Genomic DNA, 288,358 nt, shown 5'->3' with positions numbered 1-288,358 from the left:
TCATGAAGTCGGCTGGTGCGGGTCCTGATGCTGCTATACCGCCTGCCTTATGGTAGCAGTGAGAGCAGCCCATGGCTCAGATGACATATATGTCCTGGAGGGAGGGAAGCTCACCTCCGATGATGTGTCTGGCAGTTCGCACCACCCTTCACAGGGCTTTGCGGTAGAGGGTAGTGCTGTTGCCATACCAGGCAGTGATGCAGTCAGTCAGGATGCTCTCTACAGTGCTGGTGTAGAACCATGTGAGGATGCGATGATTCATTCCAAACTTCCTCAACCGTCTCAGGAAGAAGAGGTGCTGATGAGCCTTCTTCACAACGGCCTCAGTGTGGACGGACCATGTGAGTTCCTCAGTGGTGTGGACACCGAGGAACTTGAAGCTGCGGACTCTCTCCATCAGTGCTCCATTGATGGTGACAACATTCTGCTGTCATTAATTCTTGTATATTGACCTCTAAACTGTATAATTGAAAACCAGTCATACTGGAACACAAATTATGACATTTGTTTTTACTGTCACAGACATACACATAAAATGACCACCCCATGTTGTAATCACCCCATGCTGTTTTACTAAAAAAGATTATATCTGATAATCAACTTAAATTAAGTAGTTTAACATAGAAGTATTCCTTGATCCATTGTAATTGCTTGTCTATAAGACATGGAAATAAATTTGCTTGTTGTAGTGATTTAATTCCAATAAACAGAAAATCAAAGAAAGGGATTCATTAAAACTGTGTGTAATGTGGAACGTTGTGGAGTTGCTTTGAAGACCGACAGAGCTATCGGTCAATACATTATCTTAAAACACAGCGTTCATGAATGTGCCTGTCTTCGTATAAAAACAAACTAAATTTAAAATCTGGAAAAAGCAAAAAAGAAACACTACTTATAGTATTCGAAGCTGACCAAACACACCAGAAGTGAGTTGCAATGCCATTCGATCAAGTCAAATATATAAAGGAAAGATAACGTCATGGTTACTGGTGTAACCTCCGTTCCCTGATGGAGGGAACGAGACGTTGGTGTCGATGTAGTGACACTAGGGGTCACTCTTGGGAGCCCGAGACACCTCTGGTCTTTGATAAAAGGCCAATGAAAATTGGCGAGTGGTATTTGCATGCCACTCCCCCGAACATACGGGTATAAAAGGAGCTGGTATGCAACGACTCATTCAGGTTTTACGCTGAGGAGCCGATATAAGGTCCGGCCATTTCAGCGGGTAGTTCAGCGTTGTGGCAGGAGGGACCAATGTCTCGTTCCCTCCATCAGGGAACGGAGGTTACACCAGTAACCATGACGTTCCCTATCTGTCACTCACTCGACGTTGGTGTCAATGTAGTGACACTAGGGGTCCCTATACAAAATGCCACAAGGCTGAACTGTGTTACGTGAACTGGCGGTGTGTGGTGGGCAGACTTGCTGTGTGCCTCATAGCCAGCACACCAGGTCGACACGTAACCTCCCCTAACACAGTTATGAGTGTCGAACGGCCCTTTTTGGGGACAAGTCGACTACCCAAAGATAGAGACGGGCTTAACCCAGTCGTGGCCTCTTTTCCCCTTCTCTTTTTCCACTCCCTAAAAAAAGAAGGGGGATTATCCGACTGGGCCGCCAGGTCTAGTCGGGGGGTGTCCCTCCCAAGGGGAGGACACCGCGGAGACCACACCTCACCCCAGAGAGGGGGGGATATTTAAGTGGAAAAATACGTCACATGGTCTTTCCAACCATGTGGAGAGCCTTCAAGGTAGATCCTGCCCAATGGGGGAGGAGGTACTACAACATGGAGACTGGGGCAGAGGGGCTCTGCCCAAGGAAGACGCAGTTTGCCAGCAGGGAAACGAATTAGTGGAAGATATAGATTGCATGGGGTTAGCCTTACAGGGAACCGCCACATGCGGAGCACCTACCCAAGAACCGGGCTCTTAGTTAGCGCGTGTACTGGGCCGGCAGTGAGTCTCTCCGAAAACGGAGGAAGTCAACCAGGGAACAACTTTTGTGAACACTACTGGGAATTAACAGCGCACGTCTTCAGCTCAAAAGGAGGTGGAAGGCGCTATGTGCAAGTGATACACCCGGCCGGCTATCCCGGGCTTATCCGCTTAGGTTGCGTGCCACTACCTGGGATGAAACCGGTTCCACCCGGAGGTTGTAGAACCTTGCAAATGTGTTGGGTGTTGCCCAGCCCGCTGCTCTACAAATATCTGTTAGAGAGGCACCTCTGGCCAGGGCCCAAGAAGCCGCTACACCCTGGGTAGAATGGGCTCATAGCCCTATCAGGGGCAGCATGTCTTGGGCGAGATATGCCATAGATATGGCATCAACAAGCCAGTGGGCGATCCTCTGCTTGGAGACAGCGCTTCCTTTCCGCTGTGCACCAAAGCAGACAAAGAGCTGCTCAGAGAGTCTAAAACTCTGCGTGCGATCCAAATAGATGCGCAAAGCGCGCACTGGACACATCAACGCCAGGGCTGGGTCTGCCTCCTCCTGGGGCAGCGCTTGCAGGTTCACCACCTGGTCCCTAAAAGGAGTGGTGGGAACCTTGGGCACATAGCCCGGTCGGGGTCTCAGGATCACGTGAAAATAGCCCGGACCGAACTCCAGGCACATTTCGCTGACAGAGAACGCTTGCAGGTCACCTACCCTCTTGATAGAAGTGAGCGCAGTCAGGAGGGCAGTCTTCAGGAAGAGTGCCTTAAGCTCGACTGACTGCAAAGGCTCAAAGGGGGCTCTCTGTAGGCCCTGAAGAACTACAGAGAGATCCCATGAGGGAACAAGGGGCGGTCTGGAGGGATTCAGCCTCCTGGCACCTCTTAGGAACCTAATGATCAGGTCGTGCTTCCCTAAGGACTTACCGTCAACTGCGTCGTGGTGTGCTGCTATGGCAGCAACGTACACCTTCAAGGTGGAAGGGGACAGCCTCCCTTCCAACCTCTCCTGCAGGAAGGAAAGCACTGATCTGACTGCGCATCTCTGGGGGTCTTCGTGTCGAGAAGAACACCACTTAGTGAACAGACGCCACTTCAAGGCATACAGGCGCCTCGTAGAGGGGGCCCTAGCCTGAGTGATCGTGTCTACCACCACGGGTGGTAGGCCACCTAGGTCTTCCGCGTCCTGTCCAGGGACCAGACATGGAGATTCCAGAGGTCTGGGCACGGGTGCCAGAGGGTGCCCCGTCTCTGAGAAAGAAGGTCCTTCCTCAGGAGAATTTGCCAGGGGGGAGCTGTTGCGAGGAGCGTGAGGTCCGAGAACCATGTCTGGGTGGGCCAGTAGGGTGCTACCAGGACGACCTGCTCCTCGTTCTCCCTGACCTTGCACAGAGTCTGTGCAAGTAGGCTCACTGGGGGGAATGCGTATTTGCGAATGCCAAGGGGCCAGCTGTGTGCCAGCGCGTCTATGCCGAGGGGAGCCTCGGTGAGGGCGTACCAGAGCGGGCAGTGGGAGGATTCTTGGGAGGCGAACAGGTCCACCTGTGCCTGACTGAATCGACTCCAAATCAGCTGGACCACCTGGGGGTGGAGTCTCCACTCTCCCCTGCGGGAAACCTGCCGTGACAGCGCATCCGCTGTAGCGTTGAGGTTGCCCGGGATATGAGTGGCTCGCAGCGACTTGAGGTGCTGCTGACTCCGGAGGAGGAGACGGCGGGCGAGTTGTGACATACAGCAGAAGCGCAGACCGCCTTGGCGGTTGACATATGCTACCGCTGCCATGCTGTCTGTCCGTACTAGCACGTGCTTGCCCTGGATCAACGGCCGGAACCTCCGCAGGGCGAGCAGAATTGCCAACAACTCGAGGCAGTTGATGTGCCAACGCAGCCGCGGACCTGTCCAGAGGCCGGTGGCTGCGTGCCCGTTGCAAACAGCGCCCCAGCCCGTTTTGGAGGCGTCTGTCGTGACCACGACGCGTCTGGAGACCAGTTCTAGGGGAACACCTGCTCGTAGAAACGAGAGGTCGGTCCAAGGGCTGAAAAGACGGTGACAGACCGACGTAATGGCCACGCGGTGTATCCCGTGATGCCATGCCCATCTCGGGACTCAAGTCTGGAGCCAGTGCTGAAGCGGCCTCATATGCATCAACCCGAGCGGGGTGGCCATCGCTGAGGATGCCATATGCCCTAGGAGCCTCTGAAAAAGTTTCAGTGGAACCGCTGTTTTCTGTTTGAATGCCTTCAAACAGGTCAGCACCGACTGGGCGTGCTCGTTCGTAAGGCACGCCAGCAGGGAGACTGAGTCCAATTCCAAACCGAGAAAAGAGATGCTCTGAACCGGGAGGAGCTTCCTCTTTTCCCAGTTGACCCGAAGCCCTAGTCGGCTGAGGTGCGAGAGCACCAGGTCCCTGTGTGCGCATAACATGTCTCGAGAGTGAGCTAAGATTAGCCAGTCGTCGAGATAGTTGAGAATGCGAATGCCCACCTCCCTTAACGGGGCAAGGGCAGCCTCTGCGATCTTCGTAAAGATGCGAGGAGACAGGGACAGGCCGAAAGGGAGGACTTTGTACTGATACGCCTGACACTCGAACAGGAACCGCAGGAAGGATCTGTGTCGAGGAAGGATCGAGACGTGAAAGTACGCGTCCTTCAGGTCTACCGCCGCGAACCAATCTTGATGCCGGATGCTCGCTAAAATGCGTCTTTGCGTCAGCATTTTGAACGGGAGTCTGTGTAAAGCCCGGTTCAGGTCCAAGATTGGCCGCAACCCAAGAAGCCAGACTCGCCGTGCGACGAGCCGGCGAACTCATCCAGAAGCCCGTTTGGGGCAGATGAGCGTGCTGGGGAATGGGAGGTCCGCGGGGGGATACCTGGCGGAGGCGATCCCATTAAGGTCCCCAAATCGCCCCGAGCGCCAGCCGCGCTGACCTCCAACCCGTAGGTAGGAGGACCAAGGCGGGGAGCCGCTGGGGTGGCTTGCTTCCTTATGAAAGCAAGCCGTGACCGCAACGTTGCCATGGTCATGTTCTCGCAGTGAGAACATGAACCATTCATAAACGCTGCCTCCGTGTGGGTCGCGCCCAGTCACGAAAGACAGCGATCATGACCATCCGAAGTTGAGAGAAAACGACCGCAACCAGGAATAAAACACGAACGGAAAGGCATCTTTAGAAAGACGCGTCTTTAAAAAGACGTTCCGTGTGTGTGCTCTTTTAGAGAAATATACTCTTTTAGAGGGGAAAAACGCTCTTTTAGAAAATATACTCTCTAGTTTTTCTGCCGAAGCGCCCAGGGGCGTTCTCTGCAGTGCACCAGTGCAGAGGAGGGAGAAGCCGCTGAAATGCGCCGTCAGATCCAGCAGAGGTGAATGAACAGTGCTATTCAGCTCAATGAGCATGACCGTTCAGCTCCGAAGAGAAAATCTGAATGAGTGGTTGCATACCAGCTCCTTTTATATCCGTATGTTCGGGGGAGTGGCATGCAAATACCACTCGCCAATTTTCACTGGCCTTTTATCAAAGACCAGAGGTGTCTCGGGCTCCCAAGAGTGACCCCTAGTGTCACTACATCGACACCAACGTCGAGTGAGTGACAGATAGGGAACACATACTAACTATTAAAAACCGGGTCAACATCATCTTCCTGTTAACGGAGGAAACAATGTTGGTCCGTGCAGATTCAAATAAAAAAGGCATGAGGTATTTAACCCTTAAATGTATGGGTGTTTTTCCAAATATTATTACATACCTTGGGTCTCTTTATTGACCCGGCACATTTATCTATCACAAATGGATCTATAAAATGCCCAGATAGTGTCAAATTTTCAAAACATTTAAAAAAAAATTACGGAAAAATAGAATAGAATATGTTGTTATATTTTGATGTATTATTTATTTTAATATTTCAAATAGATGATGCAACCAATAAAGCACAGGACACATTACTTCCACGCTTAAATTTTATGAGACGCAACTGACTGTCAAACACATATTTCTTAAGAACTTATTGAGTCTAAATAGACGTAGAACTTACAGAATTTCAGTGCACCCACATGTCAGTAGCCATATCACACTGTTCACATATTGCACTTGCTATACTTTAATTCTGTGTTGCTTCTTAATCAAATAAAAATGTAAATCAAGCCAATCATTCAAACAACAACACTGAAACATTTCTCGGGTAACTAATGACTCTGTACACATTGGGTTATTAAACAATACTTTTATTTTTCTTATTTATTTATTTTGCAATTTTTGCATTTTTTCACTAGTCACAATAGAAAGGTTGAGAAATATTAAAAAGGTGGGGGCATAACTCCAAAAAACAGATGAGGTAAAGGGGTTAGAATGAGGTTCCGGGTCAAACAAGTCAATTGTTTCCTCTTTTGTGCATGACTTATTTGTCAATATATTACTACTAAATAAAAACTTCATAAAAATATGCATAATTCTTAAATACTATTTTCTCACTTTATCTACTGCATAATGACCCTGTCGAGCTCAACAATATAATGTGACAGGAATGTGACTGGCAAGTTTTCGAGCTCAAGATTTATGTTTAGGCTTTGTTTTTTGTCCCCCCCCCCCCCCACCCCAAAACAATATGTCCTCAGATAACTTGGAAGATAGTGCACAAGATGTATGGATATTTAATGTTTTTTTGGAGCTTGACAGCCATGGTTTTTGCATGGAAAAGAGCAGCATGTACATTCTTCAAAATATTCTATTGTATTACATGGAAACAGTTACAGCATATAGGTTTGAGGCTGAGTAAAAACAGAATTTTAATTTTTGGGTGAAAAATCCCTTTAAAGTTTGTGCCCTCTCTAGACTTTAAGGACATCTTGTGCGTACATACACATGAGAGAAACTACACACTGATGAGAGGTGGAGTGCTGCCTTTAAGGAAATGATGAAAAGCTACTATCTAGCACACAATGCCACCAGCACTGAGTACCCATGTCCTTCCTTTTGCCAACCTCTGGCTCCAGGGTGATTAAAGGAGGGCTTGGGAATGATTAATCCAGATGAGCTGAATTCTTTGTCACAAACACATTGCACCTTCAAGCATACAGTATTTGAATGGCATTTTAGAGCTACACACAAGCTTTGTTCGGAAATAGTATATTGCCATATAATGCTGAACATTTCTTAGGTATGGATATTGTGCATAGTATTCACATTTTTGGTACGCATAATACCCAGATGTTCAACTGTATTGGACAATACAATGAATACAACAGAGCACAATGTGTTTAATACCTTATCCCATGTGGCAGTAAGGCTACCATTTGACAAGAAAATAATAGTTCACCCAAATAAATAAATAAATATATATATATATATATATATATATATATATATATATATATATATATATATATATATAGTATAAAGTATATACTGTACATCATTAAATTGTCATTATTTACTCACTTTTCATCAGTGAATAACATATGAAACATTATTTCATTCATTATGTTGTATGGACTACAGAAATGGCGCATCAAAGCCAAATGCTATTGGCTCTAGCGTATCTCCTGACCCAACATTATAGACGTTACAACTGGCTCCAACAGCAAAACTCAGCTTTTACGTTTCCACGTATATATAATACTAAAATAGAGACAGATGGATTACAACAGTCAGAAGAGAGAAATAGGCCAAATTTACTGTCACACTTGTATTAGAAACCTCATCGCAGCTGTGTTAAAACATTTTTTATAAAACTAACTCCAGGATGATATAATACAAAGCATTATGTTAAGTTACACTAAATAATTTTTAATTGCAAATATAAAAAGTTTGCTAGATTTACGCTGCTAAATAAGACGGAAGCGTGTCATCACAGTGTGTGAAAAGGGTCCATTGACGTCCATTGTGCCGCACTTGATTTGAGAACTACAGCGGAGTGGAAGATTTTGTATTTATAATGATTTATTACCACACACAACTGCTATTTTATGGCTTCAGATGACATTTTGAATTTAAATATAGTTTTCATAAAAGAATATACATTTATGATATTTTGTTGTAATTTTGGAGCTTGGGAACACCACTATCCTTTCATTTCATTACATAGAAAAGATAGACCAGGGTATTCTTCAGTAAAACCAACTGTATGAGGGTGAGTAATGATGCTATTTTCATTTTTGGGTGAACACTTTCTTTAAACTACAAAAATCGTTGTCCTTTTTTTGTGGAAACGTTTATAAAATAATTAGCTGCAAGCAGCAGTTAAGAGGGTTCAAGCGCTTTAGGAATTAATTGCATGTGTTTAAAGATAAATAGTATTCATAAGGCAGACTGTTAGCACCTAAAAGTTAATGAGATAAAGTGCCATAATTTTCAGAACCATCAGGTTGACTTTGGAGATATGGCCTTTTTAATTATCCTGACTCATGTAGTGCAATCTATTGTCCGATCTCCACCAGATTTTGCACACTTCTTCAGAATCGTATGCACATACGTGTACTAAAAAAATGGTCATTTAGGAGTTACAAGCTTTTGGGTAAACTAGGCCACGCCCATATTTTTAATAGCCATGTTATAGCCATGACAAATAAAAAGGTAATTTATATATATATATATAAATTACCTTTTTATCTTTATCTTTATATATATATATATATATATATATATATATATATGCAGTTATTGATCAACAAAAGATCAATAACTGTATATATATATATATATATATATATATATATATATATATATATATATATATATATATATATATATATATACAGGTGCATCTCAATAAATTAGAATGTCGTGGAAAAGTTCATTTATTTCAGTAATTCAACTCAAATTGTGAAACTCGTGTATTAAATAAATTCAGTGCACACAGACTGAAGTAGTTTAAGTCTTTGGTTCTTTTAATTGTGATGATTTTGGCTCACATTTAACAAAAACCCACCAATTCACTATCTCAAAAAATTAGAATATGGTGACATGCCAATCAGCTAATCAACTCAAAACACCTGCAAAGGTTTCCTGAGCCTTCAAAATGGTCTCTCAGTTTGGTTCACTAGGCTACACAATCATGGGGAAGACTGCTGATCTGACAGTTGTCCAGAAGACAATCATTGACACCCTTCACAAGGAGGGTAAGCCACAAACATTCATTGCCAAAGAAGCTGGCTGTTCACAGAGTGCTGTATCCAAGCATGTTAACAAAAAGTTGAGTGGAAGGAAAAAGTGTGGAAGAAAAAGATGCACAACCAACTGAGAGAACCGCAGCCTTATGAGGATTGTCAAGTAAAATCGATTCAAGAATTTGGGTGAACTTCACAAGGAATGGACTGAGGCTGGGGTCAAGGCATCAAGAGCCACCACACACAGACGTGTCAAGGAATTTGGCTACAGTTGTCGTATTCCTCTTGTTAAGCCACTCCAGAACCACAGACAACGTCAGAGGCATCTTACCTGGGCTAAGGAGAAGAAGAACTGGACTGTTGCCCAGTGGTCCAAAGTCCTCTTTTCAGATGAGAGCAAGTTTTGTATTTCATTTGGAAACCAAGGTCCTAGAGTCTGGAGGAAGGGTGGAGAAGCTCATAGCCCAAGTTGCTTGAAGTCCAGTGTTAAGTTTCCACAGTCTGTGATGATTTGGGGTGCAATGTCATCTGCTGGGGTTGGTCCATTGTGTTTTTTGAAAACCAAAGTCACTGCACCCGTTTACCAAGAAATTTTGGAGCACTTCATGCTTCCTTCTGCTGACCAGCTTTTTAAAGATGCTGATTTCATTTTCCAGCAGGATTTGGCACCTGCCCACACTGCCAAAAGCACCAAAAGTTGGTTAAATGACCATGGTGTTGGTGTGCTTGACTGGCCAGCAAACTCACCAGACCTGAACCCCATAGAGAATCTATGGGGTATTGTCAAGAGGAAAATGAGAAACAAGAGACCAAAAAATGCAGATGAGCTGAAGGCCACTGTCAAAGAAACCTGGGCTTCCATCCCACCTCAGCAGTGCCACAAACTGATCACCCCCATGCCACGCCGAATTGAGGCAGTAATTAAAGTAAAAGGAGCCCCTACCAAGTATTGAGTACATATACAGTAAATGAACATATTTTCCAGAAGGCCAACAATTCACTAAAAATGTTTTTTTATTGGTCTTATGATGTATTCTAATTTTTTGAGATAGTGAATTGGCGGGTTTTTGTTAAAAGTGAGCCAAAATCATCACAATTAAAAGAACCAAAGACTTAAACTACTTCAGTCTGTGCATTGAATTTATTTAATACACGAGTTTCACAATTTGAGCTGAATTACTGAAATAAATGAACTTTTCCACGACATTCTAATTTATTGAGATGCACCTGTATATATATATATATAGAGAGAGAGAGAGAGAGAGAGAGAGAGAGAGAGAGAGAGAGAGACAATAGGGCACAACAGGGCTAAAGTCTCCTGCTGTCTTAAAAGTATTTGCTTAATTTAACAAGTTGTGCCCTAAACTACTGCCCCAGTATCTACACTATATCAATATAACCCCCAGTGGGCCTTTTACCTCAGTTTTACCCCAGGTACAGGTTGTTGATGTCAAGTGAAAAACCTATAATCTAGTTCACAAAAGTAGGTTTTTTTAAACAATCTCAAATATTTCAAAAGATTTGAATGACAGCAATGGTTCTTGAGGCAAAGTCGTTCAAAAAGAGGAGATCTGTCATATGTTTGAAGTGAAACACAGCTGAATATGTATCTATACATAAACATAAAACATGATAGCGCCTCCCGGAGGCTATTTATTTGCTTAATTTTACACAGACTTCTGGGGCTAAGAGTCAAATAGGCCTACAGTGTTCCATTCTTTTTGGTCTGCTGAGCTCGTCTTATATCTGCTGAAAGTTGATTGGATGATGACGGCCATGTTTTTAGACCTTGATGGCACCTTAGATAAAGACACTGCATGCAAAATCGATTGGACCAACGGTCCTATGGTTAGAGCTACTTTTAAGTTTGTCACTGGTATAGCGCCACCAAGGGGCCTAGGCAAGCATTTTTTATGTGTCCTTTGAACCCGTACATAAGTGTCCCAAATTTGATGAAGTAATCTCCTTCCGTTCAAGAGTTATAGCAATTTAAGTAAAAGTGGCCACACCCACTTCTTACGTTTTGCCGTGCCATCAGGACATTGAATCAAAAGTTCAATTTCTTTCTTTCTTTTTTTTAATTAGTGATATTTTTTTTATTTATATATATATATATATATATATATATATATATATATATATAAAATTAGTGATATTGAGACTCCAAAAAATCTTTATGCACTGATTTGGTTCTAACCAGGTAAATGGCCTAGGACTTGTCTGTAAAAGTTGGTTTAATAAAAACTCCAATATAGCAGAAATATTTTCATGATGTTTCATTTTCAAGAAATTGGACATAGTTTTGTTTGTCTTGAGGATTTAAATTATATAAGGCTCTTGAGTCTGTGACATACGGTTCAGGAGTTTTGGCCCAAAATGCATTTGCCTTTGTTATGGCGCCCCTCATTGGTTGATCGGGACGAGTCCGTGCACCTGAGTAGTGAGCAATAGGACTGCCATCCAACCAAGTTTCATGTCTCTAGGCCTTACAGTTTGGTCTGCAGATAGTTGTATGATAAGAAAATTCAAACCCTACAATAACAATTGGGTTTTAGCATTTTGTGCTTGAAACTCTAAAGACTAGCATACAGTACTTTGTTATTCATACTCATACACTTACACTTACAAGTTTGGTCTGAGCAATCGCTGGTTCATTGGATAAATCCTCCACTGTATTTGTAGAGCTGGAATGGGCACAAGCACACCGTGTAATGAATTGCTTGGAGAACTTGTGCACCTTTATATTCTTTCTGTCTTTTATCATGCAGCTGCTGAAGTCCTGATAAGATGTGGCTGTCCTCTGTCATTCATTGCCAGCTGCACTGTGCTTCATTTATTTGCCTTGGTCATTTGTTCATGTTTCGATTTTGTAGCTGCTGTCCATGGTGCTGAATGACCTGTTTTGCTGGAGAGATAAATAGCAGTGGACAGATATTAACACTATGTAGCTCGCAGTGAATCTGAAATCTGTCATAATATACAATAATATACGTACATATATTATACTTAATATACTTCATTATCCAATTGTCAAATATGGCTTACCAAAATACATAAGTGTGCATTCAATCATATGTGTAACCTGAATAATCAAAGTACTACCAAGAGGCACCAAAAAGGAAAAAGGATAGCCATGTGATGCGATGTGATCAAACACCATGAATAAACTGCAGAACTTCCCTTCAGGGCAATTTTACCCTCCACAAAACTCACCCTGTGCTTTCAAAGAGGCAGTGTACTGCTCCATTTCTTTTTCAAACTTAGGCCATAAAGAAATGGAGTAAGTGAATGGATGAGTAACGTTTGGCACTGGGTTAAGACAAGAAAGGTGAAAAACAGTGAAAGAGGAAGACTTTCCTGTGTCAGCAGGGGTCAGTACTGCTCTTTCTCATAGTCCTGACTCATGAAAACTACTGTAAAATCAATAAGGCTTCACATTTAAGGATTTAAGGCTTCACAGGGGCAGTGGTGGCTCAGCGGTTAAGGCTCTGGGTTACTGATCAGAAGGTCGGGGGTTCAAGCCCCAGCACCGCCAAGATGCCACTGTTGGGCCCTTGAGCAAGGCCCTTGAACCTATCTGCTCCAGGGGCGCCGTATCATGGCTGACCCTGCACTCTGACCCCAGCATAGCTGGGATATGTGAAAAAAGAAGAATTTCACTGTATATGTGCAAATGTATAATGTGATAAATAAAGAAAATTATAATTATTATTAATTATGCTTCTACATTATACAACGAAATCATGTCATATCTGTCAAAATATGCAAAACCATACTAATGCTATAGGCAGCTATATTCAGATAGCCTCTGCTGTATTAACATTTATTACCGTACAAAGATGCAGATGTATCTGTCTAATAAAGTTGGAAAATGCCAAAAAATATAACTTGCATGCAGGTTACTAAGGTGTTCTTAGTGGTTGCTAGGGGGCTGCCCAGACAGACAGACAGACAGACAGACAGACACACACACACACACACAGACAGACAGACAGACAGACAGATGATAGATAGATAGATAGATAGATAACAATAATAATAATAATAATAATAATAATAATAACAACAACAATAATAATAAATACTACTACTACTACTGCTACTGCTACTACTTCTACTACTACTGATAATAATAATCATAATAATAATAATAAATATTATTATTTTATTTATGTATTTATTGTACTGCTAAGAAGAATATTTCATAGTGACCATAGGCTACAGAAAGGAGTTGCATGTGATGTCTTGTTTTGTTGAAAGCCAAATGACTAACAGTGAGCCAGTAACGCTAACATGCAGATTCAAGTCTTTCGTGACAGCAAGATTTCATACTGATATTATCAACAAAGCTGCTTGATGATGTCAGGAAAATATTTTATTTTCAGTGTTTTGGATGAAAAGCCAGTCATGTCTTTGGAACAAGTCTGTGATCATATCCGCTGTCTATAACTTGATATCTAACAAGAAGATCCAAAACAGCTCAGAGTCAGAAAAGTATTTTGGCACGACATTCAGTGTGACAGATGTAGTTATGAAGTTGGGAAGCAATGAATTGTTCGTCTTTATTCAAGAAAGTCTAAGTACATTAAAAGCCCGAAGCCTCCATTCTGACTCTATTTAAAACAGTTGGGTGAAACTATTTATTAGACTTTTAAACTATTGCCTTTGACACATCCCTGTATTATTATTATCATTATTATTATTATTATTATTATTAATTTTTTTGGTGTCAAGCCCCATAATGTTGTTTTTACATTATACAATCATGTTTCTTATAAAGCAGTGCAATGAACAGATAGTCTGACTAATAAACAAGGAGTCAGTGTAGCAAAACAACTGCAAAAACAAACACTCGAAAACAAACAGATGGCCATTGTGTTTAATGGATGAGACAGTGTGCATAATAAACAGAGAGATTCCAGAGTTTATGAGTGAACTTTGAATTATTGCAGAATTTACATTTTTTTTTTTGAAAATTTTTAAAGGCATTACTTTGTTCCAGTAGAAGAACATTTATGAAGTGTGTGTTCAGGTATATATGGTTTATGAGAACTATTCGCTAGCACTATTCTAGATTATACACATGTAATTATGCAATAAATGTGGTTTATGAGGACACCTCAAGTGTCCTCATAAACCAAAATGCTTAAAAACATACATGTTTTTTTTGTATATATGTTTTTTTGAAAATGTAAAATTGCAGAAAGTTTTCTGTGAGGGTTAGGTATAGGGGTAGGGTTAGGGGATTGAATATATAGTTTGTACAGTATAAAATACATTATGGCTATGGAGAGTCCTCGTAAACCACAAATACCAACATGTGTGTGTGTGTGTGTGTGTGTGATGGTTTGTTGACGGTCAGAGAGACAACCAGACTGAAATGACTGAACTGCGTCAAGCTTCACTAACTGTCTGCCTGCAACTTTTCTGATATTCTGATGAAGGATTATGATAAAACATGTTGATTTTAAATATACAGCAACTAACTTCCCATTTCTCACTACACAACCATAACCATCAAAACACTGACATGAAACTGTGAACATAATGTAGTTTTAAAAATGCTAATTACCTGTTCTGTGTAAGAATTGTGTAGTGATGAGAATTATGAAGCAGCCACTGAAAACATGCTAGCAATTACTGTATACTCTAATTTGCTTTAGACTAAGATAGCTGTGAAATGACCCATTTTTCCAGTTGATACACTGTATGATTTGATGAGATTCTGATTCTGATTCAAACTGCTAACCTCCAAACTGCTAAGTTTCATGAATCTTGTCGACAGATTCATTAAGAAGACCTGGTTCAGAAAAGTTATTTGTTCGAGAATGCGACAACATGGCTCACTCAATGCTTGTTGTTGCATGCAGTGAGCTCATCTTAACAGAAAAGTGGGAAAAATGGCAGAAAACACAGTGGCGTCGCTCTAAAAATTTAATTAAACAACTCACAAGATGATTTCTGACAAAACCGCATATGAAGGCACAGAAAATGTTCCCCACTGTTGCTAATGGTGACTTGATTTTAAATATTGTTGCAATTATGCATTTTTTGTCTCATTTGCGACCATTGTATTCACAATCTGGAGCCCTGCTAATGAACGTTCTTTAAAAGTAACAGGTCACTAATTACCACATATGCCATTTTCATAACAGTAACCAACCAATTAACTTAAAAACAACAACAGCCTCTCCAGTCCTTCAAAGGGTAATTAAACATTGCTGGTGCTTCTCTGAAGATGGTAAAGCAAAAACGATATTAATAAGTTGGAGGAGGGTTGTTGATACATGTGTCCATTTGTGGTCAGTGAACATAATGGTGTAATAATGACGACTGAACAGATCTGGAAGAGAAGAGGTGAGATTCTCACTGACTACTGCTGTTGTTCTGTGCTGGACATATTATTAGTGTAAATGGAGGAAAGATGGCGTCGGTCTTACATTGATAATGCTGGCACGACTAACAGTCCCTGAAGTCTCATTTACATTTACATTTATTAATTTGGTAGACACTTAATCCAAAGCGATTGAAGACCAGGCATGCTACTGCATTCTGGATCATTTGCAGAGGCGTGATCACGCATGCAGGAAGGCCGGCAATGAGAGCGTTACAGTAATCCAGTCTAGATATGACAACCGACTGAACAAGGAGTTGTGTGGGATGTTAATAGAGGAAGGGTCTTATTTTCCTGATGTTGTCGAGTAAATCTACATGATCATTCTGTCTTTGATATATGGTCAGTGAAATGGAGTTGGTTGTGGATTGTTACCCCTAGATTTCTGACCGTTTTGGAAGGCGTTATTGTGGATGAACCCAGCTGAATGGTAATGTTGTGCTCAACAGCAGAGTTGGCTGGAACAATGAGGACCTCAGTTTTCACTTGGTTGAGTTGCAGTTGGTGATCCTTCATCCAGGCCGAGATGTCAGCCAAAATGGCAGAGATTCGAGCCGATACTTTCGGGAAAGACAAGTAGAGCTGTGCGTCATCGGCATATCAATGGTAAGAGAACCCATGTGCTTGAATTATGGGTCCCAGTGATGTTGTGTATATAGAGAAGAGAAGTGGGCCAAGCACTGAGCCCTGAAGTACCCCAGTAAGTAGCTAATGTGACTTGAACACCTCACATCTCCAGTCTACCTTGAAAGATACACCTGAGAGATAGGACTTGACAGTCAAGCACAGTTCCTGTGATGCTCAGATTAGAGAGGATGAACAGAAGGATCTGACGGTTGACTGTGCCAAAGGCTGCAGAAAGGTCCAGTAGAATAAAGATGGATGATTTGGATCCTGCTCTCGTCTGTCTCAGCAACTCAGTGACAGATAGCAGGGCAGTTTCTGTGGAATTTCCACTTCAGTAGCATGATAGATTGTCATCTAGCAGCTTGTTCTGTGAGAGAAAGGCAAAGATCTGATTGAAAGCTACCCTTTTGAGTGTTTTCGCCATGAATGGGAGAGAGACTAATCTGTAATTTTGTACTTGTGTGGGGAGAAGCATGGGTTTTTTAAGCAGTGGAGTTACTTGAGCCTGATTAAATGTGGTGGGAAAGGTGCCTGTAAGTATAGAGGTGTTAATTATGTGTGTGAGTGCAGGTAGGATGGACGGAGAAATGGTTTGTAGAAGGTGGGAAGAAATAGGGTCAAGGCGGCAGGTGATGGGTTGGTTGGAGAGGAGGAGTTTAGAGACCTAAGTGTCGGTCAGATGAGAGAACATAGAGATAGAAGAGTTGCATACAGGAGATGGGTGTTTGAGAGGGTGTGGTGCTGAGAAAGTAGTGCTGATGGCTGCAACCTTATCAGTAAAATAAGTGGCGAAGACATCAACTGTCAGTGAGGTGTCAGGTGGTGGAGGGGGAGGACAGAGAAGTGTGTTAAATGTCCTAAATAGGTTGCAAGAGTCCGTGGTGTTGTTGATCTTGTCTCATCACAATTGTGACAAATCAGACATCTGGCCGATAAAATTAGGGGTGGAGAAGAATACAAATTTGCTTTATGATGAGCATGATGGCAATAAGCAAATGCATTCATTACTGTGTTTGTCCTGTTTGTGATTAACTAAGACAAACAAGAAGACAAATGACTTTTTGGTGACTGTGCACAGAGTGCTGTACTGAGAGAAGACTTTACTTGCTATCTTGAAAAGGAGATATTGTTCTGTTTGCCAGTCCAAGGTCAAAGACTGCCATAAACTCTAAACTAGGTTCACTGGCCAGATATTTGTTTATCAGCTTTTGGAAATATTCCCTTAATCTTTGCACACAAACGCTTCCTTCCCAGACTGTCAACTTTCTGAATTAGATGTTAGAGCACTATAAAAATAGTTAGTAATACTCTCAAATATGTGTTACCTAAATTTTCGTTCGTGCATTTTCAAATCTGATGTTAATAGTCGATGTGTTGCAGTCAGGAACAAGATACAAGAGGATCGATGATGTTTGCCGTCACTGACATTGTGTCTTGACATGCCAAATTTAAATATTTGCAAGTGAGAATGAGTAAATAACTTTCAGAATGTTCCTTGCACAAAGCTATCATTTGGCCTCAAATGACTTCTAGAATATAGCATGAGTCATATGGACTGCTTTTATGGCTCCTTTTTTGTGTCCTTTCTTGAGTTTGACAGCCTGTGGTCACTGTATGATTTTGTTGTATAGATCTTTTGTGTTCCTCGGAACAATGTCATGCAGGTTTTTTAGAGCATGAGCAGAGTAAATATTGACATAATTTTCATTTTCCTTTAAAGAAAATACTATTCCTTCAAAGAAAATAATATTTCATTTGTAAAACAGAATAATATTAGTTGTTGGTAACTTATTGATCACAAAATAGCTGTAGCATCAGATTTTCTGTCAGTTTGAAGTGAAAATTGTCATGCTAGTTTTGCAGCAATACTGGCCCCTCTCTGTTTTTATCCCTCTCAAATTGCAGCGAATCATCCGCCTCCTGGTGGAGGTGCTCATTATCTTGTTCCACCCACTCACTATTTGAATTATTTTCCCTGCTCGGTCTGGCAGCATCAGCCGACTTCATCATACAGTATGCCACTGGATGTGCAGCTACACACACAGAGCTCAAAATAATGCGGACATGTCGTCACAGTCAATTAAACAGGAATCATGTTAAAGCCAACTGCAAATGTCTGAAGCACAGAATCAATCATTAACATTTTGTACTTTATATTTTATTATTTTCAGATATAAAGCTAATTATTTTATATGTAGTATCTGAAGGATTTGACAAAACAAAAATCTGTTTAATCTGTGAAACTCTTGTCAGTTCAAATGGAAATATAAAGAATCTTGCAATGTGGTGATCTAGATTAGCATGAACATTTAGACTTCATGAACATTTGAAGAGAAAAGTCTTCTGATGTGGACAGCACACTGTCAGCAGTTTCACTAAAACTGACTTTGTATGCTGTTAGTCTAGACTGAGGACACTTGACCATCTGCTTGTAAGGAATTTAGCTCAAGAAGGGAATTATAATTAATTCTATGAATATTAAAAGAATTACCATTTACATCTGATCAACCTATTCGACAAGCGATGAGTTGATGTGAAGGTGTCACCAATTCTTGAGTGAATGAGGAATATGACTCATTGGCCAAACGACAATAATATCTCAAATATAGTAAAAACACTGTTTATGAGCAACATAGCTTAGATCAGCAGATTTTAAGTGACTAGTAGTTACAATCGAACACACCACTGTCAACTTCTTTTTGAATACAAATAAGACTTTATTATACTAATCTGCAACTACAACATAAAACTAAATTAACATACATAAACACACATAAACACAGGTTAGTAAATGTGCTTCAATGGAAAATGAATGAGAATGATCTCATGGCAACATGTACAAACTATAGCAGAGAAAAATGAACTTACATGAATCTTATCTGGAGTCTGTAAACCATGCCTTGAACGAACCATCAAAACCTAATATAATACACCTTGATTTGAGATCAGGTTACCAAAATTATATAATAAATTACCATATTTAGCAAAATCTGGAGGTTTTTACTTGTGTGTCGCTTTGAAGTCTTTGTGTGTTTGTGCTGGATCGTTGGTCTGGAGTTACGATGGATATAGAGTCGATTTTTGTCAGAAATCAATTGTGGACACCGAATGGGGTGATGGAATGGCTGGGCGGAGCCTCGGATACAGCTGCAGAAGAAAGCTCAGAACTTCAACATTTTTGGAAACTTCGAGGACTTGGAAGAACTTGAGAACTCAACTAGTTCATTCAGGGCATGGAGCTTTCCTCTGTTTGACCTCACCTCAAATACGTTTTTAGCCAATCAGAAGTTTATTTTCTGTAAATATCTTTCCTTCTTTCAACACTTTAAACCACGTTTGCATGCATTTAAGAAAACTGCTTAATCCATGGTTTTCAAGAAAGCTGCGGTCTGAAACATCATGCAAATGTGAATGTAGACATTTCAGGGATTAAAAACTGTTAAGAGAAAGCGCTTTATCACACAGTTTCTGTCAGAGTACACAGCTTTCATGCGTTTATGTTGACGCATAAGTGCCATTTGTATGTTTTTAAAGAGTGCACATGTGCATATGTGCTCAAGTGTGTCAGGGGTACACCGTAGTCTGATGTAGAGGGAAACACCACTATTGCAGTACAATGCATCTGTCACATTACACAGTGCACCCCGCTTTCCTGACTTCAGCAGCTTTCTTGCATGAAATGGCTTTCCGGTGTAAATTAGCTTTTATAATTTAATATATGCGAAAGTTATCACTCCACCTCCCTGCGTTACATCATACGACCCACGTTTTTTGGCTTAAGGGAATACCAGTATGTGTGGATTCAACAAGCTGTTCTGCGTAGACTTATTCAAACTATCTGCCTGTAATCTCCTAGAGCTGGTTAATGTCTCAAATAGACTTTTGTTGCCTCTGTTCCATGTGACATCATCTAATCCATGTCACTTTCCACAGCAGCATCTGAAATCATCACTTTTGTCTGAATGGACTGAAACTTCTATACTTTTCTGTCATCTGATTTAAGAGCTTAACTGCAAAGCATTGTCGTGTAATGTATGTGCGTGTTAAATGGTAAAGTTTAATTTATGGAAAAAAAACAAATATTACAAAGATGTCAGAATTCCTAAAAGAATGCCATTGGAATTTCTCATTTGGAACCAATTAAAATATAATCAAGAATCCTCCTAGGGGGGCCTGGGTAGCTCATCAAGTAAAGACGCTGACTACCACACCTGGAGTTGCAAGTTCAAATCCAGGGTGTGCTGAGTGATTCCAGTCAGACTTACTAAGCAACCAATTGGCCCGGTTGCTAGGGTGGGTAGAGTCATGTTGGGTTAACCTCCTCGTGGTCGCTATAATGTGGTTCTCGGTGGGGCACATGGTGAGTTGTGCGTGGATGCCACTGAGAAATTAACATACATAAACACACATAAACACAGAGAATAGCGTGAGCCTCCACACATGCTAGGTCTCCGCAGTAATGCGCTTAACAAGCCACGTGATAAGATGTGCGGACTGACGGTCTCAGACATGGAGGCAACTAAGATTCGTCCTCCACCACCCGGATTGAGGCGAGTCACTACACCACCACGAGGACTTAGAGCACATTGGGAATTGGGGAGAAAAGGGGAGAAAAATCCAAAAAAATAAAATAAAAAGAATCCTCCTAGAATCAATTAAGATCCCACTGGATGAACTAAAATGTCCTATTTTCAGTATTGTTTTTTATTTATTTATTTTTTTTTTTAGAATTTCAGTTCAAGGTTTATCATCACATTAGGATTGGATTCAAATTATGATAGAAATTCCATTAGCATTCATTTCACATTTTATGGCAATAGCTAAATGAAAATACCAGAAATCCTACTGAAAATTTTTGGGGAACCAGAGTTAGACACATGAAAGCAACTTGAAAGCAGTTTTTTGAGTCAGACTTTGGCTGGGAGACTGAATTACATGAAACACTTTACATGATATTAGCTCTTTGTTATAAAAGACTTCTGCAACACTTTGTTTTTTAGCTGTTGGCTATATATAATCTGAAGAATGAAACACTAATTAGGATTAATTAACTGACTCATCCACACACCTCTGACAATGTGCCCATTGTGTTTTTAATTAAATACATTGTTTTGGCCTGAATACTTCCATTATCTCATGCTAACAGATTCATATGACCATTGTGGACTTACTGCAATGCTTGCTCAGTATGCTGCAATGTTAGGAGAGAAACAACATAAAAACAAGGATTACCAGATATGTTCAAGGGATTTTTCACATATATCTCTGCTGGTGTAACAGATGTGACAGTATTTCACTCATGAACACAGTGTTTTGAACTGATTGGTGAAATTATTCAGTGAATATGTGCTCATCGTATCACCCCCACAATAACCATTTGTTTTAAATGCTAAAGGTCACTTATTAACATGTAACTGACTCTCTTTTGTAGAGGAGTCAAATCAAAAATCAGTTCTGCAGGTGTAATTCAGTCTGTGGTAGTTAAACCTGCAGTATACAGTAAGAAATAAAAATGTAGGAACCACTTAAAAAAACAAAACAACAACAACATTGTTTTCCTTTCCTTTGTAAAATACTTAATTACTAAAGCAGTCAGCTGAAATATGTACATAGTTAGTTATACAGAAATATAAATTTAAAGGAATAGCTGAAAATGAAAATTCTGTTATCATACACTCACCCTCGTTCCAAACCTATGTTATTTTTTCCCCTCTGGAACACAAAAGGAGATATTTAACAGAATGTTAGAGCTGCTCTTTTCCATATCATGAAAGTGGATGGGGACTGAGTCTGTCAAGCTCCAAATAGGACAAAAAGTACCATAAAAGTATCATAAAAGTGATCCATCTAACTCATGATGCAACAGGTATTTCAAGTCTTCTAAAGTTGTACTGTATGATAGCTTTGTGTGATGAAGTTTTGACTTTAATTTTTAGTTATTTAAAAAAGTCTCATAAAAATGTGTTGTAAAATTTTAAGATGTGAAGGGAAATTTCAGGCATCTGTGAGCAGCTAAATCTTGTAACTAGTGACTGGCCCTGGTGCTGTGTAAAAGCAGATATAATTTCTGTACTTTTAGTGCACTTGAACTCCCTGTGTGAGTGTGCTATTTCATATTTGACATCTTAGGTAAGGAAAGTGGCTCACTTATGATTAATGCATGTCATAAATAGAAGATTGGAAGTGGAAAATTGAAAATGTATCAAAGCCGAACATTTGCTGCTTGATTTAGCAAAAATAAAAGTGCTGTTTGCATGAGTGAGTGCTGTGTGATTGCGATTAAAGGCCTTTGTGTCCAGTACAGTGTGGCCTGCCTCTGCGTACAGGAGAAGAAATGTTCATCAATATCAGTTTAACGTGTTTAAATCTAAAGCAAGTTCTTGATACGCACAGTCACGTTCACTCTATTCAACAACCGATCGGTACATGTGCTTTGATGAAACATTTCTTATAAGCCATTAACTTCAGATAACTCATGTCAGAAGTGTTTACACCGGCCCTTTGTTTATCCAACATGCTACAGCTGATTTACATATGTTTGTCACAGATCTTATTCAGGTGGAATGACTGTCACTCGTAACTTTCACCTGATAATGACCAACTGTGTTGAGTAAATTATTATAAGATTTCTTACACCTAAAGATCTTCACAACCCACAGTTTTCACATTCACCTAATGAGTGCCAGCACAGGTGTGTTTTCACAGTCTTGTAGACAACTGTCTGCTGAAGTGTTGGCCAGATCTTTAGAGCACACTTTTTCCATAATACATGAGTCCTAAAGAGTGTCAAGCAATGAAAGGGCCTTTAGTCACAGATCACAGTTACATCAATGTGTCCAGATGCTGTAGACATCAGGCCTGTGGGGATTCCAGATAAAAGTGTCATCCATTAATGGATCTCAGTTCTCTGTGAGGATGAATGTCAGGTTACACTCTCAAAACAAGGCCTGAAGCTTCTGATATGTTTCCTCTGATGCTGGTACATGACCTGGGTCAACAGAGCCCATTAAATGAGTTCTAAACCTTTTAACTTGAAGAATTTTCTTACATAAAAGAAAATCTGCTCTCTCATACAAGATTATGAGAGAAACACATCTTTTAAATGTGAAAACAATGCAACAGTTAATGGGTCCATATATATATATATATATATATATATATATAAATTTAATTTAAAAAAATAAAACACAAATGGAAATTAAATACAAAAATGAAATATGGTTCAAGGAAATACAACAAAATGAAATACAGAAATGAATTACGGTAGAGGCTAATGTCAAAAGAAAATACAAACAAGGCATTAGCCCACCCATATGCTTCAGCATACATCACCTTAATAATGTACATGCTTATATCATCTACAACATTTTATACATTCAGGTAATTGCTTAAATCACTCAAAGCACTCTATGCATTTAACACATGCTTAAACACTCACACTATTTTATGCATTTAACACATGCTTAAATCAGTGCATTCTATGCATTTCCAACCAGGCTTTAAGGACATGTACAACAGTTTAAAACAAAAAAATTCCCATTACACATGCTCACTTAATTGGAAAATACTCACTGGCTATAAAACATTAAATAAGATATGATCAATACTAAATGTACATACCCAGTTCCTGCATGTATGCCAAACGTGGTCCACACATGAAATCCATATGCATCCTTCAAAAATAACCCATAACAAACACTCAATTTTAACATATGACTCTTGTGAACACATATTTAAGGTAATTTAACAACACCTTGTGTAAAATTTGATATTTACCCAAGTAATTGCTCTCTAGCACAATGTTTGTTCTCAGGCTTCTAACAGGAGAGAGTGTTGGAAAGCAGGTGTTGCAAAACTCCAGTCTTAAAGGGGCCATATCCAATTTATGACTAGAGTTAAATTACATGAAATTTCTCCACTTGGCTACAAATATACAGATTTTTTTTTATAGAGCAGCCTCTGATTGGAACATGCATCTCCTACTATGCAGGGGCATTTTGCATAACCACGATATAAACAATAATAAAAAATAAATAAATAAAATAAAATAAAAAAACCACAAATAAATAAATAAATACAGTAAATAATACAAAAATGTGCAGTTTTAAGTTTTTTTTTTCTTCAGTAGTTAGGTAGTTGTAGTTATGATCAGAGACTAAAAATGGTTCAAGGAACGAAAACCGAAAACAAACAAATTTTTTTGCAGAACGTAACCGAAAACGGGAACAAAGTGATTTTCAATTGTTCCAGAGTGAAAACTTAATTTTTAAATGCTGGCAACCAGTATAACTGGTTAATATAGTTTCGATGATTTTGTTCATGAAACCAAAGACCAAAGGGTTTATCACAATACATTTTGGAACTACACCACTTCAAACAAAACAAAATTTGATTTTATCCTGAAGGAAACCGTTCCACCACATATCTTTGCCTAATTGCCTGAATGTTACATTCTGTGAATGAAGACCTTTTTTAACAACTATGTGTAATTACTACATATACTGTACATGCACAGCTAATCCAGATACAAGGAAAATATTTTTTAGGTAAAAAGTATATTTCTCAGTTGTTTCCAAGTCTTCACTGAATTATTGTTAGATATGATGCATTAATACAGATTTGCTGCTGCTGGGTTTTGACTGAGAAGCAGATCTGTAACTAAAATTATACTTCTCTGTTAATTAACTGTTTGCTTGTTATGACTTCTGTGCTGATTAATTCACCACACAAGAAAACAAAAATGTAATTGCTTTTTTCCCCTGCTTATTTAAGGGAGGCAAGTGACTTATTTTGGGCTTGTTGTTCCAGACCAGGTTGCTGCTTGTTTCTGGAAACACTACAGTTGGTATTTCACCCACCCCTTAGCGCAGAATACTGTCATTTTAAAAAGAACTTTATTAACAGTTCTTTTTTTTTTTTTTTTTTTTTAACCGGTTACCATTTGGAAAGAGGCTGCGGAACTTTTGAACCAAAATAAAAATACAGTTTTTGATCAGAACAAACCGAAATGAAAAACATGTTTTTAGTTCCTGGTTATGACGCTGCAGAAATTCCGCACAAGCACTTGGCCAAGGGACAATCAACGCATATCCTCAGCAGTTGTGCAAAGATAGTCTGGTTGGCAGAACGACATTTAACCTTCTGAGACCATTGTCACATGTCTGTAAGCCATGTTATGTGATCCTAACATAATCTGCAGCCTGAAACTGAACTTTTGGAAGTTTGGAGTGAATGCACATGGCTTCATAGGAATGCTCTCTTGCTGCCTTTTTAATGAACGACTTAACCTCCAGCATGCTGTCAGTCTGCACTGGTCTCAGAGCAGTTTGAAATGCACCTTATTTTCATCCTAACACCATATAAAGCATCTGAAAGTAACATTTTCCAGCTTTTGGATGCCCCCACTGATTTTCATTGTGATAATACACAGAGAATATAGGATTTCTAAGTCCACGTCCATGGTTATTGTTTTAACATTGTGCCGTTTCACGATAAATCTTTGTAATTTTCAAAATTACATATCGTATGAAAATAAAGACTCTAATCTTTTGACTGAAACAGGTTTCAATGTAAAAACTTAATGAGGTTTCCTACTAGATGTAGTGTTGCTGGCATTTCTCCTAAAGACAAACTCCTCTGAGATTGGCGCCAGGTTGTTTTGTCACATAACCCAGTGTGTCAAAACTTTAACCCTTTAATGATAGCCCATAGTTTCCTGAACTGAGATCTATCGGTTTAAATGAAAGTATATAATGCACACCGTATAAAGAAGACAAAACATACAGTCCATGCTAGAGGATGCGGGTCGCACCAGGTTAATGAATTTTACAGTTTGTTCTAAAGTTGCCTTAATGTCGCTAAGGTCTTTGGTCAATAAAAAAGAAAAAAAAATTGTGTCGAAATTTTGTCCATATCATGCAGATGTGCTGTGAGATCTTAGCATTAAAAGCATGTGATAGTAATGTCATGTACATTTTAAAATGTACTTCTTTTTCTTCTCTATATGTGGCCTTCACTGTACCCCGTTCTATAAGTTTCACTTTTGTCCTTTCATGGGTCAGTTTAGGCAAGCTCATTAATTTGTTCATGCTCCTAGTCACACATATAATCAGGCTTCTCTGTCCTTGATTGAGTGTGTGCTGCTGATTATTCCTACTGTACATGATGCAGCACACCTGAGGTTCCCTCATTGAGGCAACATGATCACAAGGGAAGTCGGCATGCTGTTTCCGAAATTCCGTTACCCTAAGATCGGCAACAGTATGCCGACACACTGACATGCTCTATTTCGCATCGGACACATTTGGAATGGCTCAACAACAATTACTTTCCCTCGTGGCTCGACTGGTAGTGAGTTGTGTCAGTTGCATGGGAAACTACAGATCAATCCCCATTCAAGTGAGGAAGTAATCACGTTTGTATAAACAATGACGAACGTGAAAAGGAGGTTGAATTTTTACCTAACATTGCATTTTGTCTTTACTAAAGGTTATAGGGTTAGATTTGGGTTTTGGTTGGGGGGCAGATTAAATAAAATAAGCATTTCTCTTCACTGTTTTACACCATTGTGGCAGCGGGGGCGTGGTCAAGCATCTCTCCGGAGAGAGAAAGCGGTAAGGGCGCTTACACCTGAGCTAAATTATGTCTAACACCTGTCTCTAATTTCAGTGAGCACGGGGAGAGCGGCATAAATAGAGCGACACAACACTCAGTCGAGAGGGAGGCTGGATATGACAGAGCCGAGCCAGAGCAAGGATTTGCTAATAGTGAGAGTGTATTTGTGGAAACAGTGTGTGTTAGTATTTAGACAGTGTATAAAGGTAAACTGTAAAGTGGTGTCGAGGAAGAGGGGAAATAAAGCCTCACCTGAAGAAGGAAAACTGCTTCTCGCGTCATCTTTTACAACCATGTTCAGCTGAAAACAATTCTTTTTACACCTGGATTCTGGTGAACTCTCCTGGATATAAATGGATGTCACACTTGTTTATATGCTCTGAAACACTTACCGCTTTAGCCTCTGGAGGCAGTGTTTTCAAATTCAGTCAACGTATACCGATTTCGGCCGAATTAAAATCGGCACACACTGATTGAGGACATTCATTGTCTGAATGGAGCTCTCCATGGTCCTGACCACCAGTGGGTCATATCTACCTTCCAGCACCATCTCCAATGGACTACCCTGGAAGTGTGGGTTCTCTCTTTTGTTCTGAAGATGCCTCTGCTGCTCTGTTGGGGACCGATCTTGGGTCAAGACACCACAACATGTACATCGTGTGCACCTGTGTCACTTCAACAATTCATACCCATCCAGACATAAACAGTGCTTAAAAGATGCATGGAGCCACAGATTAGATTAATTCCAATCATGGTTTGTGCTGCTGGATCTGTGTGTACATGCTAGTGTTTATCACACCTGTTTAAACACACTGAAGCTCACAGGAAGTGTTTATGGATAAGATAAAACCTTCTGTTAGTGGAGATCATGGTGTTTGATATCACTATATGACCATAATGGTAGGTAATATTAAGGAAAATATACTGTTGAAAGACACGCTTCACCTGACAATTCACTAAAGCAACACTGAAGGACTGTGTAAATATTATGTGGTTGTGATTAGTGATGGAAACACTGCTTGACAACCTAATGACATAATGTCACACAGTACAACATGTTCCTTAGTGCAATCGCTTAAAACAATCGCTTAAACTAAGGGCAGAATATCCAGTCTTAGTCAATGGGAGCCGATCCTTTTTACCAGTAATATTTACACTTTAAATATTATTATTATTATTTTAGATATAACAGATGGGAATATTGTATGAGAATTCATAGAAATTATTTGCATAGTTTCCTTAAAAAGCCTGAGCTTGTAATAATTATTACAAAGTGGATAACTGACTCTGAAATCTGATTGAATGAGTCACAGTCAAAGCTGTTGTAAAATAGCTGATGTAAGTCTTTGTGTGTAAAATATCACCTACACTTAAATACATCTACATGCTAATGAACTGCATTACTTAGTGGAATTTCTTATTGTGATTATCACTGTTAATAAATGCAATATTTGTTTGACCTTTGTGTATTTGTTGTGTTGTTGTTGCAGCTGTTTAATAAAAGCCACTTGACGTTGTATGTCATATTGATTTTGCCACAGTTAGGGGATTTTACATGATAAAATCACTCTAACACTCATTCTATCGTGGCTTGTTGCTTTATTTTATGTAGGTTTACACATAATACATGACAAATACTTGCATAGCTCAACTGAGATCAATGCACAACATGAAACATGAATGCACACTGTGCTGACAGATTATTTAAGCTTTTGTTTCACCACACCTCAGTTCCTCATATGATCAGCTGATCATATTTAACTGCTTTACATCTGTGTGTTTCATCAAACAGCCATTGACTGACAATGAGAGCTTTGTACTTTCTCTGTGGCCCGTCTGTGAGCAGATCAGAGTCAAGGACACAAAGACGTCCTCACTGGAGTGTGACTAGTAATGCAAACTTCATTGTTAATGTACTCTATCATAGGATTAGAAATATGTCAGAAAAGCTCATGAGAAGGTGAAGAGGTGCTGATATACTCAGCTGAGCCCACAAACACTGAGATTTAGTCCTACAAGTAGCTCTGTGACATTTCATCTATTGGCTCCAGGCAGGAGAGAGGAGAGATTGAGAGAGTTTCATCTGAATATGTCAACACTGGAGAGGATGGTGAAAGACACATCTAAAATCTCACTTCTGAAACTTACTGCCTTTACTCATGAAATATTAATTACCTAAATATTAGGAACCAATAAACACTCTGTGTTTTGCATTAGTTTTGTTTTTGAACCAATAATGTTACATGCACTGAGTATATATACAGTTAAAGCTAAATTCTGTTAATCATGGCCAGTACTTTAATAATCACATTCACACAATAAGAACGCAAGTCGAAATAATGGCATTCTGAGTTGTAATAACAAGATACTTTACCGAAATAATGACTTACTATGTCAAATTAACGTGACGCGGGGTCACGTGATGCCATGCACGGAGCAGACGTGTAAACAGCGAGCTCTGTGCACTTTGATAGTTTTTAAATTACTTTCATGTTATAATCTGGTGAGATTCGATACACCCAGCTACATATTTGTTCTTTGAGGTAAACATGGCAAAGAAGTCAAAATCCTCAGGCTCTGGAGACATTAAAAGACACTTACGTGCTCAAACTGAAACCTCTGACAGGCCTGCGGACCAGGGACTCGATTTGAACGGTGCAGCGGGAGAAATCCAATGTCAACTGTCCAACATGTCTGTGATGCTGACGAAGGTTGTTGCTGACTTGGAAGATCTTGCTGTAATATGTTGATCGATTATGGCGATGGAAACAAAATTCTCTGAGTCGGTTACAAGAGCGGCAGATGTTGAGAAATGGATAGATTATCTGGAGTCATTGGAAAGGGAATTATCTGCTAATCTGCTCGCGACCAAAATAGATGTGGAAAACATTTTGGAAAAACTGGAAGATTTGGAAAATGGGAGCCGACGAAATAACATACGGATTGTTGGAATTCCTGAGCATGAAGAAGGCAGAGATATGGTGAAATTCCTAGACGAGCTTTTCCAGAGTCTGCTCGACATAACAGGCCATAAGCTGGAAATCGAGTGAGCTCACAGAGTCCCGGCTTGCAGATCTGCTGAGGGGGACAGACCCTGATCAATTCTGGCCAAATTTCTGAGATCATCCGATAAAGATCTTGTGTTGCATGAGGCGAGGAGCAAAGGAAAGCTTTCTTGGAAGAATCACAATATTTTCTTGTTCCCGGACTTTGTGAATTCGACTAGAGAGAAATGCGATCGATTCAAGGAATGTAAGAAACTCTTACATCAGCGGAAGATCGCTTTTGCACTGATGTTTCCAGCCAAACTGAGAATAGATACTACAGATGGCCACAAAGTATTTACGTGTTCCTAGCAAGCACTGCCCTTCATAGAAACAATGGGGGAGTAAGCCATTTGGTGTTTCTCATGTAGCTCCAGAGTGGATTAACTCACAGTACTTACTCTGGCTGTCTGAGGAAGCTGGGCGCCATTTTTGTTTCTGTTTGTGTTGGTTCCGCCTAGTGGCTGGAGTTTATTTTTGTGGAATGACACTCCTTCAAGAAACTTTTGCATGGAGGGAAGATCGCTTTTACACTGAAGTTCCCGGCCAGATTGAGAATGGATACTAAGGATGGCCGCAAAATATCTACATGACTACACAAAGGATGTATTTTATAAAATTGACTGACTGAGTAAGTCACGGTGTATTTTTTTATGTGGCCTCTGAGTGATTTTGACTCACTCTGGACCATCCGAGGAACCGGGATGCCTGTTTTGTTTCTTTTTGTGCTGGTTCCGCCTAGCAGCTGGAGTTTGCTTTGTGGGGTAACTCTGCTTCGGGACAGTTGTGGATGAATCCATTCGTTCTTTGTGCTTATGCCTCCTGTTGGCTGGAGTTTGTTTTGTGGAGTATTTTTGCAGGACATTGGAATGATTACGTCATCTGCTGCACTCATAAACAGCCGGCTCACTGAACACTTGTTTGTCTGTCCGAGGAAACTGAATGGCTTTATATTGGCTGGAATTTGTTTTGTGGAGGAACACACCTTCGAGACAGTTCTGTGAATTAATCTACACGTTCTTTGTGTTTATTCTGCCTATTGGCTGGGGTTTGTTTTACAAAGTATTTTCTGTTATGTCATTTTGCCTCAAAAAATTTGTGCAGAAGCACCGGACTTGAGCAATCCGAATTGCAGAGTTGTCGCAGGGGCTCTCGTAGGCATACATGGACCTTTTGAGTTTAGAGGGATTGATGCCGGTTGGCGCTGTCGTGCACGGGGTTAATGCGCATGTTTTTCTTTTTTCTGTTTGTTTGGTTCAGGGGGGAGTTTGGGGTTTGATTGTTGCATTAATGTTGGAATGTGGTCTGTATAATCTTGTTTTTGACACAATTTATTTTTTCTATTATATCAAAATGTAAAATGTTAATATGAGTGGATTGTCTCTCTCTACATGGAATGTGAATGGGTTGGGGCACCCCATAAAAAGAAGGAAGGTTATTTATTTTCTTAAACGTATGAACATCTTTCTTCATAAGAATCTGAAAAATTTGGGAAGATATGGGGTGGGCATTTTTTCTTTAGTGCTGGCTCAAGTAAGAGCAGGGGAGTCATTACATTGATAAGTAAACATCTACAATTGAAATCTCTCAAACAGATTAGGGTGAATCATTATTGTTTTAGCAGAAATTCAGGGGCAAAGGTTGGTTTTGGCTAATATTTACGTGCTTAACGTTGATGATCAGGGCTTTTTTATTGATCTTGAAGGGATGTTGCAAGCCGCTGGCACCACTCATGATATAATATTGGGAGGAGATTTTAATCTTTTGATGGATTCAGTCCTTGATCTTAGTGAAGCAAAAGTGTGTAAGCCCCCTAGAGCAACACTGACGCTTCACAGGATGTGTAAAAATCTTGGTCTTGCAGATATTTGGCAACTTTTGAACCCATCTGGTAGGGACTATACATTTTTTTCATCAGTCCATAAGATTAACTCTAGAATTGATTTTTTTTCAACTGTTGTGGATTGCTCAATTAGAAACATCTTAGTCTCAGATCACACCTTGGTGAGTTTAGAGGTGTTGCCACATACGGAGAAAAAGAAATCATATAGTTGGTGCTTTAATGTATCCCTTTTGCAAAATCCTGATTTCCAACAAATGTTAAAGACTGAAATCAGTGTTTATATGGAGACCAACTGGTCCTAAGTATCTTCTATGGGCATGGCTTGGGAAGCACTTAAGGTGGTTCTTAGGGGTCAGACCATACAGTATGCCTCATTTATCAAAAAATCCAAAGCACAAGAACTCGTGGAGTTGGAAGGGAATATTAAAAGTGCAGAGGCAGAGCTGAAGCACCGAATGTCGTCTGATGGCCTTGATTGAAATACAGATATAATACTATTTTGTCACGGAAAGTGGAGTTTTGGTTATTCAGGGCAAGTCGGGGGGGGGGGGGCAAAGCAGGGAAGCTTTTGGCTAGATATATAAAGCAGAGAGAGTCTTTTTCTACCATTCCCTCAGTGAAATCTGCTGGTGGTGACATTTTTACCTCAGCCATTGATATTAATAATGCCTTTAAAGAGTTCTATCTTGATCTTTATAGTTCCACGTCTTCATCTACTGATGAGGATATTAAAACATTGGTGGAACCATTAGAACTCCCTAAATTGACGACCGAGCAAAAAAATTCTCTTGATTCTGAGATAAACTTGGAGGAGCTTGACGAGGTAATTAAGGCCTTACCTACAGGCAAGGCTCCGGGCCCAGATGGTTTTGCCACTGAATTTTTTAGATCTTATGGTACAGAATTGGCTCCACTTTTGTTAGAAGTTTATACAGAACCATTAAAGAATGGAAAGCTTCCCCCAACCATGACACAAGCTCAGATCAGTCTGATTCTTAAAAAGGACAAAGATCCAAGCGAGTGTAAAAGTTACCGTCCAATTTCCCTGATCCAACTAGATCAAAACTAGGCAAAAATTTTGGTTAACCGATAAAGTAAAGTTATGACATCTCATATACATATAGATCAGGTGGTGTTTATTCAGGGCCGTATCTCTTCTGATAACATTAGGCATTTCATCAATATCATGTGGTCACTAGCGAATGATCAGTCTCCGTTTGCTGCCATCTCACTTGATGCCGAAAAGGCGTTTGGTATAGTAGAATGGGATTACATTTTTAAGATTTTGGAAATGTATGGGTTCGGGAGTACATTTATTGGTTGGATTAAGTTACTTTATAGACACCCTGTAGCAGCGGTACAAACAAATGGATTAATTTTAGATTATTTTACTCTGAATAGGGGCACTCGGCAGGGTTTCCCTCTTTCCCCATTATTGTTCTGTCTTGCCCTGGAACCATTAGCAGCCACGATAAGAAAGGAGGAAGATTTTCCAGGGGTGATGGCAGGAAGTTTCTGCTTTACGCAGATTATAATTTATTATTTGTCTCTGACCCTTATAGATCTATGCCTTGCCTCCACAGAATTATTAATTCCTTTTCCAAGATCTCAGGATACAAAGTCAATTGGTCTAAATCCGAAGCTTTGGCTCTGACAGCATACTGTCCAGTAATGGCCTTCCAGCCAGGAGCCTTCCAGTGGCCCAAACAGGGCATTAAGTATGAAGCATTTTATTCCCAGCAAATTTGTCTGATTTAGTTAGAGTTAATTTTGATCCCATAATAAAAAGGTTTTCGAGCAATGTGGGCAGGTGAGCTTCATTACATTTATCGATGATTGGTAAGGTTAATGTAATTAAAATGAATTGTATTCCAAAATTCAACTACCTGTTACAATCTCTCCCTGTAGATGTCCCCCTCTCTTATTTCAAGCAATTTGATAGCATAGCGAAGTACTTCATTTGGAATGGTAAGCATCCCAGGTTACATTTCAATAAGTTACATAGGCCAATTGACAAAGGTGGGTTAGGCCTACCCAAGATTTTGTTTTATTATTATGCATTTGGGCTCAGACATTTGGCTCATTGGTTGCTTCCACCTGAGAGAGCCCCTTCCTGGTTTTGTATTGAAAAGGAAGTTCTTGCCCCTATCTCGCCACTGCAAAGCCCTTCTATCAAACTAACTGGAGAAGTCACACCCTGTTATCTCGCATTTGCCCTCGATATGGACAAAAGTGTCCAGAGTGTTTAACTCTGATATTTCTGTAAACGTAGCCTCGAGCATATGGCTGAACCCTAAAGTATGTATTAATAAGTCTCCTTTCTGTTGGTCAGATTGGATTGTGAGGGGCTTAATACACTCGGTGACTTATATGAGAGTAGAGTATTGAGATCGTTTGAAAATTTAATTCAACACTTTGGGATTCCCAGATCTAAATTATATAAGTATTTACAGCTGCGCCACCTGCTCTGCACTGTTTTTGGGAGTAGCACCCCCTGGGCGGCAGATGCTCTGGGAGTGGTGATTGCTGCTTTTGGGAAGGGTCATGAGGCATCAGTGTATTACTCCCTGCTAATTCAGAGTCTGGGGGACGGAGCTTTAAATTCTCTCAAAAGATTATGGGAGGAAGATTTAAACTTGTTATTGGAGGAGGGAGTGTGGGCTAGGATTCTAAAAAACATCAAGTCTGCATCTAGAGACGCATGGGTGCACCTTATGCAATTTAAGATTTTACATAGATTTTATTGGACCCCTTCTAAATTGTATGGGCTTGGTCTTAAGGACACACCCACCTGCTGGCAATGCCATTCAGAAGATGGAGACACAACCCATATTTTTGGGGGTGTCATAAGATCCAAGAATTTTGGTTGAAGGTGCAAAGTTTTGAATGTGATGTGTTGAGCACTCCAATCTCGTTCTGCCCCGGACTCTGTATTTTGAGATAAATTTGGAGGATAAGTGTACTACCGGTCAAAAGTTTTGAAACACTTGATTGAAATGTTTCCCATGATCTTAAAAATATTTTAATCTGAAGTTGTATGCTTAATTTAAATTAGTTTTGTAGACAAAAATATAATTGTGCCACCATATTATTTTATTTAATTAAAAAACTAAAATTTAATTAAAAAAAAAAGTTTTTGAAATTGATGACTTGGACCGAATAATAAAGAAAAGCTGCCAATAAGTGCCCAACATAGATGGGAACCAACATAGAAGCATCCCAGGGTGATAACTCAAGAAGCTGGTTGAGAAAATGTCAAGAGTACATTTCTGCAAATTCTAGGCAAAGGGTGACTACTTTGAAGATGCTAAAATATAACACAGTTTTGATTTACTTTGGATTTTGTTTAGTCACAACATAATTCCCATAGTTCCATTTATGTTATTCCATAGTTTTGATGACTTTACTATTATTCTAAAATGTGAATATATATTTATATATATATATATATATATATATATATATATATATATATATAATAACGAATGAGTAAGTGTTTCAAAACTTTTGACCGGTAGTGTACATAAAAAATTGGGTATTGACCAGTGTGATGATTGGTAGGCAGGTTATTTTAAGGGGATGGAAGTCAGATGGAGCAGAGTGGTGTGCGGCGATGGGGAGGGTGGCTGCTTTCGAGGAGGGGTCGCGCAGAAGGATGGGAGTTAGGAATATTTTCAATAAGAAATGGGGCAATTATTTAGTGTTTTTGGGGGACTCTTGAGGAGGAGCGGTGGAGAGCGCAATTTAGAGTTTAGTTTTTAATTATACTTGATTATTGTATTTTCTTTTTTTGTTGTTATAGTTTTGTGGTTTTTTTATTTTTTATGTGTGTATATTCTATTGACCACAGGGGTGTTCGTGGGGGGTCAGGGTGAGGTGTGCGATTTGTAGGGGGAGGGGTTATAGTGGGCGTTTAATGTTAAAAGTGATTGATTCATTATATATATATGTTGTGTTTTTTTCTGTGTTAACTTATGAATCAATAAAAATGTTAATTACAAATTAACATGATGCTATATCAAAATATCTTAAGTTAAAAGAACAAGATACTAAGCTAAAATAACAGTTGCATAACAAGATATTAAGTCAAAATATCAACTTGCTAGGTTGAAATAACGACTTGTTAATGATTTGTAATGACTTGTTATATAATATGACTTAAGTCGAAATAATGAGATACTATGTTTTAATCACAAGATACTAATTTGTTACCACTTTATAATTTTAATTTAGTTTCTTTTTTTTTTGTTTTTTTGTATAGTTGAAATAACAATTTGCTAAATCAAAATAAAAAAGAGGCTAACTCAAAAGAATAACTTAGCATCTTGTTATTTTGATGTAGTAAGTCATTGTTATGACTTAATATCTTGTTATAATCACTTTGTCAAAACAACGAGATACTAAGTTAAAATAACAACATAAGTTGAAATAACAAGATACAAAACAAAGCTGATTTACCATTTCAAAAAGAAAAAAAAATTCACCTTGCGCTTCAGGGCTTCCATAGTGCGCAAAAATGAATAGAAGAAAATTGCACTGCTAGATGTTTGTAAAATGCTGCTGCATAGAACATGAAGTCATGTTGAGAACTCTTGTACAATTAAACATGACGTCAAGAGGAGCCTGGGGTGCCAGTTCAGACATTTTATAAATGAAGGTAAAAAGCCTCCAGAAATGATTGCCATTCAGGAGTTTGAACTTAGAGTTGACTTCAAACATTTAAAGGCAGGATCAAAAATCAGAGTTTTTTTTTTTTTATCCTGCCTTTACAACAAGCAGAGTTGTCCTCGGGGCCATTGTTGGATGACAGAATTTTCAATTCTGAGAAAGGCAGTGCTGTTCCATTGTTATATGCCTGTAAAAACATGCCATATTAGATTTATTTTTTATTTTTTATTTATTTTTTTGTAGATGTGAATAAATTCACTTTGGCCTTCTCTTTGAGCTTATTGACCAATCACAGTTTGTTGTGTCAAAGTTATTTATTTTGTATTGTGGCTGATCGTTTTTATGCTTTATTTGTGCTTAAAGTCATTAAGGATGTGATGGCTAAATCTTCTCATTAGTTTTGCCTGTCAGTTTAGCTGAAGATCTTCAACAGTACAACCAGCTGAAGACATTCAGTGATTCAATGAATGTCTATAATTTAATTTCAAACACTTTGTAGGACTGCAAAATACATTTTGCTATGCATATTGGTGTGTCAGTGGATGAATTAAAATGATGAAGTCTTAGTGTAAGTGTAAGTAAAGGAGAGAGGAGAAAGAGAAATACAAAAAGATTTAGACTTATAAAACTTCAGCAATACAAAAAAGTACACATGTATATGATGGACAAAAGTGCTATAAAGGTAGACCGCTGAGACCAAAGTGGCAAAGTGGGTGTAAGTGGCAAAAATAGGTCTTTGTCAACTGTTGCTACATGATGGGTTTTTTTTCCCCTTCAATAGTTTGTAAAAACCTGTTGTTGTCAGAACAAACCAAGACAATGACACCCATGACTTTCCTTAAGATATGAATCGCTCCTCTTGGGTTTGTAATCCCAGACATTGTTTTCACACATGGAGAGAGACTGATCTCCCTTATCATGACATAACTAAATGCTGTGTCAATTGCCCCTGTAAATCTGCCCATTTGCTCAAAGGTGAGAGACTCTAAGACACTCCAGATCTTCATTCTCAAAGGAGTTGCAGTGAGATGGAGAAGAGCAGAAACAAACAAATGCAAAGATTAGCAGCTGTCTTCACTGAGAGCTTTAGGGATCATCTACTATCTGTTTTCTCTTGCACCTCTAAGCTTTAGTGCTCTTTGCTTCAAATCCAAAGCGACTGAAATGCACATGGAGAAAAGCTCCTGGTTCTTAGTGTTAAAGATCAGCATGAATATTTCTGCAGGTTTGTGGGGGGTGGGGGGTCTCTGAATCATGTACTGGGAAAAGTAAATGAACTGATAGTGTGACGTCAATGGATAGATTTGACTATAAAATGATAATGTGTCTGGGTAATCCTCCTGTGGGACGCCGGGGAAATGTCTAAAGAGCAAATGCAGAAGTTTATGTGAGTCCCACACATCGCCTCCAGATATGCAGATTCAGTTTGAAAACACATATATAAAAATGTGTTCAAGTGATTTAATGAGGTACAAATATGAAGGCAAGAGAATGGATGGAGGCCACAGGCATTTGAAAAAGTTTTGGGAAGTGAAGGCACTCTTGTCTATAGTTGCAAGAGTCAAAGGTGCAAGTAGCCCATTTTCTCTTAGATGAATTGCATTGGCTTCTGTGGTTTGGTGCTTGAGTTCAAAGTGGACAAATAATGTATCAAAAATATGTGTCATATTTGTGTCACAGCTGATAATAGGTTTGCTTCAGTCATTGCCAACACATTGTTTTGCTCCCTCCATTTGATTGCTGCCCTTCAACTCCAAAGAGAGAAAAAGAGGCATGGACAGGTTTAAGTTCAGATGTTTAACTACATGTTGACTGAGGACAAACACAGACATTAAAGGCCCCAGTATACTCATGACAATTTCTTCTTCATTCTTCGCTCAGAGCCAAAAAGAAGTTCAAAAGAGCTGAGCAATGGTATACTGTTTGCAAATATTCAGACAACTGGCTGCCACACTGCCAGGGGAGATATTTAGAGGAGCATTTAAATACGAGGATGCACAAGACTAAATGTAACTAAAATGACATTAAAATGTGTTATCAATGACTTCATGCTGCATTCTACTGTATGAGTAGAATTCATATGAGATCAGTAAAAGAAGCTGTATTAACTACACAATTATGATTTAAAGTAAAATATCTGCAGTAGATAATGTGAAATTTGTCAGGTTTACATTCTGCATTCATGACACTAATTCGCTAACATGTGGCCATAATAGGAACAGGTTACGCACTGTTATTGTAATTTATGATGACGCTGATACTACTGCAAATATGGGTGTATCCACAGTTTTCCTGACCATCCACTGGGTGGCGCCATGATGATTCTAATTGCCTGATTTCTATTTCTGGTCTCGAGATGGCCAGTAAAAACTGGCAAATCGAGCGATCCAGAGGAGAACAACAACCATTTAATTATTAATTGGTGTAAAAATTAATTTCAGGCTCAATTTGTGCAGTTGTTGTCATAACAACTCAGATTAATTAATGATATCAACATATCTAAACTCGGACCATCTCTTCATGCCATCTACACACTCAGGTTCAGGCACTGTCTATAAATTAAAAAAAGAAAAACGGTAATCTCGACTCTGTTAAGTATTGGCATGTTTTTTTGGCAAGTTTTACAAATGTAATACTTTAAACATCACATTAACAGCTAAGAATATACGATGATGCGAGTGAAAACACTGGAGACCGGAAATTGAAAAGAGTTGAATCGTGAAACACTTCTCCGTTTAGGAAAAGGGTGGATAAAAGAGTGTTAATGGGTAGAATACAAACAAAAGAATGATGATAAGAGAGGCATATCTTACTGATAAACACACATACACACACACACACACACACACACACACACACACACACAGACACACGACATGTTCTTGAAAAATGTGTCTACGTGAACAATCGTACAAATGTAGATACGTCTGAACCAGCTTGCTAATAGCTGAACATCAGTATGTTGACTGGTCTTAACTGACTGAACGGGAATTAGCTATTGGCCTTAAAGTAGGCTGAGTTCCACGTGACGTGGACCAATGGCAGTAAGATGGTTTTATGCAGCCAGTACAAAGTTTCACACAAGTTCCACACCCGTTCATTTTTCGATTTTGTATGAAGGGGCCTTAAATGACTGATGTGCTTTCTTCAAAGTGTTGGTCACAAATTTAAGTTCTGTCCTTATATGTTGGGCTTTATTGTCTGTATTTTGGTGAACTGGAATTATTTGATGCACTGAGTAACTTTTTCAGTGTTGAAACAACCTGGCATCTTGTCAAACACAGAAAGCAAATTGAAGGTGTCTTGTGGAGTTGGGATGTGGGTGCTGTAGGGTTAGTAAGTATTAGATCCCTCCCATTTTTATTTGTACCAGTGTGTCTGATCTCAAATCTCCTCCCCAAACTCAAAAACTCATCTCAGTCCTGCAGCTGATCGAAGCCTGAGGCACTTCAGTATCCCATTATTCAGCTGTCACAATGTTTCTGGACTCGTCTCTTCCTCACCAGACAGACGGAATTGAAACAACTCAGCACATTTTTTCTGGGAATCCAAAAATAGCCTCTTATTGCAAATAACTTCTAGATTCTGTTGTGGTACATGCCATGTAGAACAAAAAGAGAACACTTTATTTTTTTAAATTCATCACTTGTACTATGACATCTAACATTTAATTGGTTCATTCATTATTGTATACAATTATTAATAGAGCAATACATCAGCCATATCTGGCTATTTTGAGATTAACCAACCAATATCTGAGCTTGATTGGCCGATTATCAGAAATGGTCATTCTGCCAAGTGTCAAATCCAAAATCTACCAACAGCCTTGACAAGTATAGTGCCCTGTTTTCATAGATAATAATTTATTTTTTTATTTTTTTAGATAAAGAAGGGTAAACTAAGTGTTAATTTAAATTAAATTGTGTACATCTTATTTGCTATTATTAAACTGTATAAATTATAACAGCATTATGATGGCCATCAGCAACCCTGTAAGATATCAGCATTGGCCATTTAAAAAGCTGTCGACTACTATATGAGAATATGAATCCGTGCAGTTGTTGCCTGCTTCTTTTAAAAGATATAAACCTCACGTTTCAGTGTATTGTAGTATATTAGGTGCAGAAGAACAAACAATTGCTATGCAAAATGACTTGAATCCAGGAAAACCCAACCTTTTAACAATGAAATTCCTCAAAGCCATAAAACTAAGAGACTGCCAAAGATGGTGCCTTTAAGTGCACCAGGCAGCAAACATTCCAATGGACACACAAAGCAATAAGCGGAACTTTCTGGAGGAATAACCTTAAGGGTTTTCTAGGCCATAAAACTATGAATCTATACATTTGGTGCCGAAAGTCTCCCAGCTGCATCCTGTGGCCCCGTTCACCAAACAAAGGAAGATCACACTCCCCTCGGGGAGTCCCCTCTTGGGAGACTGAAGCTCCTTTTAGGTTGTTGATTTGAGATAATTAATGAGTGCCAAATGGCTGGTCAAGGAGACTAACCATTCTACTAAAACAGCAAAACAGCATGATTTAAAACAAAAGGGCCATTGGTCAGAGAGTCCCCTGCAACCCATGGGAGAGTGACATGGAGCTGACTCAGCATGACCTTCTGAACTTTTCCACACAGGCACCAAACTTTTGAGTCTATGCATGTTGGACAAAGCATACAAGATAATTGTATATCCCAGGCTTAGCCTGACTATATCATCTACAATAACAGATAATCAAGCATCACCATGCTCTAAGTTAATGGAGTAACCATTATAACTTTTAATCTGGTATCCTATTAGGAAGTTCTCAGTCTAAGAACCTCCTTCTTGAAGTTACACTCAAGAGAGAGAGATCTGAAGCCATAAACATTTCACACAAGTTGCAGTACTTGTTGTTTAACCCTATAATATTGAGTAATATTATTCTCATGGCTTATTGAAAATAATATCACACATATTTTAGGTTTAGCTTGAGAGCAAGATCTTTGAAAAAAATCAAGTGACAAAATGATTTATTAAAGTATACCACAGTCAAATTATCTTTGAAATCAAACAAGACTTCATTGCTAATCTAAACATAAAACTAATCTAACACATACAAACATGAAACAGGTTGGTGAGTAAAGTGAACAGAGTGACTTGGATTGAAATTATCTATACAGAGAAAAGGAACATTATGGAGTCTGTAGACAATACCTAAAGAACACTTGATCCTTCTTTGAGTCTAAATCGATTTGCAATCGGATTACCCAAAGTATTTAAATAATACACCAGCATTTTCAGCAAAAGTCTGGAGATGTACTTGCGTGTCATTGCATTTCCTTGTGTTGCTTGGTTCTTTGGCTCTTGTAGAAAGTTTGGGTGGTTCTATCGATGTTTTGGACCTCTTGTTAAGATCGTGGATAGTTTGTTGTCTGTTGCATCACTGGATGATGAGGGCTTTGAAGCAAGGCCTTCCGCATGGAGGACCATCACATGTGTGTCGTAGCACAGAGGAGAGAAGGGCTTCCTTGGAGCTTGACTCCGAGCCTTCCTGGAGTTCTACATTGCACGGAACTTGAGGGACAAGAAGCTACAAGCCATGAGGCCAGAGAACTGAGCTGAAGAGGAAGTGGAGCACGGAGAAGCCGAAGAAGAGAACTCGAACTCAGAACTCGAGGGGGTTGCTACAGGATTGCCTTTTAAACCATTCGATTTGTTCACACCCCAAAGAGGCTCTAAGCCCATCAGAGGTGGCTTTTCAGATTCACATGGTCAACTTGTCTGTCCTTTTCAAAGTTGATTTATAATGCTTTGTGTAAGGGATTCTTGAAAATTCCTGCTCGTAATAGTACATGTTTTCACTACATATTTTATATCTTGGATACAACTGAATATATCAAAAGCTTGGCATCTTATCAGATCTGACTGTAATAAATTCTGCTCCCTTTAAATAAATTTCAAGACTTCAGAAACACTTAACCTACACAAACTGATGAGCAGAGCAGGTTCTATGTCAGAGTTAGAGTGTCTTCTCCAGCAGCCTGTTAAACCACAGGGAACAAGCAGACTTATAATTACAGTGGACCCTCCAGTCTAATAGCAACTGCTTATATTAAATTAAAGGCTTTCATCATCCCAAACAGCACTGCAAACATGGAACACTGTTGTTGCCTTGACAACCAGTGGAGAAAATTATAGTAATTAATCGGAGACGAGAATGACAGGAAAATACTTTGCCCAAACAATTTATAGATCATCGCTTTGTGCAAAGTCTCTGGTCTGGTTAAACAAAACCTTTAAATTTCATACAGAGACTTGTATAGAAATGGAAAGAAATAGTGACATTTTTGGATTATCAAGAAAGTCATGTGATATATTTGTGGTTCAGATTACCAGTTTGCTCGTTAACTGTTACATTTAAATTCTATTACTTATTTAATGAGCTGAAATGAATTGTGGAAACAGTAATATTATGCAAAACACAGCAAAGCTGCTGGACCAGTCCAGCCCTCAATACACCAGAGACAAATGTGCTCTTTCCAGAGTTTCCAGCAAAGTTCCTCTATTAACAGTGCTGTGTGTGTGAACAGTGTAAATGATTGACTCTTTCCTTCAATGAAATCCAGTGTTGGGGAAGCTACTTTGAAACTGCAGTTTGACAAACTACAAGCTACTCATAATTTAAAGTAATTAAGCTACATTCAAGCTACCCTTTTGAAAAAAGTAGTTAGCTACACTACAAGTTACTATCAAAAAGTACCTAGCTACATTGCAGCTCTTTATGAGGCATTCTTTTTTTTTCTTTTTTTTTTTACAATGTAACTATTAAACCAATAATATTAATAACAAAATTTACACTAATAACATTTATTAATTAATAAATGTATTAATTAAATACATTTAATTAATGTATGTAATACATTTAATGAATAGTAACATTAATACAGTTAATAATGGCTATAAAATAAAATACAACAACATAAAATAAAGAAAAGATCAGATGCCATTAAAAAATAATTTTTACACTATGCTTTACACTTTTCAGTCCTCTGGCTGTGCCCAGGTGCAGCCTACTTCCCTAAAGATCACATTTATATGACAAACTCTCCTTGGACTGACATTTTGTGCTTGTCACATAATATTGTGTATGTATAATATGTGAATAGAGACTCAGGGCTTGTTTCTGCCCTCACCTGCGTTCATGTTCATAGTATTTTCTGCTATAGACATGCAAGTTTCAGCTTTACAGGTCACATATAGAGGATGCTCTACAGAAATCTCCTGGACATTTAGAGGCAATTTTGAAATCCCGGCTGAACGATTTGTTCAGGTTCAAAAAAGAGGACATGTCCGGGAAAACGAGGACGTTTGGTCACCCTATAATAGATTGTCACATAATAATACATGCCATAATAAATTATTTATTTTACCAATAATTTTATTTATTTTAAATGAAAATAAATAGTTAAATGCTAAGAAATTCAGAAATCAAATAGTTATGCATGATAGGAATGATTTCTCTCGCTGCTCCCAAAAATGCTCAGATAATGAGAAACTAAATAAACATATTCAGAACAGAAAAAAAATCCCTCAAGGCAATACAATTTTTTAATTATTTTATTTAAAAAAGTATAGGTAAATATGCTGTTATGTTGTCTATTAACATCAGAGTGTCTGAAGCATTCTCTGTTTCATAGAATAGAATGGTGTTCTTTTATCAATTTGTACGTTTGTAAACAAACTCTGGTTGGTCGCTTTATATCACCATCAGACAGTCTCTTCTTATCGTGAGCCATGGTCATCAGATGTTTTGCCGGTAAAAGTTTGGCTTCTACGCAATAAAGAAGGCTATTAGTTATAATCTTACCAAAACATGATGCAGCGTTTGGTCGCGCTACACTGCTATTTGCTGGGAAAAGTAGTTCGCTACTGGAGAAGCTACTCTGTTTTAAAAGTAGCTGAGCTTCTGACAAGCTACTGAAAAATGTAGTTAAGTTAGTAGCATCGCTACTTGTAGTTAGCTACTCCCCAACACTGGTGAAATTGCATCATCTCCAATGATGAATTCCATCATATGACACTCAGCAGGACAATGTAAGGCCCATCAAAGCCTGTGTAAATGGCATCTGATGTTATTGTGAATATGACAGCAGTGTGAAAAACACACAAGGACTCAAAGCCCCTAGAGAGCAAACAATTGTTCAATTTAACCTGCCTGGCTGCTTTATTTATTTATTTATTTATTTTTAATTTTCTCCCCTTTTCTCCCCAGTTTGGAATGCCCTATTCCCAATGCGCTCTAAGTCCTCATGGTGGCTTAGTGACTCGCCTCAATCCAGGTGGCAGAGGATGAATCTCAGTTGCCTCTGTGTCTGAGACTGTCAATCCGCGCATCTTATCACGTGGCTTGATGAGCGCGTTACCACGGAGACCTAGCGCATGTGGAGGCTTCACGCTATTCTCCGTGGCATCCACGCACAACTCATCACGTGCCCCACCGAGAGCAAGAACCACATTATAGCGACCACGATGAGGTTAACCCAATGTGACTCTACCCACCCTAGCAACCGGGGCAATTGGTTGCTTAGGAAGCCTGACTGGAGTCACTCAGCACGCCCTGGATTTGAACTTGCGACTCCAGGTGTGGTAGTCGGCGTCTTTACTTGCTAAGCTACCCAGGCCCCCTGGCTGCTTTATTTCTAAGTGTAATTTGATCCAGGGAAATCATGAGTGTTTGTCAAGATGACGAGATAAAAGCTGCTGAATGTATGTTATATTTTCATTTAATCATTCAGTTAATCCATTTTATTTTTTCTGATGTTATTGTGAATATGACACCAGTGTGAAAAACACACAAGGACTCAAAGCCCCTAGAGAGTGAATGATTGTTCAATTTAACCTGCCTGGCTGCTTTATTTATTTATTTATTTTTCAATTTTCTCCCCTTTTCACCCAATTTGGAATGCCCAATTCCCAGTGCGCTTTTTAAGTCCTTGTGGTCGTGTAGTGATTCGCCTCAATCCGGGTGACGGAGGATGAATCCCAGTTGCCTCTGCGTGTGAGACCATCAACCCGCGCATCTTATCACGTGGCTTGTTGAGCGTGATGCCACGGAGACATAGCGCGTGTGGAGGCTTCACACCATCCACCGCAGCATCTGCGCTCAACTCTCCACGCGCCCCACCGAGAACGAACCACATTATAGCAACCACGAGGAGGTTACCCCATGTGACTCTACCCTCCCTAGCAACCGGGCCAATTTGGTTGCTTAGGAGACCTGTCTAGAGTCACTCAGCACGCCCTGAGATTCGAACTAGCGAACTCCAGGGGTGGTAGCCAGCGTCTTTTACCACTGAGCTACCCATAGTATCAACATACTATGATAAACTGCATTATGAATGTTATTCAATATGTTACATATTTAATCATTCATTTATTGATTTAATTATCATTTACTCTTGTTGGACTTTTGTTTGATCATCAAGGAGCAGAGTAATGGAAAAATACAGCTTAGAGAGTCTCTCTCTGTGTCTCTGTGTAAGGCCCTTTCTGTGAATGCTTTTAATAGAATAGAATCAGACCATGCATGATTTGATGCAGACAGTATGTGGAATAGGGAGTATTGGGATGAATCGGGATGCATGTGTCAAGAGGAATAGGGAGTCTCAAGGATAAAAGAAGAAGAACACCTGTGGCAGCACACACACTTCTCCATCTCACAGGGATGTGTTGTGTGTGACCAATAAACTGAAATAAGGGAAATCATTAAAATACTAATCAAATTAATGCAGAAAGTAATGATTGTTAGTTAATATAAAATATGTATCCATATGAAGTGATTACAGTGTGTTTTATGCATATAAAATGAAATAGTTATGCTTTTGCCACCACTGAAGTAAGTTGAGCCAGGATGTCCTGTTAGAAGGAGTGATGATGTAAATAATCGAGGCATAAGATTTCATTGGATGATATTATTGGATAATATTATGGGTTAATTTTTTTGGATGAAGAGGCCATCCTCAAAGAGAACAGAAACTGTATAAAATAGGCATGTTCTAAAGTGTAATTTCAGATGCTTCATGAACCATCTCATTTTTATAATAAAGTCTAGTTTTGGAATCAGAAACTTTGCGCCTCCTGGAAGTTTTGACTCGACTACGCTTCGATTGCTGTTCTGAAAAATCTGCCACGACAAATGGAAGATAAATCATGGGACTTTCATGAGATACTGTGTTTGTGTTAACTGGGAAAGAAGAGGCCGAGTGTCTCTAGAGCAGCTTTGCTGTGAGTTCAGTATGTTCAGTCACAAAGCATTTATCACTTTTCATATCACACTCATATATCATTTTCTCATTTAGGGATTCAATTATTTAAGATGAAAATTGTGATGAGGTCAATAGGAAACAGTATAGAAATGTCTGTCAGATCTGGGAAAGGCAGACAGAGGAAAGAGTTTCTTTTCAAACTTCTGAGTTGAAATTTACTGCAGTTAAGATGAGAATGAGTTTTCCAGTTGTCTGATGTAAAGCTGATGAGTCACTGTTTGTTTTGTTCTAGTTGAGAGTCAAATAAATGTCAAACCATCATTAATTATTCAGTCCTGATGCTGCTGCATGTAAACATTTGACTCATTTATTATATAAATACATTTACTGTATTCTCTGGATTAAAATGGCATCATATTGTAGCCAAATGGAGAAATTTAATGTAACTGAAATCTATTCATAAATTGGACGTGGCCCGTTTAAGAACCAGAGTTTTGTGACACCGGAGTTTTGCAACAACTGTTTTCTGGCACTCTCCCATGTTCGAAATGAGAACAAACATTGTGCAAGAGAACTCCCAGTTTTGTTCAATATAAAATTTTATATACAATGCTTATAAATTACTTTAAATATGTGTTCACAAGAGTCATTTGTCAAAATTGAGTGTTTGTTGTGGGTTATATTTGAAGGATGCATATGTATTGCATGTATGGAGTTAAACCACATTTTGGCACACATGTGAGGACTGGTATGTTAATTTAGTATGAATCATATCTTATTTAATGATTTATAGCCCAGAGTGTTTTCCAGTTTAGTGAATAAGCGTAATACATTTTATATGTGAAAATATATGTAATGAAAATGTTATTGTTTGAACTGTTATACAGTACATGTCCTTAAAGCCTGGTTAAATGCATAAAATACTGTGAGTTATTTAAGCATGTGTTAAATGCATAAGATGCTTTGAATGGTTTGAGCAAGTACTTAAGTGCATAGGGTGCTGTGAATGATAGAAGCATGTATTAAGTATGTGTTGAGGTATGTGGGTAGGCTCATAAACTAAAAGAAAATCCATGTGTACCATGGTAATACAATGTTTTTATAATGTGTAACATGGCAAATCCATGTTTTATCGATGTGTACCATAGTAATACCATGTTTATTTTTTTTTAAATGTAATTTTTTTTTTTTTGGACATTTACTGAATCATTACATTACCATGTTTGTTTGGATGTGCATGTTCTTTTTTTTTTTCTTCTTTTTTTTTTGGATATGTACAGTGGAGTACTGTTGAAATACCATTAATTATCAATATGGTAATCATTCGGAGGAAAATGGACGCCATGCAAGGAGCAGACGTGTGAGCAACGAGCTCTGCGCACTTTGCTGAATTTTTGATTATTCTCATGTTATAATCTGGTGAAATCTGATACACCCAGTTACACATTTGTCCTTTGTTGCAAAACATGGCAAAGAAGTCAAAATCCTCGGGCTCTGGAGACATTAAAAGACACTTACGTGTTCAGGATGAAAGCCCCGACAGGCCTACAGACCGGGGACTCGATTTGGATGGCGCGGTGGGAGAGGAGATCCAGCGTCAGTTGTCCAACATGTCGATGGTGTTGACGAAGATTCTTGCTGACTTGGAGGATCTTGCTGTAATACGTCGATCAATTACAGTGATGGAAATAAAATTCTCTGAGTTAGGTACAAGAGTGTCTGATGTTGAAAAACGAATCGATTTTCTGGAATCTTCGGAGAGGGAATTATCCGCTAATCCGCCCGCGACCAAAGTTGATTTGGAACATCTCCTTGAAAAGCTTGAAGATCTTGAAAATAGAAACCGCAGGAATAACGTTGGAATTGTTGGAATTCCTGAGCATGAGGAGGGCAGAGATATGGTGAAATTCCTGGATGAGCTCTTCCCGAGTCTGCTCGACATAACAGGCCACAAGCTGGAAATCGAGCGAGCTCACAGAGTGCCAGCTCACAGATCTGCTGAGGGAGATAGGCCCAGATCGATTCTGGCCAGATTTCTGAGATCATCTGATAAAGATCTTGTGTTGCGCCAGGCGAGGAGCAAAGGGAAGCTTTCTTGGAGGAACCATAATGTTTTCTTGTTGCCAGACTTTGCGAGTTCGACAAGAGAGAAACGCGATCGGTTCAAGGAATGTAAGAAACTCTTACATCAGAAAAAGATCTCGTTTGCTCTGATGTTTCCTGCCAAACTGAGAATAGAAACGAAAAACGGTCGCAAAGTATTCACATGTCCAAATCTGGCAATGTCTTTTATAGAATCACTGGCTGAGTAAACCATTGGATGTTTCTCATGTGAGTGGGCCTGACTCGCTGTACCTAACTCTTGAGGAAGCTGGGTTAAATTTTGGGTTTTTTGCGTTGGCTCCGCAGTGCGGCTGGAGCTTGTTTTGTGAATAACACTTTTCCTTAAAGAAACTTTTGCATTGATGGAAGATTACATTTGCATTAAAGTTCCCGGCCAGTTTGAGAGTGGACACTATGGGTGTCCGCAAAATATTTACATGCTCACACAAAGGATGTCTTTTATAAAGCTGACGGATTATGTAAGTCATGGTATATACTTTTATGCAGCCTCCGAGTGAATTGACTCGACCATCCGGGGAAAGGGGTTGCCGGTTTTGTTTCTTTTTGTATTGGTTCCGCCTAGCGGCTGGAGCTTGTTCTGTTGAATAACACTCCTTTGGAACAGCTGTGGATTAATCTGTTCGTTCTTCGTGCTTATTCCTCCTGCTGGCTGTAGTTTGTTTTGAGTTTTTTTTTTTTTTTTTTTTTACGGGACATTTGAATGATTACGTCATCCACTGAACTCATAACAGCCGGCTCACGGAACATTCGTTTGTCTGTCCGAAGAATCTGAACGGTTTTATATCAGCTAGAATTTGTTTTGTGGAAGATCACATCCTTGAGACAGTTCTGTGAATGAGTCTACACATTTTTTGTGCTCATTCTTTCTATTAACTGGGTTTATTTCACAGTATTTTCTGTTATGTAATTTTGCCTCACAAATTTGTGAAGCAAAATTGAGCAATCCGATGGCAAAGTTGTCATGGGGACTCATGTGAGTTCATGGACCTTTTGAATTTAGAGGGATTGTCGCCGGTTGGCGCTGTCGTGCGTGGGGTTAATGCGCACGTTTTTCTTTTTTCTGTTTGTTTTGTTCCGGGGGATGTTCGGGGGTTGATTGTTTCACTAATGGGGAATGTGGTCTTCATAGTTTTGTTTTTCACACACAATTTTTTATTTTTATTATATCAATATGTCAAATGTTAATATGAATAAATTGTCTCTCTCCACATGGAATGTGAATGGGTTGGGGCACCCCATAAAAAGAAGGAAGGTTATTACTTTTCTTAAATGTAAGAAATATGATATAGTGTTTCTTCAAGAAACACATCTCTCCCCGCAGGAAGCTGAAAAATTTGGGAAAATATGGGGTGGACATGTTTTCTTTAGTGTTGGCTCAAGTAAGAGCAGGGCAGTCATAATATTGGTAAATAAACGTCTACAATTCAAATTTCTCAAACAGATTAAAGATAAATTAGGAAGAGTAATTATTGTTTTAGCTGAAATTCAGGGGCAAAGGTCTGATTTTGGCTAATATTTACGCACCTAACGTTGATGATCAAGGCTTTTTTATAGATCTTGAAGGGATGCTGCAAGCCGCTGGCACCCCTCATGATATAATATTGGGAGGAGACTTTAATCTTTTGATGGATTCAGTCCTTGATCACAGTGAAGCAAAAGTGTATAAGCCCCCTAGAGCAACATTAAAGCTTCACAGGATGTGTAAAAATCTTGGTCTTTAGGATATTTGGAGACTTTTGAACCCATCCGGTAGGGACTATACATTTTTTTCATCAATATATAAGATTTATTCTAGAATAGATTTTTTTTTATATCCAAATCCCTCATTTCATCTGTTGTTGATTGCTCAATTGGAAACATTTTAGTCTCAGATCACGCCCTGGTGAGTTTAGAGATGATGCCACATATAGAGAAAAATAAATCATATAGTTGGTGCCTTAATGTATCCCTTTTACAAAATCCTGATTTCCAACAAATGTTAAAGACTGAAATCAGTGTTTATATGGAGACCAACTGGTCCTCAGTATCCTCTGTGGGCGTGGCTTGGGAGGCACTTAAGGTGGTTCTTAGGGGCCGGATCATACAGTATGCCTCATTCATCAAAAAATCCAAAGCACGAGAACTTGTGGAGTTGGAAGGAAATATTAAAAGTGCCGAGGCAGAGCTGAAGCGCCGAATGTCATCTGATGGCCTCAGAGAATTAACCCGATTGAAATATAGATATAATACTGTATTGTCGCGGAAAGTGGAGTTTTGGTTATTCAGGGCAAGACTCATACTTTGAGTCGGGGGACAAAGCAGGGAAGCTTTTGGCTAGATATATATAAAGCAGAGAGAGTCTCTTTCTATCATTCCCAAAATCTGCTGGTGGCGAAATATTTACCTCAGCCATTGATATTAATAATGCCTTTAAAGAATTCTATATTGATATTTATAGTTCCACGTCTTCATCTACTGATGAAGATATTAGAAACTTTGTGGAACCATTAGATCTTCCTAAACTGACGACTGAGCAAAAAAACTCTCTTGATTCTGAGATAACCTTGGAGGAGCTTAACGAGGTAATTAAGTCCCTACCTACTGGCAAGGCTCCGGGGCCAGATGGTTTTGCCTAGAATTTTTTAGATCCTATGCTACAGAATTGGCCCCACTTTTGTTAGAAGTTTATACTGAATCATTAAAGAAGGGAAAACTTCCTCCAACCATGACACAAGCCCGGATCAGTCTGATTCTTAAAAAGGACAAAGATCCAAGCAAGTGTAAAAGTTACCGTCCAATCTCCCTGATCCAACTAGATGTAAAAATATTGTCAAAAATTTTAGCTAACCGATTAAGTAAAGTTAAGACATCTCTTATACATATAGATCAGATGGGATTTATTCGGGGCCGTAGCTCTTCTGACAACATCAGGCGTTTCATCAATATCATGTGGTCAGTGGCAAATGAACAATCTCCGGTCGCTGCCATCTCACTTGATGCCGAAAAGGCGTTTGATATAGTAGAATGGGATTATCTTTTTAAGATTTTGGAAATGTATGGGTTCGGGAGTACATTTATTGGTTGGATTAAGTTACTTTATAAACACCCTGTAGCAGCGGTACAAACAAATTGATTAATTTCAGATTATTTTACTCTAGATAGGGGCACTCGACAGGGTTACCCTCTTTCCCCGTTATTGTTCTGTCTTGCCCTGGAACCATTAGCAGCCGCGATAAGAAAGGAGGATGATTTTCCAGGGGTGACAGTGGGAGGTGTGGCGCATAAGCTTCTGCTTTACGCAGATGATATTTTATTATTTGTCTCTGAACCTACTAGATCTATGCCTTACCTCCACAGAATTATTAATTCCTTTTCCAAGTTCTCAGGATACAAAGTCAATTGGTCTAAATCCGAAGCTTTGGCTTTGACAGCATACTGCCCAGAAACGGCTTTCCAGCCGGGTGCCTTCCAGTGGCCCAAACAGGGCATTAAGTATTTGGGGATTTTATTTCCAGCAAATTTGTCTGATTTAGTTAGAGTTAATTTTGACCCCTTAATAAAAAGGTTTTCGAGCGATGTCAGCAGGTGGGCTTCATTACATTTATTGATGATTGGGAAGGTTAATGTTATTAAAATGAATTGTATTCCAAAATTCAACTACCTGCTTCAGTCTCTCCCTGTAGATGTCCCCCTCTCTTATTTCAAGCAATTTGATAGCATAGCGAAGTCCTTTATTTGGAATGGTAAGCGCCCCAGGTTAAATTTCAATAAGTTACATAGGCCAATTGACAGAGGAGGGCTAGGCCTTCCCAGGATTTTGTTTTATTATTATGCGTTCGGTCTTAGACATTTGGCTCATTGGTCGCTTCCACCTGAGAGGGCCCCTCCCTGGTTTTGTATTGAAAAGGAAGTTCTTGCCCCTATCTCGCCACTGCATAGCCTTTCGATTAAACTAGCCGGAGAGGTTAAATCGCATCCCGTTATTTTGCATTTGCACTCGATATGGACAAAAGTGTCCAGAGTGTTTAATTCTGATATTTATTTAAATGTTGCCTCGAGGATATGGCAGAACCCTAAACTATGTATTAATAAGTCCCCTTTTTGTTGGTCAGATTGGATTGTGAGGGGGGTTAATGCACTTGGTGACCTATATGAGGGTGGAGTATTGAGATCTTTTGAAAATTTGGTTCAACATTTTGGCATTCCCAGATCTCAGTTTTATAAGTATTTACAGCTTCGCCACCTACTCTGCACTATTTTTGGGAGTGGCACGCACCCCCCTAAGGCGGCAGGTGCTTTTGGAGAGGTGATTGCTGCTTTTGGAAAAGGCCATGAAGCATCAGTGTATTATTCCCTACTAATTCAGAGTCTGGGGGATGGAGCCTTGACTTCTCTCAAGAGAGTATGGGAAAAAGATTTGAATTTGGTATTGGAGGATGGAGTGTGGATTAAGATTCTTAAAAATGTCAAGTCTGTATCTAGAGATGCAAGGGTTCGCCTTATGCACTTTAAGATTTTACACAGATTTTATTGGACCCCCTCTAGATTATATAGGCTTGGTCTTAAAGACACACCCACTTGCTGGCGATGCCAGTCAGAAGTTGGAGACAGTACCAATGTCTTTTGGGGGTGTGTTAAGATCCAGGAGTTTTGGTTGAGGGTTCAGAGGTATTTGTGCGATGTTTTGAACACTCAGGTTTTGCTTTGTCCCAGACTCTGTATTTTGGGTGATGGAGTGGTCATGCATTTAGGGGACAATCATATAAAAAACTGGGTTATGACCAGTCTCATGATTGGCAGGCAAGTAATTTTATGGGGTTGGAAGTCAAATGGAGCACCCTCTTTTTCAGAGTGGTGTGTGGAAATGGGGAGGGTAGCTGCATTTGAAGAGGTGGTAAGTAGAAGGCTGGGGTTGAGGGACTTATTTGCTAAAAAATGGGGCAAATATTTAGTTTTTTTGGGGGAATCTCAGGGAGGGGATGTGGAGAGTGTAGTTTAATCATGTATGTTTATTATTTTATTTATTTGTGTATATATATGTATATATATGTATGCATATGTATATATATATATATATATATATATATATATATATATATATATATATATAATTTTTATTTTATGTAAGTGTATGTATATGTATCTGTGTGTGTATATATGTGTATATGTGTATGTGTATATATATATATTATTTTTTTGGATTGTGTGTGTGTTATGTGGGACCACAGGGGTGTTCGTTAGGGGTCAGGGTGGGATTGTATTAGTAGGGTTTAAATGTAAAATGTTGATTCATTATATATGTGTTGAGTTTTTTTCACTGTCATAGCACATGAATCAATAAAATGTTAATTACAAAATATGGTAATCATTCATTTAGTGTTTATCAAAGTACCATCATTGCACCATGGAACCACCATAGCACTCTTTTGTAAGGTGACCACACTTCTCAAACTACTATTGCAATTATATTTAAAATTAATTTCAAACTGAAATGGATTATTTAAATGTCTGTTCTTGACATTGTGATAAATATTGGTAGAGTTCAGAATAAATCACCTCATAATTGTGTGAAAATATCAAATGCTCACAAATGTATAAACAAATTCTCCATGATCATCACTCACAGCTAATAGATGCTGTTTAAACTTTAACATATTCATCCAAGCACTGCAATGTTTGCTTGCATAAAATGTTGCTTTACAATAGCCTCTGTGTGTGACTGCACTTTGTCAGTTGTTGTCATGTGTCTGAAGGTGTGATTGTGTCCAGTGCATTTTCAGCTCTCATTTAAGCAGTTCATTTGATAAGAGTCTGCAGATCGATTCATCTGAACTAACTGACAAACGTATTGTCTTGGACGCTGACTCAGCCAGTGTATTTGTTTGGTGCTGCTTCATGTCTCTGTAGCTCAACCAGGTGCTGCTGTTCACTTTCTCATTGCACTCACAGTCAGTTCTGTTTAAAAGCTTCATTTAAGTTTAATTTAAGCTTCATATAATGCAACTTGAACACTGTTTCATGTTGTAAATGTAAAACATTGTTCATTTGTGCTGCTATTGTGTAAGAACATTTGACCACACTGAGCTCTGTAGAAATGTCCCTGAATCTGATTCACTGGTACCTCAATCTACTGGTGAATAAACACATTTGCATCAGCCGCACAGTCAGGTTGTATCATAGTGACTTGGTAAAAATATAAATTCCCTGCAGTCCTAATGTGTCATATCACTGCTTACAGGACATAATATCTGACTGATGCATGAATTATGAATGAGTGTCAAGTGTGTGTGTGTGTGTTTGTGTGTGTGTGTGTGGGTGGGTTTGGGTGGTTTACAAGGACATTTTTTTAGGTTACAAACTGGTAATTACAAGGGTATTATGCTATAAATGTGGTTTATGAGAACATTTCTAGTGTCCCCATAATTCAAATTGGTTAAAAACATACTAAACAAAGTTTTTTTGAAAATGTAAAAATGCAGAATGTTTTTTGTGAGGGTTAGGTTTAGGGTTAGGGTTAGGGGATAGAATCTATAGTTCGTACAATATAAAAATCATTATGTCTATGGAGAGTCCTCATAAGGATAGCTGCACCAACATGTGTGTGTGCATGTGTGTGCGTGTGTGTCGGTAATTGCTGACTGATGAATTTAAGGCTCAAATAAAAAATAAAAATGGCCCTGGACAGAATCAACTTCTTCTAGTCAAACATTCACAATAACTCTTGCATTTCTGAATAGCATTTCAGGTAGCTAGCTAGAAACATGGCCCCAGTTTAACTAACTTTAACTTTTCCCTTCCGGAAATAATGCAACTTGTTCGTTCTGACACATTTCAGAACACATCAATGCATGAAAATCAGCTTGTGAAGCTAGAAGTTTTTGCGTTACTTGTGTAAAAAAATGTTTTAGGACTAAGACAGCAGTTCATAATGCTAACACTTCAACTAAAACAACTCTGCACTTCAGTGGTTCAGTTCTAAAGAATCAAGCTTTATTTTTCAAACTTAACTGAGTTTGATGCACTGATATTGTCAGATCAAAGCACAATAAACAATGTTTCATGAATATATTACATAATTTGTTAATGTCAGGTGCTTTTAGTTGACTCTTTGTCCATTGTTGCTTGTGACACTAATGGTAATGTTATTTCTGGACTGCAGGGGGAGATGTGTCTCTGCTCTGATTATACTGTATAATTACATTATAAACTGCACACATTTCTTTCTTTCTGTGTGTGTGTGTGTGTGTGTGTGTGTGTGTGTTTCCCTCCCAATTTTTTTCTCTCAGCAGAAACGACCCTCTGTGTGCCGGCAGTCACAGCTGCCCTCAAGACCGTTTTACTAACATTTATCATTCAATTAGACCCCTCACACTCCCTCAAGCCTGATCTATCTTCATACAGTATGCTTTTATTAATCTCTCAGTCAACAAGTGGCACATGGTTCACACACATTTGCACAGCATGACATGGACTTTTGTGTGCAGATGCCACATGGAAATTGCTTATTTTTTTCTCCATTTTCATTTGATCCAAAGATCTGACAATCATTCTAAGACTTTTAATCTGATCTCCATTATTTCATAAAAATAGATTTTAAATTCCATCAAATTTCATCAGGGGTGCAGAGGATCAAGATGGGACGGGAATCTAAATGCATTCCCTTTCCGTTATAATGTAGATACCTTCAAACGTGAATAAAATCAGTTAGACACACCCTTTTTCCTTTTCTCTTTGTGTCCCGTCATCTTTACAATAAACAATGACAGATATACAGAGAGGGCCGAGTGCTGGAAAATATGGAGGTAGTGTGTGTGGTAAAAGATTTGTAATGCCACAGACAGTTATTTATGCTTTGAAACACTACAAAACTCATTAAATTCACGCTTCTGTGTGTTTCAGCACCTCGGACAGCAGCCTTCAATTTACTGCTGCAGCTCACATAATGAAAACGGTTCATTATGTGAAGATTCATTACACACACACACACACACACACACACACACACACACACACACACACACACACACACACACACGTTGGTGCAGTTATCATTATGAGGACTCTCCATAGACATAATGATTTTTATACTGTACAAACTATAGATTCTATCCCCTAACCCTAACTCTACCCCTAAACCTAACCCTCACAGAAGACTTTCTGGATTTTTACATTTTCAATAAAACATCGTTTAGTATGTTTTTTTTAAGTGATTTGAATTATGGGGACACTAGAAATGTCCTCATAAACCAAATTTATAGTATAATACCCTTGTAATTACCAGTTTGTAACCTAAAAAAAGTCCTCATAAATCACTTAAACCTGCCCACACACACACACACACACACACACACACACACACACACACACACACACACACACACACACACATTTATACGGCAGTGAATTGTTTCATACCTATTTACAGGTACGCATGTATACAAAGGGAGTTTTGCTCTCTTTTTCTGGTCAAACAATAATTCATGCACATTTATGCAATTCAACACTTTTGATTTGGGAAAGAGGAAAGTTGATATCTGTATGCATATCTCACTGATGAATTAAATGCAACTCAGCTGAACATGACGCAAAAGATTTTGTTCAGAGAGAGAGAGAGAGAGAGAGAGAGAGAGAGAGAGAGAGAGAGAGAGAGAGAGCAGACATTCACAGAAACACTCTTGCGATTGATCATGAAGCAGGTGTGCTGGAACTGAATCCACATCAGACTCAGAGGAGAAATCGTGGATTTGCGGGGATGTGCGCGTGCGGTACGAACTCTGTCTGCATTTATTTCACTCGATGAGCTCATTTATTGATCTGTATTTCTCGTGCATTGCGCGCCCGGTTGGATGTTGAAAACTTAGTCTTATCGGTCATAATCTTATAATATTATAATCTTTGCATGGTTTTGCATGATCTTTGCAGGATTTATCACCCTTTAAATACGTCTGATCGTTCATCCTATGTAGTTTTGAGCTGGCGCGCATGAACGATACGTTGATCACGCATAAAACGGATCATATTCTTCATACAACCGGATAGTCACCTATTACGCGTCTACTTTGAAAGCATCCAAATCCTTCATTGCTTTTAATGTTATTGTTATTCTCATTTGTAATGCAGTGAGGATTCGTACCGATGGTTTTTGAGGGCACGAGCATGAGGAACGGACGGGCTCTGTCCGATCAGTGGGCCGACAGCGTGGTGGTCCGGCCCCGCACGACAGAACAGCACATCACGGTGCACAAGAGACTCGTGCTGGGCTTCGCTCTCTCCATCCTCACCCTCATCATCGTCACGGCCATCGCCATCACGCTCAGCGTGAGCTTCGAGAGATGCACCGGGGAGAGCAGCGGGGCTCTGGCCGCTAACGGCTCCAGTAACAGTAAAGTGAAGCAGTCCCGGGACGGCAACAGCAGCAGAGACTCAGAGGACGGCCAGCAGCCCTGGAGACATGTGCGCTTACCGGCCACCCTGCGCCCTCGCCACTACGACCTCCGACTGTCCGTGTACATGGAGAACTTCACCTTCTCCGGTGAGGTGAACATTGAGTTTGAATGCGTCCGCGCCACTAAGTTTATCGTGTTGCACACGGACAGGTTGGAGATGGAGAAAGTGCTGGTGTATTCAGACAGTAAGAAGGCTGCAGGTGCCATGAGGATCCAGCGACGCTTCCACTATCAGCTCAAACAGGTGTATGTGATCGCGCTGCACAGAGAGATGAAGCCCCTCAGAACATACAAGATCAACATCACTTTTCATGCGCTCATTCAACATGAACTCTTGGGATTTTTCCGCAGCTCATACGTGCTGCATGGAGAGAGAAGGTAATTCTCTTCACGTCTCTAATACACAGATGAACTATTGTTATACATGGTTTTCCTTTTTTTTTTTTTTTTCTTTTTTTACTATGCTAACTATAGTTTCCGCCAACATATCACAGTTAACGTTACTTCTGTAAAACTGAAATAAATAGTACGTGCTCTTTGTCTAACAGAAGCTTTCAGAATGTCCTTGATATTGTTTTTAATTTATTTTTTGACGGCAGTAGTTGCAAATACAAAGTTAAATAGCCTTGTTGTTTAGTAGTAGCATAGTTGTTTATATTAAACTATAACTCTAGTAACTGTGGTATTTTGGTAGAAGCCAGGGGCGATTCTAGGATTTCAATCTTAGGGGGGCTCAGCCCCCAATGACACTATTAAATGGGTCGCACACCAGACGCCTCTGTTGGCGCCCTAGGCGAGATTTTCGATTGGCGCACCCCAGATCAAAATCACTGAGGGTGCTTCTGAAAATAGTGGGGGTGCTCTGTATAAAGTGAAGATGTATCGTAATTACACATTTTTTAATAGATTAAATCATGTTTAAATGCTACTAAAACAACATTAAGAAAAAATTTTCATGTACAAAACATTTATTGCTTTAAATGCATGATCTGTCACTGAAAATGACAGCAAAATGCTGCATGTGCAGATCAGGACATACATTGATGCAGCATTTTGTGTGTTCACAAAATGCAGGGATTTTTGTGTGTTTGCTGGGATTCAAGGAAATCTGCTTGCCAATTTACAGTATTTGTCTTACATATTCAATTGAGCAGGGGTGTGCAATTATTTTGGTACAGGGGCCACATCAGCTGTTAAGTAGAACATGGAAGAGAGAAGATAAAAATCTCTGCATAGTTGTATCTTTTAAGCCCAGATGTAGTAGTGCACTCATGCACTCAGTGTGTTTTTTTGTTTTGTTTTTTTTTCGAAGAGGAGAGAGAGAGCACTGCACTCACATACATGGTTGCCAGATTGCATAAATTAAGTATGACATAAGGTGAAATATTTCCTATTTGTGCAAGTATAAATCTCTGATTGGGCATCTATTATCTGGCAACCCTGAGCATATTAAAAGCTTGTGGATGCGCGATAGGTCCCAAAGCCAGATAAATGAAAGATCTAATAAAAAACTGAAAATACACTGCAATTAACTTGCACTAAACTTAAATAAAACAAGCAAAAATGGACTACAGTGTCCAGTTAAGAGGTTCTAAATAAGCTAGTAAACATCAATGGCTGACATGAACAGTCGTTACCTTTATATTGCTCTTTTTTCTGCTCCTCTTCTTTGTGCCACTTCCTGCCTTGTGCACCTGATAATTTGGTTCTTTTTTCACTCATTTTGTCCACATATGCTAAGGATCTGATTATAATATAATTGCGTAGTGCTAGTGCTCAATATACAGGTAGAGGGGCGCACAGTCGTCAAGAGAGGGCACACTTCTGAAAAAAAAAAAACAACAACTCTCCTGCGCGCCTGTCTGTCATTTTGCTCAAATATCTGCCACGCTGGAGCGCAACTAGCATATTTTTCATTAAATTTGACCCAGATCACTATCAAAGGACAAAGATTATTTACTCTATCGTTGTTCATTCTTGAAGAAGGGAAAAACCTTCTGCTACCTGGAACACATCTACGTGTCCTGTGTTTGATATCTGTGCTGTGTCCTAGCCGCAACACGATGCAATGTGGCACTTCTCGTTTGGTGTGCGACCGCCTTTAGATGTACACATTTAAAGTATTCCACTCTTTGGCATAGATAGTGTTTTGTTGTTGTTGTTTCTGTGTTTACATCATTCAAGATAGCTGGCTAATATTCATTCAGAACTTTGTCATTTTCTATAATAAACACACTTATAAAGTTATTTAAAAAATGAAACCGTTTAAAAAAACATTCAAATACTTTTTTATTTTTATTTTACATTTATTAACAAATTTAATAAAAATGTGTTTATTATAGAAAATCAATATTTTCACAACTACTATAGATGAAGTTTATACCAAAAAAAATTACAATAAATATCACATTTAGCTGAGTCAGTCTTTAGTGGACTGAATTAACTCCAGATGATGTTTCTCTGTATGTCATTAACTTGTGATTCAAGTCTTTTGAATTTGTTCTAAAGAGAAAATCACTCTCAAACTTTTACGCTAGTAGGTGGCAACAAATCAACCTCTTTCATGTGTTTTGAGTCATTAAACCATTGATAAAGCACAGAGACTGAAACAAGTCTAATTATACTTCATTCAAATCTGCATGTCTACTAAGAGACTTTAGCAGTGTTTAAATACATTTACATTTATATTTACATTTACATTTTACATAAATATCATACGTGCTTTCCCTGCAAATGACAGCAAAGCATATCATTTTGTGAACTGCTGTTGTGCATGACCATCAAGGAATATATATAAAAAGACAACGTAGCCTAAAAATAATAACAGGTTTTAATTAAATCCTGATGCCATTGTAATGTCATTTGTCACTTTTACGCTTAATTAATCCAGCCCCTTTCTCTCCTTGTTAAACAAGATTACTGAACTAAACGAGTAACGTGCCTCCTCTCCTTCACTCGGTCAAAAGATGCTGACCCTCACTCGTTCTTGAATTTAATGAGGAAATGGGGCGTATCCGTTCAGTGGGTTAAACCAATGTTATGCTCCTCCACAGCCCACACTCCAATGCTATTGGCTTGCACTTTAGTCAGTCTTACAGGCAAGAAAAGCCACCAAAGCACCTCACGCTTCAAACAAGTGCAGCGTTTTGGCTGCAGCTGTTTAAAACAATTGCGTGCTGATTGCAAAGTCAGAGACTTTTAGGGGGACTGAGATTAATTTTAAGGGGGCTGAAGCCCTCCTAAAAAGGGTCTAGTAATGCCAGTGGTAGAAGCTATGGTTACCATCGTACATTTTGAGGCAATCAACAACTTTTTAGGCCTACACAAGGTTGTAGGGTCTTATGTTTAAAGCCCCATATTTCACAGTGCTTTCAGATAGACCACACAGAATATCTACTTATTGGTGTTACTGTTTCTTTGTCCTCTGACAGGAAAATGGAGCATGTCTAGAACTTTGCCTCAGGTCTTAACACATTTGAGACATGTTGAAGCCTTTCATTTACCCTGAAGGGATCCTTTCATGGCCACACTTAATAAATCTTTTGTCCATCCACTACCACTCTTAAGAAAGATGGTTTTAAATAGTATAAGGTTCTTCAGCTTGTAACAACTGTAGAACCCTTTTTGGTGATAAATAGAACCCATCCTTTGAAAGTGCTATTTAGAGCCTGAACAGCGCTACAAAAAAACATTTAGATGCAAGGAAGAGTTTTATTGTTTTACCCCTCTACTCTATATGTGTGCTCCTATAAAACATTACCTCAATTATGTTTTTTCATTAAATATAAACAAACAAACAAATACATAAATAGGCTAAATAAAAAGCAAGGCATGTGTATCAATAGAGCACAACTTTCTGGTTCCCGAAGTAAAAATCCCATATATATATAATTTTTTTTTCCATAGACGAATTGATTTTCAACAGTAACTGATAAACCTTTAAAGGCAGACCTACTATGAGTTCTGAGGTTTTCCATCAATGGTATATGCCTTTGTTGAAACCATCAGTCCATGTTATTTCAATTTCATTGTTTAAAAATCGTGTTTGATAGTGGAATTCATTGTGAACAACTACATAATCCATGGTCTAGCAGAGAAAGTGGTATCACTTTACAAAAAGGTTCCATTAGTTAACGTAAGTTAACAACATTAGTTAACATGAACTAACAATGAACAATACTAATTAAGCATTTATTAATCTTAGTTAATGTAAATTTTAACATATACTAATACATTTTTAAAATCAAAAGTTGTATTTGTTAACATTAGTTAATTCACCATGAACTAACATGAACTAACAATGAAACATTTTTTTTAAAATTAACTAACATTAACAAAGATTAATAAATTGTGTAAAAAATATATTTAAAATTATTAGTTCATGATACCTAATGCATTAACTAATGTTAAGGAATGGAACCTTATTGTAAAGCATTACAGAGAAAGCTTCATCAATCAAAGAACTGCAGCTGACATAGCCCGCGAAACTAGCCCAGGAGCGACCGCCCACTTCAATGACGCACCGTGAATGAGACCACCATATTGGTCTCCTTTCACCCTTTAACTTCTTATTATATATTTGTACATATCAGAATATTTTGCAGTAAACGTAGACTATATTGTTTTTATACTTATAATAAACAACCTAAAATCAATAGTTTTATATATTTGCATTGGTTTTTATTTAATTATATAATTTGTAATGCTTCATTGGATTGTAGTTTGTGCTCTCATGAAAGACGGGAAGTACACAATCTTGTACTTTTGTCTTTTGTCCGATTTTCAAATACCTTTTTTTTTTTTTTTTTTTTTTTTGCCTCAAAACAGTTTGTTATGTTGTGATTCACCTTAGAGCTGGTTAGTTTGGATTCTGGCTTACAACTCTTTTACAGAGGTTTTTATCAAAAGCCTATTCAAAAAATTAATGGGAAAAATACTTCCGGAACACATACGGCTGAAAAAGTTGGCGGGTACTGTTGTGCTCTATTAAGTACTTTTATTTTTTATAAAAAATAAATAAATTGTAGAATAAATAGCAATGTTTTTACAGCAATCATTAGTCAGACACAATAATAAATGATTGAGATTAAATCATTCTAAATGCACAAATCAATCACATTAATAAATAGATCAACAAATACAGCGCAATTTTCATGCAAGCGCAAAGTGCAAGTGGAAGTGTTTTTGCACTATATGTGGGTATATGTGCACAAACTGTGGGTATCTTGTATTTAAATTAAATGGTGCAAAACGCAATTTGCTATTTTCCTGAGAAATAGGTAATTGTGCTAAGAGATTTCAAAAGCAGGTCTGTTTTCAGCACAAAGTCTCAATTCTAAATTCCTACATATGCAGTTTGGAGATTCTACCAGCAGCAGGTTGTCATAAAGTTCATGTCCAAACTCTGAAAATATTGTACACCAAATATCAAATTAAGTCTTAGACAATCACTGCCACGGCCATTTTGTTAAACTATCTATAGGTCATGGTTTATTTTTCAATTATTATTATTATTATTATTATGTTTATATTCACAATTCTATTTATGATCTACACTCACCTAGCACTTTATTAGGAAAACTATGGTCCTAATAAAGTGCTCAACGTGGTCTTCTGCTGTTGTTGCCCATCCGCTTCAAGGTTTGACATGTCGTGCATTCTGAGATGCTCTTCTGCTCACTACAATTATGCAGAGGGGTTATACGAGTTACCATAGCCTTTCTGTCAGCTCGAACCAGTCTGGCTATTCTCCGCTGACCTCTCTCATCAACAAAGCATTTCCATTCACAGAACTGCCGGTCACTGGATGTTTTTTTGTTTTTTGCACTATTTTGAGTAAACTCTTGAGACTGTTGTGTGTGAAATACTTAAATCAGCCCGTCTGGCACAACAATCATGCCACGGGCAAAATCACTGAGATCATATTTTTCCCCATTCTGATGTTTGTCGTGAACATTAACTGAAGCTCCGGACCTGTATCTGAATGATTTTATGCACTGCATTGCTGCCACATGATTGGCTGATTAGATACAGTAATTGCATGAATAAGTAGTTGTACAATTGTACCTAATAAAGTGCTCGATGAGTGCAATTTATATTGGGATTTTTCCACCTGTTGTCATAGAGTGATTTTTAAGTCACTGCGAAAGCGGTGGAAGAAGTTGGAGAGTGTAAAATATTTGGATTTGGTATGATTATTTTTTTTTTTTTTTTTTTTACCACTTTGTTATTTTGATTATATTTTCCTTTCATTTGAAGTGAATTTGAATTTTTAATATTTTTGGTTGAATTTTTCGTGTTTCAATAAATTAATTACATTTTTCAAAATCGACCGGTAGAAGTGAAGTGTGTGCCGATACAATCACAGTTAATATTAACCATGATTTGTGTGTGAGTAAATAAAATTGAGTAATAATACATACATTCTCTATAATTTAATGGAACATACATCCAAATCCTGAGGAGAATCACAATTTCTATGCATAGAAAATGAGCTAATTACTCTCATAGAAATACTTGTATTCTTCTAATTCATTACATACAGTCCATTTACACTATCAACTTCTTATGAATGTGCTGTCTTTCTTTGCTATCTTCACTGGTGCTTGACATGAATGGACTATATAATAGGATGCTGATGGTGCAATAACCAGAGTAGAAACTTCGCATTAAATTGCACTTGACCCATCCCATAAGTGCTTTGTGCGTGAAATTTCCCAAACCCATTTGCACCTAGACTAAGTGCATGCTTGTATGAAAATACCAAAACTTTATGCCATGCTCATTGGCTTTGCACTTATAACTTAAAACATAGCGCTTGTGAATTTCATTGTTTTTTTTGAAAATGTACAGTATTTTCAAATCAGATGATTGCAGCACATTCCAAAAAAGTTGAGATGGCAATTTAAAACTAATAACAATTTGACGAGTTGAAACAATAAGTCGATCGTGTCATAGTATATAGGGAGCCTCTAAAAACAGCCTAGTCCTTCAAGAGCAATGATCATTCGGGACTTGTCAATTTGCCAACAGATGCTTCAGAAAATAATCCAGCACTTTGAGAACAATGTTCCCCAAAGAAAAATTGGGAGAATTTTGGGCATTTCACCCTCTACAGTGCACAATATACAGTAGTTAAAAGATTCAAGGAATCTGGTCAAATGTTGGTGCGTAAAGGGCAAGACGAAAACCATTTCTAAATGCGTGTGATTTCTGATCCCTCAGACGTCACTGTCTTAAAAAACTTCATTCATCTGTAATGGATATCATTAACATAGTCTTGGGATAACTTTAGTAAACCTTTGTCAGACAACTCCACTCACCCCTGCATCCACAGATGCAAGTTAAGACTTTACTATGCAAAGCAGAAGCCATACATCAACACTGTCCAGAAGTGCTGCTGACTTCTCTGGGCTCGGTCTCATCTTAGATGGAAAGTAGAACAGTAGAACTGTGTTTTTTGGTCAGACGAGTCCACATTTCAAATAGTTTTTGAAAAACACAGCCATCATGTTCTCCGGGCCAAAGAGGAAAAGGACCATCCAATCTTTTTTCAGTGTCAGGTCCAAAAGCCAGTGTCTGTATGGGCCAGGGGTGTGTCAGTGCCCATGTCATGGGTAAATCGCACATCTGTGAGGGCACAATTAATGCTGACAGATATGTACAAATTTTGGAAAAGCATGTACTGCCATCCAGCACCGTCTTTTCCAGGGACGTACCGGAAGTTCCAGCAGGACAACTTCAAACCACATTTAAACCACAATAAGCAGAGAGTGTGGGTGCTAGATTGGCCTGCCTGCAGTCCTGACCATCTCCAGTTGAGAATGTGTGTTGCATTATGAAGTGCACAATATGGCAACAAAGACCCCATACAATTGTGCAGCTGAAGACCACTTTTTAAACTTAACAAACTTGTGTCTTCAGTACCTAAATCCATAAGGATTTAGGTACTGTTATTTGTACTGTTACTGTTATTTGTTATTTGAAGAAATGGTGATGTTTCACAGTGGTAAACACTTGACTGTCCCAACTTTTTTGGAGTGTGTTGCAATCATCTGATTTGAAATGACTGTACATTAAAAAAAAAAAAAAAAAAAAAAAACATCGTACAATGTTTAGTTGTAGTGCTTTCAATATAGCAAAGGGTGAATATAATTTACAAATCACTCCTTTTTGTTTTTATTAGCATTTTTCATACTGTCCCAACTTTTTGGAATTGGGTTTGTAATTATTTACAGTGTAGAAATTTATGGCAAAAATAGATATAAAAAAAGAAAGAGCAATAAAGAGGTGTACTTAAAACTCACAATATCTGATAATTTTAAGGCAAGCATATACTGTTATCAGAGCAGACAATGACTCATTCTGTGGGTGGGATGGAGACCTGAAATCACAATAAAAATCCAAAATTACCGATTTGTTTTTAATAATGTCAGTATTTTAAAGCAAATGACAAAATGACAGTTTAGCTCTTGAGTTGGTCACACTTGCATGTTCTGGTAAAGATCTATGAAAAAAAATATCTTTTGGTTAGAAAAACATCAAGTACAGAAAGCTTTACTTGTAAATGTTAAAATTTAAAGTGCTTAGTAGGACTTGCTCAACATTTTGCAAAAAACATACCTATGTGCTGTCCTGTCTTAATCAAGCAGTGACAAAATTATCTGTTGTCTGATACTTAACAGGCATAGTTTCATTCGTTCTGTGTTTATTATTTAGAGGTTATAAGAATTAAAGTTGGTCCATCAGTCTCATGCCCTGCAAGGGAGAGAAAAACAGATGTCTGAGCTCTAGGTTCTATGTTCATGAATTCCCATCAAGATTATTAAATATATTTACAAAAAATTTCTTTTTTGGGGGACTGCGTATAGGGCTGCATTTCTAAATCTAAATGTTAAGAAGCTCTGAGTAAGATAATTTATAATTATTGAATGCTTAAAGGACAATACTGCAACCAGAAAAATAATTTTGCACAATTAGTCATGCAAATGCTTTAAATAGTAACAGCTTGGGGAAAGTTCCGCCACATGGCTTACTGTATGATATACGTCTTGGATTTTGATGACACAAATGAGCTGAGAAAATGCGATATCCCCAACACAACAGTACAGCCGTAGCTATGTTTAAGGGATTTTTATAATGACTCTTTATCAAACCCAACTTTGAGTCTTTATTGCACTGAGTGAACTTGTGTTATTGTAAAATCCATTGAAGTGCAGCTTTGAAATTAAATGAAGTCCCTAAATGTAAGTTTGGGAGGAGCGAGCCCATCTAATCTTTAATTAACAGCCAGAGTATATAAGCAGCTGTTTACCTCTCTTCGGTCTCTGCTGTTTCCAGCATCTGGTCGTTCCATCCCTGAAACATGTTAGACTTTCCGGAAATCCAGCTATTCCCATCAGATTTCTTCCCGACACACCAACAATCTCCTCTCATGCAAGATTGGATCCTCCTTTCCCAAGCATGGATAGCTCTTCTGAGCATTCAAGCTGCAAAATCCAGTGCTCCTACAAACCACGCTCCAGAAGACTGCTCTCCGCTCCTCCTTCAAGGCAGCCAGCTTTAACTGCATCTCATTCCCCATCTTCCAGGACTTCATCTCTTCATTCTCTCGCCATTACTCTATCATGTCACCCCATTTCAAAATAGTCTGTCAACAACCTACATCAAGCCCTCTCCAGTTCCGGAATCCATTTCTCTCGCAGATCTTCAAAAATTCAGCAAAACTCAGCTCTCATCCACCTCTTTCTCCCTCCCATCTCAGCGCTCTGGATGCTGTCATTCACAGTGTTCTAATCCAGACGCAGCCGCTCGCACTTCCTCGTCTGCCGCTTTTTCCTCACGGCCAAATACAGTGGCCGTTCAAAATTGTTCTGCTGCTAATCCAGCCCTCATCAACCCTTTTACGTTATTCCTTCCAATTTCCAGGCAAGAACCAGCACTCTCAACACATTCTACTCTTCTTCCTTCTGTTTCTCCATTTAATTCGAATCCTTTATATGGAGCTGACACTTGCGTAAGACTGCCAATGAAACAAGAGCCCTAGACGCTAAATTCAATTTGGCTTTCTTCGGCTTCCTCAGAGTCTCAGAACTCACCATCAACTCCACTTTCAACCCAGCCATCCATCCCACCTTCTCCGACCTTCATTTCTTAAACCATGACATAATCAGTTTCAACATTAAACAGAGTAAAACCGATCAATTGAAATATGGACATTCAGTTTTCATTTTCAATCTGTCAACCCCCATTCAGCCATACCAGTCCCTGGCCTTTTTTCTACTCTAGAGAATCTCTCAAATCCCTTCTCTGCTCGACCCTCTATTTGTTGATGACAAAAACCTCCCCGCGTCTAGATGTTGATTTCAAAAGAATCTAAAAATTATCCTCAACAGATCCGATGTTCCTACCAAACATTTCTCTTCCCATTCCTTCCAGATAGGGGCTGCTACTTCAGACACACAGAAAGGTCTATCTGAACACCATATTAAAATGCTCAGTCAGTGGTCATCCCATACCTTCAAAACATACATTTGATCCAACATCCATCACATCAGACCACACCAAACACTTGCATCTTTTTAGGCTCAAACCACACCTCCCTACTATTACGCACCTCACTGCTAACCTAGCCGCGTTGGGCTCGTATCCATCTGGATGCAGCGAGGGCCTTCCCGTTCGAGTGCGTGTGAGCTACCATGCCCGGTGTGGGCTCTCCCATTCGAATCACCGTGTGGGCCCTCCCAACCAGATGCAATGTGGGCTTTCCCATTCAAATTGCAGTGTGGGCTTTCCCGTTCGATTGCAGAGTGAGCTTTCCCATTTATATATCAGGGACTCTCCCTTTTGAAGCACAGTGGGAGCTCTCCCATTTGAATCGCAGTGTGAGCCCTTCATTCAGGTGCTGTGGAGGCTCTCCCCTTCCGAATCACAGTGTGATACTTCATGTTCTCGACTATGGAGTATCTCCCTTTCGGATCGCAGTGTGGGCCCTCCTATCTGAACAGTGGACTGGAGGTACCAGGATTTATTTGTCCCTTGAGCGCAGTGGGCCCTCATTCTCCTCATACGATCCAGGCCCTCGCGTCAGAAGGATTGTAGCTCTGTGTCTTATCTATATACCGTAGGCTCCCTCTTTCTGATGCTGGGAGGTTTTGCTTCGGATATCATTCAGTCCCTTCTACTGGGGACGGGGACCTCCTTCCCTGTCTGTGACATTTGAGAGCCCATTTACCTTTGACTCATGGGCTCCATGTCATGGACGCTGCGGTGGGACATACTCCAGCTCTACTATTTTAAACCCTCCAGTCCAAACGCTGCTCCTGCAGGAGCAATTTCAGAGTGTCACTGCCAGCAGTGCTCGCTCACGTCTCTTGGTCAATAAACACAGTCCTAGCGCTAAGGCTAAGCTTCCAAAATCCTAATGCAGCTCCCACGAGCTTCACACCTTTCACACTGCTGCAGCAGTACCTCAATCACAGCTTTTGTTGCAAACGCATCGCTGGGACAAGTTCCTAAACGTAAGTTCGGGAGGAACGGGCCCATGTATTCTTTCAATTAACAGCCAGAATATATAAGCAGCTGTTTACCTCTCTTCATTCTCAGCTGTTTCTAGCATCCCTCCACCTCCCCAACTCCACCTTTACCCTAGGCATCTTGCCCCACGTAATCTTCTCCTATTAATAGTCCTGGAGGGTACTTCAGAGCTTGAGTTGAAGCTGCTTCCTCAAGCCCCTCCACCGTGGACAGCAAGCCAAATATATTTAACCTTAATAGCTTAAAGATTATGTGGGCAAACAAACTTGTGAATGTGGGAGCATCATTTATAGTGTGTTGATGAAATAGCATCCTGCAGTAGCTTTCTCAACTCCACAGGCTGTGTAGATCAGTCTGTTTAGTGTCTTCAGTGCCTGCTGCTTGCTCTTATATTTGTCAGCAACACTTAATGGCAGGGATCCAATAAGATTTGACAAAAAATTGAGGTAGACAGATGGGAAAACAGAGGCTTCTTTTTCATTATTATTACTGCATGAATGGCTGCCAATGAAAGTAAAAAGTTATCATTAAAGTTCAAGAGAGAGCATGTTACATCTCCTGCCCTCTGGTGTACATGCTCTGGGTAGTAAAGGAAAATTCCCCTCTGAGGTTTGAATCAGACTTTGATATCCATTAATTTTTTTCCTTGTCATGTGATTTGTTCATGCTGTCTGTTAGTGCTGCAACACTCAGTCTCAGGGAATGTGGTATGTTGTTGACATTTGATGAGGAATATGTGATTTAGTAGAAGCTGCAGCAATTTTGTCCATCTTAACAACAAGAAGCTCATTTATTGTTTATGGTGTGATATAAATCCACAGTGATGAAATCAGGGATGTTGGTTCACCAGTCAGAGATTTATCTCTGTTTAGGAAAGTCATGTGACAATTTAGTAAAGTTGAAGTGAGATTACTTTTTCACTTTAAACTCCTGGCCCACTTCAATGTCTTGGCTTAGTTAGAGTGTTTTCTTTCTCTCTTATCTGTCTCTGTCTCTCTATTTCTGCAGGTATCTTGCTGTGACGCAGTTCTCACCGACTCACGCCAGAAAGGCTTTCCCATGTTTCGACGAGCCAATCTATAAAGCAACATTCAGAGTGAGTTTGAAACACGAAAACTCGTATCAGTCCCTGTCCAATATGCCAGTGGAGGCCTCTACATCTGACGAGGATGGGTGGGTGACCAACCATTTCTCCAGGACGCCCCGCATGTCCACATACTACCTGGCCTGGGCCGTGTGCAACTTCACCTACAGAGAAACAGTCACAGATAATGGAGTTGTGGTGAGTCGCATTTTATGCATTCTGAGTCACATTATCTGAGGCTTTTAAAACTCTATTTATGCTAAAACTAAAAAAATCCAGCTTTTATGTAACATGTAGGAAATGTAAGCGCAGCGTAGTTCTAGCGGGAAGACTAGAAGCTGTACATCATTGCACCTTTATCTAGGTAACCCCTAGCCAATCACATGTAAGCCAGTGCTTTATGAGTCTGCTCACAATCTATCACACTGCTGTATCAGTGTGCTAACATGGCAACATCATTCTATAGCACTGTCTGACGTCGAGTCCAATTCGCTCTCTGACTAGCTAACATCCAGCTATGGACACGGACTTATTCACTGCTCCTTACCTTTTATCCAGAATCAGCAGTCCTCGTGCAACACACATCTGCAAATTTCCGGATTCTCAGTCGGATCGCGCCGTCTTGGAATCATAATAGACATTTTCCGAACCAGTGCACAGAACATCTCTGGAAGCACACCTTCCCTTCCCAATGACGCCATCACTCATCTCAACTTCTGCTGCATCAAACCCATGGGGAGTAAACAATCAGCAAACCCGGATCTTCATCCATATCTCAATCACATAGGAGATCTCCCTCAATCGAGCCACCACATCCTCAATCAGAATGCACGACCCGGTGCAGAAGGAGTGCGCTCCTTGCCAATCTGTCAAAATCATCGGCTCAGGCAGCAGCTGATTTCCATCAGAAATAAGCTAAGTTCTTATCATATCCATCAAATGCATTCAGATTTAGTCATGGGTCTAGGCCTTCTGTTGCCTTGCTGTCTGTTCATCATAACAGTTATGCATCAATATCAAAAACCAGTATTTCATGTCAGCAGTGCATTCACTCTCATAGTAACGGCAGGCAATCACGCGTTCACAGCGTGACCACATGAGGGTAACTCAGTCGAGGTTCACTCGCATGTCATTCACCATGTTGCATGCCCGAGTGTTCCCCATCAGGGAATTAAAATCATTATTCAGGCATGTCATCCTGTACAGTGCTTATTGTACAGGGTCTCATCACTCCATTCAGTAAGATATTCCTGTTTTGTGGGTCGCCTCTGCTCAAATCACGTAGCGGGCGCTTTCCAATACTATGTATCATCCCTATGGCCTACTCACTAGGAAAGACAGAGCTCATGATGTGGGTACTCTGAGGGAGCATGGCATCACAATTTAATATAGCCTTCACTTAAGTCTCGTGAAAGGGTCCTTAGTGAAATAATTAACTCGTTCGGTTTAACATCTCGAGCGGTGTTCCCTACCCGAGCGCCTTCAAGGGCGCATTAATGTCACTTCGTAAAACGCAGTGTTTTCTTACTCTATACATACTTCCACGTTCTCATCGGAAGCACCACTGTTGTAGCGCGCCTCTGACACCTAGTGGTAGGCTCCGCACTACATTTCCATATTCATCAGATTATTTCATTACCAGCGTAATGCATATCGCCTATATGATCAGGTCATATGGGGGTAATTCCTATTTCACGGCATATTTACGTTTTATTACTGTAATGAGTGGCTGCTGGCAATGATGAAGATGAAGACATAAAGATGAAGAACCCAAGTGCAATTTTATTTACAAAAGTGAAATCCAAAAAACCCTGACTATAAATGTGAAACATAAACATGAACTTGAATAGACTTGACTTAAACTTGACTTGACATAAACCCAACTTAATAAACATGAACTTGACTTGGCTTAACATCGTTACATTAACACACAATACCTGACAACCAGCAATGGAAAACATGAGGGCTTAAATACTTGGACATGGGAGAACAAACCAATGAACAAACAGAACTCTAAACAAGATAACGAGACAATAAACCAATGAAAACAAGACACATGAACATGGAGGGAAAACATGAAATCACATGACTAGGGACACATGACATGAAACAGGAAATAACTTTCAAAATAAAAGACATGAAAAACATGAATCAACAAAATACACATGACATATCCCCCCCATCTAAGGGGCAGCTCCCAACACATGAACAAAACACAATAAACATGACATACTTTTCAAAGTTCAACAGGGAGCTGGGGGGGTCTTGAGGCATGGCTTGGCAGGGCGTGGAGCATGAGATCAGGGTGGAGCCCGTGGGGGGTGAAGCCATGAGATGCTCGAGGGGCGGAGCCATGGAAGGCAGAGTCGTGAGAGGCTCGAGGGGTGGAACCATGGAGAACTGGTTACCCAGAGAGTAGCCGAAGACTCGAAGGGCCAGGGTGGAGCCAGAGGCAGGGAGCACCAAGGCAGCACCGGAGGCTCGGAGGAGCAAGGCAGAGCTGGGGGATCGGAAGACTGAGGTGGAGCCAGTGGGACTGAGGACTAAGGTGGAGCCGTAGGGAAGGAGGTCCCCAGTGGTGCAGACGGATCGGTGGGACGAAGCGCAGCCAGAGGATCGGAGAGACAAGGCAGAGTCAGGTGACCGACAGACCAAGGAGGAGCCGGAGGGACGAGGGACCCCATCAAAGCAGACAGGCTGAAGGACCGCAGTGGAGCCAAGGGAACGCAGAGCTGAGGCAATGTCGAGGGACCGACAGGCCAAGGTGGAGTCCAGGGCTCAGAGGGTCCAGGCAGGGTCGGAGGGTTATTAGCTCCCCTTGCCTGCTCAGGAGAACTAAGGGTGGGTACAAGGGCGGGAACCATCTCCAGGTCCAACTGCTCATATGTGGCCGTGACATGGCGTGGAACAGACTCAGGCGTGGCTATGACCTTGCATGGAGCAGGCTCAGGCATGGCTGTGATGTGGCATGGAGCAGTCACAGTGCCAGATAGGTGTTCTCGCAGCAGATACCGAAATTCAGCTCACTGGAGCTGCATGTCATGGACCATGCATGGTCTGCTGGTTTTACGGGCTAAAAAAAAAAAAAAAAAAACACGGGCCCTGCCATGTCTCTCAAATTTCTCGGCATCACGCTCGATTCTCTAAACATGCAAGCTTCCCTGCCTAAAGATAAACTCGACGGGATCAGGTCTGTTTGCACGTCGTTCTCTGGTCAGTTTGGGTCTCATAACGTGATCTCCTGTCCCTATTAGGCCACCTCAATTTTGCCATGTGCATCATTCCTCAAGGCTGCTCCTTGGTTTCCCGCCTCCTCACACTAGCCCATTCTGTAGACAACCTCTCCTATATATCAATCGATGATGGCTTTTGCTCAGACCTCCTCTTCTGGTCACAGCTACAGTATTAAATCACTGGAATGGCATTTCCTTTTTTCACAAAAAACAAAAACAAAACACGAATCTCTGGACGGCATGTCCCTTCTCCCTCCATAGGATTTGGGTGATATTTTCCAGGATCATGGTTCACAGGGAAATGGCCAGACGAATTTTTCAATATAGCTTCCTACACTCCCTCATCCGCTCTCTTTGAAATTTATCCCATCGTTATGGCATTGTATGGGGTTCCCTTTGGACATGCAAAAATGTCGTAGCTTTGCGGCAATTCCGCAGTCGTCACTATAATCAATAAAGGCCGGTCCTCCTCTAGCCATCATGTCCCTTATGAGACGTCTGACATGGCAGAGCATTTCCTGAAACTTCATTATCTCAGCCAGACACATTCCTGGGTTCTTCATTGTAATTGCTGACTCCCTCTCTCGTTTCGCTTCTTGGAGTTCCACAGACCATGCCCCCCCCACCCTGCCAGCAAAAATAAAAAAATAAAAAAATAAAAACCATTCCCTGCCACCCCTTTCAGACCTCCTGCTGGATTAAGCCCCTCCTTACTACCCTATTTAAATTCTGCTCCAACTCTCATGCAGAAAGGTCTTGCCCGGTCCACACTTCCTACCACTCCACCTGGGCCCACTATTCTTCCTCCTGCCAATCACACAGTACTCCTCTATTTTCTGTCCTGATCTCCCAGTGTGCGTGTTCATTTCCTTTTGCTTTCATACTAGAAATCTCAGATTTCCTCCCCTATTCATCACTCCATCCCCCATGTCGTGCTACTGGTTCAGAAACCACCTCACCGTTCCCTAAAACATTATGGTCTCTCCCCTCATGTCTTCTTGGGGTATTCCCTTTGCATCGGAGCAGCTTCTACTGCCACTCTTCGAGGTATACCAGAGTCCACTGTCAAGATGCTCGGCTGCTGGTCTTCCTCATCCTTCATGAAATATAGTCGACCTAACCCAATTCATTAAACAAGCTCAACTCTCCATCAGCCATAAGTTTCATACCTATCTGGTGGTGGTTGGTGGCTCTCTCTCATCACATCTTTCCCTACACAATGATTCAATTCAAGCATGTCCATTGTTTTTCAAGGATAACGCATAACTATGTCTACCCTCCTCGCCAGGGCTTCCATAATCTCAAGCATGGTTTCCTTTGCATAGGTATTGCACAAGCCAGCTCGCCCTTGTTGGAAAGCTCACACTATCATGGGATATCTTTCAACAGGGTATTGCACGACAACTTCGCCATTATCGTATGGCTTTATGTATGCTGTTCACCTTGGCAAAGATAATCATTAAACAACGGCCCCCCTTGTTGGAGGGCTTGAGCCTCATGGGATATCTTTCAACGAATTGTATTGCACACAACGTCGCCATTATCATATGGCTTTATGCATGTTGTTAACCTTTCAGCAAAGATAACCATCAAACAATGTCCGCCCTCGTCAGAGGGTTCATAATCAAATGTTGCTTTCTTTCATGAAAGGTATTGCACACAACATCGCCATTATTGTATGGCTTTACGCTACATTGTTCATCTTTTGGCAAAGATATCTCAAACAACTCTTCCCTCGTCGGAGGGTTTTCATAATCAAATATTGTTTTCTTTCAACGAAGAGATTGCATGCAACATCGCCATTAACGTATGGCTTTACGCTACATTGTTCGCCTTTCGGCAAAGATATCTTAAACAACTCTTCCCTCATCGGAGGGTTTTCATAATCAAATGTTGTTTATCTTTCAACAAAGATACTGCACAGCAATGCTGGACTAACGTAGGGCCTCATACCATGTTGTTCGTCTTTGTCAAAGATTCTGCACAACCAGGGGCTCCTCGACGGAGAGCCCAAAATTGCACTCAAGGATAAGGATAAAAAAAAAAAAAAAAAAAAAAAAAAAGAACACAAGGACAAAATCAAACTCGAGAAAAAAAAAACAAAAAAAAACGCACAACTATTCCTATTGCAAAGGTATTGCGCAACCATGCCAGAGATATCGCGCACCATGTCAAATCTAGGTGTTCACATCTCTCCTTTCTTTTTCCCTCTTCTCCAGAATGAACGCTTAACACAAGATCTGGTTTGTACCTGACTGGATCTTCTCTTTTGGGGGTAGTATTCTACTTTCTCTCTCTTTTAGGGTAGGCTCCTCGCCCCTGCCTCCTATCTCCGGCAGGATATGACGGTTCCGAGTATAACTTCTTCGGACCGTCAGACGGGGTTTACGCCAAAGAGAAACATTACATTTCTGTTTTATATTCATCAAATAAATGTCATCTTAAATTTCACTCAAGTCTGCGATTATTCCTGATAGAACTTGTTTTATTTGAAGTTAGGTCAAAGGGGGTGGGTGTAAAGCAGCCAGTAAGCAGTAAACTTGGTTAATCTTTCCCTCCAGTTCTGATGTTAATTGTATCGCATGCACTTGTTTTTGAACATTGAATCACCACAGTCTGTGCAGCTCATATCATCAGTCTGTTTCTGCACTGTGTTCCTGATATCACATTCAGTCAAAGTTCTATGTGTCATATTAGACACTTCCTTATGCTTCCTCACTGACTCCTACTTGTGTGACCTTGACCTGCCTCCTCCTCATGTTAGTGTAATGAATCTATCTGCTTCAACTCATCTCTGTCATGCTGACTGTAATGTCTGCTTCAATCTAGAGTGTTTAGACTCACAGCATGTACTAGTTTCCCCATAAGTCACATTACAGCTGCAGGGAAACCCCTCATGTCATCCTCATGTCATCCATCATCTCAGTTTCGTTACTTGTTCATTGGTTCTGTTTGTTTACTGGACATCACATTTAATTTGGTGGGAATTTAGCTAAGCTCAAATGCAGTGAGGCGCTTCATTCGACTTCAGTCTTTTAAAATCCTTTATAAAATCTATTTCAATAACATGAATGCTAATGCTGGTCTTTACTGGTTGTTCTGCTACAAAATTGGATACAAATTCGGCTATAACTTTTAGCTCAAAGCTCATTCCCTGAAGTATAACCTTCGCAATTCTGTTTTAGAATTAATTTAACAGTATTTAACTTTAATGTCCCATGTCTTACATATTGTTAATTTACAACCAAGCCATTTCAGTTGCAACACTTCATGTTCTTCAGAGAGTGTTTAACCCACAATATCTGGAGAAAAATCTGTTTCACAGATCAGACAGTAAAGATTGTGTTGTCTTTGGTCTGCTCTCTTGAATGATTTGCAGTGTGAGTTTGTATCATTAGTTTCAGTTGTCATTATTAGTCTACAGAGTTTTGTCAGACTGCTGCTGTGTATGAATAATGCGTCGTCTTTATTGCATGACTCTGTTAGATGACTATACCTGTATTGATCACTGTACCCTCTCTAGTGAGTCACAGATTACCTACAGGCTTACAGACTCATGATTTCTCACACAAACAAATACTAGTGCTTGACAGTATTTCATGCTGTCAGAAAGTTTCCCTTGATGACCTCAGATAATTTTTTCTGGTTGTCTTACAGTGTATTAGTTGAGTTTAAGAGCTAAAATAAGGGAAACTGGTTTATTGATTGGCATAAAGGAGCAGATTCCATTTAGAAAACTTCAGCGGTCATGATATGTTCCTGATTTAGTCCCAGTCACATATTGTTTAAATCATTATAAAATGCCAAATATTCTCTTTTTTTATCATAATCAAAATTCTACACCACTATATGTTCTCATTATATATTCATGAAATTACTTTCCCTGATGAAAGATCATTTTTACTGTGTTTAATGGACAAAATAATGATTTTAGCAGTAGAATACAAATGCCTAAATAATGTCATTTTAGGTTTTAAATCCAACGTTACTTCAACAGCATCTAACATAAGACTTGCTGGTCACCAGCATAGTTGTATCAACAAGTAACTCTATTATTACATCTAAAAGAGAAGATGAAATTCACAGTTTGCACATACTTGTATGACTGAAGATCATGACACAATTTACCCAGAATAATTAGAGCAGTGAATTTCTGCTGAAGAGTTTTTAGTATCTCTCACATACAGACATATACAGTAGATATAGTATAATAACTCTACAGGTCGAGTGCTCTCATCCTCTTCTTCTGAGTGGATTGACTAAAGCTTCATTGTTCCACATGTTTGACAGAAAGAGGCTTGTTAGTGAATCAATGCTGTGCAGCCGCTCATAGAGAGGCTCTTTATTAAAGTTCACTTAACCTTATATAAGTCGTCTGTTGAGCTGCCTTCAACAAAAACAAACAAACAAACAAACAAACAAACAAGCAAACAAACAAACATAAGAATCAGTCAGCACTCGCATCAGATTGAATCGTCTGCACAATATCTGATTAATGAAGCATCTCTTGAGAATTTCGTCTAATTACAGTTTGTTTTTAAATCACATTGATTTGGTTGGGGTTTTAATCATTTCCACAGCTCTAAGTGCCACTTATTCATCTTTGCATCAGTCATAGAGGTGATCAATACAGCAGCAACATGTGAGATAAACAACACATAATTCAATGTGCAGAGCTGAAACAATGCATTTCTTCCTGCTTGTTTTGCACTGTAACTCTTTCCGGCTTAGTGTACGAGGTCATTCATTCTCACTAGATGGTGCTCGATCAGAAAGCCACACTGTGCATCAGCCTTTGGCTAAAAGAGCACAGAGATCATTTTTACTGCTGAATACATTAACCACAAAATGACACCTCATACTCTTTCTTTATATACTCCCTCATCTAATAGTTCTGTTAAAATGAAATGCAAATATTATATTTTTCTCTCCAGGAAATCAATTTTATTTCCAAAGACAAATGTCTAAACAGCTATTTTTATGTTTACAATTAATAGAAATACATACACAGGGCTTCAACCTGGATTACTCTCAAGAGTTTCATCTTCCCATAGGCTTCTCCTTCATTCATTGTCTAACATCCTTTCACTTTTGTTCTCCTTCTGTTCATTGTGTTGTTGTAGGTTCGTCTGTACGCCAGACCTGATGCCATCCAGAGTGGATCGGGGGACTATGCTCTTCACATCACCAAAAGACTTCTGCAGTTCTACCAGGATTACTTCAAAGTCAAATATTCCCTCCCCAAATTAGGTAAGCCAAGCAGTGAAGTGTGTTTCAGCTTTGACTGGCTTCAGTGGTGCATTTGAAACGGGCAATATATGTTCCTCTCATGGGAAACTGGGTGATTTTTCATTGTTCTGTTTGTACTGCAGCCGGTTCTGTGTGACTTCCTGCTTTGTGCTGGTGTAAAGGAGAAGTCAAAGACTGTCAGTAGTAGCTCAGTTCTTGTGTTTTATTAATACTGAAATAATTTTAGAGCGATTGTGCTTGTGTTTGGTGTTGGGAATCAGAGCAGATGTCTGTAGAGTTAATGTATGTGTTTGTCTGTGTATTAATGTGTGTGGGTACTGTATGTATATGTGTGTTTTCTGTACTGGCTTACATCAGACTCTCTCTGTGTCTCTGTCTCGCTCCATTGGGTTTCTGTCAGTTCTCTGTATTCATTTGAATATAGCCATCAATCTCTCTGGCCTTCTGTCTGTTACTCTTCTCCCTGCCTGCTACATTTCCCTCCAAATATGTATGTTTGTGTGTTTAAATGTCAGTGTGTGTGTGTGTGTGTGTGTTGCAGTGCACATGTAATATTGATCATGTGTGTTTTCTCTTAAACGGTCTCTTGGAAGCATCACTCTGTTTGCTATTGAAGTTAAGACTGGTTCTGAATAACAACATTTCTTGATTCCCAATTCGAATACCCTAATTTTCATTCAGTTTATCTTATCTAATTTAATTCCAAAATGCATATGTAGTGTTAAATGAGGTAAATGTACCAGCACTGCTACTGTTAGCATCTGTGTAACTGTGACATATTTAGACTCAGACCTGACGCTTAACTACTGGTCATTCTGTGCAGGTTAATGGTTGATCAATAACTCACTGACTTGACATTATTAAATCATGTGACCTATCAGAGCAGGATTGGCATCTTTTAAACCCTCTCAACATTCACTTGTGCTCCTAATGAGTCTTTTTCATTATGGATGCTCTATTTATTGAAGTCCTAAAAGATAAAATCACTGAATCTTTTCAGAATGGTCAAACTCTTTAATGAGACCAGTGATTTTCATGACCTTCATTTCTCTTTGAGCTGGACTGTAGCCTGATAAAAAGATGCTCACGGTTGGCTGTTAAAATCTCACATTAAGGGCACTTGTGCTTGTGCAATGAAACTTGCTTGATGCATGATGATTTATTAAATTAATGCAACACTGCCCTGAAGAGACTTCTGATGTGTTCATCATAATGTTAAATGTGAGCGGTAAATTTAAAATTGAGATGTTTTGAGCTTGGGATGTTAATGATTAATCGAAAATTAATGAATTGCCATTAATAATTTGATCGATATTAACTTTGAATTAATTTCATGACAAATGCATTCAGTAATCATGCAATCAGACGTTGATAAGGCGGTCTATACAGTCATCTGCTGTAAGAGGGCGCGTGGCGCTGCATGTCACTTCTTATCATAGAAGAAGAGCTGCACAGCTACAGATCAGAGATGAAGTGGGCTCAATGTAATCAATATTGGAGTGTTTCTCTATCAATTAAATTTGAATGTTTTCTGCACACACCGTGATAGTGTGTTAAAGTACAACTAGACAACAAGCACTGTTGATCTCCTTTTTTAATCTTAAGCTACAATTAAATTACATCAGCGATTGCTGGGAAAGTACAAAAGCACATTCGGCTAGAGAGTAGTTAGCAGAGACGGGCCACTTCTATTAAAATGAATGGGAGAAATTGGAACACTTAACCAAGGAGCTCTAAGCGCCCAATGTTCAACGGATGTAGAAAAGAAGTTCTGCCTTACAGTTAAAAGAGCCAATCACCTTTTAGATACAGACATCACCTGTCGATCAACTCTAGAATGCGCATGCGCATTAGCTATACAAGCCTGGAAATGTGCGGTTTTTTTAGCATAATATGAGGTAAAGAATCACAATTTATGATTCCAGTATTGCCAAATTTTATTGCTGATTTTAAATATATTCTTTGATCGTAATCTTGACCAACCGTTTTTGAGATTTTGGTCTTTCTCCATTCAAGTAAATAGGAGCTGCACAGACATGACTGAAAATAGCCTCCCGAGAGCATTCCAAAGATGGCCGACAGTGGACTGACTTGCTAGAAAGACTTTGCTTCAGCTGATATCTCAGTGTTACCTAAGAAACGGTATGTTAATTAGTGTTTACGTAGCGTTATGATTTGACTTAATTTTTTCAAATAAAAATATAAGTCCAAAATATCCCACAATCCACAAATTTGAAGTTTTAATGAACTTAAATATGTACAGTATGAAAGTTATTTTTAGCAATAGCCAAATTCATTAATAGTAATTGAACCCGCAGATTTGTTCTAAACATAGCCTATACTGTATGTATTAAATACACTGATCTAAGAATATTTTAAGAGAAAAATGCCAGTACTTGCATTCCATAAGTGTAATAATTTAAATTATATTTAAACTGTATGCTACACGCACATATTAGTCCTCAACGTGCGTTTTGCGATATTAACATTAAGGATTAATCAGTTAATTGATTGTTAATTTCCACAACAATCAATTGTGAAAATGTCTGAAAATTTACATCCCTAGTTTGAGAAATTCTGAAAAAAAAAAAAAAAAAAAAAAAACATTGGACGTAATGAATTCTGCTGTTATGTAAAGGCACCATCTGTGTGTTTAGGGTGGAAGCAGTTGCAGCCCCTCAGGTCTCCAAACAGGGACATTCTGTCATTCTGTTCATGCACAGGAGAAACATTCAGAGTAATATAATCAGAGTGTGCAATGAGCAGATCACATGTTGACTCAAGGTTGTACACTTTCACAAAGCTGCTCTCATTAAAATGTGATTTTCTAAAGATGTAGTTTTCCATCTTTTGGCCTCAGCTTAATTTTAAGATGTTCTGATCTCCATTATTCTCAACACCTCTGCCATGTTGAGATGGTGTCATAATTAATCTAGAGTGTTAATTAATTCTTCACTTTGCTGTTTTTGCACCTTAGTTGGTGTTGGAGAGAAATTACTTTGTACCAGGTTGTTTCCTCGTTACAGCATTTGAGCGTAATATATTGCAAGATATCTTCCCCATGTGATCCTTAGAACTGTAGCAATTTCCTGATCTGTCTTGTTCTGAATGAAACTGACTATTTGTCATAGCATATCAGATGTTTTTATCACTGCATGGGCTGTTAGAAAAATCATTAGGGCTGTCTTATATATGTAATATGACATTTTAATTGCATTGTTTTTACAACTGTAGTTACAAATGTAAGATCTGTGGGTGGTTTTGTCAAGAATGCTTTATGGATAGAATAATAGTTTTAAGATTTGATGGAAACTCAACTGAATTCCAGATGTGTGTGTAAAAATAAACTAAAATGGTTATACTGTAGCTGTTAAAAGCATTTCCTGACACTGGTACTTTTCCAGTTAAGCAATTTGTTTTGTCACTTTTGCTTTATTTTTGATTAAAAGTCTAATTTCTTTGTATCTGTGGCTCTTGGCACGTGATCAGTCTCTAATGACAAAACGATTTCTCTCAGTTTGAGAAACGATGCCACAAACCACTACACGACTCATTCATCACAGTGGTGCATTGTTCACCCGCTGAATTTTAAACAGAGTCCAATTAGAGTGACTTAATCAGAACTGCCATCTACTGTTAGTGGCAAATGAGAGAGAAAGAGCCTGACACACTTTCTCTCTTACACTATTCCTCTTTTCCTTTCACTCCCTCTCTCTCACAGACACACAAAAAGGGTGAAATAAGGAACATCAGCAAAAAAAAAAAAAAAAGATTTATAGGATGGTGCAAACTTTGTAAATGGAAAAGTCCTTGTAGAAGCTTCCAGAACGTTCATTATCAGTTCAGGGTCACACACAGAATGATGACAAGGTTGAATGGAAGTCCATGAAGAATCAGAGCAGAGTGTGTTTGCATCCCTTCATCCTTGTTTTCAGTGAGTTTAGCTCTCAGTGCACCAACAAGAGTCCTCAGCTGCATGAATCAAACTGTTTGATGCTTTTGGGAGTTGTTGTGAGGACACTCTTTTAAATTCCTGCTAAACAGAGAAATAAATAAATAAAACAGTCAATAGAGAGCATTTGCAGCCTCTTTTATTTAGATGTTTCACCCCCACAAATCTGTGTGTCCAACGGCTAACTCTCAGACTGTAGTGAATTCTTGAGAGAACTGGAGCTTTTTCACCATCTAATGCCTAAACATTCAAATTTGTACATGAAACAAGATGTTGCTCAGAGCAAGATGATAAAATGGACGGTAGTTGAAAACAAAACCCTTTAAGCGAGTGACAAGCGAATTGAAGATCTTCAGAAACTTGGACTCAAAGTTTGGTTATCCACTCAAGCTTCACTTTCATTGCATTGAAGTTACATCCAAATTTATTCAGTCTCAATTACAAGTTAACTTTACAGTTGGTTCAGGAAATGTTTTCTGTTTGTGTCTTCAGTCAATATCAAAAGTTGATTTCAGTGAAGACTCTAATAGAGTACATCATGTGTTTAGTCAAGAGGAAAGAGACAGTGTGAGTGTTTGATATAGTATTTATCATGTGTTTTGAGAGGGAGGTGTTGCATCTTTGATATTGATCTACAGTAAGTGCTTCTCAGAGAGAGATCAATGGCCAGTTAAAAAGGCCAAGCTGCTTCAGTCTTCTATATCTTGATAGCGGTGTGTGATTGACAGATATGGACGAATGCAAAAGGAAATCGAAGCTGTGACAAATACGGACAGGTTAATCTCCCTTTAAATGTGCAGTAAAGAGCACCAGTAAGTCTGACAAGGTAATTTAACCATGTAGGACTTGTTTCCTCACCCGTATCCCTAACCATTACCAACCTTTTAAATAGGGAAATGACAGGTTAAAAAGAATTGAAATTCAAGTCCCTAAACACAGACTAATCCTAACCCCAAAACATTCTCCTAAAATCTGATTGGCTGATTGGAATATTGTTCCAAGACCAACACGGATGTCTGGTATCTGGTATCTGGTCAGCCAAATTCAAGAAGATCTAACAATTATCAACTGTCTCTCTGTCAGAATGATCTGGGTCGAGTTGTTAATAGAACAAACCCCATTGATAATGGTAATCTCTTCTAGAATTCATTATAGCTATTCATCAAGGTGGGATGAGGGGCATTTTGAAAGCAACCATTAATATGAAAGTGCCAGTCATAAGTCATTTTCATGCCAGTCATTTTCATCAGAGGTGAATGAGGCACATTATAAAAGAATTACAAAGCTGCTAATGAATGTTATCAGAGTGACCGCACTCCACTCTCTCTTCTGCTCTAAGGAACAATTTAAAGACTTTGTAACAGGTGCTTTCTCAAACCTGACCTTTGATCCTTGACCTGTAAAAGGCCTTTTAAAGGTCAAGCAATGTCTTGAAAGCCTGTCTTTGTTTGGAATTGAATATTAGCATACTGTTTGCTGCATGCTGCACAATTTACACTGCATACTACTTATTAAATTATAATGTGTTATGCAACAATAAGCATTCCCCACAGTGAAGTTGATATTAAGGTTGGATTTACCTTTTAAAAGGAAATCAATAACTTTATTGAAGTACACAACAGCCTGTTTCTCACATATATTTAATTAATCAAAAACTTCCACCACTTAGGTCTGCTTTTGCGTGGTCTGCTTTAAGTTTCTGTTTTTTAGAGAGAGCTAATAGATCACACAAGATCACATGATCAAAAGTGTCAGTTTGACACTGTTTTTGCAGGTATATATCACATGTGCTGTCACATTCATTTCTGAAATGTGCTAATAAATATTCGGGTGCAGCTATCTCTACTAATATTACATGAGGTTTGCTTTGCATTTGACTTAGATAACTCTAACTCTGACTCTAATTATTCTAATGACTTAGAATTTGTCATTGTCTGGAAATACTCTCATATAATCATCTAATTAAACAGCATTGCTTTAACACATACAGTACTGTGCAAAAGTTTTAGGCACATGGTAAAAATGTTGCATAATGAGGATTTCTTCAAAAATAATGCCATAACTAGTTTTCAATTATCAATTAACATCATACAAAGTCCAGTAAACATAAAAAAAGGTAAATCAATATTTGGTGTGACCACCTTTGCTTTCAAAACAGCTCCAATTCTCCTAGGTACAACTGGATACAGTTTTTCTTGGTTGTGGGCAGATAGGATATTTCCAAGCTTCTTGGAGAATTTGCCACAGTTCTTCTATCTATTTCGGCTGTCTCAATTGCTTCTGTCTCTTCTTGTAATCCCAGACTGACTCAACATTCAGTTGGGGGCTCTGTGGGGGCCATGACATCTGTTGCAGGGCTCCCTGTTAGTCTATTCTATTTTATTTGAAAAATAAATATTTGGGAGTCTAAAATGTATACTTCCTATTGACACACTAAAGCTGAAAATATCAATAACCATCTTAAGACAAATATTTTTGTGAAGCATCTTATGCGCCTAAGACTTTTGCACAGTACTGTATTTGTGTGGTCTGTATTTTGTTGTTAGCTTAGCAACATGCTAATGTTAACTTTGTTTGAATCAATAACGCATAGTTCTTGATGAGCGTACAATGTAGTTGCCGTCTACGTAGAGCATTTCAACTCAGTCACTCATTTCTGTTAGGATGCTTCCTTAGAATGTAGCTGCCTATTTAGAAAGTCAACACGATCTCACAAAAAATTCTTACATATTTTACGAGTTGGCTATTTCGTATTACGATTTCATTCGTATGAATTCGTACGATTTTATCGCATGCAAATGCCCGGATGTGTAATGCGGAAGTAAGCGCGAGTTCCGCACGCGAGGTGTCAAGGACATATAATAATATTATGCCCTTACCCAAATGCCTTATCAAACCCCTTATCTAAACCTAACCGATCAGTAGAGTTTGTAAACATGATAGGAAGCTATTGTGTGACAGAAGCAAGTAATTGTCACGTATTAGATGAAAACGATGTCCAGCAATGTCATTGGCTGTAGTGAAGGACATACGAATTCATATGAGGGCAGTCGTACGATATCATACGAATTAGCCAAATTTAGAAAAGTCATACGAATCCTTACGATTTCGCTGTGAGAGTGTAGACAGCATGGCAGTTCTCTCGGTTTGTGGTAAAAGGCTAAAGCTAATGTGCTATAAAGTAGTTTCCCACACAATATATTTTATTAATGAGATATCTTCTTGATACATATCAAGAATCTGAGTTGATACAGAAGAGTTGCTGAATGTATAAAAATTGTTTAACATTTGCACAGCAATGATAATGAAAATCTACAGCGTACTTACTGCAAGTCAGTAGCTGTTTATCAGTGACCGTCTGACTCAGGCTGGGTGGAAATTTAGTGAATCATCTTACCCTGCTGAAAAAAAAGAGAGAAAAAAAAAGAAGAAAAAACAGCTTAGACCATTTCAATGCTGGTTCAGGCTAGTTTTGCTGGTTAATGCTGTCTGTATATTTCAGTATTTTTGATATCTCTTACACCACTATTTTTCCATGGTACCACCACCTGTAATTGTTAGGAAAGGAATGAGTGAATATAATTTAGTTTAGCTATTTTGGCTGCTTACTACATAGCCAACGCCCTACTGAGTGTGTGTTAATTATATTGAGCTCACTGTTAAACACAAGTGAGCTTTAGACTGTGAGATCAGAGCGAGCGGTCCTATAGATCACTTCACTTGTTTGCCATTGTAAGCAGTTTTGAAAGGCGAGGAAAATACTTTTTGTGGTGTGCCACCCCCGCCTCCCTGCTGTTATTATAAACATAAATTCAGACTCAGTTTATGTTGGAGATCAGAGTCGTTTGTCTGAGAAAGTAACACTGTCATTGGAAACTCATTCATCACCTGAGAGACAGCTGACACCTCGTGCTGACTGGACATTTACAGACAACTGTTAAGACTCAGAGAAAGAGAGAGAGAGAGAGAGAGAGAGAGAGAGAGAGAGAGAGAGACTTGACTTTTGATCACACAATTGAGTGTAGTTTTACAAGCAAACATTACTCAAATATAAATTTGCAAACAGTTATCAGGGTCAACTTCACAAATACACTGATTTACTCCCCATTTATATTTGAACATCTGCAGATCATTTATGAACTTATAATAACTATATGTTGATACGGGATTTTATTAATCCCTTTAATACTGAAATTACATCAGTTGATCCCTTTTCACTCAATTTACTTGTTCTTGACAACCATATAGCCATCTACTCCATTCTACTTCTGCTATACTTTGGCCCATAAATAAACATTGCAGGTGTAAAAACTTCCCCCAAGGTTTGACACCACTCTTCTAATTTATAAAATAATGGCTGTAATCTCACACAATTAAAAAACCTGTGGGTTTGTGGCTATTTTACCATGCACAATCCTCCATTGCAGGTCTCCAGTTCTTTTCTCAATAGGAGGTTTGTACAAGGTCCTCCAGCAGCCTTTAGGGGAAGCCTTTGACCCCAAGATCTCTTGCCATTTAGACTCTCTCACACTCTGAAGCTGAAGAAGATGTGACACCTTTACACACAATACATACATAGCTTTCTTTCCAGCATTTCTAAAAAGTCCCAGCTGAGATGTCTTAAAAGAAAGCAAACCGTTCTCCATGTCTTGCCATTTTCTAATATCAGGTGAGAAATTCAGCTCTGGGAAGACAGAAGTCTCTTCCTCTCCAACAGGTGTTTCTAAAGACAGTCTATAGTCTGGTGGTAAAAACTCATACATTTGAGTCAACAGTCTCTCTGCCACCCGAACTGATCTTATGCCCAGTTTTGAAGCCAAGTTCTTAGCAGAAATCCATCCTTCCTCAGAAAAAAAATGTCAAATTTTGGTAATATTTGCAGTCCACAACGCTTTTTTGAGGAATACTGATTTAAAAACTTCTAAATCCAGTGCAGAATTAAAAAACAGTGGTTCTTCTCTCAGCCATAGTCCCTTCACACCATTTGGCTCCCGAGAGAAACTGAAAAATTTCCATGATTTTAACATTGATCTGTAGAAAAATGTCAGTCCTGTCAGGTCTAGTTTTTCGGTGTCCATCAGAAACAAGTGGCGGTCTAATCCCATGTTGCCCGCTTTCTTCAGGAGGGTACAGGCTACCCCAGCCCAGCTTACATCCTCCCCATATAGGAGTCTCTGAGCCGCCTGGAGCCTAAAAGCTCTGACTCTGGATTTAATGTCGACTAGCCCCTGTCCTCCTTCCTGTATTGGCAGATAGAGCACTGGTGCCTTCAACCAGTGCTGACCTGACCAGCAGAAGTCCACCAGGCACTGTTGAATTCTTCTTACTAGGTCCTCTGGAAGCTCAAGAACCATCATTTTATGCCACAGAGATGATGCAACCAGGTTGTTACAGACCATTTCCAGTGAGACAACCGAGCACACCTTTTTCCACTAGACCCTCCCAATTTTTTAGTTTTTTTGGCTCTCCCCCACTGCAAACATCCAGGTAGTGATGGACTAATAAAATCTTGACCACACCACAGAGCATCAATTTTTTGCCAATTAACTTTGGCTGAAGACACTTTCCCATTACATTCCAAAGCCTTTTTTAGACATTGAACATAACAATGACTTCTAAATAAAACTGTGACATCATCTGCATACGCAGAGAGCTTTATAAGGCACTTAAAATCCAATATATTGAGCTGTAAACCTGTTAGCTGTCTTCTCAATCTACACAGCAAAGGCTCAATGGCTATACTGTAAAGTTGACCTGAAATAGGACAACCTTGCCTAATGCCTCTGTTGACTTTTACAGGAATACTGAGGCCACCAGCTATTTTAATCATTTTGGAAATAAAATTGTCCCCAAAACCAAAAGCCTATAAGGTATCAAAAAGAAAAGTGTGATCAACTCTGTCAAAAGCCTTTTCCTGGTCTAATGACAGAAAACCTATATTGGTATTATTATAAGAGGCAAAATCAAAAATGTCTCGTACCAAATGTAAATGATCTATTAAGGATCTATTTTTTTATACAATATGATTGATCTTTATGTATAATTGTAGGCAATACACCATTTACCCTATTGGCCAGACATTTAGAAAAAAAATTGTAATCAGAGCCTAAAATTGCTACAGGTCTCCAGTTCTTCAAGAGAGTTAGGTCACCTTTTTTTGTGAGTAGCGTTAAAACTGCCCGCTGACAACTCAAAGGAAGAATTCCTTCATTGATGCATTTTTGGAGTACCTCAAAATAATCATGTCCAATAACATTCCAAAAACTCTTATAAAATTCGGCAGGTAATCCATCCAATCCTGGCGTACGTCCTGAGGAGAGTCCCATAACAACAGCAGTAACCTCTTCAAAAGTGAGTTCAGTCTCTAAAGATTGCTTATGTTCTAATGTTAAAATAGGAAGATCTTGTAGCAGTTGATTTCTACACTGTTCATCTGAGTTGTCAGCAGCATATAAATTAGAATAAAAATCCACAGCAAGTTTGTGCATCACTACTGGGTCTGAAGTGTTATGTCCGTTGTTATCTTTTAAAACGAACATCTGTTTTTCTTGTCCTGCTTTTCGCTCCAAGTTAAAGAAATAAAAGAAGGTCCATCCGTGTTTCTTATTGTTAAAAAACGACTTATTACAAGAGCTCCTTTAACATTTTCATTTAAAAAGGAGCTCAGCTATTTTTTTTTTCAGTCCACAGTTCTTGTAGATTCCTAGCAACATTATCATTCATGCTCTTTTCAATGTCCATGATCTCTTTTTCCAACCACTCTAATGTCTTTTTCAAAACTAAAGAGGAATGAGATGTATATTATTGACAGAAACCTCTTATGTGCACTTTACCAACTTCCCACCACTGAATAATACTTTCATAAAGGCACTTTCCACTTTTCCAGGTTTCCCAAAAAAGCTTAAAATTCTCACAAAAATGTTTATCTTCCAAAAGTTTTACATTAAAATGCCAGTAATAACACATATGCTTTCTTTCAGTCAAAGTACACTCAACTGTGATAAGTTTATGATCAGAAAGAGCTGTTGGGAAGATAGCTGTATTAACAATCTTATTTCTTATATTGTATGATATATAAAACCTGTCCTAACGTGCTCCAGAAACGCTGCCATGGCTAACTTTCATCCATGTATACTGCCGTGCTGATAAATTATGCTCTTTCCAAACATCTGAGAAATTAAGATTTTTTTATTATATTAGCTAAACAAATGGCTGACTGTGCATGAGGTTCTTCTCTATTCTTATATTGTATAAAGTCTAGAGTGCAGTTCCAATCTCCTCCTAATACAATAAGATCACCATCCTGCTGTTGTTTTAAAATGTGCTCTAGTTTAGTAAAAAGCTGTACTCTATATCTGCTCCTATATTAGGGGCATAGATGTTCACAAACAGAAAATGAAAATTCCCAATTTCAGCCCTTACAATCAATAATCTCCATGGTACCACTTCATTTTTGGATAAAATCTTTGTTTTAAGAGCAGGGGAAAAAAGCACAGCCACTCCAGCACATAAGTTTGTCCCATTTCTAAGAATTATCTTCCTTCCCACCACAAGCCCCAATCAATCTCATTGTTTTGACTGCTATGGGTTTCTTGCAAAAAAACAACACTCAGATCTTTCAATCGTATAATTTCTGATAATAAACAATTTTTTCTCCCATCCCTCATTCCATTTACATTAATTGATCCCACCTGCAAGATCTCCATAAGCAAGGGGAAAAGAGAAGACAGAAAGAAAAAGAAAAGTTATAAGCCATTTAGATTATTTAGTTTTCCCCCTCGATTTCCCTGTCTTTTTGCCTTGTCTAAGAACAGTAATATGATTTTTGAGACGAAACCGCTTCTGTTGTGAGAGCTCTTCATAGCTACTCACTTTCCTAGCCCATATCACAGAAGAAATAAACTTGTCAATATCAGGGAAGTAATTACCTATTTCAACACCAGCTTTTCCTTTAGTTTTATCAAGAATTGTATTAATTTGTTCAACAGTATACAGATCTTTATCAGTTCCTCTTGAGCCATCTGACCATTGATCATCATCTCTTAATCCATCATCAGTACACTGGGATAAACTATCCATCTCATCAGCCATATTTTCCTCTAAGCCTTCAACCTGTGCCACATCATTAACTTAACACACATATTCCACACCACTCTGGGCCTCACTCTTCTCAATATCATCTTACATTCACAGGTTTATCAGAGACAGAACTACATCCAAATTAGTCCACACTCCCAGCATTTACATTAAACTCACTCACCTCTTGCACCTTGCCCTCCTCTTTGGCCCCTTCATCTTTCAACTTTTTGTTGATCAGTATTATTTACATCAGTTACATGAGATGAAGACGCACATTTGTCATCTTTATGTGGACACGCGAAGCGTTTATGGCCCAAGTGTCCACATTCAAAACACTTCAGGCTCTCAGTGCTGGCGTAAACCATATATGAATTCTCCCCATGATTAACATGGAAAGAGACTTCTAAAGTACGCTCCTGTGAGTTCAAAAACATAAAGACTTGGCGTCTAAAAGAAAGAACATGCTTGAGCGCATTGTTTTTACATCCCAGAGGAATCATTCTGACAGGGCTTGCAATCTTTCCAAACCTCTGCAATTCTTTCTTGATGGTCTCTTTAGATATAAACGGCAGAACATTTGAAATTATAATTTTCATGTCTGGAGCGGCTATCGGGGTTACCGTAACAAACGTTTCCTTCATCCATATTCCGCTCACAGTCAACTGATGAACCAGAGAGTCTGATTTTAAAAACACAACGACAGCTTTGTTCATCCGTGAGGCCGAAATTATGTTCTCAAAACTCACCTGCTCTCCTATAACTAGGAGCAGCTCTTCCACTGTCACTCCAGGCTCTGGTACACACTTACACCCATTACAGAGTGACAGAGTTGGCGTTCCTTGCATGGGAACAGACGCCATACCGGCGTCTGAAAACCGTGCAAGCGAAACAAGAACTTTCTTTTCTACTGTTTATAAGACTGTCCAGTGAGGGAAAAGAAGAAGAAAAGTTGAAGAAAAAAAAAGTAAAAGATTATATGAAAGGAAAGTTTTCCACAATCACTGTCACCGACGTGCTCAACTCCCACATGCTCCCAGCATGCACTCCATGAAAGATAGAGAGAGAGAGAGAGAGATGTACTTCACAAATACATCAATTTATTCCCTATTTAAAACTAATTTTCTCTGAATCACCAACCACTTTGTAATAAGAAAATTCTATATTAATAGAGTTTTAATTAAACCTTTTAAAATTAAAATTACATCTGTTGACACAAACCCATTCAACTTTCTTTTCCGCGATAACCATATAGTCATTTTCTCTTGCCCAAAATAAAAAGTTAAGCAACACATGAATTTGCATCTTACTCCTTTTATATTTTGCCCCAAAAATTAAATCCACAGGTGTAAAAAGTTCCCCTAAAATCTGGACACTTTTCCAATATATAAAATAGGGACTGTAGTCTCTCACATTTTAAAAATAAATGAAAAACAGTTTATTTTTCTCCACAGAAGGGATATCCCTCCCCTACCTGTGGATCCTTGGGTAGTGACTCAATTAAATGAGTCAGCAGTCTTTGTGCCAACCACTCTGACCTTATTCCCAACTTTGAAGCTAAAGTCTCAGTGGACATCCATCCATCCTCGCACATTAATTCTCCAACTTTGGTGATGTTCGCAGACCATAGAGCTTTTCTGAAAGATATTGATTTGACAATGTCCAGATCTAATGCAGTGTTGAAAAGCAGTGGTTCTTCCTTTATCCACAAACTATTTACTCCATTTTGCTCATGAGAGAAACGAAAAAGTGACCCAAGATTATACATTGATCTGTAAAATGATGTTAGGCCAGACAGGTTCAGTTAATCAATGTCTATGAGGAACAAATGGCGATCTAGGCCCATGTTTTCTGCTCTCCTTAATAAGGCACAGGCTACTTCAGCCCAACTAATATTTTCCCCATAGATGAGTCTCTGTGCAGTCTGCAGTCTAAAAGCCTTGACTCTTGATTTGATATCAACCAGTCCTTACCCTCCTTCCTATATGGGTAGATACAGAACTGGTGCTTTCAGCCAGTGATGTCCCAACTAAAAGAAATCTACAAGACACCACTAAATTTCTCAGACTAGGTCTTCTGGAGGCTCAAGAATGATCATGTTATGCCATAACGATGAGGCCACCAAGTTGTTACATACCAAAGCTTTTCCCCTAAAAGATAGCTGGGTTAGCAACCATTTCCATTTAGACAACCGAGCACACACTTTCTCCACTATTCCCTCCCAGTTTTGTCTTCTGTATTCGTTTGTTCCTAAAAATACACCAAAATATTTAAAACCTGCCCTTCCCCACTGCAAACCACCAAGGAGAGATGGACCATTACAGTCCCTGCCACACCACAAAGCATCACTTTTGCCCCATTTCACCTTAGCGGAAGATGCTTTCCCATAACACTCCAAGACCTCTATTAAAATTTGAATATCATGAATATTTCTGTTTAAAACTGTAACATCATCTGCATATGCAGACAGTTTAATTGTTAATTGGGAATCCAGTGCATTAACCTGTAGTCCTTTAATTCTCTTTTCAACTTACACAATAAGGGTTCAATCACAATACTGTAGAGTTGCGCTGATAGGGGACAACCCTGTCTAATACCCCTTTGAACTTTTATTGGCAAGCTTAGACCACTAGCCATTTTTAGCATACATGTGGCTTCGGAGTATAGCAGCCTTACCTTTTAAATAAAATTATTTCCAAAAGCAAAGGCCTTTTGGGGCAGTGGTGGTTCAGCGGTTAAGGCTCTGGGTTACTGACCAGAAGGTTGGGGGTTCAAGCCCCAGAACTGCCAAGATGCCAATGTTGGGCCCTTGAGCAAGGCCATTGATCCTATATGCTCCAGGGGCACCATATCATGGCTGACCCTGCACTCTGACCCCAGCTAATGTGTGACAGAATAAAGGCTTCTTCTTCTTTAATGTATCAAAAAGGAAAGTTTGGTCAACTCTATCAAAAGCCTTTTCCTGGTCTAATGATAGAAATTCCAAATTAATATTACTGTAGAAAGCAAAATCAAAAACATCTCTTACTAAGTGTAAGTTGTCTGTAATAGATCGATCCTTTATACAATATGACTGATCCTTATGTATAATTTCATGTAATACATTATTCAGTCTATTAGCCAAACATTTTGAGAGAATCTTATATTCTGAACATAAAATTGCTACAGGTTTCCAGTTCTTTAAAAGTGTCAAATCTCCTTTTTTTGGGAGCAATGTTAAAACTGCACATTGACAACTCTTCGGAAGCGTTTCTTTGCTGATGCTTTTTTGCAGTACTTCAAAGTAATCAGCACCAATAACAGTCCAAAAGTTCTTAAAATATTCAGCAGGTAATCCATATAGACCTGGCGTATGACCTGAACAGAGTCCCATGACAGCAGCAGTAACCTCCTCAAAGGTAAATTCAGTTTCTAAGGATTGTTTATGTTCTGAATTTATAACAGGAAGATCTTGTAGCAAATCCTTTCTGGACTGCTCATCGGAGTTGTCAGTTTCATACAATTTAGAATAAAAATCCACTGCAATTTTGCACATTGCCACAGGGTCTTATATTTTATTTCCATTATTGTCTCTTCAATAGTACATCTGTTTTTCCTGTCCTGCTTTTTGCTCCAAGTTGAAAAAAAGGAGGTAGGAGCATCTATATCACTCAGTGTTAAAAAAAATGGCTCCTTACCAAAGCTCCTTTAACTTTTTCATTTAAAACTGAACTTAGCTGTGGTTTTTTTTTCAGTCCATACTTCTTGTAGGTTTTCAGCATCATTGCCAACGAGTCTCTTTTATTTAATTTATTTCCTTTACTAAATACTCTAATGTCTTTTTTAAACACAAAAAATAATAAGATACATATTGTTGACAGAAATTTCTTATTTGCACTTTCCCAATCTCCCACCACTGAATAATATTTTCCTAATTATTTTTTTCACTTTTCCAGGTCTCCCAGAATAATTTAAAATACTCACAAAATTGTTTATCTTCCAACAGTTTTATATTAAATTGCCAATAACAACTCTTTTCAAAAGAGTCACATCAACTGTAATAAGTTTATGGTCAGAAAGGAATGTAGGCAAGATCATTGTATTAACAACCCTATTTCTTATATACTTTGATATATAAAACCTATCCAATCGAGCACCAGAGACCCTTCCATCGCAAACTTTCATCCATGTATACTGCTGTATTAAAGGATTACGTTATCTCCATACACCTGAGAAATCCAAATTCTCAACAATACTGGCTAAGCATATAGCAGACTGAGCGTGAGGTTCTTCCCCATTTCTGTCTAATGGGAAATCTACAGTGCAGTTACAATCTCCCCCAAACATAATAAAATCATCAACATGTCGATGTTTTACTATGTTCTCTAATTTATAAAAAGCTCTATTCTTTCAGTTCCCAAGTTAGGGGCATGTTTAGAAACAAGAAAGGAAAATTAGATTTCAGCCCTTATGATCAGCAATCTTCCAGGTACTACTTAATTTGTCAATAAAAGTTTTACTTTAACAGAAGGTGAGAACAGCACTGCTACACCAGCACTTAAATTAGTTCCATGACTGTGAACTTTCTCTCCTTCCCACCACAAAACCCAGTCAACTTCATTACTAGAGTCACTATGAGTCTCTTGCAGAAAGAAAACAACCAAATCTTTCAAATATATAATTTCAGATAATAACCCAGTCTTTCTTCTCTCCCTCATCCCATTTACATTAAGGGATACCATCCACATTATCTCCATAAAATAAAAAGTGAGAGAAAGAGTAAACAATAGAAAAGTGAAAGAAAGTTATCAGCCATCACAATATTTATATTTTCCCCCTCATTAGTTTTTTTCCTTTGTTCTTCTTCCCTTGTCTAATTGTAGTGATATGTTTTTTTAGGCGAAATATTTTCTGTTGTGAGAGCTCTTCGTAGCTACTCATTCTCCTAGCCCACAGCACTGAAGAAACAGATTTTTCAACATCTGGGAAAAATTAACTTATTTCAACACCAGCTTTTCCCTTTGTTTAATCAAGAAAAGAGTTAATTTGTTCAACAGTATATACATCTTCTTTTTGCACCTCTAACAATTGCTCATCATCTCTCACATCATCATTAGTGCACTGAGATAAACAATCCAAGTCTTCAGCATGTGCAATATCATTACTCTCACACTCCTTTTCTACAACACTCAGAGGCACAGCCTGTTATATCACATCAGTTACAATCACAGGTCTATCGGAAACAGAAACTTGTCTAGGTTGTTCTATACTAACAGCATTTACATTATTTTCACTCACCTCTTTCTGCCCTTTCACTTCTTCTGCCGTTTTTTTCCTCTTTCTTCTCAGTTCCTTTATCATTCATGTGCTGATCAGTATTGTTGACAACATCCTGAGATGTGGACAGGTTTTGCTCATCTTTATGTGGGCATGCAAAATGTTTATGCCCCAAGTCTCCACATTCAAAGCACTTTAAACTCTCCATGCTAACATAAACCATTTAAGAGTTCTCTCCATGATTAACTCAGAAAGAAATCTGTAGAGTTCGATCCGACAAGCTCAAAAACATATAAAAATTACGCCTAAATGAAAGTACGTTTAATCGTTGTATTTTTACACCCAAGAGGAACCATTCGAATTGGACTTGCACTCTTTCCAAATCTTTGCTATTTTGTTATGATTACGTCATTAGAAACAAACGGTGGTACATTTGAAATAGTGATTTAAATTGCTGGAGTGGATAGCGAACAAAAGTTTCTCTAACCCATATTCCGCTCACAGTCAATTGATTAACCAGTGCTTCCGATTTAAAAAAAAACAACAACAATCACTTTGTTCATTCTTGAGGCAGAGACAATGTTCTCAGACCATACCTGTTCTCCAACAACTAAGAGCAGTTCTTCCACTGTCACTCCAGGCTCTGGCGCACATTTGCACCCATTACGGAGTGACAATGGCGTTCCTATCCAGGAAAAGACGCCATTACGGTACGTGGCACGTTACACGCAATCTTTCCTTTTTAATCATGATTAGCACAAAAACGGAAAGAAAAAAAGAAAAAGAAAAGTATCAAAAATAAATGCTCAAGAAAATACACAAGATCTTTCCACATTCACTCTCAAAAAAACGCACTCAGCTCTCTCACACGCACTCATTGCCAGCATGCACCTCTCAGAGAGAGAGAGAGAGAGAGAGAGAGGTTATTTGATTTTTCAAAAATCTTTAACAAAAAAATATTTACATAAAATCAATACAAAAATATTTTACAAAAATATTTTTAAATCCATTTTATAAAAAAAGTGCAAAGTGAAGTTCATTTTCAATAACAGAACTCAAAGCTCCTTTATGACACCACATTCCTTCAAAAACTGTTAGAGAGTCCATAGCTTTGTAAAAATGAAAATCAATTGAAAGTCTTGATTTAATCAAAGCTGTGAATACCTTTTCAATATTATATTCTCTGTTTTGCTCAATTTTATGTTTTCTACTAATGTAAATGGCCATTTTGGCTTTACCCAGAGTAAAATTTAACAACTGACACACGTATTTTCCTTTTTGAACATATTTAAACCCCAAAATAAAAGTTTGTACAGAAAACTCTTCATTAAAACAGTTAAAAAGATTTTGCAAAACAGGCTTCAGCCTTAAACAATGCATAAAAGTGTGAAAAACAGTCTCTCGTTGAAAACAAATAGGACAATCTTGACCAACACTTGGATTTAAAACAGAAATAAAAGCATTAACCACAATAATACCATGTAGAATTCACCATTGTAAATCTCCAGCTCTTTTAATTAATGGTGGCTTGTAAAGTGCTCTCCACTCTGGCCTAAAATTGTTACTCATCTTAAAAACATCACGCCATGGTGTATCAACTCTACCATTTAAACCTTTTTTGTTAAAAGATTTTACACAAGCTTTATAAAAAAATGTACCACTACTTTCATGCAAATCCATATCTGTCAACTTTTCAAATTCCAAACAAAATCCTGTGTATTCACCTAAATTTGGTGAAAGAAGCAGATTTGGAAAACTGTCTTTCCTTATCTGTCACTCACTCGATGTTTTGTTGATGTAGTGACACTAGGGGTCACTCTTGGGAGCCCGAGACACCTCTGGTCTTTGATAAAAGGCCAATGAAAATTGGCGAGTGGTATTTGCATGGTATTTGCACGAGGGTAGTTCCACCCCAGGATTGATGCAGGAACTGCGCTCGGCGACCGCTTCGCTCTCCGAGCGACGGAGGTCACAGCGCATACTCTCGGGCGGACGACCTCCTAGTGGTCCAGGAGCGCCACATTTGGCTCAGCCTGGTCGAGATGGGCAAGGCCGACAAGACACGATTCCTTGCTGCCCCCATTTCCCAGGCGGGCCTATTTGGCGACACCGTTGAGGACTTTGCCCAGCAGTTTTCAATGGTGGAGCAGTAGACAGATGCTAGCCGGCATATCCTGCAACCGGCGTGGCTCAAGATCCCGCACCCTGTCTACTCATCGCCAAGGGCGTCCCCCTGTGGTGACTGCACTGGCTCTGCCGCAGCCCGCCCCTTCGGCCCGGCCCCGCCGTGGAGCCCACAGCAAGAAGCAGACGCCACCCGTCTCGCAGCTGCCCAGAACCCGTGAAAGGCTTCAAAGCGCCCTTGAGACAGGTGACCCAGGGACAACGAAACCCGCTGCTCTGGAGCTTGTAAGCAGATCTCCATCTTTTTGTTACCTTTTGCATTTAATTGCGCTGCATACCCAAGTGGCTGCAGTACTCAAGAGCTCAGCAAGAGCGGTTTCCTTGTTCCCTTTTCCACAGATAGTCATGTTCTACATGATCAAACGCTTTCTCCTGATCTAAGGAAATCAAACCCATATCTACACCCATCATTTTAGAAACATCAAATAAATCTCTTATCAAATGGATATTATAAAAAATGTATCTTCCAGGTACACAGTAGCACTGACCAGAGTGAATTACTTCCTTCAAAACCCTTCCTAATCTGGTAGCTAACACTTTTGAGAGCAATTTATAGTCACAGCACAATAAAGATACAGGTCACCAGTCCTTTATGTCTCTCACATCACCTTTTTTTGGCAAAAGGGTAAGGACAGCTCTTCTACAGCTCAGCAGCAGAAGTCCTCCGACTAGACTGTCACTGAGAATTGCCCACAGATCCTCCCTATCACAGGCCAAAAGGCTTTATAAAACTCAACTGGGATTCCATCTATTCCAGGAGCCTTGCCGTTATCCGTACTTTGGAGAGCTTCATGCAGTTCTCCCAGGCTTTCTTGAGTGCTGCATTAGAGTCTTCAGAGATCTTTGGCAGCTCTAAAAAAAAAAAAAAAAAAAAAAAAACAATTAAAACTGTTCAACAACCCGATCTTCCTTGTGCTCACAACTATAAAGATTTGTATAAAAACTGTTTGCTCTTTTCTGAATTTCAATAGGATCTGATACAAGAGAACCGGTCTCAGAAAATAAAGAACATATAAAGCGTTTCTGACTGTTCTTTTTTTCTAAACTAAAGAAGAATTTTGACGGCACATCCATCTGGTCTATATCTTTAAACCGTGATCGAACTAGCGCCCCCTGTGCTTTCACCCTTTGTATGTCAGACAAAACAGATTTTTTTTAAAAAAGGGATTCAATATGTGTTTGATTTCCACTAGACTGTGCCACTTCTTGGAATTTGAGAATTTCATCTTCTAAAACTTTTATAGATTTAATCATATCTTTTGTGACATTGTGAGTGTACTGTTGACATAATTGCTTAATTTTTGTTTTAACAAACTCCCACCATTTTTGCAAAGACTGAAACTGAGCTTTTTAATTCCTAAAATGTTCCCCAAAAAATTTAAATGTATCTTTAAAATGTGCGTCACCTAGTAAATTTGTATTAAAATGCCAATAAGCACTTTTTGGCTTCACAGAGTTTAAAGTTACTGTACATATGACAAGACTGTGATCTGAGAACCCAACTGGGGTTATGAAACATTTCTTAAAAAAACTAAGATGATGTTTAAAACTATAAAATCTATCTAGTCTTGCTAATGAGCGCCCAAAGCTTCCGTCCAAGGCCTGTAGGTTTACATCGTCCCTGACGGCCAAAGCCTACGGTGCCGCTGGACAAGCCACCTCCACCCTGCACACCATGGCTCTTCTGCAAGTCCACCAAGCCAAGGAAATAAAGGAACTGCACGAGGGTAGTTATGCCCCGGGATTGATGCAGGAGCTGCGCTCAGCTACCGAGCTCGCTCTCCGGGCGACGAAGATCACGGCGCGGTCTCTCGGGCAGGTGATGTCCACCGTGGTGGTCCAGGAGCGCCACCTTTGGCTCAACCTGGTCGAGATGGGAGAGGCCGACAAGGCACTGTTCCTTGGCGCCCCCATTTCCCAGGTCGGCCTGTTCGGTGACACCGTCAAGGACTTTGCCCAGCAGTTCTCGGCGGTGAAGCAGCAGACGGAGGCTATCTGGCACATCCTGCCCCGGCGTGGCTCAAGATCCCACACCCCGTCTGCTCGTCACCAAGGGCGTCCCCCTGCAGTGACTGGAGCCTGGCCCCAGTGTGGAGCCCACCGCAGGAAGCAGACGCCACCCATCTCACGGCCGGCCACCAAGAACCCGCGAAAGGCTTCGAAGCGCCCCTGAGACGGGCGACCCTGGTAAGCAGACCACTCCATCCCCCGGTGGAGGGCCGGGAGGAGAATCTTTTGTTACCTTTTCATTTAATTTTGCCGCATGCCCAAGTGGCTGCGGTACCCAAGAGTTCAGCAAGAGATACCCGGTCACGCAGCCATCATCACGACCACCGTCCACCATTACATTTTGGTAGGTCTGGTGCTCCAGCGGCGGTCTCCCTGCCCCTGCGCACCCAGCTGTGGCACAAATCCGCCCCCAAGGGTCAGGTGTATCAGTACAAGGTCCTCCCTTTCGGCCTGTCCTTGTCCCCTCACGTCTTCACGAAGGTCGCAGAGGCAGCCTTTGCTCCGTTAAGGGAAGTGGGCATTCGCATCCTCAACTATCTCGATGATTGGCTAATCCTATCTCACTCTTGGGATGTGTTATGTGCACACAGGGACCTGGTGCTTTTGCACCTCAGCCGACTAGGGCTTGGGGTCAACTAGAACATCTCTTTTCTCGGCTTGGAGTTGGACTCAGTCTCGTTGACGGCGCGCCTCGCGAACGAGCGTGCACAGTCGGTGCTGACCTGTTTAAAGATGTTCAGACAGAAGACAGCGGTTCCAATGAAACTGTTTCAGAGGGTGCTGGGGCATATGGCATCCTCAGTGGTGGCCACTCCGCTCGGGTTGATGCATATGAGACTGCTTCAGCACTGGCTCCAGACTCGAATCCCAAGATGGGCATGGCGCTGCGGGACACATCGCGTGGCCATCACGCTGGTCTGTCACCGCCTCTTCAGCCCTTGGACCGATCTCACATTTCTATGGGCAGGCGTTCCCCTAGAGCATGTGTCCAAGTGCGTCATGGTTACGAAAGATGCCTCCAAAACAGGCTGGGGCACTGTATACAATGGGCATGCAGCCGCCGGCTCCTGGACGTGCCCGCGGCTACGTTGGCACATCAACTGCCTCGATTTGCTGGCAATTCTGCTCGCCCTCCGGAGGTTTCAGCCATTGATCCAGGGCAAGCATGTGTTAGTTTGGACAGACAACACGGCAATGGTAGCATATATAAACCATCAAGGTGGTCTACGCTCCCGTTGTATGTCACAACTCGCCCGCCATCTCCTCCTCTGGAGTCAGCAGCACCTCAAGTCACTGCGAGCCATTCACATCCCGGGCAACATCAACACTGCAGCGGACATGCTATCACGGCAGGTTACCCTCAGGGGAGAGTGGAGACTCCACCCTCATGTGGTCCAGCTGATTCGGAGTGGATTGGGGCAGGCACAGGTAGACCTGTTTGCTTCCCAAGAATCCTCCCACTGTCCGCTCTGGTACGCCCTGACCGAGGTGCTGGCACACAGCTGGCCCCTTGGACTTCATTTCCCCCAGTGAGCCTACTTGCACAGTAGATGAGTAGACACAATCACTCAGGCTAGGGCCCCCTCTACGAGACGCCTTTATGCCTTGAAGTGGCGTCTGTTCGCTAAGTGGTGTTCTCAAAGCGACGACCCCCAGAGATGCGCAGTCGGATCGGTGCTTTCCTTCCTGCAGGAGAGGTTGGAAAAGCGGCTGTCCCCCTCCACCTTGAAGGTGTATGTAGCTGCTATAGCGGCACACCATGACACAGTGGACGATAAGTCCTTAGGGAAGCTTGACCTGATCATAAGGTTCCTGAGAGGCACCAGGAGGTTGAATCCCATCAGACCGCGCCTCGTTCCCTCATGGGACCTCTCTGTAGTTCTTCAGGGTCTACGGAGAGCCCCCTTTGAGCCCCTGCAGTCAGCTGAGTTTAAGGCACTCTCTTTGAAGACTGCCCTCCTAACTGCGCTCACTTCCATCAAGAGGATATGAGACCTGCAAGCGTTCTCTGTCATTGAAATGTGCCTGGAGTTCAGTCCGGGCTACTCTCACGTGATCCTGAGACCCCGACCGGGCTATGTGCCCAAGGTTCCCACGACCCCTTTTAGGGACCAGGTGGTGAACCTGCAAGCGCTGCCCCAGGAGGAGGCAGACCCAGCCTTGACGTTGCTGTGTCCGTTGCACGCTTTACGCATTTATTTGGATTGCACGCAGAGATTTAGAGTCTCTGAGCAGCTCTTTGTCTGCTTTGGTGGACAGCGTAAAGGAAGCGCTGTCTCCAAGCAGTGGATCGCCCACTGGCTCATTGACACCATAACAATGGCATATCACACCCAGGACTTGCCGCTATGAGCCCATTCTACCAGGAGTGTAGCGGCCTCCTGGGCCTTGACCAGTGGCGCCTCTCTAACAGACATTGCAGAGCAATGGGCTGGGCAATACCCAACACATTTGCGAGGTTCTACAATCTCCGGGTGTCATGTGTGGCTCCCATTGGAGTTCCCAAATTGCCCCCAGTGCTAACCAACATGGCCTCAAACCCGTAGGTAGAAGGACTGAGGCGGGGAGCCGTTGGGGTGGTCTTTCCCTCTAACAAAGGAAAAACCGTGACCACAACGTTGCCATGGTCACGCTCTCGCAGTGAGAACATGACCCGTCCACGAGCGCTGTCTCCACGTGGGCAGCGCCCAAGCATGTAAGGCCACGATCGTGGCCATCAGAAGCGGAGAGGGAACGACCGCAACCAGGAAATACACACAAACGGAGAGGCATCTTTAAAAAGATGCTCTCCGTTAATGCCACTCTTTTAAGAAGGGAAAATATACTCTTTTAGAAGGAAAAATATACTCTTTTAGCTGCTGAAGCGCCCAGGGGCGTTCTCTGCACTTCACCAGTGCAAGAGGGGGAGAGGCCGCTGTAATGCATCGTAAATCCAACAGCTTTTCAAGGTGAATGGATCGGCAGAGTAATTCAGCTCACTGAACACAACCGCTCGGCTCTGAAGAGAAAATCTGAATGAGTGGTTGCATACCATCTCCTTTTATACCCGTATGTCCGGGGGAGTGGCATGCAAATTTCACTCGCCAATTCCCACTGGCCTTTTTTCAAAAAGCAGAGGTGTTTGGGGCTCCCAAGAGTGACCCTTAGTGTCACTACATCGACACAACGTCAAGTGAGTGACAGATAGGGAACTTCTGATTCACTCCGTGAAGGTGTTGTCTGTTTCATTCAAACCAAAACACATCAGAACATGACATGTCACAATTAGTCACAAGACACAGGAGAGCAAATGAGCATTCGAAATCACTGCCGTAAAACCTGTCTTAATGCTTCTTGATGCGGCAATTTTTTAATTATGAAAACGAGACCAATGTGGGTTGATGGTTACGATGGGTGCTACTGTGGATGGAGAGGGAGATCACTGAATAAAAGACTTGAATTTGGTTTATTCCTCAGACAAAGCTACCTGAAGATTTGAAACACAGCGGCTGTGTTTCCATTGCTGTAGATGCACTTCTATAAAAGTATGGAACTTAGAAGTTGATAGTGCCTGTGGAGAAAATAGAAATATACTCTGTGTACACACCTGTAAGGGAAGAATAAGTTTAGTTATGAAAACATAACAATTATATAATATATATATATATATATATATATATATATATATATATATATATATATATATATATATATACACCTGTGGCATTATCAAGTGGGGCACTGCTGTGGCAGCATCAAGTGGGGCACACATGACTTTATTACATTTATACATGCCTGTAAGGAAAGCAACAGGTTATTTTGGAGTTTATATCAAGCTCTATTTATTATGTTTTGGGTTCATTTTAACAGTGAGTGAAAGAAATGCCAATGCGAAGACTAATGGGATTTGCTAAAAGGCTCTTAAGATTACTGCACCACCACTAAACTCGGAACGGCAGAGCTCATACTGCATTTTGTATGGGAGAACCCACGGAGTGAATGACATGAAATCTCACACTGCATTCGAATGTGAGAACCCACCCTGTGATTAGAACAGGAGAGCCTGAATTGTGATTGAATGGGAGGGCCCACACTGCGATTCAAATGGGAGAGCCTGCATAGCATTTGAACGAGAGGGCCCACACTTCGAACAGGAGAACCTATGGCCAAATTGCATAAGCTCGCACTGCATCTGAATGGGAGAGCCCACACTGCATTCAAATGGTGGGTGGCGCTGAGTAAAGAACCTTGCCGAATTGTGGTTTGCGATGGGTATATATTTATGAGCAACGCCCCTAGACTCATGAACTTCTCCTGCTCACCACCAGAGGTCTCCTCACCCGAATTCTAAGAGCTTGTGAACTACAATTCCCAGCACACCTACCTGGACCGATTACAATCACGTCTGTTCCCAATTTCAAGAACTATTTAAGTGCTGTTCTAACTAGAATCAAGGCAAAGTCTTGTTTTGCTATTGCTAACAACATGTTTATACTGTTGATATTGCCTGCCTGTGTTTGACTCCTGCCTGTTTACCCACTGTTTGATTCTCTGCTGCCTGCATTTTGATTACGTCTTATTCACCTGGATTTATACTTTGATTGTTTGCTGCCTGCCCTGAACCTTGCCTGTTTATGACCACGTCTCTCATCTGTCTACGCTGTTCTATTGCTGGAGATTTATCATGCCTGTCTGTTTATGATTTGTACCTTTTCTAATAAACCACACATGGATCTAAACCCCAGTTCTTCGGCATCTGTGTTACACATATGTAGGTGAAACTTATACAAGGAAGACATTTTACAACCCTGTGAAATAAGAAATAATCTGTGAAAAGTTAGATCCATGGCCACTGGAGAGTGGGCTGCACTTGGGAAAACCTTAGACTGCTAATGCTTATTTGAGGGGAACAAATGCAGACTGTTAATGCTTATTTGAGGGGAAATCATGCGGTCGACGTTTTGGGGACATACATCTAGAGAGAAGAGAAAAATATATTTGTGACATTTAGAAACAATAATGTGACCAACAGCATAAAATTATCTAGGAATAAAGAGAGCTGCAGCTCTGCACTGCATAAGGAAATGCAGGAGCAATGGGCTTCCTGGGAAATACTGTACAGCTTTAGAAACAATGTGAACAACATCATAAAATTATCTGAGAAATAAAAGAGCTCTGCACTGCATATGGAAATGCAGGAGAAATGGACTTGCAATCAATATTGAAGGATTCACTTGTGGCCATTCACGCCTTAGGAGTATGACTGCCACCTAATGTACAATATATGTCTTGCATGGGTGATGCATCTGCATTGCAATAGTTTTGTGAGGAGGAGATACTCCACCCTACCCCCAGAAAATCAGAACCCAGGCTTCAGCTGGCACAGTGTGTTCAAACCCTCCAGCTTTCACACTGGGCTCCTCAAGCTCCAGTGCATGAAGAGTTTTCTCAGGAGTTGCGAGAGAGTGAGAGGGGAGATGGCTGAAGTGCAGCAGTTAAGCTAAGAGGAACCACATGTACGCTAGAACGAGATTAAAACAATCAAGCGCGTGGGAATAAAATATAGACAGTTAAGCTGAAAGGACTTGTGCACAGCCATATGAAGTGGTAACACTGGTATACGGCGAAGCAGTGGCCGGTCTTGGGGAGGCAGCCTCAACGCAATAGGATCTGCTTCTGCGAGTAATGATTAGAAAGGAAGAAAGGCTCCAGGGCGTGCTGAGTGATTCCAGTCAGGCTTCCTTAGCAACCAATTGGCCTGGTTGCTAGGGTGGGTAGAGTCATGTTGGGTTAACCTCCTCGTGGTCGCTATAATGTGGTTCTCGCACTTGGTGGGATGCGTGGTGAGTTGTGCGTGGATGCCGCAGAGAATAGCGTGAGCCTCCACATGCACTAGGTCTTCTCGGTAACGTGCTCAACAAGCCACGTGAAAAGATGCGCAGATTGACTGTCTCAGATGCGGAGGCAAATGAGATTCATCCTCCGCCACCCGGATTGAGGTGAGTCACTACTCCACCATGAGGACTTAGAGCACATTGGGAATTGGGCATGCCAAATTGTGGAATAAAGGGTAGAAAACCACAGTTAAAGTTGCAGCCGCCATTATCACAATGTATGAAAATAGTGAGCTGCTTCGGCAGCTTCCGTTGAATAACATAATGATTGTGATAAAATAGCTTATCTGATAAGGAGGATGAATGCTTCAAGCGGAGTAATAGGACATTGCATGGATCTGTTGTGGGTGGGCAGGGCCAAATGCCAGAAAGACTGTCACTAGAGGGAGGTAAGCGGCGGTTTATATACTCAGCAGCCTGCAGGTTGATTGGCAGATTAGATGAGCCAGCTCCTCCCAAACTTTCATTTAATAACTCTGTGTGTGTGTAGTGGACAGTTCACCTTGAGGATATTTTGTTTTGCCTGCAATTAACTATTCCACACTTGCTTAGCTTGACTGTTGCCTTGGGCTCAATGTATTTATATTCTCATTCTCTATAAAATCATATTAAATGTCTGTAGCACTTTATAATTCTCCCTAACAAGGCTGCATATGAGTGAGACTCAAAGCGCTGTGGCAGAATTCTTGGAGTTGGAGTTCATTGCTGGATTTGTGTTAATTCAGTTGTCAGTTCTCTCCGAGAGCCGTGATCTTCCTCTTTGTGTCCTTACTGACCTTTATCATTAAAAGAGTTAATTAGTAGCTGTCACATTCATACCCAATGAATACCCAACTGCTGTATTAAACAATCTGAAAATATTTTACAAATATGATTCAGTTGTGGTGTTTGATAAGGCACAAACTAACGCTATTATCATTTTTTTAATTTTTTTTTTTATAGATTTAAGCTTAGAGAGGAGTTATAGTGTTATTAAACTCTCTCAAGTCTGTTACTCAAACACACACGTGGGCCAAGCAAACAAGCTACTTTCTTCATCAATCTCGATAAACTCTGCGCTTTCTGTCAGTTCTCTCTGAAAGCCGTGATCTTCCTCTCTGTGTCCTTACTGACCTTTATCATTGAAAGAAAATCATGACATGTCAATTAGTAGCTGTCACATTCATACGTCCTCTCTGCCAATCACATTGCAGGATAATTGACCCAACTGCTGTATAAAACAATCTGAAAATGTTGTATTTTAAAAATATGATTCAGTTGTGGTGTTTGATAAGGCACAAACTAAGGCTATTATCTTCTTTTTTTTTTCTTCAATAGATTTAAGCTTAGAGAGGAGTTATAGTGTTATTTATTTATTTTTTCTTCCCATTTTACACCCAATTTGGAATGCCCAATTCCCAGTGCGCTTTTAAGTTCTCCTGGTCGCGTAGTGATTCGCCTCAATCCGGGTGGCAGAGGATGAATCCCAGTTGCCTCCATGTCAGAGACCATCAACCCGCGCATCTTATTACGTGGCTTGTTGAGCGCATTGCCACGGAGACATAGCATATGTGGAGGCTTCACGCCGTCCACCGGGGTATATGTGCTCAACTCACCACGTGTTCCACCGACATTGAACCACATTATAGCGACCACAAGGAGGTTACCCCATGTGAATCTACCCTCCCTAGCAAGCGGGCCAATTCGGTTGCTTAGGAGACCTGGCTGGAGGAGTTATAGTGTTATTAAACTCTGTCTCTCAAGTCTGTTACTCAAACACACATGTGGGCCAAGCAAACCAGCTACTTTCTTCATCACTGTCTCTCTGTGCACGCCTGCATGCTTCTACCATCTGTGAGACTCTTACCCATATGTTTCTCTCAAGCACTCTCGAACTTCTCTCTCTCTCTCTCTCATTTCCTCTTCTTTTCCTCCTCTGTAATTTCCTTCTCCTCTCTCTTTCTGACTCACTTCTTTGTGTTTTTCTATCTTCATTCTCCTCTTCAAATGCTCTTGTGTTCATGAGAGGATTAATCTGGCTTTTGTTCTCTGTTGAGAGCGTCTGTTGATGTTTTGAGCCCCAGGTCAGAGAAGAAAGTTTGGTGGTTTTAACTTAGGATTTCTTCAACTGTCAGTTTCTCAGGGTCGCTGAGGGTCTCTGGATGTTGTCTGTGTCACCTCTGTCTCGCTCCTGTGGATTTTGACATCTTTACTGTTGTTAGTGCACAAATGTGAGGGGACCACATCATTTCTCACATCCCTGCCAAAAAAAAAAAAAAAAAAAAACTGCTTAAACAAGCCTGTTGACTGGTCTTAGCAGGTCTGTTAGCTACTTTTAGAGGGGTTTAGACACTTTTCAGCTGGTCAGACTGGGAGACAACCAGCAAATCTTAGCTTAAACCAGCTAAGATCATCTGAAACCAGCTAAGACCAGCAAACCACCATAGGCTGTTTTTTTACAGAAGGGATGGATACACACAACTATTCAGGTCCAACATGATGAGAGTTCAAACAGCTCAACAGGCTAGTATAATCTTCCTTGATTAATTTCTGATGCTTTAAACTAAAACAGAAACACCGATACAAAGAAAGTCCTGGTTCCTGTGTGTTTGTGTGTGTGTGTGTGTGTGTGTGTGGGGGGGGGGGGGTAATTACAAACGGGTAATTACAAGGGTATTATGCTATAAATGTGGTTTATGAGGACATTTCTAGTGTCCCTATAATTCAAATCGCTTAAAAAACATACTGAACTATGTTTTATTGAAAATGTAAAAATGCAGAAAGTTTTTTGTGAGGGTTAGGTTTAGGGGCAGGGTTTAGTGTTAGGAGATAGAATCTATAGTTCGTACAGTATAAAAATCATTATGTCTATGGAGAGTCCTCATAAGGATAGCTGCACCAACATGTGTGTGTGTGTGTGTGTGTGTGTGTGTGTGTGTGTTGTTGGTGTTTTTAGCTGGTCATTAACTGGTTCAGCCTGGTTAGATTGTTGATCAGCTGGACTACCAGCTGGTAGCCTTGGTTTTGACCTTCTAGATTATCTTGTTCCAGCTAGTAGAGCTGATGGACCACCTTGGACCAGCCAAAATCCAGCTTGACCATCTAAAGATAGTATGACCTGACTTTTTTTTTTTTTTCTTTTTTTTTTTTTGTAGGAATAAATTAATTTATTTACAGTATACTGCAGCTATCATCTCTGATGGATTTTATTGTGATGGATTAAGCATGTTTGTGTGTTTGAGACTAACAGCAGGTCTTGTCAATGTCATTCAGAGCAGAATCGTGACATTACAGTCACTTTCTCTGTCAAACAGCTAAAATAGCTTATTTCCCCTCAAAACTCTCATATATATTCAATAAACAGCATGACTTACACTGAAGCTGCTGTTTTTCTTCTTCCCTTCATTCTTTTGGTTTTTCTTCTACACTTCTGCCTCATTTAATGCTGTTATCTCTTTTCCGCCCATCTGTCCATCCATTCATCCATCCATCCATCCTACACATTACACACTAAGTGAATGAAGCCACAGAGAACACAGATCCTACAAGGAATATCAACCATTTAATAAATCATGCCTTGTGTTTAACACAAACAAGAGGTGTCTCCTTCCATATGAAAACTCAGAGTGTATTTATCCTAATGACATCACTTATCAGCTTAAAGAATTCAACAATAAGGTGTTTATCCATGTCTGAAATGCCCCTCACCCAACCCTCATGAACAAATTACAATGTCTGCCAATACCATCGATCAAAACATCTGCCATACGAACGCTGTAAACAAAGAACAAATTGCCTTATTGAGCAAGAGGATACAAGGAAAAGGCAAGCATATGTCAGAAATGGAGGGTACTGATCACTTTGTTTGGTTTGTTTATGAAGAACTTGTTCTGTCGAGTGAAAGTCCATATTCCGTGTTTATGTGTCCAGGTTTCTAATATAGAGCATATTTTTGCAGAGCCTCTGTGTTTGTTTGTGTTAAAGGATCATCTCACCCAAAAGAGGGTCAGACAGTTTATATCATATCCAGAATAGTGCTAAAAAGTATTAAGAACAGCTGAAAAGCGAAACATTTAAGAATCTTTCACACACTGCATTGGCGTTCACCTGTCTCAAATTATTTTTCTGAAACTTGTTTACTTTCCTTCAGACCAAACAAAACTCAAAACTCTCTGATTGGCTGAAGGTTTATACACCCCTGATCAAGTGATTGTGTTTCTGCTCCAGTCTTTATCTGACACTGGCCTTTTCATATGCTTTTTAATGTTGCCCAAACAAAATAGAACTAAAGCAGCCTTTATTCATACCCCAAAACCTGAAACTCACTATTAGAAATTTGCCAACATAAAAAAAAAAAAACTAACACTTTCTATGAAGCCCATATTTATAATGCATCGTAAAGGCATTATAAATGCATTATACAGCATTTATAATGTCTCATAAAACACCTCATAATAAGTTCTAACTTCTCATTAATAATTGTAACTACAGTTAATAATACATTATAATTAGTGCTGTTAGTTGATTTTGAATCTTGATTAATCTCATAATTTTTTGAAGTTAATTGTGATTAACTGCAGCTTTAGAAAATGCTGAAATTTGACACTATATATACTTCTATTCCTGTCAAAATGCATTTATTTCCATTTTAGGAAAGAGAGCAAAACAATATGTAACAATATGATGGTTTATCAACATTTTCCAAACAACAGTATACAAATAGAAATGCTGTAAAATAGCACCACTTCAAGAAACACTGAGCGTTTCCCAAAGTCTAAGTGGGAGTTTGACTTATTGAAAGAACTAGTACCCACATAGGTTGCATATTTATTGCAATGGGCATTAAATCTCTTAAACTATCATCCTCCACAATATTTATCAGCCAGTAGACTGTAGCTATCCACTTTCCTACAGCAACCGTGAAGGTGCATTCATGATTCGCATCAGGGTGTCAACGCCAGCATTAAACTCTGCTTTGAACTCCACACTTGCAGACAAAAATGTCTCATTCTGTGTTTTGGTGATAGTTAAGACTTGACATGCTTCTGTGGTAATTAAAACGCACCTTACATAGGTCCAATCTAGGCTTTTTTGTACATCAAATAGCATTAAGAGTTCCTTTCTCCATCTCCATCATTTCAAGGAAGTGCTGTTGTGTGTGTTTGTGGTGTGCCCGTCAGTGTAATGCCTGTGGGCGGACACATTACAAAGGTTCCACCCTCCCATGAAGTGTTGGTTAATGCTGGATTAATGGTAAATGTATTTATCACAATTAAGAAAAATGTACGCGATAAAAATTGTAAATTATTCGTATGAGTTAACGCATTAACGCAGACAGCACTAATTATGATATTTCACCTATTCATTATTATACCTTTAAGATTATAAAGCAGCGGTCACCAGTTAGCAGACCGTGGTCGAACCCCAGCTTGGTTCCATCCAGACCACGAGATAATGACAACGGTCATCCTATCTTAACATTTCTAAAGTTTTAGTGTGCAGTGCGTCAAAACAACTGAGCTATACACACCACAAGCACTCGGGCGATCAGCACTATATCATCTTTTTCTCAAGTGCCGAACACACTTCATTGCTGCTCCACACGTGTTGCCTCTCTCCCTCGCGGTACACACGAGGCATCGCATAAAACCTGATTGGGCTACGTGGAGTTCCATGCGCAGTTATTTTAACAACAGCAGCAGAGACACGGTGAGCAGCAATGTAGATGGAGACTGGTATCTTTCGCTAAAACACACTGTCAAAAATGAGAATAAAGCAAAGTGAAACTATCTATATCTCTCTGATAAATGACTCAGACGGTTCAGCAAAAGCAGGTTTGTGACAGGACAAGTTCACGTGTCAACTTTTTAGACTTACGTCTTTTTCCATCTAAATTTAGCTTTATTAATCATCATGTTACATGCCTTCCATGACAAACAGTTTTTTGTTTTAATTTGGTGAAAATTAATCAGAGATGTCATTACCTCTGATCATTGGTTATAATTATAGAAATTATTAGTTAGCCTGGCTATTAGAGTTCTCTGCTTCTGATGAGAACGTTCCCATTATTTCATAGTCAGTCCATTTATACTTAACTTAAGCAAACAGTATTTTTAAGATGTAAATTGATAGTGTATTGTTATTAGATTCTCACTTAAGGAAAATATAAAAATTGTCCATTCAGACTTTTACATTTTAAAAATTTTCTCTCAGGGATTAACCCTGAACCCCCATACAGTAACCTATATTTTCTCAGTCAAAAGTACTCCTATGTCCCATACATAGGTATATGAATGTAAAAAATAATAATAAAAAAATATTCAGAATGTGAACATATTCAAACACAAAAACTGGACTGCTGTCACTCAGCTTGAAAACAAATGGTGATCTTATCTTATAATATTAATATCCAGTTGCCCTCGACTATTGAACTCTATGAAATATAGTAGCCTAATCTTTTGGTAGAAAAGATCCTTCACACCGCACTGCTTTGGCTTTGTCTCTAGGCCAGTGTCCTCATCTCTGCTTTCAAGAGACTATTTTGACTGTTTAATTTTTTTTTTTTCTTTTACAAAGTACTATTGCTGCCAACGTGGAAAGTTACAATAACTATTAAAAAAAATTAATAATAATTTAAAAAAAATAATAAATAAAAACATAATTTCAAAGCCATACTGACTGCTGACAATGTGCAAGTTATTATTTTCTGGACCTTTGCTAGGAAGGAAATGTAGAGACCGGACCTCTTGAAATTTTAATTGAATACCCCTGGTATAAAAAATAATCATATAAGTGATGCCATGCAAAAGCAGCATAGTGTAAACAGTCATGAGGCTTTATGATATGATAATATGCCATTATAAGTGGTAATTGCCTGCTTTAAGCAGTTACAATAGAAATGTCTTCTTAAACAGCCATGACATAAACTTGTAACATACAATACAAAATAATACAATACAAAAAAAGTCCAACTTATATAATTAAAGTTGTATAACAAAAAATCTCATGAATTCTTCCCAGAATTCACAGTCTGCTCTAAAGTTTAAGTGCCTTTATGTGTATGAAGTGCACCTGACAATCCAGTTTAAAGTATTTGTCACAAAGACATTTAAAGTGATATAAAAAGTATCAAATAGTTTTTTTTTTTTTTTTGGTAACACTTTATATGATGCCCATTTTTATAATGCATTGCTATAGCATATTGTTATCTTACTATTTGAATTTAACAGCATCTGTTAGGAAAGCTTCTCTGCATTGCATTGATCTTCGGGTTCCATTTTTGACAATATGACATTTTCTAACAGACGTGACATTCTGTCTTAAATTTTTTCTTTGACTATTTTTATTTTTTTTTCTATTTTTGATATTAAACTTAAGAAACTGGTGACATACAGTCAAATTCTTATAATCCTAAAACAAGTTTATCTCAGTGTTGTCATGATAAATGACGGTGTAGGTGCATTACAGGTCTCGTCTCTTCTGTTCTCATCTCTCACAGTGATAGTTTGTCAGTGCTGTTGAAACTCAATAAAGGCTCGACTAATCTCAGACCTGCTTGATTGCAGCAGCATACACACATTACACTTAATGACTGTTCACACATGTACTGTGTAGGTCACATGGCCAATAGCTCACTTGACATTTGGCAGGATTACTGTAAATGTGAACTTGGATCAACAATAACACCCTAAAACAGATCCAGCACAGTTTCGCATAAATAAATAAGCCATATTAAATGCTGCTGCTGCTGTTTGTGTTGTATCTTGTTTCATGTCATATCAGAACTGACATTTAGTCAAAGGTCAACAGTGAGGTCAGAAGGAAAACTGTGGAGGGAGACCCACCGAGGGCTAATGATGTGTGTGTGTGTGTGTGTGTGTGTGTGTGTGTACAAGTTTTACTATCCTTAGTAAAACCTGAGATCACCTACATTGTGGGGACCAGCCAGCGGTCCTCACAAGGGAAATGGCATATTAAATGATGTTTTTTGAAAATGTAAAAATGCAAAAAGGTTTCTGTGAGGGTTCGGGGTAGGGTTAGGGTTAGGGGATAGAATCTATAGTTTGTACAGTATAAAAATCATTATGTCTATGGAGGGTCCTCATAAGGATAGCTAAACCAACATGTATGTGTGTGTGTGTGTGTGTGTGTGTGTGTGTGCTTTTTCAACAATTTTACATAGAAGTACAGACAAAAATAAATAAATAAAATAAAATATTATTTATCCCTACAACACATTTCCTGTATTAAGCACATTGTGTGTTTTCTCTATCAAAGTGCCTGACATTTCAGCTTAATAGTTGAAACTCTTATTATTGCTGCACTTGTGTAAATATGCAGATAATTTCACACACACATATTAAAGTGCAAGTTCATGGCTTTGAATGTTTCTGTGTTTCTATTTCTGACTCTTGTAAAGGTGTCAGTAGAGACAAAAAGTCAAATAACCACCAGCTTTGTCTTTTCTCCTCTTCCAATTACTGCTAAAGATGAATATGAAATGGAGAGCAGAAACTGCTGGAGTGTTTCAGCACAATGTCAACGGCTCACTGAACTGATTCAGAAAAAAGAAAAAAAAAATTCTGTTCTGTTATTTGTGGATGAGCAGAATGGGCATCAGTAGAGCAGACATAATTAGAGAGAGAGAGAGAGAGAGAGAGAGAGAGAGAGAGAGAGAGAGAGAGTGAGACTTTTAAATACACTTTTTAATAACAATATTAAAAACCTTATTCAAAGAAAAAATATATAAATAAATTAGACGAAAACAAAACAGAGAGAGAGAGAGAGAGAGAGAGAGAGAGTACATTTACAAATGTAATTTAGTAATTACAAAACAACCTTCTTCATCGATTCTACACAACCAAATGTCTTATAAAACATTTAGTGTTCCATCAAGCAGCAGGGCTTGGGTAGTTCAGCGGGTAAAGACGCTGACTACCACCCCTGGAATCACGAGTTCGAATCCAGGGCATGCTGAGTGACTCCAGCCAGGTCTCCTAAGCAACCAAATTGGTCCGGTTGCTGGGGAGGGTAGAGTCACATGGGGTAACCTTGTGGTCGCTAAAATGTGGTTCTCGCTATCGGTGGAGCGCATAGTGAGTTGTGGATGCAGCGGAGAATAGAGTGAAGCCCCCACACGTGCTATGTCTCTGCGGTAATGCACTCAACAAGCCACGTGATAAGGTGTGCGGATTGACGGTCTCAGACGCAGAGGCACTGAATCCACCACTGAAGATCGCCAGTTCTTTTGTCAGTGGTAGGCTTTTACAGAGACCTCCAGCTACCTTTAGGGGAAGAGTCTGAATCAACTAGTTCTTGCCACTTTGATTCGCGTAGATCCTGTAGTTCTTAATGGTGTATCACTTTAACACATACATAATAAATGCATTTCATGCCTGCCTCACAGAACAGTCCAAGTTGTAGTGTTGTAAAATAGAGCAGTTTTCCTTCTTCCTCATGCCAGGTGGCCACAGCAGCTTTCACTTCTAACTCTGGAAAATGTTCCATACCAATTCTATAATCTTGTTGCAACATTTCGTTCTCCATTGCCTGTTTGTAATTTGCTGGCAAAGCAGTTAAAAATTAAGTCTCTCTGCTACTCGCACTTAAACAACTCCAATCTTTTTTGCAAAATCTTCTGGAGTTATCCATCCGCCTTTACTCAGAAGATGAAACACCTTGGTAAAGCCTGCTTTTACCAGTCTGGATCTCATTAATAAAGAGTTTAAACTCCTTACTGGCAACACAGGGTTATGAATTAAAAGTTCTTCCTTAAACCACAGTCCATCAATAGGCTCTTTCATATGAGAGACTTTGAAAATCCTCCACAATCTCAGCATCGTCTTATAAAAATGTTGTAAGACCAGTCAAGTCCAATCCTTGTAAGTCCATTAGAAAAAGGTGTTGCCCTCCTCTTCTCAACAGGCTACAGGCTACATCAGTCCAGCTGATATGTCTTCCATAAAAAACATTTGAGCATCAATAAGTCCTTGTCCCCCTTCAAAAACTGGTAGATATAATACTGTGGCTCTCAGCCAGTGTTGTTATGACCAAAAAACCCCCCCCAAAAAATCCACTAAACGTTTTGAATGTCTTTAACTAGATGTACTGGGGGATCCAGAATTGCCATTTTATGCCACAGCGTAGAGGCAATGAGGTTGTTTACTATCAGAACCCTTCCCTTGTAGGATAGCTGAGGTAGCAACCATTTCCAGTTAGACAACCGGGCACGCACTTTCCCCACTATCCCTTCCCAATCTTTTTTTTTTATTTATTTATTTTTTTTTTTAAAGTCTCTGATCCTAAAAAAAAAAAAAAAAACCCTAAGAATTTTAAACCATCTATACTCCATTCCATATTAAAAGGCAGTATTGGAAGAAATGCATGATCCCCCCTTCCTGATCCACACCATGGAGTTTCACTAGTAGTAACCCCAAATGAACATTGTTAATTGTAGTCAATTACATCTCTTATTAAAAGCAAATTATCTCTAATAGATCTGTTTTAACACAAAAAGGTTGATCTTTATGTATTAGTACATTTATATAATAAGTTACACTATTAGCAATACATTTTGAAAATATCTAATAGTCTGTGTTCACCCAAAGCTGTGGGTCTCCAGTTCTTAAGCAGGGTCAGATCACCCTTCTTTGGTAGAAGAGACAATACTGCTCTTCTACAACTAATGGGGAGGAATCCAGTTTGTTTTGAACATGAAATCATACTGAAATAGTCATTCCCAAAAGAGTCTCAAAAATGTTTATAAAATTCACAAGGAAGTCTGTCCAATCCAGGAGCTCTACCTGATGACAACTCATGCATAGCTTTGGTCACTTCTTGAAAATAAAGAGGGGTATCTAGATCTCTTTGCTGTTCTAATGTAAGTTTTGAGATGTATTTAAAAAGTTCCATTTTACAATCCAGATCTATTTCCTCAGAAGAATACAGCTTAGAATAGAAATCAACAGTGTGCTTCCTCATTGCAGACGGTTCTGAGATTAAAATACATTCATCATTTTTAAGACATAACATTTGCTTTTCCTGACAAACCTTGCATTCTAGTTTAAAAAAGAAAGTTTTTGGGCTGTCAATATCTTTAATATGAGTAAAACGTGCTTTAACTAATGCTCCTTTTCATTAATACAGAGTTTAAACTCCTTACTGGCAACACAGGGTTATTATCTTGTAATAAGGAGCTTAGCTGTTGTTTCTTTTCAGCAATAACTTTTGGAAAAACATGCCCACCTCTTTCCAGCATTTTTATCCTCAGTCTGTATATTATGTATATTGTAGGCAGAAAACCTTAATTTGTACTTTTCCAACTTCCCACAACACAAAATCGTTCTTCTGCATTTGCCATGTTTTCCAAAATAAACGAAAATTTCTTGTAAAAGCTTCTTATTAAAGTGCCAGTATGACCCTCCTCTATGCTGGTTAGACAAAAATAATCAACACTGAACATCTTATGATTTGATATTATATTCAGAATTATAAAAGTGCCACACACTCTATTCTTTACATTATTTGAAACATAAAACCTATCTAACCTTGCTGCATGAACTTGAAACTTTCACTCATGTATATCGCTTAGTTAAATGATTCTTATCTCTCCAAACATCATCACATGTCTAAACTTCTGACAACATCAGACAAAATTGATGCTGATTGATAGAGTGGCTCTTCAGCAGTTCAATCAAGGGTAAAATCTAATGTACAATTAAAATCACCTCCTATTACAATAGTTTCTCTTGATTTAAAAGTTCTTAATAGCTCACCAATGTTTAAAAAAAAAAAAAAAAAAAAAAAAAACTACTCTCTCTGGCCCATTATTAGGAGAATAAACATTAACAAGTATAAAAGTGAAATTATTAATTTCAGCTCTTACTATCAAAAGATGACCTGGCACCACATCATGTTTTGAAAAAAGTTTCACTTATATGCTTTAGAAAATATGCTTTTTCAACCGGAAATTCTTCTTCTGTGACAATACATCAAAATTACACATTTTACATGCCCATACCACTGAAGCAATAAACTTATCAGTATCCTGACAAGAAATCTGTAATATCCACCTTTTTGCCCTTAGTCTCATCTAGAAAACATTAATCTGTTCCACTGTGTAAAAGTCATCACCCACTTTCGAGCAATCAGATATATCAGACCAACAATCACCATCTCTCATTCCACTGACTTGACACTGTGTTAATTCATCAGAAGGCAAAAAAACCAGCATCAACCTTTCTCTTAGAAACTACATCATTACTGCATTCTGGCCACTCACTACCCACAACAATAACCGTTTCACCACCAGTATTAGCATTAGCACTCACCTCACCATTCCTGCTTTCCTCACCCACTTCCATGGCGAGGTCCTGACTTGGGCCTGCTGATTTCTCGACCAGTGTCCGGCTCTGTTCTTTTCTCTCACTCCTTGTCACGGATCCATCATTTTCTTTCATTTCTCCCATTCGGTTGTCATCTGTGTTTTTTTATGTGAACACGCAAATCTCTTGTGACCGATGTCGCCACACTCATAGCACCGCAAACTCTCCATACTAGCATAAATCATATGCAGCTATTGCCGTCACTCACTCAGAAAGACACATCCAGTGACTTTTCCTGAGAGTTCAAACACATAAAAGTTTGTCGCCTAAAGGACAGAACATGTTTAAGGGCAGGGTTTTTACATCCTAAGGGCACCATTTTCATTGCACTCACTACTTTTCCAAAGTGCAGGAGTTATTTAACAATAACTTCGTTTCTGATAAACGGAGGGACATTTGAAATCGTAACTTTTGTTACAGGCACAAAAGTTTCTTTTATCCAAAGTCCATTTTCAAGCATCTGGTTAACTAATGCCTCAGTCTTCAAAAATACCACAACCGCCTTATTCATTCTTGAAGCTGAATTAATGTTGTCATGTCCAAGACGCCATGCCCGATGCCAAATCAGCCAAAAACAATGGAACAATTAGTAGTAGCCTACTCTAAACAAAATAACAAAGAAAAGGTGTACACAAAGAAAAAGAAAAGTGAGCACCAAAAGAAATAAAAGAGAAAATCAGCACAAAGCAGACTGAGCACGCTCTCACTCACACACAAGCTCACTCCCAACACACGCTCCCAAGAAAGAGAGAGAGAGAGAGAGAGAGAGAGAGATTATATAACTATTACCACTATTTCAGCTCGAACTGGAGTGTACAATTACATTGTAATTGATTGTGTTATCAGTTTGAGAATGGGTGATAACATAAAGAGTAAGATGAAGATTGGTAAAGATGAAGAAAGTCAACCTCTGAGCAATATTTCCTCTGTGTAATACTATCGCTGTAAGAATTTGAGCCAAATTGTTTTTGATTATCTAATCTTGAGTATACAATATTTTAAATAAAATACTGATAGTCAGGATTAATTAATAATTTGACAGTAAAAATGTAGTAAAACAATAATGTTCCACTGCTGTCTTGTTGAGGGGACACCAAATGTAAACAGACAAATGTTAAAATGCAGCTCAGATATTCAAATAATTGAGGGAAAACACTCAATTTCTCTCCTCATCGACAGGAAATGTGTTGAAATGATATCAGATCTTTGCAGAGATGTGAGTGAAGTGTGTGATATGAGAGCATCTGTTTGACCCTCTCTGGAGGCATTTCTCCTCAGGCTCCACTGCAGCTCCATGAAGAGCTGCTCTCTTCTGCCCCGCTGCCTGTGTTAAGAGCTCACATGTGTAAACACACCGCAGGCCATCTGTGCCTATAGTATGTGTGTGTGGGGTGGTGTGGTTTCCGAGGATTTTTTTTAGGTTACAAACTGGTAATTACAAGGGTATTATGCTATAAATGTGTGTTTTGTTTTGTTTTTTTTAAATATAAAAATGCAGAAAGTTTTTTGTGAGGGTTAGGTTTAGGGGTAGGTTTAGGGTTAGGGGATAGAATCTACAGTTCATACAGTATAAAAATCAATATGTCTATGGATAGCCACACCAACGTGTGTGTGTGTGTGTGTGTGTGTGTGTGTGGGGTAGACCCAAATACACCCCCCACATCTCTCTTCATATTCAGTCTTATATGCTTCTGAGGTAAATAAAGGTTACTTTTAAATAAGAGCAGACATTTCACTCTTCACTATGACACATTTTTAAGACATTGTGTATGAGTGTGTTCTGACATAATATTTGTCTCTTTACACAAGCACGTTGTATTTTAAAACTAAGTCTCTGTATGCAGCGTTCTGCACAAACATCAAATGAAAACTGACAATCAGTGCAAACTGGGCAGAAAATAGTGATTATAGTCTCTCACCTGAATTAATATCCAGGTGAGAGACCTTCTGGTCTTGAAACATTTCAAATCAAGCCTTCATGACTTATCTCAGTAGAAACATTAGAAACAGAAAATAAAAACATTTAAGAAAACCTGAACTCAGATTAACACTAAATAGAGTTTTGATCGACTTATCTAGTTGTCACATCTGGTTAGGACACGTTATAAACATTAACAAGATCATCAAACTAACTAAAAGCACCATTTAGGAAAATTAAACTAAAATATTTACAGTAGCACATAAATGATTTAACACTTTAAAAAAGAAAATATGAAGAATATCAAAAATCAAAGCAAGGTGGATCTGTGGGAATTGTACAACAAAACAGGACTGACACAGACAACCACTTTCTTCTAAATATCATATGGCAAGAAATACAGTACATGCTTTATATAGCTGAATTAGTGTATTTACATTTACTTTAATTTATCTTGTAATCGATTAAATCCATTGCTGAATGATTTGTCAATACTGTAATCCAGTAAAGATGTGTTGACTGTGAATATGAGATGGGGAATTTAGAGGTGGAAGTGTTTGTTTGCAGCAGCTGTTTTAGATGTAGTATATGAGAGTAAACAGATTTAACAGGTGTCTGTCAATTGTACACAAACTATAGCCAGCAGCCATATAAGCCTGCAGCTCAAGACCAGTTGCCCACTGAAGCTAAGCAGGTTTGAGTCTGCACACAGTGTACTTACTGATGCAGTCTACACACAGTGTACTTACTTATGCAGTCTACACACAGTACACTTACTGATGCAGTCTACACGCAGTGCACTTACTGATGTAACCTACACAGTGTACTTACTGATGCAGTCTACACACAGTGTACTTACTGATGCAGTCTACACAGTGTACTAGGGGTGGGCGATATACCGGTAGACATGTGTAACAGTTAAAGGATGGGCAAGAAGGAGTCAACATAAAGTTTAATGGTATAAAACATAAAACATAAAACTCAACATAAAACAAACATAAACAAACAAACACATATGCAGCGCGGCCGCGTGCATCTCTCTCTCTCGAACTGGCGCCTCCGGTTCCTTTTTATCTTGCTCTCCCACTGATCATCTGATTGGCCGCCGGCCGTGCACCCTCATGGCCCGGCCATGCCCTCCTCCTCGTCACACTCCTCCCCCGCCCGATTCAGGCCAGGGTGCTACCGGACTGACTTCACTTAGCATTTTAATAGCAAAAAAAAAAATAAAAATCTAATATTTCATCTGTATAAATAAATAATAAATTGTTCAATTTATCTGCATGATTTTGGATTGCTATATTTTATTATGTTGTTTTTAATCAAGTTTTGATATGTCAAAAAGTAAAACACTACAGCCAGTGTGAAATAAAGCATTTCAGGAATGAAATGAAGCTGTAAACTGGCGTCTCTCACGCTCCCTCTATCTCTCTCTCTCGCTCGCCAACTCGTGCTCTCTCTCCCTGCACGTCAGTCCTCCCCACGTTGGATTATTGTTAAGATAGCGCTGGCGAGTGTACATCGACTGTACACTCGAAATCAGATTGCACTGTCGGTAAGAATGAGTGAATGAATGAGATGTAGGGAACGAATTCGGACACTACTACAAAATGGCCACCACCCAAAATAGTGCACTATATTGTGGATAGGGGGGCGATTTTGGACATAGCTATGGTTTTTCACAGACAGCAGCGCATCATTAGATGAAAATCTTGTCTAGAATGCAAGAAAAAGTCACTGAATCCGCTTCTGAGGCCCGTAATTTCACTTGAGATTCAATGAGATTCATCCCGCGCTCCAAACATGCCTCCCATACAAACACACACAACTGTGTTTTGTGCGAGTATTGCAAGAACGCGCAATCTGAAACACGTAAGTGTGCACGAGTGTTGAAGGCATCCCAGTCCCTTCATTTGTGCTCCTGTGACAGAAAAAGTGCAGATCACACCTGCTACTCATTCTGTTTTCTCTCAATGTCATGTGGGTTTTTAAAATTCTGTTCAAATGATGTTTGATATCAGGAAACAAACCAGCCGTATTTTCCTTGAGATATTTTATATTTCCTTTATATAGATTACAAAAAACACTAAGAGCCTAATTAAGTTTTTATTTATAGATATTTTTTTATTTATATGTTATTTTCTTTGTTGCATTGCTTTGAGAAGATGTTTCTTGAGGAAAGTTAATAATAATAATAATAATAATATATATATATATATATATATATATATATATATATATATATATATATATATATATATATATATATATATTACTTTAACTATGTTTGTCAGCTTGCAAATAAAGAGAAAATTATATAAGATGAAGTAGTTTTAATTTAAAAGTATTTAATTCACTAGCTAGAATATTTAAAATTGCACTTCCCTATCTGTCACTCATTTGACATTGTGTCGATGTTGTGTATGTTTAAATTTTTTTCTTCTGAAAAATCAATAAAATTTTATTTGATTTTAAGCCGTAATTAGATATTATGTAGAAATCGTCCTGGTTACTTGCGTAACCTCTGTTCCCTGATGGAGGGAACGAGACGTTGTGTCAATGTAGTGACACTAGGGGTCACTCTTGGGTGCCTGAATCACCTCTGGTCATTGATAAAAGGCCACTGAAAATTGGTGAGTGGTATTTGCATGCCACTCCCCTGGACATACGGGTATAAAAGGAGCTGGTATGCAACCACTCATTCAGATTTTCTCTTCGGAGCCGAACAGTCATGCTCATTGAGCTGAATTCTCACGACTGTTCGTTCACCTCTGCTGGATCTGACAGCACATTTCAGCGGCTTCTCCCTCCTCTGCACTGGTGCACTGCAGAGAACGCCCCTGGGTGCTTCGGCAGAAAAAAGAAAGTATATTTTCCTGAAAGAGTATATTTCTCTAAAAGAGCTGCACACACGGAACTTCTTTTTAAAGACGTGTCTTTTTAAAGATGACTTCCCGATTGTGTGTTATTCCTGGCTGCGGTCATTACCTCTCAACTTCAGATGGTCACAATCACTGTCTTTCATGTCTGGGCGCGACCCACATGGAGGCAGCGTTCGTGGATGGTTCATGTTCTCACTGCGAGAACATGACCATGGCAACGTTGCGGTTGCGGCTTACTTTCATAAGAAAGCAAGCCACCCCAGTGGCTCCCCGCCTCGGTCCTTCTACCTACGGGTTTGGAGCCCACCGCAGGAAGCAGATGCCACCTGTCTCACAGCCATCAAAGCGCCCCTGAGACAGGCGACCCAGGGTCGACGAAACCCACTCCATTGGAGCTGGTAATAAGACCACTCCACCCCCCGGTGGAGAGCCGGGTGGAGAATCTTTTGTTGCCTTTTTATTTGATTTTGCCGCATGCCCAAATGGCTGCGATACCCAACTGTTCAGCAAAAGAGCGGATTCCTCCTTCCCTGGGTCACATACCCAGTGTTCACGGTCGTCATCACGACCACTGTCCACGGGTTTTTCCTTGCAGGATTGGCGCTCCAGCGGCAGTCTCCCCGCCCCTGCGCGCCCAGCTGTGCCACACATCCGCCCCCGATGTTACAGTCTCCACGGGTTACGAGGACAGGCCTCTTCCTCCCCTGTCCCAGGCTGTTCTGGGGGTGATCACAAGGAGCCAGGTAAGTGCTTCGATGTCCTTAGACTCAGCACAGCCACGACATGGTGTGGCACTTCAAGCTCCGCCCCGCTGTGCCACGAGGCCCCACCTGCCGGTACGTCCGACGACGTTGTCCCTTTGGTCCCCCTTGCGCGGAACTTGGATGCGTGGCTTGCATTTTCCAATCTGTCGCGATGGCTGGTCCGGACCGTCCGACTCGGCTACACGATTCAGTTCGCCAGGCATCTGCCCAGGTTCAGCGGTATCCACTTCACCTTGGTGAAGGACGAAAACGCTGCTACCTTGTGCGCGGAGATTGCTACCCTCCTACGGAAGGGTGCAATAGAAGCTGTTCCTTTGGCCGAGATGAAGATGCGGTTTTACAGCCCCTACTTCATCGTACCGAAAAAAGGTGGTGGGTTGCGACCAGTCTTGCAAAAATGCATTCTGGCGAGCGTCTGGCATCAAGATTAGTTTGCGGCGGTAGACCTGAAGGACGCGTAGTTTCACGTCTCGATTCTACCTCGACACAGACCCTTCCTGCAGTTTGCATTCGAGGGTCAGGTGTATCAGTACAAGGTCCTCCCTTTCAGCCTGTCCTTGTCCCCTTGCAGCTTCATGAAGGTCGCAGAGGCAGCCCTTGCCCTGTTAAGGGAAGTGGGCATTCGCCTTCTCAACTATCTCGATGACTGGCTAATCCTAGCTCACTCTTGGGACATGTTGTGTGCACACAGGGACTTGGTGCTCTTGCACCTCAGCTGAGTAGGGCTTCGGGTCAACTGGGAAAATAGCAAGCTCCTCCCGGTTCAGAGCATCTCTGTCATCGGTTTGGATTTGGACTCACAAACGAGCGCACACAATCGGTGCTGGTCTGTTTGAAGGCGTTTAAACAGAAAACAGCAGTTCCACTGAAACTCTTTCAGAGGCTCCTGGGGCATATGGCATCCTCAGCAGTGGCCACCCCGCTCGGGTTGATGCATATGAGACCACTTCCGCACTGGCTTCAGACTCGAGTCCCGAGATGGGCATGGCACCGCGGGACACATCGCGTGGTCATCACGCCGGTCTGTCACCATCTTTTCAGCCCTTGGACCGACCTCTCGTTTCAACGGGTGTTCTAGGTGTTCCCCTAGAGCAGGTCTCCAGGCGCATCGTGGTCATGACAGATGCCTCCAAAATGGGCTAGGGCACTGTTTGCAACAGGCATGCAGCCGCCGGGTTATGGATGGGCCCGCGACTGTGTTGGCACATCAACTGCCTCGAGTTGTTGGCAATTCTGCTTGCCCTGCGGAGGTTCTGGCGGTTGATCCAGGGCAAGCACGTGTTAGTTCGGACAGACAACACGGCAACGGTAGCATATGTCAACCGCCAAGGCAGTCTGTGCTCTCATTGTATGTCACAACTCGCCCGTCGTCTTCTCCTCTGGAGTCAGCAGCACTTCAAGTCACTGCGAGCCACTCACATCCCGGGCGACCTCAACACTACAACGGACACACTGTCATGGCAGGTTACCCTCAGGAGAGAGTGGAGACTCCACTCTCAGGTGGTCCAGCTGATCTGGAGTCGATTCGGATAGGCACAGGTAGACCTGTTCGCCTCCCAAGAATCATCGCACTGCCCACTCTGGTACGCCCTGACTGAGGCTCCTCTCGGTATAAATGCGCTGGCTCACAGCTGGCCTCCTGGCCTACGCAAATATGCATTTCCCCAGTGAGCCTACTTGCACAGACTCTGTGCAAGGTCAGGGAGTACGAGGAGCAGGTCATCCTGGTAGCACCCTACTGGCCCACCCAGACATGGTTCTCGGACCTCACGCTTCTTGCGACAGCCCCCCCCCCCAGAGAATTCCCCTAAGGAAGGACCTTCTTTCTCAGGGACAGGGCACCATCTGGCACCCGTGATCAGACCTCTGGAATCTCCATGTCTGGCCCCTGGACGTGACGCAGAAGACCTAAGTGGTCTACCACCCGTGGTGATAGACACGATAACTCAGGCTAGGGCCCCCTCTACGAGGCACCTGTATACCTTTAAGTGGTGTCTGTTCGCTAAGTGGTGTTCTTCCTGACGGGAAGACCCCCAGAGATGTGCAGTTGGATCGGTGCTTTCCTTCCTGCAGGAGAGGTTGGAAGGGCGGCTGTCCCCTTCCACCTTGAAGGTGTATGTTGCTGCTATTGCAGCACACCATGACACAGTGGATGGTAAGTCCTTAGGGAAGCACGACCTGATCATCAGGTTCCTGAGAGGCGCCAGGAGGCTGAATCCCTCCAGACCGCACCTCATTCCCTCATGGGACCTCTCTGTAGTTCTTCAGGGTCTACAGAGAGCACCATTTGAGCCTTTGCAGTCAGCTGAGCTTAAGGCACTCTCCTTGAAGACTGCCCTCCTGACTGCGCTCACTTCCATCAGGAGAGTAGGAGACCTGCGAGCATTTTCTGTCAGCGAAAGTGCCTGGAGTTCGGTCCAGGCCACTCTCACGTGATCCTGAGACCCCGACCGGGCTGTGTGCCCAAGGTTCCCACGACCCCTTTTAGGGACCAGGTGGTGAACCTGCGAGTGCTGCCCCAGGAAGAGGCAGACCCAGCCCTGTCATTGCTGTGTCCGTAGCATGCTTTACAAATCTATTTGGATTGCACGCAGAGCTTTAGGATCTCTGAGCATCTCTTTGTCTGCTTTGGTGCACAGCGGAAAGGAAGCGCTGTCTCCAAGCAGAGGATAGCCCACTGGCTCATTGACGCCATAGCTATGGCATATCACACCCAGGACGTGTCGCCCCTGGTAGGGCTATGAGCCCATTATACCAGGGGTGTAGTGACCTCCTCAGCCCTGGCCAGGGGTGCCTCTCTAACAGACATTTGCAGAGCAGCAGGCTGGGCAACACTCAACACCTTTGCAAGGTTCTACAACCTCCGGGTGGAACCAGTTTCGTCCCAGGTAGTGGCACGCAATACAAGTGTATAAGCCCGGGATAGCCGGCCGGGTGTATCGTTTGCACATAGTGCCTTTCACCTCCTCTGAGCTGAAGATGAGCACCATTAATTCCCAGTAGTGTTCACAAACTATTTTCCCTGGTTGACTTTCTCCGAGCCCTGTGGCAGTCAAGCTTTCAGAGAGACTCACTGCTGGCCCAGTACACGTGCTAACTAAGAGCCCTGTTCTGGGGTAGGTGCTCCGCATGTGGTGGTTCGCTGTAAGGTAACCCCATGCGATGTATATCTTCCACTAATTCCTTTCCCTGTTGGCAAACTGCATCTCCATGTTTGTAGCAACTCCTCCCCCGTTGGGTAGGATCTACCATGAGACTCTCCACATGGTCGGCAAGACCACATGATGTATTTTCCACTTAAATATCCCCCCCTCTCTTTGGGCAAGGTGTGGTCTCTGCAGTGTCCTCCCCTTAGGAGGGACACCCCCCGACTAGACCTGGCGGCCCAGTCAGATAATCCCCCTTCTTTTTTAGGGAGTGGAAAAAAAGAAGGGGAAAAGAGGCCACGACTGGGTTAGCCTGTCTCTATCTTTTGGGTAGTCGACTTGTCCCCAAGGACCGTTCGACACTCATAACTATGTTGGAGGTTACGTTTCAGCCTGGTGCACTGGCTACGAGGCACACAGTGGTCTGCCTGTCACACACCCCCAGTTCACATAACACAGTTCAGCCAGTTGCAGCGTTTTGTGTAGTGACCCCTAGTGTCGCTACATCGACACAACGTCGAGTGAATGACAGATAGGGAATGTCCTGGTTACTTGCGTAACCTCCGTTCCCTGATGGAGGGAACGAGACGTTGTGTCCCTCCTGCTACAACTCTGAACTACCCGCTGAAATTGCCGGACCTTGTCTCGGCTCCTCAGCATAAAACCTGAATGAGTGGTTGCATACCAGCTCCTTTTATACCCGCATGCCCGGGGGAGTGGCATGCAAATACCACTTGCCAATTTTCATTGGCCTTTTATCAAAGACCAGAAGTGATTCGGGCACCCAAGAGTGACCCCTAGTGTCACTACATCGACACAACGTCTCGTTCCCTCCATCAGGGAACAGAGGTTATGCAAGTAACCAGGACGATTTCTACAAAATATCTAATTACGGCTTAATATCAAATACAATTTTATTGATTTTTCAGAAAAAACATTTAAATATATTGTGACGTATATTGTTATCGTGATATAAAATCACTTATATCATGATATAAGATTTTGGTCATTTCGTCCACCCCTACAGTGTACTTACTGATGCAGTCTACAAACAGTGTACTTAATAATGTCATTTTTGTGGTATTTTCTACACGAGCCATAAAGAAACAAATGCTTCCTTTTTATTTTGTTTTTAAGGCTTGTAAAATAGTGCAGTGTCATTTTATTGTTTGCTAGTCACTGTTACACAAACTACAGTAGAGGTGAATTTTGCTGTGAGTGTAAAATCACTGGCTCATTTTTCATGTTTAGAAATCATTGCAGTCCCACTGTTCTCTGACACACTCAGATTTATTGAGCTTTCACACAGATGAATACTCTTATTGTTGAAGTCGAATGAAAGAGTGTGTTTTCATCCAATGCCTAAAAACACACACACAGATTGAATTCTGTTACACTGGAGCTGCTGGCCAGTAATGTGAACACTGCTGTGATTAATATTGATTTTGACAAAAACTTATTGGAAAAAAAAAAAAAAAAAAAAGAGAAAGAAAAGTAAAGATACACTGTTACTTTCAGATCAATCTGAAACTGCAACAAAATCTCAATCATTACATTAAAACTTTAACTATCTTTGAATAAAATTATTCTTTTTTTTATTTATTTTTTTTTATTTTTTATTAAAGTTGAAAATATATCCCTTACAAAAAAGTACTTGTGTTGTATCATGTTACATTGATTTTATCAAAAAGTAAAACCATGTTTGAATATACTCTAGCCTACCATGATACTGAATGATTGCCTCTTCAGTTTACAGTACATGATTTATCTCTATTTACATGACAGTCCAAATGACTTCAAAAAATACTATGACATTACCACCGTGTTAGCATCCAGCAAATCATGGTAATACCATCAGAGTAGAAGTCTTGATCTTGTGGCCTTGTTTATACATAACCTACTATATAACTGTGTAGTATAAATGAACACATAAACATGCTCTTGGTCTGGATCTGGGTCTCAGCTTATTACACTTAATAATAATAATAATAATAATAATAATTACTATCACAAGACCACAGTCTATTTTCATATTGCTAAAATTCTTCACCATTACAAAGAAGTAAGGCTCTGAAAGTCTGCTTATTCACTGCACAAATGACTCAGTGTTTGATGAAGGCTGCAACAAACTCAACATTTTAACTATGTAAGTTCATTAAAATGGATTGTTTGGTTCTCTCGCTCTTTTTTTCCAAAATCAAAGTGCACGACAAATAAAATCTTTTGGGAGTTTTTTACTCCCAAAAGAAAGAACTGATTCTGAACACCTGAAACGAGTCGTTAGTAATTCCAGACTTACTTCCTGTACTAACCTACATAATTTGGTAACAAAAAAAAATGCCTCTGGTCTTCATTGGCTGCTTGCGAACAGCTTTGGCCCGCCCTCAAACACTACACTAAGTGGTAGACCAATCACAACAGACTGGGACATCTGACCAATCAGAACAGAATAGGCTCTCTGAAAGGAGGAGTTTAGAATGAATCCTTTAGAATGGATCATTGAACGAGTCGTTTTTGACACTGGGAAAAAAGGTAATGCTGCAATTTAAATTATGAGCAAATTAAGGTTTTTTTTTAAAGCTTTTAAAGTTTTTTGACCTTGGATGCATGTAAATCTATTGTATGTGACCTTTAAAACACAATTAGGCACATTTAAAAACCATAATAGGTGCTTGTAGAGCCGAGGAGGGTGGGGCAGGGCTGGAATGACGCACGCCCGGTCCCCAATCAGCCTGATGGGGCACGCGAGGGATAAATGCGGTTGGGGACAACAGTTCGAGAGAGAGAGAGAGAATTACAGGCAGCTGCCCTGTGAGTGGTTATGTTTGTGTGTTCTTGGTTAAGTTGTTCATTAAATTATTATTTAAGTTGTCAAGCCGGTTCTCGCCTCCTCCTTTCCACTGAACCCCCTTACAGTGCTCTTTAAGGGCTTTAAATGATAAGAGTTGGGGTCGCTCATTTTTAGATGTTTCCAAAATTTGATGGCCCATTTCTCAATGTGAATCAATAGAGGGTATTGGTCTAATTCCGCCCTGCATGCATTGTTTGGTGTGTTCCTTTGGACTCTGAGGATACCCTTACAAAGCCCCACACTTCGCTGCCATATAATGCAATAGGTTCTAATTGGTATTTCAAATTGTATAGATTTTTTGATGACATAGAAGGCCCTTCTTGCTTTCTCTTTCAGTTCATTTACGGCCAAGCTAAGGTTTCCAGTTTTTCACTGACAGCAGCACGTGTCATGAGATGAAAAGCTTGTCTAGAACGCACGTCAAAACCCTTTCTAAAATTCATTTCTAATGATGTTTGATATCAGGAAACAAACCAGCCAGTTCATTCACGGCCAAGCTGAGGTTTCCAGTTTCACTTATTTTCAACCCGAGATGTGTAGTTTGTGGCATGTTCAATTTTGGTCATTCCAAGGGTGAAATTGGGTCTCTTTTCCTGACATCTGGGTCTTTTATGGAATGTTAGTTTTGTTAGGGTTAATAGTCAGGTCCCAGGTCTGACAGAACTTGTGCAATATGTCTAGGTTCTGCTGGAGACCCTCTTCTGTTGGAGACAGCAGTAGCAGATCATGTTGCTGATTGTTCTAGTAGTTTTGCCAATTCATTCATGTAAAAATTAAAGAGGGTCGGTGATAGAGGGCAGCCCTGCCTCACACCCTGCCCTTGAGTGAAGAAATCTGTTTGTTTATTTCCGATTTTGATTGCACATTGAATGTGTGAATACATTGTTTTTATTATGTTGTATGTTTTTCCCCCGATACCCATTTCTATGTTTAGACAGTAGACCTTTATGCCAAATTGAATCAAAGGCCTTCTGGAACTCTACAAAGCAAGCAAAAGTTTTGTCTTTGTTGTGGTTGGTGTATTTGTTAATCAGGGTATGTAGGGTGAAGATATGGTCTGATGTTCCATAATTTGGTAAGAATCCAGTCTGACTTTTGCTTAGGGCATCGTGCTCTGTAAGGAAGTATAAGAATCTTGTGTTAATACTGCAAAACAACTTCCCCAGATTTCTGCTTACACAGATGCCTCTGCAATTGTTTGGGTCAGATTTGCCTCCACTCTTGGATATGGGCTTTATGAGTCCTTTATTCCATGAGTCAGGGAAAAGACCAACACTCAGAACAAAGTTGAAGAGTTTTAAAATGGCCAATCTAAATTTGTGGTTTGTATTTTTGAGCATTCTGTTTAGAAAGCCATCTGGTCCACTTGCCTTTTTGGCTGGCAGGGTCTGTATTTTATCAATGAATTATTTTTCTGTTATTGGGTAGTCTAATGGGTTTTGGTACTTTCCAGTTGTGTATTCCATATAGTTTAGTTTTTCATATATATGGGTTTGTTCTGTATTCATGTTTATTAAGTTGTTCAAAGTGATTTTTCCAGGTATCTCCATTTTGTATGTTTATTTGTTCATGATGCTTTTTATTCAGGAGATTCCAATTGTCCCAGAAGCTCTTTGAATATATAGATTCTTCAATTGTTTTTGAGCTGATTTTGGATGCACTGTTCTCTCTTCTTTCTGAGTATATTTGTTATACTTTTTAAGTTATTCACAATAATGTCTGATTGTCTAATGTGTCCTCATCATTTTACAGTCTGAATAATTTTTTTTTAAATTCTTTTGTTTTTGCTTATGCATTTTATTAGTGGGTTTTAAGGTTAGATACTGTTGCCAAATAATAAAAAAAATTAATTTATTTTTTCTACAGTCAGATTTACACCATCTCCATTGTGAGGATAAATGGTTTCTATAAGGTTATCTATGAGTGAACATACTTTGGGGTGGCCAGCTGCTGTCAGGTATTTATCATTGCTGCTTTGGACCCATCTGTAATGCTGTGTAATATTATACAGCTTACCTGGTCGTGGATGCATGTTAGTATTTTTTTGTCCTTTTTAGATACACAGTAATTTGGCTGTGGTCTGATAGGGGTGTTAGTGGTTTGACCGTGAATGCTTTGAAAGAGAATAGATCTAAATCTGTGATCTTGTAATCAACTGTTGAGCAACCATGAAATGAACTGTAGGTGTATCTTGCAAGAGAGTCCTCTCTGACTCTGCCATTGACGAGGTACAGACTGAGGCTTTGGCAAAGCTGAATTAGAAGCTTCCCGTTTTTATTTATTTGGGGATCAGAGTTAATCCTTGGAGAATGTACGCCGTTTTGTGGAAAGCTCTGTCCAAATATTTAGTTGTTCCCACTGGCTGTGGTGTAGTCGGTTAGAGACCCCATTCTTGCATTTAGATCCCCACACACCAGCACACTTCCCTGGGCCTGGAAGTGGTTGATTTGATTGTGGAGAGTCTTAAAGATGTCTTCTTTATAGTAAGGAGATTCATAGGGAGAAATGTAAAGAGCACATGTGAATAGATCTTTTGTTGTTTGACTAAGCTGTTTATTGATTTTTAGCCAAATATGGGATTCTTCTTTTTTTGACTAGTTTGATATATTTATCAATTTCTAGTTTGTGCCAAATGATTGTGCCCCCTGAATCGCTCCCATGTGTAATTTGTTCATGTTTTCAGGATGATAAAGATATTTCACAATATCCCAGGGGACAAAGAGTGACCTCATCAGTTCTGCGGCACGTTTCCTGTAATATTATTATGTCTATGTTTGATACACTTTTCTTAAAATCCATGGTTTTGGTTTTACATCCAAAACTGGATGAGTTAATGCCCTGGATGCTCCACAGTGTGATTGTCAGTGGTTTCATGTGGTCAACAAACAATCTTAACAGTCCTCTAGAATAGAACCAACCCAGACTGAACCAGATATATATACAGTATATACACATACACATAAACATACATATAGGCTACTTTTTACATTTGACTATTATTATCACTATTGTTTTTTTATTTATTTATTTATTATTATTTATTATTGTTATTGATGATGTGTATTAGAGTGTAATTGTTCAGTTTGAGGTCTTCTACTCACAACTGGTCCATCAGCCGTGTGCATATTGGTTGAGCTGGTCCTTGATCTCTCTGTGGTTGGTGTTGTTGGTGTGATCTGGACCTTTTAGGGCTGCAGCATTACTCAGTTGCTCCAGCTGCTCTGGCCGGTGGAGGTGTGGGTATGGAGCAGGCTGCTGCTCTGTTGAGGTGTTGTTACTCATCGCTGGGGCTGCTTTTGGGTCTTGGCTGTTTTTGCCACTGCTGGTATGGTGGCACAATTTCCTGGGTTTGCTGATGGTGATGGGGCACAAGGTGCTCATGTCTAGGATGTGGGTGTGGAGGCCGAAGGCGTGGGTGTTGTAGTTCAGGATGCAGGTGCAGGGGGGCAGGGCAGAGGTGCTGAGACACAGTGTGCCAGTGACGGGACCTCCAGGGAAGGGCTCAGCTGGATGTGGAGAGGAGATGCTGTGTGGTGTTGCTGGGAGGATGCTTCTCATTGGCTGAGGGGGCTGGACTCTCTTGCTCTTTGAGGGAATTCCAGGGGTCCGGCTAAGGGCAGCATCTTTAAGATTTTTAGCAAACACATTCACACTGTCTTTACGGAGATGGATGTGGTCGTAGAGGTTGTGAATGTCCAGGGTAGGGTGATATGCCAGGTGAACATTTGGTATTTCAGCACAACCACGTGAGATGTCTGTGTTTACTCTCTGTATGGTGCGGGGACGGAAATCAGTTCTGGGTAGGAAGGTGGAGATGACTATTTTTTATGTTGGGAATGTCTGTGTTGCCTTTACTGACACTCTTGTAACTGACTGTGCCACTCGTTCTTGTTGTGCCCTCAGGTAATTTGTACCTACATGTATGATGATGTGGCTGGGTTCAGCCAGTTTTTCTTTGCTGAGTTGTTGAAGGGCATTTTCTGTTTTTGGGCACCAAAGTTTCAAAGTTTCTCATTGATGGATCTAATATCTGATTCCATTAAAATTACTATCTCTGCATTTCTAGATGTAAATTTCTTGTTCTTGGGGGCACTCAGGGGCTTCTGTTTGTGTTGTTGGAGTGTTGGACTCAGGGGGTATCAGAGGTTGGTGTGCTGGCATCTGGGTTGTGTTTGAGCTGGGCTGTATGAGGGTCTCTGTCTGCTCTCTCAGGTTCTGTATTACTCACTCTCTGATGGTTAGCTCCTCCCTGACACTCTTCAACTCTCTGTTCAGGATATCTCTGTCCTGCTGTAGCTCTTTTATTTCTCCTCTCAGCTCCTCAACAATGGCTTTAAATTCAATTGTAAGTTGATTGAGTTTGTTCTCCAGGTGTTGCACACGTTCACTGGATGTTGACTGTGAGAGCACCAGTTCTCTGAGCTCCACCAGTTCTACCTCCTGTAGAGATAGACTGCTTCTTATCTGAGTGACAGACTGCTCCAGCTGTGTTTCACAGTCCAGGATTGGTGGCACCTCCTCTAGCTCCTCCCTTGTGCTCCTAGCTTTAATATGGCTGTCTGTTTTCTGTGTTTGCTTCTCAGTTTCTGCCAGAACTTTGAGGCTGTTATAGTTTGCTTGAACAGAACTGAGACATGCTTCACTCCTCTGAAACATTATAGTTCCATTGTGATATATGTTTACAGTCAGAAATGCTTTGTTGGTGTCTCCTTCATGAATTTGTCTCCCATTACAGATGCCGTGTTTCTACTACTCTTGTGGTATTTGCAGATAACTGTGTGCCAAGCAGTACAGTCTTCTGTGTAGAACAGCAGATTTGTGATAGTGGACTTGTCTACTTTTATAGAATAAGCAGCCATTAAAGTCTCTAGGTTTTTCTTCATTAGATTGAGCTTATATGTTTTCTTGTCTTTTATAGACTTTACAGGTGCATCTCAATAAATTAGAATGTCGTGGAAAAGTTCATTTTTTTCAGTAATTCAACTCAAATTGTGAAGCTCGTGTATTAAATAAATTCAATGCACACAGACTGAAGTAGTTTAAGTCTTTGGTTCTTTTAATTGTGATGATTTTGGCTCACATTTAACAAAAACCCACCAATTATTTATTTTATTATAGTGTAGAAAGCAGTGTAAATGGAGGTGGTTACTCTGTCTTGTCTGTTTGTTGACTGGAGTTTGTTTTGGGATGATTTCTTTTGTGTTGTTCTGCTATCCTTCTAGTTTCTCAGAGTGCTGCTGCTCCTTACTTGTTTTTATTTTTTTTTTATTTTATTTCAAAAAATAAATAAAGAAAACCTGATTCACAGTTATCTTGACATTCCTCTTGTTTTTATCTTCAATATTATGTAGGTTTTTGTCAGTTTTGGTTCTCTCTAGAGGTGAAACAATTTAACATTTTTTAAGAGCTCAAGAGGAGGTCCTTATCTCTCTCTCTCTCTCTCTCTCTCTCTCTCTCTCTCTCTCTCTCTCTCTCTCTCTGGAAGAGCAATGGCTGTGTAATTGTAGTATGAGTCAGTATAAAAGCTCAATTAAAAGATCTTCAAGTCTATCACTCATAAAGCACATTATCAATGGCCAATTAAACCTGCACTGTCTGAATCTAATTCCCACACACTTATTAAATAGAGCAGCTCCTTCAGTCTTTCTTTTTCTTCACCTCTTGAATTAACTCGAAAGCCTCCTCTTTGGAGGATTATGACTAGCAAGGGCCCCGGTCCAATTATATTTTAAAGCTGAGATATACGCAATCTATTTTCATTGATTTAAGTCTCTTTTAATACCTGTTCTGTTATTTACAGTCGGATTAATTCAAACACAAAGCACTGATGTGGTAAAGAAACCACTCATCCGAAACACGTTTTGCTGAACGGCCACTGTTCTTAAAGAGACAGTACCATATTTGTAAACATCATGTAAACTCAATGTAAATACTACAAATTATGCATACAAAATGCATATATTTACAGGGGCAATTATAAATTATGAAATATTTTAACTTCATCAAACATTTTAAATATTGATGAATTGAACAAATACAGTAGGCTCCTCCAGTATCTATGCAAGGGTGTGGTGAAATTTGGCAAATAGTTCAGGCAGTTCTGGCTCATGCTGCTATATCTTTTCAACTCATCTGAATGATGGGGTGCGTTCCATTCAGAAGTGATCATCCCTAAATGCTTTACTCTCCATTGTGAGAGCTTCAAAGGGCTGAAAGGTGTGGGGCTCAAAAATAGTGGTCGTTTGGTCATTTTTTGGGAAATTCTGTTTGGAATGATCCTACAGCTTGGCTACCATTATTATTCTTCCATCGAAAAGCCCTGCAAATACATCACTTAAGCCTTTTCAAAGTGTCCAAAAATCCCCTAGACTACATTACATTGACAGAATGTTAAAATGAGTTAAGAGTCTGTCAAAACTTTTTTTAAACTGTTTAAACCAATTTTTTCTACAAAATAATGACATTTTAAGCAAATGTTGCTTGAAATCAATGCATACCTATTTTGAAATATCAGTAACAAAATAAAGTTATTGTTAATTTATTGTTAATAAAAAGATGAGTGCATCAAAACATGATGGTAGCTATTTTGGAAAATTATATAACAAGGACTTCTACTTACAGTATAGCATGAAAACTTACACCAGGAGACAGTAGACATCTCATACACATTGTGATGATGATGTCGAGAATTTTTAAAGTTATGTATCAAATATGATACACACGGCGTTAAAAGTTTAAAGAGTTGCTCACAATATTTTATTAGAAACAGAAAGGCAAAAGGATCCTATAAGAGGGCATGGTGGCCCTCATAGTCACAGGGACCTGTTGAGGGGGCCTTGAATAAGCTGTGGGGCTCACATATTTACAACCTGGTCTCATAGTGAAAATGCGACTGTATACATTTTTGCAAAACTTGTTAAATGTGTCTCCAGATACAATTCCCTGCAGTTTCCAGGTGAAATGAACACTAGAGGCACTACAACAATGTGTGTTTTATTCACTTTCACTCAAATCATGACTTTAATGGCTGATAATGACTTTATAAATACTTACACTATTCGCTCATCTGCCTTTAGACGCATATGAACTTAAGTGACATCCCATTCTTAATCCATAGGGTTTAATATGACGTCGTACCACCCTTTGCAGCTATAACAGCTTCAACTCTTCTGGGAAGGCTTTCCACAAGGTTTAGGAGTGTGTTTATGGGAATTTTTGACCATTCTTCCAGAAGCGCATTTGTGAGGTCAGACACTGATGTTGGACGAGAAGGCCTGGCTCGCAGTCTTCACTCTAATTCATCCCAAAGGTGCTCTATCGGGTTGAGGTCAGGACTCTGTGCAGGCCAGTCAAGTTCTTCCACACCAAACTCGCTCATCCATGTCTTTATGGACCTTGCTTTGTGCACTGGTGCGCAGTCATGTTGGAACAGGAAGGGGCCATCCCCAAACTGTTCCCACAAAGTTGGGAGCATGGAATTGTCCAAAATCTCTTGGTATGCTGAAGCATTCAGAGTTCCTTTCACTGGAACTAAGGGGCCAAGCCCAGCTCCTGAAAAACAACCCCACACCATAATCCCCCCTCCACCAAACTTCACAGTTGGCACAATGCAGTCAGACAAGTACCGTTCTTCTGGCAACCACCAAACCCAGACTCGTCCATCAGATTGCCAGATGGAGAAGCATGATTCGTCACTCCAGAGAACGCGTCTCCAGTGCTCTAGAGTCCAGTGGCGGCGTGCTTTACACCACTGCATCCAACGCTTTGCATTGCACTTGGTGATGTATGGCTTGGATGCAGCTGCTCGGCCATGGAAACCCATTCCATGAAGCTCTCTATGCACTGTTCTTGAGCTAATCTGAAGGCCACATGAACTTTGGAGGTCTGTAGCGATTGACTCTGCAGAAAGTTGGCGACCTCTGCGCACTATGCGCCTCAGCATCTGCTGACCCCGCTCTGTCATTTTACGTGGCCTACCACTTCGTGGCTGAGTTGCTGTCATTCCCAATCACTTCCACTTTGTTATAATACCACTGACAGTTGACTGTGGAATATTTAGTAGCAAGGAAATTTCACGACTGGACTTGTTGCACAGGTGGCATCCTATCACAGTACCACGCTGGAATTCACTGAGCTCCTGAGAGTGGCCCATTCTTTCACAAATGTTTGTAGAAGCAGTCTGCATGCCTAGGTGCTTCATTTTATACACCTGTGGCCATGGAAGTGATTGGAACACCTGAATTCAATTATTTGGATGGGTGAGCGAATACTTTTGGCAATATAGTGTATTTATTGAAACACATCTTTTGAAAATCAACACATTTCAATGCTTTTATTACAGACTCACCTACATACACTTATTCCAACACTGATAGTTTGCACGGTAGTCCGTCTGATAGAGCGTTGGACTTAGAGTCAGGGGATTGCAGTTCATGTCCAGTCATGAACTCAAGCTGACATGTGACATTACATGAATGCATCATGAAATGGGGTGATTGATTCAAAAAATTTGCTTTTTCATTTGCTTCTGCATTTTAAAACACTAATGGTTAGATTTAGGCATTGATAAGGTAAGGATGACTTTTTAACTTCTCATATATATTTTAAAACACTAATGGTTAAGTTTGGGCTTTGATTTGGTAAGGATGACTTTTTTAAACATCTCATTTATATTTTAAAATACTATTGGTTATGTTCAGGCAAAAGTGTGAGGTTAGGGAGGTATGTTTAAATATATATATATATATATATATATATATATATATATAAAATTTACCTTAAAACTGCATCTGAATACAACACCATTTTACTTGCTTTTGGCACCCTCAGCTGGACATTTCACTGAAAACCTGCAGCCAAACGTGATATACATACTGAATAGCGAAAATGTTATGTTCACGTAAATTTCATGAGACCAGGCTGCATATTTAAGCATATATAAACATTTGTTTTTAATATTGATGGGCCGCGAGACCTTGCAGCCCAGGGCCCCCCTGGCCCCTGGCAGTCAAGGGCCCCTGGGCACTGGCCCCATCGTCCCGGTCCATAATTCACATATGCCTTAATCGTTTTTAAGTGTGTGTGTGTGTGTGTGACTGTACAATCCTTAAGGAGACTCCTCATTATCAGTGAAGTGTGGAACTGCTGTTCTCTTTAAAAGCTGCCTGACATGCTGTTGTCTCCTCCCTGCCGTAGCCCCATAGCTGTATCAGTCGCTATGACGATTACAACTTCACTCCAAAACTCTGCAACTGCTTTCAGCTGAACTCAGAGAAACATACAAATAAGATACACACATTCAGCCTGACTGATAATCATATTACAGCTTTAAAGACTTTCTCTTCCTCTTTGACTCATTAAAAGATCTGGATTTAATAGTGCCAGAGGTTTATTTGCTTCTCTACTCATTTGCATATGAATTCACAGTTTTGTAAAATTCATTGATCACGATCCTGATTCCAGTCATTGACCTCTGAACTTCCCTTGAATGTGCAGATCTGCTGGCCGTGCCAAAGCATCCGTATGCAGCCATGGAGAACTGGGGTCTGAGTGTGTTTGTGGAGCAGAAGATCTTGTTGGATCCTGATGTCTCCTCCTCCTCCTATCAGATGGAGCTCACCATGGTGGTGGTGCATGAGATCTGTCACCAGGTAAAATTACCTTTTACTTCACATTGTTTGATGCTCACAGCCTCAACTTAATCTACTGTATATGTTATGAAGAATTTCAAATTTCTGATTTATAGCATTCATATTGTAGTGTGATCTGTTAATAATAAATCATAATAATCTCATTTAGTCCACTCATGTCAGTAGATCAGTCAGGGTCAGTTGTCTGACATCTGCTGTTGTTCGCTTCAAGATCTTTGATATGAAAATCACAAGTACTACACCTCGATTAAAGATCCACAACTTCAATCAGCTCTTTCTGTTTGAGAGTCTCATACACGCCTGTTCCTGCAGTGATTTACATTTAATTCAGAAGATCTCTCTTTAAAACATTATGTGGTTTTAACATCACACACATTAAAAGCTCTCCTGTGTTGACTCAGTATTTCCTGTCAATGCTGTTTATGAGGGTTGAGATCTGACATTCATATGAAATGAATCACCTCTCATATCTGTCTGATTGCTGTTTTTATCATCTATTTATGGTGACCCAGAAGTGCACAACACAACAAAATTTACAAAGCAAACAAAAAGTCATAACACAAAGAAATCAAGCTACAACACAAATAAATTCAGCCTCAATACAAATATATTAAGCCATAACACAATCAGTAGTTCGCAAGTTTGCATGTAATGCTGCCATGAGTATAGTGTAAACGTGTTTGGTTCGCTGTCCCTGGAGGAGGGCTCGAGGCTCAAGACTTTATTAATGAATAGATGGAGTTGGTGTGGTGGAGGGATGCTGGAGGAATTGTCGCAGCATGGATGTAAGCATCTGTTTATATACACTTACTCTGGCAATGTGATTGGTCAGATTAAATGAACATGCTCCTCCCGAACTTTGTTATGAAACTCCATATAAATTAAGCCAAAACACAATGAAATTAAGCCACAACATAAATTAAATTAAGCCACAACACAAATAAATTAACCCACAACACAACAAAATTAAGCCACCATACAAATAAATTTAACCACAACACAAATAAATTAAGCCATAACACAATTAAGCCACAACACAAATAAATTAACCCACAAAACAAAGAAATTAACCCACAACACAATAAATAAAGCCACAACACAACAAAATTAAGCCACAAAACAAATAAATTTAACCACAACACAAATAAATTAAGCCATAATACAAGTAAACTAAGCCACAACACAAATAAATTAATCCAGAACACAAATAAATTAACCCATAATAAAAATATATTAAACCACAACACAAATAAATTAAGCCACCCCACAAAGAAATTAAGCCACAACACAAAGAAATTAAGCCACAATATAAATAAATTACAACACAAAGAAATTAAGCCACAATACAAAGAAATTAAGACACAACACAAAGAAATAAAGCCACAACACAATGGAAATGCTCCTGGCCACTAGGGGGCAGCATTGACCTGGTGAATAATGATTAGGTTTTTAAAACTGAATTTGCAGCATCATGCTTACATGGATTGGCTGATCTCTTTTAGCCAATGTTGTAACAAACTTGTAGATATTATCACAAATTATGCATTGGACATATATTTAGACATTATAAAAAATATTTAAAAATGGTCAAATTGTAGTATTTTGTTTAAACCAGTGTGAGATTTTGCAATGATGCTCAAACATACTGTCAAAAACTGACCATGCTGCCACAGTCAAATCTGATTGTGTTACAAAGAAAAGACAGAGTAATTATTTTCTTAACTGTCATTTATTTCAAATACTGTATCAAACATCAAAATTCCAGCATAAACTTTGTCACACAGGGGTCAGACTCAGACTTCGACCTGTGTGGTATGTTTGGTATATATATATATATATATATATATATATATATATATATATATATATATATATATATATATATATAGACAGGTTTGCCTACACTTGTGAGGGCCAAATGTTCTCATCAGCAAAAAAAAAAAAAAAAAAAAAAAAAAAACTCTTAAATTGGTCAGATTATGTTGATCTTAAAATCTAGTGATGTGCACATGTTTGTGTGATAGTTACGTATAGGTTTAGGGGTAGAGTTTGGAAATAGAATATATCAGTAGCCTGATATGAAATCAATGGACGTCTATGAGAGATCACTAATATAGTCAAACAAACCTGTGTGTGTTTGTTTGTTTGCGTGCAAGTGTTTTCTGCATTGTGGATGTTTTGTTGATTTTTATTTGACCAAAATAAATAAATAAATAATTCTCTGTATTTTAGTATTTCCCTTTAATTTCCTATGGCGGGTCAATTTTGACCCAAACACCACAAGATGGTGAAAGAAATGATTTCTTTCTTTTCTCATTCCTATTTTCTTTTTTTTCTCCCTGTCTTACTCTTACTAGAGGGCTTCCCTCATATCTGTGTCTTTCTTGAGTTTAATAACATGCATTGTTGCAGACTATTAGACACAGATCAAAGTAGTCAGGGATAAAATATGTTTTAATAAAATTATGTTCAGAAAAGGAAATTAACCCCACAAACAAATTATCATCACATATTGTAAAGGAAACAGTGCTAAAATTATTCTCTGCATACCCTCCATTTTCAGCAGTCTGTTACGTTGCTGAGAATCATGGATTTCTGTAGCTTTTGTTCTGGTGGTTTATTTATGAGCTTGTTTGAGATGTTCTGCACTCACCAGTATTGTTCTGGATTCATCATCTGAATAGTCTTCCTCATGTGTTGCTGAATCACAGCTCTGCATTGTGTTATAGCTGGTGTTGCAGTGATAAAAAAAACTTAAAAAAAACTCAATCAGTGGGTGAAATAGTGTGTGCAGTCCACCGCCGCAGTTATATTGCTTTTCTTTTTGTTTGTATTTGTCTCATTCTCATTTCTCCAGCAGATAAAACAGCTCTGTCTGAACTCAGATTTATACAGTGGTAATGTGCGCGTTCGATATTTTTAGTGCTGAAATTCATGAGGATAGCTCAGATCATGCTATGCTCAGCAAATAAAGGCCCTGTTTTATGATCAAGAATAATTGAAAGAAGGAACAGTGGATGTTTGGAATAAAAATATTGACCAGTGACTGTAAAGCCAGACAACTGAAATATGGCACCACAGTCCTGCAGTGCATTGCGTCCACACTGAATTCAAATTCAGCCAGTACTGTCATTTACTATGTTTACAACACACTTGCTATAGACTGTTTCACACTTTTATGTTGCAGCTAGCTGGGGTTTCTGCTCATGTTTGTGTTCAATTTGTCATGATTTTTCCAGCTAAATTGTTTTCTAATCCCATCCACATCACCACTTTAGATTGCTCATGCCCATAATTTTCTATAGAGTTTAGCACACTGATAATTGGTGCAGCTGTCGAGCTCAGAACATCAGAGTGATAAGCTTAGCTCATACATTCAGAATGCATTAAAGGTGTCAGAGTGGGTGGGGCTTGTGTTCATCTGACATACTGACTGGCTCATTCATTGAGAATGCTATAGATGCGTCAGACTGGGCAGGGCTTGTGTTCATCTGACATACTGATTGGCTCATTCACTGATAATGCATTAGAAGCGTCAGATTGGTCAGAGCTTGTGCTCATCTGACATACTGACTGGCTCATTCATTGATAATGTATTAGAAGTGTGAGACTAGGCGGGGCTTGTGTTAATCTGACATACTGATTGGGTCATTCACTGCTAATGCTATATAAGCGTCAGACTGGGCGGGGCTTGTGTTCATCTGACATACAGACTGGCTCATTCATTGAGAAGGCTATAGAAGCATCAGACTGGGTGAGGCTTGTGTTCATCTGACATATTGATTGGCTCATTCACTGATAATGCTATAGAAGCATCAGACTAGGCGGGGCTTGTGTTCATCTGACATACTGATCGGCTCATTCACTGATAATGCATTAAAAGCATCAGACTGGGCGGGGATTGTGTTTATCTGACATACTGATTGGCTCATTTACCGATAATGCTATAAAAGCATCAGACTGGGTGGGGTTTGTGTTCATCTGACATATTGTTTGGCTCATTCATTAGCTCAGCCTCATCCAGCTTTTATTCTATCATATATCAAAAGCTCATCTGCACACTAGTAACTGGTGTCTGATAAATCACATTTGTAGCAAGTGACTTGCTCCAGCTACTGCAGTGAATTGATTAGTGGACGACAGGCTGTTTGCTGCTCTAACACTGTTATTGTACAGATTAATACAGTCCCTCCCTCCCTCTCTCTCTCTCTCTCTCTCTCTCTCTCTCTCTCTCTCTCCACACTTGATCATTTTAATATCATTTTACAGCAGATTGTTGATAAATTTGCCCCCTGCCAGTGATGTAGCTAATATGTCACATTCAATCAATCAGTCTTAATTTCTCGTCTATTTTCAGGGTCTCGGAATAAAATGATTGGGCGGCACTTGCACAGTCCTCCACATGCAGTTATTCAATCAATAACAATATAAGTCTATTAAAGGCTGATACTGATGTTGAGTTTTCTTATTTTCTCACAGGTTGTCTTAAGGAGAGATGACACTGAATCCTCTGAATGTGAATCAGTTTGATAGTGAAGCTCAGGGCCATGGGAAGATGATTTATGTTGGGGGTGCTGTAGTGGGAGGTGCATTTTTGCGTGTACGTATAAAAAAAAAAAAAAAAAAATGTAAATTACTAAATTAAATAAAGAAATCAATTGATTAAAGATGATTAATAAATTATATTTAACTATGGCTAAAATTATTAGTTTAAATTAGTTTTCATGACATTTTACAGCGGAAATCTCTTATCGTCAATTCGCACGGGATTAAGATATTTCTATAGGTGTGTATACTTCTTTTACACTGCCGTTTCACGTTATTGATCTATGAGGAAATTTATTTAGCTGTGCTGATTCATTTTGGAGAAAATATTAAAATTGTGCATAAGATTATTAGAAGAAATGTATTGGAATATTTCACAAATTACAACTGATTGCAATGCTCTCTTGAATTAAAAAAGATGAACAATACATTCAAGTTCTGTAATTTTATTTGTAGCCAACTTCTGGAAATATATCCCGAAATGCGGGGCTGCTCTTTTCCTAACCAAAAGAAAATATGACGTTTCTTTCTCTTTAAATAGTTAACGCTAACTGTTGCATATATGGGCTGATGCATGTTTTTCTTAAGCATTTATTTGAGGATGTGAAGCGTGTCTTTTCATTTTCTGGTGTCTTTGACCAATGAATTTAGACAAAGAGATCTTCCGAAACAACAATAGTTAAAGTGCTCACAGACAGCACAGATTCACTGGCTTTTTACCAGCATGTCAATTCGCAGTGGGCCACCTTTACCTGGGTTATTTTTAGGGCATTTTATAGAAGATAAAAACACTGTAATCTTTATTGGCGCACGTATTCCAGGAAAAAGTCAGGAAAAATGACTGATATGCTCATTTTGGACGGGATTAAAATCAGTGAGAACTCTGGCAATCATTACATTGCCCCACATAAAACAAATCCCGTTCATATACTGGTTTATGACATCACATGTCTCGTTGATACAGGGTTGCGATTTTACTGATGGTTTGTTAGAGGATGTATATTAGAATGGGGACCCTTTTTTTTTTCTTTTTTTTTTTTTGTTGCTATATGATTACCTTGATCTGTGTTATTATCACCTCTCCCTCCCCAGTTTTTGGCTTCAAGTACATGAGTAAACTTTTCTTATGGGCTGACAGACAGCAGCAGAGGTGGGAGGGGGTGATAAATAAGGGGGAAAGTTCAGCACAGCGGATTACATGCATAACGTCACCTTGTAATATAGCATAGTCTATTACTGTAACAATCACTGTTACTTTTCTGAGATTTATTTTTGGCCGTACAACAGGTAAGAGGCAGCATGAAGTTAACGAACACATCTTCGTGTGCCGTTCACGTGCACACACACCGGACCCCCTGGAAGGGCGGCTTTCCCATTGTCATCCAGTGTTGTAAATTATTTCTCAAAACTTCCTCAAGCATGCAGTTTTTAGGAAAACATGTCCAAAATGTTTTAATGTGTTTATAAAAATTTAAAAAAAAGAAAGAAGAAAAAAAAAGAACAACCATCATCTAGACACCAGGGGGTGCTGCAGCACCTGAAGCACTCCTACTTCCCATGGCCTTGGTGAAGCTTCTGTTCTGATTCATCACATACATCTAAAAATTGTTGAATTTAACACACAGTTACGCATTCAAAAATATGAGGATAAATGGCTGAGCTCGTGTCAGTCGTGTCTAAATGACTCATTACTGTTGGCTGCTCTTGTATTCTCCTCTCATTTATATCAACACTCTCCACATTTATTAAAGACAGCATCTGTACACATGAAATTTGGGATTTCATACTGTCACTCTGAATACTGACACATAAATCACTGTTTTTTCACTGTAAAATGGCTTTTAAATTCTTTTATTATGGTTTCTGGCAGCTTCCAATTCCAGTTCACTTAATTCAGATTGACTAATATTCAAATATGAGCAAGATATGCAATAACATTTGTTTGTTTGATACTGCAACATGATCACACAGGATGTCGGTATGCTGTCTGCAAAAGTTTCGGTACCCTAGGATCGGCAACAGTATGCCAACTCACTGACATGCCCTATCTCCCATTGGACATATTTGCAGTGGCTCCACAACTGTTACTTTCCCTCGTGGTGCGACTGGTAGCTCCATTCATAGGAGGAGATAATCACGTTTGTATAAACAATCACGAACATGATAAGGAGGTTGCATTTTTATCTCTATCATTGTATTTTGTCTCTACTAATACTTAGGGTTAGATTTGGGTTTTGGTTGGTGGTAGATTAAATAAAATAAGCATTTCTCTTCATTGTTTTACACCCTGTACAGCTGAAAACAATTCTATTAACAGCTGGCTTTTGGCGACCTCTCCTAGACATAAATGGATGTCACACTTGTTTATATGCTCTTAAACACTTACCACTTTAGCCTGAGGGGGCAGTGTTTTAAATTTGTTCAACGTATACACATTTCGGCTAAAGAAAAATCGGCACACACTTGCAGATTTTTATGTGAGATCAGGGTGTTTGATTACCTCAGGCAGGTGTGATGGCACCAAAAACAAGTAAGCTGCCTCACTGTCTACATAGGCAGCTCCCTTCTAAGGCAGCATCCTAACTTAAATGCAACCTCATAAGTGATTTGAAACGCTCTTCATAGGCAACAATCTGTTAACAGTCCCTCAGCTGCTTTAAAGAGTTTTATATCTTAAATAATATAATTTTAAAGCTACACTATGTAACTTTTGACCCTCATGTGGTTAAAAAATAAAACTGCATGTGTCTTGCGGAAGTCGTACTTCGGCTCTGCTCCTCTGCGCGGATGAATGTGGTTCGAGGCACCGCTGTACACATGAATACAGGATCTTATCAGAGCGAATGGACAAATAAATAACGAAAGAAAGGAAAATATGGATACCCCAAAACATGTCATCTGAGCAGCATATATTATGCTGTTGTTTTGACTTATTGGAAACATTGATGTTTTGAAATAAAAGACATTACAAAATTCAGGCAGCGTTCGTTAACATTAGACATAACGATTGCTAGTCTGATAAGGTCAAACATTGTAAAGTTTTTATAACTGCAGGACATTCTGGCCAAATAGACCACAGTAGTAATTAATTTATAGATGAGGTCAACATCATTTCAAGACTCACATGTCCTTGGCAAGCCTAGGACTAAAGGATTTATTTATATAAATGATTGCCATTGTAAAGAAAAATACACACGTGTGCTAGCAAGTGAAAAGATCTGCACCGATTACAGTATTATTATTGTGTGTATTATTATACACATGTGAGTGTGTGTGTGTGTGTGTGTGTGTGTGTGTGTGTGATTACACAACTATACATAAACCATAACAATAAAATGTCTTAAATGTTGAATAAGAAAAAAACCGTCTCTGGGTGGTTTTTAAATCCTTTCAGATCTCGGAGTTGTCGCCACCTCTGAAAAGCCAAGCCGATGTTGATTCAGGTTTTATTATGGACTCTGTCGCTTTCACGTTTTGCTTGTAGACTCTGCTGTGTTTGGGGTTTCTTTGTTTTTACAACTGGTGATTCCCTGGAGGTTTGCCGTTTTTAATGATCCATGGTTAATTTTTCACATTCGTTGTGACAACAAACTTTCAGCTTCACGCTACTCACCAATACACAAGCTACAGTAGCCAGATCTTATTTTCTCTGTGTATGGATATGCCGTCAACACGCAAGGGTGAATGACGTATGTATGCAATTTCCCGCTAAATCCATCCCGACAGCTCTAAGATATAAATAATTATTATAGGTTTATCAAAGTGTATTTGGGTAAAGACATGGTGTGGGAGATGGATTTTTATTGCACTCTCTCAGTAATAACATTTGGTTGTTTTTTAACAACAAAAAAAAAAGTTACATAGTGTAACTTTAATGATACTGTTTTAGGTTTCTCTGTATATGGTGCAGTATATAGGTACAGAGTGAACTCTTCCCCCAGTGTATCTGTTAATGAAGCAGGTGAGCTGCAAAGTCCCTCTGTTTCATGTTTAGTCTCACAGACATTGTTCAAGATTTGTAACTGAGTGAGGTCTCTCAGTTCCTGCTCTTCATTTACATTCTAGTTTTGTTCATCTTATTCATCAGGCAAGCTCAGCAAAACTCATACTGTCAGATCTAAACAGATCTCCTGGAGTGCATTTTGATGCTGCCATCATCTGTTCCATCTGCCATCTTTGTTGAGCTGTTTTCTTGACACATTCCATAAATGTATGTCAGAGGTGTTGGAGCTGAGCTTTGATATCATGTAAAGTCATGTACACCACTTACTGTATATCTGTCTGTCTGTCTGTCTGTGAATCACAGATGAATATTCTCCTTTAGACAGTTTGAGAGTCTGTGTGTTCGCTGACAGAGATCATATCTGCTTGACTGTCTTAAAGCAGGTGTAAAAATATTCAACCCTGAACAAGATTATATTCTTAATTACAAATTCTGCATCTTTCCCATTCAATAGCTCTTTTTTACACACTGTCATCTGTACACAATAGCATAAGTCATTTGGACATCATCTATTTTGTCACTGACAGTGTGATTGGTGGAGCGTCCAGCGATGAATGCTGTGAAATAGGAAACTGTGGTGTAATTGTGCAGCTCATTGATTGTTTAGGCCTCTATTAATAACAGTTCAACAGCTCTGCTTGATTCTCAATGTTCTCTGAAGACTTTTGTTAGCAACTTTTCTCTTGGAACAGAGAGCAGGGTTTTTGTTAGTCTTGTTTTTGTTGCTTCTGCTAAGAAGGGAAAGTTATTTGTTAAATGTGTTTACATTTTGTAATAGAATATGTTTGAAAACTACATTTAATATGGTTTTCCAGATTTTATAAGAATAGGAGGGCTATACTATATAAACATATTAATTGTTAGACATACATTTTTCTCTATTAAAGTTGTTCTTTTGTTCTCTTGTAGTGGTTTGGAGATCTCGTCACTCCAGTTTGGTGGGAGGACGTTTGGCTGAAGGAGGGATTTGCTCATTTCTTTGAGTACATTGGGACTGATTTCCTCTTTCCAAAGTGGAACATGGTAAGATTGTTTTCATATGTCAGATTACCAGCAGTGAGTACTGTAACATTCACCATTCAAATAAATTATCCAGAACTGTGAATGAAAAAAAAATAAAAATATGGAAATTGAATGCACATAATTTCAAATAGAGCTGTCATGGTTTTAATGCAGTTCAGATGTCTAAACCTTTTAAAACTATGACGTTTCTTTAATGCTCGTCCACACAAGTTCTTGATCATTTGTTACTCTTTCAGACCTCAGATCTCTTACAGTGCATTTGCACACTATAAATACTTTAAATTGTCAAACCTCTAACCCTAAGTATGAGCATTATTAATGTGAAAGTGTGTTAGCCCCACCATTAAAAAGTACTTTTATAGTTTTTACAGAATTTTCTTCACCAGTCAAAGTCTCTCTTTGAGTAGCTCATCAAATGACAACATTAATACAAGAAGTTAATGAAAGACGTTTTATCCTGCATTCATTATAAATCTAGTGTGTCAAATGGAGGCATGCACACCTGGATCATGATGAGTTTATAAAGAACAACTTGTTCCAGCTGTCTTAATGGTTATTATGAGCTGAGTTGTAGTTTGAATCATCTCTGTTCATGTAGAGATCTATTGTCACACAGCTGTGGATAAAACCTGTTTCATTGCTACAGCAACCAGTGCATATGCCATCATATTTAACTGTGTTTTAATCAAACTTACATCTATATAAAGTCATCTCCAGATGTTCTGAAGAACTGTCAGAAGAGAGCGACTGAAAACACTGCAAGAATGCTGTTATACTGCCCAGCTACAGATAAATCCAAGCTTTCTGTTATACATTCTAAACGACAACATTACTATTTTGATGTACCTGCATAAGTCCCAAAATCTGTAACAATTATTTTAATGGGACGAGAAATAATGTGAGCATATGCCAAGCACAGACAAACCTCATTAGTATTGCCTCAAAATTACATCCTCATAATCACTGAGTTGAATAAACATATCTGTGACAATCTCAACAAAAACTACATCTTGAGCTTTACAGAGCTGGAATTAATGCAAGACTGCCATTCTGAAAACACTTGTATTCACAGTCAACACACGGGCGACACAGAACCTACAGCACACAATCTAAACCTCTGGAGAAATTAAGTGAAATGTCAAAATGTTATCTGGTCTAATGAGTCATTGTGCACCTCATTTCCTGCATCCAGATGGGTTCACGTTTAGAGAAAAACAAGGCATTCCTTCAGTTCTCAATGGTCAGTCATCTCACAGGAGTCAGTAGGTTCAATGATTGCTCTGCATGATTTAAAACGGCCAAGAATTATGAGGTCATTTGATCAGACCAGGTGTGCCCTATACTGCCAACTCCATCAACTCATAATATTCTTGTATAATAGAATAATAACACACACATTCACTCTGATAAACAAATCCAGGAGTGATTCATAAACACCATAATGAAGTCAAACACCTCACTGGCAACTCACCTTTTCTTAGTTTTTTAACTAATCTGTATATACATATCACTTACATTTCTTATTAAAATCCACTTTAAATCTGTTACAGAAAAACAGCTTTATGAAATGATCTGAGGACAAACAGTTTTCCCACTAGAGCAGCTTTTGTTTGAGTGTAATGGTGCTAGCGATTAGCATAATGCTATTCTAGTCCAGACAAAACACCCATCTGCTTGAGTGACCAGTAATGCAGCTGTTTTGAAGAGGGAAACACTTGAAGCTGTTATGCAGGTCATCAGTATAACAAAACGTAACACAGTTATCTGATGTTTACTGTCACTAAACGTCTTTGAATCTGGTTTGTAGCTTCTGCTCTTGATCAGTTAATAATGGCGTTGAATTTTATTGTGAGCTAATGTGCAGATTATTTTAAGCCGATGGTCGTTACTCACACCTGTGTCCAAGACTGAGCCAGTGTACACTAAGGTCAGAGTACACTAAGGGCAGTATGTGCTGAAAACAGTCTATACTATAAATGAGAGAGCGTAATATCTGGAGAAATCAATCAGTGCTCATTTTAATTTATCTCAAGGAAGACTTGCATATTAAGATAGTTAAAAAACATGGTGGTGATACCAGAAAACACAACATATTCTGTTGTTTTCTGCAAAGAATGACTCTATAAACCAAGAGTTGACAGCTGTTAAATGAGATTAACGTTGATGAAACACCTTTGTTCCAGATGTGTGCTGCACATATACGCTCATACACTCATTCACACACTGACTTTATCATCCCATCAGTATCGCTAGTATTTCATACCTTATCTCTGCTCAAGACACCTTCATGTGGCATCAGTCAAGCAGAGAACACTATTTAGGGAACATCATTTTAGGAGTGATTGCTTCTTTCACGTCTGGTGAGTTTTGATGGAAACACTTCAGCAGTTGCAGATCAGACGGCTGCAACCGTTTTCCTCACACAATATGGATGTCAATGCAGCTTTAAGAGGGAAATGACTGAAAACATGGTGAAATATACTCATGTAGTGTTTCTCTCTGCAAAAACCAGCCAAAGTGTTGAAACAATGAGATTTCATGTCATTAAAATGGGCTGCAGGACTTGTCACCTGCTCATCACTTCTGGACTGATGGTTTTCTTCCTCTTCTATTCATGATGTCATAGAGACTCTCAGAGAAGCTGGTTAACCCATCAGGCATTGCTCTGAGCTGCTTTAAAGTGCTCGATCAGTTTGTATCTCTGGATCTTCACAGACTTTCAGGATCCATTGTCAGGATGGATCAGGATGTGAAGATGTCGGATGTTAATAAGCAGGATCTAAATGAAGGATCATTGGATGTAAACACCTTGTTGAGTGCAGCACATATGGACCAGATGGAAGCTCTTCCCAGAGCACTCATTTTATGCTGCACATTACGTGACGCACATTAAATCAGCTCTATCTCACCAGCTGTTGTGTATCTCTCTCTCTCTCTCTCTCTCTCTCTCATTTGCTCATTTTCTTTCAAAGCCATCCACTAGACACTTTCTTTTACAAATAAGGCAAATGCCACCACAGCACCAGATCAATGATAGAATCAGTCTAGTAAACATACTCTGTATTGATTTGTTCACATTTTGAGAGTCTATGCTTTTATTTTATTTTATTAATCTGCTTTATCAGGATTTAAGAAAATGAGCTGGAAAGTGTGATAAAGTGATGCAGGTGTGAACACACAGGAAAATTAAACAGGATTCACTTTTGAAGTATTATTGTATAAAACTATGCGTGTTAATGGTTTTGATTATCATTTGTTTCTGGATTCATTTCTGTATGTTGTTTGTTTGATCTTAAATCCGTTGAATAAAATATCCTGTTCTGTTGGATTAATGTCTTAAATAGGATTTTTAATTAAGCTTGCAAAGCTTTAACTAGGAAGAATTATTCATAATTAATCTGAGAATAAAGGTGTAATAAAGCATTTACCAAACCAGTATCAAACCAAAACTTCATCATAACACCTGATAGTTTGTTAGCTTTGACTTAGTTATCCATATTTGAATTATTCATAGATGAGCAAGTAATAAAGTTATAACATTATAATAAAGTTTCTATTTAAAGTGTCATTGTGTTTAACAGTTGTTGAGGAGTTTGTGGTATTACATTGATGGTGTGCTAATTTTAGACCAAGATATTTAGAAAGTAGAAGGTGATCTACAAAACTGCAACAGCTGATTGTCAGTCTATTAAAATGTTAATAGAAACATTAATATGGTTTCTCTCACTCACTCTCTCTCTCTCTCTCTCTCTCTCTCTCTCTCTCTCTCTCTTTCACAGGAGAAGCAGAGGTTTCTCACTGATGTTCTTCATGAGGTGATGTTATTGGATGGTTTGGCTACTTCTCATCCAATCTCTCAACAAGTATTTGAAGCCACAGACATCGACAGAGTGTTTGACTGGATTGCATATAAGAAGGCGAGAGCATTTCTTATCATCTTCAATAGGGGTTATCTGGATGTTGAAAATGAATACAAACCTTGATCATAAAAAGTGACACTGATGTGAACTTTTTTGATAAATATACTCAAATTCGTACAAACATGTACGTACACATTCCACTACATTTTGTTTTATTGTTATGGCCAGCCAAATAGTGAAAATTCTTACTTTTCAAAACACCAATGAATCTAAAATGGTGATTTATATACTGACTTCATTGTTGAAACTTTATCTTATATTGAGTCCAGTTAATAAATAGTGTTGTTATACTCTTCTTCAGAACGACACAATACACATTCTTTCTCACTAGAATACATTTTAAATAACTCCAGCACACAAATAGATAATCTCACCACAAATATCTGAAAGCCATTAAAAGCATTAAAAGGGGTAAAGAAAAGTCTGTGCCCTCTTTACTCCAGACACAGATAAAATCCCTTTACTCACAAAAGTTAATCCTTCATTCACCAGTGGCCTTGGTAGCTGTCAATCAGATCAGAGATGATTTGTGATTCGGGACCTCAAGCCCCTCCCTCTTTGGCTCACAGGTTGTGTGTGGTTTTGAACTCTGTCAATCACAGTGACACTCAGTGTCTCTCATCACTTCCTCCTGACACTCAGATATCACACATTGCATCACATGATTACCCCAAGGAGTGACACAGGATGTGAAGTTAGGAATTTATGGGAATTGGATGCTGTCAAATCATGATTTCAAAGTCACTCAAAATCAAAATGAAACAGAACAGTCACAGACTCATAAAACAGCATGAAATGGTACAGAAGTAGTATGGATGCACTTACAACAGAAAACTATGGAGCAAGACGGTAAAACCACAAGACTTAAATACTTAAACAAGACTTAAACGTGAGTCTGTTATTGAATATGTGTTTACTGTGTGTGTGCAGGGAGCCGCTCTGATCCGTATGCTGGCTAACGTCATGGGACAGTCACTATTCCAGAGAGCACTCAATGTAAGTCAATAGTTGCCCCTCTTTCACTCTCTCTGTATTTTTCATATTTTCTCATTATGGTCACAAAGACACTTTTACGCTGTGTGTGTGTTCACAGTTTATCCTTCTTTTCCCCTAAAGTGTTATTTTATGAATATGCTTATGAGGCACTATGTATGAATTATACATTCTGCTTCACGATTACATCTTTAACAGGATTTTGGCATAATATCTACAAGAAAAGTTCAGAAAAGTTTCAAAATCATTCTCTTGTAACCTGATGTTTAAAGGGTTTTCAGTGATGGGTTTCTCTTAAAAAAAGCAGTTTTGTTTGTGTAGTTCCTCTTATCATCTGGTCTGATGAAACACATCAGTGGACTCAAGCAGCTGCATTAAAGCACATACTGTATGTGTAACATTGTGTAGATGTGTTGATGTCAGTAGGTGGATGATCAGAGCTGCAATATGACATGAAGGCTTTAGGGGCGGTCACACTACACTTTGCGCTACATTCACTCACATTCAAACGCATCTAAATGCAGCAGAGAGGAAACATAAGCTCATGCGAAGAAATTTCTTACTACGCTGCGTACAAAAGTTCATGCATGGTGAACAGTGAACTGTGAATTCGTATGACAAGAGGATGCACGACCAATACGAGACCGAAACGTCACCTCTTGGCTTATTTTAAAGGATGCATATTTCAAAGCTGCGAGATTTATTGTTGCAGGAATGTGAGTAGGCAATATATTTAAAAAATTTTAATACAACATTATTTGTTATTTGTGATTTATTATTTACTTACACCAGAAGCCCTCCCGCATGACATCATATCCTGGTTTGTTGCATTGTCCGCAAAAAAAAAAAAAAAAAAAAAGTGTGCTCAAAGCCTAATGTGACCACCCCATTAGTTGTGCTGTTTGTTTACTGTCACATGACCATCTGCTCCAGAAGAAGTGTTTTTGTCTATCAGTTCAGTCTGTGTGAGTATGAGGGCAAATACTGGGAGGGATGGTATCGTGAAGACAGTGGGGTGGATGTCTTTTATATCAGAATAGTGGGAGTCATAAATGAGTGTGAATGGGTTAGAAAACTCATAGCGCTGACTGGATGTGAAGCCGCTGTGATAAAGCACTTCTATCTTATTTACACAAACTCACAATGAAATGTAGGAAATATTAATTTCTGCTGGAAATGTGAAATGTCTGACCTATGAATATCAGAGGACGAGTGCACTGTTGCCCTTGAGAATTGAACTTCATCTTTATTCTCTGGATGTGATGTGGAGCTCCAGGAAGCTTCTTCTGTGGATTCAGTGTTCATAGTTGTGTTCTCAGAGCTCAGCAGGTTCCTTTCAGCCCATGAGATCCCTGAAACTTTTGTGGGACAGTAATTTGTTGTGAACACAGATGAAATCAGATACCCCTCTATTCAATTTCCCAACAGTCTGAAAGATAGCAGAGTGTGTCTGAGATTCATTTTTTCTTCTTCCTCTTCTTATTCGGTTCTCCAGTAGACTCCTCTGGTTTGTCTTTTCTTCCTCAATATTACTGTTTTTGGCTGCTTCTGTCTCACTTCTTCTTTGTTTGTCTGTCTATCAGTCTCTGACTGTGTCTCGTTTCAAAGGCTGCATGCTAGATAGGATGTTTCCTTTGAAGGCTGCAGTATACTGAGCGTCCTCCTTTAAACAAGCCTCGTTTAAATGAGACGGACTTTGTAAGACAAACGGAAACAGAATGTAACATGGTTGCTATGACAGCATGCCACTCTTTAACAAGCGCGAGCGCTTTGAGTGAGAAAGGAACAAAGTCCCTTTAGAAGGGAATATATGAGGTAAATTTTAGGGGAGTTATAATGATGTAAAATAGATTTTACAGGTGTACTTTTAGTTTAATACTTTATTTTAATTATATATTAATATAATTATACATATTATATACTCTGCACTCATCTACTGAGGTACTTCAACTTGGGAATTAACATTCCTTGTGTTTGAACATCAAATTTACGGGCAAATTGGCGTAATTGTTTTTAGACATTTCCGTTGAAGCAAAGAATTGTGGGTTGTGAGTGCCCACGAAGGATACACCTCATGCATCCTCCGAATTCCCATGAAAGAAGGTTGCATTTGAAGTGTCCTACTCGCTTTTCTGAAACGAGACAGCTTCGATGACGTGTGCATCCGACAAATGCGACCTCCGAAGGACACAGCCTTCCAAACGAGACACAGCCTCTATCTGATTGATGGGTAGAACAGGTAAACACAACACCTCACCAAACAACCTACCTTCATTGCCTCAAAATTACTTTCATCTGCATACAAATTTTACACATATTTCTCGTTTCTGTGGGAACTATTTTAGAAGGATGAATAATGGATTATTTATGATATGCTTTGACTGTTGTTGTGGAAGCACTTCCAGAAAACCTTAGCTCAGAGGCACTTACATATCGAAAACTATCAATCTTTTGGTTTCCTTAGTTTGTAATTTAGATTTGCAGCTCATGAACTGAATCCAAATGTGGTTGTATTTTCTGAATAATCTGCATTCAGGATCTGGTTTTATTATGAGAAGAGTTATTAGATTAACTAGCCACTGCTGATTGCAGTGTAAATAAATTTCATACACAAACATCCCAGTGGAATATGTTTAGTTCAGTCATGACAACTCTCTGAAAGATTTAGCTTGTGAATGTGGGTATGACCTATTGATAGGATATTGGTCTTGGCAGACTAGATCTGCTAACGCTGCTGCTGCTGCAGAGCAAGTACGGAAACTTGCTACTGCTATAAAATACACATACATACTGAATTAGCATGTGTACATGCTGCTGCTGCACACTGACAAAATGCAAGACATGCTGCATTGAGCAAGTATTATATGCTGCTGCACAAACAATTCCCCAACAAAGCAGGGAAGCTGAACAAAACGCATAACACAAAACACAACCCCCCAACCAAGCAGATCTATCACCAAGACTTGTGTACTGCTGCTGCTCCAAAGAGTCATGTGCACCGAGTGTATGCTAGCTAGGTATGCCTTGACTACAGGCCAATGGTGTAATGCTAAAGAACAAAATTTCTATGTGTGCCTCTGCCTGCTAAGTCAAATAGCTTAAATGACCTAAGAAAGCGATGTGTGTAAGCCAGATTTGGCTAAGGTTTGCGTTATGTTGTTAAAGACATGCTTCTATGTGTCATGGTGAAAAGCAGACCTTACCATATAAGCTGACTGAAGGAAAGCCCCAGCAAACCACCTGAGCAAATAGCATTTTCAGATTAAAAAGACTCGCAGCGTGCTGCAAAGTGTAAGGTAGAGCAGCGATTAGGGCTTTAATATCAAAAATAAAACAAAAACAAACAAAAATTACACCTAAGGGAAAAAACAACACAGTCCAGGGTGACAACACAATGATGGGCTGGTCTGGAACAGGAAACCAACAGAAATATGACTGGACAGGAACACGACTGACAGAGACCTAACAGGGGACATAAAAACAAGCAACATCCCACAACGAACTGGCACCAGACAGAGCACAAAGGGAGATTATAAAGGGAGAGAAATCAGGAGGGAAACGAGGAAGGCAGGGGAAACTAATAAACTAATAATCAAACAGGTAACAAGGCAAATGAGAGGGCAGGGTTATCACTGAAGACAAGACAGACACGAATGCACAAGCAAATGAGAAAATACAAAATCAAGTGCATTCACATAACATGAGACAAAACAAAAGTGTCTGGACTCAGCCACAGAGTAAATAAACTAAACCAACTGAAGTGGCTGAATCCAGACACAAGACATAAAACAGACATGAAACATGTACATGTCAGAGCTCTGCCACAGAGGGGAAAACCCAAACCCAAAACTAAGGGCAGAACCCTGACAGCAGAGAACCAGCTTATCTGCAAAACTGAATTCATTTCAATGTTAGACAAACAGAGAGACTTAAGTTGATTGGTTACCCGATTGTAAGTCAAAGGACCAATCAGCTTACACCAGCGAGCTGATTGGCTTCACATGTCACATATGAGCGAGCCGATTGGCTAACAGATAACAAATCAAAGAACCTAGCTTGCGCCAGGACAGAGTTGCATGGCTGAACTGGTCATTTATGAAGTCAGCCTTTCTCTTGTTTTCACTGTTTATGTTTGTATCTGTCTCCTCCCCTTTTTGTCTCTCTTTTGGTCACTAGACTGTAGAATAGCTTCACCCTCATTAAAATACACACTCAGGCTAAGCAGACTGGAAAATGTCAACACAAACATACAATAGCTCTGGGTGCTTCCTCCATGCTATTCTGACTGCCGAATATAATACTGTAAAATAATGATGAAGTGTGTTATATCTTCATCACTAAAGCACTTGCAACAATAACAACTGTTTTCAAACTGGTTTCCTGAACACTGTCTGTCATTGGTCAAAAATCAGAAGAGCCCCTTCTGGTACTAATACATCAACACAGGAAATAAAAGAGTGCTCTGTGATCTGATGAGGTCTTTAAGTGATAAAACCTGCCTAAAACCGGGTTTGAAAGGAGCATGTATAAAAGCCTCTAAACCTCTAAACAGTTTGTATGTGCTAAATTTTTAATGAATTAATTATGCTGTTTATTATCGTTTTGTGAATGTGTTTTTCCACTTACATTGTTATTCTTGGTATTTGACTGATGTACTAACTAGATTTATTTTTACTCTCTTTCCTCTTGCTGTAGCAGTGAGCAAAACACATCAGTCACAAAATCATCACATCACACTGTGATGGCCTATCAGAGGCCTGATGCTCTCTTAGCTTCAGGACTATGACTCTACTGATGGAAAGAGAGAGAGAGAATGAGGAATTTGGGCAGGATGGTGATGTAAATCTGTTTTTTCTCCAAATCAAATCCAAGATTCTCTGAGAGCTCAACAGAGCATATTGTGAGATTGAGTTCAGCTGGAGTGCTTCATGGTTTCAGAGTCTCAATGCAATTTGCTCAAATCTCTAAGCATGATGTCTGTCCCAGTTTGAACAAATGCCCCATTTGAGTTACAATTAATGAAGCAAAATTGTCTTAAAGAATAGTATAACCAAGAAATAAAATTCTGCATTTCAATCCACCAATGCTCTCAAATCTCATTCAAACCTTGTGCGTTGCATTTCACGCAAGAACCAATTAAGTTTTTGTGTTTTGTTCAGTTTCAGTATGTTCCTCACAGTATGTATTGTATTTTATCAGCATGAGCTTCTGACTCCATCAACAGAGAGCAGATTAAAGCTGACAGGTTTATTGCTTATGGTCATGGAAAGTTTAGTAAAGTTTTGTTATAGATTTGTATTTTACTAATTGTGTGACAAGCTGATGCAACATCGAGTTAAACATCATAAAGGTTGATTTAATTGGCTTCATTCTGGTCCTCCTTGACCTGACAGCCAATCACACCCAAACGGCTGTTGCTCATTTGTATATATTAGAGTTTGAATTGAGAGGATTAGTAATGTTATTGTTTGAGTTTATTCAGCTGCCCGAGTTCACCATTCCTGAGCAGTTTTCAAAAACCTGTTTGGTTCATTTCCAATACTTGAATTTTAAAATTAAATGTCTAATTTTCGTTTCTGACTGTTTACAGGATTACTTGATGACACACATGTATGGGAACGCTGCGAGAGACGACTTGTGGAACAAATTGTCTGAGGTGAGATTTGACACATGCAGCTCTTGTTGTTCTGACTATCTTCTGATTGTAAGACTTCTATCCACAGACAAGCATCATCACTGGGGTCAGTGAGTGAAAATTTGTGTGTACAACCTACTTCAATACCCTCAGTGCACCTCAGAGTGCTTTCACATTCAAACACTGCATACAGTATACAGTAGGTCAAAATTATGAATTCATATGATTTACCTCAACTCACATCAACACAGAAAGGTTGTGTTTCATTGTGCGTTTGCACTCGATGAGATGTTTCGAGTAGAAGTTTATATATTGATCCAAAAATCTGTTCAACTTTAACAGTAGTAATGTTAGTGAAGTGCCATGAAATTGCTGACGAGACTGAGTATGAGAGATTAAACAGGAGTGTTTCTCCTTCAGCTCAGGTAAAGCCAAGGTTAAACACAGAATGAAAATTTAAATGACACTGGCCATATAAGCAACAAAAGACACGATGGAGCTCAAGCCACAAGACTGATAATGTTATATTCCAAATCTAATGATGATAACTTTAAAACTCAAGAGTTTTATTAAACCTTATTTGTGCCTACTATGGCGAAGGTTAACTTGCTAGCACTAGCTTAGCTCCATGATGGCAGCATGCAAACAATGCAAATTAAACATAAAATACTGCATACATCTTAGTTTCAATTATGGTTATAACAGTTTATTTTACTGTTCTCATGCGGATTCCATGAATGAAACAGAAATCGTCATGGTTACTAGTGTAACCTCCGTTCCCTGATGGAGGGAACGAGACGTTGGTGTCGATGTAGTGACACTAGGGGTCACTCTTGGGAGCCCGAGACACCTCTGGTCTTTGATAAAAGGCCAATGAAAATTGGCGAGTGGTATTTGCATGCCACTCCCCCGAACAACATGCCGGATGGTGCCCCTTCCCTGAGAAAGAAGGGCCTTCCTCAGGGGAATTTGCCCAGGGGGAGCTGTCACAAGGAGCGTGAGGTCCGAGCACCACGTCTGGGTGGGCCAGTAGGGTGCTTACCAGGACGACCTTCTCCTCGTCCTCCCTGACCTTGCACAGGGTCTGTGCGAGCAGGCTCACTGGGGAAAACGCATATTTGCGAATGCCAGGGGACCAGCTGTGTGCCAGCGCGTCTATGCCGAGGAAGGCCTCGGTGAGGGCGTACCAGATCGGGCAGTGGGAGGATTCTTGGGAGGTGAACAGGTGCACCTGTGCCTGACTGAATCGACTCCAAATCAGCTGGACCACCTGAAGGTGGAGTCTCCACTCTCCCTTGAGGGTAACCTGTTGTTACGGCGCGTCCGCCGGAGTGTTGAGGTTGCCCGGGATGTGAGTGGCTTGCAGCGACTTGGTGCTGCTAACTCCGTTGGAGGAGACAGCGGGTGAGTTATGACATATTAGCGGAAGCGCAGACCGCCTTGGCGGTTGACATATGCTACCGCTGCCATGCTGTCTGTCCGAACTAGCACGTGCTTGCCCTGGATCAACAGCCGGAACCTCCGCAGGGTGAGCAGAATTGCCAGTAACTCGAGGCAGTTGATGTGCAAACGCAGCCCCGGATCCGTCTAGAGGCCGGCGGCTGCGTGCCCGTTGCCAACAGCGCCCCAGCCCGTTTTGGAGGCGTCTGTCGTGACCACGACGCACCTGGAGACCAGTTCTAGCGGAACACCTGCTCGTGGAAACGAGAGGTCGGTCCAAGGGCTGAAAAGACGGTGACAGACCGACGTAATGGCCACGCGGTGTGTCCCGTGGCGCCATGCCCGTCTCGGGACTCGAGTCTGGAGCCAGTGCTGAAGCGGCCTCATATGCATCAACCCAAGCGGGGTGGCCACCGCCAAGGATGCCATATGCCCCAGGAGCCTCTGAAAATGTTTCAGTGGAACCGCTGTTTTCTGTTTGAACGCCTTCAAACAGGCCAGCACCGACTGGGCGCGCTCGTTCGTAAGGTGCGCCGTCAAGGAGACTGAGTCCAACTCCAAACCGAGAAAAGAGATGCTCTGAACTGGGAGGAGCTTGCTCTTTTCCCAGCTGACCCGAAGCCCTAGTCGGCTGAGGTGTGAGAGCACCAGGTCCCTGTGTGCGCATAACCCGTCTCGAGAGTGAGCTAGGATTAGCCAGTCGTCGAGATAGTTGAGAATGCGAATGCCCACCTCCCTTAACGGGGCAAGGGCAGCCTCTGCGATCTTCGTAAAGACGCGAGGAGACAGGGACAGGCCGAAAGGGAGGACTTTGTACCGATACGCCTGACCCTCGAACGCGAACCGCAGGAAGGGTCTGTGTCGAGGAAGGATCGAGACATGAAAGTACGCATTCTTCGGGTCTACCGCCGCGAACCAATCTTGATGCCGGACGATCGCTAGAATGCATCTTTGCGTCAGCATCTTGAACGGGAGTCTGTGTAAGGCCCGGTTCAGTACTCGCAGGTCCAAGATTGGCCGCAGCCCACCGCCTTTTTTTTTTTTTTGGTACAATGAAGTAGGGGCTGTAAAACCCCTTCTTCATCTCGGCTGGAAGGACAGGTTCTATCGCGTCCTTCCGTAGGAGGGTAGCGATCTCCGCGCAAGGTAGCAGCGTTTCCGTCTTTCACCAAGGTGAAGTGGACACCGCTGGACCTGGGCGGATGTCTGGCGAAGTGAATCGTGCAGCCGAGTCGGACGGTCCGGACCAGCCCTCGTGACGGACTGGAAAGCGCAAGCCATGCGTCCGAGTTCCGCACAAGGGGGACCAAAGGGACAACGTCATCGGATGTACCGGCGGGTGGGGCCTCGCGGCGGGGCGAAGCTCGAGGTGCCACACCACATCGTGGCCGTGCTGAGTCCGAGGACATCGAAGCACTTACCTGGCTCCTTGTGACCACCCCCGGAACAGCCTGGGACGGGGGAGGAAGAGGCCTGTCCTCATGACCCGTGGAGACTGTCACATCGGGGGCAGATTTGTGCCACAGCTGGGCGCTCAGGGTGGGAGACCGCCGCTGGAGCGCCAACCTGCCAAATGGATTGGTGGACGGTGGTCGTGATGCCAGCCGTACACACCGGATATGTGACCCAGGGAACAAGGAAACCACTCTTGCGGAGCTCTTGAGTACTGCAGCCACTTGGGCATGCAGCGCAATTAAATGCAAAAGGTAACAAAAAGATGAAGATCTGCTTACCAGCTCCAGAGCAGCGGGTTTCGTTGTCCCTGGGTCGCCCGTCTCAGGGGCGCTTCGAAGACCTCTGTGGGTTCTTCGGTGCCGGCTGTGAGACGGGTGGCGTCGGCTTCCTGCGGTGGGCTCCACGCCGGGGCCGGGCCGGAGGGGCGGGCTGCGGCGGAGCCGGTGCAGTCACCGCAGGGGGACGCCCTCGGCGATGAGTAGATGGGGTGCTGGATCTTGAGCCACGCCGGGGCAGGACAAGCCGGCTAGCATCCATCTACTGCTCTACCATCGAGAACTGCTGGGCAAAGTCCTCGACGGTGTCACCGAATAGGCCCGCCTGGGAAATGGGGGCAGCAAGGAATCGTGTCCTGTCGGCCTCACCCATCTCGACCAGGTTGAGCCAAAGGTGGCGCTCCTGGACCACTAGTGTGGCCATCGTCCACCCGAGAGACCGCGCTGTGACCTCCGTCACTCGGAGAGCGAGGTCGGTCGCCGAGCGCAGTTCCTGCATCAATCCCGGGGTGGAACTACCCTCGTGCAGTTCCTTTAGCGCGTTGGCGGACTTGCAGGAGAGCCATGGCGTGCAGGGCGGAGGTGGCTTGTCCAGCAGCGCCGTAGGCTTTGACCGTCAGAGACGACGTAAACCTACAGGCCTTGGACGGGGGCTTTGGGCACCCTTTATCCACCGGGGGATTGCCGAATAACCCTTGGCCGCCCCACCATCGAGGGTAGTGATAGCAGGGAAGCTGAAAAGATCGGGACCGGGCAGTAAAAGGTGCCTCCCGCGACCTTGTCAGCTCTTCATGCACTTCCGGGAAGAAAGGAACGGGGCCCAGGAACCAATCACAGAGCCGCGAGGGTTCAGGGAAGAGCGGTGAAATCCACTCTAACCGACGCTCGCGGCTGTCCGGGAAAGCATGTCGTTATCTCCGCGTCAGCCTGTGACTGGGTGATCGACCCCGAAGGGAGGAGCCCAGCTGAGGCTTCCGACTGGATGAGCCCACTCTCCGATGCTGCGCTCGAGAGCTCATCACTTTCGCGGGCTCCGAATAAGAGGTCGAACTCGCCGTGAGACGAGCCGGCGGACTCACCCAGAAGCCCGATCGGGGCAGACGAGCGTGCTGGGGAATGGGAGGTCCGCGGGGGGATACCCGGCGGAGGCGGTCCCATTGGGGTCCCCAAATCGCCCCCAGTGCTAGCCGCGCTGGCCTCAAACCCGTGGGTAAAAGGACCGAGGCGGGAGCCTCTGGGGTGGCTCGCTTCCTTACGAAGGCGAGCCGCGACCGCAACGTTGCCATGGACACATTCTCGCAATGAGAATGTGACCATCCACGAACGCTGTCTCTGCGTGAGCAGTGCCCAGACACAAAGACAGTGATCGTGACCGTTAGAAGGCGAAAGATAACGAGCACAACCAGGAATAACACACAATCGGAAAAGCATCTTTAAAAAGACGCGTCTTTAAAAAGACGTTCCGTGTGTGCGCTCTTTTAGAGAAATATATACTCTTTTAGAGGGGAAAAATGCTCTTTCAGAAAATATACTCTCTAGTTTTTCTGCCGAAGCGCCCAGGGGCGTTCTCTGCAGTGCACCAGTGCAGAGGAGGGAGAAGCCGCTGAAATGCGCCGTCAGATCCAGCAGGTGAATGAACAGTGGTATTCAGCTCAGTGAGCATGACCGTTCGGCTCCGAAGAGAAAATCTGAATGAGTGGTTGCATACCAGCTCCTTTTATACCCGTATGTCCGGGGGAGTGGCATGCAAATACCACTCGCCAATTTTCATTGGCCTTTTATCAAAGACCAGAGGTGTCTCGGGCTCCCAAGAGTGACCCCTAGTGTCACTACATCGACACCAACGTCGAGTGAGTGACAGATAGGGAACAAAATATTTATAGAATTTGCCTATAGCAAACAGCAGGTTCAGTGACAGATGCAGAATTGTTCAAGTATGCATACTGTACATCAAACCTATAAAAATGTCAGCGATCGCTTGGAACATATAGACAAACCATATATTTTCATAATCATCTATATATTTGCGACATATTTCATAAGTCTAAATGTTATTATGATTTACACAGAGTTTTTAATACTACTATGGCAAGGGATGTGGGACACCTGTCATGTAATCTCTGATGTAATTATATCTTCTACACTCTATAGGATCATATATTGCCCGCAGCTCCCTCTGTCTTTTTGGTTCAATAGAACGCACTATATAAGAGTATTAGAGTGATGTAGTGCTTCAGATTGCATAAATTGGTAGAAAATTGACATGAATTATGTTTCTGGCTAAATAAATATGAGGTAAACTTGTAAAAATCCATCATAATTTCTCCAACTGTGCACATTTTTGGACTAAAATATTTAATGGAGGTTGTTTAGTGAAGCCATCAAATGACAAGTATACTGGATTTTACATGATTGGAGATGTGTTTGCAGAATTATTTCATAACATGAGATGTATGATACAAATGTTTTAATTTTCACTCTTTACATAAGTTATGGAAATACATTAGCTATAACATTTTGATCATAAAACTGCTTTCAGTCATCAAAGCATGAGACGTAGAGCTTCTAAATGATGTATTGGTTTTCAAGATTACTTAATTCACCTTTTAAATATGCAGTTAATGTAAATGGACGTTCAGGTGGGTCTATAGAGACCAATCAGAGGTAGGTGAATTTAAGTGAAGCAGTCTACTCAGGCACCCTGTTTCCTCTTAGTGACTGTGTGTGTGTGTGTGTGTGTGTGTGTGAGTGACACATTAACAGTGTGTGATGGACCGGCCCATCATCTAATGAATACTGATATGTGCTGTGTTCGTTAGCTATTCATGAAATCCAATTTGCTGCAATAATCTGCCAGTGCTTAACGCCCACAAAGTCCTTTATCAAGCTCATGACCCATCGCTGGACCGGCCTTTGCTTCCTTTATTTCTGTTAGGGCAAAGATACAGCAGCTTCTTGAAATCTGTCTTACAGATAAAAGATTCATAATGTGGTTTCATTAACTGCATCATAAGCCTCTGCAGAGCCTCTTCTTCTGTATTCACACATAAACAAACTGTGAGTCATCGACAGATGAGTGTAGTCCACCTATGATGTGTTTCGTTTTTGGTTTTCTGTATAATAATTGTTGTCCACAATGATCATTCAAATTAATCTCAAATGAGTCCTGCTGAGGAAAAACCAGTCTAATCTGTCTGGCTGGTTTTAGCTGGTCTCCTAACCTGGTCAGATTGGCCAGTTGGCTTATTTTAAAGGGGTTTTGGGCATTTTGCAGATGGTCAGAATATGAGATCAGCAAAACACCCTTATGATGCCTTGTAATCTAGTTTATCAACTAAGTAGTTTTTGGAACTGATGTAATATTTTAGTAGTTTTGAGAATATTTAAGTATGTTCATTAAAAATGTAGTTTCTTTGTTCTGCCATATGAAGTTTATAAATGGTCTGCTGTCACCTGTAATACGTCTAACCATTTTCAAAAAGCATAAAGGGGATGAAATACCATAAACCATTTATCAAATGTTCCTCATACATACAGAGAAACTTTGAAAAAAAATTCTACTGAAAACTACCAGTTGTCCATTGTGCCGAGTCATTTATAGTAGCGTTTACACAGAACAAGGATGAACAGTGTGTGTATATATATCCCTCAGGGATGAAGCTCAGTCACATTACGAGCGTTCCTCATTAATGGCCTGTGAGATCGAATTTAATGTTTTAGTTATTATGAATATTCAGTAAAAGAGGTGCTTCCTCTGATCTAATTCTGCTCCTTTACAAACCTCACTCCCATATAGAGATGTTAGATAACTGGAAATAGATGGCTCGTGATGTGCCGTTTAAGAGAATAGTAAGGTTTAATCGCCTTTTTAATTAAAAGTCCTGGCTGGGTTTTAATTTACTCCTGTTCTTGATTTAGGACTTACAGACTTGCTGTGGAAAACAAAGAAAACCCAAATCAGTTCAAATATGTGTATATCAGTCCATTAAATGCAATAAGTCTGAAATCATTTATAAATATGAGCACACAGCAGCTCTAGATTTAATCTGACCGATTTGATGAAGTTTTATCTCCAGCAGTAAAAGTTTTTTTCTGTTTTTAGAGAACAGAAGCATTCAGAGACTGAGAGCATTCACTGAACCAACAACACAACTCACTGACACTATTGACACACAATCCCTCTACTGTGAGCCGTACAGATGCTCTACATGCTGATATGGAGACAGTGATGCATGTGTATGATGATTTGTGATGTTTATGTCACAGGCCATGCAGAGGGAGGGGAAGGACATCAACATCACAGAGGTCATGGACCGCTGGACCCTTCAGATGGGATATCCCGTCGTCACCATCAGCAAGACCAACAGCCTTGACAACAATGTCTCCATCTCCCAAGAGCACTTTGTCTATGACACAGATGCCAAGATCCACCATCCTGAGCTGTTCAACAAAAGGTAGTGTACCATCTCCCAAGAGCACTTTGTCTATGACACAGATGCCAAGATCCACCATCCTGGGCTGTTCAACAAAAGGTAGTGTACCATATCTCAAATGTGATGGTCATGACATGAAAAGAACACACTATCAGTCATTTGACCCTCTGACATTGATTCCCTCATAAATCTTGGAGAAAAATACAGCATATAATTATGCTGTCTCTTGCAGAGTCTCAAGACTGTGATGTTGAATCACGTATAAAGCCACTCAGTCAGTGATTCTGCTCTGATTCCTTTGATCAGGTCGAACTCAGACAGAAACAGATGGTACAATACAGTATTTCAGCAGCTGAAGAGATGGAAGCAGAAACCATACTGATTAAAAATAATATTAGACACTGAGTTATAAACACAGCTAGGCAGGTTTAATTTATAAAGAGTATAAAACCTGGCCATACAAATAAGATCTCTAGTTATGTTCAATCACACAACATCTCAAGCTGCTATTAAGTGAGCATTTAATTTTTTATTAGCAACTCATGCTAACCCTTCACCTCCACAAGCTGTCTACCACCCACCTGCGGCGTCATGAAAACTGTGTCTGTCACTGGCAGATAGATTAGTTTAATTCTATGTTAGAGTCAGATGAATAATTCAACAGCGTCAATGATCCGTTTTTAGAAATCCTTCCGCTTTTGTTTTGGATCAGACACTGCTAGCATCACAAAAATTGACTGAAGAATTGTACTTTTATGCTGATGTTTTTCTTCAAGTGTTCACAGTGAGCATATTGTTTAGCAATGTTGTCCTATTTAGACCTTGAACAATAAAGTTTTGTAAATGTGCACAATACCAATGACAAACGCTTGCAATTTGAGGACAACAGCCAGGATGTATCTATTTGTTATGCTCTCATGTGTTTTTGACTGAAAGTGTGCCAAAGTTGAAACTATTAAAGAGAAATAAAACAAAACAATACTGCTAGGGAGATTAAAGCATAAATAACACGGATTCCTCATCAGTAGATGCATATACCTATAATAACAGTCCTTGATTTCTCGTTTTTTCCATGGCTAGGCTACATTCCGTGGCTAGGCCACATTGACCCATGTGATATCATAAATATAACACAAAATCTATTAGTACACCTCTTTTTCTGACTTTCATTTGTTCAGATCAGACAAAGCCACCTTCATGTGAAGCTCTCCTTCTCGAGCGTGTTTTCTTAGAGCTGTGCTCTTCTGCAGAGGCGTTCTAAAGCAAAGCCGCTCCACAAATCAATATCAGAGCTGTGTTATGAGTAGGGGGCACTTTTTCTCGTTTTGCCCCTCAGGCGGTTTTTCAGTTGAGATCCAGACAAGCTGCCAGAATGCAGGAGGGATTTGATTCCTCTGTAAATTCAGTGTAACATCTCGCAGCCAAGCAAAATGTGCTGACAGAAACACTGGCAGCAGCAGAAGGAATTGGAGAAGGTCAGTTTGAATGTATTTCACACTCTTTCTGTGTGTTTCATGCCCACTGCATCTCATAACAGTTCATAGACGAGCCAAAGCAAAGGCCAAACTCAGCTGGACAATAGGAAGACATTGGAAAGTGCCAGTAAAAGTTAAATTGATTTATTTCACATCACTGAGCTTGAAATACATTTGCTGCCCTGTGAATAAGTTCAACCAACCAGCTTGCAAACCTACCAAGAGTTCTGACCCACAGAGACACGACAACAAATGCTGCTCTGAGCTCTTGTTGTCCTCCTCTGAGTCCACACTTCAGTGGATGGAATGATCTTGGTTAAATGCTGCTTAAAATGTGTGTACAGCATCCGTTGCCTGCTGTCGATTACCTCAGAAAATAACTTCAGCTTGTAGCTTTGATTTGTAAAAGAGAATAGAAAATGTGTTTACAATACTGCACTTACAGTGGAAGTCTAGCAGACAAGCATTCTGGAAGTGCATTGCGGTAAACGTGTTAAGTTCATTTTACAACCTATGGGACAATAGAGGTTCATTTGTGTATCTAAACCAGAATATTTATTTGAAATGGCCCAATGAAATAATTGTTTGTTATAAGTTTTCTCTACAACAGCTAACATTGTTTCCATCAGTTCGTTTTAGCATATTAAACGTGTGTTTGTTTTTCCTCTCCATATTCAAGCTTAAGTATTGTGAGTTAGTAAGAGCTCAAAAGTTGTCTAAAAGCGGCCATGATTGTCAAGGTCTGAGAGAAGAGATATCCATATTCAGCTGGAATGAGCCTCTACAACTTCAGCACACTTCATTTGAAATCGGCTAAATAGATAGTATGCAGTTTGTGTGCTTATTTTCACCAGCACAAGTCTAGAGCTCACTTCAACTGTCAACGCTTCATTAACATCTTTACCATAGTACCTGACTTGCATTTTCCACAGCACAGATGTTTTGCTGAGGTGATGTTATAAAGAATAATGTATAAACAGCTTATTAATGGTTCAAAGCACAAATTTATTTTCTTGTTGCATGCACAGAAGCATGACTGTAATGGAGACATGTAGTTAATCCAGTTAATTATGTTAAAATAATTTGCTGAATTTGAGCCAATATTAAATGTATCTTATTGTGTGCAAGTATGCGTAGATCAACACAAGCAACATGTTGTTGATGCGTAACTGTGTCAAGCCCTTGTGATTTGTGTGTTTTTTTTTTCATTTTGTACTGTGGAATCAAATTACCAAGATATTGCAATTTGATACCACCACTGCTAAAAATAATTTCTCATAACCCAGTTTAATATTCAGTCACCAGTAAGTAATCCATTCTTGAGTTGATTTTACCTAAAAGTGTAACAATGCTGCACTATCAAAATAGACATCTGTTTGTAGAAACACTGGGCTCTATATTCGTGACTGTGTGCAACGTCTTATAAAATGTTCATGAGAGCACTAATTCTAAACGCAATTTTCGTGCTAGGGCAAAGCGCAAATGGCCATGCGTGGGAGTGTTTGTGCTATTGTATGTGCGCAAACGTGTGCATTGTATGTTAATGAAGTGCCTCAAAGTGCAATTTGCTATTTTCCTGAGATTTAGGTTATTGCGTTGTTTGAAAACTACGTCTTAAATTGACGCAAAGTTTAAACTCAGTTCCTGCATTCGCAGTTTGGAGGTTCCACCAGCAGATGGTAATAAATTTCATGTCCAAACTCTTAAAATACAGTGGAACATCAAATTATGTCCCTGACGATCAGAGTTGTAGCCATCTTCTATGAAACAAAAATTTGAGATTTGTGTTAAACTGTCTATAGGTCATGGTTTTATTTTTCAATTATTATAATTGTTTACATTTACAGTTGTATTGTAATATCTAATTTGTAACAAAATATTTCCTCCTGTTGTTGTAGAGTGGTTTAAAGTCACTGCAAAATGGATTGATGAAGAAGTTAGAGAGAGTAAAATCTTTATGAATTGGTATTACTTTTTGACTACTTCATTATTTTGATTATATTTTCATTTAGTTTGAAGTGTAATTTCAATTTAGACATATTTTTGGTTAAATTTTTTCGGGTTTCAATTAATGAATTACATTTTTCAAACTCAAAATCGACTGGTAGAAGTGAAGTACATGCCAATACAATCACTGTTAATACTAGCAATGATTTGTGTGTCAGTAGATGAAAATGATTAATTATAATAATTACATTCTCTGTAATTTAACCTTTTCGCATATGAGTTTCTCCTGTACTGATGGATTTCCCAGCATGAGTTCTTTAATGTGTGCTGTAATTAAAATAAATCTTACCTAAAATTTACATCACAGCGGGTGCACTGAAGGTCAGATTATATATAATGTGGTTTTTAGATGTTTATAATGATAGATTATTATAGATAAGATGCGATCGATGGGATTCTGAGTTTGTATTGTTATAGAAGCAGACAAAAGGAGGAGCATAGAAGGTTCTAAAAACCCAGCACTTCCACTCTCCCAGCCCCAAAAGTGGTTGTGATGGATGGAATGTGTGAAGGCTTGATTGGACTGACTAGTTTGTATATTCTTTGATGTCAGAACACACGGCCGCAGCGCTGCATCAAAACAGTGCGCTCCGATGGTAATGGCTTTATACTTAGTGATTGTTTGAAAGTTTGTAACATATAAAAATAAAGATATTGTGATGTTGAAAAGACTATTTGAGCATTTGGTTCATTATGTCAATCACTTCAGTCAATATGACGATTTTCCTGGTAAACAGCAGCATGAATGCAGATCACACCAGTTTGATCATTTGCGTCTGAGCCCAGCCTATTGTGATCACACTGGTTTGATCATACATGTGAAAGGGTTAACGGAACGTATATCCAAATCCTGACGAGAATCGCATTTTCCATGCATATAAAAGGAGCATCACTGACATAGAATTATGCCTGACAATCATCAAGGATGCAGAAAAAAACGTAATTTTCAATCCTTCTAAATCATTGCATACAGTCCATTTACAGTCCACTTCCAACTTATTATGAATATGCTGTCTTTTTATAAATTGCTGGTGTTTGAGGGAATTAACATACATATAGGATGTAGACGGTAGACTAACCGGAAAAAAAACGTAAAAGAAAATTGCACTTTATCCAGCCAATTTGTGCATTGCATGGACTATTTTGCCAAACCCACTTGTGCCTAGAGTTAACGCATGATTGCACAAAAATACCAAAACTTCATGGCCATGCCCATTGACTTTGCACTTATGACTTATGGCATAGTGCTGCGCTTAACGCTAGGGCCCATGGTGTGAATTTGAAGCGGGACTACGTATATATATATATATATATATATATATATATATATATATATATATATATATATATATATATTAGAACTGGATTGCTGACACAACAGTAAGCAGGAGGTGAAGCCACAGGAAGTGTTCAAGCAGCCATCTTGGTGTGCACTAACTACCTTAGGCCCTCAATGACTAACAGGCGAAAATGTCCCCGTTTCATTTTCTCCGACCTCCGAATACAACAGTCGCATTTCACCCTATAGTGACAATTATGTTTAATGTTTAATATGCTCGTTACGGATATTATTCGTTATGAGGGAAAAGATATATTCGGATCGCAATATCAGAGCATCCACCTTCATCAATGCAGCACAACTTTCACCAAGGGATGTGGCAAAACTGTTCACAAGTTGTGTTCGTTTGCAATTTAAACCTAGCGTATCAGTTTAATTTGACCCATCTTTGCTTTTCGTGTCTCCCTCCCTCTCTGCACGCCTGCTGCATTTGTGTGATAGAGGGTGAGAGAGAAAGTGCATGCTCTCAGACAAAACATGAAACAAGTAACTCTATATGAACACTTGGATGTTTGCAATAAATATGTCTAAACATTTATGTTTGTATCTTAACTCAGTTTCAGTGAACTTGTATTCAGCTGATCTGTTCACCACTGAAGTTAGTTAGAGGTATACTGTTTGATATATATATACATAACTTGCTCGGGCTTTCAAAAAAAACAGGAAAGATTTCACACTTTAAACAAAAATTACATGCCCAGGATGTTAGTAGTAGGGATGTACAGGAAAATTTCAGATATAAAATCGGTTATTGCATGATTAATGTTTACTCGCTGAAATGAGAAGATTTTCTATTAAGTAGGCACACTGGAATGTTTGGGCATAGCAATATGGTGGCACAGTAGCTTCACTGTTACAACATCATAAGCAATCCGGTTCTATATTATAAATCAGTGGGTGGGACTTTTGTGTTTGTACAACCAATGGAAGATGGAGGAGTTTTTTGGAATCTGTTTTAAAACTGTGATTATTTTTGCACTTCCGTTTAGTGACACTGGTGGTACAGAAAATAAACGCGTCAGCATTGTAACCCTTGTTCTGCCAAAATGATTGCATGTTTTGTGGGACATGTCAGGATGCATTAGCGTTTACACTATAAATGTGATGTGGCCATATGTTTCCATGACCATCTCTAAAAGTAGCTTAAGATTACAAGATTTTATGGGTGTTGGATGTAGCACCTGCATTTAGCACTTTTATTTTGTTTACCTGATCACCCCAGACCAATGTTAATACACCTGTCTATTTGACTGGTCTTGAGGGTTCCCTGCTGTGCTGGAAATCCATCATAAAATTCTTTGTTTAGCCCTCCTATGGTATTCGATCATATTTTAATAAAAATGGTTTCCTTTATCTGATCAGTACAAGAGCTGCTGACCTTTCCTCCATTTTCCATCTGAACATTAAAAAAGGAAAAAGCGACACCTTTGGTATCTGTGGTCAAAAATGACTGATCATTGAAAATGAATAGGAAAGACTAAAACATTTTTTTTTTTTTTTTTTTACTTATATATATTATTATTATTTTTTATGTCACGGAGTGAGACTCTAAAACATCCTCAGTGTAAAACATACACACCCGCTCACACACAAACACACACAAAACCAGTGCATCAATGGCTCTACAGCCATCTTTTGGTCATTGTTGGCATAACAAGTCATCTGTTTTTCAGCTGATGACAGCAATCTGACAGACACACACAGGTTTGTTTCACTATATTAGTGAGGACATCTCATAGACCTCAATTGATTTCATAGCAGGCTAAAGATATTTTATATTCCCTAAACCTATCCCTCGCAGAAACCTGTGCATATATGCAGATTTAAAGCTAAACATGGTTTGGCTGATTGAACCAGTTTCACTATGTTAGTGAGAACATTTAAAAAAATTTAGCACTCACAATTATAGCCAAACCTGTACACACACTCACACACGCGTTTGCAAAATATTTTTTTACTACAGAAAGTTTGAAATTGCTAAATGTTTAGTTCTTAAATGTTTATGTTTGAAATTATTGGTAGAAAAATGCTTATTCTGTGTCTTCTCTTTGTAACACCATGATCAGGTTTGATTGCAAGCATAATGACATTAACTGCAAAAACTGACACTTCAAATACATTTTAAAATGCTAAACTTTGGAAAACAAAAATAGATAGATAATGTCTAAATCTATATCAATGCATATCTTGTGATAAAATATTAAATCAGGTAACAACAAATCATCAGACTACACAGTATGTAGTCATGACATGGCATGACATGGGTTTCAAGTAATTTTATTTATATTTCGTTCACCAGATGGGAGCAATCTGCTTCCAGTTTTTGTCACATTATCATGCTGTCTTCATGTTTCAACTTATGAAAGTGTAGGTTCTGATTTTCTTATTTTTTATTTATGTATTTATTTTATATGCTTATTTTTATATGCAAATTAATGGTAACTTTTAGAAATGTTTATGTAAATAAGGTCAAGATTTCATAAAATCCCAAAAGCAATGCATAATTGTATTGTTCTTTAAGGAAGAAGAAATTGTATTATTGTCATCATCAAAAAAGTGTTACACATCTGATCCTTTATGGTCAAAAATGACCGTGAATACCAAAGGGAGGTGCCATTTTTCAATACCATAGGAGGGTTTACAGATGTTCAGATGCAGGTTGCTCTCTGCGGGAGAGTTAGAGTCTCTTAATATCCACAATATCCTGCAGAACATCCTCATATTCTTCTGTCCAGTTTATCATGGTCTCTGGATGATCAACTTACAGTCTAATGCAATTCTAGAGAGCACTAATGAACTCAACTAAAGCTCTACACAAACTCAATCACGTGTGGGAATTCATGGACAGTTTCAGATAAAAAGACACTTATGTTATTTTCTTATCTGTGCTGCTGATGGTAAAAGTGTTTTGACAATCTTCATGTGCATCTCATGTTGAGCAGAATGGCCCCTAGTGGCTCATTATAGGTGTCTAAAGCCAACAGTCCCTGAAGAGAGCTGGAGATATTATCACACAGACACACACACACAGAGAGAGAGAGAAGGTGAAAGAGAGAGAGATAAAGAAAGGGGTAAAGGAGAGTTGAGGGGGGTTAATCACAGTTAATTTTAAATGTATACACATTTCTGAGACAACAGCTGGATTTTTTTCAGCAGTGAAATAGTGTTAATAGTTCAGGCATTTTACAATGATTCATTGTGCAATTTAAAAATTACCTGAACTTGTAATCTTTTAAAAAAGACTTTATTTATTTTTAACAAATGGTTGGTTCCTTCAGCTTTAAAATCTGAGCCACATTCAAAGTTACATATCTGCAACTTCAGGTCAATTTTCCTGTGTATAAGCTTTGTGTTTTTTACAATATGTACAAAACATAAAATTTTCATCCCAGGGCTGTGAAGGACATCAACAGTCAGAGCCAGAATAAGGCCCTGTTTGCACCTGGTATTAAGATGCATTTCAGATGTTTCGATCACAAGTGGAGAGACGAAACACATCACCATTTACATCTGGTTGTAACATGTGTCTCAACTCAAGTCTTTTTTAAATTTTTGTTGGGGTTTCAAGGTGAGGGTCTCTGATTTCATGACGGCATAAATCATAACGATACACTATATCAGTGTTTCACTGAATTAGTGGATACCAAAAAAAAACCTAAACAAAAAGCAAACAAAATCGGTTTATTGTCTCTCCCAATAATACATGTTGTTTGGAGCAGAATTCTCAGTTATTTAAGTGAAGTAAATGTATTAACTGAACTTCATATTTCTGAGCCTCTCATCTGTATGTTAATGTCAGACACACTGAAGAAGTTTTGTGCATATACAGTATGTGTATGTGCTCTTTCAATGATTCCGACCGGACGGTTATTTCCAAAGTTTAAAACTCTTGTTTTAGCACAGCAGTTGATTTACAGGTGAGTAAGCGGTGCTTTGCTGCTGTTCAAACACATTTGAATATATGAGTGTTACACTAAAAGCCCAAAAAGCTCGTGGTCACTTTTGTTTTCAGCCACCTCCAAATGTGGTTAAAGGGCCTTGTTTACACCTGTCTTTAGTGTTGTCCTGTTTCAAATGGATAGGATCAAGTGTAAACTGGGCCTAAGATGAAGAACAATGCAGAGGAACATCAGGTATAGAGATGCATGTATTTAGAACAGCGAAATGGACTGGATATGATGTCACGCTCGATGGCCTTTGGTTTTAATGAACAATAAATCATACAATATATTTATATACAGTGCATTCATAAAGTATTCATTTTGTTTTGTTGCAACCTTATGCTAAAATGCTTTAAATTATTTATTTTTTTCACATCAATCTACACTCCATACCCCATATTGGACCTCAGACTGGGCCGAAAGTTCACCTTCCCACAGGACAATGACCCTAAGTACACTGCCAAGACAATGCAAGAGTGGCTTAGGGGCAACTCTGTAAATGTCCTTGAGTGGCCCAGCCAGAGCCCGGACTTGAACCCAATCGAACATCTCTGGAGAAACCTAAAAATGGCTGTCCATAGACGGTAATCGCTGGCTAAGGTGTTTAACTAAGTACTGAATTAAGGGTCTGAATACTTATGTCAATGTGATATTTCAGTTTTTTCTTTTTAATAAATTTTCAAAGTTATCAAAAATCTGGTTTTTGCTTTGTCATTATGGGGTATAGAGTGTAGATTGATGTGAGAAAGATCATTTAAAGCATTTTAGCATACAGCTGCAACATAACAAAATTAATAATTTATGAATGCATTGTGTATATATATATATCAAAATGTTAAAGGTAACACAACACATAATACATGGTATAAAGTGTTTGTGAAGGATTAGTTTATAGACAATTGAACATTTACAAATTATTGTTCCTACGTTATTAATACATTAATAAGCAACGTACAAGTAATTTGTTATTGTCACTAATCCCACCTCTGTAGTTCCTCCTGCTCACCACCAGAGGGCTCCATCACCTGAGTATTGACACCTGTTGCCTATCTACACAGCTATTTAAGACTCACTCTCACTCTCTGGTTGCATCTCGTTTGGAAGGCTGCATCCTCCGGAGGTCGCATTTGTCGGCCGCATATGTCATCAAGGCTGTCTCATTTCAGAAAAGCGAGTAGGAAACTTTGAATGCAGCCTTCGAATGCGACCTTCTTTCATGGGAATTTGGAAGATGCATGAGGTGTATCCTTCATGGGAACTCACAACCCACAATTCTTTGCTTCAACGGAAATGTCTAAAAAAAATTATGCCAATTTGCCCGTAAATATGATGTTCAAACACAAAGAATGTTAATTCCCAAGCTGAAGTACCTCAGTGGATGGGTGCAGAGTATATAATATGTATAATTATATTAATATATAATTAAAATAAAGTATTAGAATAAAAGTACACCTGTAAAATCTATTTTTTTCTCTTTACATCATTATAACTCCTAAAATGTACCTCATGCATTCCCTTCCAGAGGGACGTTGTTCCCTTCTCACTCAAAGCACTCGCGCTTGTTAAAGAGTGGCGTGCTGTCATAGCAACCATGTTACGTTCCGTTTCCATTTGTCTTACAAAGGTCGTCTCGTTTAAACAAGGCTTGTTTAAAGGAGGACACTCGGTATACTGCAGCATTCAAAAGACGCGTTCTACCGAGCACGCAGCCTTCGAAAAGAGACACAGCCTCTGTCTATGCGAAGTCTTGTTTTGCCCTGGCAGACATTTCTGAGCGTTATCTGTATTTACTGCCTAACCTGTGTATGATCCTGGACTGTTTACCCTGATTTTACCTTTTGCTGCCTGCCAACTGTTACTGCTTTGTTTACCTAGATATTACCTGTGATTGCCTGCCGCCTGCCCTGACCTCTTGCCTGTTTTGTGACTATCTCTCTGATTTACCTTTGATACTACTATTGCAGGTGACTGACCCCTGCCTGTCTATATTATTACGTTTACTGTTAATAAAGCTGCACATGGATCCCAACTCCACTAACTCATCATTATAGTTATTCGTTTATAGTCAATTTAGCAAATGATTTATTATTGTTTATTAAGTTAATTTATCGGCAGTTTGATATATATATATATATATATATATATATATATATATATATATATATATATATATTTTTTTTTTTTTTTTTTTTTTTAACCTTAGTAAACAACTTGTTATTCATACCTAACTGATGTATTTTAGTTGAGGCAAACCAGTGGTAAAAAAGTGTTCATGAGAACATGAAAATGGCATGAATTAATAGTTAATAACAACATTTTATATGTAATTAATTGGATATACTGTACATTTAAACTTAGTGTATTTGTTACTGTTTCAGTAACACTTACTATTAAAGCAAGTATTGCTTAATAAAGGTTGAAATATATCATTGACTAATTGCTAGCTAAGCATTTCACATGACCCAATCTAAAGTGAGAACTATATATGCCTAATTAAACATTTATTTGTGATCCATAATGCTGAAAAATTGGCCATGTAATTACCATCTCCACAGCATCTCAATCACGAAGACTCAAAACAGAAATAAACAGCATTATTGAACTTTTTAAACAATTTTTTTAAACAATTTTCTAAAGTGAATAGAAAACAGTAACATACTATTTATATGAAGCTTATTATTGTATTAATAATGTAACAACAATAATTTACAAATGATCAGTTATAGATGTAGTTATTATAAAATGTTACCATGTTCAAATAGACCATCTACTAACTTTCCTGCAACAATAAAAACATATAGCTTTGAAATAGGAATTCTTTGTATTGAGTCAAGAGGTCAGGGTGTGATGTTTTGATACTTCATTGGTCACTCTTCATCTGAATTTGCAGGTGAGCGTTCACCAATTTTGAGTTTTTTAATAGTAATTTCTAGTGCCAGAGAAATTACACCATAAGACATTGAATGAAGACACAATTGGAAGAAATTGTATATGCACAGAAGACATTTTTCTTTTGTTAAAGGGCTATTAAAACTTTCTACATGCAAATGAGCCAATCAGAACCTCCAGACGATGTCTCGAGTGGTCTGATATGGCATATAGCGGTTCTTGCAATGCTGTCTGGCTGCTACTGAGGTTGATGAAGTAACTGATGGAGGTTTTTTTTCTGGCACAACTGGACTCCAGACCATGGGCTGAGATTCTTCAGCTGGACTCCAGTCCATGGGCTCAGACTCTGCTAGAGTGACTCTCATCATCAGCCATGTGCTGCCCAGCCTGTAGACCTCTGGGTCATCCACGTCCATGGGCACTACCTTGTTAAACCCAAGGTTGTGCACAGGACCAGGGAAGGAACCTGCTTTTTTCTTTCTACCCATCTTCACTTTAGACTTGTTTGCTTTCGTGCAGTCAGTGCATCAAATGATTATCGGTCAATCTGTAGCTCTGACTCTCAGAACACTTTAATTATACAGTAGTGAGAGATTCTAGAATCAAAAATCCATCAGAGGTTCTAAGGTGATGTCATAAAGAACATGTTGTTGAGTTCTGTTGAATTGTCTTTCCTGTGACTAAGCAAATAATATAAAAGATTGTTGAGAGACAGTGAGGGCACATCATTAGTTATTTCTGTAACTATTGTAATTTTAAAGAGATGTGAATTTGGTGCCCATTTACACATAAAGCTCAACTCACTTATACTTCATATCTGATATTAAATCAGAATTTTTTTTTTTTTTTTTTTTTCACATTATGATGATAGGATTGAGAGTGCATTTCACAAAAAAAGAGATTTATTTCAATCACAGCCCCTAAATAAAATGGGATTGATAGGTCAGTATTTCACAACTCATATTTCGTAGAGTAAAAGACAAAGAGGAAAACAGATTAAATTCATTGATCTGAATTGCACAAAACAACACCATCACTTAAGCATCGGGCCACCATATTTCATTATTACATTTTTTTATTTATTTATTTTTTTTCTGAAGCACATTGTTTTAACTAAGAAATATTGTCATTGTAGTGAATTTGTACACGGGGTAAAAAATATTATTGTGTCTGTTTAATAATGTATCTGTGTAATAGCACTTAAAGTCAGTTTTCATTAAATTAGGAAAAGTCATGAAGTGTCAACTGATGCTATGCAGTGCTTTCCACCCTGAGACATTCTGACACTTTAATTTACCTGTATTTTGTATTTTTTCTAGTGATTTGTTATATATATATATATATATATATATATATATATATATATATATATATATATATATATTAGGGGTGTAACGGTTCACATTTCTCACGGTTTGGTTTGTATCACAGTTTTGGTACAGTTCGGTATTTGCAGTATTCCGAATGTTATTTTTTTTTACTGCCAAATCCAAGGTAATAATACTCTATTTGATAACAAACACTTCAACAGGTTTAACCTTACTAAAAATCACCATGGTTTTACTACAGTAACCATAGTTTAACCATGGCATTTGTAGTAAAATCACAGTAACCAAGAAAACCATGATGACAGCAGGTATTGTTACTTCAGTCATGGTTACTAAAATATCACTGTAGTAAAACCATGGTTACTATATGGAACTACAGTATTACTGCATAAAACGTCTTGGTTACTGATGTAACCTCTGTTCCCTGATGGAGGGAATGAGACGTTGTGTCTATGTAGTGACACTAGGGGTTCGATCTTGAGAGCCCCAATCACCTTTACTTAAAATAGAAAAAGCCAATGAAAATTGGCGAGTGGAATTTGCATGCCACTCTCCGCCCTGGACATACGGGTATAAAAGGAGATGGCGTGCCTCACTCATTCAGATATATAAGGAGCTGATAGAGAGTCCCGGCCATGTCAGCGGCCGGTTCAGCGCCACGGCAGGAGGGACACAATGTCTTGTTCTCTCCATCAGGGAACAGAGGTTACATTGTTAACCAAGACGTTCCCTGTCTGTCACTCACTCGACATTGTGACGGTGTAGTGACACTAGGGGTTCTAGCAGGGAACCATGTCACAAGGAACGGAAGAGTGGACACGGGAAAGCTGCTGCATGCCTTGCAGCGAGCGCTCAACCAGGTTGTGACCTTCCAGCGAGTTAGGTAAGGCGTCTCCCTAGTCCCGTTAAGGGGGGAGAAGGCACTTACCCAAGTAGGATACCGGCGGTGCCTTTCTTAATTTGCTGTTAAGCAATCTCCTGCTGAGCACTTTCTAGAATAGCGCTGGGAAGTGCTCTTCCCTCTCCAGGAAGAAGAGCACTAAGGAGACCACATCCTGGTGGAGGGAGGTTAACATGTGGAGCATACCTCACATCGACTTACCAACAGGGAAGTACTCGCATTCGCCTGATTGACTGGAAAGACTTCCAGCGCCTGGCCGTTGTGAGTGTGCTGGCCCAGGGAATGAGGAAACTGCTCTTTTATTGACCATGTGGGTGCCGAGGCCCAGAGAGATGTCCCAGGCCAGGAGTGGTCACCTCATCCCTGGGCGGGCCATGTCAGGACCGCCTCGAAGCCCATCTGGGGTTCTTGGGGGCCGACTGATGGGCAGGTGGAGTGGACTTATGGGCTCCGATGGTACAGGAGCCGGGGACGGCACTGCAGGGGAATGGCTCTGGCGAGAAGCAGACAGGGTGCAGGACCTCGGTGGCCTGAAGGCGGCCGGGTCACACCGCGGCAGGATGTGTTTAATTGCCTCGGTCTGCTTTCTCACCGTCGAGAACTGATGGGCGAAATCCTCGACGGTGTCTCCAAAAAGCCCCCCTTGGGAGATGGGCGCATCAAGAAAGCGGACTTTCTCGGTGTCACGCATCTCTGCAAGGTTGAGCCACAGGTGCCGCTCTTGGACCACAAGCATGGACATCGTCCGCCCCAGGGCACGTGCCGTGACCTTCACTGCACGTAAGGCGAGGTTGGTCGCAGTGCGCAGTTCCTGCATCAGCCCTGGGTTGGTCCTACCCTTGTGCAAGTCTTTTAGCGCCTTCGCCTGGTGGACCTGTAGGATGGCCATGGCGTGCAGAGCAGAAGAGGCCTGACCCGTGGTCTTGTAAGCCTTCGTCATTAAAGAGGAAGAGAACTTACAGGCCTTGGAAGTGAGCCTTGGTCGGTCGCACCATGTCGCACCGCTACGTCACGGTCTACCTGTGAAAGCTTGACATATCCCTTAGCTGCTCCGCTGTCGAGGGTAGTCAGAGTGGACGAGCCTGCGAAGCGTGTACGAGCAGTAAAAGGTGCCTTCCAGGACTTCGTTAGCTCCTCGTACACTTCCAGGAAGAAAGGCACCGAGGCGGGGCTCGGCCGTGAGTCACGCTTCGAGCCCAGAAACAAATCATCCAGCCGCGAATGCTCAGGACAGGGTGGAGGGTTCCACTTCAGTCTGATGTTCAGGCCGCCTGGGCAAGCACGGCTGCCATCTCAGCATCTGCCTCACCCTGTGTTCTACCACCCATAGGCGGGAGCTCAGAAAGCCCAGCCTCTGATGCCGTGACCGAAAGCTCATCCTCATTGCGAGCCGCAAATGACACATTAAACCCACCCTGAGGCAGACCGCCTGCATCGCTCGACAGCTCGTCCGGACAGAACGAGCGGGCTAGGGGATGGGAGGTCCGCGGGGGCTGAGCTGGCGTAAATGCGTCGTAACCATGACACGCCTGGACACCTGCACTAAGGGGACCCCTGCCCACAGAAATGCAAGGTCTGTCCAAGGGCTGAACAGGCAGTGGCAGATCGGTGTGATGGCCACGCGATGTGCCCCGTGGCGCCATGGCCATCTTGGGACTCGAGTCTGAAGCCAGTGCTGAAGCGGTCTCATATGCATCAATCCGAGCGGCGTGACATACCAGTGGGTGGAGCCTCACAGTGGGTGGAGCCTGTGGTGCCACGTTGGGGGGGCTCGAGCCCCGAACTCGTGGCCATGCTGAGTCTGGGGACATCGAAGCACTTACCTGGCTCCGTATACCCACCATAGTACTGGTCCGGGATGGGGGAGGAGGGAAATTTTCCTCACGGCCTGTCGCAACCGTCCTGGCGTGGGTGAAATTGTGCCACAGCTGGGTGCGCAGGGGTGGGGCACCCACCTCTGGAGCGCCATGCCTGCCATGAAGGTGCGGTGCCCGGCGGTCGTGATAACGACGGCCGTGGACACCGAATGTGTGACCCAGGAAGTGAGGAAACCACTTTTTTCTTGAAAATGTTGGTACCGCAGCCCTTTGGGCATGCAGAGAAATCATAAGAAAAGGAAAACAAGGATTCTCCTCCTGGCCCTCCACCAGGGGATGGAGTGGTCTGTTTACCAGCTCCAGGTCTGTAGTGGGTCTCCGTCTCCCTGGGTCGCCCGTCTCAGGGACGCTGCGAAGCCTTCCTTGGGTTCTTAGCGGCAGGCCATGAGGCGTCTGCTTCCTGCGGGTGGCTCCACACTGGGGCTGGTCTCCTGGGGTGGGCTGCGGTGGAGCTGGTGTTGCTGACACAGGGGGACGCCCTTGGCGATGAGCAGATGGGGTGTGGGATCTTGATCTTCACTACAGCAGGATGTGCTGGAAAGCCTCTGTCTGCTTCTTAACCATCGAGAACTGCTGGGCAAAGTCTTTGATGGTGTTGCCGAATAGGCCAACCTGGGAGATGGGGGCGTCAAGGAATTGTACCTTGTCAGCCTCCTTTATCTCGACCAGGTTGAGCCAAAGGTAGCACTCCTGGACCACCAGGGTGGACATCGCCTGCCCGAGAGACCGTGCCGTGAACTTCGCCGCCCGGAGGGCGAGATCGGTTGCCGAGCATGGCTCCTGCATCAATCCTGGTTCAGAACTACCCTCGTGCAGTTCTCTCAGTGCCTTGGCTTGGTGCACTTGCAGGAGAGCCATGGCGTGCAGGGCGGAGGCGGCCTGTCCAGTGGCACTGTAGGCCTTAGTCGCCAGTGATGACGTAAGCCTACAAGCCCTGGACAGGAGTCTCGGACGGTTCCGCCAGGTGGCGGCGTTTTGCGGGTACAAGTGCACCACAACCGCCTTATCCACCTGGGGAATCACCGAGTACCCCCTGGCAGCCCCACCGTCGAGGGTAGTGAGAGCTGAGGAGCCCATAAATTGGGTCCGGGCAGTGAAAGGTGCCCGCCACGATCTCGTGAGCTCATCATGAGCTGCGAGGGTTTTGGGAGGAGTGGAGGGTTCCACTCCAGCCTGACGCTCGCAGCCGACCGGGCAAGCATGGACGCCAGCTCTGTGTCAGCCTGCGACTGGGTGACTGCACCCGAGGGTGGGAACCCAGTTGAGTCCTCGGTGTCAGACTGGACGAGCCCACTCTCCAGTGCTGCGATCGAGAGCTCATCCTCTTTACGAGCCCCGAATGAGATCGTGAACTCACCCTGAGACGAGCCGGTGGTCTCATCCCAGAACTCGACCGAGGCACATAAGCATACTGGGGAGTGGGAGGTCCATGGGGGGATTCCCGGCGGAGAAGCTCCCATTGAGGTCCCCAAATCATCCCCAGTGCTAACCGCCGCGGCCTCATACCCATAGGTAGAAGAACCGAGGCGGGGAGCCGCTGGGGTGGCTTTCCCTCTGACGAAGGAAAGCCGCGACCGCAACGTTGCCATGGTCATGTTCTCGCAATGAGGACATGACCCATCCACGAACGATGTCTCCCCGTGGGCAGCGCCCAAGCATGTGAGACAGTGATCGTGGCCATCAGAGGTGGAGAGATAGCAACTGCAACCAGGAATTATACACAGACAGAAAGGCATCTTTGAAAAGACGGTCCGTCTGTGTCACTCTTTTAGTAGGAAAATATACTCTTTAATTAGGAATAATATACTCTTTTAGTTGCCGAAACACCCAGGGGCGTTCTCTGCACACCACTGGTGCAAGAGGGGGAGAAACCGCTGTAATGCGCCATCAATCCAACAGCTTTCGAGGTGAATGGATCGGCGGAGGAATTCAGCTCGCTCTGAAGAAAAAATCTGAATGAGTGGTTGCAAGCCAGCTCCTTTTATACCCGTATGTCCGGGGGAGTGGCATGCAAATTCCACTCGCCAATTCCCATTGGCCTTTTTTCAAAGATCAGAGGTGTTTGGGGCTCCCAAGGGCGACCCCTAGTGTCACTACATCGACACAATGTCGAGTGAGTGACAGATAGGGAATTTTAATTTGCTTTTGTTTTATTATTTTGTCCTTTCTCCTGATGAATGCAGATTTATATAAATGCATCAATGTGTGATTCAGTCTGAACACACACAGATGCTTCTTTTATTTATGATCTTCTATTATCATTGGAATTCATACTACTATCAATGCTCATCTAGCACATTATCGCTCTCTAAAGTCCCCTTATGAACACGTGCTTTAAATACAGTTTTTAAGCAGGCTTCATAACTCTTTATCTTACATAATGTGTCTCCAACTGTGCTATTGTTTCTCTGTGACCTTTTTTAAACTTGCTTTTTTGATAATTCCAGTGTTCTCCAGTGTCTGCTGTTTATTGCTGATGTTACTGCTGAAATAAAAATATTAACAAACACCACAAATAGAAGATCTATTTTTGTATTATAATAATATTTAGTACTGTTGGTGTGCTGTGGATCACTTCTTTGAGAAGAGTGACCATCCAGTGTGACAGCTGTCAGTTTCACTAGATGTGTACTCAAACTGTACAAACAGATGATCACACACGGACTTGAGAAAAACACACTCATAGGTGAAACAACATAGAGAGAGATGATTTGTGATATTTGTGACGCCTCTTTGTCTGCTGCTGTAGAGACATAGACGGTATTGTTTGAAGAAATACCACAATCTCATTACAATGTGGGAGTTCTATGTGTCAGATTATGTATGTAGTGTCATATAGTATATGTGACACATACTGTACAGCTGTGCATGTGTATCTGTGCAGTGAGATCGGATAGAGGCATTTCATCTGTTATTTCTGTTGTTGTCTCATTTCAGCTTCCAATGGCAAATTCCCCTGACGCTCACAGTGGGAAACTCCAGTCACATATCAACAGAGACAATCATCTGGCTGTCCAATAAAACAGGTGAGAATTATGCAGAATGTATTCATTAGCAGATGGACAGAGAGATTGTTTATTCAAGTTTTACTCATCAGATTCATTTAAAGATTTATATATATGTTTAAATAGTTTGAATTGTGTGTGTTGACACAACTGCCAAGAGTGCACTTATGTACAGTAAATGCTTCTTTTTCCAAAACATTTCAACAATTTTCTGCTGTTCTCCTCTCTGAATGAACCACAGCGAGTCACACTCAAGAGCTGGAATTCAATTTGGTCTGTTTGCAATCTGTGCTTCTTAGAGATTTAGAGTTACAATTTAACGGTCTCTGTTTTCTGCTAACCTTCCCTGAAAAACAGCCCTCATCAGGGTACAATGCAGATGACACAGCGGGGCACTCAAGACTGAACTGGAGACAAAATGTCTCTTGAAGGAAACAGAGAATGTAACATAGAGACTCCATTTATATGCATTAACTCACAGACCTGACTCTTGCAATCTGGCCACTGATGGTTGGATTCCACTGAGCAATCTAAAACACTTAGCCAGTGCATTTGTTATCCATGAAAAAACACAAGATCTGCCTGTAATATTACAACATATGAATGTAGAAAACACATTTAAAGATGTCATACATTACTAAATGTCAAGTGTTTTGTTAGAAAGAATGAAACGAAAATGAAAAAATGTTTGTGCAGAATGTAACCGAAAATGGGAACGAAGTCCAATTCAATTGTTCTGGATTGAAAACGTTATTTTTAAATGTTGGAAACTGGTTAATAACCAGGTAATTTCATTCCAATATTTATTTTTATTTATTTTTTAAACCAAAGTCTAAATGTTTTGGAATAACACTAATTCCTGCCCAAAAAAGTAGGCTTCTCTCTTTTTAGTTGAACATGATAAGCATGCGTTTTGATTCTGAAGAAAACGTCATGGTTACTTGTGTATCCTCCGTTCCCTGATGGAGAGAACGAGAGGTTGTGTCGATGTAGTGACACTAGGGGTCACTCTTGGGAGCCCGAGACACCTCTGGTCTTTGATAAAAGGCCAATGAAAATTGGTGAGTGGTATTTGCATGCCACTCCCCCAGACATACGGGTATAAAAGGAGCTGGTATGCAACCACTCATTCAGGTTTTATGCTGAGGAGCCGATATAAGGTCTGACCATTTCAGCGGGTAGTTCAGCGTTGTGGCAGGAGGGACACAATGTCTCATTCCCTCCATCAGGGAACGGAGGTTACACAAGTAACCATGACGTTCCCTATCCGTCTCTCACTCAACGTTGTGTCAATGTAGTGACACTAGGGGTCCCTGTACGAAACGCCACAATTGGCTGAACTGTGTTACGTGAACTGGCGGTGTGTGGTGGGCAGACTACTGTGTGCCTCATAGCCAGCACACCAGGTCGACACGTAACCTCCCCCAACATATTTATGAGTGTCGAACGGCCCTTTTTGGGGACAAGTCAACTACCCAAAAGACAGAAACAGGCTTAACCCAGTTGTGGCCTCTTTTCCCCTTCTTGTTTTCCTCTCCCAAAAAAAGAAGGGGGATAATCCCGACTTCCCTCCCAAGGGGAAGACAGCGCGGAGACCACACCTCGTCCAAAGAGAGGGGGGGATACTTAAGTGGAAGAATACGTCACATGGTCTTTCCAACCATGTGGATAGCCTTCAAGGTAGATCCTGCCCAATGGGGGAGGAGTTATTACAAACATGGAGACTGGAGCAGAAGGGTTCTGCCCAAGGAAGATGCAGTTTGCCAGCAGGGAAACTAACTAGCGGAAGATATATATCGCATGGGGTTAGCCTTACAGGGAACCGCCACATGCGGAGCACCTACCCCAGAACAGGACTCTTAGTTAGCGCGTGTACTGGGCTGGCAGCGAGTCTCTCTGAAAATTCGACTGCCACAGGGCTCGGAGGACGTCAACCAGGGAACAAAGTTTGTGAACACTACTGGGAATTAATTGTGCACGTCTTCAGCTCCAAGGGAGGTGGAAGGCACTATGTGCAAGCGATACACCCGGCCAGCTATCCCGGGCTTATCTGCTTGTGTTGCGTGCCACTACCTGGGACAAAACCGGTTCCACCCGGAGGTTGTAGAACCTTGCACAGGTGTTGGGTGTTGCCCAGCCCTCTGCTCTGCAAATGTCTGTTAGAGAGGCACCCCTGGCCAGGGCCCAGGGAGCCACTACATCCCTGGTAGAATGGGCTTGTAGCCCTACCGGAGGCGGCATGTCCTAGGCGACATATGTCATAATTATGGCGTCAATGAGCCAGTGGGCGATCCTCTGCTTGGAGACAGTGCTTCCTTTCCACTGTGCACCAAAGAGCTGCTCAGAGATTCTAAAGCTCTGCATGTGATCCAAATAGATAAGTAAAGCGTGCACCGGACACAGCGGCGACAGGGCTGGGTCTGCCTCCTCCTGGGGCAGCGCTTGCAGGTTCACCACCTGGTCCCTAAAGGGGTGGTGGGAACCTTGGGCACATAGCCCAGTCAGGGTCTCAGGATCACGTGAGAGTAACCTGGACCGAACTCCAGGCACGTTTCGCTGACAGAGAACGCTTGCAGGTCACCTACCCTCTTGATGGAAGTGAGCGCAGTCAGGAGGGCAGTCTTCAAGGAGATTCCCTTAAGCTCGGCTGACTGCAAAGTCTCAAAGGGGGCTCTCTGTAGACCCTGAAGAACTACAGAGAGGTCAGATGAGGGAACAAGGCACGGTCTGGAGGAATTCAGCCTCCTGGCGCCTCTTAGGAACCTGATGATCAGGTCATGCTTCCCTAAGGACTTACTGTCAACTGCGTCGTGGTGTGCTGTTATGGCGGCAACATACACCTCCAAGGTGGAAAGGGACAGCATCCCTTCCAACCTCTCCTGCAGGAAGGAAAGCACTGATCCAACTGCACATCTCTGGGGGTCTTCCTGACGGGAAGAACACCACTTAGCGAACAGACGCCACTTAAAGGCATACAGGCGCCTCATAGAGGGGGCCCTAGCCTGAGTGATCGTGTCTAGCACCGCAGGTGATAGACCACTTAGGTATTTCCACGTCCCATCCAGGGGCCAGACATGGAGATTCCAGAGGTCTGGGTGCGGGTGCCAGATGGTGCCCCGTCCCTGAGAAAGAAGGTCCTTCCTCAGGGGAATTTGCCAGGGGGGAGCTGTCGCAAGGAGCGTGAGGTCTGAGCACCATGTCTGGGCGGGCCAGTAGGGTGCTACCAGGATGACCTGCTCCTCATCCTCCCTGAGCTTGCACAGAGTCTGTGCAAGCAGGCTCACTGGGGGAAATGCATATTTGTGCATGCCAGGGGGCCAGCTGTGTGCCAGCGTGTCTATGCCAAGGGGGGCCTCGGTCAGGGCATACCAGAGCAGGCAGTGGGGAGGATTCTTGGGAGGTGAACAGGTGCACCTGTACCTGTCAAATCGACTCCAAATCAGCTGGACCACCTTAGTGTGGAGCCTCCACTCTCCCCTGAGGGTAACCTGTCGTGAAAGCACATCCGCTGTAGTGTTGAGGTTGCCCGGGATGTAAGTGGCTTGTAGCGACTTGAAGTGCTGCTGACTCCAGAGGAGGAGACAGCGGGCGAGTTGTGACATACAATGAGAGCGCAAACCGCCTTGGCGGTTGACATATGCTACCGTTATGGTGTTGTCTGTCTGAACTAACACGTGCTTGCCCCGGATCAACGGCTGAAACCTCCGCAGGACGAGCAGAATTGCCAACAACTGGAGGCAGTTGATTTGCCAATGCAGTCGCGGACCCGTCCAGAGGTCGGCGGCTGCATGCCCATTGCAAACAGCGCCCCAGCCCGTTTTGGAGGCATCTGTCGTGACCACGATGTGCCTGGAGACCAGTTCTAGAGGAACACCTGCCCGTAGAAACAAGAGGTCGGTCCAAGGGCTGAAAAGACGGTGACAGACCGGCATGATGACCACGCGATGTGTTCTGTGGCGCCATGCCTATCTCGGGACTCGAGTCTGGAGCCAGAGCTGAAGCGGCCTCATATACATCAACCCGAGTGGGGTGGCCACCGCCGAGGATGCCACATGCCCCAGGAGCCTCTGAAAAAGTTTCAGTGGAACCACTGTTTTCTGTTTGAATGCCTTCAAACAGGCCAGCACCGACTGGGTGCGCTCGTTCATAAGGCGCGCCGTCAAGGAGACTGAGTCCAACTCCAAACCGAGAAAAGAGATGCTTTGAACTGGAAGGAGCTTGCTCTTTTCCTAGTTGACCCGAAGCCCTAGTCGGCTGAGGTTTGAGAGCACCAGGTCCCTGTGTGCGCACAACATGTCTCGAGAATGAGCTAGAATTAGCCAGTCGTCAAGATAGTTGAGAACGCGAATGTCCACCTCCCTTAACGGGGCAAGGGCAGCCTCTGCGACCTTCATAAAGATGCGAGGAGACAGGGACAGGCCAAAAGGGAGGACTTTGTACTGATACGCCTGACTCTCGGACGCAAACCGCAGGAAGGGTCTGTGTCGAGGAAGGATTGAGACATGGAAGTACGCATCCTTCAGGTCTACCACCGCGAACCAATCTTGATGCCAGACGCTCACCAGAATGCGTTTTTGCATCAGCATCTTGAACGGGAGTCCGTGTAAAGCCTAGTTCAGAACTCACAGGTCCAAGATTGGCCGCAACCCACCGCCTTTTTTCAGTACGATGAAGTAGGGGTTGAAAACCCCTTCTTCATCTCAGCTGGAGGGACAGGTTCTATCGCGCCCTTCCGTAGGAGGGTAGCGATCTCCGCGCAAGGTAGCAGCATTTTCGTCCTTCATCAAGGTGATTTGGACACCGCTGAACCTGGGCGGACGCCCGGCGAAGTGAATCGCGTAGCCAAGTCGGACGGTCTGGACCAGCCCTCACGACAGATTGGAAAGCACAAGCCATGCATCCAAGTTCCGCACAAGGGGGACCAAAGGGACAACGTCATCGGACGTACCGGCAGGTGGGGCCTCGCGGCGGGGTGGAGCTCGAGGTGCCACACCACGTCGTGGCCGTGCTGAGTCTAAGGACATCGAAGCACTTACCTGGCTCCTGGTGACCACCCCCGGAACAGCCTGGGATGGGGGAGGAAGAGGCCTGTCCTTGTGACCCGTGGAGACTGTCACATTGGGGGCGGATTTGTGCCAAAGCTGGGCGCTCAGGGGCAGGAGACTGCCGCTGGAGCTCCAAACCTGCAAAATAGAGTGGTAGACGGTGGTCGTGATGACGGCCATGCACAACGGATACGTGACCCAGGGAACAAGGAAACTGCTCTTGCTGTGCTCTTGAGTACTGCAGCCACTTGGGCATGAAGCACAATTAAATGCAAAAGGTAACAAAAAGATGGAGATCTGCTTACCAGCTCCAGAGCAGCGCATTTCCAACCGTCTGAAGGGTGCTTTGAAGCCTTTCACGGGTTCTGGGTGGCCGCGAGACTGGTGGTGTCTGCTTCCTGCGGTGGGCTCCATGCCAGGGCCGGGCCGAAGAGGCGGGCTGCGACGGAGCCAGTGCAGTCACCGCAGGGGGACGCCCTTGGCGATGAGTAGATGGGGTGCGGGATCTTGAGCCGTGCCGGGGCAGGATATGCCGGCTAGCATCTGTCTACTGCTCTCTCATCGAAAACTGCTGGGCAAAGTCCTCCACGGTGTCGCCAAATAGGCCCGTCTGGGAAATGGGGGCAGCAAGGAATCGTGTCTTGTCGGCCTCACCCATCTCGACCAGGTTGAGCCAAAGGTGGCGCTCCTGGACCACTAGTGTGGCCATCGTCCACCTAAGAGACCACGCCATGACCTCAGTCGCTCGGAGAGCGAGGTCGGTCGCCGAGCACAGTTCCTGCATCAATCCTGGGGTGGAACTACCCTCGTGCAGTTCCTTTAGCGCCTTGGCAGACTTGCAGGAGAGCCATGGCGTGCAGGGCGGAGGCGGCTTGTCCAGCGGCACCATAGGCCTTGGTCGTCAGAGACGACGTAAACCTACAGGCCTTGGACTGGGGCTTTGGGCACCCGCGCCAGGTGGCGGCGCTCTGCGGGCATAGGTGCACCGCGAGCACCTTTATCCACCGGGGGATTGCCGAATAGCCCTTGACCGCCCCACCATCGAGGGTAGTGAGGGCGGGGAAGCTGAAAAGATCGGGACCGGGCAGTAAAAAGTGCCTCCCGCGACCTTGTCAGCTCTTCATGCACTTCCTGGAAGAAAGGAACGGGGGGGGGCATGGCTTTGAGTGGTGCCGCGAGCCCAGGAACCAATCACCGAGCCGTGAGGGTTCAGGGAAGAGCAGTGAGTTCCACTCTAGCCGACGCTTGCGGCTGCCAGGGAAAGCATGTCGTCATCTCCGCGTCAGCCTGTGACTGGGCAATCGACCCCGAAGGGAGAAGCCCAGCTGAGGCTTCTGACTGGACGAGCCCGCTCTCCGATGCTGCGCTCGAGAGCTCATCACTTTTGTGGGCTCCGAATAAGAGGTCGAACTCGCCGTGAGACGAGCCGGCGGACTCATCCGGAAGCCCGATCGGGGCAGATGAGCGTGCTGGGGAATGGGAGGTCCGTGGGGGGATACCCGGCGGAGGCGGTCCCATTGGGGTCCCCAAATCGCCCCCAGTGCTAGCCGCACTGGCCTCATACCCGTGGGTAAAAGGACCAAGGCGGGGAGCCTCTGGGGTGGCTTTCTTTCTTACGAAGGCGAGCCCCGACCGCAACGTTGCCATGGACATATCCTCGCAATGAGAACATTGTAAGGCTTTACTGGTTGTTTAGATCAGTGTTACTATCAGAAATAATTAATAATTATTTCTGTAATTATTAATTAATAATTAAATTAATTAATTGGATCTAACTCATTAAAACCTTATATGGGACTCCAGTAAATGTAGTGTGCTACGTTTAGGAGCAAGTTTGGTTATTAGCAATAATTAATAATTATCAAAGATAATTACTAATTATTAAAATCAATAGAACATTGATGAGAATCAATGTTAGTTTTTTTTAATCCTTTAAAATCAACAATTATCAAAGATAATCGTTCATTGTTAACATCGATGAAACATTAATTAAAATTAACACTAGCTTATTGATCATTCAAATTCAATCAAAGATAATTATCAATTATCAAAAATCAATAGAATATTAATAAGGATTAACATTGACGGGGCACCACCCTTAAATCAGGGACTAATAACCGAATATTAAAACAGTCTCAATATTAGATTGTTTTCTTAGGAAAATCGGCATCCGAAGAATATCGATTTTCGGAAAAAAAAAAAAACAATGAATGAAGGTTTGAATCCGAGCACTGACATCCCGTCAGCATGACACAGGCGTATGCAAAACAAACCAAAACACTTCTCTTTGTAATATAAACAAAAGTTTATTTATGCAGTAATATCAATTAATAATTAATACAATGCAGTCAATAAACTTCCGACTTACAACTACAAACTAAACAGTGATATGATTAGATATGGAAATAAAAATAATCCTATAACACAAAAGGTGTGTGTGTGACAGTGTGTGTGTGTGTGTCAGTGTGGTTAGTGAGAGAGAGAGAGAGAGAGAGATTATTAAGTGACAGCCCGAAAGCTGATTTCACGATAGCTGGAGATAAAGCAGCCGTGTTCATCACTCAGAGACGCGGTTTTACGAGCGGGGCTCGTAAAAGTCCTGCGTTATTTGACTCTAATGGATGAACTCAGTTCTCAGTCTCACCCGTGATGGCGAAAATGCACAACAATCCAATTTGGTTGGACCACAATACAGCAAAACAAATTTGTGATAATTAATACCCTGAGTATTAATAATGAGCGGACATGGCGGTCCGTAAACTGTACAAGCAAAAACCTTGAAACACAAGAATAATACGCTATAATATTCTATCTCTGCCCGGACGTAACCTCTTACTTTAATTGCATGAGGACACAGGTAGAATGTGTTTTCCTCCGTCCTTTAACTTTGACCCAGTTCCTTGAGGCTCGTGTGATGACGGGAGGCCGTTTCCTCGCGCTGTCGGCTGGCGGTACGGCTGTTGATTGTCGGCAGGCGGTACGGCTGTTGATTCTCGGCGGGCTGGTGGAGAACTCAGAAATGTCGACTTGATTGAAGATGGAAGAGAAATCTTTAATCTCTTCACTTCTGTAGGCCAACGGATGAAGATGCGAATTGCTCGGCGGTCTCCTTCGGATCCGTTAGAGTGTTCGGTTGAACCCAGAGTAATCTCAACTCGTCCAGCGAGATGGAGATTGTATGGCTACAGTTTCAAGTCAGACATTACTTCCTTATGCCACGAGGTTGCACCGGAGAGCAGCAAAAGGCTACGTCCGTATTCGGTGAACTAAGTCGCTGGAAGCAACTCTGGAAGCATTTCAGAATTATTTGAAGTCCTGATGATGTCATGTTTGAGGGACGTTCTGTTGTGTGCCTCATCCAATAGGAGCACTAAAGTTCCTTTAGTGAGCAAGGCTTCATGGATTTGTAATCTGTTTTGGACTCCCTTTGTTTGATTTTGGCGTGATTTTTATCAGTAAAATTTACGACTTAGAATGTGGGGGCTTGAGGAATGTTTTTATGACTGTTAGGCCTGCCTTTGTCTTCTATCTGAATACATGAGGCCCAACAACATGACCATCCACGAACGCTGTCTCCACGTGAGCAGTGCCCAGACACAAAAGACAGTGATTGTGACCGTCAGAAGGCGAGAGATAACTAGCGCAACCAGGAATAACACACAATTGGAAAAGCATCTTTAAAAAGACGCGTCTTTAAAAAGACGTTCCGTTTGTGCCGCTCTTTTAGAGAAATATACTCTTTTAGAGAAATATATTCTTTTATTTCTTCCGAAGCGCCCAGGGGCATTCTCTGCAGTGCACCAGTGCAGAGGGGGAGAAGCCGCTGAAATGCGCCGTCAGATCCAGCAGAGGTGAATGAACAGTAGTATTCAGCTCAGTGAGCATGACCATTTGGTTCCGAAGAGAAAATCTGAATGAGTGGTTGCATACCAGCTCCTTTTATACCCGTATGTCCGGGGGAGTGGCATGCAAATACCACTCGCCAATTTTCATTGGCCTTTCATCAAAGACCAGAGGTGTCTCGGGCTTCCAAGAGTGACCCATAGTGTTACTACATCGACACAACGTCGAGTGAGTGACAGATAGGGAACTGCTGCATCACACATTTCTTTGCATTAATGCATGTTGTGAATATAGCCTTCTGTGACATACTGAAGACCTTTTAGACAACTATATATAATTACTACATATAAAAGCACAGTTAATTCTGATACAAGGAAAAATATCGAGGTAGAAAATAAATTTCTCAGTTGTTTCCAAGTCTTCGCTGAATTATTGTTAGATATGATGCATTAATACAGATTTGATACTGCCGCATTCTGACCGAGAAGCAGACCTGTAATTAAAAGATATCGTTAAAATAAAATATTTCAGCCCACATAAGATGACATTTAGTCCAAACACGCCCAAGTAGTATGTGCATACATGCAGGAGAGAGAGATTTTGGCTATTAATTGATTTTAGATGGCCAGATGTATTTTTTCATATTTTCTTTTATATTTTTCATGTATATTTAATATTAAGAATTCATTTATTGAAAATACATTATTTTATATAGACTACTGTACACTTTGCTTGTATTTGTATGCTGATAATTCACCCACATCAGAAGAAAAAATCTGAATTGCTCGTTTTTTTGGTTGAAGAAAGTCCCTTATTTTGAACTTGTTTTTCCAGACAAAGTCCTTTTTGTCTTTAGAGATTTGGTAACACTGCAGTTGGTATATCACCCACCCTTAGCACAGAAAAAAAGAACGTTATTAACCATTCTTTAATTTCATTCTAACCGGTTACCGATTTGAAAGGAGGCAGCAGAATGCCAGAACCTGTATGAAAAAATATTGTTTCTGCTCAGAACGAACCAAAATGAAAAAGCATTTTGTTTTTAGTCCCTGATTGTCAGTGACAAGTCATTTTAATTTCCTTAAAGTAGTTCAGAGTACATTGATATTCAATAACTAGAGAAGCGTTTCATCATTCTGTTATATAGCATATTGAGAGCAGCTTCATTAGATGTGCAGTCAGGAAAAACGTCCTGTTATCTAAAAATATTCACATCTGTCTGTCAATGTCTAGACTGTCTTTATATCTCCTGTATGCTGTTATGTATTTGTGCACTGTTCATGCATAACATTCCCATTATTATTATTATTATTATTATTATTATTTTATTTAACATCAATATTTTAGGTAAAAATTCATATAAATGTAGGTATATGACAGGGCAGCATAGTTCCAGTTACCCAAATTGAATGGTGCTTGGAATGTCAATGTCTGTGGTTTGATTCCCAGAGGACACACAAACCGATAAATGTATACCTTGAATGTACTTGAATGCAAGTTACTTTGGATAAAGATTCTGCCAAATGTAAATAGACTGGCATAAATTATACATTCCAACATTCCATGTATTCTCTCAATACTTATGGTCATTAAAACTGCACTGTTGAGCTACAAATACAAAAAGTGTCAGAAGTGTCATTAAACATTTGTTTATGTTCTTTTACTTATTTATTTATAGAGATGCACAGAGTAAGTCACATGGACGGGGAGACATGGTTGCTGGGCAACATCAATCAAACAGGCTACTTCAGAGTGAACTACGACCTCAACAACTGGAGACTTCTCATTCAACAGCTGATGACCAACCCAACGGTACAGCAGCCACAATTCCCTGAGCAAGAGATTCCTTCATTTCACCTGTGTCACTCCATATTCCTCCATTCACTTCCTTCCTCTCCTTTTTGACTTCTGTTGTCCCCACAGTCTTCAGGTTGCAGTTTAATTTCTGCATCTTTTGCTTGTGTTTTGATTCCACCCTTTTACTTGTTCTCCTCATATATTCTTCCCACCTTTATCCTGTTTTTATAAATGTCTTCTCTGCTGCTCACTTTGCAGATCATCTCCGTGGGTAACAGGGCTGGTCTGATCGATGATGTCTTCAACCTGGCGAGGTGAGTTCGCTTTGTTACAGGCTCCTCTGGAAACCTGTAGAATTATTCAGAGAGCCTGAAACTATCAACAGTCTTATCAGGGACATGTTTCACTCCATTCAGACTCATTCAGTCATTATGGTGAGGAAAATCCCCTTGATTGGGATAGAGAGAGAAAGAGGAGGACAGGAATCATATTGGATAGAGAGAACTGAGACATTCCAATAGCAATCCTCTCTGACAGAGTGTCCTCTGAGGGGTTTTAATGCCACAGGCTGCCAATCTGCCATTAGTCCCTACAGGAAAATCTGCTCTCCCTGTGGTCCTCTGTGTTTAATACTCTAATAACTAATTCTGCTAAATGAAGCCAAGCCTGTGTAAATATTCAATAACTCAAAGCTAGATATGAAAATCTGAATGACTTAATTTATCAGGTCCAAAGTAGTGTTTAAATTGAGCAATATCACACAAGCAATAGTGCTGTTGCACTAAATAATAGCATGGCTGTCATTCAGTCACAGGAAATGGGAGAGCTCTTCTTGACTGGAGGCCAATGACACTATTTTGTGCAGATTGTAAAATGCTTTAACTGTGGACAGTTTTTTTTTTTTTTTTTTTTGCTCCTTGCAAACTAAGTGAGGAAGCTGCCAGATGCTGTTGCTGGTTTTGCTCTGCTAGCATTAGCAGCCCTGTTCATAAGACTGAAATGACAGGCTCATCTGCCAGCGCTGTGTGGCTTGTGTTGAGCTTTAACAGTCACTTAGAGAATTCTGTTTTTATGGACAAGGGTGCCACACGGCCTCAGCTATTTCCTGAGCATGATGATTCAGTCAACTGATGAAACATCCACAGGGAAAGTTAAGCTTAATGCTGTCACTCTGGGCTGAGAATGGAAACCTGTTCCCTCTGTGTTGTAGTGCGTCATATTCATTTAGACTCTTTATTCAGCTGGGCTTTTTTTACTTAAGCGAGCTGGATAATTGAAACTTAACAGCACTGAAGGCAAATCCTTTTATATTCAAGTCATATTTTACATGTTTTAATGCAACAGATAATAGTGTTAAAATAGATCTTGAGATTATTGTGGGTATTTGCTGTGATTCTGCTAAACTAGAATGTTATTTTAAATCCAAAATCAGGCAATTAAACATTGCTGTTAACAGCTCACAGTTATTACTGTAATCACTAGCAGCTTGTATTAAACTTTCATAGAAATGTTGATCTGTTTCTGAATATCAGCGTCATCGCAGTGAAGCAGGTTGTTGCCATAGTTTTGTTTGTGGAAGTTCACAAGACCTGTCAACAAATCTGTCAGATGATACAACAGTGAGAAAGAATTAACAAAAGGTTCCAAGATAATATTTTGTTTATTATTTTGTTTTCTTCTAATACAAAACATTTGTGAAGAGTAAGCACTCTTTTGAGTCAGTGTGATGGAGTTACTTAAAAGGTCTATTTGAAATGTTCTGCTGAAGCTCTGTGTAAATGAGCTACAATTACAGGCCAATTTAGAAGTCAATGATATATTCAGGAGGATGTTAAGTTGGTCTTTATATACTCATGCATTCAAAATGTATTTATCAAAATGAACCCCCCCCCATTTCTATGACTCTTGTATTTTAAATTAAACATTATATATAATCTGTTCATCATGATCTACAAATAAAATGTGCTGAATTATGCTGAATCATGTCACTCAATGTTATGGAGTCACTCACTCTTATCATTCCCCTCACTTGCCCTCTGGAGGGGTTGTGTGAATGATAAATTATATTTATGTCTTGTAAACATGTTTCACAGAGATTGTGTATGCGTGTATCACCACACTGCTAAATTGTGAACAACTTAATCATCAAAAGCAAAGAAAACTTCAATGCTTCATGATAGTTTTATGGAAATTTTGTGTTCTTTTATTTTTAATGAAATATCCCCTCCATCCCTCGATTATAAAGCTGAATAATTCAAAAATAAATGGAAGCCAGAAACTGATTGGCCACCAGTCACTGCTGTGTGAGATGTGGTTATAAAGAAGATGACTCGAAATATAATGACAGGCATGAGGAGTGTGTTTTTAAATCTCTTAATTTCCTCCATACAGAAGAATATCTAAAATAGTTAAATATAAATTATAAAAATAGTTTTTTAAATAGTATTCTTTGAATAAATATAATGATTCAGTCTAAATTAATCAGTTATTCGACACTGTTTTATTTAAAGTAGCATATTTATTCTAAAGATTACAACATTTCTTCAAGATAAACATTCAATAAAACTAAATATAACTAGACACTCACTGTATAAAGTAATGATGTACATCTTTTTTAAGCAAAGTTCAAGGGCTCTGTTTCCAAAATGCACAAAGCACAGTACCACGTGCAACAGAAGTGCCTTAGATGTGGTTCTGAAATGTCTTATCACATTTTCATGAGAGCACTAACTCTAAGCGCAATTTCCGTGCCAGCGCAAATGGGAGTCGGTGGAAGTGTATGTGGGTGTATGCATACAAACTGTGGATGTATTTTATGTTAATGAAGTGGTGCAAAGTGCAATTTGCTATTTTCCTGAGAATTAGGTAATTGTGCAAAGACATTTCAGAACCACATCTAAATTCATTCCTGCATTTGCAGTTTGGAGATTCCACCACCAGATGGTAATAAAGTTCATGTCCAAACTCTGAATAAATATAGTGGAACATCAAATAATGTCCCTGAAAATCACAGTTGTTTCCGTTTTATGAAACTAAAATTTAAGAGATTTGTGTTGAACTATCCATAGGTCCTGGATTATTTTTCAATTATTATTATTATTATGTTTATATTTACAATTGTATTTATGTTCTAATTTGTTTTGGTGTTTTTCCACCTGCTGTCATAGAATGATTTTTAAGTCACTGCAAAGGGGGCCGGTGGAAAAAACTAGGGTAAAATGTTTTGATTTGGTATGATTGTTTTTGAACACTTTGTTAATTTGATTATATGTTCTGTTTGTTTGAAGTGTATTTTTCTTGTGCGAATTTAGAAATATTTTTGGTAAAAAAAAATGTTTTCAATAAATTCATTTTTCAAAATCAAAATTGGCCGGTAGAAGTGAAGTGCATGGCAATACAATCTCTGTTAATACTAGTCATGATTTGTGTGTGAATAGATGAAAATTATTAATAATACTTATATTCTCTATAATTTTTCGGTGAGTACATCCAAATCCTGATGAGAATCAGATTTGCTATGCATATATATGGAGAGTGTCACTGTCATAGAAATATGCCTGACATTCAACAAGGACATAGTTAATGCACAAAAGAACATAAGTCCATATTTCTATTCTTCTAATTTAGTACATACAATCCATTTACACTACCAACTTTTAATGAGTGTGCTGTCTTTGTTAATATTGCTGGTGCTTGAGGGAATAGACTAATAGGACACAGATGGTGCAATAACCGGAAAAGAACCTTTGAATTAAATTGCACTTGACCTGGCCCATTAGCGCTTTCTGCGCACAATTTCACCAAATCCACTTGCACATAGACTTAGCGCATGCTTGCACAAAAATACCAAAACTTCATGTCCATGCCTACTGACTTTACACATATGACTTAAAGTACAGTGCTGCACTTAGTGCTAGCACTCTTAAATTAGGGCATCAAATTTAAATAATGGATTACCATTACACACACAGGAATTTTATGATTATGCTTTTTCACAATAATAGACTAATTAATTGTTTATTTTATTACAATTATTGCTCATTATACCACATCTTGACCTTGTTTGTTGCTGACGTTAATGGATTGTAAATTAATTTCTCAGGACATTGCAAATGAGTTTCTCTGTTAAAACCCTCCTTAGGTAACAGTGGGTGTCTGTGAGTAACTGTGATTAATGTCTCAATTAAATGTGTGTTTGGTGAACCTGTCATCAGGAATTTAATGAGTCCGTTTCCAAGTCTGATCACTTTTTGTCTGACCTTTAATACTAGGCGCTTATGCACCCTGAATGAAATTATGATGAATGAAGATTAATTTCCTGCATTATAAGCCAGAGGTGGGCCGAAAGCCACAACACAGGTGAGGGATGATAACATAAATGCAATCTCAAATGTATTTTTACATTTTCTGAAGAATATGTGATTGTTGCTTACCTGGTACATCTCACCACAAAATTCTAGGGATGGGTGCTAGATGAGCATTAGGGTTTTCTGGGTGGTTGCATACTGCACAAGTCAAAATAGCCAACCTCCAAGTCTCTATGATATTCTGGTCCTTATACTTTCAGAAAAGAAGTTACCGTTTAAGGTAAAAAAAAAAAAACGTCACTGGGATGGTACCATTGTTTTGGTTACATATTTGGAGACAAAAAGGTATATCTTTTTTTCTTTTTGTTTCTTTAAAGGTACACAATAAGTTATTATGGTTCAATTATGTACCCAAAACATGTTATAAACTAGTTTAGAGGTGCCAAATAAACAACAAAAAAAAACAAAAAAATGACTCTTGAGGCAACCACCCCAGTTAGTGTCATTGTACCTTAAACTGTACCCTTTTTCCTGAGATTGTAGATATGCAAAGTCAGAGGGCATGGCCATGAAATTTTTGTATTTTCGTACTAGCATGTGCTAAGTCAAGGCGCAAGTACTGTATGCATTGCGTGCAATGTAATTCTGAAGTTCCCTATCTGTCACTCACTTGATGTTGTGTCTGATCTTTGAGAAAAGGCAAATGGGAATTGGCGAATGGAATTTGCATGCCATTCCCCTAGACATACGGGTATAAAAGGAGCTGGCTCGCAACCACTCATTCAGATATTCTCTTCGGAGCCGAGCGATTGTATTCAGTGAGCTGAATTACTCTGCCGATCCAGTCACCTGGAACACTGTTGGATTTACAGCGGTTTCTCCCTCTCGTGCACTGGTGGAGTGCAGAGAAGGCTCCTGGGTGCTTCAGCAGCTAAAAGAGTATATTCTTTTGCTAAAAGAGTATATTTTTTCCTTGTAAAAGAGTGGCACTCACGTAGAGTGTTTTTTTAAAGATGCCTTTCCGTTTGTGTGTAATTCCTGGTTGTGGTCGTTACAGTTAGGCTGGAGGGGCGGCTGTCCCCCTCCACCTTGAAGGTGTACATGGCCGCTATAGTGGCGCACCATGACGCAGTTGATGGTAAGTCTCTCGGGAAGCACGACCTGATCATCAGGTTCCTTAGAGGTGCGAGGAGGCTGAACCCTCCCAGACCGCGCCTCATGCCCTCATGGGATCTCTCCGTGGGTCTGTGGGGAACCCCGTTTGAGCCCCTGGAGTCAGTTGAACTAAAGGCCCTCTCCTTGAAGATTGCCCTCCTGACTGCGCTCACATCCATCAAGAGGGTAGGGGAACTGCAGGTGTGCTCTGTCAGCAACACTTGCCTGGAGTTTGGTCTGAGATACTCTCACGTGGTCCTGAGACCCCGAATGGGCTATGTGCCCAAGGTTCCCACGACCCCATTTTGGGATCAGGTGGTGAACCTGCAAGCGCTGCCCCAGGAGGGGGCTGACCCAGCCTTGTCTTTGCTGTGTCCAGTGTGCGATTTGCGCATCTATTTGGATCACACGCAGAGCTTTAGATGCTCTGAGCAGCTCTTTGTCTGCTTTGGAGGACAGCGGAAAGGGAGCGCTGTCTCCAAACAGAGGATTGCCCACTGGGTCATTGATGCCATCGCCTTGGCATATCACGCCCAGGACATGCCCTCTACCAGGAGTGTGGCGGCCTCCTGGGCCCTGACCAATGGCGCCTCTTTAGCAGACATCTGCAGAGCAGCGGGTTGGGCAACACCCAATACCTTCGCAAGGTTCTACAATCTCCGGGTTGAGCCGGTTTCGTCCTGTGCATTGTCAGGTACGAACAGGTAAGTGTACGGGACAACTGGCCGTGTGTACCACTTGTGCATAGCGCCTTTCCCCTCCTGGAGGGGGAGACGTGCACTTTTACCCCCCAGCTGTGTTCACGAGACCGTGGACCCTGGATGTCCATCCTCCTTAGCCCTGTGGCAGGCGGGTTCGCAGAGACACTCGATGCCAGCCCAGTATGTGTGCAAGTAGGCCCTGTACTGGTTACCGGTCTGTAACCCCATGTGATGTGTCTTCCGTGAGACGGTTTCCCCGTTGGTAATCCCGCATCTTCCTTGGGCAGAGTCCCCTCTGCCCCGGTCGCCGTGTTTGTAGAGCTCTGTCCTTTCTGGGTAGGACCTACCACGGCAACTTCTCCACATGTGACACTGCCGACAAAACTCGGTAAGACCATGTGACATATTTCCACACATTTCCTCCCCTTTGGGCAGGGTGTGGTCTCTGTGGTGTCTTCCCCTTGGGAGTGACTCCCCCTCGACGTGGACACTTATGGCCCCCAGTCGATCGATTTCCATTCTTTTTTGGAAGAAGACTTGTCCCCGAGGTGCAGGTGACCGTACGATGCTCGTAGGGCGTTGGGGGAGGTTACATGATGACCAGGTGTGCTGGCTACGAGGCACACAGTGGTCTGCCCGTCTCACACCACCAGTCCACGTAACACAGTTCAGCTAGTTGTGGCATTTCGTATAGGGACCCCTAATGTTACTACATCGACACAACGTTGAGTGAGTGACAGATAGGGAACGTCCTGGTTACTTTCTTAACCTCCGTTCCCTGATGGATGGAAGGAGACGTTGTGTCCCTCCTGCCACAACACTGAACTACCCACTGAAATGACCGGGACCTTGTCTCGGCTCCTCAGCACAAATCCTGAATGAGTGGTTGCGAGCCAGCTCCTTTTATACCCGTATGTCTGGGGGAGTGGCATGCAAATTCCACTTGCCAATTCCCATTGGCCTTTTCTCAAAGATCAGAGGTGTTTGGGGCTCCCAAGGGCGACCCCTAGTGTCACTACATCAACACAACGTCTCGTTCCCTCCATCAGGGCACGAGGGTTACGAAAGTAACCAAGACGTTTTCTACGGTTATTATTCCACTGTCTGCATCCTATTATATAGTCCATTTCCTCGAGCACCAGTGACATAAACCAAGACAGCACATTCATGAGAAGTTGGTAGTGTAAATGAACTGTATGCAATGAATTAGAAGAATTGAAAATTATGATCTTTTGTGCATTAACTGTGTCCTTGATGACTGTCAGGCAGGGGCGATTCTAGGATTTAAATCTTGGGGGGGCTCAGCCCCCAGTGACACTATTAGATGTGCGCATTTAATGTATTCCACACTTTAGCATAGATAGTGTTTTGTCTTATTTTTTTTATTTTGTATTATTATTTTATTTATTTTTTACTGTGTTTTCATCATTCAAGATAGCTGGCTAATATTCATTCAGAATATTGTCATTTTCTATAATAAACACACTTATAAATTTAAAAAAAACAAAAAAAACTTAATCTGTTTAAGGAACTTTTTAAATAATCATTATTTTTATTTTACATTTATTAACAAATAAAAAAAAGAGTTTATTATAGAAAATCAATAATTTTACAACTACTGTAAATGAAACTTATACCAAACACCACAAAAACTATTATTGCAGTTAACATCACATTTAGCTTGGTCAATCTTCAGTGGAGTGTATTAACTCCAGATGATGTTTCTCTGTACGTCATTAACTTGTGATTAGAGCCTTTTGAATTAGTTCAAAAGAGAAAATCAATCCACATCAGCCGAGCCAGTGTCCCACGTCATGGCCGCCGAGCCAGGGTCCCACATCATGGTCGATGAGCCAGGGTCCCACATCATGGTCGACGAGCCAGGGTCCCATGTCATGGTCGACGAGCCAAGGTCCATGTCATGATCAATGAACCAGGGTCCCACGTCATGGTCGACGAGTCAGGGTCCCACGTCATGGTCGGCGAGCCAGGGTCCCACGTCATGGTTGATGAGCCAGGGTCCCTCATCATGGTTGATGAGCCAGGGTCCCATGTCATGGTCACAGAGCTTGCGCCACCTTCTGCCCCTGATCCTGAGTCAGTTCCATGCCATGTCACAGCCATGCCAGAGTCAGCTCCATGCCATGTCACAGCCACGCCAAAGTCTTCTCCATGCCATGTCACTGCCACGCCAGAGTCAGCTCCATGCCATGTCACAGCCACACCAGAGACTGCTCCATGCCATGTCACAGCCACGTCTGAGTCTTCTCTATGCCATGTCACAGCCATGCCTGAATCTGCTCCATGCCATGTCACAGCCACATCTGAGTCTTCTCCATGCTATGTCACAGCCACGCCTGAGTCTGCTCATGCCATGTCACAGCAACTCCTCAGCCTGCTCCATGCCATGTCACAGCTGAACCTCGGTCTGCTCCATGGCATGTCACAAGCAAGCCTCTGCTCCACGGTCCAGGCCTGCCTCTGCTCCACGGTCCAGGCCCGTCTCTGCTCCATGGTCCAGGCCCACCTCTGCTCCACAGTCAGCATCCACGCCTACCACTGCCAAGTCAGTGATCCTGCCGTGCCATGTTACCACGTCATGCCATGTAGTCAAGTCACCACAGCCGCACCCCCCCCCCAGCTCCCTATTGAACTTAGTGTTTATGTTTTGGGGTGTCGGGAGCCGTCCCTAGTGAGGGGGGGATATGTCACATCTAGATGTGTTTTTTGTTCATGTTTTGTGTTTATGTAACGTTGTTTGGAATTCAAGTCAAGTCAAGTTAAGTTATGTCAAGTTATCGCAAGTCTAGTTTAGTTCATGTTTATGTTTTGTAGTCACGTCTTTGGTTTTCACGCTTCATATAAATAAACTGCACCTGGGTTCTTCACTTTATCGTCATCGTCTGCCTGTCTTTGCCAGCAACGTTACAATAGCCTACCAATTCCAAACATTTTACACTCTACAGCTTTTTCCACTGGCCCATATTGCAGTGACTTAAAAATCACTCTTCGACAACAGGTGTTAAAATACATTAAGGCCTCCAAATTAGATCATAAATACAATTGTACATTTAAACAATAATAATAATAATAATTGAAAACTAAACTATGACTTATAGATAATACAAATCTCATAATTTTTTGTTTCATATAAGATGTCTAGAACTCTGATCATCAGGGACATAATTAGATTTTTTCAGAGTTTGGACATGAACTTTATTACCACCTGCTGGTGGAATCTCCAAACTGCAAATGCAGGAACAGAGTTTAAACTTTGTTCTGAGTTAAGACGTTGTTTTCAAACGTCTTAACGCAACAACCTATTTCTCAGGAAAATAGCAAATTGCACCACTTCATTAACATACAATACACCCACAGTTTGTGCGCATACACATTCGATTACACAAATACTCCCACACATACCTGTACGTTGCACTGTATGCAATACAAACATGAATGATGCCTCAAATCGTGTGGTTTGTTAAGGAGTGGTGTGCTCTTACTTTTCTAAGTGACTGGACTTGTGATTTTAGTGTGAAGGACAATGGGCTCTATTTTCATGAGTGTGCAAAGTGCAGCGGTACGCACAACAACCGTGCGCAACATCTTATCCAATTTTCGTGAGAGCGCTAATTTTAAACACCATTTTTGTGCCAGGGCAAAGAGCAAGTGTGCATGGTTGCCTTAGCAAATGGCACTAATAGCTTTTTTTAGAATGTCTTCTCTCCTCTGTTGTTGGTCTTAGGATATAGGCCACCTCTGTCTCTCCTGTCTCATGTGAGTTTTTAAATAAGGCAGAAGGGAAAATTGTAAGAGAGAACGTGGAACAGAAATAAATGGAGGCAGCTATGACAAGCCGTGTTTGAAAACTGGAATTAATTGTGTTCTAGAAACATGATGTGTCATTTGACCAGAGCACAAGATCCTGCTGAAATACTTCATCCAGGGTTTGATCTGTGCTGCTGTAAATGACAGTGGATGGTGTTTGATCTGTGCTGTTAGTGCTCCTGATCTGATGTTTTATGAATTTATGCAAAGTGATGACTGCAGCTGTACAGAAGAAAGTTGTTGTTGTTGTGTGTGTGTGTGTTTGTGTATGTCTGTGTCTTTTAGCTCATGATGACTCACCACACAAAGCAGAATGTCTGTAGTTATTTTATTCAAATAATGATGAAATGTTTTCACATTTGTTTGTATTCAAACGTTAATGACCTGTCAACCAGGTGAAATATACATAAATATGCATGCAAACATAACATATACATATTACATTTGAAGCTCTGAATCCATTATGTTTTACGTGTCTATGTACAGATGTCATCACAGTAATTCATTGCTGGCATCTGATTTCAGTGTGACCTTTAATACAGTCCCCCCCCCCCTTTTTGTGTCTGTAGAGCGGGGTATCTGCCTCAAAATATCCCCATGCAGATCATCTCATACTTGTCTCAGGAGAGTGAGTTTCTGCCATGGCATGCTGCTAGTCGAGCTCTTTACCAGCTGGATAAACTCCTGGAACGGACAGAAGACCACAGTCTGTTTAGTGTGAGTGTGATCTCACATCAGTTCAATTTTTTCTTTTAAAAACTAGTCTGATTTCTCATCATTTCAATTTCTGTTTAGTGTGTTTATATTAATTCATCTTCTAGTCATGTAAAGTATCACACGCACACACACACCGTGAATTCAGAAGAGTCGTTCTAGCTCCTCTCTAATGGACTTTTTTAATGTCAGGGATGAATGGCTGATGATTTTAATAGCATCTTCTCTCTGTATCTCTGTCATTGTTATGTGTTTACCATGTCACACTTAGTAGATGTTTATACTTTAATACAAGACAGGAAACAGCTGGAGCTGATTAGTCAGGTGCCCTTAAATCATGTGACCAGGTGTCTCAGCTGTCAGTCCAAGCCCAGTGTGTGTGTTTATGCATGTGTGACCAGCATTGTGTAGATCTGTTCACACACAAATGGCATCACCAATCATCTAGCTGTGGTTAATCTACTGGTAAAACAGCAATGCATCACTCAATGGCTGTAGTATTAGCTTGATAAACACTCATACCACCAGTCGTACCACCCAGTTGGATGTGGACTACTACGTCATTGGTGTGTGTTTATGCGCTTGTAAGTGTGAGTGTTTTGAGAATTGTATTTGCAACCTAGCAGGTCTTATTATAAGCATTCACTTGTCTCAGTAAGAGAGCATGAAGGAGAGAAGTCACGTTAAATAAGCCATGACATCACCTATTGTGATGTCCCCCCTGGGCACAAATACACAATGTATTCTCCTATCCCAGCTTTATATGCAGAGACATCTAAAAGTATGCCATATATATGTGGAAATTTCTGAATGAACTGTTTTTACAAGTTACTGTTTTATATATTTTTTTAAATAAAAAATAAAATAAAAAATTGTTTTGAGTGTTTTGTTTTATCTTTGTTTAATCTTTGTTTCTTCTCCATCATCAGGACTATGTACTAAAACAGGTGTCACCAAAGTATCACAAGATGGGCTGGCCATCCACTTCCTCTGATGGCTCCTTCATACAGGCTGCTTATCAGACAGAGTGAGTCTATCTTTAATCCCATGTCTATCTTGAATTATATATGTGGCCTAACTGAGGACACTAAAGTGTATGTCAGATATTTTCCACCTCCAGAGATAAAAATGACCCCAGTAGACCTGTATTAAATTTTTCATTCCTCCTGTTTGAATTTCTCCTGAAATGTTTCCTCCTTAGAGAGCTGCAGAGAGAGGTGATCATGTTGGCCTGTAGTTTTGGAAACAAACACTGTCATCGTCAAGCTGTGTCTCTCATTTCAGACTGGATTTCCAGCAACAAGAACAGGTGAGGACGTTTACATATAACTCTATTACTTTAAGAGTTATAGAGTTATTTAAGATTTATAAGCTCACTCACTGAATCGCTGAATTGTAAGCTTTCATTCTGAATCTGATGTGATTAGAGAATTTTGGGCACTGTAAAATTATATATAGACATGAAATAAACAACACTAATTTCTTTTATGTCACTCAGTCAGCGATTTAGTGCCCTTCTCCAAAACTACAATCCTGCATGTAACACTGACATCGCATCGATATGGCTTTTGCTCAGTCTAAAGAAATGTACATGACAAAGTTAAATACATCCATCATTGTGACAGCATACTGAGAGCCAACAGACTGATGGCCAGAGTGTGTTATATCTTTGATTTGGTCAAACACACATTACTTTTGTACTGAGAGATGAGTGAATGAGCGCTGACGTGTGTGTGTGGGGGGACACTTTGATTTCTGATCGATATGTCAAGCATTTTAACCCTTTCAACAATCATGCATAAGCAGCTATATCCAAAGGGTCCATGGCAACACATTTGTTCATCAAAAAAACATTTTTCCCCCACTGGCCACAGCAATGTTCACATTCATGACAGTAATTTAATGTTGAACACACCACACTATGCCAGCAGCAGGACTAGTGATCATAATGCAGAATAAACACTATAGCAGCACAAATGTGGCCATTTGTTTGTGTATTGAAAGCTTTCCATCTCAATTATATTTCAAATAATGTAATGCTTTCCTCTGAAATTACAGCAGAAGTTTAAATCTGCCAGATGTGTCCTTCATTGTCCCTTCTTCAACAATGACCTCTAGTACTGCTGGGATAATTAAAGTGTCTGTTTAATTTGAGATTCAGGGATGAGCAGATCATATGAGAGGAATGTGTTTGACCTTTTATGTGTGTTTTTATTTTTTTATTTTATGGTTTAGGTGATGCTAATGTCACAGGAATGACCGAGCAGCATTAATGGTCCAGAAACTACAAAAACAGGCTTCAGATCAGTGTACAGCCAGAGACACACTAACAAAAGCTCCTGTGCTTTATTGATTAAAAAAAGATACCACACACTGAAAAAAGAAAACAACTGAAATCATAGTCAACGCCTCTGTCGGGGGAAACTTTTTTTAGTGCAATGACATAGATTTAGTCTCTTTTTAAAACAGCAAAGGCGCACACAATGTAAATGAAAGAACTTATAAATTGTTGTAAACTTGTAAATTGTTTCAAGAACAAAAGTTTGAGTTCCCTAAAAAGTTCCTTAAAGAATGTACACTGGCTCGTTTTATAATAGACTTTTATTAGAAATTGGCCTCACACAGACAAATATTGAAACAAATCAAACATTTTCAGGAAGTCTTGTAAGAAAATTTGATTTGTGTCATCCCCTGTCTTCATTCTCTTTTTTTATTTTTTATTTTTTTAATTCCTGAGTTGGAACGGAACATCACAAATATTATTCCTTAACCGACATGTTTTGAATTCGCCTTTCCTTCCTTCCGTAATAAACAAGACATCACCTTCACAGATGCGGCAATTTCAATCTATAAGCTTCAATTGGATTTTATATAATGTTTTATGTGAAAGGAGGTTCAGTTCTCTCTATTTCTACATCAAAACTCCCGAAGGGCTATGATGGCTCATTCAGAATCAGCTGGTCTTTATTGCACTTTGTTCGAGCACATCAAAAGTTCAGTGACTGTAATGCTGCGGCTCCTCCAGGGGTTTAATGTTATTTCTTCTTCTTGTAGGAATATAACTTGCATCGCTTCATGACTCTCTTTATATGGCTGAGAGCTTGTTTCTCTCTGTTGTAGCTCTCCTGTAGACTGCTATTATTTTGTGAACTGTAACCAGATGATATTACAGGCCCATAGAAAGCACATTATGACCTTTATATCTGAGACATGCTCTCTGACTATATATTACACTGTGCTTTTTAAATTCACTTAGTGAGCTGCTGTAGAGACTTGCAGCTATGATCTGCCTCAGATTTCTGACCTCAAGAAGAAATTGCTTAAATATCTCAGATTATATCAGAACAGTGTTATCATGGACATTTTTCGCTGGGACAGAAAGTTCTTTGTGAAAATGATGCACAATCTGAACCCAAAGGACTAAAAGATGGTATGTGATTTCAGACACCAGAAGACCATTTGAGAAGGATCAATGAAATGTGGTTCAATTTGAATTTAAAAGCCTTGAGAATTGTACAGGATTGAGAATTTAAGCTTTTCATACATATGCTCTCATTAGTGTGATCATGGCACTTAATAGTGAGCATTTTAGTATGTTTTCAAGAAGAAACTGCAAAAGAAAGCATCTTGCACATGCATATGAATACAAACATTTAGAACTACACTTGCACACACTAATTATTGGTTCTTCTGGAGGTTTAGGCTTAGACTTGTGACTTGCTATCTTTTAAACCCTGAGTATTAAACAAAGTCTTTCTCAAACAAGTGAAACATTTTCTCTCCAAGAGAATGGAATTCTCAGGAAATAAAACTAGATTTAGTGTGAAACACAATGTGATCTGATGAGGTGTAAATATGATGTAGGGGCAATTACAGATTGTGCTGTAGCATGTTTAATGAACTCAGTCACAAAACCACTGAAAAACTACACTAGCAGCAAGTGACATATTGCCACACAACAAAACAAGATTGCGCCCATTATAATCAATGAAGCCGTGTACACAGCAATTGCCCAATATCGGTACATTTCCACCTAGACAGCTTAGTTGATTGTAATGGCTGTGATCTAATTTAGTCATGATGTGCTGCTCACTTCCAGTGTGAACTGGGTATAAAATTCATGGATTATGTGCATATATGCTAATCAGTGTAATTACATTGAGTCTAAAAAGTTAGCCTCTGCATTTATGGAAAAGAAAATTCTAGATTTATGGCCCGTTTTTGGCTCCATCAATTCAGTTGTAAATGTAAAATATTTCAATGATTGCAAATGTTTGAGTATTCGAGTACTCGTTCTGCACCATATACTCGAGTATTAAAAACACTACTCGAATATCGCAAATGAATTTTTCTTTGTGCATTTGCCTGCAGTGTGCAGTGCTGAATTACACTATTTTTCCCTCTGAATCTCTCACCAAATCCTGCAGTTACATTTAAGTCTAAGATGTGTATCGTTGAGGTGTTGGGTAAGAGAAGGCATAATGGTGTCTGTGCTTCAAAAGCAAAGCCTTTATATTACAAGCCAATACTTTTAATATTTTGATTCTTGTTAAATTCTACTCTATTTGTATTGGGTTCTTGTTGGATTCATATAAACCAACAGATGAGGATCTGCTTTTATTGGTGGGAAGAAAATGCGAAGCGAATTCGGAAGCTGATCAGACCAGTATGTGTGAAATCTCTGAACTTCGCAAGTCAAGTCATTTTTATTTGTATAGCGCTTTTCACAACACACATCATTTCAAAGCAGCTTTACAAAAAAATCATGCTTTAACAGAAAATAAAACTGTAATATCTATAAAGTCTTAGAGTCATCATTGTGTAGTTTGATTAAATATGACTGTAAATTGTGTATAAAAATAAATAATTAAATAATAATTGTATTTAGAACCCCAGTGAGCAAGATGAAGGCGACTGTGGAAAGGAACACACAACTCCATAAAGTGTTGTTTAATGGAGAAAAATAACCTTGGGAGAAACCAGGCTCACTGTGAGGGCCAGTTCCCCTCTGGCTAAACAGCATAAATATAATGCCAATATTAGTTATTTATTTGCAGTGCAAGTCATGGTTTAAAATGACTAAACTAAGTAAGTGTTAAGGGTCAGTGTTTAATCAAAGATTATGAATGAGCTGTAAGATTAATGACTAATGCCTTTGAAGTTCATCCTGGATTAACTGCCGAGGTTCACATAGATGCATTGTATTTTGTTAGTTGGCCGATGAAGGCTTTTGTTGGCAATTAATTGATAGTCTGTTTATTCCATTATAAGAGTGTAGTCCATCATTAAACCAAGGTGATGCAGGCAGAGATCAGTGAGGTGCATCACAGTTCAAACGGCAGGTCATTTTGGTGAGGTCTATCCTAAGTCCAAGGTTCAGGCAGTGGCATATGAAGTATCCCATGTCTTATGGTTGGAGTTGGCATCAGTTCATCCTCTGAAGTCCATCGTAATAGACTGAAGTGACTCGCAGAGTGCATTTAAAAAAAATGCAAATTTTCAATACTCATTCTTTGAATAGAATTTATCTGAGATCAGTAAAAGATGCAGTTTTAACCACTTGACAATGGTAATATATTTGCAGTAGAAAATGCGTAATTTGTCTTGTTTTCTGATTTAATGGCTCTAAAGCGCTAACACGCTATATACTGCACTAATATGCACTGATTACACTCTGTTATTATAATTTAGAATAGCACTAACACTATTGCAAAGATGGGTGTAAAAGAGTGTTGATGGTCAGATGTGTGTCTGACTATCAGACAAAAGAATGATGATAGGCATATCTCACTTTGGGCAGATGTGTGAATGGCTTTGGCTGCACATGGCACATGAGTGAATGGGCACTTAAATGTGTTTGAATAAATTTCATTACTTTTGAAGACTACGGCAATTTTGAGGACTCTGCGCGGGCGATAGTACAGATATAGGTTAATTTGCACCAGCTTGCTAATAACTCTGCACACAGGTGTGTTCATGTTGACTGATCTTAACTGACTAAATGGGAATTATGCTGCCTTCATGTGCTATAGGAATTTTCCTACTTCCCACTTCTGAAGTGGTAATTACGAGTATGTCGTGTTCACATGCTTTGTTTTCAGAAAGAACAGGAAACATGCCAGGTTCATTCATTCATATTTCTTGAGGAACTTTTGTTTTGACACCATAATACATATCACTCAGTTAGCTTGCTGACGATAATGGAATTTTGGTCAAATACAAGCCATTTTCCCAGTGTAAAAATGTACAACATGCATAGAATGGTTGCGGATATACAGTACATAAATTAATATGACCAAAACGGCAAGCACAAACAATTAGCTGTGTTCAGAAAAATGAACAAAACCTGTCATTCACTACAGAAACTGTACTCTCCTCCACCATGTTGAAAGTTTAGGACTCCTCCCAACTCGGCTACTCGGGTATCATCTAGAATTACGAGTTTCCCACTTGAACTTCTGACTTTGCTGGGTCATTCATGTGCTCGGAACTCAAAATTATGATTTTTCCAAGTCCACTTGAAGGGCACAGTAGCTGTCAGCCTCAATGTAGGTGGAGCTCTAGGTCACACCTGCCGATGACATGGACAAATGGCGGTAAGAGGGAGTTTAGCAGCTAGTTATAAGTTTTCCTGAAAGTTCACCATGGCGAGCTGTCACGAACCTCTGAAATGAATTCAAAAACACCTTTTTGGACAGATTTAAAATGACGTCACACTTGTTCATTTTTCAATTTCGTTGAAAGTATGCAGGGGCCCTAAAAGTTACTGTCAATGTTCTGTCCTCCAGGATTCCCCCCAACGTGCGGGACATTGTGTACTGCACAGGCGTGTCTCTAATGGATGAAGATGTGTGGGAGTTTATCTGGATGAAGTTCCACTCCTCCACTGCTGTCTCTGAGAAGAAGATTCTTCTGGAGGCCTTGACCTGTAGTGACAACAGCTTCCTGCTCAACAGGTCAGTTCACACTCTTGCAACTTGAAAAGTCACAAAAACAATGTCACTCACAGTAGTTGAGCTCCACTCACTCCTCTGATGGGCCAGCAAAGACAATGGCTGCTGTAGGAGCTTTTCTTTCAAGTCTACATGGTGCCCTAAATCCTGTCAAACTTAATAGCAGGATGAGAATGGTGATGGATTACACCCTGTACAGCCCATACAATAAGATCCCAGAGCCCACACATGTTCTGAAGCAGTTCTCTCATGACATACTGGTTGTTTGACGTCTCAATTTGTTCTCTTTCATTGGTTTGGCTGTTTTATGGATGCACTGAGAAAGAGAAACTTGGTCATGTAAAGAGTCACTATGACCCATCTCTGCAGTGAACGTTCAGTATACTCAACAGACTGATTCCTGTGGGATAGATTCAGTGTAGCTCTGTTGAGAACAGAGACAGACAATGTAGAACAACAAATATGTGCACATTTCAGTGCTCTGCATATAGGAACATTGCAAAGAAAAGGCCAAGAAGTCTTGCCCAGCAACCCAAAAATGCTTCTGAGTTATTACTATAAATCTGGATGTTAGCAGATGATGGGACGAATGAAGCAGAAACAGTGTTATAAAAATATGGTAGACTTCCTTAATATAAAAACACAAACAGTATCAATACTCATGTGTTAATGAGACCATAGTGGCTGCTGCTACAATGCATTTCATTAGCATGCTGTGATAACTATATTGACTACAGTGTGGTGTATGTGAACAACTGGATAGGTATCAGCTAGCTGTTGATTCACCTCTGAGAGATTATTAACAGTGTCTTGTGTTTGACATCTGGAGTTCTGCATTTCATTTTATTAATCATTTCCAAAGACCAATAAATAAATAAATAAATAAATAAATAAAATAAATATAGTGTTTTGGTATATTTGTTCAGTTTGCAGGTAGCGTCTGATGTGTCATATAGCAGATGCTGGGCATCATTTTAAGTCTTATTAGAGCTGAAACCCCACAGGTGGTCCATGATGATTCACACATCTTGTCCAGAGGGTTTCTGGTGTTGCGTTTGCCTCAAATGTCTCTCATTTGACTTTATTTGCATTTGACTTCAGACATTATTGGTAATTAATCAGGGGGATTATTATTTTATTCTTTTTATTTTTTTTTTTACCTAAAGTTTACAGTATGTCACATTTTTGCCATGATACTTCAAAGAATGCCATTGTATTACTATGTTACATGTTAAAAAATTATTACCATGATACTTTTCACAGACATTAGACTGAAAATACCCTGAAAAATTCCTTTGCTGTCTGTTATACAAAACTAGAATGAAACCCTGGTCAATCTGACCCCAATATCTGAACCATGCTTTAATATCTGTTTACATGTCTTTTTGAACACTCGTATCATTCTTAATATGCTCAATTTTGTAAAGTTTGTAAACAGTAGCTGCATTTTACATGGACGCTTTTTGTTTTAATCGGAATTAAATCATTCCGATTGATGATTCCGAATGAACTGTTTACATGAATGCTGCATAAAGTGATCGGATTGATGTGAGCGTTTACGTATATGTATCAAGCATCAGATCGGAACTGCTATTGTGACGTGTACACTGCATGATTATACAGCATTCCTTTGCCGTTTGAAGGGGAGTTCACACTTGACTTTGAGCCACAAAATTATTTCAGATTCTCTAAAAATGAGTATATGACGTTATGCTTGTAGTTTTAATATTCAATACATCATAAATAACAAAAAATATTATATTCAAAATGTTCAAATATACCATTTACTCATTTTCCAGTAACAATAAAAACATCCAGCTTTGAAATATACCGCCTTTGAATTGAGCCAAGAGGTCAGTTCTATTTACCTGTTTCATGTGATATCATTAAATGATCTCGCTGCCATATACCATATATTATTTGACCAAAACTCCACATTCCTTCTGTCTTCTGTATATATTTAAATGTCTGTGAAAGTCAAATCTAGCAACATTTTTCCTGGCACTTGGCATGGATCAAAAGCAACTTTTGGATGCTTTTCTTGACGTCATTTCACAGGTGTTTCTCCATTCACCGCTGTTACTTCTTTATGGTCACAAATATATTCAGCCCACTGTGATGAAAGTGTGTCGTTGTGCGTGAAACATCATGATGCCATTACTGCGTCAGTACTGAACAAGCGCAGATTGTCCCAGTTTCTCAAAGCAATCCGATCAAGTGTTTACATGGCAAAAATTCTCTTTTCAAATGGATTAGAAAAGGTTTACACCACCCCTTACAATCCGAATGAAATTTAAATCGGATGTGGCAATGTGGAAATGTCTGAGATCTCTTCAAACTAGATTAACATATTTTTTTTCTTAAACCCAGATTAGGTCTAGTCAAGTCTAATTGACACAGTTATGTTGATTCATTTGAAAACTCATTTCAGTATAATGATTGACTGTCAGTGCAGGAATTCTGCCTGTATTTTAAATTATACTGATGTCAGTTTGTTCAGATCTCTGCAGGACTCCAAAGATTGAGGATATAAAATTTTTCATGACTTGCGTTCAGATGTCCACCTTTTCTTATGTGTCAGAGCTGAAAGAGTGTAGAAAACCTCTAGCAGGAGTTCATTGATTTCAGCTGCCCTTAAATTTCACATGCCATGCAAGCAAAAACCCTATGCCAGATTAGGGGTGTGTGTGTGTGTGTGTGTGTGTGTGTGTGTGTGTGTGTGTGTTGCATACTGCTTGCTGAATACTGCACAGTATAAACTGTCTACAGACTATTATTTAAAAAAATAAAATAGTATGTGAAACATTATGCATTATGCAACAATAAATGTTTCAAAAAGTAGTATGCTAGTCTGCATTATGGGATACAGCCAGTGGTGGAAAGAATACTGTTTTGGTTTTTACTTAAGTAAAAGTACTGTTACTGAAGAAATAATTCACTTGTGTAATGTCTGTGTAAGATCAGTGATGGCTAATTACACTTTGTTTAAAAAAAAACCTTTTAGTCTTTTGACATTTGCATATAAATTACTGACCTGGCCTCCGCGTTTACATTTATATGGGTGCTAAATTGCAGATGGTCTTTATCACTATCAAAAGGATGCTAAAACAGGTCGCCTCTGGAGTGTCTCCATCAAGCTTCAAACACATTCCACAGAAAGGGGGGTGACCCCCATGCCAGGCACCAGAGCAGTTGTCTGTCTCCAGTAATTCCAATACACGTCTCACACACACACCTAAAGACATTTTCTCTATTTAGGCCATAGTAAGCAGTTATAAATGTATCTGCTATATGCATGTGTTGTATGTATATTCCCCTATTATATTAACTTAGTTAAAACCCTTTACTTGTATTAGTTAGATGTTAAATGCCTATATTCAAGTGTATGAGTGTATCTCTGCGTTAATATCGTCTGGAGGTTACCTTCTTGGTATCAAAATGATCTTCTCTTTATTTCTCACACAATAATGTACACCATGTGATCGTGAAATGCATCGAACAATTCTTATTATGTTTTGAATTAAAAGCTGCACTAGCGGTCCAGATCAGCAATAAAATGCGAATGGGCCATAAACGGAGACAAAGGATGTCTCTCCCGCTCAAAATGCATGCCTCTGATTGGCCACTCCACCCACAAAGTGGGTGCGGCAATGAACTATTAAAACTCCAGAACGCAGACTAATCATCGCTCAAAACTCTTCTTCTTGAGACCAACACACTCCAAAACTCTCCTCTTGAGTTTAACCTTCTGGCAGTGTTTACCTTCAAGTAACTTTGTGGATTTGCTGTGGACTTCTTTAACTCACTCCTAAAGAAATCATCGAGAACCTCGTCTACCGCATCAAGACTCTTATTCAGCAACAAACCAATGCAAGTAACCATTTACAACTGATTAGATGCGTGTTTAAGTTTGAACCCCTTTTAAGGTGAATTGTGCCTCTGATGATTCTCATTTAGGTTGTGGTTAATTGATGTGAAATACTGCCATTCTTTGCTCTTCTCTCTCCTTTCCTTACTTTCCTTCATTCTATATATGTATGTTTTGCTTAGTTTGTTTGTATGTTAGTTATAGTTTCATTTATTAAATCCCTTATATTCACAATTGATTGTCTCTGTGTTCCGCTCACAATTCAAAGTCACTGAATGTTGCTCCTTGCTACATGCTAAACTACTGCTAGCACTGTATAAGTAGGAAGGCTATTGTTCCTTGGCCAGGAAAGTAATCTTCCTAGAATTGATAAATAGTTATATTGTCTGCTCGGTGGACGGACAGATCGAATAATTGTAATATCGATTCTGCTACAGTTAATTCTAAGATCTAATGTAAATATTTATTATTAATTATAACCAGTTATAATTAATTATAAATAATTCCCTTTTTAAGCTAATTTGCTACACTTGAGTACAAGTAAAAGTACTGAGAAATATTATGACTCAAGTAAGAGTAAATAAGTAGAAAACTACTTAAGTAATTACGTTACATGTTACTTTATGAAAATTATATTAAATATAGTATATTCGCTTCCATTTTTAGAACACAAAGACATTTTTGTTCTTGAATGAAATTGTTGCTTCCTTTCACCAAGGATGTATTAAATTGACCAAAAATAGTGTCAAAATCATTAATAGCAAATTATTATTATTATGGTTTGAAATAACTGTATTAAGTCCCTTGCACACTTTTGGCCTCTAGCGGCTGAGGCTTTTCAGACAGATAAACAGCATCACAGGGCAGGGAAGTACAGTACTGCATTGTGAGCGAGTATTACCTGCAAGGACAGTTTATTTTGAACAAGAGGGGTGAATGGTTATGGAATTTAATGTGGTAGTACAATGCTGAACTGATGCAGATTGATAGAAGTGGATAGCCCATCTGTGCGCGTGATGATGTGAGGAACCGGACGGTGGGAAAAAAAAAGTGTTCGGTGAAAAGTCAAAAGAAGATCGCAATGTATGTAATTGTGATTATATCAGATATTATAAGACATGGGAACTCGTTGCGTGGGCATTTTTTGCCCCCATATTTTGAATTTCGGGGATATTTTTATCAATTTCGGTGACATTTTTGCCCTGAGTCCTCATTAATTTCTGACACTATTGGCATTGTATATTTCTGAGGTATTTAAAAAGTTTGTTTTAGACCTATAGTAGCAGTTAAACAAGATATGTCAAACTACATTGTGTTAATGTTTGACAGTTTAAACATTGCCTACCTTAAAAGCAAGTGAAGTTTGATCAGTGGTTAAACGTGTTCAGACGGTTCCCTCGTACCTGAATGAACGGCTCCTTTCCAGAATAAAATGAAATATGCAGAAAATCACAGTATTACAGTTCTTGTGTATAGTGACAGGGCAGAAAATCTTGAAGAAGCTAGAGAAGAGAGGACACCGGCAGCAGTTTATGCTTCTGTGCTCATGATGATGTGCCCTGCGGGCTTCCATCATGCCGTGCACAGCGCGTTTTAGTTTATAAACCGATTTAGTGCTTATAACTTGCTGATTTCTTCTTCCCAAAGACTTCTCAAAATTTCAGAAATATTTGTATTTGTATTTTTTTTTTTTTTTTTTTTTTTTTGTACTTTGTAATTGTGGTGAAAAATAACTGTAGCGATATTGAATACTTCATTTTTAATCAACTCAAGTACTTTATTTATTTATTTAGTTATTTATTTATACTTAAAGTAGAAAAATTTGAAAAATGTACTCAAGTACTGTAATGAGAGTAGTTGTAATTTGTTACTTTCCACCTCTGGATACAGCATTTCATGCAGTAAGCTCTGTTTGTATACAGCACATTCACATTAATGTAGTAGATCAACAGGGTATTCCATGCATACAGAAAATGTCAATACTGTGGATGGTGTGCAAATTGTATACATCAGAAATAATAATGTTGTTCGTAATATAATAGTGTGGTATTCATAGCCAAGGGTGTAGCTTTATGGGGATGTCATGATTGTCAGTACTTTTAGGGGTTTTAAATGACAGGAAACATCAACATCAGACATGTGGACATTTTCATACTGCCACAAATATAACTGCTAGAATTCTATAACATGAGTCAGATGACAGAACTACAAGCTCAATCAGAATTGCAAACTATATTTCAAAATTGTGAACATGCTAAAAAATTATTTAAGAATCGCCACAACAAAATAAAACTGTTCTGCAAAGCTTGTTCCCACTTGTCCACAGAGGAACCAGAAGATGCCACATTTTTGAGCTGTGAAACTGCAGTCTGCACACATGTGAGTTTTGTCACCGTGGCAATAATCTCCAGTGTGTTCGTGAAAAGATGGTACAAGTGACTCAAAGAACAAAAGCTCTAGAGTTCAAGCCAGAGCAGCAGTTTAACAAAAATGACCCAAACCACAGTGAAGTGATTCACCTCTCATGTAATTGCAAACTGAAAACTTGATCACTGTGACAGTGTCTTTATGTGTAACCATTAATTTTCTACTTCTGCCCTTTTTTATCTACTTGACATTTTTGCTCCAATTTGAAGTGAATGGGTCTGTCTGTGTTTGATTTGGGCTTCTCAGGTGAATTACTTTTTCAAAATGCTGGCTCACACTATTGAAAACAAATTTTTAATAATTGTGCATCACTTTGCCTGTCAGTGGCTGAAAATGGCAATTTTATGTGATAAAATGTGATTTTATGCATTTTCATCTCAGATTTGCTCAAATTTAAAACTGATACAAAATGATCTGAGAAAATGATTGAAATAGCGTCATAAATCATAAATTATTCTTGATTTATATCCAGGACTTTATATGTGCCCGCAGAACTTTGTTTAAAATATATTTTGTCTACTTTAATAATGCCTTCAGCTACCAATAAGACTGTATTTATTACATACTGTATAACATATTTTACCATGTTTAAATTGATACCACACATTTTTCTTCAAAGTCAACACAGAAAATGTGGGAACAGTGTGCAGATTCGGTGCGTCTGTTCATATCTCCTATTTGTTTTGTTGTTCACAGACTCCTGAACCTGTCCCTGACCTCTGACCTGGTGCCAGATCAGGACGTGATTGATGTCATCATACATGTGGGCCGCAATCCGATTGGAAGACATTTAGCATGGAGAAATTTCAGAGAGAAATGGGAAATATTGAATTCCTGGTAAATCTAGCAGATAGAGCCCCTTCATTTATCACCCTGTTTATCTATGACTTTAACCTTCAATCCCTGATATGAATTTCAATTTGCTTTCACACTGTCATTAGATATCCATTGGTGAATCTGATTTTCTTGTTTGTGTTTAGAGAGGCAGAGAGCATTATAGAGAGAAATATTGAGTGCTCTACAGTATGTTTGCTGGGCTCATTAGAATTGTGTGGTGTGATATATAAACAAGTATTTTTAATAAGTGTGTCTCTCTTGTTCACAGGTATGGTGAAGCTTTATTTATGAACTCTAAATTAATCAGCGGTGTGACAGAGTTTCTCAACACTGAGGCCGAGTTGAATGAGGTGAGTCGGGTCTTATACACACCTTGAGATAAGCTGCAGTCCAGATCATTCAAACTAAACTGATAATAAACAATTGATGACTCTTCATGAAAAAATAATGCTCCCTAAAAACTTTGATCATATAAAGTATTAAGGTATAGAAAATAAGCAAAAGTAGACTTTGCAGATTGCGAAATTGTGCTGTGGACTTTTTTTATGCCGTTATTTCCTCATTGTAACTGCTTAACCTTATTACAAGAAATGGGACACATATGCACTTATTTAAATTCATTCAGCATCAGTCCCAGAGGGCACAGACTACTGATGCTTCTCACTGCAGCACAGCAATTTCTCATAAAGTTGCCTTCCTCTTCACAATTTATCATTCCCACAGAGATAACACAACCCCCCCGAGTGTTTTCATAAACAGAGCATTACCATTCTGTCATTGACAATTAAATCCTGATAGAGCAATTCATCTATTTCTGTGGAGCAGAACTGTATGATAATTAAAAACGTATCGGATGCGTATGTAACCCTGGTTCCTTGAGTAGGAAATGAGACGCTGTGTTAGAGCTGATGCCATGGGAACACGCTGGTGGTCACAAGGACTGAAGCCCTATACAGTCATGCTAATTTATTGTCTAGTGGCTTTTAAGCGATGCCTAATGAGGAGCTATGTCACGGGCTCCTTATATTCGTCTGCTTGGCACCATCCCATCAGATTTTCTACAAAAGGCATGAGCCTGTACAACAACCAGTTATTATGGCCAGCTATGCAGCATCTCATTCCCTACTCAGGGAACCAGGGTTACACACATAACCAAGACGTTCCCTTTCGTAGTTCACTTCGACGCTGCATCAGAGCTGACGCCATAGGAACAGTATACCATAACACCATACGACCAGTAGCCACCAACTGTATTAACCTGTGTGGCAAGCATATTTTGGCTCACAAGCAGACTACACATACAAAAATTATAAGTTCATCCCTGTTCCAGCAGATAGAACATGGGAATCAGGATTAAACCCTCATCCAGATGATAAAATCTGACAAAAGTACGCAGAGAGGCACCAACCTGCCGCCATACAAATGTCCTCCAAGGAAGCAACTCTAGCCAAAGCCCAAGAAGATGCCACGCTTCTAGAAGAATGAGCCCGAATACTCAGATGCAATGTCAAACTGGATTTTATGGTCAACCATGTCGAATGCTGTGCTAAGACTGATCAACCAACCAATCATAAAAATGATTCAAAATGTGGATGCCCTAGAGCCTCAGAGGGGCAAGAGCCAAACACATGCATTTAATGAAGATGCTAAAGAAAGCCCAAATGGAAGGACTCGAAATTAGATAAAGACTGTAACTGTTGCTAGGCTGATAAGCATGCAGACAGTGGGGGTTAACACAGGGATAGCATAATTTTATGTTGTGCAATGGCGCTGAGTGACCACAATATGGTGCCCTTGGCTTAATTTTGGCAGCTGGATTACGTGCAGTGATGCAGCGTAGGGCGACTTTTGTGCCCACGTTACTGCGGCTGATTGAGTAGCAATTAATCATGTTTTTGCCTTTTATTACACTCAGGAATGTGTAAGGAGGGCCCTGAAATGTATCTACAGCAGGGTAACTCAACCTCAAGTTTTCATCCCTGGCATTTTGAGCAGGGAGGAGTGTGTGAACTTGGGAGAAATTGGAAACAGATTGACCTATCACAATGGTCCCAGCATTTGTAATGGGGGGACAATGTGTGGCACTTGCAACAATGTACATAGCGAATAATTGTGCTTTCTTGTACATTTAGTTGTGCTACATGACACTTGGTTGTGGGGACAGAGGGAAACTCGAGTTGAGAGTTCTCAATGCTCATACTCAACACTCGTTCCCCAGCGGAAAGGAAGGGGAGACTGAGACACACATTAACTTCCGAGCTCTCGAGACATGGTGAACGGCGAACTTGACTCAATGATGTCTAAAGGGCAGACAAGGGAGCGATGGGAGGGTTTGAATGCCCCAATTTAATCCGCTGAATGGGGGCTCGCCCTCCGTTTCACAATGGACACATCAGACGAACTTCAGCTAGCCGGAAGACCATGGTCCTCTGAACAGCGCTGATCCAATCTCCAAGCACCTCCAAAGTGTGATGGGAACATGCAGGGGGTAAGAGTTTGTCAGCCACAATTCATAGGAGGCACAAAGCCTATGCCCATTACCCTCACAAGCAAAGAGTCTCTGTGACTGACTCATTTACCAGCACGAGCCATGGAGGGAGACGGAGGAGAAGTCCAAACAGAGCTAACGGTGAACTCAAGAGAAACACTCCTTAACAAGATCTGCTTGCTAGGACTGCAGAAGTCATCGTGTGCAGAACCAACACAGTCTGAAAAGAGATACAAATGTGACATCCATGCCACCATCAGAAAACGTGCAGAGATAGCAGTCAGCATCTCTTCCCGCAATAACACCACGCAGCAGTAGCACTCCGTAAATAGTGTGGAAACTGTAAGAACAATCAGCTTTGTTCACCAAGACAGTAGGACTTGAACTAAATCTAAGCTCTGTCAGATTTTCACAGCACACATCATTAAGTAACTCCCTTCTCATTTGTTGGCTCGAGAAGCATAATGCTTAAACTGTTGTGCTAAACCAAGATCAAAGTAATGTTCACTGACAACAGTGCAGCTGGGCACAGAGAAAAGAGAGATCAACAATGCCACAAAATCAGCTTTGTCTTTTTCAGACAAGCTCAGCAAATGCTGAACAAAATGGTCAAGAATTTCATAATTGTTGAGACATCCTTCACCAATTCCATGAGATGGAACGCTCACATCCTCACTATCTTCCGCTAAGGAAGAGTCAAATATGCTATGGTTTTTTACAGTGTCTGGGGATTAACCAAGAAAAGTCGAAGAACTCGTATTTGGTGTCACAGAGGTAGACATTAGGCCAGCTGACACAGGAGGTACAGGAGACACATGGGGGTGTAATAGACTGATGCTGACCTGCACATTCTTAGGACAGTCTGGAGTACTAAAAAATCTGAAAGTCAGCAATCGGTTACAGAGGCCACTGGCACCTTTTGATTGGACTTTCCAGTAGACTGACAAGTATGACAAGATTTTATAAACCTAGCCATGTCTCGCTTGAGCTTAGGCCAATAAAACCTGCACATGATCCAATCATGCGTTTTCCTTACCCCCGTATGACTAGACCAGCAACACCCTAAAAAAGACCGCTTTAAAACTGATTCTCTGAATCTGCAAGGGACTATGGTCTGGACCTTACTTTCAGGAGAAAACTCTTTGTGTGAAATCCACTTTCTACAAAGCAAGCCATCTTTGAGGAAATATTGTGAGGATGAATCATAAAATTTTTCTTCGTGTACCACTACAGAGAACAAATCTTTAAGAGTGTCATCAGATAGTTGTACTTTGATTAGGTATTCACATGGGACCTCAGAAAGTGAAGACAATGAGCAACCATAAGAATTATCAAAATCAGCATGAACAGAATCTTTCAAGTTAGTCTTAGATGTTACAGAAACATTTACATTATCAGAGTCATGTGGCGGCGCTACACTGATGTTGTCTGCACAATCACTCTTTGACTGTAAATAAGACACATCAGGATTTTTTTAGTTTTCAATAGAACATTTAGGCACATCACTAGTTTTTGATTTTCCTACATCACTAGTTGAAAACACAGCACAAGCAGGAAATAATTCAGGAAATGTCTTTGTGCATTCATCACACTTATTTAATGAAGACGTTTTTGCTACAGGGTCAACTATGGGTAAAGTCACAACATCAGTCTTTACCCAAACATTTCCCTCAGCTAAATAATTTCCCAAGATACACTATATTGCCAAAAGTATTCGCTCATCTGCCTTTAGACGCATATGAACTTAAATGACATCCCATTCTTAATCCATAGGGTTTAATATGACGTCGGCCCACCCTTTGCAGCTATAACAGCTTCAACTCTTCTGGGAAGGCTTTCCACAAGGTTTAGGAGTGTGTTTATGGGAATTTTTGACCATTCTTCCAGAAGCGCATTTGTGAGGTCAGACACTGATGTTGGACGAGAAGGCCTGGCTCGCAGTCTTCGCTCTAATTCATCCCAAAGGTGCTCTGTCGGGTTGAGGTCAGGACTCTGTGCAGGCCAGTCAAGTTCTTCCACACCAAACTCGCTCATCCATGTCTTTATGGACCTTGCTTTGTGCACTGGTGCACAGTCATGTTGGAATAGGAAGGGGCCATCCCCAAACTGTTCCCACAAAGTTGGGAGCATGGAATTGTCCAAAATCTCTTGGTATGCTGAAGCATTCAGAGTTCCTTTCACTAGAACTATGGGGCCAAGCCCAGCTCCTGAAAAACAACCCCACACCATAATCCCCCCTCCACCAAACTTCACAGTTGGCACAATGTAGTCAGACAAGTACCGTTCTCCTGGCAACCGCCAAACCCAGACTCGTCCATCAGATTGCCAGGTGGAGAAGTGTGATTCGTCACTCTAGAGAACGCGTCTCCACTGCTCTAGAGTCCAGTGGCGGAGTGCTTTACACCACTGCATCTGACGCTTTGCATTGCACTTGGTGATGTATGGCTTGAATGCAGCTGCTCGGCCATGGAAACCCATTCCATGAAGCTCTCTACGCACTGTTCTTGAGCTAATCTGAAGGCCACATGAACTTTGGAGGTCTGTAGCGATTGACTCTGCAGAAAGTTGGCGACCTCTGCGCACTATGCGCCTCAGCATCCACTGACCCCGCTCTGTCATTTTACGTGGCCTACCACTTCGTGGCTGAGTTGCTGTCATTCCCATCGCTTCCACTTTGTTGTAATACCACTGACAGCTGACTGTGGAATATTTAGTAGCGAGGAAATTTCACGACTGGACTTGTTGCACAGGTGGCATCCTATCACAGTGCCACGCTGGAATTCACTGAGCTCCTGAGAGTGGCCCATTCTTTCACAAATGTTTGCAGAAGCAGTCTGCATGCCTAGGTGCTTCATTTATACACCTGTGGCCATGGAAGTGATTGGAACACCTGAATTCAATTATTTGGATGGGTGAGCGAATACTTTTGGCAATATAGTGTAAGTGTAACACCAGAAACTGGGAGCATTGGATGAACACCAACCACAACATCACCATACATTATCTCTAATGAGAGATGGATTCGGTGCAAAGGTACTTCCCCAAACACCATCTTAAACCCTTGACCAGAATATGGGTTCCAGTGACGGTTTCGTCAGACAAGGGCAAAACACTCTCCAGCAAGATAAACTGTGCTGCCCCGGTATTTCGGAGTATGTGCACAGGCACAACATCCTCAGAACAAGGCAAAGACACTGTTCCCATTGTTAGGAAAGGTGTATAGTCCTTTTTATTTGCAGCATAAACTAAACAAGGTATTTTCCATGTTTAATAAATTGCGATTTTTACTAAATTAGCACAAGTGAAAAGCCACAGAGTGTCACTGAAATTAAATAGTAATGAGAAACTCCAATTTGTAACTATAAAAATACAAAGCTAATTAAACCCTGCGTAGTCTTCAAAGGTGTACTCGGCTATGGGCGGCATTAAACGCTAAGCTCTGTGGAAATTAGTCTCTGAGACTAAAAGCAGACCACAGACAGAGATCTAAACCTCCACCAGAAAAACCTTAAAAAAATAAAAATAACAAACAGAAACAACAAATAGTATTCCGTAGGAAGAATTGCAAATACAGTCCAGCTGGAAACACAGCCTAACTGAAGTTAATTAATGATCAAAAATTGAACTCTCGATCATATACTCACCAGCAAAGCTCCATATGGTCCTGGACGAGCACCCAATTTGCATTACGGCCAGCTTGTTTAAAGACCGTAACATAAATGAGAATCAAACCCAAAATGCAATTAAAACATAATTTTATTGAAGTAAATTTAAATGAACAGTTAAGGCAAAACATCTTGGGGTATAAACAGAAACACAAGCTTCACATGGAGCTAGTAATTGCAGATGAGTAAACTCTTCAGCTCCGAGTTGTGCAGGCAACTCCACTGGAGAGGTGAACCTACCCCAAACAGAGAGCAGAGAAAATGAACACAAAAATGTACTTAAATACACTCTCAACACACCCCTAATCAAAATCAATTAACCAATTACTCCCCCAGCAAACCAGCCACTATCCCACACTGTCAATATAGGATGGAGAGAAGAGCCAGGATCGTAACAGAATGGGCGGCAGACATAAGGAGCAGTGTGGTGTCCATCTGCACTCCATCTTCTCAAGCTCAGAGCCAAAATCCCCAATGGCTCCAAGCTCACAGTGCTCCATTCAGAGGCCATAGAACTGGATCGACGAGGGATAGCATCTTGTGGCGAGAAAATGGCGAGCCTCGATGAAGTGCTGTTGTTTTCGTCGGTCCGTTGCAATGCGGGAGTCTGCACAGGAAATTTGCTCTTTTAGGTTACGCAGTTTTCAACAATGTCCTTACTTGTTGCCACTCGGAGTATAATCTCCACTTCGGCATCAGTTGCTTGAACAACATGGGCTGAGACAAAATCATGCATAGTAAATCTGAGGGGACTCCTCTATGCGCACGCTTCTATGTAGTTTGTGACTTAGCTCCTTATTGGGAGTCACTTAATCGGCATCAGCAAATAAATTGGTGTGAATGTATAGGGCTTCAGGCCTAGTGACCACCTGTATGTTCCCATGGTGTCAGCTCTGATGCAGTGTCGAAGTAAACTACAAAAGGGAACATATTTTTTTTTTTTTTTTTTTTTAAGTACAATCAGTGGTACATTTAAGCATTGATAATTATCATGGAACATGTGTTAACTCATTTACATCTCATGACCCAAGCTATTGTGAATTTTTTTTTGTAACGTTCAATTTGATCAATTGAGACTTTTGATATGATTTTTAATGCCTGTAATTGGTGGTGGAGGTGAGCAGGTCTTTTTAGACAGATACCCAAGTGCTTTTCCCTTCCAGAAAAACAACAACACAGATAATTCTGTTACTTTAAATGCAAGGTGTTGTTATCTGCTAAATTACATGTCAGGCATTTACATCTAAATGAACTGTATATGCTGCCCCTGTTTAACTCTCTGATATGAGGGTGCTGGGGGGCTTCACTTCCACACACAAACACACAACTACCTACATCAGATGTATCAGACTCACTAAATTCAAGGATAATTTTAAATGCCAGTCTGGGGAATATCTTGAATTCAGCATAACTCTGTTAATCATTTCTGTGTTTGTTTTTGTTCTTCTCCTCAGCTGAAAGACTTTGTCCAAACCAGTGGAGGAGGGGTGTCACCTGCGTTCGCTCGAGCCGTTGAGATTGTTCAAGCTAATGTAAAATGGCATACACTGTACGAGCAACAGTTCTACCAATGGCTGCGGAAAGCTCCCGATGGTTAACATAACATCAAGCATGGAAAACTCTAAGCATGGAAGCTCTATCAGACTTTTAGAGGCCAGTGACTTGAGGAGACTCGAGAAATATAAAAACAAATTATAAAATAAAACAAATTTATAGACCATGAGAATCTGCAAAATTGAGCTTATATTTTCCTGCAGAGAATCCCAGAGAAAAAACAGTGCTGCTCTGCTGCCCAGCACCCTCACTGCATTCACTCTCTGAAGACTGCTGCTGTCCTGAGGGCAAAGACTCTTTTAAAAGCTAAATTGAAGTAATATGCTCCTCTTTGCTTACCTTGCATTATCCAACATTGTTTTTGACTCTTATATTTTGTACAATATCAAATGAGGCCATATCTTCCACCATCAAACATCGAAATAAAGATGACTGCGAGTAAAGAGTATATCTGTCAATTGAAATGACAGGCACTATACAGAATAAGAATGAACCTTGTTAATGGTTGATGGTTTGTTTGATTCATTTTTTTTTTTTTTTTTTTTTTTTTTTTAAGTTGCTTAAATCTCAGCTTTTTAAGGTTAATACAAGATTGCTACAATATTGACACATGAAGACTATATGAGTTGATAGCAATTATGCCTATACTGTACATATATTTATGTTATATACTATACATATGCATATTTATACACAGATATATATATATATATATATATATTTTTTTTTTGCAGAAACATACTAAGTAATTTTCACTTTTGTTTAAATTAAGATATTGTTTACAGTTACAATTATTTTTGTTTGTTTTGTTGTTTATTTTGCATATTAATAAAGTCTCTTTGCAGATGTATGATTTCAGGAGATATATAACAATTTAAATGAAAAAAACTAAAAGCCAAAAAAGGTGCAATCAGTGCTTTTTCTACCTCTATCTCAGATTAGAATGAATGGCAGTGCCTTAAATAAACCTGTTACATTATTTGTGTCTGATTTATCAAACATGTCAGATACTGTGTGGTTTATAAGACTGATGTTCTAATACATTAAACACAAGCATGTGCAAAAAAGTTCAAGAAGCTTAAATCTACAGAAGAAACCACAAATAAGAAGAACATCAGCACCGTTCAGACTCTGGTCTGGGCTGCGTTTCCTAAAAGCATAGCAAGCTTAAGTTGATCATATAGCGACCACTGGCACCAATGGTTTCTACAAACTACTTAATATTTATACCATGATCAATGGAAACATAAATGCTTTACGCTTGGATGGTTTGACATATGTAAAATGTGTAAAAAACATATTTTTTTCCATAAAAAAGAAAAGAATATTGGCTCCCACATGAGCATGAAAATGCATATCAGGGTAAGTTTCTTGCTAGCATGGTGTATAGTACACTACTAAGAACCATGGCATGGTAAATATGTATTTAAATTAAGTTACTATGAAAATTGTTAACACTTTATAATTAATAAACTAATACATACATAATATGCAATAAACTGTTAAGAATTGTATAGCTAATATGAGTGTAGTAACACATTATCTAGCATTACCATAGAGCCTACATACGAATTAAGTTATTTGTTTTATTTGTGTACTATAATGTGCTTTTCTGTGTATAGTGAAATTGTTTTCCTACTTAGAAACATAAATTGAAATGATTTGATATCACGATAAAAAGGCACCATCAACAGCAGTAAAAGGCGAAAAAAAAAAAAAAACAAATGACACAGCTGTCCAGCATTTGCAAAGAACATAAAAAATTAACACTTGTGCAATAACATAATGTATTTTCACAGTTTAATTGCATAAGTTATATTTAAATGTATATATATACACAGTATTTACGTTTAGCAGGGAAATAAACTTACAGAGCAAATAATGGTTACTCCAGGGATGCTTGCATAACCCTGGTGTCTTGGAGTGGAGGAAGAGGAAAAGGAGACGCAGGAGTAGATACTTTTCAATCTTTTAATAGGAATTGCTGGAGTGGAAAAAATGCTTAAGTGGAACAAACACTGGAGTGGAACAAACTATAAAGCATAACATTTCAACGTAACACTTCAAGGACTGACAATGGATGAACAAAACAGGAGGGTATTTATACAAACAAGGGCAGATGATGGAATGGAGGACAGGTGAGGATAACAGGGGCTGCTTCAGGACTGGGAATGGATCCGGGGGCCTAGGGGGCGGCTTCAGGGCTGGGAATGGATTCGGGGACCTAGGGGGCGGCTTCAGGGCTGGGAATGGATCCAGAGGCGGAACCGCTGGAGGAGGAGACTCAAGGGAAGAAGGCAGAGCCATGGAAAACAGGGCAGAGCTGTGGGAGGCAAAGCCAGGCGGAGCCATGGGAGGTGGAGCCTTGGAGGGCAGAGCCATCGGGGGTTCAAGGGGTGGAGCTGTGGGAGGCAGAGTCAGGGAGGGTGGAGCCATGGAAGACGAGTCATGGAAGGCGGAGCCGTAGAAGGCTTGAGGGGTAGAGCCATGGAAGGTGGATCCGTGAGAGGCTCGAGGGGCGGAACCATGGAAGGTGGATCCGTGAGAGACTTGAGGGGTGTAGCCAGGGAACTTGGTGCCTGGAAGTTTCCCCTTGACCATGGTTTTGCAGGGGGTGAAAGTCGAGCCGGTGACGTGGGAGGAGCTGGCTGGCCAGTAGGAGGAGGAGGAGGAGGAAGTGTCCTGAGTGGAACTAATGGAGGAGGAAGGGCCAGGGCACTGGACGGAAACAGGGTGTCCATTATGCTGGCTGGAACCAGCAGAGGATGAAGGGTAGTCAGTGTGGGAATCAGGACGGGAATCAAGTCCAGGTCTATTAGCTTCGCAAGAGCTGGCTCTGGGACGGTAGAGGTAACAGGCATTGGCACTGGGATGGTTGAGGTCACAGGCACTGGCTCTGGAATGGTCGAGGCTACGGTTACTGGCTCTGGAACGGTTGAGGCTACAGGCATAGGCGCTGGCTCGTTAATGGTGGCAGGCGTGGGCGCTGGCTTGTTAACCATGGCAGGCTTGGGGGAGGAGCCGTGGAAGGCTTCTGAGCACCCACTGTGGGGGGATATTCAAGGTCCTCATCCACCACACCCACAGTGAAAGTGAGCCACTAATCCGTAGAGCCAACCCCACGAACTCGAGTAGCATCCAGTGAGGATCCGCTAGAGGTATTAGCTCCTTTAGTGCACTATTAAGACCAATCCTGAAGAAAACCACCAGAGAGTGGTCATTAAAGTGCACTAAATTTGCCAGTTGTAAAAACTCACAGACGTGATCCTCAACTGGATGGTCCCCTTGCTCAAGGAGGACGAGCCTGACGCCAGCGGGTATCTCCATCATGTTCAGGTCAGTCCTGGTGTCTTGGAGTGGAGGAAGAGGAAGAGAGGAGACGCAAGAGTAGATAATTTTCAATCTTTTAATAGGAATCACTGGAGTGGAACAAACACTGGAGTGGAACAAACACTGGAGTGGAACAAACTATAAAGCATAACATCTCAACGTAACACTTCAAGGACTGACAATGGATGAACAAAACAGGAGGGTATTTATACAAACAAGGGCAGATGATGGAATGGAGGACAGGTGAGGATAATAGGGAACAGATGGAAGCGATGAGGGCTGTGAATTCTGGAAAATGTAGTCTGGGGAAAAACTTCAAAATAAGAGTCCTTGAAAAACATGAGGGAGACAGACTGTGACAGCTTGTACATCAGCGTTAGATGCTGAAACAGAAAACCTTACTGAAACAGAAAATATGATTGGTTAGCAATATCCAATCACATCTGAATTGAACATTCTGATTGGTCGATCAGCTTAGTTGGACTGTCTGGCTTGCCTGTTCCATCAATTGCACTCCCGCAGCTCCTTGCGCGTTTAGAGAGAAACTCTTTAAAATAAAATAAATATCACAATTCACTCAACGGTGCTGCAGCATCACGTTAGTAGATTGAAAAAGTTCCGGGTCAAAAGCCTACTCACTGTTCTGGCGGCCACACATATCATCACTTATTTTAGGTGGGCATACGCAAAATCCTAAGAAAGACAGGTGGGCATATGGTGTATACCTGCGTATGCCCTAGACTGCACTCTGACCTATTATTAAGGCACCTTGTTTTTCCTCACGCGCACCAGCCGATGCACATCTGAGCACTCGCGAAGTGTAGTGTAACAGTAACATTAGTAGCCAATTTATGCTTACTTCACACCAATAACAGCAGGAATAGTATACAGTGATTTTATTAAGCATATTGAAAGTGTGCAAATCATCACATTAAGCATTAAGCAAACTAAACGTTTAGAAATACAATAAATGTAAAAGGCAAAATCCACCCACATTGCAAAGTACACTGGGCCAATTCGGGTTAGTATCTCTCTTGCCTGAGCCTATCCCTTCAGCCCGCTTCTGTCTTAAGGCCAAAACATACTTAACGCAAGTACACAAATGCAGACGAGAGCACTTGTCCAACGCATGGTCAATGTGTGGTCCCATTGTACATAATTACATGCACTCTTGCATTGCTCTGGTGGTGCTGCATCCGAAACCAGGAAAATGCTGCCTTCGGAGGCTGTATACGGAGGCAGGATGAAAATAAGGTGCTTTTCAAACTGTTTTGAAACCAGTTACCTTAATAGTTCCATTCATTCAAAACTGCTGTCAGTTAAGCCATTAACTGATTAGGTAGCAAGTCAGCTGAAATCGAGCTTGCGTAACAAGGTGCGTCACTTCACGTACTTGCGTAGAGTATGTTTGGGCCTTTATGTTTACTCGCTCTCCGATTCCAGCCTGAAACCATGTACAGTATGGTTAATTAAATTCAGCCTAAATGTTTAGTTTATCATACATGATAACCATTCATTTTCACAAATTCATATAACCATCTTATTATAATAAATGGAAAATAAATCACTTGAATGACTTTGCATGAAGAAACTTTATTTACATTACACAAACAATTGTGTAATAAGTATACTTTTAAACATTTACAACATTTTAAACATTTTACTGTATAATACATATGGATGAAACAATTAAAAAATTAATAGTGAAACAATACAAAAAGGCTTAAGCGGCAAAAATACACATTCAGCATATATCCAAGTACCCCAGCCTTGCAGTAACTTACAGTTGTCTCATATACTACACTAACATTTACATATACTGTATGTACAGTGCATTAAAGGAATGTTCCTGGTTCAGTACAAGCTAAGCAAAATCGACAGCATTTGTGGCATGTTGATTACCACAAAAATGAATTTAGACACGTTCCTCATTTTCTTAATTTAAAAAAAAAAAAAAAAAAATACAGAAATCAAGGTTACAGAGGCACTTACAATGGAAGTGAATAAGGACAATGAAAGTTATTGTGGCCAATTTCTGGAGGGTTTAAACAGAACTGCGAAGCTTAAAATTGTATAAATGCACTTGCATTAATTGTTCTGTTAAAACTTTTGTATTATTTGAACTGTAAAGTTGTTTAAATTGTAATTTTGACAGTCATTTTAGGGTTTTAGTGTTTGTTGACAATACATTGTCATGGTAATGAAGTTGTAACATTGGCAATAACTTTACACAGAAAAGGTGATTACAATGCACCTGTAACCCATTTCATGGACTATTTAAGCACTGTAAACACAGGGCTCAGTGTGAAGTCTTTTTTTTGCCCCGGCTAACAATTCTGAGTGTTTTTATATTCAAGTCTGCCTGTGTTTGAACTACTGCCTGTTATCATCGTCTTGATTCTCTGCTGTCTGCCTTTTGACCTTGATCTGTTCCTGGAATACTCTATGTCATTGTTTTCTGCCTGCCTTGACCCTCTGCCTGTTTTGTGACCATGATTATTGGATTTGCCTACGTTGCTGTATATTTTGGATACTGCCTGTTGTATATTCTCTGTGACCTTACAAGTAAAGCTGCAAATGGATCTACCTTCTGGTTCTCCTGAGTCTATGCTACAGAAGACTTCACCATCTACTGATCCAGTAGCAATCTTTCAGCTCTCCAACGAACTCTCCGCTCAGGCTGGTGTACTAGTAGTTCATAAGCAACAATTACAACGGCTGACCTCATTGACAGAGGAGATGGTGAAAATGCTGCAAAACCTTCACCTACCCATGAGAAACCCATCTCCGCCAACACCTCAACCAGATCCAGCCGAGAATCCGACAACACTGAATCCCATCACTGCCAATCCACTACTCGCCTTCCCAGATAAGTTTGACAGCACACCTTCTAAATGTAAGGGATCTCTGATGCAATGCTCGATGTTCGTGGGCCAACAGCCTACGCTTCATCCCACAGAGGAGAGTCACATTTGTTTTGTATGTTCGCTGCTTATCGGGAGGGCGTTGGATTGGGCTACTGCCATGTGGTCTAACGAGGGTTCGAAATTCACTTCATTCACCAGCTTCAAACAACACTTTCATGAGGTGTTTGAACATCCTGAGGGAGGGAAAAGTGCTGGCGATCAGCTGCTCTTTCTCCAACAAGGAAGAAACACAGCCGACGAATATGCCCTGTCATTCCGCACTCTTGTTGCACAGACTGTATGGGTTGATGACATGCTCAAAGGGCAGATTCGAAGAGGATTAAACCTTGAACTGCAATCGGAGTTGGCATGACGTGATGAAGGGAGGACCTTGTTGCATTGAGGAGGAGCTGGCCAATGGTTTCATATGACCATCCACTTCAACTGCTGTGGCTGTATTCTTCTTCGTGGGCAAGAAGGATGGTGGTCTCCTACCTTGCATCGATTATCGTGCTCTCAAAGATATCACTGTGAAATTTCTTTACCCTTTACCATTAGTCCCGGCAGCACTGGAACAGCTACGAACCGCCAAGTATTTCACCAAACTGGACCTTTGCAGCACTTACAACCTCATTCGCATCAGAGAGGGGACAAATGGAAGACAGCATTTTCCACCAGCAGTGGGCACTATGAATACTTGGTCATGCCATTTGCCCTTGCCAATAGTCCTTCAGTGTTTCAGTCCTTCATCAATGATGTCTTCAGAGATATGTTAAACCGATGGGTGATTGTATATATCAATGACATTCTAATTTATTCCAATACCCCGGACATGTCAGAGCCGTTCTCCAGCGTCTAATCTCACACCAGCTCTACGCCAAGGCCGGGAAATGTGAGTTTCATCAGACATCTGTGTCATTCTTGGGCTACATCATTAGTTCTGAGGGGGTCGCCATGGATGACAACAAGGTGTGGGCGGTCTTAAACTGGCCTCAACCATCTTCTCTGAAGGAACTACAATGTTTTCTGGGGTTCGCTAACTTCTACAGATGGTTCATCAGGAACTTCAGCATGATTGATGCACCCCTTACATCCATGCAAAGAGGAGGGGGCACCAAACTATGTTGGTCTGCATCAGCATTACAAGCCTTTAAGGACCTCAAAGCCCACTTCACTTCAGCTCCCATTCTGCACCATCTGAATCCATACTATTCATTCGTAGTCGAGGTGGACGCCTCGAACACCGGGATCGGAGCCATTCTCTCACAACGCCATGGGTCACCTCAGAATCTCTACCCCTGTGCCTTCTATTCCCAAAAACTCTCCACGGCAGATCAAAACTATGATGTGGGGAACCAAGAATTACTTGCCATGAAAGCAGCCCTGGAGGAATGGCGACATTGGCTGGAGGGGGCAAAGCATCCATTTCTCGTGCTGACAGATCATCGGAAGTTTGAATATCTGTGCTCAGCAAAGAGATTGAATCCACGGCAGGCCAGGTGGGCACTATTTTTTACATGACTTGACTTCAAGATCACATATCACCTTGGCACCAAGAATGTTAAATGGCCCTCTCTTGTCAATTCGAAGCTCAGAATCAGAACCATACATCAGAACCCATAATCCCCACATCTCTAATTGTAGCCCCAGTCCAATGGGACATCATGACAGAAATTACCCAGGCCCAGTCTCAAGATCCGGTTCCTCACGATTGCCCTGAAGGCAAAACCTATGTGCCACAATCATTACGGGAGGTTTTACGGGGGGGTCCATACCGCCACCAGCTCCGGGCACCCGGGCATCACGGCTACACCCCAACTGCTCTAGAACCAATTTTGGTGGAGAACCATGCAGGCAGACACCATTTATTATGTCAACCAATGCTTCATTTGTGTAGTAGCCAAATCTTCCAGACTACTCCCAGCAGGCCTGCTTCAACTACTCCCTATCCTGCAGCGCCCATGGTCTCACATCACCATTCACTTTATCATTCTTCTTCCATCAACTAAATATCAACATCAGCCTCACCTCTGGGTACCATCCTCAATACAACAGGCAAACTGAACATCTGAATCAAGAAATCACTCTTTTTCTCAGGATGTATTGCCATCAAAACCAAAATGACTGGAGCCGGAACCTGCTGTGGGCAGAATACGGCCAAAACTCACTACAGAAATTATCCACGGGCATAACTCCATTCCAATGTGTGCTGGGATTTCATCCACCCTTGTTACCTTGGTCAGGAGAACCCATGGAATTGCCGGCCATTGACGACTGTCTCAGGCGAAGTGAGGAAATGTGGAACCAGGCGCATGTCCATCTATAGCGAGCTGTGAGGAGACAGAAAGGGCAGGCTGATCGGCATCATTGCCCCAGTCCCCAGTATACACCAGGACAATGGGTCTGGCTCTCCACTCGAGACAACATTGAGTGAGTGACAGACAGGGAACATCTGTAACTTATGTTCCCTGATGGAAGGAACAAGACTTTGTGTCCCTCATGCCGTGGAGCTGAACCAGCCGCTGACATGGCCAGGACTCTCTATTGGCTCCTCAGCATAAATCTGAATGAGTGGTGCACACCATCTCCTTTTATACCTGTATGTCCAGGGTGGAGAGTGGCATGCAAATTCCACTTGCCAATTCTCATTGGCCTTTTCTGTTTTAAGTGATGGTGATTGGGGCTCTCAAGATCGAACCCTTAGTGTCACTACATCGATACAATGTCTCGTTTCCTCCATCAGGGAAAAGATGGTTACACCAGTAACCTAGCTGTTTTCTTCACTTCGAGCGCTCATCTAATATCTTCCTTTGATGCGCGTATTCTATCAGCCAGAATCAAAAACTTCAGGATCAGGATCAAAAGTTCCTCTCATTCACAAATCATGATGGTCCGTCTGTGACAAACCAAGCAGTTGATCCAAGCCATTTAAACTGTCAGGAGATTGCTGCTTGCGCTGGATCCGCATGAGCTCGTGAGTGCAACTTCAAGGCTGCATCCGAAACCAGGAAAATGCTGCCTCCGGAGGCTCTATACGGAGATATGATGAAAATAAGGTGCTTTTCAAACTGTTCGGAGACCAGTTTCTTTAAGAGTTCCATTAATTCAAAACAGATGCCAATTTAGCCATTAACTGATTAGGCAGCAAGGTAGCAAGTCAGCTGCCTACGTTTTCGGATGCAGCCCAAGGTAAAAGCGCTTCACATATGCTATATGTAAATGTCTTATTCACTATGCACTGTATGTACAATTGGTTTGATTAGATATTTTTTGAGTAAATGCGATTGCTAACGTGGACATGCTATCCATGGTTAATGGACTACTGTGTGTGCTGTTATTTCCTTCATCCTAATATATTAACAATTTCTTCCTGTGCAAATAAATTACTGAAATTTGAATACTAAACAGAAACCTGAAGAAACTGCAATCTACCATTTAAAATACAATATAATATTTTTAGTTTTGTGTGAAATTGAGTAAATATAGTGCTAAATAAGAGTTTGTTATTATTATTATTATTATTATTATTTTGTATTTATTTATTTTTTGCAATTTTATGTTTGTTATTTACTAAATTAAATTGTGTGATATGTCAACTATTGGCCACCCTGCTCTCTGGATATCGGCAAATTGCTGCCCATTCGCTTTCATTAGAAGTGCCTCACTGTTACCCAGATTTGTACTTTTTTCAAAGAAATGGAGGAACGAGTCAAAATTCATTTTGGTGGTAATTAACATTATGCCACAAATGCTGTTGATTGAGCTTAACTTGTACTGAACCTGGAACATTCCTTTAACTTACAGAGTACAAAAATCTTTTGGGCCAGTTAATTTTTAGCCAATAAGCTGCCAAAGCTTCCCCACAATCCGCTACACAGCCTCTTCTGTTGAGATTGCCCCAGTTATTTCATATTGTAACATCCGAGGTTGTTACCCCTCCTACCAACCACCAGAGGGAGCCCTCTCCTGAATACTAACTCTGTACCGTTTTTTCATTGGTTACTTCCTGTCTGAACTATATAAATACCATGCTGTTTCCACTGTCACGTTGTGAAGTATTGCCAGCTTACCCTGCCTTACCAAGCGGTTTTCCATTGCCACTGCTGATAGTTTATTTGTTATGACCTTTGCCTGATTCCTGGATTTTCTGCTTTTTGGATACCCCTTTGTTTTGTTTGCCTTGTTGGACTGTCTTTTTGGTTTATTGGACTATCTCTATTTGCCTGCCGATTTGGATTGTTTGCTTGTGTTCTAATAAACTTCCAGCACATGTATCCTAACACCATCTTCATGGCCAGTTCATTACAGAATACTTCACCTAACATGGATCCAGTGGAAGTTTCACAGCTCCAGGCCGCATTCATGCACCAGTGCGAGGTATTAAGGAGTTACCAAGACCAGCTGAACAAACTATGAGCTGCCAACGAATATTTGACACAATACATTCACTCACTGCCAGCTCCCCATGCTAACCCGGTAAGCTTTGCTCTCCCTGATAAGTTTGATGGTTCTGCTGAAAAATGCCAGGGTTTTTTATGACAATGTAAGGTATTTTTTCAAAATCAGTCTGAATCATTTGATCAAGATGCCAGGAAATGTTCTTTTTTTATGTCACTGCTTACCGGCAAAGCTCTCGATTGGGCCGCCGCTGTTTGGGATAAAAATACTCAAATCCAGGTTTCATTTGATTACTTCATTCAACAAATCCATGAAGTCTTCGAGTATCCAGCGGGCGGTCAAGATATCTCTGTTCAGCTACTTCATCTACGCCAGGGTCATCGATCAGCAGCAGATTATGTAGTTCTGTTCAGGACACAAACGGCTCAGAGTGGGTGGAATGATGTCGCTCTGAAGACTGTTTTCTGTGAGGGGCTTAACCTGAAACTCAGGACAGAACTAACCTGCAAGGGTGAAGGTATGAATCTTTCTGAGTATATCACTATGGCCATTAAGATTGATAACCTGCTTCAGAATGCTTCACGGCCTCAGTTATGTTTCACCCTGGATTCTACAGTCTCAGTACAGGCTCAGACATCCATTGTATCACCCGAACCCAAGCATGTTGCTCACACTCGTGTTTTCACGGAGGAACGCCAACGACGACGCAACAAAAACCTTTGCCTTTTACTTTTACTGGTTCACCAAGTCATCTCAATGCTGCATGCTCACACAAGAAATCAAGGTACCCTGAGTCAAGGCAGCACGTGAGTACTATGAACATTAAATCATCCAACTCGCATAATTTTCTCTTGCCTGAAGAGATCTCCATTGGTGATCATGTAAGATGTGTTACAGCATTAGTGGATTCTGGGGCTGCTGTTAATCTCATTAATCAGGGGATTGTACAAGAACTCAACATACGCACCATTGAATGCTTTCCTAAGCTTAACATCACCACTGTGGATAACGCACCTATTGGTACTGGCATAACCCAACAGACTGTTCCTATAACCATCAATATTGGACTTTCATGTTGAAAATATTTCACTGTCATCAACTCACCCAATCACGCTCTTATCCTGGGTCATCCCTGGCTGGCTGTCCATGACCCATCGATATCCTGGAACCAAGGTGAGCTCACACATTGGTCAAGTTTCTGTCATGAACATTGTCTTCATGTTGCTGTTTCCAGGCCTTGCTTTATCACCAGTGTAGAGAGCCCTAAATCACAGGAGACCACGATTCCCAAGGAGTATGCAGAGTTCAGTGAAGTGTTTAGCAATATTAAAGCTACACAACTTCCTCCTCATCGTCCATGGGACTGTGCCATTGAACCTCTGTCTAATACAGCTCCACCGAGAAGAAAGGCCTATGCATTGTCACGCCCCGAGACCCTCGCCATGGAGAGTTACATTTGAGGAAGCCCTTGCCTCCGGTTACATCCATCCCTCCACCTCCCCAGCTGCTGCAGGATGATTCTTCGTGGAGAAGGATGGAGGTCTACATCTCTGTATCGACTATCGAGGCCTGAACTCTGTCATGATAAAATATCGCTACCCGTTACCACTTATCCCCTCTGCTCTTGAACAACTCTGTGAAGCCAAGATCTATACCAAACTGGATCTAAGGAGTGCTTATAACCTCATCAGGATCTGAGAAGGGGATGAGTGGAAGACTGCATTCATCTCCACCAGGGGGCACTATGAATATTTGGTTATGCCTTATGGACTTGCTAACACCCCCTCAATTTCAGTCTTTCATCAACGAGATTTTCAGAGACTTACTGAATCATTGTGTGGTGGCTTACATTGACGACATCCTCATCTACTCAGAAAACATGGAATGACATATCCAGCAGGTCAAGACAGTCTTGTCATGTCTCCAGGAACATCAACTATTCATCAATGCAGAGAAATGTGAGTTCCATACCTCTCATACCACCTTCCTGGGTTACAACATTCAGCCATTATGGTGTAGAGATGGATGTCTCAAAGGTAACAGCTGTCACCGAATGGCCTCAACCTACTAAACTCAAGGAACTACAGCAGTTCCTGGGCTTTGCCAACTTCTATCGCCATTTTATAAGGAACTACAGTACCATTGCAGCACCACTCACGTCATTGCTCAAGGGAAAGCCAAACAAGTTGCCATGGAACGATGCCGCATACCAAGCCTTCATCTCCCTCAAGTCAAGCTTCACAACTGCTCCAATACTGAAAAATCCTGACCCCAATCTTCCCTTCATCATTGAGGTAGATGCTTCAGATTGTGGGATTGGAGCTGTCCTGTCACAACGTCACAGAACATCAGGCAAGCTTTACACTTGTGCCTTCTTCCCCAGAAAGTTTAACACAGCTGAATGTAACTATGATGTGGGGAATAAGGAGTTACTTGCCACGAAAGTGGCACTCGAGGAATGGCGTCATTGGTTAGAGGGGGCAGTCCACCCATTCCAAGTTATCCACAAGAATTTTGAATATATCAAGTCAGCCAAGAGATTGAATCCACGCCAAGCCCGATGGTCATTGTTTTTCACCAGGTTCAATTTCACAGTCACTTACCGCCCTGGCAGCAAGAACAGCAAGGCAGATGCTCTTTGACACAGACACGATCCACCTCACCTCCAACCTTACCCTGGGTCCATCCTGCCACCATCTGTCAACATAGCACTGATTAGCTAGGACATAATGTAAGAAATACGAGCACAACAGCATGAACCATCACCATCTAACTGCCCCCCAACCAAGCACTATGTACCCAAGCTCTCCATCAGAGGACGATCCAATGGGTCCACACTTCCTTGAGCACAGGACACCCTGGCATCCAAAGAAAAATCACTCTGGTACGTAATTCCTTCTGGTGGCCATCTGTGATTCATGATGTGACTAATTATGTGAAGTCTTGCCAGGTGTGTGCCCAATCCAAGACCCCCAGAGAACTGCCCACGGGGTTGCTTCAACCGCTGTCCATATCTCAAAGACAATGGTCTCACCTGTCCATCGACTTCGTTACAGACCTGCCAAACTCACATGGATACACTACCATTCTGGTAATCATTGACCGATTTTCCAAATCATGTAGACTTGTCCCTCTCAAGGGTTTACCCACTGCCATGGAAACCGCTAATGCTTTATTCCACCAAGTCTTTAGGGTCTATGGATTACCAGAGGACATCATGTCCGATCGAGGTCCACAGTTCATGCCACGAGTTTGGCAGGCGTTCTGCAAACAGTTGGACATTAATGTGAGTCTCACCTCTGGTTATCACCCTCAGGCCAATGGACAGGTGGAACATCTGAATCAAGAGATTGGCAGATACCTTCGAAGCTATTGTAGCCATGAACAGGAGAAATGGAGCGACTTCCTGGCCTGGGCCGAATATGCACAGAACTTCCTCACCCATACTTCTATGGGTCTAACCCCCTTCCAATGCATGCTGGGCTACCAACCCCCGATGCTCCCTTGGTCAGGAGAACCATCTATGGTGCTAGCAGTGGACGATTGGATTAGGTGAAGCGAGAGGGTGTGGGACAGCGCATATGTCTGGTTACAGCGAGCTGTCAGAGCTCAATGTTTCCAGGCTGACCGGCAGAGACATCCCCATCCCAACTATCAGCCAGGACAGAGGATCTGGTTGTCCACAAGGGATCTCAAGTTGCAGCTACCCTGCAGGAAGCTCAGTCCAAGGTATGTGGGTCCTTTCAGAATTATCCATCAAATAAACCCAGTTACTTACCGTTTAGAGCTTCCTGCTAATTACCGTATCTCTCCTTCCATGTGTCCTTGTTGAAACACGTCCACCCGGCGTCTGTCTTCGGAACCACGGATTCTGAGCCTCCACCTCCATTGGAGGTAGATGGAGCCCCATTGTATATGGTCAAAGAGATCAATGACTCAAGACGACGATGGAGCCAGATGCAATACTTGGTGGACTGGGAGGGTTACGGACCAGAGGAGAGATCATGTGTAGCTGCCAAGGACATATTGGACCCATCCCTGATCCAAGAATTTCATCATGCCCATCCTGATCATCCAGCACCACGACCAAGGGGACATCCCAGCAGAAGAACAACAGGAGTTGTTCATAGAGGGAGGGGGTTCTGTAATATCCGAGATTGTTACCCCTCCTACCAACCACCAGAGGGAGCCCTCTCCCGAATACTAACTCTGTACCGTTTCTTCATTGGTTACTTCCTGTATTAACTATATAAATACCATGCTGTTTCCACTGTCACGTTGTGAAGTATTGCCAGCTTACCCTGCCTTACCAAGTGTTTTTCCATTGCCATTGCTGATTGTTTATTTGTTATGACCTTTTCCTGATTCCTGGATTTTCTGCTTTTTGGATACCCCTTTGTTTTGTTTGCCTTGTTGGACTGTCTTTTTGGTTTATTGGATTATACTGCCTGCATAACGACTCTCTATTTGCTTGCCAATTTGGATTGTTTGCTTGTGTTCTAATAACTTCCAGCACATGGATCCTAACACCATCTCCATGGCCAGTTCATTACACATAACACTAATATATACATACATACATGGTATTTACTTGGTAAAGACATGACATGTTGACATTTACTGCCTTTGACTTAGATTTATATACACATTTACAGCTTCAATGACTGGATGCTTCTTTTTAGTTCAGTCAAAGTAGACTAAGGAGGATGAAGTTCAGTCTTATTTTGTCAGGGTTTGGCTTTCAAAGGTGTCTGTGATCATCTGCCATTTCTTTAATGATTCTTTTAAAATTTAAAAACAAGCACACCACATCAGTCATGATCCTATGGTCTTTATGCATGTTAAGAGAAATATTAACAGTAATTCATGTGTCTCTAGATGCAGAGTGAAAAGCAACAGAATAAGTGACAACATGTTATACTTTTTGTGTTTTAGTCCAGTCAGTTACACTTCTTGTAAGCAGAAAAGAGCTATTGAAGAGGCTCACAAGAGGAATTTTGAAAATAAGAATTTACTGCAACCACTGAAAATAGTGATTGAATTTGTTAAATGAGGTTATTTGAAAACACAACTATTTTCTGATTCTTACCAGTCCAAACAAATCATATGTACTCTCACTGGCATTCTATTGCCTTAATACAAAAAATCTTAATACAAATGCCAAGAAAAATGACTGTGGTACAGATGGCAGAAACAATGCCAAGAAGAATGACTGTGGTACAGATGGCAGAAACAATCGGTATGCATCATCCTCTTCCTCATTATCAGAGTATTCCTCGTCAAAGTTTCAGTGCAGTGCAGCATGCTCAAAACCCACCACTTTCAATAATTCATTGATTAAACATGAAAAATGTTTCCTTTATTGGCTGTAGGTAGTACAGAAATGAATCACTAAGTTAAGCTAAGCTAATCGTTTGCAGCACTGACGCGTGAAGATAAAGTACTCTTTGGCTCTAAAGAGTATCTGCTAAATCAATACACTAAAATGTAAATGCACATAAATGCTTAACCAAATTTTTTCTTTTAAATTAAGCAACTTCTTAATAATATTCATTAATGTGCCATTGTTTCATCGGCATTCAACAGCACAAACATGACATACATCTCCCACTATAAGCTCAGGTACAATGAGACCCTTCCCTGCTCCTTCCGTTGTGAGAGAAAACATGAATGAAATCCTATGTTCCATGATGAACGCTCAAAAAAGCACATAAGCGTTTACAAATCAAATATCAAAGAAATGCATACGAGGCTGAATCCAGCTTCTTCTTCACGCTTTCTGTACCCATTAAAAAAAAAAAAACATATTCAGTCTTAAAGGGGCCATAGCCCCATTTACAATTTGTCTTGTGTACAATAAAACTACAGCATAAGTACAGTAATTAAACTCTGCAAAATATAATTTCACATTATAATCTCATGTTTAACATGTACAGTATTTAAATTATTTTATGCAGTTCACTTGAGTTTAATATTCAGTTCACCTGAACTTACCCTCACTATCTGCACATTGGCTCATTACTCTACACTTAACATTCCTCTTCGAACATTTGTGCATAGCATATATGCAAACAGTGTCACAAAAGCAACACAGACACAGATGGATAGTTGAACCCAGTAGCGGGAGCTTTATTGAAAATGGCAAACACACAGGTGAGTCAACAGTAGATAGATGATTTGATAACTTGCCTTGTGGTGACTGAGTTCGTGTTTATAGGAGAACTGCAGATAGAGCGCCAAAAGAGCCATAGGAGGAAGAAGAGCACTTGAGGAGATCGGGGAGAAGGTATCGAGGATCCGGACGAAGGTCAGTGTGAGTATATCCACAGATAGATGGGAGGTAGGTCCAAGTGTTCCTTGCAGAGACAAGACAATGACTGAATGGCTGGGGTATGTATTTATAGAGAGAATGTGATTGCGTGTGAGATTAAGATCAGGTGTGTGTGATTAATAGTCCAAGGAGATAGAACGGAGTGTGGAATGTGTGGGGGAGTCCGGTGTAAATGTGACATTACCCCACACTCTACGGGCCGCTCCGGAGGCCCGGAACTCCCGATGCTGAGGCCGACCCTGTCCATGTGAAGCTGGATTCTGGGGATGATCCACATGGAAGTTGGTTAGAAGGGCCGGATCTAGAATGTCATCCTGAGCCACCCAGGATCTCTCTTCTGGGCTGTATCTCTCCCAGTCGATGAGGTACTCGAGATGATCTCTTCGACGTCGAGAGTCCAGGATCTCTCGAACGGCATAGACTGGACCGTCATCTAGAAGCAGCGGTGGAGGGGGGCCACCAACCTCACCAGACTCTGAGGAAGAAGAAGACAGAGATGGATGATAAGGTTTTAAAAGGGATACGTGAAAAGTAGGTGTAGTACGGTAATATGCTTGTAGTTGGAATCTATATGGGACTGGATTTATTTGTTGTACTATAGTAAAAGGGCCTATGAAATGGGGACTTCTTGCAGGGCAGTCAGAGCCTGATGTCCCATGTGGAGAGCCAGACCTTCTCTCCGGGCTGGTACGGAGGTGAAGTAGAGCACCGAACATCGGCCTGACTTTTCTGGTGCCGGACTGCTCTCTGGAGGTGAACGTGTGCAGCGTCCCAGACCCTCTCGCTCTCTGAAAACCAATGGTTAACAGCTGGAACATCGGATGGCTCGCCTGACCATGGGAACATCAGTGGTTGGAAACCAAGCACACACTGAAATGGAGTTAGGCCAGTGGCAGGTTGGCGTAAGGAGATTTGGGCGTACTCGGCCCATGGGAGGTACTTGTTCCAGCAGTGTTGGTTGTGGTGGCAGTAAGTTCACAGAAAAAATCCAATCTCCTGTATCTTCCTTTCCGTTTGCCCATTGGTCTGTGGGTGATGTCCAGATGATAGACTCACTGGCACACCTAGGAGGGAGAAGAAGGCTTTCCATACTATTGAGATAAACTGGGGACCGCGGTCAGACACCATGTCTTCTGGTAGACCAAAGTTCTGGAAGACAAGATGGAACAGTGCTTCCTTGGTCTCCAGAGCAGTGGGAAGAGTTTTCAAGGGAACCAGACGACAAGCCATAGAGAATTGGTCTACTGCTACTAGCACACAGGTGAAGCTATCCGAGGAGGGAAGGTCTGTGATGAAATCCACTCCTAGGTGTGACCAGGGGCGATGAGGAATGGGTAGCGGAAACAGTTTGCCGGAAGGAAGATGACAGGGAGATTTTGAGATGGCACAGTCAGGGCAGGACTGGATGAATCATTGGACGTCCCGGGACATACGGGGCCTCCAATAGCGATCCTTAAGGAGTGAGAGGGTCTGAAGGATTACAGGGTGTCCCGTGCCAAGGGAGGAGTGGACAGTTTTGAGTAGTTGAAGACGAAGAGGAGTGGGAACGTAGATACGTCCCTTGGGGCACCCCGGTGGAGCTGGTTCAGTGATGGAGGCCTCTGTGATTTGATCGTCCAGGGTCCAGTGAATCGGACTGGGATCTGGAGTATGAAGTCGAGAGAGAGTGTCCACCTTGATGTTCTTGGACCCTGGACAATATGTAACATTGAAATGGAACCTTGTAAAGAATAGAGCCCAACGGGCCTGGCGGGGGTTCAACCATCGAGCATCTCTAAGGTACTCCAAATTGCAATGGTCTGTGATAACTTGGAATAGATGACGGGAACCCTCAAGCCAGTGGCACAGCTCCTCAAGCGCCAGCTTAACTGCAAGAAGCTCCCAGTTGCCGATGTCATAGTTTTGCTCCGCCGGGGACATCTTACGGGAGAAGAAAGCACATGGGTGCAGTTTTGTGGGATTCCCCTGCCGCTGAGAGAGGACGGCCCCGACACCAGTGGTGGAGGCATCCACTTTGACCACAACCGGTAGGTCAGGGTTAGGATGTACAAGGATGGGAGCAGAGGTGAAAGCATCCTTGAGCTGTTGGAAGATGATGGCAGTGGTCACGGCCAGAGGACAGAGACTTGGGCTTGGAACGAAGAAGTGAGGTGAGAGGTGAGGCAAAGGTGCTGTAATTACAAATGAACCAGTGGTAGAAATTGGCAAATCCGAGGAAACGCTGTAATTCCTTTACTGTGGTCAGTGGTGGCCAAGAATGGACTGCCTGGACCTTCCCTTGGTCCATGTCCACTCCCTCTGGGCCGATGTTATATCCCAGGAATTGAACAGTGGGTTGATGGAATGTGCACTTTTATGCTTTGAGGAACAAGTGGTGTTCACAGAGCTTCTGCATGACTAGTGTTACATGATGAATGTGTTCAGGAAGATTTTGGGAGAAGATGAGGATATCGTCTATGTATATGATTACGAAGCACTGGAGGTATTCCCTGAAGATCTCATTCATAAATCCTTGGAAGACGGAAGGGGCATTGGCCAGGCAATAAATGCAGTAGCCTATATTCATAATGTCCGGTGGGCGAGACAAAGTCTTCCACTCGTCCCTCTTCCGTATTTGGATCAGGTTATACACACTGCGGAGATCAAGTTTTGTAAACACTGCTGCTCCTCTGAGTAATTCCAGGGCAGCTGGAACCAAGGGAAGGGGAAAGCGGTACTTCACTGTGATGTTGTTGAGTGCTCGGTATTCGATGCAGGGTCATAAGCCTCCATCCTTCCTGGCCATGAAGAAAAATCTTGAAGCGGCAGGGGAGGTCAACGGTGGTATATACCCTTGTGTCAAAACTTCCTCCACATACTCCTCCATGGCTTTCTGTTCTGCAAGTGAGAGGGGGTAAACGCATCCCCATGGCAGTGGGGCACCTAGAAGCAAGTCAATTGCACAGTCCCATAGCTGGTGAGGAGGAAGTTGAGTGGCAAGTTGAGGACTGAAGACATCGTGGAAGTCGGCATAGGCATGTGGAATGTCAAACTGGTGATTAGACAGTGGACTCTTGATGGAGGTACAGCAGATATGGGCAGATGGTGACTTATTGGAGGCAACAACGTTCCTTTGCACCTGACGAGGGAGGATCAAACATCTGTGGAAACAGTCTGCGCCCCACAATAGCACCTCCCCTGAAGCCCAGGACACCATAGGAATGTTGTACCAGCCATGGTCGACTGAGGATGATATTGGAGGTTGAACCATCTAACACGAGGAAGAAGATGTCTTTAAAATGAGTAACACGCAGGAGAATGGGAGCAGTCTGGTGGGTAATATGTCCTTTTCCCAATGGCTGGCCTACCACGGAGTGAATTGGGTGCACGTTGGGGCGAGCAATCAGCTGGAGGTGGAGCTGACGGCAGAGCATCTTTGAGATGAAGTTCACGGTAGAACCAGAGTCAAGGAGGGCAGAGACTGTGAGGGAGATGGATACAGAAGAAACAGTCATGGTGGTGCTCAAGGGTGAATGGATGTTTGGTGAGTAGGTAACAGAGCCCATCTGTCACCATCAATCATGCCATGGTCCAAATCACTGAGATCACATTTTTTCCCCATTCTGATGGTTGATGTGAACATTAACTGAAGCTCCTGACCCGTCTCTGCGTGATTTCATGCACTGCACTGCTGCCACATGATTGGCTGATTAGATAATCGCATGGATGATTGTTGGTGCCAGATGGGCTGGTTTGAGTATTTCTGTAACTGCTGATCTCCTGGGATTTTCACACACAACAGTCTCTAGAATTTACTCCAAATGGCGCCAAAAACAAAAAACATCCAGTGAGCGGCAGTTCTGCGGATGGAAATGCCTTGTTGATGAGAGAGGTCAACAGAGAATGGCCAGACTCATTCGAACTGACAAAGTTTACGGTAACTCAGATAACCACTCTGTACAATTGTGGTGAGAAGAATCTGAGATGCGGGTTAGCGCTGTTTTGGCGGCATGAGGGGGACCTAGACAATATAAGGCCGGTAGTTTTTATGTTGTGGCTGATCGGTGTATATATATATATATATATATATATATATATATATATATATAAAACAGTTAGTTCCGGTCCTCGAATCTGATTGGACGAGAGATGTTCCATGAGTACTGATGGTCTGACACCACGCTTCACTGTGTGTATCACTCCGTTTGTGTTCGTGCCATTCTAAACTAAAGTGTAAGAGCAGTGCATATGTGTTAAGAGCTATTGTAGGCTATGTGTCTCTTTATACAACTTTTTTTTTTTACATTACATATGTTAGCCAGCAGGTGGTGGCAAAAGATCATTTTTGTGTGTAATATGAGCCAGTTGGTGATGTGAAGTGAATCCACATCAGCCACTGTTTACATACAACACTAGGAAAAAAAAAAAGCTAGGAAATAGCTTTAAACGGCTTTAAATGAACAACTTCAGCATTATGGCTCATCACAGCTGAGAGACACAACAGACTGACTGATTACAGAACTTCAGAGTTTCCACATTGGATACATACTGTTCAAAATGGTGGAGGAGATGCGGAGGTGGAGGTGCGGTTTCTATAGTGAATGACTTTTGCGCACCGGCTACCGCGAAATTGGGAGAAATACCCCCGCTTGGACTGCTATTTTTCCACTGAGAAAGCTGACCTTCAGAAAGCTGACACCATCTCTGCTTGGGTGTGGCAACAGGTGATCGCAAACGCTCCGTGTCTCTCTTTCTCTCTCTCTCTCTCTCTCTCACACACACACACACAAACACACACGCTCACGCGCACACACACACACACACACATACATCCTTGTTTATCCAATAACTTGTTAGAAATAGCATAAGCCCTGATACTATTTCTGAAGTGACATTTTTGAATTACTAACGGAGGCTTGGACGCATCATTTGGTTTGAACCAGCAACAGCAGTTTCTGATCACGTAAGAAAGTAGTTACATGCACAAATGCATTTTTATGACCGTACTCAGTTTTTCCTGTTTTTTAAAAATTTACTTGTTCATTGAACTGTTGAATATAAGCAATATCACACTCACAATCGTGCTATATGGCCCTAAATCAGCACTGCTGTGATCACCTATGGCACTCGGCCTGCGGCCGAATCAGAGCAGTGCTGATGTAGGGCCATATTGCACTCTTGCTCGTGTGATATTGCTTTATATATATATATATATATATATATATATATATATATATATATATATATATATATTGCCAAAGCAGATATAAGATAATGTGGAGCTACTGCATTGTAAGTAGAGTTCAGGATGTTAATCTTGAAGCTTCTTTCATCACGACATTCAGCATGTGACTGCTATCAAGACAGCAAAATGACTTAATTATAATATTGTGTCTGCCTTGTTTCATCCTTATTCCCCTTACATGGCAAACTTTCCAAATTTTTTTTTATCCTTTTTGACAGTTAAGGATTGAAAACACATTTTCTTGTGCATCTATTTTGTGTTTATTTATTTACATCAGCAAACAGGTTGACAGTTCATTTTCCAGAGCAGAAGCTGTTTTCATAAACATATATTGATACTGTGAGGCAATTAAAGGGCATGTCCAAACTTGATTGCCTTCTGATTAGTGCCTGATAGCAAAAGCCAAGTAAATTCACTTTCTTCTGATGGATTTGCTTTTCAAGCCAGGTCCCATGCAAAATTGACTTGGAGCAAATTTGTGGTTAACTTATGCCATATTTGTGGCACGTGTTGTGAAACTGCAGCAAAACTTTGGCATGAACAGTTTGTCACTACTGGCTCAAGATCACCCAGATGTTGAGTGTACTGTAACCTGTATAGCAGGTGTAATCATGTACCATTTTAAATCTCCCTTATGGTCTTGCAATTAGAGGCCATGACTTATTGATTAACAGGCGATAAATCATTAAACAAAGACTGCTTTACATGTGCTTGCTAAGTGTTCTCAGGAAAAGCAGATGTGTGGATTATACAACCCTTTTAAAGTCTATCCAATAACACAGTGTACTGTATATTTGAAGCAACCAGGAAAATCTGTTCTCAACACTGGTGTTGATTTCTATCTGAACTAGTTAATGTGAGTTAGTGGAGGTTTAGTCCTTCCCAAGAGAAAATCAATCTCTTCATAGAGCTTGTTTGACTCACCTGCTTTAATTTGCCTTTGACTGTGAAGCACAACAGGTGAGTCGGTGGTCTGGTGACATACTGTATATGAGAGATAAAAGAAGCTTTTAAGGATTGAGATAATCAAAGTTTAAAGCATTAAAGAAACAAACATGATTGGTTGGCAGCAACAAATAACACTTCAAGATCAAATAAGAAAAGTAGCTCTAAAACACTCACAGCTTAATAAGAAAAGTAATTTATTTATAAGACACTCTGGATTTGCACTATATATAAAAACGTACTATAGTTCCTGCTGGCATCACCTTTCACAACAGTATCTGCTGTCACTGTCTGACATATATCTTGATGTCCAGCTTAAGAACAGACTGGATAAGATTGACATCTCCTGTCCTCACTGTTTTTCCAAACCAGAACACACATGACTGTTAAAGTCACACCAGTGAGGAGTGATGGGAGTTTATTACACTCTTGGACCTGCTGTAATATAAGCAAATAAATAAATAAAGTAATAATAATAACAATTAAAAAAAAACTTTTCTTTATCAGTATCTTTGTCTCTTTCTCAATGAAAGTATCTAAACATCTTCAAAACAAGATTAATTGACCTGAAAGGCAAACATTTAATAAAATATTTACCCTAGTTTTCAACTGAATCAAATGAATAGTATATTTCTTCGTCTTTTTCCATTGGCAGATATTTTTCACTTGTTTTAAAAATCCAATTAAATTGATATGGGTATTTTGTGGCTTCAGTTCTATATCTGTTAGCTTTGAGGATACTGAAATACCAATGAATTCATAAAAGTTGACATTAGCCTGACTTTTAGCAGATAAACACATTTTGTGCAATAAAATGCTCTCTAGAATCCAATACCACCTGCCACTGACTAGCAATCATAGTATGTTGCAAATCATGGTTTGGCAGTGTGTCTTTAACTAAAAGACTATTGGCTCAGATTTCCTATTTCAACTGGAAAGAAAATTGCATTCATCAAACCATTCCATTGAGTTTAAAGCATTAGCCTCAGTGTAAATCCATTGCACTGTTTAGTCTTTGATGGTCCTTTGGATTACAGTATATGTATGTGTTTTTGCAGGCCTTACATTTGATATTGGTACTGTTTTGCAGCTGAATTGCTCCTCAGGGTTCCAGAAAAGTGTATTTTTTTTTTCGTTCCTTGACTTTAAATGTTCTTTTATTCCAGAAGTTTGACACAGTGGAATTAAAATTCTTCCTCTATTTTGATAGTCCTTCATGTATTCGGGTCTTTCAGAAATGTGCAATGCATTTTTATGTTCATTCTTATTGTCTGTTTTAGTTGTAGGCTCAGTGTGTGTCTGGTGGAAGAGATAATGGTAACTGACAATTACTGAAGCACTCTGTCATTTGGATGTGAATACTCATGACGACTGTGGAAAAACTCAGAAAGTGGCTCCTTCCTTCATCTGTTCTCTGTAAGGGCAGAATTACAACAGACTGGAAATCATCAATGTGTGATCTTAAAAGGTTGGGAGTTTTCCAGAATAGCCTGAGAGAAAAAGCTGTTAAACAGTCCTCAAATGGCCAGATTTGTTTTTTTGCCTGTCAAATCAGAGTTGAAGATTGGACATCCTCCTCCCTTCAATGTGAATCTATGGGATGTTTTCACATATTTTATCATCAGAAAGGTACAGATTAAAAGTCTGATTGCTTAGAAAAGTAAAAGCACACCTCTCCTCTAAAGGCTGCATTATTTGAGGAGCCACTGATATTTGAAGCACTAATGTGTTGGACGAGTTACATGCTGATGTTTCTTACTTGGGTTTAGGGGTTTGTTGAAATCCCTAACAATAAGGATGAGCAATAGTATTAGTGATGCATGCCTTAGCAAACACCACTATAATTAGCATAATGGTATGTGGTATGTGATAATTCATTTATTTTTCCACCATACCAAATAGCCGTGAACTCATTTTAGCAATGTGCACTCACCCGCAGTTGTTATACAGTACTTGTAATATCTGTGTACATTCACACTGTTATTTCACAGCACTCTTGAGAAAGCATTTCATTTCCAGTTAGTGATCAAAGAGAGCTAATGTGGTAACAAAGGCACAGACTCAAAAGCATACTTGTAAGCAACTGAATCACAGCAGGACTCCATAATCATTAGCCATGTGAGTCGAAAGACATGATTCGTAACAGAGCAACAAAAGAATTAAACTTAGCAAAGAGGGAGATAACCTTTAAGTGAGAGCCGCTCTTGGTACAAACTATGAACAAGAAAACTTCAGAAAGAATGGGTGGATTTGAAAGTGTTTGTCGGCCCTGTAAAAGCATCTAGCCGACCATTAACAAACAGGCCATGGCCAGAAGCCAATGCATTTCAATGCAGGAAGTGACTAGGATTGGGCACCCAAACACACAAGACCTTGTCTATAGAGAATATTATATCACTTACCTTGACTGAAGCACTTCATCAATGAGCAACTGATCCATTTACCCTGAAACCCAGAGACTCCACAATCCACCATGTGATATTTACCTATTCAGCCTTCATTACTCTTGTGCACAATAAATGCCCCTCAGAGGAAATATCACTGAATATTTGTATACAGCCAATCCTTCTTGAGACAGCCTTGACAGATCAAATAGAAGGGCAGATATTTCACTTTTACAAAGTTAGCATCTAAAACACTTTCTCAGAACAATTTGCAGGCCGAATAACAATCGTGTTGTTTGTTGTTTGTTGTTTGCGATCCAACCTCAGTTCAAATCCCCCCTGGGTTGGCCTACTGTATTTTCTCTGCGTTTTGGTGAACAGTGTGCTTGGTGCACGCTTTTTTTTTCTAGTTGGTAGTTTGTCATATAAAGTTACTCATGTACCTCTGTGTGGCTCGTTGCTAGACCGGCCTTGGACTTGTGAATCACTCAAATGAGCTCCTGTGGACCTTGTGGGAAATCCCAGATCATTTCAATAGTGCTTTGACTGATACCTGCTGGCTAAATTGGGTTGTCTATCTCTCTAGTATCGGGATGCAGAGAGCACACAGTGTGAGAAAAATTGGATGCTGAATGTAAGGCCTCCATTGTACTTCAATGTAGCCAACTCTCTACACTTAAATTATTACACTAATCATGAGGCATGTTTCCTGTTCACCATCTCACATGAACCTTAATTCATGAACATTTGACATGGTCACTGGACTTTGCTTATTTCGCTATTATCCAAATACACAGCCATGTGTAGGATTATAAAAAAATAAAATAAAATGCATCCTATGCAGATAAACCTGACAATTATGTTTTTCATTACGTGTAATGTATTATACATTTTTAAAACTAACAAACTATATATTAGGACTTTATCATACATTATAACTGAATTATAACTGTAATTTATAAGTACTATAAGTATTTTTGGGTTATTTGCAGTTATAGTTCTCTTATGAAATTCATGATTAACATTTTCACTTTTTGAGCAGGAAACTGACAAACCTCAGGACAAAGAAGGGAGGAGAGAGATGACCACAGTCCCTCTCAAAAGCTGCCTCTGACTGGTTTAGAGCTTCTTTTGGGTGTGACCAAAGAGAATGGGTTAAAAGACCAGCCTTGATGACTCTTGGTTTGGTTCTTCTTGCTTCTTCTTCCACACACATATGACTTCTTGAGTTACCAAAATTCCGGGGGAACCCAGGGGTTCTCCCTCATGGGAGTTCAAGCTTACAAGTTTCGGAGTCCAGTGAGTTCTCTTCAGTTCCAGAGTTCTCCAGATTCCACACTATGTAGAGTTCAGGAAAGCTCAGAACTCAGAGTTCCAAGGAGCTCTCATCATCGTTCTGTCATCCATCCGGCATCCACGATCTTCAACAGAATTTCAAGACATCGACGCAACAAACAAAGACTTTCTACGGACACAGCCAAAGAGCCAAAGCAAAGCAACGGAACTTTCACAAGTACAAACCTCCAAACTTTCACTGAAATTGCTGGTGTTTTATTAGATAATTGGGTAACACAATCTCAAATCGAGACATACTAAATTAAGTATTGATGGTTCTGAAGGTATGGTCTATAGACTCCATAAAGTTCATTTTTCTGTTACAGGTCATTTCCCTTCATCTTCTGTTAAAGCTTACTTACCAACCTGTGTTTATGTTTGTCTATGTGTGATAGTTTAGTTTTATGTTGTAGATTACTTAATAAAGTCTTGTTTGTATTCAAAGAGAAGTTGACTGTGTATTTGATAAATTCATATTGGTCCCTTGAAATCTGTCAATCCTAAAAGCTGCATACACATAAATAGTATTTCAATCTATTTTTGATATTATTTTCAATGGACATTAAATTAGTATTACTGTAAAAATTAACCTTATATTCTGATCAACTCATCGCTGGCCGAAAGCTTTGATCGGACATAAACATTAATTATTTATTTTAATATTCCCAGAATTATTTGTAAATTCCCTTATTGAGCTAAATTCCTTGCATTAATGGTCAGAAAATGATGCAGACATTAGCTTAAAGTCATAAGCGAACCATTATGCAAGTTCCATACATCTATTGGTGATAAATGCTGGCAGTTGTAAATACTGTATACCCTGTCACAAAGTCGCTAATTTCCTATACTAGAGACCAGAATATCTTTTGACTTTGGTGAGTAAGAAATAATCTAGTAACCACTCAGAACATCCAATCAACCACCAACAACACTCTAGCAATGCGGTGGCAAGAAAATGTAGAAATTTAGTTGGATGTCATTGTTATTGACAAACTGTGTAGTTCTGAAAGATTTGTTCTTATGTTTGACTTTGACTAAATAAAAATACATTTAAAATAAAGGTTGTAGTTCATTTAATTGAATATAAAGGTTGTAGTTCATTTCACTGAATATAAAAAATATTTACTGCTAAGTTAACATTTTTCCCTCTTTCTCATGCAGACTTCCAGTTAATGACGTGTTACATTAAATAGGCTGCTCATATTTAGGGTGCAGCAAGATGTTTTTGCTCTAAGGCTTCAGAATAAAATGAATACAGAATATGACTGTAATACTACACTCAATTAATCTTCAGTTCATATTTCATTTCTTCCTATAAATGATGTGACATTATTAAACCCACAAGAATTATTACCGTTATGCACAGAGCTTTAATCCTCATAACTATAAAAAAAAAAAAAAAAAAAAAAAAAACTTATTGGACATCAAGACCTCATTTGGCCAAAGGAATAAGACTCCTTGTATTCATCCTCCCACTTTAAAGGTTAGTTGATGTCTATAATGTCACCCATCCTTCACCATTAAATAGGCACATAGCATCATATTAGGGTTGTTCCTGAAGTAGACATGATGAGTAGGAGATAAACGATTTGAAAGGACTATAGATGATCTCCATGAATCAGACAGAATGTGGCCTGCAGTCATTACAGTGCTTTTCACACTTGCTTTAAAATTGTCTCCCATCATACAATGGTGATGCATTAAATGCAGTTCTGAGTCACTCCTACACTTAAAAACAGAAACTACACACCACAGATAATTTACACACACAATAGACTTGTTTAATAATTCCCAGCTTCATCTAAAATAAATAGCGGTATTAATCTGATGTTTTATCCATGCCTTTTCACAGTTTCAGTTACATTATATTGATCATTCAATAATGTGCACACTGACAGGACATTTACTTTAAAGGAACACAAAGGTGCACAGCCTAATGGGACCACTCATGCATATACAATGTATTTTCAACATGTAAATCGAATATGAAATGTAATATGTCCTGCAGCTGCTAGGTATTATTAAACTAACACTGTGTGTGTAATTGTAACCTCTGAGGACCTCTTGTAAAGCAGCAGTTGAAAGATGTTTCCAGGAAAGTAAGCTCTGATGAAAAAGTGCATCAGAAAATATAAGTGTAAGCGTGCAGGAAGATCTTGGGATTCATTCTATCAGGCATCTCCTGTAATAACAATACAGCCTCTGCTTTATAAGCCTACTCAGCTGCCTCTCATTGTTCACGTACATCTATGTTTTACTCACACGCATGTCAGTGAAACACACAATCTTGTCACGTGCTATGCCTCGCTTTTCTAAGCAACAGTCGCTTCATGTTAGATTATTACTCACCATGACATTCACGCTCCTCGCCACAGATTTTCAGGAAAATATGCTACGCTCTCAGTCTATTCTTCTTTTGGGGAAACGATCGTCAATGCATAGAGTTGATGGTTGATGGGTTTCAGGATTTTTGCTATCAATGTTCTCAATTATATGTTCATCAAATACCTTATACTGCTTCATTTTCAGTTTTCAAGCGGCAATATTTCATTTTTCTAGATTACTCGGTTCTCACCGATCATGTTAGGTGATTGTGTGTTCCACCAGCATGGCGGCCATGTCACGCTGGTAACTGAGTTTAGATTCACAAATGTTGATCTATTTACCACAGTATTTTGCATGCCTGAGTGTACTCCCCATCAGGGAATCAGGTCCAATATTCATGCACATCATTATGCATAAGTACTTCAGTGTTTGGGGTCTGATTACATTTATTAAGTTAAGAGGATGCTTCTTGTGTTCTGCTGGTCGTACTATTGCACGTTAAATCACTAAGTATTTTCTTGACTTCACATGCCTACATCTGCTGTTCTACTTAAAGGTGAAGTATCATATGTTAAGGTGTGCCCTCTGACACCTAGTGGTAGGCATTGCTCAGTACATTTCTGTATACAGCACAATGCAGATTTACTGCTCTAATACAATAAATTATCAAGTCAAGGTACTAATTCCTATATTCAGCTATGTTACATGTTTAATTTTATAGTCATTCTGGCATCATTACAGTGTAGAGATTCATATTACTATGGGTTACTGAAACTATTCATTATTTTATTAGTGATAGGACAATGAAGCTTTTAAAACAATGGGGCTTTATTAAAAACTTTTGCAATTCCAAGCTTCATAATTCAAGTTTCTGCATACAGTTAATTTTCTGCATCTGCTGGTCAAAACATAAACTCTCATTAATCAAATCAAATCACTTTATTGTCACACAACCATATACACAAGTGCAACAGTGGGTGAAAGTCTTGGGTGCAGATCCGAGCAACATAGCAGTCATGACCGTGATGAGACATATACCAATTTACAATAAACATCAGATTTACACAACACAATTTACATATCTAATATACACATAATTACACAGCACAATATACAAATAATAATATACAATGTACAGTATACAATACACACAATATAGAATACAATAAAAATAGAATATATAAAATACACAGTATGTTGTATTGTGCTGTATTGACATTCAGGCTGTTGGTTGATAGTCAGTTGCCAGTGTGTTGTTAGGAGAGAATATATTTATAACAGTCCAGTGTGAGATATAAGATTATAAGATTAATAAAGTGCAGTGCTGATGTACTGTTCAAAAGTCTGATTGCTTGGGGGAAGAAGGTATCATGAAGTCGGCTGGTGCGGGTCCTGATGCTGCAATACAACCTGCCTGATGATAGCAGTGAGAGCAGCCCATGGCTTGGGTGGCTGGAGTCTCTGATGATCCTCCAAGCTTTTTTCACATGCCGCCTGGTATATATGTCCTGGAGGGAGGGAAGCTCACCTCCGATAATGTGTCTGGCAGTTCGCACCACACTTTGCAGGGCTTTGCGGTTGAGGGCGGTGCTGTTGCCATACCAGGCAGTGATGCAGCCAACCAGGATGCTCTCTACAGTGCTGGTGTAGAACCGTGTGAGGATGTGGTGGTCCATTCCAAACTTCCTCAGCCATCTCAGGAAGAAGAGGCACTGGTGAGCTTTCTTCACAAAAGCCTCAGTGTGGACGGACCATGTGAGTTCCTCTGTGATGTGGACACCAAGGAACTTGAAGCTGCTGACTCTCTCCACTGGTGCTCCACTGATGGTGATGGGGCTGTGTTCACTGTCTTTTCTCCTGAAGTCCACCACAAGCTCCTTTGTCTTACTGATGTTGAGGGAGAGGTTGTGCTCCTGACACCAGCATGTCAGAGTGTGCACTTCCTCTCTGTAGGCAGATTCATCATTGTCAGTGATCAGACCTACCACTGTTGTATCATCAGCAAACTTAATGATGACATTGGAGCTATGTGTTGCCACACAGTCATGTGTGTACAGGGAATACAGGAGTGGGCTGAGAACACAGCCCTGTGGGGCTCCAGTGTATGAGGGTCATCTGCTTGACAGGAAGTCCAGGATCCAGCTGCAAAATGAGCTGTTTAAGCCGGGAGCCTGGAGTTTCTCATCAAGCTCAGAGGGCACTATGGTGTTGAATGCTGAGCTGTAGTCTTCAAACAGCATTCTCACATATGTGTTCCTTTTTTCCAGGTGGGAGAGAGCAGTGTGTAGTGTAGATGCAATGGCATCATCAGTGGAGCGGTTGTTATGGTATGCAAACTGCAGTGAGTCCAGTAGGGGAGGCAGCACAGAGCAAACATAATCTCTGATTAGTCTCTCAAAGCATTTGCTGATGATGGGGGTCAGAGCAACAGGATGCCAGTCATTTAAGTAAGAGATTTTGGATTGCTTTGGTATAGGCACAATGGTGGACGTTTTAAAGCATGTGGCAACCACAGACAAGGAGAGGGAAAGGTTGAAAATGTCCGTAAAAACACCAGCCAGTTGGTTCACACACGCTCTGTTGACACGGCCCAGAATGCCATCTGGACCCACGGCTTTTTCGGATATTCACCCGTCGGAATGATCGGGTTACATCCGCTACAGAGACAGAGAGTGAACTAACCTCTGTAGCTTCGGCTGCGGGAGCTCTCTCCATGAGGGCGCTGTTATTTCCCTCGAAACGAGCATAAAAAGTATTTAGCTCATCTGGCAGAGAGGCAGCGGTGTTCATGGCAGAGTTTTTATTCCCTTTGAAGTCCGTGATGATATTAATTCCCTGCCACATGCTTCTAGAGTCGAGTCGATAGTGTTGAACTGTCCTTCAATCGTGTCCCTGTACTGGCGTTTGGCTGCTCTGATAGTTTTGCGGAGGGCATAACTGGCTTGTTTATGCTCCTCCGCATTCCCGGAATTAAAAGCGGAGGTCCGTGCATTAAGTACCGCATGAACATCGCTATTAATCCATGGTTTCTAGTTGGGGTAGATCCGTATAGTTTTGGTACAACGTCCTTTATGCACTTACTGATGAAACACGTTACGCTATCAGCGTATACCTTGATGTCATCATCAGAGGCGGACCGGAACATCTCCCAGTCTGCATGATCAAAACAGTCTTGTAGCACAGAATCTGATTGGTCTGACCAGCACTGGTTCGTTCTGAGGGTGGATGCTTCCTGTTTCAGTTTCTGCCTGTAAGCAGGCAGAAGCAGAACGGAAGAGTGGTCAGATTTGCCAAATGGTGGGCGAGGGAGGGATTTGTTGCCATCCCAGAAGGGAGAGAAGCAATGGTCCAAAACCCGGTCCCCTCATGTGTTGAAACTGATGTGTTGGAAGTATTTTGGTGTGATTGATTTGAAATTGGCTTTGTTAAAGTCCCCGGTCACAATGAATGCAGCCTCAGTGTGCGCAGTTTCCTGCTCACTTATACTCCCATACAGTTCCTTGAGTGCCCGGTCTGTGTCGGCTTGTGGTGGGATGTACACAGCTGTGATAATGACCGCTGTGAATTCCCTCGGTAGCCAGAATGGCTGACACAGATGCATGAGAAATTCCAGATCAGGAGAGCAGAAAGACTTGATAGAATGTACGTTCCTCTGATCACACCAGGATTTGTTGATCATAAAACATACACCAGCTCCTCAGCTTTTACCTGAGAGGTCTTTCGCTCTATCCGCTCGGTGCACGGAGAACCCTGCGGGTTCGATGGCTGAGTCTGGAATCTCTGCAGACATCCAAGTTTCTGTAAGGCAGATAATGCAGCAGTCCCTCGTCTCTCATTGGAAAGAGATCCACGCTCTCAGCTCGCAGAGCTTGTTGTCCAGAGACTGAACATTTGGCAGTAGACTACTGGGTAGCGGGGGATGATTTGCACGACGTCTTAGTCTGATGAGAACGCCGGCTGTCCTTACCCTTTTCCGGTTGCATTTCCACGGCCGGGCTGCCCAGACAAATGGCTCGGCTGGTGTGTTTGTAAACAGCGGGTCAGCATTGAGGAATTTAAAGTCTGGTTTTCAGTGTGTTATTGCAGAACCAATGTCCAAATGTGTTTGTCTATCGTAGACAATAAGGCTGACAACATCCAAGACAAAAAACATAAGAACTGTAGACAAAACAAACAAAAAACTGCAATGTTGGGTCAGAGCTCACAACGCAGCAGTCATACTTGCTACCATCTTGAACTCTTGTATGTTAATGCTCTATTAATGCTCTATACATTAGTTTAACCCTTTAAAGCCTGAGCCCAAAATTCCGAAAATTCCATTCTGTGCCAGAATATGATATTCATATCCATTTTCATATTACATTCATATTCAAATAACATCACACACCTGAACTGTATATACCATATTGAAGAGAAGAACTAGGGCTTTCAAATGATATAAATGTATGTATGATTATTTAAGGCTAATCATCCTTTATCAATAAGATTTCACACAGCAATTTTTACAAAAATCTTCTCTGGCCACCATACTTCATCAGACAACTGCATTTTCAACCATTTTATTTATAAGCTAGAGGGAAACTTAGAGTGTATGAAATATACATAATTTTGTGGGCAATGTAGAATAGCAGACAGATTAGAAATATAATATATTGTTTAAAAGTTATGACCATATTAGTGATTAGTGGGAAAACAGAATAAAACAAACATTTAGAATGTTAAGATACATTTCACATGACCACTCCTCAAATACTCCTTTTGAGCACCTGTAATAATAAATTGAGATTGCATCTGAAATTGAAGGACACAAACACTGAAATATACATTTTATGTGTTAAATAAAACACACACTTTATTTAATTTGAACATTAGAATGACACATGAATTACACAGCAAAACATACATAATCAAACTTTCGAACTATCTACAGTAAATACATTTTTAATAAAGAGTGCAGGAACAGAATATATATAAATTCATAAATACTCAACTGCAATTCCTGTGGAGAGAAGAGAGGGAGAAAAGAGGGGAGGGGGAGGACAACACCAGTAAACACAGCCTAGGTCTCTTCGCGAATCTGGTCACACTCAGCTCAGTGCCAAGACTGAAAACAGTTCCTATCGCGAACCAAGCAAAGTATTTTGCCATTACATTCCGGTGCGCAACAAGCTACTTTAGTTTTATTTTCAGTCCTACTTTTCTGATAGCATAGCCGACATCTCTTAGAGGACTCTTCAAATTTAGGGACATGGGCTGTGTGGAGTGATGACGGAGGAGGGACTACAGGCTTCAGTGTATGCAAAGGGAAACTTGCATTAATATCGATACCTCCCAGCAGACGAGCCAGGTTTTCTCTGAAATTTATCTGGGTTAAGTTCACCGGTCTACGCTCATCCCCTGGTGCTGCATGAATGTGTTGCCACTCCTTAAACAATATAAAAATATTGACGATGGCAATGTCTATGAAGTGGAAAAAAAAGAGTCTTCCACCACTTCTGAGTTTTTTGTAGGACGTCGTAAGATTTTATTATTTGGTCTGACCTATCAACACCGCCCATGTTTTTGTTATAATCGCTTATGACAGTGGGCTGAAGGGCTACTTATTTTGTCCAGTCGCCATCATTTTTTACAAACCTAGTAATTTCGGTTGAGCCATTCACATTGTGGAAATTGGAGAGACATGTAATTGCACGCGTACAAGTATATTCCCCTCAATCCTGCACCACCTCATATCCCTACGAGCTGTCTTGCTTTCCCATCTTTTGATGTCTTTAAATTCTCCAGGAAACAGTTTACGATTCATCCTGCATGTCCCACAGGCATTATTTCCCATTTCTAACAACTTAACCATAAGAGCTGGGGATGTGTAAAAGTTGTCAAACCAAACATTGTGGCCCTGGTCTTTGAATGGCTGCATTAACTAATTAAGTTAAATTGCAGTAAGTAATTGATTAAATCCTGACCGAGCTTTAGACTTGACCATACGTTCATCTATTGTGAGATTTTGGTTAGGCTGAAAGAGCTGCTGGCATTTTTGTTTGAGGTGGTCCATAAGATAACGCAACTTCCTAAGGCAATCCTGATTATCCTCTGTGGTAGGGTCTACAACATGTAGAGCTGCTAAAAGAGCCTTGTAGCGGTCAAGCGACATAAATCCCCTCGCCCACGAGCCCTGAAGTGACTTGGTTCCCCAATGATGATGGGAATCAGGGAGAATTGAAAACCCCATGTAAATGAGCAACTCAAGAAATTTGTAAAATTCATCGGGGGTCACCTCCATCCAAGCTCCTTGGTAGCTGGAATATGACGGACAGTTTAGGATGAGCTCCCACCCCCAACGGTTTGTAAAGCTGCATATCTCAGCAACTACAGCCTGAGTAAAAAACAGCATGAAAAAGTCAATTTCTCACAACAGCATATAGGGGGTTGATCACACAGCCTGACGCATGCTACCTAAGTCAATACCGAATGGATAGCTAGGCTTAAATGGGAGAGGTTTTGGTCCCTGTGAATCAATGTCAGAGTACGAGGGATAAGAAACAGAGTCAGGGAAGCGTTTACGCTTTCTAGCTGACTTGGGACCCGTGCGAGAATGGCTAGCCATACCCAAAATAATAAGAGTAACAGTGTTAGTGTTACTGTAAGTATCAGTCATATGAGAAATGGAAACAAACAATACATACACATTCATACATAGCCATTTGATGGTCTTGGCTGGGGATCAGTTTCCATCTCATCCTCCATCTCCTCGTGGTCCGGGTCTTCCTGCAGTAGTTCCTGGTTCAGCAGATATTCCTCCTGTGTGCTCATGCCCTCAAAAGCAGGGAGCCATAGTCTTTCCATCTCTACAACAGGAAAAGTACACAATTGGTAGCCAGCAGTGTGTTCTTCACAAATCCATACACTGAATAGTCACCAAGGCTTGCAGACTAACCAGAATGTCCAACTGCAGAAAGCCCTCTCATACTTTCCTTGTGAACACAAACTAAAATCTTTTTTTTTTATTATTATTACATGGGAAAATCAACAAGCTAGATAACTTATCTAACTAAGCAGGCCAGTTTCCAGGCAGGTCTGAACAGCGTCAAAAAAATGAAAAAAGGTCTGAACAGCATCTGCTCTCTGTCTCACATTACTTCAGGCGGATTTTTCACAAGCGACAAAATTGGCAAAAAAAGTTACTGATATTTAGTTAAAAATGTACATAGTATTGCTAGTTAATGTTTATTTAGCAAGTTTCACAGAAACTGCCAAAAAAACTGTTTATATAAAAAGAAGAGGCTCGCCGATGACGGTCACGTTTTTTTCCTGAAAAAAACTAGCTAGCGCAAATAAAGGTTTCGTAACTAAAAAGGTTTGACTATCTTCCACAAGCAACAAAATTGGCCAAAAAAGTTATTTATATTTAGCTAAAAATGTACATAGTATTGCTAGCTAATGTTTATTTAGCAATTTTCACAGAAATTTGCTTAAAAATAGAGGCTAGCTGCCTGTCCGTTGAACGCCGACGGTCATGTCATTTTTTCCAGAAATAACTAGCGTTACTCCTACAAATAAATGCTTCGTAACTAAAATGTTTTGACTTTCAATAGACAATATTGACAACACATGTTAAATAACTTGTCTTACCTTGAAAGATCGCCTCAGTTTTCAATTTGAAGCAGTAAGTCCAACACTGGAGGTAATCTCCCAGGATATCCTCTCTGGCTCCGGCCAGGCAAATGGAGGATGACAATGATGACAATACATTTATTATTCATGCCCAGTAACCCCTTAACCAATCATATGTGCTTTTAGCTTATATTGTCATGAGTATCTGGCAGTTTTCAGAAATAAAATCGGTGATTGGACGGTGAAGATATTGAGACAGGAACCATGGGAATAATTGTTCCCAAATTTGAATGCTCCGGCTGGAAAGGGTTAACAACAAACGTGTTCACTATACGTGCTTGTGGTCAGGACAGTAACATTTAGTAGCAGGTAAGAAAGGTATTTGTATTACTTTATTGGGATAAAAACAGTGCTGGCTGCGCAAAGGTGCCATCCAGGCACTGCAACTTTGACTGGTCTTTCTTGCCATGTGACTTAGCGTCCCATGACACCACAATTGTGGAGTGTTTTCTGCTATCAGCTAAATACATCTCCTATCCAGTGCAAATGTGCTGTCTAGGTGCAGCAAGTGTGGCATGTCTTTTGGGCCGTGCTTCTAAGCTTCCCATGACACCGTAAACGCGGTTTATAAAAAGCATTTAATTTCCCTTCACATGGAAAAGCATTGTTTATCTTTGCATGGGTATTGCACAAATAATGCTCACCCTCATCGTAGGACTGAAATGCAAAATGTTGCTCAAAAGCAAAATGTTGCTTATTCATTTGCAAAGGTATTGCACAAACAATGTCACGTGTCTCGTGACCAGTCATGTCATTTCGAGTTTTAATATGCAGAAGTTTGTGTTATTTTAGAGCTGTGGTTGTGGTGATGATTTTTGGAGAATAATGACTTGGCTTTGAGGAATTATTGTATGCTTCAGAAGACCTAGTGCACAAATCATATGGAATACTTTTTTTGGTACTTTTAATGGTGCTTACTTTTTTCTCAATGGCATTGTAATGTTGTGGCAGGCAAACAGGAGAGACTCATGAATGTAAGCCAATGAAAAGACAGAACTAATAAACATGGTGAAACACAAGGGTCACATGACAAGAAACAGGAACAAGGAAACACTGAATTAAACTTCAAAATATATGACATGAAAACAAAACATGTACAAAAACACATAGACATGACAGATCCCCTCCTCTACGGGCGGCTCCCAACACCCAACAATAAACAAACAACAGGAGTTCAATAGGGAGTTGGGTTGAGGGGCCTTTGGAAACCAGACTGGGCTGCAGACCACGGGGGACCAGGCAGGGCTGGAGACCATCGGGGACCAGACGGGGCTGGAGGGGGACCAGAGGGCGCTACAGACCATGGGGGACCAGAGGGCCAGGGTGGAGCAGGCTGAAGTGCAGCATAATTTATTTGTGGTGTACGGAAGTCGTGTTTGTTCCCGCGCTTGTCACCTCCCTTAGTTTTGGTGGACCACGTGACTAGCTTTGTTGTGCTATGTAGCATTAAGGCATGTCCTGCTTTTTTCATTGAACGGCTCGTTATCATCGTGTATATATTTTACTTGAATGCTGACATGGAAGCGGCAGCGGAAGTGGTAGCCCTTGTGTGAAGACCTACTTGGGTAAAGACCAGCAAGTCTACCTGTGCGAGTCCACCGAGCAAGGAAATCGACAAGGCGCCACTCACCCATAGCACTTAAGTATCTTGTTATTGTATCTCTTTTCTTATTTTCCTTCTATATACTAACATGTCTACTTCACGAACAACATATGCCTTCAAGCACATCCCTGTTATCTGTTACAGACTGTTTACACGATATCGATGCAAGACCAAACGCAACCCACACAACCTACGGCCACTTTGCACTTCAGCACCTGCTCCGCTCTCTTTCTCAGTGGGACTCTGGAACTGCCAGTCAGCTGTGAACAAAGCTGACTTCATTCCAGCCTTTGCCACGCAGTCCACCCTCAGCATCCTGGCACTGACAGAAACATGGATACGTCCAGAGGATTCAGCAACACCTGCTGCTCTCTCCAACAACTTCTCTCACACCCCTTGACACACCAGTAGGGGTGGAGGAACAAGTTTGCTCATTCATAACAACTGGACTTTTTCACCACACTCTTCACTATGTAACAATACTAGTTTTGAATTTCATGCTATTACTACAATGCAACCCACAAAAATACATGTTGTTGTCATCTATCACCCTCCAGGTCAGCTGACAAACTTTCTTGAGGAGTTGCATGTCCTGCTGTCCTCCTTGCCAGAGGATGGTAGGCCACTTGTGGTTCTTGGAGATTTCAACATACACCAAGACAAGCCCCAGGCCACTGAACTGAATACTCTCCTGGCCTCATTTGACTTGGAAAGACTACACATCACAGATTGGGCAACCAGCTGGACCTCATTTTTACATGTAACTGTACCAACTCAAATATTCTTGTTACCCCTTTATATGTCTCTGATCACTACTTTGTTCAATTCAACATGACTCTTCCATCTACATTAAATGAGTCTCCACCTTTGGTTTCCTTTCGCCATAACCTCCATTCTCTTTCACCCTCAAGCCTTTCCACTGCTGTCTCTACCTCTCTTCCACACTAAATGTATTTACCACGCTTAATGTAAACACTGCCACAGACACACTAAGCTCTACTTTAACAACCTGTCTAGACAAAATCTGTCCTATCTCCTCTAGGCCAGCATGTGCTACACCACCCAGCCCCTGGCTGTCTGATGTCCTTTGTGAACATCAGACTGACCTCAGGGCAGCTGAGAGGAGATGGCAGAAATCTAAAGATCCAGCAGATCTAGGTAAATATCAGTCTCTGCTTGCAACTTTTTCAGATAATGTTAAATCTGCAAAAACCTCCAATTACCAGAACAAGATCAACAGCACCACAGACAATCGCAGCTTGTTTAGAACATTCAACACACTTCTCTGCCCTCCCCCTCCACCACCTGACACATTACTTTATGACCACATTTTTTACTAATAAGTTTACAACCATCAGCAATACATTCTCAGCACCACACCCTGTCAAACACCCATCTCCTGTATGCAACTCTTCTGTCTCTATGTTTTCTCCTCTGACTGACATTGAGGTCTCTAAACTCCTCCTCTCCAACCACCCCACCACCTGTTCCCTTGATCCCATTCCTTCTCACCTTCTCCAGGCCATTTCTTCCTCCATCCTACCTGCACTCACACACATAATTAACACATCTCTACTTACAGACATTTTTCCCACTACATTCAAGCAGTCTTGAGTAACCCCGCTGCTGAAGAAACCCGCACTTAACCCCACACAAATAGAACACTACAGACCAGTCTCTCTCATCCTATTCATGGCAAAAACACTTGAAAGGGCAGTTTTCAATCAAACCTCTGCCTATCTCTCACAGAACAAGCTTCTGGATGACAATCAGTCAGGTTTCAAAAGTGGACACTCCACCGAGACTGCCCTGCTGTCTGTCACTGAGTCGCTGAGACAGGCGAAAGCTGAATCCAGATCATCCGTCCTGATTCTGCTGGACCTTTCTGCAGCCTTTGACACAGTCATCCATCAGATCTTACTCTCTACCCTCTCCTCGCTGGGCATCACAGGAACTGTGCTTGACTGGTTTAACTCCTATCTCTCAGGTAGGTCCTTCAAGGTAGCCTGGAGAGGTGAGGTATCCAAGCCACATCAGCTACTTACTGGGGTACCTCAGGGATCAGTGCTTGGGCCACTTCTCTTCTCTATATACACAACATCACTGGGACCCATCATTCAGACACATGGTTTCTCTTACCACTGCTACTCTGATGACACGCAACTCTACTTGTCTTTCCAGCCCAACTACACCACAGTGACTGCTCGAATTTCTGCCTGCCTGGCAGTCATCTCGGCCTGGATGAAGGAGCACCACTTGCATCTCAACCCAGCCAAGACTGAACTCCTTGTCTTTCCAGCCAACCCTGCTGTTGAACACAACATCACCGTGCAGCTGGGTGCAACTACAGTAACACCTTCCAAATCGGTCATTTACACTCTACAATATCAGGAAGATAAGACCCTTCTTCTCTGAACATGCCACACAACTGTTTGTCCAGTCACTTGTCGTAACTAGACTGGACTACTGTAATGCTCTCATTGCAGGCCTCCCTGCATGTGCAATTAGACCCCTGCAAATGATCCAGAATGCAGCAGCACGTCTGGTCTTTAATGAACCAAAAAGAGCACGTTACGCCACTCCTTGTCTCTCTCCACTGGCTGCCGTTTGATGCACGTATCAAATTCAAGGCTCTGATGCTGGCATACAGAACGGTCACTGGGTCTGCTCCAGCATACCTAAAATCATTTATGCAGAGCTAGACTAGCCCACTAGAAGCCTGCGGTCGACTAAGGAATGTTGCCTTGTTGTACCAACACAAAGAGGCACCAAAACACTTACCCAGACTTTCGGCTTCATCATACCACATTGGTGGAACAACCTTCCCAACTCCATCCGTGAAGTTGACTCACTCTCTGTCTTCAAAAAAACTACTAAAAATACATCTTTTCCATGAGCACTTAACCAGTCATTTAAAAAAAAAAAAAAAAAATATTCCTGTTGCACTTTATTCTGTTTTGAATACTATTCTGATTCTAGTGAAACTTTGTAATACGGCACTTTTCATACCACTGTCTCCTTAAGATGATTCGCTTATGTTTTCCTCTTTTGTAAGTTGCTTTGGATAAAAGCGTCTGCCAAATGAATAAATGTAAAATGTAAATGTAGTGAGAACCCAAGTGCAGTTTATTAAACTACAAGTTACAAAAACAAACAAACAAAAGACTTGACTTGATTAAGACTAAGAAACAATGGACCAAACCAAGAGAAATATTACACAATCATGACATGACAAAGTACAAACATGAGGGCTTAAATACACAGACATGGGTAACAAGTTAACAAGACAACCAATCACAGACCAGAACTAATAACATCAGAACCAATGACAGAACAGAACTGAGAACAAGACTCATGAACGTAACCCAATGAAAAGATAGAACTAATAAACATGGTGAAACATGAGGGTCACATGACATGACCAGGAAATCCCAAAACACATGACTAGAAACAGGAATAATGAAATACTAAACTAAACTAAACTATAAAATATAAGACATGAAAATAAATCATAAACAAAAAACACACATAGACGTGATAGGCTTTGTTGGGCCTCATGTATTCAGATAGAAGACAAAGGCAGGCCTAACACAGTCATAAAACCTAACTCAGGCCCACATACCAAGTCATAAATCTTACTGATAAAAACCGTGACAAAATCAAACAAAGGGAGTCCAAAACAGACTACAAATCCCATGAAGCCTTGCTCACTAAATGATCTAACTCTCAACTCCTATTGGATGAGGCACACAACAGAACATCCCTCAACCATGATGTCATCAGGAGTAGAAATATCTCTGAGATGCTTCCGGGATTTGCTTCCAGCAACTTTGCTCGCCGTGTATAGACGCAGCTCATTACTGCTCTCAGGTGTAGCCTCGTAGCACAAGGAAGTAACTTCCGACTTGAAACTGTGGCCATACAATCTCCATCTCGCTGGACGAGTTGAGATTACTCTGTGTTCCACCGAATCCTCTAACGGATCCAAAGGAGACCGCCGAGCAATCCGCATCTTCATCCATTTGCCTGATTTGTCTTCCATCTTCAATCAAGTCGACGTCGCTGATTTCTCCACCAGCCCACCAAGAATCAGCAGCCTTACCGCCCGCCGACAGAGCGGGGAAACGGCCTCCCGTCATCACCCGAGCCTCGAGGAACCGAGTCGGAGTTAAAGGATGGATGAACACACATTCTACATCCTCATACGATTCAAGTAAGAGGTTTACGTCTGGGCAGAGATAGAATATTATAGTGTGTTATTCTTGTGTATCAAGGTTATTGCTTGTACAGTTTACGGACCACCGAGTCCGCTCATTGCGGCTAATACTCAAAGTATTAATTATCACGAATGTGATTTGCTATGTTGTAGTCCAACCACATTGGACTGTTGTGCATTTCCGCCATCGCAGGTGAGATCGACACACTGAGTTTATCCATTAAAGAATCAAAGACCGCGGGACGGTTTACGAGCCGTCCACCGCGTCTCTGAGTGATAAACTAACAGCTGCTTTCTCTCTCACGATCGCAAAATCGGCTTTGGGGCCTTCACTTTATTCTCTCTCTCTCTCTCTCTCTCTCTCTCTCTCTCGTACTAACCACACACACACGTGCGACCCCTCACAAACATTCTCGCACACATTTTTGGCTAGTAGATAGCTTCGTGATAAAGCTCAGCTTTGTCCCTAAACTATCGTACAAGCGGATACATGCGGTAAACTGGTAGACGCCATTGACTGGTTTCTCTCCGCCCATATTCGCGGCCATATTCTCTGGCTGGAAGCATCGCGTGACATATTCTCCACGAGAGTCACGTCCGCCATTTTGTGCACGTCCCTCCTTACACACACACACACACACACACACACACAAACTCTCATGTGTTGTAGGATTATTTTAGTTTCCATATCTAATCATATCACTGCTTAGTTTGTAGTTGTAAGTCGGAAGTTTATTGACTGCACTGTATTAATTATTAATTGATATTACTGCATAAATAAACTTTGTTATACTTCAAGGAGAAGTGTTTTGGTTTGTTTTGCATGCACCTGTGTCACATGCTGACGGGATGTCAGTGCTCGGATTCAAGCCTTCATTCATTGTTTCTTTTCGAAAATCGATATTTGGATGAAAACAATCTAATATTGAGACTGTTATACTATCTGGTTATTAGTCCCTAATTCCAGGGTGGTGCCCCAGCGAAATTAATCCTAATTAATAATCTGTTGATTTTTTTGATAATTGATAATTATCTTTGATGATTGTTGAATTTGAAGGATCAATAAGCTAGTGTTAATTTTAATTAATGTTTCATCGATGTTAACAATAAATGATTATCTTTGATAACTGTTGATTTAAAGGATTAAAAAAAGCTAACATTGATTCAAATCAATGTTCTATTGATTTTAATAATTAATAATTATCTTTGATAATTATTAATTATTGCTAATAACCAAACCCACTCCTAAACGTAGCGCACTACATTTACTGGAGCCCCATATGAGGTTTTAATGAGTTAGATTCAATTATTTAATTTAAATATTAATTAATAACTAAAGAAATAACAATTAATTATTTCTGATAGTAACACTGATCTAAACAACCAGTAAAGCCCTACGTGAGGAGTATTCACTGTATTTCGACGAAGCCTCCGTTACCATAGGTGCTTTCACCATCACCCAGAAGAGGCACGAGCCTCCGCGTGAGTATTACAGATGTCTGAGAATTGCGTACTTCCAAGGAAGTAATGAACCAGGTCTGGAGGAGGAACAAGCTTTCAAGTCTCTTTTCCTTCACAACCTCCACGAGTGCGTGCGATATGACGTCACGATGCACTGCAGAACGGGCAACCCCACCATGCAGGAAATCAGAAGGTACGCGCAACTGGCATGGGAGACACGCATGCGCCCTGCCCAAGGGCTCAAAGGCAACGCCAGAGTCCTGGAGATTCAAGCCTCAGTATATGCAGACCTAGCGTTTGAAGGCAACGCAATGCCTCGCATTAAGGTGAATGCTAGAACAGGACCCCAGAGGCGCCGATCACCCCGCCAGCAGGGTAGGCAACAGAACCAGGGGGGTGATGACCAGACACACCCCCAGGGTCACGGCAGGCCAAAAGGAAAGGCGCGGTTCGAACGAAAACCCAAACAAGAAGGTGGGTGGGTAGAAAAGATTTCAAACCCCCTCAGAGAACAAGATTTGAGAGAGGAAATGGAGGATATAAGGAGACGCTTGACTGAGTTAGTAACGAAGCTTGACGTGCTCCGTTGTTCACCAGGTCCGCCGAACTCCTCAAAGGAAGACGGTGCTGAAACCTCGTCACTATGACTGGACGATGTATCCCCTCCCGTTAACGCCAAAGTTTACTTTGCAGGTTGGGGAAAGGGGAACAGGGTCCAAGTTGCTCCACAAAATAGTCACTCCTAACATGCCATATCCTCCTTTTCTGACCTTCTTGGGCGATCTGTTCCGTAAGGGCAATGCCTGACACATGGGTGCATCCGCTCCCACGCACTACTCGACACTGTTTCCGAAATAAGTCTAATGGGTTCCAACACCTTCGCAGAGGTGGCTAAAGCAAAGCTCTCCCTTGGCAAACTGTTACAGACAAAACTGCAACGTAAGCATCACAAGCTACATGCAAGATAAGTTATCTATCACAAAACGGGTGTGGATCAACATTACCTTTCAAGGGATGATGCTAATAGACCCTGTTTACATATGTCCCATTAATACAGAACCACTGTTAGTTGGCCAGGACCTACTGATCCGATTGGCTCTGCTCATTGACTGCTGTCGTGGACACATGTGGGCTCAGGTTGACATACCGAGACCACTTTGTCCAGAAAACAGTTCGCCAGCTTCAGATGCAAAAGTCGCTATCATCCAAAAATCCAGCAGAGAAGACGACTCCAACAAGAACAATTACAGGGCATGCGTAAAACCCTTCAGGGTACTATAGTTACTGTAAATTTGCACTCCGTTCTTATCAATAACACTTTGCACGCTTTAGGGACTTTGTCAGAGAAGACAACTTATGTGTGTATTGTTAGAGATCTAAGGCAGGACCTCAGGGAAATTAGCTCCTCAGTCAACAGTCTGAGTGGTGGAAGGATTCCAGCTTACCTGGTGTCCCTAGACCTTGTCGAACAAATCCTTAGATCTGCTACTATCTCCATTGTGCAGCCTTCACAGATACACCTGGCATATTGTTTTGGCATTGAAATTCCAATCCATGTAAATCCTCAGAACCTCAAAATAGGATTTATCCTCAATCTACCAAAATAGAAAGGCAGAATATATAGAGACTAAAGTCTGTATTTAATGTTGGTTTTCAGAGAGGTAATGCACACGTTCACCTCAAAACACCACCAACACTTGCCTACCATGATGAGGACCCCTCGCTCTACCTTATCCCTAACCTTAACATGTGTACCAAGACATAGGACATTCATTAGGTTTGTCCAAACCTCTGCAGCCTAAGAGCCGAATTCCCTGAACAAGTGTCAATCTAGCATGTCCATCAAAGATGAAGGAACAGAGACAAGGGTAGAGCGAGCAGGCAATCGCTGGCTCGTTAACACACCAGCCACCGAAGTCCCAGTGTCATACAACTGCCATGATACAGCCACTAAACTAAGGCTACCAAACCAAATGGTGTTCTTAATGGTTCCCCAAGGAGCCACCGTGCACATTGACGATATTGTCCTCCATCATCTCAACGTTGACAAACATGACACAGAAATTGAGATCATGGACGCATTTAGAGGTCACAACCTCACCATTGATGACACCCTTCAACAGCAGCTTCAGGCTGAAGGGGCAAAATTAGTGAAGTTCAGTCTCAAACTGACTGGCTTGACCACTATATTTCCTAGTCACATAAGCAGATCGTCCTTACTGAGAACACCCTATCAGTTTGGTTGGCCTCTGGTTCCTCCTTTGGAACCAGAGGTTGGTTGGATCATTGCAATTCTTGCACACATCATGTACAGGTTCATTCAAAACCTACAGACCAGACTGGACTCCCTCCTTGTACAGCCACGTTTTACACACCAGTCTGAGCCCATCCCACAGGTTAACCCCAAACATTTCCAAGGATATGCCTTTTAACCTTTAACCCTCCTTTCCTCTAACATTTTGTTCCTAGTAACCAATGTCAGGTTCTACTTTGATTTTGTGTTATGACCAAAGAACAACAAAGGATTGTGTTACAGTTAATGCTGTGCCTTCCAATAACTTTGTTGGGCCTCATGTATTCAGATAGAAGACAAAGGCAGGCCTAATACAGTCGTAAAAACCTAACTCAAGCCCCCACCTTCCAAGTCGTAAATCTTACTGATAAAAATCACGCCAAAATCAAACAAAGGGAGTCCGAAACAGACTACAAATCCATGAAGCCTTGCTCACTAAAGGACTGAACTCTCAACTCCTATTGGATGAGGCAGACAACAGAACGTCCCTCAAACATGACATCATCAGGAGTTGAAATACCTTTGAAATGCTTCTGGGATTTGCTTCCAGCGACTTTGTTTGCAGTGTGTGGACGCAGCTCTTCGCTGCTCTCCGGTGCAACCTCGTGGCACAAGGAAGTAACATCCGACTTGAAACTGTGGCCATACAATCTCCATCTCGCTGGACAAGTTGAAATTTCTCTGATCCGAAGGAGACCACTGAGCAATTCGCATCAGTATCCGTTTGCCTACAGAAGTGAAGAGATTAAAGATTTCTCTTCCATTTCAATCAAGTCGACATTTCTGAGTTCTCCGCCAGCCCGCCGAGAATCAACAGCCGTACCACGCGCCGACAGAGCGAGGAAACGGCCTCCCGTCATCACCCGAGCCTCAAGGAACCAGGTCATAGTTAAAGGACGGAGGAAAACACATTCTACCTGTGTCCTCATGCGATTAAAATAAGAGGTTTACGTCTGGGCAGAGATAGAATATTATAGTGTGTTTTTCTTGTGTTTCAAGGTTTTGCTTGTACAGTTTACAGACCGCCATGTCTGCTCATTATTAATACTCAGGGTATTAATTATCACAAGTTCGTTTTGCTGTATTGTGGTCCAACCAAATTGGATTGTTGTGCAATTTCGCCATCGCGGGTGAGACCGCAACTGAGTTCATCCATTAAAGAGTCAAATAATGCGGGACTGTTTACGAGCCGTCCACCGCGTCTCTGAGCGATGAACTAAACAGCTGCTTTCTCTCCCACAATCACGAAATCAGCTTTAGGGCTGTCACTTCTCTCTCTCTCGTACTAACTGCACACGCACACATACACGTACACGACCCCTCACAAACATTCTGGCATACATTTTTGGCTCGTAGATAGCTTAAATGTTAAAGCCCAGCTTTGTCCCTAAGCTATCGTACAAGCGGATACACGCGGTAACTGGTAGACGCCATCTCCGCCCCCATTCGCAGTCATATTCCCTGGCCAGAAGTCTCGCGTGACATACTCTCCACGAGAGTCACGTCCGCCATTTTGTGCACGTCCCTCCTTACACACACACACTGTCTCACACACACACCTTATGTGTTATAGGATTATTTTATTTCCATATCTAATCATATCACTGTTTAGTTTGTAGTTGTAAGTCGGAAGTTTATTGACTGCATTGTATTAATTATTAATTGATATTACTGCATAAATAAACTTTGTTTATATTACAAAGAGAAGTGTTTTGGTTTGTTTTGCATACGCCTGTGTCATGCTGACGGGATGTCAATGCTTGGATTCAAACCTTCATTCATTGTTTTTTTTCCCGAAAATCGATACTCTTCGGATGTCGATTTTCCTAAGAAAACAATCTAATATTGAGACTGTTTTACTATTTGGTTATTAGTCCCTGATTTCAGGGTGGTGCCCCGTCAATGTTAATCCTTATTAATATTCTATTGATTTTTGATAATTGATAATTATCTTTGATGATTGTTGAATTTGATCAATGAGCTAGCGTTAATTTTAATTAATGTTTCATCGATGTTAACAATTAGTGATTATCTTTGATAATTGTTGATTTAAAGGATTAAAAAAACTACCACTGATTCTCATCAATGTTCTATTGATTTTAATAATTAATAATTATCTTTGATAATTATTAATTATTGCTAATAACCAAACTTGCTCCTAAACGTAGCACACTACATTTACTGGAGCCCCATATGAGGTTTTAATGAGTTAGATTCAACTGATTAATTTAAATATTAATTAATAACTACAGAAATAATTATTAATTATTTCTGATAGTAACACTGATCTAAACAATCAGTAAAGCCCTACAACTTGAAATGTTTAAGTGTGATGAATGTTGTTTTAGATTTAGCTAGAAGTTCTATGCCCAGATGTGCCTCAATCTCTGTCCAGACGATAAAGCCACTGTGAACTGTAATGAACTGTATGGACTGTGCAACCGTTTTCTTTCCTATCAGGAATACATGGATGGCATAACCCACAGGTTACTGTGAACCGACAAGAACTGTTCGGCCCTTCAGTTACTGGACAACAACTAACTCTTCAGACCAAAGGGGGGAATGTTGGGCCTCATGTATTCAGATAGAAGACAAAGGCAAGCCTAACACAGTCGTAAAACCTAACTCAGGCCCACATACCAAGTCATAAATCTTACTGATAAAAACCGCACCAAAATCAAACAAAGGGAGTCCAAAACAGACTACAAATCCCATGAAGCCTTGCTCACTAAATGATCTAACTCTCAGCTCCTATTGGATGAGGCACACAACAGAACATCCCTCAACCATGATGTCATCGGAAGTAGAAATATCTCTGAGATGCTTCCGGGATTTACTTCCAGCAACTTTGCTCGCCATGTGTAGACGCAGCTCATCGCTGCTCTCAGGTGTAGCCTCGTGGCACAAGGAAGTAACGTCCGACTTGAAACTGTGGCCATACAATGAGTTGAGATTACTCTGTGTTCCACCGAACACTCTAACGGATCCGAAGGAGACCACCGTGCAATCCGCATCTTCATCCGTTTGCCTGCAGAAGTGAAGAGATAAAAGATTTCTTTTCCATCTTCAATCAAGTTGACGTTGCTGATTTCTCCGCCAGCCCACCGAGAATCAGCAGCCGTGCCGCCCGCCGACAGCGCGAGGAAACGGCCTCCCGTCATCACCCAATCCTCGAGGAACCGAGTCAGAGTTAAAGGACGGATGAACATACATTCTACGTCCTCATACAATTCGAGTAAGAGGTTTACATCTGGGCAGAGATAGAATATTATAGTGTGTTATTCTTGTGTATCAAGGTTATTGCCTGTACAGTTTACGGACCACCGAGTCCGCTCATTGCGCCTAATACTCAAGGTATTAATTATCACGAATGAGATTTGCTGTGTTGTAGTCCAACCACATTGGACTGTTGTGCATTTCTGCCATCGCGGGTGAGACTGGCACACTGAGTTTATCCATTAAAAAAATCAAAGACCGCGGGACGGTTTACGAGCCGTCCACCGCATCTCTGAGTGATAAACTAACAGCTGCTTTCTCTCCCACTGTCGCGAAATCGGCTTTGGGGCCGTCACTTTATTCACTCTCTCCACTACATTTACTGGAGCTCCATATGAGGTTTTAATGAGTTAGATTCTATTATTTAATTTAAATATTAATTAATAACTAAAGAAATAATTATTAATTATTTCTGATAGTAACACTGATCTAAACAACCAGTAAAGCCCTACAGCATCCACCACATCCACTTTCATTGTGAGTGTGAATATACAGTATACTGTACATACTGTTTATATACAGTATATATACACTCACCAACCAATTTGTTAGGTACACCTGTACACCTACATATTCATGTGATTATCTAATCAGCCAATCGTGTGGAAGCAGTATAATATATAAAATCAAGCAGATACAGGTCAGGAGCTTCAGTTAATGTTCACATCAACCATCAGAATGGGGAAAAAATGTGATCTCAGTGATTTAGACTGTGGCATGATTGTTGCTGTCAGACGGGCTGGTTTGAGTATTTCTTTAACGGCTGACCTCCTGGGATTTTCACGCACGACAGTCACTAGAGTGTATAAAGAATGATGCAAAAAACAAAATACATCCAGCGAGTGGCAGTTCTGGGGGCGAAAATGGCTTGTTAATGAAAGAGGTCAGAGGAGAATGGCCAGACTAGTCCAAGCTGACAGGAAGGTGACAGTAACCCAGATAACCACATGTTACAACAGTGCTAAGCAGAAAAGCATTTATGAACATAAAACATGTCAAACATTGAGGCAGAAGGGCTACAGCAGCAGAAGAACCCTCTGGGTACCACTACTGTCAGAAACAGGAAACTGAGGCTGCAGTTGGCACAGGCTCACCACAACTGGATGGTAGGCAATTGAAAAAACATTGCCTGGTCTGATAAATCTCGATTTCTGCTGAGGTACACAGATGGTAGGCCCACTGCAGTCTCAGCTTTCTGTTCTTGGCTGACAGAAGTGGAACCTGACTTCTACTGTTGTAGGTCATTCGCCTCAAGTTTTGATGTGCTGTGCATTCTGAAATGCTATTCTGCTCACTGAACAATTGTAGAGTGTTTATCTGAGTTACCGCAGCCTTTCTGTCAGCTCGAATCAGTCTGGCCATTCTCCGTTGATCTTTGTCATTAACAAGGTGCTTTCATCCACAGAACTGACGCTCACAAGATGTTTTTTGTTTTTGGCACCATTCTGAGTAAACTCTAGAGACTTTTGTGTGTGAAAATCCCTGGAGATAAGCAGTTACAGAAATACTCAAACCAGTCTGTCTGGCACCAACAATCACGCCATGGTCGAAATCACTGAGATCCAATTTTTCCCCCATTCTGATGGTTGATATGAACATTAATCGAAGCTTCTGAACCGTATTTGCATGATTTTATGCACTGCACAGCTGCCACGTTTTATATATATATACGGTCGAGTGTGGTGCTTCCCCTGGGCGCTTCGGCAGCCTGAGTCTGCGGGTACTAAAAGAGTATATTCGAAAGAGCATATTTCCTCTAAAAGAGCTCGCGCAAACGTTTGCCGTCTTTTTAAAGATGTCCTTCCGCGTTTGCGCTACTGGATGTGGCCTTTATCTCTCCCCTCCGGACACCCATGAAATCTGCCTCGAGTGTCTGGGGTGCCAGCACACAGAGGCGGCTTTCGTGGAAGGGTTGTGTTCTCATTGCGAGAACATGCCCATGAGAACGTTGCAGTCGCATCTCACTTCCTTCTTCATGAAGCAAGGAGCCACCGCAGCTGCTCCCCAGCCCGGTACGTCCTGGGCTGACGCTCAGCAGCATTCGCGGCTGGATGATTTGTTTCTGGGCTCAGAGCGCGACTCACAGCCGTGCCCCGCCCAGTGCCTTTCTTCCCGGAAGTGCAATAGAGCCCATCCCCGTACCTGAGTTGCGAAAGGGCTTCTACAGCCATTATTTTTTTCGTGCCCAAGAGCCTTACACAGGCACTATACACTATTCTAGAAAGTGCTCTGTGGGAGATTGCTTAACAGCAAATTAAGAAAGGCACCGCCAGTAGCCTACTTGGGTAAGTGCCTCCTCCCCCCTTAACGGGACAAGAGAGTCGCCTTACTTAACTCTCTGGAAGGTCATGATGTGGTTTAGCGCTCGCTGCGAGGCACGCAGCAGCTTGCCCGTGTCCACTCTTCTGTGTCTCGTGATGCAGTTCAGCACCTGCAGCGTTTCCTACAGGAACCCCTAGTGTCACTACATCGACACAACGTCGAGTGAGTGACAGACAGGAACGTCTTGGTTACTCCTCCTGTCCCTCCTGCCGTGGCACTGAACCGGCCACTGACATGGCCGGGACTCTCTATCGGCTCCTCAGCATAAATCTGAATGAGTGATGCACGCCATCTCCTTTTATACCCGTATGTCTGGGGCGGAAAGTGGCATGCAAATTCCACTCGCCAATTTTATTTGGCCTTTTCTATTTTAAGCAAAGGTGATTGGGACTCTCAAGATCGAATCCCTAGTGTCACTACATCGACACAACGTCTCGTTTCCTCCATCAGGGAACAGAGGTCACATCAGTAACCAAATCATTTACTATTTATAGGTACTTGTTTGAGTAAAATTAGCATTTTAGTTTTATTCTATAAAGTGCTGACAACATTTCTCCCAAATTATGAATCAAAATTTCAACATTTAGAGCATTTATTTGCAGAAAATGATAACTGGTCAAAATAACCAAGATTCAGTGTTTTCAGACCTCGAATAATGCAAAGAAATCAAGTTCATAATCATTTTAAACAACACAATTTTAACGTCTGTGTAAGATCAGTGATGGCTAATTACACTTTGTTTGAAAAAAACCCTTTTAGCCTTTTGACATTTGCATATAAATTACTGACCTGGCCTCCGCGTTTACATTTATATGGGTGCTAAATTGCAGATGGTCTTTATCACTATCAAAAGGATGCTAAAACAGGTCACCTCTGGAGTGTCTCCATCAAGCTTCAAACACATTCCACAGAAAGGGGGGTGACCCCCGTGCCAGGCACCAGAGCAGTTGTCTGTCTCCAGTAATTCCAATACACGTCACACACACACCTAAAGACATTTTCTCTATTTAGGCCATAGTAAGCAGTTATAAATGTATCTGCTATATGCATGTGTTGTATGTATATTCCCCTATTATATTAACTTAGTTAAAACCCTTTACTTGTATTAGTTAGACGTTAAATGCCTATATTCATGTGTATGAGTGTATCTCTGCAATAATATCGTCTGGAGGTTACCTTCTTGGTATCAAAATGATCTTCTCTTTATTTCTCACACAATAATGTACACCATGTGATCGTGAAATGCATCGAACAGTTCTTACTATGTTTTGAATTAAAAGCTGCACTAGCGGTCCAGATCAGCAATAAAATGCGAATGGGCCATAAACGGAGACAAAGGATGTCTCTCCCGCTCAAAATGCATGCCTCTGATTGGCCACTCCACCCACAAAATGGGTGCGGCAATGAACTATTAAAACTCCAGAACACAGACTAATCATCGCTCAAAACTCTTCTTCTTGAGACCAACACACTCCAAAACTCTCCTCTTGAGTTTAACCTTCTGGCAGTGTTTACCTTCAAGTAACTTTGTGGATTTGCTGTGGACTTCTTCAACTCACTCCTAAAGAAATCGTCGAGAACCTCGTCTACCGCATCAAGACTCTTATTCAGCAACAAACCAATGCAAGTAACCATTTACAACTGATTAGATGCGTGTTTAAGTTTGAACCCCTTTTAAGGTGAATTGTGCCTCTGATGATTCTCATTTAGGTTGTGGTTAATTGATGTGAAATACTGCCATTCTTTGCTCTCTCTCTCCTTTCCTTACTTTCCTTCATTCTATATATGTGTGTTTTGCTTAGTTTGTTTGTATGTTAGTTATAGTTTCATTTATTAAATCCCTTATATTCACAATTGATTGTCTCTGTGTTCCGCTCACAATTCAAAGTCACTGAATGTTGCTCCTTGCTACATGCTAAACTACTGCTAGCACTGTATAAGTAGGAAGGCTATTGTTCCTTGGCCAGGAAAGTAATCTTCCTAGAATTGATAAATAATTATATTGTCTGCTCGGTGGACGGACAGATCAAATAATTGTAATATCGATTCTGCTACAGTTAATTCTAAGATCTAATCTAAATATTTATTATTAATTATAACCAGTTATAATTAATTATAAATAATTCCCTTTTTAAGCTAATTTGCTACACAATACTAATGTTTTAAATTAGGAAGAGTTCAGAAATCAATATTTGGTGGAATAACCCTGATTTTCAATCACAGCTTTCATGCGTTTTGGCATGCTCTCTACAAGTCTTTCACATTGCTTTTGGGTGACTTTATGCCACTCCTTGTGCAAAAATTCAAGCAGCTTGACTTTGTTTGATGGCTTGTGGCCATCCATCTTCCTCTTGCTCACATTCCAGAGGTTTTTAATGGGGTTCAGGTCTGGAGATTGGGCTGCAAATGACAGAGTCTTGTTCCGGTGGTCTTCCATCCACACCTTGTTTGACCTGGCTGTGTGGCATGGAGCATTGTCCTGCTGGTAAAACCAATTCTCAGAGTTGGGGAACATTGTCAGAGCAGAAGGAAGCAAGTTTTCTTTCAGGATAACCTTGTATGTAGCTTGATTCAAATGTCTTTCACAAAGACGAATCCACCCGATTCCAGCCTTGCTGAAGCACCCCCAGATCATCACCAATTCTCCACCAAATTTCACAGTGGGTGCAAGACACAGTGGCTTGAAGGCATCTTCTGGTATCCGTCTAACCATTAGATGACGAGGTGAAGGATTGGGGATGATCTGGGGATGCTTCAGCAAGGCTGGAATCAAGCAGATTCGTCTTTGTGAAGGACGCATGAATCAAGCCATGCAAAAGGTTATCCTGGAAAATTTTTTGCTTCCTTCTGCTCTGACAGTGTTCCCCAACTAAGAGGACTGTTTTTTCCAGCAGGATAATGCTACATGCCACACAGCTAGGACAACACCAGATCAAGACCCTGTCATGGCCAGCCCAATCTCCAGATCTGAACCCCATTGAAAACCCCTGGAATATGATCAAGAGGAAGATGGATGGCCAAGTCATCAAACAAAGCTGAGCTGCTTGAATATTTGCACCAGGAGAGGCATAATGTCACCCAACAGCAATGCGAACAACTGGTAGAGAGCATACCAAGACGCATGAAATTTGTGATTGAAAATCGGGGTTATTCAGGGTTATTCCACCAAATATTATTCGAGGTCTGAAAACACTGCATCTTTTTGTTTATTTTGACCAGTTGTCTTTTTCTGCAAATAAATGCTCTAAATGACAATATTTTACTTGGAATTTGGGAGAAATGTTGTCAGTACTTAGAATAGAATAAAACAAAAATTTTCATTTTACTCAAACACATACCTATAAATAGTAAATCCAGAGAAATTGATAATTTAGCAGTGGTCTCTTATTTTTTTCCTAAGATATATATATATATATATATATATATATATATATATATATATATACACACTTTATGCAAAGTACGTGTTTTGTTGTCTTAACTAGTCCTTTTAAACCACACACTGTTTTCATTAAGCAATGAAACTAGATTCTCATCTCATCTATCTGGCTTTAATTACTTGTCATGGTTTATTTCCCTGTTGCAATGCATTACCAAAGACCAACTGAATTCCATTTAACCAGAAGCTCCTTTGGTTATAAATCAGCTAATAATTATAGAGAGAGAGAGTTTTTTAAAGAAAAATGTGGTAACAGAAATGTACAAAAGAGTAAGGAAAAAAGAAACCCATCTGGTGTACCTGTTGTGCCTCTGTTTGCAGAATTAAGAGGATGCAGGTCATAAAAGATGAATGACCAGCAGTGGAGGGAATGTAAGCACAGCGTAGTTCTAGCGGGAAGACTAGCAGCTGTACATCATCGCACCATTAGCTAGGTAACTCCTAGCCAATCACATGTAAGCCATTGCTTTATAAGTCTGCTCACATTATCACATTGCTGTTTCAGTTGTGCTAACACGGCAACATCATTCTATAGCACTGTCTGACGTCGAGTCTATTTCGCTCTCAACTAGCTAACATCCAGCTATGGACACAGAATTATTCACCACTCCTTACCTTATCCAGAATCAGCAGTTCCTCGCCACAACACACGTCTGCAAATGTCCGGATTCTCAGTGGGATCACGCCCTCTAGGAATCATAATAGACATATTATGACCTCTCTAGGCCACAGGAGAACTCGTGCACAGAACATTTCTGGAAGCCCGCCTTCCCAACGATGTCGTCACTTCATCTCAACTTCTGCCCGCATCAAACCCATGGGGAGTAAACAATCACCAAACCCGGATCTTCATCCATATCTCATTCACTTAGGAGATCTCCCTAAATCGAGCCATCACATCCACTTCAATCGGAATGCATGACCCGGCGCGGAAGGAGTGCGCTCCTCGCCAAGTCTGTCAAAATCATCGGCTCAGGCAGCAGCTGATTTCCATCAGAAATAAGCTAAGTTCTTATCCATCAAATGCATTCAAATTAAGCTCCCTTTCGTACTACACCTGCTCGACGATTTCCTGCTCATCGATCACCCCACTGCTCCAACCCTTTTTGGACATTCTATCGAGCTTTTTCACAAATTGGGTGTTCCCCTCTCAAGTGGAGAAAAAAAAAAAAAAAACGGGCCCTGCCATGTCTCTCGAATTTCTCAGCATCACGTTTGATTCTTTAAACATACAAGCTTCCCTGCCTAAAGATAAACTCGACAGGATCAGGTCTATTTGCATGTCGTCCTCCGTTCAGTTTGGGTGTCATCACGCAATCTCCCGTCCCTATTAGGCCACCTCAATTTTGCCATGCGCTTCATTCCTCAAGGCCACAGGCCACTCCTTAGTTTCCTGCCTCCTCACACTAGCCCATTCTGTAGATGACCTCTCCTACATCATATCAATCAATGACGGCTGCCGCTCAGACCTCCTCTTCTGGTTACAGCTATTAAATCACTGGAATGGCATTTCCTTTTCACAAAAAAAAAAAAAACAAAATAAAAAAAAAATCTCTGGACGACATGTCCCTTTTCACAGGGGATATTTTCTAGGATCATGGTTCACAGGGAAATGGCCAGATTAATTTTTCAATAGCTTCCTGTGCTCCCTCTTCCACTCTCTCTGAAATGTATCCCATCGTCATTGGCAGCATTTTATGGGGTTCCCTTTGGACATGCAAATGCCCCTAGTATTCTACTTTCTCTCTCTTTTGGGGTAGGCTCCTCACCCCTGCCTCCTATCTCCGGCAGGATATGACGGTTCCGAGTACAACTTCTTCGGACCGGCAGACGGGGCTTACGCCAAAGAGAGACATTACATTTTATGTTTTATATTCATCAAATAAATGTCATCTTGAATTTCACTCTAGTCTGCAAGTCTTCCTGATAGAACTTCGGTTCTCTGAAAACAGGCCACAGAATCCCAAATGCAGCTCAACTAAATCAAAATCCTCTTTAAAGCTCTCCCACTTTGAGAACAAGAATAATTATCTTTCTTTCTTTGAACTGTAAAGAAAGCATACACAACAATCCACACTTTGGCACATAGCTAAAACAAACTAAACTGGCTCACTTTACTATTAGAGTTCAAATGAAACGGGTTTCACAACCCATTTTACTTCCATTATGTGACCTTTTTAAGAGTAAAACCATGAAATTTAATGGGGGAAAAGTGGGGTGAGACTTGAGTTTATTGATCAGAAATTGATTAAATTATGAAAAAGAGGCATTACATACCAGAAAGGAGTCAGGTGATTGGAGGGGAGGGGAGGAGTTGAAATGTAAGAGAGACTGATGAATTGTGTACAGTAAGACCATGTGTATTACGAAAGTAAATGGGGTCAATTTTGTTTGAATGTTGATTTAAAATCAAATAAACATCCTTAATTAGGCAATAATCACTCTAATTTTTACAATTATTCCTTCAAATGAAGTTAAATGTGAATGACTGTCATTCCTTCAACCTTTATATATATATATATATATATATATATATATATATATCAAACTAAAACACAAGTGTTGTATTTCACAGCTCTTAAAACACAAATATGATTTGTGTCAGATGTGTGAAGCTTCATTCTAATGAGAATCAAGAAGCTGAGAGCAATACTCTTGTGCAGAGGTTCTCAACCTTTTTTTGATGAACGCCGCCTACAAGCCCCCCAATTATGTGACATAATTTGAAAGCGAAGACTATGTTGTACCAAAAAACATAAAACAAATTTCAATATTTGTGTTATTTGCTTAATTTGCTAGGTGCAACTTCAATGCATTGCATAATTTTAAAGTTTTGTTAATAAATTCAGCAGGCTTACACGTCATGAATGTGAGACCAAACCTTGCGTTTCTTGAATTCAAACAGATGGAGGGCTATATCTGTGGCCTATAAAATGAAAATGTGAAGACAGAAACTAATAATAAAAGTGATATTGTTCATATATTTTAAAAATAAGTGAAAAGACCAATAATATTGCATATTTTGTCCCACTGAAATGCTCATTCTACATTACAGCATTGATTTTGAGTTAGATGCAGATGTAAATTTACTCGTATCAACAATAGTAAGTATTACATCTATAAAAAGTAAACCAGTTATTTTTCTTACACTAGAACAAAAATACAGTATTTTAGCTTATTTTTTAAGATTT

General features: G+C 40.7%; 1 protein-coding gene across 1 annotated transcript; it reads left to right on the top strand.

Moving 5' to 3' along the window:
• Window positions 1-57,221: 57,221 nt before the first annotated feature.
• LOC127436827 (thyrotropin-releasing hormone-degrading ectoenzyme-like) lies at window positions 57,222-230,242 on the top strand. Its single transcript, XM_051691262.1, has 20 exons — window positions 57,222-57,335; window positions 57,691-58,394; window positions 70,560-70,833; window positions 78,992-79,118; window positions 139,888-140,042; window positions 149,500-149,613; window positions 153,393-153,530; window positions 154,464-154,529; window positions 160,117-160,182; window positions 167,598-167,785; window positions 186,459-186,547; window positions 197,093-197,226; window positions 197,470-197,525; window positions 207,772-207,919; window positions 208,846-208,943; window positions 209,118-209,225; window positions 214,705-214,872; window positions 221,861-222,001; window positions 222,270-222,351; window positions 229,609-230,242. Exons 2-20 carry the CDS (start codon window positions 57,706-57,708, stop codon window positions 229,750-229,752), a joined length of 2,985 nt encoding a protein of 994 aa, XP_051547222.1. The 5' UTR covers window positions 57,222-57,335; window positions 57,691-57,705; the 3' UTR covers window positions 229,753-230,242.
• The last annotated feature ends 58,116 nt before the right edge of the window (window positions 230,243-288,358 follow it).

This window comes from Myxocyprinus asiaticus, chromosome 47 (assembly GCF_019703515.2).
Source record: "Myxocyprinus asiaticus isolate MX2 ecotype Aquarium Trade chromosome 47, UBuf_Myxa_2, whole genome shotgun sequence".
Taxonomy (NCBI): domain Eukaryota; kingdom Metazoa; phylum Chordata; class Actinopteri; order Cypriniformes; family Catostomidae; genus Myxocyprinus; species Myxocyprinus asiaticus.
This window is presented reverse-complemented; position numbering and strand designations above follow the sequence as displayed.

Bases quoted from the DNA above. Each gene is read 5' to 3' on its own strand.
- LOC127436827 (XM_051691262.1), top strand. From the start codon at position 57,706: ATGGTTTTTGAGGGCACGAGCATGAGGAACGGACGGGCTCTGTCCGAT. The intron at 79,119-139,887 runs GTAAGCCAAGCA...TTGAATGTGCAG, and splicing joins ATATTCCCTCCCCAAATTAG to ATCTGCTGGCCGTGCCAAAG. The intron at 208,944-209,117 runs GTGAGTCTATCT...TTTCCTCCTTAG, and splicing joins CAGGCTGCTTATCAGACAGA to AGAGCTGCAGAGAGAGGTGA.